The sequence below is a fragment of the Lepidochelys olivacea genome (genome assembly GCF_965140295.1).
Source record: "Lepidochelys olivacea isolate rLepOli2 genome assembly, chromosome: 1".
Lineage (NCBI taxonomy): Eukaryota > Metazoa > Chordata > Testudines > Cheloniidae > Lepidochelys > Lepidochelys olivacea.
In genome coordinates, this window is record NC_140411.1 from 272,024,781 (window position 1) to 272,313,138 (window position 288,358).

Sequence of the window (288,358 nt, forward strand, 5' to 3'; positions counted from 1 at the left end):
CTACTTTTGTTTTTTTATAAATGCCCAAAAGTGCTGTGTGCTTTACAGGAACAGTGGTTCAAGGTAAACCTGGTAAGTTGGGGTACACTGCATCTTTGGGTGCAGAGGATCTGGAAATTCTGTGAGTACCTAGTGTTGGGACTGAAGATCACAGTGGAATAATTTATTGTTAACCTGCAAGGTGAGGTTAGGGCTGACACAGCCCAGTGGAGAGTTCTTGAGTGGCTGAAGGCTGGTGTTGCCAGGGAGCTCACAGCCAGCGACCATAAGAAAGACTCCCTCTCACTCATGGCAGGGGCTACCATCAGTGACAGGATGTTCAGGAAGTTTTCCTCCTTCAGAGCCTGTTGCTGTGGTTTTCTATGGGAGGGAATGATTTAAGCCAAAGAATGAAACCCATTACATTGTTTTTCCAGCATGTTCTTCCCAAGCCATACAACTGGTAGGAGCTTCTTGGACTCTGCACACTTTTAATGTGTGTTTTTAAACACTCTACAGCAGTGGTGGGCAATGTGCAGCCAGCCCATCAGGGTAATCCGCTGGCAGGCCGCGAGACAGTTTGTTTACATTGACCATCCACAGACACGGGCGCCTGCAGCTCCCAGTGGCTGTGGTTCACCATTCCCGGCCAATGGGAGCTGCGAGAAGTGGTGGCCAGGATGATCCCTGCTGTGTGTAGCTCGCGGGCTGCAGGTTGCCCACCACTGCTCTACAGTGCCTCTGGGTGGCCTGTGCTACTTGTCTTTAGTATATAACAGTCAAAGCTTTAAAGGTTAACAAATTGTCAGTGTCCCTCTGCAGGTGAGCTAGAGAGGGGAAAGCCTGCATTCCAATCATCTACCTTGTTGTAACATGTGGATGATATTATTTAGCTACATTTACAATTTGGAAAGTGCTTTTAAAGATGAAAATCTGATCCAGCCAAGCACTGCAGCACATGCTTAACAGTAAGTAAATTAAGACAATGGGACTAATCATGTGCTTAAAGTTAAGCATGTGCTGAAGTGCTTTGCTGGATTAGGGTCAAACAGCACTGGAAAGAATTGTATACTGTAACAGACAAGCCCAAGAAAAATTCTGAGAGATATGAGATGCTTTCCTGGAAGTATCTGAATGATCCTATTAAATGCATGGGTCCCCGCTAGCCTCTGCCTCATCTGTATCCATGTCCTTTCTTCCCCATCTCTATTCCCCCACCTCCCCGTCTTTTGCATCTATTCTTTATCTTATCGTAATAAGTTTTCTTTAACTAGTTAGAGTTTTATAAACAAATTTGTCTGTTGGTAAATTGTGTAATGCAAATAATTGATTTATTTTTTAACCATTCATATTACATTATAATTAAACATTTCAAGAATAGCTAAAGTTGAGTAGAAAATGGTTAATATATCATGAGAAATTTATGTATTATGAGAATTATATTTATAGTTTATTTTTTCTGTATATATAAAATACAAAATTAATAAAAAAGGACAAAGTGTAAAATATGACATTTTCTATGGATCATGTTCCTTGAATATCATTGAGACAAATTTTCACAGATTTTTCAAATATTTTAAGTGAGTCTTTAGTTCAGGGATTGGCAACCTTTGGCATGCAGCCTGTCAGGGAAATCCGCTGGCAGGCCAGGACGGTTTGTTTACCTGGAGCGTCCGCAGGTTCGGCCGATCGCAGCTCCCACCGGCCGCGGCTCGCCTTTCCAGGCCAATGGGAGTTGCGGGAAGTGGCGTGGGCTGAGGGATGTGCTTGTCACCACTTCCCACAGCCCCCATTGGCCTGGAACAGTGAACCGCAGACAGTGGGAGCTGCGATTGGCCGAACCTGCGGACACTGCAGGTAAACAAACCGTCCCGGCCCACCAGCGGATTTCCCTGATGGGCTGCGTGCCAAAGGTTGCTGATCCCTGCTCTAATCCTATGTCATGTATAGCCTCTTAGTTAAACATTAATGAGGATTCAGAGTAACAGCCGTGTTAGTCTGTATTCGCAAAAAGAAAAGGAGTACTTGTGGCATCTTAGAGACTAACCAATTTATTTGAGCATAAGCTTTCGTGAGCTACAGCTCCGATGAAGTGAGCTGTAGCTCATGAAAGTTTATGCTCAAATAAATTGGTTAGTCTCTAAGGTGCCACAAGTACTCCTTTTCTTTGTATTAATGAGGATGAGGGTTATTCTCTCTCTTCTCCTCCCACCCTCCCAAGATATCTGCTGTGGGGTTCTTCAACCTTCCTCTGAGGCATCTGCTGCTGGCCACTGTCAGAGAGAAGATGGATTTAATGGACACAAGTCTGGTCCAGTATGGCAATTCCTATGTTCCTTTGTAAATTGTAGTGGTTCCACATGAATAAATTCTATTTGCTAATTCCCTTTGGAGATAATTGTTAATGAATGGAGGTCTGAAAATCCAGGTGACTTTTCATTATACATGAACACTTTCCTGTGGTGGATAACATTTCATGCTATATTGTCTCTGAAACTAACACTGTTGTTACCCATCTACTTCTCCCTCTGCGATCCACAGAGAGCTCAAAGATTCCACTGCTCTGTGCTCTGCAATAAAGGAAAAGACAACATGGGTGGGCAGGCTCTTACAATGGAAAAAATCACCCTCTCATCAAACCAAGGGGCAGATTAGCAAGGATCCTAGCTCAGTTAAAGGCTGCAGTGGCTTTGCCAAGCGTAAGAAACAGAATGGTGATAGTCTCAGAGGACCTTGTGGTTCTCTTCACTTGCACTAGAGAAGAAGGAGGCCTCCCTTTCTTTTCCATGTATTTTCCATTCTGTGTTGTCCCTGAATTTGACGGATTGGTAGGAAAAGTAGGGAACCTCCTGACTGGAAGTTGTGAGCTGTGGAGTTAGTTTAAGTCTTGTATGTTTAATATAGTATTTAAGAATCAGCTTGCTAAGCTTATGAAGTCATTAAGAAAAAGAAGGCAAGGAATGCTCCCTCCCACTTCTAGAAGCAGAATGGTTGGAAAACTTATAATTAGTAATCCTGTACTGATCTCAGAACACAGATATTGGTTTGCTCTTGTTGGAATTTAGCCTGTGCCTTAAAGAGTTTCAAAAATATGAGCTCACCTATAGGCTCATAATATATTTATTTGTTTATTTTTCTCTGTCACACACACCCCTGAATTGACTAAAAATATACTTATCTATTATTCAGTAATCTCTTCATCTTTCACCCTGCTACTGGGTTGCTTTGTAAAACTTTAACAATAAGCACATTTGATTGTAATGAAGATAAACAGCCAGTTCATAAATGTAGATTCCTGCTGGAGTACAGATTGTGGAACCCATATACATTTGATCTGTATGGTTGCTTCAAACTCTTTTTAAAGAATGTAACTCTATGAAAATGAGGCACTGGTTGGATTTCACAGGCATTTTGTGTACATAATATAGAACAAATTATTCTCCTAGCCTTACTATAAAACAAAACAAACAAACAAAAGTCATATTGCTAAACAGTGGACTAGAAACTAAGTACCGTGGAGTAGCAAATAAATCACTCACTAATACTGAGCAGTGAACTGAGTAGAGCCGATCTGAACATTTTTCCCAGAAATGTGTGTTCATCATCATAGGTTGTTCAGTCAAAGTCAAAACGATTTCAACAGAGTTTTGGACAGGAAGGTTTCTGAGAGAGACCTGAATCGAAAACTTGACCTTTTTGATTGGAAAAAAAGATGTTTTGACACAATTCCAATTTGTGAAAACATTCTAAAAGCTTTGTTTTCATTCCAATGTTGAACAAAATCAAATTTCAAAACCTCAAAAGTTGTCGCAAAATGAAATTGTGCTCCAGCCAGCTCCACGTCTGAGTATTTTGAACACTGACATTATATAATACTTTTCTTGTAGAAGTAGTGTCCAGGAGCACCATTTGTGTAAATAATGAAATATATGACAGTGTCCACACTCGGAAGGAATATCCTTAGCTACATGAGGGAATTGCCTAGCCCTCCCCGCAACAACAAAACAAAACAAACAAACAAAAAACCCACACCACATCAGTGCTATAGCAGAAATGAAGGGAACCCTAATGTAGACAAGACTCTGGAAGCATCTGGTGCGTTATCCACCGTGACAATCAGATTTAACTAACTCTGGTGGTTTCCAGCATTGTTACCACAAAATCTTGTTCACACTAGGTGTCCCACCAATTCTGCTATGTAAATATGGCCAAAGTGCAGACCATCTGCACTCCCTGTGAGTCACTGAATCCCCAGGATTGGAAGTTTAAAATAAATAAATAAATAAAATAAAAAACCCCAAATGTTCTCGTTCATGCTCTTAGGCTTTGTCTATACTGGGAAAATTCATTGGATTAGAAAATGTGTTACTTAACAGTAATAAGCATGATTTTGCTTTCAATGTGGAAAAGGACAGTTGTGTTTAATAATGTGCTAGCTGGTTATATGCCACTGTTCTTGACTGCCCTAATGACAAAACAGGTTTGACCATTGTTAGTTAAAATGTATGAGTTACAATGTTTTCTAACACTGCATTTTCCCAGTACAGTGAAGGCCTTAGTTTTTCTAGTTTTATCTCCAGTTCCAGGTTCCTAATTTTATTGTTGTGGCTGTTTCTCCAGCAGGGAATTTGGAAATGAGATTCAGCATTTACGAAGACCTTAGCTGTAACAGATTTTAATAATGAAATCAATGAAACTAATATCTCTATGAATCCCGAATAGTTGAACATGGCTACACAAAATGCTGTATGTATTCGTTTACTGCTAAATCCCCACCCCTACCCCTCCTCCCCCGGATTTCACCACTTAGGCCTGGTCTACACTACGGGGTTAGGTCGAATTTAGCCACGTTAGGTCAATTTAAAAATGACTGCATCCACACAACCAACCCCGTTCTGTCGACCTAAAGGGCTCTTAAAATCGACTTCTGTACTCCTCCCCGACGAGGGGAGTAGCACTAAAATCGACCTGGCTGGGTTGAATTTGGGGTAGTGCAGATGCAAATTGATGGTATTGGCCTCCAGGAGCTATCCCAGAGTGCTCCATTGTGACTGCTCTGGACAGCACTTTGAACTCCAATGCACTAGCCAGGTACACAGGAAAAGCCCCGGGAACTTTTGAATTTCATTTCCTGTTTGGTCACCGTGGCGAACTCAGCAGCACTCAGCAGCACAGGTGACCATGCAGTCCCCCCAGAATTGTAGAGCATAGAATGTTTCTACACTCCCCCTATTATCTCCGTCCCTGAGGTTATTGCAGATTAGAAGGCGAAAAAAATGCACTCGTGATGACATGTTTTCCGAGCTCATGCAGTCCTCCTGCATTGATAGGGCACAGCTTAATGCATGGAGGCATTCAGTGGCAGAGGCCAGGAAAGAATTAAGTGAGCACGAAGAGCAGAGGCAGGACGCGATGCTGAGGCTAATAGGGGAGCAAACGGACATTATGAAGTGTCTGTTGGGGGAGCAAATGGACATGATGACACCTCTGTTGGAGCTGCAGGAAAGCCAACAGGAGCACAGACCCTCGCTGCATCCACTGTATAACCACCTACCCTCCTCCCCATGTTCCATAGCCTCCTCACTCACACGCCCAAAGATGTGGGGCCGGGGAGGGAGGCGCCAGGCACCAAGCCACTCCACTCCAGAGGATGGCCAAAGCCATCACAAGGCTGTCATTCAAACAGTTTGATTTTTAATGTGGCTACAATAAGCAATGAGGCCTTGTCCTTCCTTCCTCCCCCACTCCACCTGGGCTACCTTGTCCATTATCTCAATTTTTTTAATTAATAAAGAAAGAATGCATGGTTTCAAAAGAATAGGTACTTTATTTCGAAGGGGGAAGAGTGGCTGGCTTACAGGGAATTAAAATCAACAAAGGGGGTGGGTTTGCATCAGGAAGAAACACAGACAACTGTCACACCAAAGCCTGGCCAGTCATGAAACTGATTTTCAAAGCCTCTCTGATGTGCAGCGTGCCTTGTTGTGCTCTTCTAATTGCCCTGGTGTCTGGCTGCTCAAAATCGGACACCAGGTGATTTGCCTCAACCTCCCACCCCACCATAAACGTCTCCCCCTTACTCTTACAGATATTATGGAGTACACAGCAAGCAGCAATAACAATGGGAACGTTGGTTGTGCTGAGGTCTGACCTAGTCAGCAAACAGCGCCAGCAAGCTTTTAAATGTCCAAAGGCACGTTCTACCACCATTCTGCACTTGTTCAACCTATAGTTGAACTGCTCCTTACTACTGTCCAGGCTTCATGAGCCATGGGAGCAAGGGATAGGCTGGGGTAGGTGTGACCGCGTGGTACTGCCAGCTGGGAGAACAGCCTGAGGCAGAAGCCTCTAGCTCGCATGATATTCCAGGCAGGACTGAATTTCCATGAGACGAAACTTAAAAAAGAGAATGACCCGGAGTCTCTGGCTCCCATTTGGTTCTCTAAGAGGAGAATAGCCATGTCTGTCCAGAGGTCTGCCAGGAGCACCCAGGAGATGTATGATGGCTATCAGTCCTATTGCACCATCTGCCGTGAAGGCAAGGAGCTGCTGCTGTGTAGCAATGCCGTACCGTGTCTGCCAGCAGCACCCATGAGACATAGGGTGATGGTGAGCTGAGCGGGCTCCATGCTTGCCGTGGTATGTCATCTGCACAGGTAACCCAGGAAAAAAGGCGTGAAACGATTGCCTGCTGTTGCTTTCATGGAGGGAGGGAGGGGGGGCCTGATGACGTACCCAAAACTAACTGCGACAATGTTTTTGCCCCATCAGGCATTGGGAGCTTAACCCAGAATTCCAGTGGGCAGCAGAGACTGCATGAACTGTCGGATAGCTTCCCACAGTGCACCGCTCTGTAAGTCGATGCTAGCCGTGGTAGTGAGGACGCACTCCACTGACTTAATGCGCTTAATGTGGACATACGCAATCGACTGTATAAAATTGGTCTCTAAAAATCGACTTCTATAAGATCGACCTAATTTCGTAGTGTAGACATACCCTGTTGCCCAAAGATGTTCAGTGCAGGTCAAGAAAATACCACTCAGAAGGCCCTATGGATGGCATATGCCACACATTTCATTGAAGCTTTGTGAGGTGCGGTAGATGTTACAGGAAAACTTTGAGGATCCTGACTGTCCAAGCAGTGGTAAAACAGGTTAAAGCTCTGTAGCCAGTATGAGATTATGATGCTATATCCAAAAGCATATGCTTATTGCTAATTGGGATCAGATGTTTCCTTGGCTGCGATAGCAATAGGTGCAATTTCCCTTTAATTGTGTGAAGAGATCTCTCAACCAAGGCCCAAGAAACAAAGGAAAAACTAGGAGGGGGTGTAAGGGGGTGGATTGTGGGGGAACTCTGTGAAGCAAGAGTTCAGTGCCACATGAGTGAGTTCCTGAGAGGTGTTGGAGGGCAGGATCATCTACAGAGAGTCCCTGTGCCTCCGCGTTGACCCTGAAAGTGCCTCTGACTCCGCGGCAGTGTTGTTTGAACTATTCACATTATTTGAAGTTCGTAGGAATTTGCCTAAGTACGAGCTTCAACATTTGTTTAGGATCCAGCTACCCCAGTGCCCGTCTCCCTCCCTACACCATGGTGACAGTTGAAAAGAGCTAATGAAGTCAATGAGTTTTAGAGAAATCAAGAGGTTCACACTTATAAACCTCTCTTGAGTTACATGTCCGTACATTACCCAAATAGGATAATATGCTTAAAAAAAGAATTGTCATTTGCTGGGTCTTGTTTGCCAAGTATCAGCCTGGAGCAAAATTTTACAGCTGAGTTACAAATGCCTAATAACAGTGTTTATTACAGAAATGCTGCCAGCCACTTAATGACAGCGACACACTAGTCACTTAGTCATTGTAAGACATTGTTGTTAAAATTATTACTACTTTTGCAAATGTAGATACATTTGGTGACTGTGTCTCAGTGCTTCTAAGAGTAAAGGACTAAATGCTGGTTCATGGTTAGCCAGCTGGCAGTTATTGTGGATAAGCTTCCCCGTATGGTTCTGCCAACAATAATGCCTAATTCTTACATATGTAGCGTAGTTGTAACTGTGTTGGTCCCAGGATATTAGAGACACAAGGTGGGTGAGGTAATATGTTTTATGGGACCCAAAAGCTTGTCTCTCTCATCAACAGAAGTTGGTCCAATAAAAGATATTATCTTGCCCACCTTGTCTCTCTAATATTGACAGAGCACTTTTCATCTTCAAAGAGCTTTATAGCCATTGGGTGAAATCCTACCCTTAAGAACAATGGCTACTGGTGGCTGTGCATCTAGACCTAGAGTTATCCTGCTCGCTCAGGGAAGGGCTGGGTCAAGTCTATTTGTGGGGGGACATTGTTAAATGCCACTTCCGAAAGGAACATTATGTGCAGTGGGTGCTGTCATATGGCACAACACAGCACACATTCTAGCTGAAGGTGGGTTTGGTTATTCTGTCTGTTCAGCACATTACACCCCTGTGGAGCTAGACTGCACTCATTGATGAGCATAATAGCCAAGGGCTGCCTTCCTGGGTGAGAAACATGCCACTGTTGAGTGGGTTCACTACTACTCTCTAAACCCTCTCCTCTGCCTAACACATCTGCTGCTAGATTTGACCCTTTAATGCTATTACACCAGTCATTCCTGACCTGCTATCCCAGCCCTGGAGCTCTTCAGAGTAAAGATTGCCAAATATGCTAAATCATTGTAGTACTTTTGCAGTGTGGATAAATGTCCACCAAGTACTAGACTGAAGCCATTCAATTCTTTATCATTGCACAGCACTCTTACAGTAGGGGCAGCCCAATAACAGGTAATTTTTGCTTTTGTGGAACTGAGTGGTAACATTTTAATAGCTATCCCCTTGGGAGATACTTAGAACATTCTAGTCTCGCAGGTTCAGTATGGATAGCAGGCACCTGGAATTTAGAAAAGGATGAAAATATATTTGCTGGAACAATCTCTGGTGACATGATGACTCAAGACTCTCCAGGGTAATGTGTTTGGTGCCATTGGCCTGATTTGAGCAGCAGAATATTTTCAGCTAATTTTCAGTCCTATAAAAGATCCAAAACCCACTGAAATTTCATGCTTACTAGTATGTAGCCACTTTTACTTGCCTTAATGAATGCAGAAGAATAATATTGCAAATTGTGTATTCATACTGTACTGATAAAAGGGATGTGTTCCCAGTTTCCAGAAAGCTGCTGAGACACATCACTGTGTTGAATATAGTCCTCACGCAACCTCTCTTTAATGTTGTAGCAGGGAAAAAAGACAAAGCAATGTATATCAAAGGGTGAAACATGTTATATGTTTTCCAGTAAGGAACGGCTATGTTCCATCCCATTAAAACAATAATGCCACATCCTATAGTACCTAGAAATCAGAGGATTTAAAGTGACTTTTGCTTTTAATGCTGAATTACTTGTTTCTTAATTATTGCAAACTTAAGATCTTCTCCTGCTCTGCTGGAAGGCAATGATAAATCACTCATTCACAGACCTTCCTGTAAGCAGAGGAGTGCTCTTAGTATAGGTGAGACTATTTCATCCCAGTGTATTAGTTTTTGCAGAAAGGTAAATCCCTAGTGCACCCTCTATGGCCAGTGTTCATAGAAGAAAATGCGGTAGGTTCAACCATTTGATTAATTTCCTGCATACCTGCAAGTCAATTGTACACCCAATTTTTTTGCATCCACATTGCTTTGGTAGAGTGCTAATTTGTTAATCAGATCATCAAATGGTACTACGTAAAGCACCTTGCAGAAGTTATTAAATAAAAACATTCAATTTTTATTAAACTTTTGATCTCAAAGAATGACATAGAATTTGTTTGACAAGACCTATTTTTCATGAAACTCCTTGGGCCCATCTGTAAAATTAGAATAATAAAAATTCCTTTCTCCTACTGTCTTTTCTACTTATACTGTAAATTCTTCAGGGCAGGGACTTTTACTACATATTTGTGTTGTGCTTAGCACAATGGGACCCAGATCTAAACTGGATCTTGCGATGAAGCATACTCCTCACACTGGCCCCAACAGGGCTGAATTAGGCCAAGTGGGCCCAAGCAGCCAAGTAGGCTTCAAATACATCAGATTTAAGCTGGAGGAAGCTAATTAGAAGAAGGCTCACCTAAAGAAATAGGTAGGACTTCTACAAAGCCAGTATATGATCATGCAGTTAAAGACTGTATCATAATTATATGCACAAGGGGGATGAGTAAGGTTGCATGGGCAATATTAATTTTCGCATTTCCTAACATATGAGTTCTTGACTTTGCAACTTTAATTTTTTTTATGTAGTGTGTGTGTGAGAGATTTATACACACACACGCACACACAGTAACTTCATTATTTTTGGATGAATAAATTCTGGTGAGAAGTTCTAATCATGAAGAGCTTGATTCCGCAATTTGCTGATAGCTCTGCATAGTGCTGAGTGCCCCGAACACTCATTGAAGTTGGTAAGCATTGAGGTTGCTCAGCACCTCACAGGACTGACTTCTAGGACATTTCCATTCTTCACCTGCTGCTTTCATTTTTGACCTTGCTTTGGCTTAGGGCAGAAAGCTCTTGTCATGCAGGAAGAAAAAAAGAAGACTTGTGCCCTCTATAGGCTTTTCTGCTTATTGTGCTAGTTAATTGATTAGATGTGGTAATACCTTTAATGGGGGACATGGATCAGTGTTCACATCCCACTCCCCATCAGTGGACCAAATTCGGTGATGAATCCTGGTCACGTGCCACCTGAGGCACATTATGCATACACTAAGAAGAAGATACCTTTAGTTAAATCAACATGCAGGCTTGGGAGGCTATGAAAATCTCTCTTCTAAGTAATGCCCCTACTGTAAATGTTTTGTAAATGTAAAGATTTTATTTTTGTAGCTATTATTTCTCCAAAAGTCATACATGGAACACTTATGGGTTTTTTTAGTGTTATGGATTATTTTAATTTAAATCTATGTATTTTCCTCTTTTGTGTATATGTGTCTGAATTTAGCACTCATAAAAGGGGCCAGAATGACTGTAGCCTTCTATCTACAGTACAAGTACAGTGTAAGCAGTTTGCCAATGTACCTTAACGTTAATGTAGAGGTCAATGGGGGGGATCAGTCTATATGTCAGTAATGCCTACAGTAACATTTCAGGGAAGTAATAGGCGATATTAACTTGAACTTAAATTGCTCCTCAAGGCAGATTTTGCAGTAACAATCATAGATGTCTTTTCAGGGTGTCATTAGACACTGATAATTAATCCATATTAGTGATAACTGTTTTAATATAGGCGACACAGGTAGGGACACTTGTATCTAATGAAAGAAAAGGAGTACTTGTGGCACCTTAGAGACTAACAAAGGTGCCACAAGTCCTCCTTTTCTTTTTGCGGATACAGATTAACACAGCTGCTACTCTGAAACTTGTATCTAATGGTACCTGACACTTTCTGCTATAAGATCCTGGTTTTAGTTGCTTGTGATTATATCAAACTTGTAATTGTTGAGGCTGAAATTTTCCATTTTGGGTGTCTGCCTCTGTCTGAATTTTCTGGGAAAGATTCAGTTAAAATAGTTCAGTCATTTCCAAGAACAAAGTTAGGGAAAAAATGTTGTTTCAGCCATTTAAAAAAAATTCTTACAGCTATTTTGTTGATGACTTATATTTAGGGCCCTACCAAATTCACGGTCCATTTTGGTCAATTTTATGGTCATAGGATTTTAAAAATAATAAATTTCATGATTTAAGTTATTTAAATTTGAAATTTTCCAGTGTTGTAATTGCAGGGGGTCCTGACCCAAAAGGGACTTACGAGGGGAATCACAAGGTTATTGTAGCGGGGGTTGAGGTACTGCTACCCTTACTTCTGTGCTGCTGCTGGCAGCGGTGCGGCCTTTGCAGCTGGGAAGCTGGAGAGCAGCGGTTGTGGGCTGGGAGCCCAGCTCTGAAGGCAGAGCCACCACCAACAGCAACGCAGAAGTAAGGATGGCCTGGTACGGTATCGCCACCCTTACCTCTGTGCTGCTGCCTGAAGAGCTGGGCCCTCAGTCAGCAGCCGCCACTCGCCAGCCGCCCAGTTCTGAAGGCAGCAGCGCAGAAGTAGGATGCCACGGATAGCTCAGTGGTTTGAGCATTGGCCTGCTAAACCCAGGGTTGTGAGTTCAATCCTTGAGGGGGCCATTTAGGGATCTGGGGCAAAAATTGGGGATTGGTCCTGCTTTAGGGTGGAGGGATAGCTCAGCGGTTTGAGCATTGGCCTGCTAAACCCAGGGTTGTGAGTTCAATCCTTGAGGGGGCCATTTAGGGATCTGGGGCAAAAACTGGGGATTGGCCCTGCTTTGAGCAGGGGGTTGGACTAGATGACCTCCTGAGGTCCCTTCCAACCCTGATATTCTATGACTCTATTAGTGGCATGCTATGGCATTGCCCCCCTTACTTCTGCACTGCTGCTGGTGGGGAGCTGTCTTCAGAGCTGGGTGCCCGGCCAACAGCCGTCGCTCTCCGGCCACCCAGCTCGGAAGGCAGCACAGAAGTAAGGGTGGCAATACTGCGATGCCCCTAAAATAACCCTTGTGACCCCACCGCAACTCCCTTTTGGGTCAGGACTCCGAGTTTGAGAAATGCTGGTCTCCTCTGTGAAATTTGCATAGTATAGGGTAAAAGCACAAGACCAGATTTCATGGGGGGAGACCAAATTTCATGGTCCTTGACACATTTTTCCTGGCAGTGAATTTGGTAGGGCCCTAATTACATTGCACTGTCCATACTGTGTTCTCTGCTTTCTTTACAAGGTATGAAAGAGTTTGTTCTGTTCACCACATTACAGTGCTCTATTGTAGTAAACATTGTGTTAATTATGCATTGAAGATATAAATAAATTGCTTAAACTTAACCACACCCCTGCCAATGATGACAAACATGAGTGCCAAAGGATAGTGCATCAGATAAGTAACTGTAATGATTCATGTAGCGTTGAAGCTATGGTGACAGTGGGGTAAGAAGAAACAATAATAATAATAATATCTTGCATATGTATTCGTTATGTTCAATTTTTATTTTTACTAAGCTGTCCATTAAGTCAGTATTACATGGCATAATAAAAATGTATATTTATAGTTTCTGATGCACAATACATGTTATGAATGAGATTAATTAAATACTAGAATTTGGAAAACACATCGTTTTCAGGATTTTGGACACCTGTTACATTGGCCAAGAGTGACCACATGAAACACCACACAGTGAATTGTGTACAATGCCATTCATACAATTTTCTCACAGTGATAGAAATGTTTCAATAAAGGTGATGGGGATTAAAGCTGATCAGGTTTTTTTTGGTCAAAATATTTTTTCAGCATAAAATGGCTTTTTGACCAAAATTAGCATTTTTGCAGAACATTTTTATTTTGGTCAATGTGCTCTGTTTTTTGACTCTCATTCCCCATCCAAAAACTAAAACCTGAACTATTTTTGGCAAAATATTCAGTTTTCAGATTGTAAAAACCAACCTCTCCTGTTTTGTTCCGACAGAACAAATGCTTCCAATGACAATTTAAAAAAAAACAAATTTTAAAAAATTTCTGTGGAAAAATAATTGGCACTTTCAAGAAGCTCAAGTTGAGACAACATTTATATACATATATTTATAATAACAGGCACCTTGAATAAGCATCATTTAACATAATTAATAACATTTCAAATAAAATACTAGCAATACTAAAGCAATAACTTTGACAGGAACTCAGCCAGGCAAACACCTATAGAGACTCCTTTCCACCCCTTCATCATTTATGGGAAGCAAACCCTCAACCCTTTCCAATAGACAAAAAGAAATAGGTAGGGAATCAGGTAATAATCACCAAGTCAACAGGTTGTAGGAAGATTTTGGATTAAGTCACGTTTCAAGAAGAGGTAAGGAACTGGTGAGACAAAGGAAGAGGAAGGAATCATTTTTCTATAGAAGGTTGGCACTGTGGCAGGAAAGGATCAATCTATGACAAGAGAGGAGGCCAGAATTAGCATAGCAGAAGGACTGAGTGGGAGTATATGGACAGATGAGATCACAGCATGGAGTAGATGGTGTGGCCAGAGAAAGGGAGATGCAGTTTTTCAGTGGCCATAGTAGTCGCTAGGGAGCTAGTGAATGTACTTAGGATAGGGTGAGGTGGTTCTGTTTTGTGTGTAAGGGTACTGTAGCTAGACTTACATAGTTTAGTTCTTTATAATGAAGCCAGAAATCTGCTGCATGTCTCAATACCAGCAATTGTTGCCAGTTTCAGGAACACAATGTGTCTAGGAGATTATGATATGAGGCCATAGTTAGAACTGCAAAATGTTTTGCACATAAAGCCAAACCTTCAGAGAAACAGAGAAAAGATGCCTGGTGAGGCTCTAAAGATCACACTCCATGTTGGAATGCAGGATTCTGTGACTGCAGAGCAGAACAGCTCCAACTAACAGCTGGCTCTGGTTTCTGTGGGGTTAGATTTATGTGAAATATAACATAAAATTATTTGATTATTAAATGTAAAGGTTTCCTTGCCTTATAGTGAAGAAAACCACAGGTTTTCAACCAGCAACAAAAGTAGCCAACTGTTCCTCTCCTATTTTTCTCTATGACAACTGGCAAGATTTGTAAGGCATTGACTAATTTTTCTGGTTCCTAAATATGACCAAAAAGTCTTCTCTCCCCAGTTATTAGCTAGCTAATGAGTTGCCTCTTTTTAGTGCATACCATGCATGACTGCATTGTTAAAACCATTCTTAATCACCCAACGAGATCACTTCTATTGATCACTTCCACCTTTTAGTGATGTGCATTAAATGTCAGCCTCAGCAGTTATGAGTCAGTCTCAGGTCTTGTACTATGGCAGAATGGGTACATTCTTGACCTTAGTTAGTTACAGGAACCCTTTGGCTGTTGCTTTCTGTGTCTTCCTAGCAGACCTATAATAAAGATTTTTTTTATTTCCTGGCTTTGTGTTTAACTGGAAATCACCATTTTGCATTTGAACTGAGACCAATTCCTGCACATCGCCTCAAAGGGGAGAAAACTATGATGACTGGATGAGTAACTTTCAACAGAGAATAGAGTAAAACAATTCCTACTGGCTCAGCAGGAGGGAGACTTCCCTTCTAGAATGCTGAGAGTCATAAGGGCCTTCCTTGATTTCTGCACTAGGGTTGGGCATGCTATCCACACCACAAAGTCAGCTACTGGGTTTGCTCTAATTTACTAGAATTCTTGTGTGTGTCAACAACACAGTGGATGAAGGAGAAATAGATGATAAAGTAACTTAAAGTTTTAAAAAGCCTTTGACAAAGGCCCTAAAAAGAGGTAGCAGAGTCATTAGGTGATAAGTAAAGTCTCTCATTGCTTACAAACAGCCTAAGGGACAGAAAGCAAAGAGAAAGGATACATGATCAGTTTTCAACTTGGCAAACGTAGGTTGCCACATTTCATGCTCATGCTGAAATAAGGTTCCAGGATTGTCACTGTGTGTGCTACTCTGAAGTCTAGAATGTCTCTTGAGTTTATGTGAAGCAATGGAAACAGTGACAAGACGGTTGAGAGATCTTTTTGATCAGAATATCACCAGGTTCAATTACTGGGATTCACTGTTACCATGCTATTTTTAAGTTCTCAGCCATTTTGACTTTATGAATTACAGCTGTGCAACAGCATGGGCTTTCATCTACACTAAGCATGTGTCTATGCCATGCCAAGAGTCTTAGGGTATGTCTCCACTACCCGCCGGATCGGCGGGCAGCGATTGATCCAGCGGGGATCGATCATGTCTAGTCTAGACATGATCAATCGACCCTCGAGCACTCTCCCGTCGACTCCAGTACTCCACTACCCTCGAGCAGCTATCGACTCACCGTGGTGAAGACAACATGGTAAGTCGATCTAAGTACATCAACTTCAACTATGTTATTCATGTAGCTGAAGTTGCTTAACTTAGATCGATCCCCTCCCCCAGTGTCGACCAGGGCTTAGACCATTGTGATATCAGAGGTAACTCAACCAATCACCATTCTTACTCCACAGCTAATTTGCATGCAACAATTTCATTGATTTTATGAGGCAGACTGCACAGGTGGATTACTTGGCCTGACTGCCACACCCAAGCAACAGCAGGGGCTTTCAATTACTAGTATAATTATTAACTACATACATATGTTTAATGTTTACGGTTGCAAGTTCAAGCACTAAAAGGTAGGAAGTACCAGAAGTAAAGTTGCCTGTGCAGCATTAATTCAGTCCTTTTGTGCATATGAATTATGATCTAGTTTGTTTACTTTATTACATATTATTTGTTTTGACTGGCTCAGGTTTGTACAGTTGTACATACTGTACAAACGCATAGAAGATAGGATCCCTTGGTGTAAGAATAGACACATTAGCAAAGCGTCAAAGGTACATTTCTTGTTTGTTATGTTTTCTAGTATTTCCCCCCCCCCAAATATCCCCTTCTGCCATACCATCACTCTTTCTAGGTGCCTCTACCAAAGTGCTCCCCCATTGCTGACACTGTGTGCCCTTTTGCCATCCTGCAAACCCCACAGAAATAGATTTAGGGTCAGTGGGGGTGGAGGGTGGAAAGAAAAGCTGCCAGTCAAATGTTGCTTGTGTTGCAGTAACTGAAGGGGCTTGTTTATATTAAACAATTTGCTGTGTTTTGAACAAAGCCATGAACAAACTAATTAAATGACAAAATGCTGACCTCACTTAGTGGTCAGTGTAGATCAAGTCAAATTGTGTTCAGGGTTTAATCACATGATGCTTAACGTGACGTTCTGATCTACACTGTCAGAAAAGTTGAGGTCAGTATCACATCATCTGGTTCAGTTGTTCAGTTTCATTCAAACACTGTAAAGTTTTGTCATGTAGATAAAGCCCGAAGTATTAAACCCTGGCTCCATTGACCATGGCAAAACTCCCATTGACTTCAGTGGAGCTAGGATTTCATTCAAACTGTCTAAAGGCCTCTTCTGCCTCTTTGCAGTCCTTACTGGCAGCTGGAGCTGTATTCCCCCAATGGGAAGGTTCAGAGAGTGGGGAATCTCCCACCTTGCCCCTGGGGTTCCCCCTGAGCTGGGACCAAGCATCAGCATGCTGCTGCTTTTTTTTCTTTAAATTTAGAGGCAGTAAATATTTTTGGTTGCCTCTAGAAAGCACCCCCTAAAAAATTAATGGTATACTGTACTGTGAAGCCATTATTTGCCTTGTGTAAGACAAATTTCTTAAGTTTACAGGGGTGAGCAGACATAGGTACCAGCACATAAATGAACTGACTAAATATAGCAGATGAACAGGAAGCATTGCTTAGGAAGGCACCATTAAGCATCATATCTGATCCATACTTCGAAATTTTACAGGTTTTAGATTCTCTTTCAAGTGCAGTTACAGACAGAAAAGTGACTGTAAAAATGACACGGAGGCGTTCTATATTTTCACTATGATTTCTAGAACAAATTTGCTTCATATATAGGTCAAAAGATTATTTTTGTATCTTGCTAACTCTTCATCTGGAGTAGGGAGAGTTGATCTTTCTGCCTCTTAATGTTGTCATTAGTGGAACTTGCCAACAACCAAATTTTTTTTTGGTTTGGCCATCGAACTGAAAAAAAAATTCATTTTGGGTCAACGGGAGACAATAATTTTCAAATTTTTCAGCAAACCAAAGAAAAGTTTCAGGCCAAATGAAACATTTTCTTTGTTTTTGAGGGTTTTTTACTTTCTAAAAAAAAGTAAGCAAATGGAAGTAAAATTCTAAATTTGTGAAATGTTTCAGCAACTAACAGAAGTTACTAGATCACAGGCCCTGATTCTCATGGGGGACTTCAATCACCCTGATATCTGCTGGGAGAGCAATACAGCAGTGCACAGACAATCCAGGAAGTTTCTGGAAAGTGTAGGGGACAATTTACTGGTGCAAGTGCTGGAGGAACGAAATAGGGGCAGAGCTCTTTTTGACCTGCTGCTCACAAACCAGGAAGAATTAGTAGGGAAGCAAAAGTGGATGGGAACCTGGGAGGCAGTGACCATGAGATGGTCGAGTTCAGGATCCTGACACAAGGAAGAAAGGAGAGCAGCAGAATGCAGACCCTGGACTTCAGAAAAGCAGACTTTGACTCCCTCAGGGAACTGATGGGCAGGATCCCCTGGGAGAATAACATGAGCCAGGAGAGCTGGCTGTATTTTAAAGAATCCTTATTGAGGTTACAGGAACAAACCATCCCGATGTGTAGAAAGAATAGTAAATATAGCAGGTGACCAGCTTGGCTTAACAGTGAAATCCTTGTGGATCTTAAACACAAAAAAGCAGCTTATAGGAAGTGGAAGATTGGACAAATGACCAGGGAGGAGTATAAAAATATTGCTCAGTCATGCAGGAGTGAAATCAGGAAGGCCAAATCACACTTGGAGTTGCAGCTAGCAAGGGATGTTAAGAGTAACAAGAAGGGTTTCTTCAGGTATGTTAGCAATAAGAAGAAAGTCAAGGAAAGTGTGGGTCCCTTACTGAATGGGGGAGACAGCCTAGTGACAGAGGATGTGGAAAAATCTAATGTACTCAATGCTTTTTTTGCCTCTGTCTTCACGAACAAGGTCAGCTCCCAGACTGCTGCACTGGGCAACACAGCATGGGGAGGTGGTGACCAGCCCTCTGTGGAGAAAGAGAAGTGGTTCGGGACTATTTAGAAAAGCTGGACGAGCACAAGTCCATGGGGCCGGATGCACTGCATCCGAGGGTGCTAAAGGAGTTGGCGGATGTGATTGCAGAGCCATTGGCCATTATCTTTGAAAACTCATGGAGACTGGGGGAGGTCCCGGAAGACTGGAAAAAGGCTAATGTAGTGCCCATCCTTTTAAAAGGGAAGGAAGAGGATCCGGGGAACTACAAGCCAGTCAGCCTCACCTCAATTCCTGGAAAAATCATGGAGCAGGTCCTCAAGGAATCAATTTTGAAGCACTTAGAGGAGAGGAAACAGCATGGATTCAGCAAGGGCAAATCATGCTTGACTAACCTAATTGCCTTCTCTGATGAGATAGCTGGCTCTGTGGATGAGGGGAAAGCAGTGAACATGTTATTCCTTGACTTTAGCAAAGCTTTTTGAGCTTACAGTCTCCCACAATATTCTTGCCAGCATGTTAAAGTAGTATGGGCTGGATGAACGGACTATAAGGTGGATAAAAAGCTGGCTAGATCGTCGGGCTCAACAGGTAGTGATCAACTGCTCCATGTCTAGTTGGCAGCCGGTATCAAGCACAGTGCCCCAAGGGTCGATCCTGGGGCCAGTTTTGTTCAATATCTTCATTAATGATCTGGAGGATGGCATGGATTGCACCCTCAGCAAGTTTGCAGATGACACTAAACTGGGAGGAGAGGTAGATACGCTGGAGGGTAGGGATAGGATACAGAGGGCCCTAGACAAATTTGAGGATTTGGCCAAAAGAAATCTGATGAGGTTCAACAAGGACAAGTGCAGAGTCCTGCACTTAGGACGAAAGAATCCCATGCACTGCTACAGACTAGGGACGTAGCGGATAGGCAGCAGTTCTGCAGAAAAGGACCTGGGGGTTACAGTGGACGAGAAGCTGGATATGAGTCAACAGTGTGCCCTTGTTGCCTAGAAGGCTAATGACATTTTGGGCTGTATAAGTAGGAGCATTGCCAGCAGATCAAGGGACGTGATCATTCCCCTCTATTCGGCACTGGTGAGGCCTCATCTGGAGTTTTGGGCCCCACACTACAAGAAGGATGTGGAAAAATTGGAAAGAGTCCAGCAGAGAGTAACAAAAATGATTAGGGGCCTGGAGCACATGACTTATGGGGAGAGGCTGAGGGAACTGGGATTATTTAGTCTGCAGAAGAGAAGGATGATGGGGGAATTTGATAGCTGCTTTCAACTGCCTGAAAGGGGGTTCCAAAGAGGATGAATCTAAAAAAAGTTGCATCTGAAAAATTTTGCCCAGCTCTAATCATTAGTAGTAAAGAATTTGCAGTCCCATATAGGACTCAGAAAATTCCTGTAGAACAAGGGAAAGTTGTGGCATTTCTGTTAAACAGGACAGTTTTCTTCAAAGCCCTTTCTTCTTGTTTGGTGCTCCTTGGTGCTGGAAAAGGACAGCATCTGGGGCATGGCTCCTTTCTGTGGAATCACCTCTACACTAAAGCATGGGGATTTTCCTGTGTAAGATACTGCTGGACCCTATGGGCACGAGATCATATGGGACTCTGCTTGTTCTGTGAATTCTCCATGATGGCATTTTGGGAGTGGTATATGTAGGGAACAAATGAGAGCACAGATAATCATGGTGGAGGGCAGTCCCTGGGAAGTAATACAGAGATTCTGGACTTCTGCTGAAATAGGCGCCCAGGCATCCAGAGGTGTTTCAGTTTCTATTTCCTCTGGGGTCTTGAGACATCTCATAAACTGACATGCAAATCCCAACCACCCCGGATGTGCAATGATCAATAGGAAACCCCCAAAGTTGAAATTTAGCAGCACTTGCTGGCCCGTGCATGGGTTTCTTCTGGCTGGGGAGTGATCTGGCCCTCAGCAGACAATGAGATTAAAGATCCATGAGTCCAACCAGTGTGTAGCTGTCTCTTCTATAGCTATATTGGCACTGCAGAGAAAGTAGGAGTAGCAAAAACTACTTTTTGTAAGTAAAGCAAACCCATGTTCAAGGATGCACCAGGAGGCAGATATGTTGAGTAACAGGGTAGTATTTTACAGTGGCTTTTCTGAGAGTAGCCATGCTCCAAAATAGGTTTTAACTGGGTTTCTGGTAGACAACCTCATTCAGAGGTTAGTTGTGCCTTTAAGATAAAGCCCATAATAAGTGGTAGTGTGGGAACCAAAGCAACACAAGGGGAGCATCAGGAAGCATCCTTTATAGGGTGTAGCTTATCTTTGTTTGTGTGCCAATTGCAGGCTGTGGCCCCAATCCTCGTCCTTGCCTAATCCCCTTTCACCTCCTTCTGGTTCTGTGTGCTCTTAGGGGAGTATGGTGGAATCAGGCCTTAGGCTTCTGCCCGTATTTGACAGACTATTTTAACTTTTGCCTTTTTATTTGGGTTTGCTAGAAACTTGTGAACCATATTCTCAGTTGTAAATCAGCATAGTTCCAATAACTTCATAGAGCAGGGGTGGGCAAACATTTTGGCCTGAGGGCCACATTGGGTGGGGGAAAACTTGCAGGGCCATGAATGTAGGGCTGGGGCAGGGGGTTGGGGTGTGGGAGGGAGTGCAGTGTGCAGGAAGGGGCTCAGGGCAAGGGGTTGGGGCAGAGGAGGGGTGTACAATGCGGGGGGGGGCTCAGGGCAGTGGTGCAGGGAGGGAGTGTGGAGTGTGGGAGGGGGCTCAGGACAGGGGGTTGGGGTGCAGGAGGGGTGCGGGATGTGGTGGGGGCTCAGGGCAGAGGGTTGGGGTGCAGGCAGGGGGCTCAGGGCAGGGAGTTGGGTCTGGGGTACAGGATGGGTTCAGGGTGTGGGCTCCGGTCTGGCGCCACTTACCTGGAGTGGCTCCGGAATGGCAGCGGCACGCAGCAGGGGTCAGGGCAGGCTGCCTGCCTGCCTGCCTGCCGCAGCCCTGCGCCGCTCTGGGAAGTGGTTGGCACCACGTCCCTGGGGCCCCTGGGGGAGGGGCGCAGAGGGCTCTATGCACCTGTGGATACCTCCTCCGAAGCTTCCATTGGCTGCGGTTCCCCGTTCCTGGCCAATGGGAGCTTCGGGGGAGGTACACACAGGCAAGGGCAGTGTACGGAGCCGTCTGATTTCCCTCCCCCAGGGGCCGCAGGGCTGCGGTGCTGGCCTTTTCTGGGTGTGCCGCGGGCAGGGCTGGCTCTAGGTTTTTTGCCACCCCAAGCTCCAAGAGTGCAACTGCCCAAGCAAAAAAAAAAATAAATAAATCAAAAGGATGGCCGGAACGGCGCCCCTGGAATTGTGCCACCTCAAGCATGTGCTTGCTTTGCTGGTGCCTAGAGCCGGTCCTGGGCGCAGGGCCCGTGGCGCCACGGGGGTGGCAATCCCACGGGCTGGATCCAAAGCCCTGAGGGGCTCGATCCAGCCCACGGGCCATAGTTTGCCCACCCCTGTCATAGAGCTATGCTATTTACACCAGCTGAGGTTATATCCAGTATACATTAACCTAAATAGGAAATATAAGGCCTGATTCTGATGTATATTACTTTTAAACCAGTGTGGAACTCATTTGACTTTGGTTCACTTACTCCTGATTTATACCAGCGTAACTGAAATCAGAATCTGGCCCATGGTTTTTAACGTCATGATTACTGGAAGATGAAAAGAAAATAATTAAACATTATTAATGAAATAATTAAACAAACCTCTTGGGAGGTTTGAACTTCAGAAATACAGGTGGCCTTGTCTGGAATACAGTAGACTGTACCAATCACTAATGATATTAAATTCAGTCTATTTCATACCTTTTCAAAGCAAGTCCATTATCCACTGTCTATTTTTGATTCCTCCAGAACTTCATTCATACTGAGAAGCCTTAGATTTTTTTACTCTCCATTTGATTTTACAATGGTCATTGAAAGTTTCTAATCAGATATAGAGCCTGTTGAAAAATGAGAAATACTTCCTACAAAGAATGTCTTTTGGTAGAAATTTAAAACATATGAAACTTTCTGGACAGCTTTAATTTCCAGCATAGCTGACATTGTTTTCTTTATTTATTTAGTATAGATGTACTGTACTGTAATTTCAATAAATGCAGTGTCCAGACTCTGTCAATTTGTCCCAGAGCAATAGGGGAGGTGGTTTTCAACATTTCCACAAGCATTCACTTTTCTTAGTGAATCTTGTGCATCTGCTCAACATGATATTACCAGCAGTGGCAGTAGCCCTATATGATATGTTCCCAAGACGACAGAAAACTGCACATGCTGGCCCAGTGCAGAGAAAGAAGCTACCAGGAATCTGGTATTTAATTGCTGTTTGTTCTGAGGTGTTTTTAAAAAAATCATTCAACATCTGGGGAGTTTTAAGGATGAAATTTTGGCCCCATTGAAGTCAATAGAAGTTTTGTCACCGACGTCAATGGGGCCAGGATTGGAAGTGTGAAAGAAAAAATCAATAATCCAGTCAACATTTGTAACGTTTTATTGCACATGATTGGGCAAGGCTTTTTGAGTTCAGCCTGACTTTTGATTTATCAGATATCCTTAAAGGTTCAATCCTGAAATCTCTTCTCAAGCAAAACGGCCTCTGATTTTAGTTACAGATGGGGGAAAGAACAAATTTAAATATAGATCCAAACTTCCTCAGAGTTTAAGAGGTTTGGACCCTGTGTTCTGATTTGAACCCATCTCTAATTTCAGTGGGCATTCTCACTGAAAAAGGACTACAGAAATGGGCCCTAAAACATACCTTTTCTTTGTGATTGTACTGAGTCATCTATGGAGACAATCCAAGAATGTCTGTATTTTTAAATAAATTGCAGGGCAGCTAATTACTACTGTTTATAGGTGTAGGGAAACTAGTAAATAAGTAAATTAAAACAAATGATTCATACCCCACTGCCTGTTTTTCTTAGCGTTTTCATGTTAAATTACTATGTTTTGGAGGTGGACAACTTGGCTAAAAATAAGCATACCAATGGGAAGCTTACAATACAAGCTCTTAAACCAGACTGACTTTTTTTTTTTAAATAAATAAATTTTGGTTTGGACCAATTCGTCTGTTTTAAAAATAACAAAAAGGAAAAGAGCAAAACAGAAGTTTTCTGGTAACAGGTGATTCTCTTTCACACTTCACTAACCCCTAACAAACTAATCGCCTGCTTTTGCATTCCTTCTCATCACCCAAATCTCCCAGGGAAGTCAGCAGAAGATTTGGGTGCCCCAAAAATGCAGTATCAGGTCCATTATTTTTAATAATACCACAATGACATTTTGCAGTCTGTTAGTATTTCTCAATATATATTTTTTAATTATAATGAAAACAGCTATTAACGTTTGTTTGAAAGATCCCTTGTCTTGTCTATTTGGATTATGACCTTTTGGGGCAGGGACCATCTCTGACTATGAGTTTGCACAGCACCTAGCAGAAGCGGTATGTGATCTTGAATTGTGCCTTTGGGCACTACAGTAATACAAATGATAAAGAATATTTGAACACTTATACTAAATACTTTCTGTATGTGTGAGAATCAATTGCTTCTTCTTCGAGTGATCGTCCCGATTGTATTCCACTGAGGGTTTATGCATGTGGCACACACGCCCTGGCTCATGGTTTCTTCCAAGGAGATAAGGCATGGGGCAAACTGACTGCATCTCCAGTACCGACCTGAACTAGGCAGTGGTGAGAAGGAACTATTAGTGTCCTCTTGTGTGTGATGCACATGAAAAAATATGCAATTGTACATAGTTTTTTGGTTTTTGTTTTACCATTTTTATAGTAGTTTTTGTAGTTTGATAGTTTAGGAAAAGGATTGGGTTTCCTTTTGGGGAGTTTTGTTCTTCGCAAACACCCCCCTCACCATACCCATGTGTGGGTACTGGACTATGCCAAAACCCCCTGGCTTTAAAATCTGCGCCTCCTGCCCACGTTCCTTCTCGATCAATGACCAACACAGTGCTGCCTCGATTGCTTGGGAGAAGCCCACATTTCATTCAAGTGCATTATCTACCAGTTTTTCCCCCAGCCATAGACAAGAACATCAGGCTCTCCGCCTCTGGAAGCATTTCATGGAAGTTGCTGTGAAACCTCATTCAGACCCTGGTCGGGCAACCCCCTGTACATCAGCTTGAGGCTGCCGGGGTGTGTCTCCAACTTTGGAGTCCAAGGCCAGCACCAGTGGTGACACCACTAAAAGGGCTTAGTGGGGAGATAAGGAAGCATGCACCTAAGCATGGCAGTAAATCTTCCTCTAGGCCTAAGAAGGGAAGAGACTCCGTCTTTGAGTTCCAGTCATGGGGATGAAGCATGCCCTAAAGTGCACAAACATGAAAAGAAGCTGCACAAATCGATGGATCCGCTGGTACTGAGTGCTGACCTGAACACACAGTCACCATTGGCGTACCTCAGAGCTAGAGAGCCATCCGCTCTGGGAAAGACCATTGCTCCCTGTGACCGGGTGTATCAGTCCCACACTGGTACAAAAGGGGTTAACCCTTCTCTCTTAGCCGAGGAGACCCCACCCCACCCCATCCCCAGCTCCTCTGGGAATGCTCCAGCTGGAAGCAGGATATAAAAGCCAGCAGAGCAGCTCAGTCTGGGAGGACCACTGGTGGGAAGGAGGTGTGTTGCTAGCTTCTGAGGGAGGACCTCCTGCACTCCAGGCCATGGAGGCCAGACAGTTGGAGATGGACCCCGACACACCAGCTTGGGACATCGCGGAGAGGGGACAGACCGGAGAATCCCTGAGGTGGAGAACCCCAGAGACCCGGGTAGGAAGTAACCCAGGGAAGCTTTGCTGGGGAAACATTTACAGAGCCGGACCAAGGCGTGGCGTGTTTCGGCTGGAGCCCTGGCGAGCTGGTGGTGGGCAATTCCGCCATCGATAGGGCCCTGGGTTGGGACCCGGTGGAGAGTGCAGGCCCGGATCCCCCTAACATGACCACAGCACACCACAGGGTGGTGGCCTTGCTCACCAGCATTATGGACTCTGGCCACCAGGCTGCACTGCCCTGAGAGCAAAGGCTGTAGTAATGACTCTGGCCATTGGGCCGCACTGCCGTGAGAGCAAGGGCCATGTCACTGACTCCGGCCATTGGGCTGCACTGCCCTGACAGTAAGGGGTGTATTATGGACTCTGGCCATTGGGCCGCACTGCCCTGAGAGCAAGGGCTGTATTCCTGACTCTTGCCATTAGGCCACACTGCCCTAAGGGCAAGAGCCGTATTATTGACTCTGGACACTAGGCTGCACTGCCCTGATAGCAAGGGCTGTGTTCCTGACTTTGGCCACTAGGCCAGACTGCCCTGATAACAGGGGCCATATTATTGACTCCAGTCGTCAGGCCGTGCTGCCCTGATCACAAGGGTCGTCAGACTAAGGTCAAAGGACCACACAGCCCCAGCGCCAGGGGCAGCCCTATAGACACAACTGCGGGGCCGTAACGCACCCAACCCACCAAACGGTGACGGGTGCATTAGCGCCGCGACACTCCTGTACCAGTTCCAGGAACTGAAAAAGTTCTCTTGACTCTGAGGAGATCGGGAAAAGCACCAGAGCCTCAGGAAGTGTTTTCCCTAGGAGAGCCAAGGTTCCCAGACCTTCTGGGGCCCTCTACTTCAAGGGAACAGCACTAGACATACCATATCTGAGGCATTCCTCACCCCCACTCTGGCCGTGTACATGTGTCTGATGGCTCTGAGGGTACCACCGATGGAACCAGTCTCCGCATTTTCATCTTCGGAGGACACAGATAAGTGATGAGATCCTTTCTTGCCACTACGAATATCAGTGGAGCCTTCTACATTGTGGCAGTATCCTCTACTCCAGCTGCTGCAGAGCCACTGTTCTCCTGCACCACTGGGCTCTCCTCAGCACGCTCCATATCTGTCATACTGGGCCTATTGGGGATCCTGGCCCCAGTGTGCTCCCTCAGAACCTGTCCCTTCCACCAGGGAGGCTTTGCCTATTTCACAGTCTCTGGCGTCTTCGACTAGATGCTCAGAACCAGCATGGAAGATAAGTCACTCAGTCTGGCTCTGACGATACTGCTGGAATAGGAGAGATTCCTGTTATCCTCACCTGATGCAGCAGTGACTTCAACATTCCCCTCCCCCCACTCCTCCTGACGACTACCACCAATTCCAGGATCTCCTGTGCAGACTGACTGGAGAGCTTCACATCCCCCTCGAGGAGATCCAAGACACTCAGCATAAGTTGCTGGATAATCATTGGTGTCAAGACTCCTACCAATCAATGATGCCATCCTTGAGCCAGCTCGCACAGTTGGGCATACGTCAGCCACATGTATGCCTACTCCAAAGAAAAAAAATATTATGTACCAGCCAAGTGGTCTGAGTTTCTGTTCTCACCCCTGCCTTCCCAAATTTACCTGTGGTCCAGGCAGCGATGGAACGGGCTAGGCAACAGCATCCATGCTCCATCCACTCTGACAGGGAGGGCAAGTGACTGGACCTTTTAGGCTGCAAAATCTTCTCTTCATCCAGCCTTCAATTCAGGACTTCGAATGATCAGGCATTACTTGCCTGTATTCTCAGCATTTATAACCCATTATAATGAATTACCAGTGCAACACATGTACCCAGCGACTACTAACAAAGCCAACATTTATTATGTCTGCTCACGCACAACCCATTAAGAAATACATGTATTAATATTCATAGAGAGAGGGGACAGTGTTTTGAATCACAGACATTTGAACTTTCATACATTTAGAAAGAGCTTCTTATTATATTTGTTCAGATATGCATTGAAAACATCCAAGGACTCTCCTCTCTTCTGAAAATTACTCAGAAAGGTGACTTTTCAAAGAAATTCACTGAACTCCAGTACCATTAAATCCTCACACACATTGAAAATGTACCCTGTTTTGTTAATTATTACTCAGAGTGCCAAAAGCCTAAGTGATTTAAATGACTCAATTGTATATACATACGACACTGAGATGCCTAGATATTGTATATATATATTAATATTAAAGGGTCCCCTGCTTGTCTTTCTGGAATTATAACATTCTTTTGGAAGCTGTTTGGCTGATCCCTGCAATTTCAAAATTGTCTTTGAAATTACCCAAACAGTGAGTGGAAGGAGATGACCAAGGAAGAGCCCTTTATAAGACCTGAAACACAGACTGATTATATGGAGGCTAAAAGTGAACAGGTAAGAAAATATAGCTATTTTTAACTGCCTACAGTTTGTTCTGCAATGGAATGTTACAAATACTTTCTCTATTTGCCCTTTTTCAGTGCCACTTTTGCTAGCGTACATATGAAGACTGTTTAGCACAAGGCAATTCTTTGGAGTAAGAGAGGGTAAGAGTGGCGATGTGATAGGTGGAATCAGTGGCAGTTCTTCATAGTGGAATTTGAATGTGTTTTCTTGCTGTAGGGTTTAAACCTTAGGCAGATTAACCTATTGGCTGAATGCCTTGGCAAGGGATGGGATAAATGACTCAATAGATCTTTTCCATCTCTAACTCCTATGATATAAATATCTGGACTTATTTTTCACATGAACTGGTGAAAGTTTGGGAGGTTTTTTGGTCATGTTCTCTCACATGCTAGCCCTACTAAACTTCTGTCAGTTTTATGCACATCTCTTAAACCACTGCAGCAGAGACACATCTAGTAAAAGTTTGAACGTTCCCTAAAAGTTTGTTCCAGGCTACAAACATTTGTGGTTTCCCCTAGACTGAATCTAAAAAGAGACTAAAGTGAAAAAATAATGAAATTCTTGGAGTTCAGACTTGCTTAAAAGCAAGATAAATGTAGTCATAGTAAAAGTTACTAATTATCCTATGTTAAATTTTAAAATATAGTGCTGCAAGTATGTTACATTAAATAACAAATGTAGATTTTTGTATTTTGGCAAAAATTTATTTTCATATTAATGGTGAGAAGTTTTCCATTTGTTCGTAATTGGGCATTATTTTTGTTCCACTGTGGATTTAGTACAGATGAGGAATGACATGTACTTTGCAAGTCCTATGAGCTCTGTCATACAGTGTTTTTTTTTTTTTTGACTTTGTATTAAATGGCCAGTTAGTTCACTAGTATGTTAATATATGTGTGGACGCAAATCATTGTAATGTGCACAAACTAAAGTTAAACCTGTGGACACCCTGTGTAGACCTGCCCCTTGTCTTCACAAGGCTACAAAAGTTGTGACAAACAAAATTAGACTAGAATTTTCTGAAGGCAGATATCTTGTCCACCTTTTTTGTGATTTTCACTTTTATGTTTCTCATTTAAAGCTATTTTAACTGAGGTTGTGTGTGTCTTAATGGTATCATACCGTAGCCATTAATGCTTATTTCCTCTGATTTTCAGTCATGTCTATTATTTCAGTTTCTTGTATTGAACTGATTTCTGCCATTGGCACCTTCAGATTTGGGGATCATGAAAACAGGAATAGTGATGTCTGCAAGAATGGCAAGTTTCTGTTTCATTTTCTTGATTAAATGACTGTATATGCTCTCGAGTTGTTCTCTACATAGTTTATCAGCCAATACATATTAACTGTGTGTTTAGAGATAAAGATGATCTATAGCTGAAATGCCTCTAGTCATGGCAGTTTTTTCCTTCCTAAATTTGTGACAATCTAGTTCTTCATAATTTATACCCGACTGAAGAAATGATTTAAGATCATGAGATGGGATCTTCAAAAGTGCTTAAGTGATTTAGGAGCACAAGTCCCATTGACTTTCATTAGGGCTTCCACTCCTAAACTACTTAGGGGCTTTTGAACAGAATCATAGAATATCAGCGTTGGAAGGGACCTCAGGAGGTCATCTAGTCCAACCCCCTGCTCAAAGCAGGACCAATCTCCAATTTTTGCCCCAGATCCCTAAATGGCCCCCTCAAGGATTGAACTCACAACCCTGGATTTACCAGGCCAATGTTCAAACCACTGAGCTATGACTCCCCCTGTCTCATGAATATTTTCAATATATTTTAGTGCTGCATTAAGTTGTATTGCATGACTACTGATTACAATCTTTAATTTCCAAAGCTTGTTTCTTTTTCTAGTCGCTACTTGACCTTGTTTATGAAAATTTGGCAATCATGTGTTCTTTTGCCAAGTTGTCTAATAAGTAGTTTAGGAGAGGTAGTCCCTTTTACTATTGTCATTCTATTTTTTAGAATCCAGTTTCTAGAAGATGTTTCTTAACAACTGTAGATGATTCATAAATATTTCTTTGTTGTCCCTTTGGCTGGTATTTCATAAGCACATACAATAGTTGATGTAATCATTTTCTAAACATTTGCAAGAGTTAATGTCTTGACTGTACTGATCTTAGCATGAAGAATGTTAATACTGAGATATAATCCTTGTTAGGGTCAATAACTTCCATTTGCTAAATTGTATGGTTTATTGTATTTTATTTAGATGTGGAATGGGGAAGAAACTTTGACTTTATCAAAAGTGCACCTGTTTTATGGAAATCCATTATTGCAGTTCTTTGTTAGTGTGAGGAAAAAAATCTCTTTTGCATTCTTTTGATCTTTGTTGCATGCTGCATATGATATGTTTTAAATCTTCTATTCTTTATCTTTTCTATTAGGCAATCCATTTAAACTAGAGGTTTATCTATTTAACTTAGATTCCTGGGGTGTACATTAAGTGTACACAGTCAAGAAAAAGAAACTAGAGGTCATTGAAAACAGCTTGATGAAAATATCTGCTAAATATACAGTGACAGTCAAAATAGCAAGCAAAATGTGAGGGTTTATAAAGAAAGGGTTAGAAAACAAAACCCAAAATATGTTGGCTTTATATAAATAAATAATATACCCTCATCTGGAATAGTGTGTTCAGTGCTGGTGCCAACTCAAAAATACAAAGAAATATACCAAAAAAACCAGACAATGAAATTGATTAGAAGCAGGAAGAGACTTCACTGAAGAGACTGAAAGGAATAGCACTTTAACTTAGAGATGAACAACAGGGGACTTTTTAAGAGACATGTAAAATAATGTATGGTATAGTGAAGGCCAGTTGTGTATATCTGATTACCCTTTCTCATAATACAAGACAAAAGGGGCATTCAAAGAAACTGACAGATAAGTTTATATCCGATAAGCTAAATGCTTTTTTAAATGCAACATATACTTAACCTGTTGAACTTGTTGCCATAAAATATTGAGACCAAGAGCTTAGTATGAACAAAAGAAAGTATTAGAAATTTTAATGGATAATGAGAACTTCCATGGTTATATATGGTAGGATAAAAACAAAAGATGACAAACTCCATTGCATCCAGGCATGCACCAAATACTAAGGTCCAGATCCACAAAGGTATTTAGGCTCCCAACTTCCACTGATTTTTGTAGAGCACTTAACGCAATGGGTTCCTGTTCCATGACTGGGAATTACAGGCACTACTGCAATACAGACCATGATGAGGAGAATAATGAATAACTAATTAGGAAATCTATCTCCTCCACAGGCAGATTATTCCGTAATTGTCAATTATGGGGCTTCTTTTCACCTTCCTTTGAAGCATTTGGTATTGGCTGTAGTTGGAGATATGTAACCAGGCACAGACTCACTGGCAGCACCTCCTGCTGTTTGTCTCAGGGAATTAGCATTCCAGCCTCTAGAGCACCCTCTTCAGGCTGATGTCTCCCCTTGCTGCTGGCTCCCATGTCCCTCCCAGCACCCCAGTGCCCCTTTCACTGGGTACTGCCCCCTGGTAGTACCCCACAGTTCTAGGTCTCCCCCTCCCAGGGGAACCCACCCACCCATTATCCTTACCTTGCCACAATCATAGGCTCCTACCAGTCACTAGCTAGCCCCCACGCCCTGGGGCAGACTGCAGTATGAGCCACTCATCACAGGCAAGGTTGGTTTTGGACCTGCTGCCTCTGTGTAACCTTGGGCTGTCCCCTGCAACCCCAGTACCTACTAGGCCACAGCCTGGGGCTTTCCTGGCTGGAGCTCCCTAGCTCCTCAGGTGCTTCCCCAGCCTTGCTCCAATCTCAGTATTCTGCTTAAGGCCCTACAGCCAGATCCCTCCCTCTCAGAAGCTAAAGAGAGTATCTCTTCTGTTCCTGGCATCCCTGGCTTTTATAAGGCCCAATGGGTCTGTTTGGGGCGTGGCCCCCAGCTGCGGCTGCTCTGCCAATCAGCCCAGCTCTTCCCCTGCCCCAGCCCTCTCCCAGGGCTATCTTAAACCCATCTGGGCCTGAGCGAGCATCCACCCTGCTACAAGACAGAATACTTGACTACTGATTTGATCTGGTATGGCAAAACCTGTATTTCAATCAGTTGTTCCTGCTGAACTATTTGGCAATGAGAGCTGGGTTTTAAATTGTATATGATGTCAACTAAATAATCACAGATCACCTAACTAATTAGCTTTGGTTAGTAAATATTTTTACGCTCAACCTAATTATTAGCTAAATACAGTTTTATTGTGTCTGTAGCTTACTTGTATCCTTTTTATGTTGTGTTCTAGATAGGGGGGAAAAAAGCTTTAGAACAGATAGGGGTATTGGTTGATGCTGAGTAACTTATCCTGTGTTACACTGCCATTTCAGGGGACCCCTTGCCAGCAGCACCCTATGTGCGTTTTGCCTCGGATTTCTTTCTACATGTTGTTCTTTTTGGCCTTATAGGCCATTGTTTGAAAGAAAGGGAAAAATTGTTACAAATTGTAGCCTGTGTTATAGAGGTCAGACTAGGTTATCATAATTTGTCCCTTTTGGCCTCCAAATCTATGAAAAAATGTAAATAAGAGGCAAAGGTGCCAACTTTTCATTGTGCCGGGGCGTGCTCAACCCCAGACTCTGCCCCAGGCCCTGCTCCCCCCCACCCCTTCCCTTAAGACTATATCCCAGCCCTGACCCACTTCTTCCTACCCTGCCCCTTCCCCTGAGCATGCCGCATCCTTGCTCCTCCCCACTCCCAGCCTCCTGCAGGCCATGAAACAGCTGACTGCAGCAGGCAGGAGGCATGGGGAGGAGGAGCTGATCTGCAGGGCCCACTGGCAGGCAGGCAGGCAGGCAGGAGGTGCTGGGTGTGGGGCGGAGAGGGAAGTGCTGGAGGGTGCTCAGCACCCACAATTTTTTCCCCATGGGTGTTCATAGCCCCAGAGTCAGCACCTATGATAAGAGGCATTGTGTATGTTAAGGACTATGGATCAAGGTGTAACTGAGAGGGAAAAAAAAACTTGTTCTGAGTGTTTGCAAAAATACCGTCAGGTTTTAAAATGTAGAATTTTCAGTTGACCGCTCAATTAAGTGTGCAATTGCTCATGCAAATTTCCATTTCCAGTAGTACTAGTTCTTATTTAAATTACTCATACAAAATATTTTTATTTGAGCATGCAACTGCTCAAGCATCGGTACCATATTTAGTGCTTAAAATACAGCCTTGCTATCTTTCACACCAACATAATTTCTTATTTAACAAAACCAGTAGGGAATTACTTAAATTTATTTTTTCTCTTACACAGCATGTCTCATCCACAAGATGGGAAAATTTCCTACAGGAGGTACCACAGAGTCATATGTAGTACTTGCTTGTAGAAGTTTGCGGGGAAAGTCCCACCCTTTTCCAGTCCTCTTCTGATTCAGCAAAAGTGCTGATGCAATTAGAACCCACAACTAGATTTTTTTTGGAATCTTGAAACTTATCACAGGCTAAAGAGCTGCCTGTTGGCTATTGTTGAAGATAAATGGACAGATCAGCCAATCAGACACAGGTGAGAATGACCATTCTGGGGGCAAAAGGTGTTTTGTGCCTCCTGGTTAGATGCACAGACCTGTTCTTTTGATTTAAAAAAAAAAAAGTTACTTTATTTCCTCTTTCAAGGATTAGAAGTAAACAATATTAGGAAACAAGAGGGAAGAAAGTACTGTACTACAAGTAAAAGAGAATTGTCAGTATACTTTAGGGACAGATCTTGCATTCTTTGTGCATCCAAAACTTCGTTTGAAACTAATTTGCCTAAGTAAGGACCACAAGATTTGCCCTAAGAAAATTAAAAACAGGACTGAATTGAGAGGGTTTAATAAAGATCTCCTCTGTGAAAAAGAAAGGGAGGCTGAGAAGGATTCTTTGTAGGCAGGGCCTTTTATGTGCTCAGTTTCTATAGTGTTTATAGGTAGGTGAAGCAAGCGCTCTCCAATTACTAGTGACAGTTTGGTGGCATGCGAACCCAGCCATGTGACTCTGTATACTGTGAATCTGCCAAGGCAATATATGCAGAAAACCCAAGCTGGTGAGAACATTTAAAAATTAAGTTTGAGAATTTGTTTATAAGGTTGAGCTTGAAAGACTGCATCAAAGGGAAGACCACAACACACAATGGGAAAGTGTCTGAATAATAAATAGATTTAAATTTGATTTTTTTTTTCTTTCTGTGGCCAGCACTGGGTTTGGGTGAGAGAGTACATTTTTTTTAAATTTCCTGAATTCTTAATTTGAGATCAATGCTATCATTAAAAAACCCTAAACTATCCTGAGAAGTAGAAGCCTGATCCAGCAAGATGCTAGAGTCCTCCTCTGTAAATGCAACATCCTCAGCTCTTTCTAACATAAATGGGAGCTAAGAGTGTTTAGGGCAGTGCGGGCGGCCGTGCCTGCGGACAGTCAATGTAAAACTGTATTGTGGCCTGCCAGCGGATTACCCTGATGGGCTGCAGGTTGCCCACCACTTGTTTAGGGTGATCATATTTCCCAAAAACGAAAATGGGACACAGCCAGCCGCTCACCTGAGGCCCCCCACAATGCTGTTGCTGGTCGCTGGAACCCTGTGGGCCCCTCCCCCCTGGAGCAAAGCTGTTGCCCCTGGCTGGAACAATGTGGGGGCCCCTGCATGCTGAACACTTCCTCTCCCTCCCAGCCCTGCCTCCCCTGCTGCAGGGGGCTGGCATCTCTGCTTGCCCCCCGCATGTTCTTCCACACCACACCCTTTTTTGACAAAAGTGAGCATTTGTCCTATTTTTGCTTACCAACTAATCAAATCAACAAGAGCAAACTGGACAAATTCCTCCTTTTGAAAAAGAAGTCGGGATGGCTGGACAGGGCTTAAAAAAGGGACTGTCCTGGCCAAAATGGGATGTCTGGTCACCCTAGTGTTCAGGATTGGGCCCAAGGAGATGTGAACATGACAGGAGCTAGACTCCGATATTCTAGACTTCCCTCCCTCCCATCTGTGACATCATGGAATGCCACAGCATTTTCTCTGGTTGCAAAGCTCCTGACTGGGAGAACAGCACTATTGTATTCAGAGCAAGAGACAGAGCATTAATGATGTAACTAAAGCAATATCAAAAATTTTATAATAAAGACAGCAATTCAACTTTCCTTGTAGCTTTTACTGCCTCCAGTAAAGGCCTATTAGCCAACTGCAACAAAGATTTTATTTGAGAGAGATTAGTTACAAACTAGAGAATGTGCCATCACATTAACACTTACTTTTCTTGAACAACAGACTCTGGACTATGGTGTAACTTCTCAAATTCTCTCTGAAGTGTTTAGCAGTATGCATGGAAGCAGTTAAACTAGAATTAGATTTCCTTGCTTTCCCATTTGTTGCGTCAGAGATAAAAGACAGCAACCATCAGGTAAGTGAAGAGCAAATTTATTTGCAAATCCAAAAAAAATCTGGACTATTCACAGACGTAGAAAAAGAAATCACAACCAAGCTCTCAAAAGTAATGATCAAACAATGTTAAAGAAGCAGTTTAAAAATAATGAAAAACCCAGGAGGTAAAACCTTCTATTATATCTATTATAAATAAATACTAATTACTTAACTAAATTATCATACTATGAAATAGTCTTACAACTTTATCTTAAAGATCTTCTGTACTTTCCACAGTATGCATCCGATGAAGTGAGCTGTAGCTCACAAAAGCTTATGCTCAGATAAATTGGTTAGTCGCTAAGGTGTCACAAGTACTCCTCTTCTTTTTGCGAATACAGACTAACATGGCTGTTACTCTGAAACCTAACTTTATCTTTCTTTAGGAGCTGGTGGTCTATCAATCCTGTAACCTAACAGATTCAAGGCTGGTAGTCTTTGCTTCCAAATTCTCTCTGGGTTAGTACAACTGCATTTTCTACGTTTAAGACAATCCTGGTTCTTTGTGGGTCAGTGGTAGTTTGCCATTGAATCCATTAGGACCAGGATTTGGCCCAGAAAAAAACATCCCCAGTTACTGAACACTTAAACATGAATTTAAATCTCAGTGTATGGGATTTAAGTGCATATTTAACTTTTTTTGAATTTAGTTTAAGTGAGAAAATTCATTCCTCCGTCATCAGTTGCAGGATAGTTGATTGTGTCGCTAGATACTGCAACAGTTCAACATGTTCTCACAGTAGGTTTTTGGTAACTATTTCAGTGTGTCCACAGCATTTATAGCCATGGTTATACTAGGTATGGTCCTGGGATCCAGTGTTTTAAAGAGGAAGTTTATTAATAGCCCCAACTGGCTTAATGAGAACAGGCTGGGGGCAGGTGCCACCTTCCTGTCCTGCTTCACTCCCCCTTTGTCCTTAGTACTACACAGACACGGTGGGTGAGATAATAGCTTTTATTGGCCCCATTTCTGCTGCTGGGAGAGCCAGGCTTTGGAGCTGACAGAGTTCTTCTGGCCTGGCTCTCAACAGAAGTGGGTGGGTCCAATAAAAGCGATCACCTCGCCCACCTTGTCTCTCTGGTATCCTGGGCCCCACAGGGCGGCACCAGCCCTGCAACCACCTGCAGTGCAGCGTCCAGCCTGGTCCCACTCAGCTAATTGTTGCTGAATGTCCCGGGGGGCGACAGCCAGATCCCCAGTAGGGGCCCAAGGAAGCGCTGAGGGGAATGGCGGGGAGGGAGGCATCCCCGTTGGGCCCGGGCAGGCAACCCCAAGCGCGCTGGGTGGAGGCAGCCGCCCACTCCCGCAGCGCCGCTTGCCCCGACCGCGGCCCGCGGGGAAGCCAGAGCGCTCCCGGCCCGGCCCTGCGGGACAGGCCGCTCCCTGGCGGAGGAGAGTCCCCGCCCAGCGGCTGCCTGTCAGTGGCGGAGGCTGGCGCCGCCGTCCCGCCCCTCGGCTGCTGCGGCGGCGGCGGCTCCTCCTCCCGGCGGGCAGCCCCCGCTGTCACCGAGCGCGCGGGCCGGGCGGCGCGGAGAGCGGGTGCCCCCTCCCCGGCGCCGCGTCCGCAGGCAGCCGGCGGGACCGGGCCGCCGTAGCCATGTTGAGGAGGATTTTGCAGCGGGTAAGAGGGTGACAGCGGCCGGCCCGGGCAGCCGCGTGGGGAGGCGGCTCCGCTTCCTGCTGCCAGCGGCGGCGGGTCAAGGCAGGGGGCAGGCGGCGCGTGTGGCAGCATGGCACCCCCGCGCTCCGGCCTGCCTCCCCAGGCCCGGCTGCCTGCGGGCCCCCGCCCTGCCCCTTCGTGGGGGAGGCAGCACATTGCCTGCTAGCCGGGGCCCTCCCGCTGTGGGGCAGCCCGCTGGGGGTGCGGCCCGGCCGGGAGGGGGGATTCCTGTCTCCCCAGTGTTCAGTGCCAGGCAGTGACCCCCGGATCACCCCCCTCCCCGCACACACAGGTAGTCTGGGCTGGGCAGGGCCCCCTCGTGTGCCCCGGAATGTTTCTGCCCCGCCTGGTGCAGGCCGAGGCCAGGGAATCCGGCGGAGAGAGGGAGCGGAGGGATGCAGGCCCAGGACCCAGCTCCTCTCCACCTGACTCCTGCTGCAGTAGGTGGTGTCCGCCTGGTGCTGGGCTGGAGGCCCGTTCTCGTGTCAGGAGAGGGTTAATGGCAGGGCCCTCTAGCTGGGGGGTGTCGCTGCTGGGGTTGGGAGTCATTACTCACGCTCCTAAGTCTTGTGTTGTTAAACATACATTTCTTAGGTCTCCCTCTGAAGCTCCCCGAGCCATTGTACACTCTCACACTCACAGAAGATGAAAATAAATTCAAGTCACACACATTCTGTAACTCAGACCCACAGTAATCCTGGGTAGTATATTTCCATCCTACTTCCCTCTGGGCTCTGATTAATAAATAAACTCTAAAGTCAGTTGAAATACAAATGCAAGCCAGGACACCAAAAACTACCAGCCAGCTGTTGCCTATTTTAGGAATTGGTTCCTGTGTAACTTTAGCTAGGTTTAAAAATCAACTTGTGCTATTTGATTCTGGACCCCATCTTTCCTTCTGCTCTCCTCATCTGCCTTTAAAAAAAACCTCAGTTGTTTACCTTGCTACTATGTTGGTGTGTTACCTGTCATTCTAATAGGTTGTTTGTGGTTTAGATGGATGTTGACCATGCAATGTTAATGTGCAACAAAACATAGTTGTCAGAAACATTTGGTTTCCACTGGAGTTGGATAACTGGTTCAAAGTGCAAAGGGAATGCCTTCATCTTTGGTGTTCAGCGTTGGGATGTACAGAATAGAGTTGAGTCACCCAGCTAGTTGAAAGGGTGTGCTCTAATTCCCGCATAGCTTTCATGCAATATCAGTGTCATGTAGAACTTAGTCATGTATAAGTGGTGAAAATAGCCAACTTTGGTATTTGACACCAGCTTTGAAAATTGCCTGTTTTCACAAGCATATTTGTGAAAGGCTTTGAAGGCTTTTGAAGTTTTTGTTCTAATAATACTCTGTGTAAGGAACATGTATTGAAACAATGATAATAAATCCTTGTTAGGTGTGGGAAGGAAGGATATCTGTGTACATACAGTATTGGTGTACTTTGAAGTATGGGGGGACTGATTTTTCTTGTGCCTCAGACTGTATTTCTGCCATAGTTTCTAATCAATCAAAGTTTTCCCCTCTGCTTATTTAAAAGTTACTGTTTACAAGGAGTAGTTTCCTGCCTGAAATATGACTTACCTTATTAATTCTTTGGGAACAGCAAAAAACAGGGAAACTTTACTTTTGGTGCTGATCATCTTAGTTTTATTAACATTAGTTGTTCCTGGGAAATGAGCTGCTGTTTAGAAAAACTTACACAGTTGTCGAATATGTGGCTGAAAATATAAATTTAATTAACATGATATTTTATAAAATCTAAGGCCAATATAAATGTTCCCACATTTTTAAAATTTCAGTGAAGACAGTTGTTTTTAAACAAACATTCCCTTGTCCTTTTTGAAACTCAAACTAGAACTAACTGTGAACAAAAATGAAACTGATTTCATTCATTTTTATTTTTCAAGTAGAAGGAAATACAAAATATAAACAAAAGGCATAATGACTATGTGAACTTTAAAAACCTTTCTTTTTCTTTGTTATTAGTAACATAAAGAAATGTTTGCTTATAACATATGATTAAGTTCAGTGTCCCTTTAACAGAAAATTATGTTAAAATTATACAAACAGTTGTATGTTTGCATGGGTTACATTAGAAGCAGCTCCTGGTATATGATTAGGGCCCTACCAAATTCATGGTAATGAAAAATGCATCACAGACTGTGAAATCTGGTGCCCAGCTGGGCATAGGCACGGACTTCTGCTCGCGCCGGTGGGTGCTCGACCCCCGCCCCTGGGCCCACCCTGACTCCACCCCTGCCCCCATTCCAACCCCTTCCCTGCCCCTATTCTGACTCCTTCCCCAAATCCCTGCCTCCTCCCCGCCTCCTCCCCTGGGCGCACCACCTTCCCGCTCCTCCCTGTTCCCTCCCAGAGCTTGCTATGCCTCCAAACAGCTGTTTGGAGGCAACAAGCGCTGGGAGGTGGGCAGAGGAGTGGGGACGTGGCGCACTCAGAGAAGGAGGTGAAGTGAGGTGGGGCGGGGAGGGGAGCTTGGCTGCCGGTGGATGCAGAGCACCCACTAACTTTTCCCCGTGGGTGCTCCAGCCCCAGAGCACCCACAGAGACAGTGCCTATGCCGCTGGGGCTCCTACCCTGTGCAGCACTTCGGCTGCTAGTCCCAGCAGAGGATGGGGAGAGAGAAGACTTCCTCTTTCCCTACATGAGCCACTCCCGGCGTGGGTCAGACCCACCTCTGGGAACCTGTCTGAGATGCAGGAAGCTGCACGACTTGAGCTATTGCCACCCAGCATGGGAGAGGCTGTAGCTTGAGCTGCGGAGAGGCTGTGGCTTGAACTGTCTCTCTCTTTCTCACACACCCGTGTGGAGAGGCTGCAGCTCCAGCTATCAGCCCTCCATCCTGCTGGGAAAAACTGGAGATAGGGTAAAAACCAGCCCCCCATTTCTGCGCTGCTGCTCGCAGTGGTGCTGACTTTAGAGCTGGGTGGCTGGCTAGCTCTGAAGGCAGCACCCCTGCCAGCAGCAGGGCAGGAGTAAGGGTGGCAATCCCACAATCTCCCTACAATTATATAAATTGTGGACCCTCCTCCCCCGACTCTTTTTTTTTAGTTAGGACCCCCATGGTTAGAACACTGGAAATGTCAGATGTAAACAGCTGAAAATATGAAATTGACTAATTGAAAAAAACCCTGGCCATGAAATTGACCAAAGTGGACCATGAATTTGGTAGGGCCCTATACTGAGTTGACAAAATATGAGGAAGACTCCTGACTTGCACTGAAGTTAATAACTATCCATAATTTTGTGCTTAGATTGTATGAATACATACTAGGAGTATAAGCTTTAAAAAGTGAGATTATATTCTGAAATGGCTAATTTAAAGCATGTATTGTTTTCTTCTATGCTTTTAAGCATGTGATATTTGTACACATTTGATTAATAATGAAGAAAATTATATAGCTTTTGCAGTCACTGAAACAGGTATATTTGTAATATTTTTTTTCTTTGTGGCCATTACTCGAATTCGGTTAATGTTCTTCTTCCTAAGCCAACAGGTAGTCACGGCTAACAGTATATCATGAATCCTGAAAGTGTGTAAAATAGGGAAATCCCCACCTTTGTAACCTCTCACTTTGCATAGCAATTATAAGACAGCAGCAACTGAAGCTTGAAAAGCACTGTTTTCATTTCATTAAGAAATGTGATCTTTTTCTTTGAAAAATATCGTTTCAATGGTTTTTTCATAATAGAAATAAACCAAATACTTGTTACTATTGATCATAGCTCATTTTAGTTTTTGAAGCTGGCGTAACCAATCAGGGGTGCATGTCTTTTTTTCATTCCCCTCTTCTTTTTTTAATCAAGATGATGTGTTGAATATAATGGCTTCATTATCTGTTGTGTATTGCATCCTGTGTCTTGTCTGTTTTTTGTATATTGTCCGTTATAGGCTCCGTTCCTGCAATCATATTTGGATGGATGAACCTTTGCATTCATATGGAGCCCCATTGACTTCGTTGGGTCTCCATGTGGATGCAAGGGTCTGCCTGCGTGGATCTTATTGCAAGATGGGGGGTGAAGACTTTGTCCTTTGAGGCAGGAGCTGTTTCATTTTACCTGTCTGTAAAGCAGCTGGCATTCTTCAAAATAAGTAAATAATAATATTATACAGTACACTGTGTTTCACGTATGTGAATTAGTTTAAGTAATAGTATTGTGTAATCAATTTCAGTGGATAAAAAATGGTGTACTGGGGGCTTTGAATGATCTTACATAATGTTAATTTGAAATGTGAAATTACCTTTTAATAATTGGAAAATAGTCCTTTTCTCACTAAAATTCTGAAGGAAAAATGAGTTTGTGAGTAGGCTGCTGCTTCTACTTCTTTTTTTTTTTTTTTTAAATAGCCTACACACCTAGTAAAAGAAAGGGACAAAGCTAATATCCTGAAAATTGCTCAGGAGCAGAGACTTAAACAAGCAGTGCTGTCTTTTTATATTTTGATTCTTGCATTTAATATTTGTTAGGGAATTCAGAATGATTGAACAATAGTAGCCTTGTGCTGTATTTAAATCTCTGCTTGGAAAATTGTGTAACTTCATGTTCATAATGTTTTTTTTTTTCATTTATTTTTAAAGAAGTTGAGTTAAATCTAATTTGAAAAATGTTTTAAAGGGCACCGCTGATAAGTTAGAGTACAGCTGTACACAGAGAAGTGACTGTAAAAGTGACATCGGGGTGATCCATATTTATATTCTCAGTGATTTCATGACAGGTTTCAGAGTAACAGCCGTGTTAGTCTGTATTCGCAAAAAGAAAAGGAGTACTTGTGGCACCTTAGAGACTAACCAGTTTATTTGAGCATGAGCTTTTGTGAGCTACAGCTTCACCGATGAAGTGAGCTGTAGCTCACGAAAGCTCATGCTCAAATAAATTGGTTAGTCTCTAAGGTGCCACAAGTACTCCTTTTCTTTTTAGTGATTTCATGAGATGTGCTAGGTTTCCAAATTTAAAATAAATAAGTATGTGTGTGTGTGTGTGTGTATGTATAAATAAAGCATCACTTGATTTTTCAAAAAGGAAACTGTTCTCTTCCCCTTGCTTTCTTTGGTGGTGGTGGTGGTGATGTTTCTGCATTCAGTTAACTTTCAGTTTTGATGATTCATGAAGAATACTGTGTAATTCACCTTATTTTTCAGCAGCTGTATTGGCTCTTCAGTGCTAACAGTAGTAAGCTTGTACTTGTAGTTAAAATAAACAAATATGACTCAGGCACACAGGAAGCAGATATGTTCAATAAGAAGGTGCTAGTTTTACATAATCATTTTTCCAACGCTAACCATACTTCAGTGCTTCAGAATTTTAATCTTGTAAAAGTGTTTGTAGTAGTTAGCTTTTCTCTCCCTCCCACCCACATCACAGAAATTTATCCAGGAGTGAATAATTAAAAGACAAACAAACAAGAAAACCAAAAGGGCATGAGCCTTCTTCCACTCTCTTCTGGGTTATATGGTATGGACCATAGTTATAAAGCTGTGTGTATACACTGTGATGTTCATAGTGCATGGTACAGCAGTATTTATGCTTGAAGCCTAAACTAAATATGTGTATTCATAAATATTTAGTAATGGAAAGAAGAATCTTTTTAATTGATTCTCCAGTTTACTGATAAAGTCCATGTACAGTGTAACTTTGAAAGTTGTAGCGTCTTCACAATAGCCTACTAAATTTGTATTTAAATTTTTCATGGTAGTAAGTAGTTTGTCTCTGCTATATTGCTAATGGACATGCATGTTTCTCCAGATTTTGAAGGTTAATGCTTACTTTTTAAAAAACACACACAAACCCCTTTTCTAGCATGCTTTTTCCTGTGTTGTAGGCTGGAATTGTCTGTTTTAAGTAAGCATTTTACTTTCAAAAGGTTAAAAAGATTTTACCATTATTGTTTAATAACTTTGGCTAGTATTTGCACAACACCAGGAATAAGACATGTCCTGCAGTGCATTTCAGTGTGACTATAGCACACCTAAAGTATTTCATAAAGCAGGGACTTTACTCAAGCAAGCGGTAGTAACATCTTACATTATATAGCACCTTTCATCCTGAACATTGCAATAACCATGCATTTGCAGGGCCAAATGCTTTAAAGCAATTTGTGTTTTACAAGCTATCAATATTTAATATACATAACTCATGCTGAAATGCAGTCATGTCTGCGGTGAAGCATGGCAGCTGTTTAACCGTGTACAGTACCATTATGTAAGAATTTACAACGGAAAGAGAATAACATTTTCTTTGTCATTAGTTGCTTCAGCAGATCCCTGCTCTTGGCATTAGCTCATCCTCTGTAGTGGAGGCACACATCTCTGGCATGGACACGCATGTTCCAGAAGTGTAGGTCTAAAAGTGTCCACCCTCCCATATCCCTTTCTTTTCTTCTATGTAGGTGGGCTGCAGAATAGTCTTCTTGCATCACTGCCAAGGTTAGCAAGTTTGCTCATTTTTCTGTACTTCCATCTTTCTATTCTAAGGCTTCATTGCTAAAGTACATGAAGGAGCGTTCTTTGAGTTTTAGGTCCTGAGGGATGGAACCAAAGTAAAGGGGTCATTCAAGGGGTTTAGAAAAGGTACATCCCTTAGTGCAGACGCTCTCTTCATATCAGAAAGGTCTGTTACCACTTGGGATAAATTTGTGTACTGGAGACATTTGAACAGATGGGAACCTAATTGGCTCTGAGGTTTCGAGACTTTAAAGTTCCTCTGTTGTTAGGGTCTGTAGGAAAGTCTCTCCATCATCCTCAGAGTTGAGCAGCTTGTGGTTCTAAGAATTTCCTTCTTATAAAAAATGGGTTAAACAGCTGATCTGACAGTCTGAAGTTGCTGTTTCTATATGGGAGAAAAATTTAGTATCTGAGTCTCTGTCAGTGTGAACATGCATATATCTTCTTTGGGGTTCCTCAGTGCCAGGGGGTGGGGGGATATACAAGAATAATATTTGGGCATAACCTTTATGTACTGTGTGGCAAGGTTGTTCTGCCTCAAATTCATAGAGTTTCAAGGTGAGGAAAAGTAGAGTAATAACAAGACATGTATTCTCATTCCTCCTTCCTCCCACTTGTCTAAGATAGATAAGTCTTTCATCTGGGTATGTGCACATTAGAGACGAAATTTTGCAATAGGAGTAGGTGAAACCAGCAGCATTTTAGTCCTGTAAGCTCTATGGGGTGGGGACCATGTTTTCCTTTAGTTTATGTACAACATCTAGTATTTTGTGTGTATTACAGGAAACAAATTCTTAATTAGAATTGAAGAGATTTCTTCTCTCTTCCCAGTGGAATCTTTTGATTTTTTTTTTCTCCCCTCTGGATAACACAAAGGTGCTGGGAGCGGTATGACTGTCCTTTTTCAAAGTCCTGATTTCATTAGTTGAAAAACAGATGAAACCTAGAGCACATTAATGGAGCCAAGGATTATTGCCCACTACTTGGAGGCTAGCCATTTAAAAATGCACACATATATAACTAGTTCAAAGCCCCTTTCCTTTTCACATTAGTCTCACATGGAATCAGATCCTATTAGACCCTACAGATCTTATGAGTGTCAATCTCAGAGGGCTCAATAGCCTAAGGAGTGCCAATACCAATCTTGCTCAACACCCATGATGACATTGGGCTTGATTATCCTCTCGCTTATGCAAGGGAAACTCCATTGACTTTAGCAGAGCTACTTCTTGTTTACACCAGTATGAGTGGACAGTCAGACCCATTGTGACAATCTGGTCCAAGTAGCAATTTTGCTGATCAAGTACAGAGAACCTTTTCCATTAGTCCCCCTCATCCATGCTGTTAAGGACTCCATTTTGTTGTCATTTACAGTTTGAAGGGCTATTACTATGGGCCATTGGGTTCTTGGTTATAAAAAATGGTTCCACCTCTACTTCTGATAAAAACCTAAATCCCCTTCTGCCCACATCCATCTCATGTGAAATTGAGGGGAGAAGTCCTCCCTTTTTCTAACTAGGAACAATAAAGTGGGTTCTAGGATCTTTTAGTTTTAGATTGCAGGTTTTTACTCTCATTGCTTTCTCATTCCCATGAAGAAAAGGAGGTCTGTTTCCAATGCCGATCTCGACAAATGTTTGAATAAAACAAAATTCCATATAGTAACGTAATTCCTTCTCTTAGCAAGATTGCTTTGGAGTTGGACACTCAAGATGCATCCTTCACCATCTCAAGAAGGCTAACACACATGAGATATCTAAGGTTCAAGTTAGGCAACAATAATTTCCCGTACAAGTTGCTCCTGTTTGGACACACTGTTCCTTCACCCAGTTCTTTATTAGTGGCATTTACTCACCTCTGTCATCTAGAACTTCAGGAATATTCATACTTAAACTGTTGGTGTATTAGAGCTTATTACCACAACATGAGATTTGGGCGTGGTTCAGAAATCCCTGTCCGAAGGTTTTCTGGCACACTGGAGTCAGTGCTTGTATGCCTTTACCCTCTGTTCCCTTTACTGCAGCACAGCTGATCCTAGGAGCCCAAATTTGGGCAAGTCTGTTCTTGTTCTCAGATCTCTTTGCTCTGGGGAGAGAATCACTAAGGCCTGGTCTACACTGGGGGTGGGGGGGATCGATCTAAGATACGTCGACTTCAGCTACGCTATTCTTGTAGCTGAAGTTGCGTATCTTAGATCGACTTAGAATCACTCATTTTGTGTCCTTGTGACGCGGGATCGACGGCTACCGCTCCCCCGTCGACTCCGCTTCCGCCTCTTGCCCTGGTGGAGTTCCGGAGTTGACAGCAGAGTGACCGGGTATCGATTTATCGCGTCTACACTAGATGCGATAAATCTATCCCCGATAGATCGATCGCTACCTGCCGATCCGGCAGGTAGTGTAGACATGGCCTTAGTCTCTCAACCTGGCAGTTAGGATCTTTGGACCTTAGTTGAGGAAGAGTTATATTTAGACGAAATCTAGTAAAATTTATTAGCAAGTTTCCAGATCTTCACATAGTAGACATATGCTTTAAACATAAGAGTGTTGCAGTAGTTTGACCTGAAGGTTGGCTATTGACTGACTGTAGATGTAGTTGTAGCTCACAGGGTGTGGATGTGAGTTAGAAGCTGTTTGTCATCAAGAAAGGAAAGGATAATTAGTGTCTTAAACGTATACAAATGTTCTTACATCGCATGATATATCATTTAATCTTGTGCTAATATTCCTGTGCATGGGGTATCTCCCCAGGAATATCAGGAGACTTTCCTGCTCTTTGCTGCTGGATATTTCATACCTTTCTAGAAAACAGTGATGTCAGCAATTTAGCCCTCCTTGAGTACCTTGCCTGTTACTTTCACAATGTAATATACCTAACTCCCCTCTCCTGAACTATTATCACATTGCTCCCCGCTTTGAATCCCTCCACTGAATCGCTATGTGTTAGCAGAACTTTATACAAAAGATGTATCAGTTCCTATAAAGAACACTGTCTGTTGTTACGAACAATTTTACATATTCTTCTGTAACTTGTGGGTGCTATTGTGTTATGAACTTCAGATAGCTTCTTCAGTGCAGCTTATCTGCCGCATGAAGCTTTTGTCACTGCCTTCAGGACCTTGCATGATACCTTTGCCCCTCCCTACTTATCTGACCTCCTCATTTTTTGTGTTGCTCCCTGTCCCCTTCATTTCACCGGTGTTGCCAGCCTTGATACCTTGCTTTCCTATAACAGTCTCTGTACTTTCTTCCATCCTACTCCCCACCCATGGAATACCCTTTCTTTGTTTATACTGATCTCATTTTTAAATCCCATCCTAAGACCTACTTCTGTTGTGACATCTATAGGAAATTAACTGGTTGGTAAGAAAGCAATGGATGGTAGCTGATACAATGTAAAAAAACAAAAACAAAAAAAGTTATGAGAAATACCAATACAAGTGCCAGGCATCACCTTGATGTATATATTGTGTTTATATATCATATTCCTTTCTTCCACCTTTGATCCATTTTTTGCCTTTTAGATTAAAAACTTTAGAGGTAGGGGCTATGTCCTCCTCTTCTGTGGTTAGAAATCTACCATATTATGGATGCTGCTGCACTCTAAATAATTTTATAGCTAGAATGAGACTATATTGTTCTCTCATGTTGTTTTTTGTCTTCTTCCATGTTTCCAGCAAATAGGCTAAGTAGTGAACAGGACACGAAATGGATAAACTTGTAGCCGTAGCCATTTCAGCAACAACTAAAGGGGGAGGATGCAACAAGAAGAGGTTCTCTCTTCTCCTATCTCTTGTCATGGTCACCATTGCCCACCTCTGTTAGGTGGAGTGCATTCTGCTAATCTCCCCCTCCCACAACCACTCACCTCATCCTATTTGATCTTCAAAGACTTCTTTAAGGTGTACTGTATGTTAGCAACAGTACAGTAATTAGAGGATAGATTTGATCAGGTGTATTTGTAATTAAATATAATTTTAAATCTAAATCTGTAACCCTGGTGGGGGAAAAAGGAAATAGAATACTATTTATAAACACAAGTAGAATCTATACTTCAATTTCAAACTAAGGGAGAAAATTACATTTAGAGGCATCTTTATAAAGGACTATTTATTGATTTGTTTAAAAATTAAGATTTTGAAATTTTTTTCCAAGACAAATAATGTTAGGATTTTTCCGTTTCTGAAGTCTGTAGACAGAACTTATTCATATAGCTCTCTCCCTTTTTACTTTAAAATTCTGTATGCATAAAGTGTGAATACCTTATATAAGATCAAAAATATTTCCAGATTGCCTACAAAATTACAACATCAGTACTTCATTTGGGTTCTAACCCTGTCAATGCAATTCTTAAAGTAAACTTTGATTTGGCTCTAGATTGGGAGTAATTGATGGCCAATGGTTCAGAGACCAAAAGTAAAAATTTACTATCAGAGTAAACAAATCCTTGTTTTTTCAGAACAATCTGGACCCACACAGAATTTAAGAGGGAGAAAAATTTTAAGCTATGGAATTTTTTTTTTTTAATTGGCTGTTTCAATAACTTTCCTTGTTGGGGAACGGGTTTCAGAGTGGTAGCCGTCTTAATCTGTATCAGCAAAAACAACGAGGAGTCCTTGTGGCACCTTGGAGACTAACCAATTTATTTGGAAATAAGCTTTTGTGGGCTAGCAAAAGTTTATGCCCAAATAAATTGGTTAGTCTCCAAGGTGCTACAAGGACTCCTTATTGTTTTTGCTGATACAGACTAACACGGCTACCGCTCTGAAACCTGTCACCATGCACGGCGCTGAATTTAGCTGTATGAAGTGGAAATCCATCAGCCATGCATCTGAAGTGGGTTCTAGCCCACGAAAGCTTATGCCCAAATAAATTGGTTAGTCTCTAAGGTGCCACAAGGACTCCTCGTTGTTCTTGTTGAGGAAGTTTGGTTGAGGATGCTAACTTTCTTTTATGATTCTGATGAAGCAGTGGAACTTTTGAGGTAGATAAGAGAAGGAAAAATGAATCTCTTGTTGAAAGGTAGGATGAATTGGATGAGGATTAGTAACCTGAATATATTTCACGAGACTTTGAATGAAGTAGTGTTTACTTAATTTGTTTACTGGTTTGAAACACTAATTTGGAAAGAAGCCTGTACTGGAAGCAAATTAAAATATACAACTTAATGTTATAGATTCCTTGTTCAATAAGCTAGTCTAATTTAATTGGAAGTTTGATATAGAAGCAGTTTTAACTTTAGTTTTCTACTTCTCCTCTATATTGAAATTTTGTGATTTGTAAAGTAATATATTTTTATTTACTTACTACCATATCAATGGGCCTGCTTTTGTCAGCTTTTCTACTGAATAATCTGACAAGTATAAAAATATTGTTGTTTTAGTTATTCAAATTCCACAGTCTGAAGAATAGTGTGTTAGTATTTATTTTGTTTAAGAGGCTAAATTTTAATTTCTAGGATTTTTCTGTTGAATAACTATTTAACTGTATTTAGCTGTAATTTGAATGATAAGTGAAGTTTGGCTTAGTTCTTTATGTATTAAATTCTTATATATTGTTATGTATTGATCTATCTAATAAATACTCCTTACTCAAGTGGTGATGTGAGGGCTTGGCAGTAAGTTTGGATTGTACGCTATTGCATTGACTATTTATGCAGTGTTCTTGTCAGTTTGTTCAATTTACTGTGGATGTAAAATCTTAAAATTATAAACAGATTTATAAAAGAGATTCCTTTTTGCAACATAGACTTCAGACTCAATTTAATAAAATTTATACTTCTTCCATTTCAGACTCCAGGCAGAGTTGGGTCTCAGAGCTCGGATTCGGATTCCTCTGCAACCCCAGGAAATGCAGTGGATGTGAACAATGAAAGTACTTCAGAGGTACTGTAGGATAACCATATATGGGACTAGGTTCTTACACTTGGCACTGATTCACCTCTCTTTGAGAGAGACTTTTAATTAGGCAAAATCTGTATAAATGGACAAATGCATACAAATGTGTTGTACCAGGAAATTAAAAAATGTTTCATAGCATGCATGTATTAGTGAGTTGAATTTGTGAAGTTTGCTAGCTTAAAATGAGCAGACATTCTTAGTAGGCTTCATAGTGAAATGTTAGCCCATATGCAGTAAGTGTGAACAAGAAATATATGAATATATTGCTAACATGGAAGAATTTCATCTCAGAACTTTGAGTAAAGTGACATGATCCTGTGAATTTGGGTGAGGCATCAGTGATTCTACATTTGATATAAAAAAGAACCTGCATATTGGTGTACTATTCTTCAGATACATCAAGAATTGCTAAAGAATTGTTTGGTGTCTGTGGTTATGCAGTCAAGTTGCTCCGAGAACTGATGATGAACTCAGGCATAGGGCTCATGCATCACTTGCTTTTTCAAGCTATTCTCTAATTGTCTTAAGAAATGCTTAAATAAGTTGACTAATGCAGTGACTAGTGGCAGACTGGATTGTTCCTGTAATATAGTATGTTTGAAATTCTCTGTGGGCATGTAGTTAAGTGCAGTGGTGAATTTAATCACTACAATAAAGTATGTTTCCTTTGTGTTGAAGAGTCTAAGTTAATGATAGGTGAATCTCAGAAAGTTCAGATATTTACAGTATCTAACCTCAAAATCTGTTGTGGTTTCCTACCCAACTGGCCAAAAATGTTCCCTTCCTATGATCCTTCTGTCCATGTACATTGTGATCTGCTGCCCATGCCCATCATAGCCAGACCCATTGTAGGACATCTACTTCTCATTATAATCCCATCTGATCATCTAGTATTATGTGGAATTGAGTCGCAATGGATCATTCATTCTGTTCCAGGCAGGCAGGTTTATCTTTCTAAATCTCCCAATCCAGATCATTGTAAGATCGGAATGGAGACAATAACCTGGGCCCAACAGAAGATCTGGGGATCTACATAGGCTATGTCTACACAGAATTAAATTGACGCAAGTTTTGCCGACGATCATAAACTGCTATAATTACAGCACTTGTGCATGTTCACACAACGCTACTTGTGTTGGCGGAGTGTGTCCACAGTTGGTGCTCTAGCACAGAGAGAGAGAGAGAGCAGAGCACTGTGGGTAGCTAACCCATGTCATGCAAGGGACATGACACTGAGGAGCACTCCCTTAATGGAGGTTCTCATAGCTGTGTATAAGTCCAGATGTCATTCGGGAACGTATCCAAAGGAGTGGTCTGAAAGGGGTACTGCGAGATGCAACGAATGAGTGTGGGAAGGGCATGGTATGCAGTTCTGTATAGGCTGCAGGGGAAGGTGAGCACACGTGTTCTGACTGCAGCACAGTCAGGGACTTCGGCATCTCTGGTCCTCCATCAGTTTTATCATTTGCTCCTGACCCACTAAAATACATTCCTAGCCATGCTTCCTCTCCAGGCTGTCTATTTTCAATTTTTCATCAATTGTCTTTCTTCATGCCCTGTGCTCATCATCTGCTGTGTCTGACGATAGGAGCGCCTCCCTAAACGTGTCCTCCTTGCTCCTCCTGCGTTGCCTCCTTATCTGATGGAGGCACTCCGTTGGTGTATAAGGGGTTCCCCTGAAGGGCACATCTACAGAAGCACAAGAAGCAATAAAGAGAGGCAGCAATAAACAGAAGCACTCACAGCATTGAATCATTATAGTTAAATTCACCTCTTTCTCACTCATTCTCCACTGGCAAGCATACAGCTCATCGAGTACCCTAAACATGGTGAGTTCGGCCCAGGGTGGAGGGAAGGTCCAAGATGGGACAAAGGGTCTACGTGGCTTTTTAAGAGGATCACTGCAAGTGACTAGGGACACTATTATAAATTCTGCCACCATTTTCCACAGGTAGGGGTAATTGAAGCCAATATCTCACTCCTGAGGGTAAACAAGGATGCAAGGGTGCATCTCCGGCATTCATGCGGCTTCAGACCAGGTCCCTATGCTGCTTGTTTGTGTGTCAGTTTGGTCCCTGCACAAATGATTGCCGATTGACATGACAGCATTTCCTACAGCGGGGGAAGAAACAAAGCATTTTTGCCAAGGAACCTTAGGCAGAGGATTGGCAGGTACCTCCAGGAAAATTTCCTAGAGATCTCTCAGGAGGATTCCTGTGAAATCTCAGTGTGAATTAACAAACTTTTCTGCAGGGCCCGCACTGCTTAGCTGTAGGGGTAATGGGAAGCAGATGCAAGCACTGCTAGTCTTGTATATTTCTATCCCTTAACCTACTTCTAGCACACTAAACGAAAGAAAGGTCAGCGCTATCTCATGTAACTGAGTAGTATCAAATTAAAATGAGTGATTACCAGAGCTCCTCTCTTGTGCATCATGCACACCAGAGCTGGAGTGCTGGGACTGGCTTGAACAGTCTGTACTCGAGAAGAGGTCCTGGCTTGCCACGCCGACCGGACGACCTTGTCACCTGTCCCACCTCATCCTCCAACTCCACTTCCTCATTCACCATTTTGTCTTCGGGGTTCAGGCCACTGTCTCCAATTCCCCGCGAAGTATCGATGGGGCTTTTGTTGGTGGAGGTGGGGTTGCTGCCGAGGATGGCGTCCAGCTCCTTGTAGAAGTGGCAGATTTTTGGTGCAGCTCCAGAGCAATGGTTTGCCTCCCTTGCCTGCTGGTACGCCTGCCTCAGTTCCTTGATCTTCACACGGCACTGATGCATGTCCTGTTCGTGGCCCTTCTTCAACATGCCAGGAGAAATCTGATAGTAGGTATCGAAGTTCCTACGGCTGGAGTGGAGTTGGGACTGCACAGCCCCCTTTCCCCACCAACCCAGCAGGTCCAACAACTCTGGTGTTCTCCAAATGGAAGCATGTTTGCTGCAGCGAGCCACCATGATCAGATGGGAAGATGCAATGTTAACTGTCCATACCAAGCAAACGGGAAGTGGAATTTCAAAAAATCTCAGTCCTTTAAAGGAGAGGGGTGGATACCTGTGTACCTGGCTGCAGGGCAGCGGAGTTTGAACTGCTGACCACGGTGGTCAGCTGGGCATTGTGGAACACCTTCTGAAGGTCATTTATAGCAACATAATTAAACTCCGTGTCTACGGTGACACTGCATTGCTCTAACTTTGTCGCAAAAAGCTCTACGCCTGTCGTTGAGGTTTTTTTATTTTGTCGCAGTAACAGGAAAGTTAAATCGGGGGGATGAGTGTTGTTGTGTGTACACCTCCATTGTTGATGAAAGCTGACTTTTGTCGGCAAAACTCTGTCGTGTAGACAAGGCCTTAGATCCCATGAGTCTTCAGTAGATATCAGGATTGAGTTGAAGGGGGCTGGAAGAGGAGGAAGGCTTAATTTAATAGAATGGATCCAAGTCTTGGAGTTTCTTTTTTGGGTTAGGACTAGGGCTGAGGTCATGAAGCTGTTTTCAAATCAATATGTCTGACTATCTTATGCCTAAGGTAAATCTGATATGAATATGTAGAATTTTTTAAATCGTGTAAGAAGGAAACACCCTTGTAAATCCTCTCTGTTCTTTTCTTCATGTGCTAGGTACACTGTGCAGTGAAAACCCAAAACAGAAAATCAGATTAGTGTATCAAGTATGTAATTAACTTATGCAGAAATACATATCCATCTTTGTAACCTCCCCATGTGTTAAATGATAATGCCAGATGTATTCTAGCCCAGCACACTCTTTCTGCTGTGCAGCATTACCTGTGAATTTACATGGTCCTGGTTTAAAACTAAGACATTTTGATTCTGTGTGTATCTATCCGAATGCCCATGTATACATTGGTGACTTTAACTTGCCATTTGGTGTTGAGTATGTGGCGTAAACAGCGTAGATGGAGACTATTTAACCTTTTCTCCTGATGAGCATCAGTTATCCATGTTCTACCAAGTGTGACAGCCTGGCTCAAGCAAAGATGACTGCACTGGTTGGGCCATCTGAGTAGGTTTGAAGATGGACGCATACCCAAGGACATGCTATACGGGGAGCTATCAGAGGGAACAAGAATAACAGGACATCTCAAGCTTCGCTATAAATACGCATGCAAGCGAGATATGAAGGAATTTGGAATTGATCCTGACCATTGGGAAACCTTGGCAAGTGATCGTAACAAGTGGTGCCAACATCTCCCATCAAGACATCAAAGTCCATGACAGGAGCTGGCTTTTACAGCTTGAAGAGAAAAGAACCCGTAGGAAGCAAGCAGTTCCCAACTAAGAAACATATATTTGAAACAACTGCCAAAGGTCATGCAAATCTCAAATTGGACTATTCAGTCACATGAGATATTGCAAACCATCTACATCATAGGCTGCAAATCCCACCATCGCTTGCAGACAAAACGATGCCAACTATGTGTACATGCATTTCCCATTTTACGCAAACAAGTGGCATGGACAGTTTTGAAAACTGACCTCCAGAAGTTAGCTTGTGTATATAGCTTTCTATTTTTTTAACAGATTCTGTAAAAAAGCTTATTTTAACTGGAAAACAAAATAAACAAAAAAGTAGGTTTAACTAATGCAATTTGAATCTTGGATCTCTACTCTTATTTTCCTCTTTCATCAGTGAGAGAGACACATTATTAAGGCATTGCACTCTTTTTGATAGACTTGTTTGCACGTACTTCAGACAACGGGCCGGAGGAAAGGTACTTCTGATGTTGCAAGGTTTTCTTATAGCTGTGTGGATTTAACTTCGTAAGTTACATTGTTGAACATGGTAGTGCAGTGAACAGGTGATCCTTTAAACTGAGGTAAATGATCATTCTGGGTGACAAATGTGTTGTAAATGTTGCTAATTGGTTAAAGCTGTTCTGAATTAAAAAGAAAGGTTACTAGGGTTTTTTTTTTTGTTCTTAACAATTTGTGTAAAGCACACTCTTACCTTGGTTACAGTTTCTTCAGAATTTAAATTTTTACTTCCATGTGCATATTATTGCCTCACTGTTCTGAATCCATAATAGTGCCTTTTGCTAACAGTACTGAGATAAATTTAAAAAGCCCTTAAAAAACTGATTGCCATTTAAGAAATAACTTAGGAGAAAAATAGTTGGATATACTTTATATAGTTCCACATCAACAGATTTCTTTTTAAAGGGACACTTTCTTCCATTTTTTCCCCCTGAAACTGTTTTTACCTTCTATTTTTCACAAGGAGCATTTAACATTACTGTAACTGAAGGAAATGAGAAGGGAAAAAAAAAGTATAGTACAATTGTTTGTCAGAAAAACTTTGACTGAACCCCTCTTCCCCCCTCGAAAATGTGTGAATTGTCATCACTCTTCTGCAAATGTTGACTTGAGTCCTCTTGTTCATGTACTATGGTATTCCGGTTCTTTCACACCCTCTCCCAGTTTATTTTTATAAAAGGTCTGAAAGCAATGTTACAAAATTTGATGTCAGACCTTGGTACAGAACTTTCACCTGGGCTATGTCTACACTAGAGAGCTTACAGTGGTGCAGCTATACCGATGCAGCAGCGCCACTTTAATATCTCTCGTGTTGTTGCTGTTGACATAATTAAACCACCCCCAACAAGTGGTGGTAGTTATGTTGGCAGGAGAAGCTCTCCTGCTGACATAGTGCTGTCCACACTGGCGCTTAGTTGGTGTTACTTGCGTTGCTCAGGGTATGCTTTTTTCCCCACGCCCTGGGCGACTTAAGTTGTACTGACATAAGTGGTAGTGTAGACATAGCCCTAATATTTTATAATGTCTATGTCATGATACATTATGCATAATGTGCCCCTTTGTAGTGTGGAGCAGTATCAAAGGCCTAATAAAACTGATGAAAACAATTAACAGAATGAATGTACTGCCTACTGTCACAGCTCAGTGTCTCAGATATATTTTGTTTTTCATTCACTTAACAACATTCTGTTTGTCGTCTTCTGTGTTTTGGACTCATGATCAGCAAAATTTCATCTTAAGAAACTTACTGAAAAGTAGTAAGCACCAGCTTTGTTTCTTTTATATAAGCAGTAGCATGCTTTTTAAGAATTTGAGTACATATTTGACAATTAATGTGCTCTTTCTGTTTATATTCTTAATTTTTCAAAAAATATACATACCTAAAAGTTACTGTTTCACAGGGCTTCATCTGTCCACTATGTATGAAAATGTGTGTGAGTGCCACTGGTCTGTCTGAACATTACCAGAATGAACACACTGGGACAGAGACAAGAAGACAGGAGCATCATGACCTGCCCGCTGTTACTGTGGGTCTTGTTTATTTTGTTTGAGTGCCTTGATAATGGGTTGCTTAAAATAAATGTCTTTCCTTTCTGGTTGCTTGGGTACCAGCCTCTTTCACTTTGTTTCTTGTGATTCCCTGCTGTAAGGAAATATGGGTTGATCTTTATATGCATGTTTACAAGAAGGTATCTCTTGAGTTGCCTTCTTTTGTTATCTTTCTGGTTTGCAGCTGTCTTTCATGTGGAATTTCTGTAATATCAGAAATTCCATTCACTTTTTTAAAAACAATTTTTGCATGATTGTTCTCTGAATTAATATACGTTACTTTTGCATTAGTTAATGTACTTTACTTCTGCATTAGTCACAATAATGAACCTAAGTATAAGATTTGGGAAATCATTTATACAGTTAAATGTTTTAGAATTTTTGTTTAGCTATCTACTTTACTCTAAGACTTTTAATGGGAGTCTGGTTTTGAGGTACAGTTATAATTTAGTTAGCAGGAGATATTTCAATAATATTCAGGGTAGGGAGAATAGGAACTTTTAAAAACCATTCAAAATTTTCCCTTTAAACAATTTTACTAAGGAGTTTCAAGTACACTGACAAAATCACAATAAAAAATTTCCTATAAAACAGTTCTGAGATTTAGAACACAATCATTTTATTTTATATCTCTCTTTAAAAATGTAAAAGCTTTTTGTTTAAGTAGCTCTTGTGTTTAGAAGTATATTTAATAATTCTTCCATCCTTCAGTGTGGTGGTAATTTTATGTTGGTCAATCTTCTGGTAAATCAAGTCATATTTTTCCTCAAAACTCATGGACATCAAATACTGAAATGATCAGTTGCAATTAGTCATGTGCCTAAATTATCAGAAAGGTACAACCCCCCCCTTCTATTTCCTCCCTCCTCCCCCCCCCGGGGGGCGGGGAGAGAAGCACCCAAGCCACCCAGGTTCTGCCCTTTCTGGAAAATTGTTTTTGTTTTTTTTTTAAACATTCACCATCACTTCCATTCAGGGAAAACGGAACTGCTGTGAAGGAATGGGACTAGGTGGTTTTTGGCCATCTGACGGCTATGTGGTTTGATACACAGGTGGACCTATTTACATCATGGAGCAACAAGAAAATTATAGCATTTGGCTCCAGATATTGGCACTAGTGGACATTGAGGGTGAACTACTACTTTTTCCTGGGATTAGACTAGCTAATGTGTTTTCTCCAATTCCATTATGTTCTAGGAAATCATGGTGGCCAAGTGAGCCTTGTTTCATACAGCAGGACCTCTGCAAACTAGGGAACCACCTTAACTGTTCCTGTCACAATTTCAGGATGCTCTTGCCAGGACTGCCTGGGGAAGATGGAACAGATGTGTGTATTCACAAGCAAATAACATCCAGGCTTTGTCAGGTTATCTGATGGTCGTCCTCCCCACCCCAACTTTCAGAGAGTCTAAGCTAGATTGTCTTTTGGGGATGGGCTACTTGCCGCTTATTAAATGAGGCTGGAGGCCAGAGGAGGATCCTTTTGCCTCCCTTCTCCCAGCATCACTTTTGCATGTGTGTGAAGAGATCGATTGTTTCAGTGTTGTGAACTATATGAAGTTGAATGTTTTTGCATTTTTATTTCTCCATTGGGAAGTTGGTACTAGGGTTGAAATGTTGTAATTTAAGTTATCATTTATTGGTACTTTGCAACATTGAGTGCTTGTAGGACAGTCCTTGCAGAGGAAACTTTACAGCCAGATGACAATTAAATTAGGGGAAGTGATCTTTGTCCCCTGTTCTGATGTCTGGGGAGTGTGATGTCTCAGGGCAGTGAAACTCACCAGTTGGGACTCCAGATATTGTCCTGAGATTTCTCTAGATCTCGTTACAAGGGTCAAGTGTATGCTGGTTTATTGTTAAAGTGAGCTGGCCAAATTTTTGTAAGTCATATGGCCAAATTGGTCCATGGACCAGCAGGAGAAGAACAAGGATACTCCTAATTATCAATTGGAATTAGGTGTTGCCTTTGATTTGGAGATGGGCTGCCCTTACTGCGAGAACTATTCTTTATTTCCATATCAATGAGGATTAAGTTAAATAAAGCGAGGCCTTTGTGTACCGTGCTGTTCAGTCAAAATGCAGATGCCTTCACTAAGGCATGCTTGGTAAATTACCACGTACCTGTGGCATGTCTGAGGCAACCAGACCTTGAGTGATTGAATTTAGTAGCCTGGAACTTCAGTAGGCTGAACCTTAAACAATGTAGCTACATGCAGAAATTAGTAGGTTTCCTGCTTAACTTGTGGTTGGTTATATTCTGAAAAGTAACTGCTTAAAAATGATTTCATAGAATTCAGTGTATGGTTTTTTTTGTCAATTACTCCATAGTGAGTCGCTGACCAGTAAAAGAATGACTTTCTTCTAATTAGCAAGCCCTGCACACTCCACCTAGTATTTGAATTTCAAACTCAGCTGTTTCTGGCTCATGCCTTATCACCAGTTATACAAACTCTACAAGAAGAACTTTGTTAACAATTATGTGTAAGTGCTTGCCAGAACAGACTCTATCTACTTTTTGTGAAGCTGCATTAACTTTGCAGTGCTACCAGGAGTAAAAAGTAATAGGAATTACCTTTGATAGGAAATTAAATGGACGAGATGCTCAATAAAAGTACGGTGCAGATATGTTGAGTAAGTGTCATTTTTATGTAACTTCTCTGATTACAAATGAGTAAAGTCAGGAACACCTCCATCTCTTTAGAATACAAATGGATATGAAGGATGCAATTATTAAAAAAAATAAAATAAAATAAATTAGAAGCAGGAAGCCTGCCAGTCAGTCAGCAGATCCACTGGATGATCATGGTGTTAAAGCAGTACCCGAGGAAGATCAGGCCGTTGCAGAGAAGTTAAATGAATACTTTGCAGCGGTCCTCACTGCTAGAGGATTTGAGGAGATTTCCACACCTGACAAATCTTTTTAGCTGACAGATCTGAGGAAATGTCCCAAATTGAGGTGTCCATAGAGGAGATTTTGGACCAAATTGAAATTAAACAGTAATAAGTCACAAAGAGCAGATGGTATTCACCCAAGAGTTTTGAAGGAACTCAAATACGAGATTACAGAACTACTAACTGTGGTATGTAGTCCTATCATTTAAATCAGCCTCTGTACCAGATGTCTGGCAGAGAGTTAATGGAAGGCTGACTTCTTAACCTCTGCAGCCTTTTTTTTTTTTATCTTGGCAATTACAGGCTAGTAAGCCTAACTTCAGTACCAGGCATATTGGTTGAAACTGTAGACAAGAATAGAATTATCAGATACATAGATGTATACAATATGGTTGGGAAGAGCCAACATGGCTTTTGTAAAGAGAGATTATGCTTCACCAATCTATTAGAGTTCTTTGAAGTTGTAAACCATCATGGGGACAAGGGTGATCCAGTTGGATAGTGTACTTGGATTTTCAGAAAGTGTTTGACAAGTTCCTTTACCAAAGACTCTTATCCCATGACTTCTTACTTTGCCTAAGAGGGAAGGGCCTCTCATGGATCAGTAAGTGTTAAAAAATACAAACAAAGCGTACGAATAAATGGTCAGTTTTCACAGTGGAGAGAGGTAAATAGCAGGGTCCCTAAGGATCTGTACTGGGAACAGTGCTCAACATATGCATAAATGATCTGGAAATGGAGATAAACAGTGAGGTGGTAACGTTTATAGATGGTACAAAATTACTCAAGATAGTTGAGTCCAAAGCTGACTGCGAAGCTACATAGAGATCTCACAAAACTGGGTTACTGGGTAACAAATGGCAGATGAAATTCATTGTTGATATCTGCAAAGTAATGCACATTTGAAAACATCGCAAACTGTACATATAAAACGATAGGTTCTGAATTAGCTGTTACCATTTAAGACAGAGACCTTGGAGTCCTCATGGATAGCTCTCTGAAAACATCTGCTCAAGGTCCAGCGGCAGTCAAAGAAGCTAACAATGTTAGGAACCACTAGGAAAGGGAGAGATAAGACAGAAAATATCATCGTTCATTATAGAAATCCATGGTACACCCACATCTTGAATACTGCATGCAGATGTGGTTGCCCCAGCTCCAGAAAGACATATTGGAATTGGAAAAGGTTAACAGAGGAGGGTAACAAAAGTGATTAGGGGTCTGGAACAGCTTCCATGTGAGGAGAGAGTAAAAAGGCTGGGACTGTTCAGCTTGGAAGAAGGACGATTAAGGGGGGATATGACAGAGGTCTATAAAACCATGAATGGTGTGGAGACTGTGAATAGGGAAGTGTTGTTTTATCCCTTCACATAACACATGAAGTAGGGGTCACCCAATGCAATTAATAGGCAGCAGATTTTAAAAAAAACAAAAGGAAGTACTTCTTCACACAACTCGGTCAACCTGTGGAACTCCTTGCCTAGGGACATTGTGAAGACCAAAAGTAAAACTGGATTAAAAAAATAATTGGATAAGTTTATGGAGGATAGGTCCCTCACTGACTATTAGCCAAGATGGTCAGGGATGCAAGCCCATGATCTGGGAGTCCTTATGCCTCTGAGTGCCAGATACTGGAATTGGATGACCGGGGATGGATCACTTGATGATTGCTGTGTTGTGTTCAATCCCTTTGAAGCATCTGGCATTGGCCACTGTTGGAAGGCAGAATACTGGGATAGATGGACCATTGGTCTGACCCAGTGTGGCCGTTCTTATGTTCTAATAAAAATTTGTGATTTGTTGCAAAAATTGCTGTTTGTATTAGAGAGTAATGTTTACTGTTTACAATCTGAAATTTGGTAATTTAGCATAGCTCTTAAATTCTGTGTAGCTGTGGTAACCAATACCAAATTGTACAGCATATTAAAAAAATAAACCAGTTATATTTATTAGTGTAATATCAGGGGATAGAGAATAGAAATTGCTTTTGTTTTAAAATATGGTGTTTATGAAAATGGGGGACTAATTGGAATGATTTTTGAACTAAGATGTTGGAGCAGCACCCGTCTCCAGTGCTCCATATACCATACCAGTGCACCTGAATTCCATCCTGTGAAAACCCTACTATTATATCCCTGAAATTCTTTTTGAGAAGTGACTTAGGCTATGTCTACAGTACACAGCTTTTAGCCACACGCCTGTGTTGCTACGGCTGTGCCGCTAAAAGTCGTGCATTATAGCCACTATTTGTTGGTTCTCCTGCCGACAAAAAACTTCCACCCCCAATGAGTGGGGTTAGCTTTGTCAGCAGGAGAGCGCTGCTGCTGACAAAGCGCTGTTCACACCGGCGCTCGTTGGCAAAACTTTTCTTTCTTTGGGGGGTGTTTTTTTAAGAGCTCTGAAAGACAAAAGTTTTGTCATTCAATTGCTAGTGTAGACAAAGTCTGAGTGGGGAAGTTTGCCCCTGAAAAGATAAGGCCACATTGAAAACTTCACTGTAGGTCTGGCCTGGAATGAGTGGCAAGTGGCTATGAAATTCCAGTATAAAGATAAGGAGATGATCCTCTATAAAGACTGAAAGCATTATCTACATCATTCCCCCTGCCCTCCAAAGCCAGATGTTAACAGAAAAAGTAGCAGAGAAGCAGAAGCTATTCAGTCCTGTGCATGGTCTTTCTGTGCTATGTAAACTGTGTCTAAATCAACATTAAAATAGTTCTTTGGAATGGTTAGAGATTAGGAGGCTTCTAGAATAGTATTCTGCCAGTAACACTCATTGGGTTTTATGCGATATTTATTTCAGTCTGTACACTGGAACTGTTTGTGGGTCTGTATATGTGTGTGGGATGGTGAAGTTTTTGTAACCATTGCAAGTTATATTGGTACAATTAAAAATATGTGTAGTGTAATTGATCACAAGGAGTGTTTCTGCCCAGTGCTGCTTTTAGTGTACTGGCTTACTTCCCAAAGAACACTCCATCGCTGCAATGGTGCATGAGAATATTAATGCTACTCTAAACGAATTTGATGTTGTAGTTCAAATGGCTTCTGTATTAGTTGCGAGAGGGTGACAGGACACCTGGAAATTCAACTAGGTAACCAAGGCTGAATCTTACTCTTTGAAATATGTGGCTATAAATGTAGGTAGGATGTTCTGATATAGATCTTGTTGTAAAGACTTCTCTTCCAAAGATAAGGTAGCCTGAACTGTTTCCCTGGAGACCGCAGTGTTTGGTGAAGTTTAGGCATTAATAGCACGCCCCTCTACTCAGTTTCTTTAGGATTCCTTTCCCTCTGCCTAAAGAGCAAGTCTCAGACTCTATAGAAATGTCAATTACAGGAGTTTTTAGGAGTTGCCATGCCACACCATTGCATACCTAACGGCAAATGAAATCTTTGTCCGCTGTGTAATCATGGGATCAAAAATGTTAAATCTATTTCAGATTGCTTTGGTTATCTTTTGGGAGTTAAAATAGTGCATATATTTTAAAATATATTTAGTCAGTGCTCAGTGGTAAATGTGTTTCATAAGGAATATTATAGATATTGCACAAGATACCACTTGGTTACTTCCCCTCCCCCCCCCAATATACAAAAGCCAATTGAATGAAAATCAGACATGAGTATGTCTGCACAGCAGTTTGAGCCCAGGCTCAAGCCAAGCCCCTCTTGCGTCCACACTGCAAATGTGCTAACCAAGGGCTTGAATGCAGGGTCCCAGGACCCTACAGGTTGGAGGGTCCAAGCCTGTGTTAAGCTGGCACCTAGGGTCTGAGCCCTATTGATTTCCTGTGTACCTGTGGCCCCAGCTTGACTCAGGTCCTGTAAGTCCTCTGACTGTATCCCACAGTTCCTGGCGGCAGAGGAGCAGTGCTGCAGGCAGACAGCGCAGCGCACCGGAAGCACCATTATTGTCTGGCTGAGCATGCTCCCCCTTCCTCCTCCCACGACAGTGGCGGCGGTGGCTCTGGCTCCTCCTCGCTGCTGCATGGAGCTTATCCGGAGCAGGGAGAAAAGCTGACAGACAGGAGGTGGCTCCTGGCTGCCAGGATGTTGGGGTCATCTCTCCCCTGGCAGGGCTGCTCCCCCTCCCTGCAGGGCAGCCACTTGGTCCCTGCTCTGCTTGCTATGCCCTTGCCTCCAGGCCCCCAGTCCTCCCCTGGGGCTGCTTGTGCAGGGGAGCTAGGGCAGTGTGCACTGTGATGGCAGTGAGTGGGAGCCAGCCCCAAAACTGCCACGCAGCCTCCTGGAAATCCCTTCTCTCTGCCTCCTGGTGGGCAGTAGGGATGGGAATAAGGGATCCCCAGGGGTTGCATTTCACTGCTCCGCAGCCGGCAGCAGCCAGGTGAACGTGCCTTTCTTCTGAAACCTACATTTTATGTGAAACTTCAAAACAGACAGTAATAAATAAAACACAAAACACACTCATTGAGCATCTCTTTTTAAAAATTAAGAATTGAAAAGTTTCATGTTGGTAGTTTGACAGCCCTGGATGCTGATGCCCTATTTACCCTCATAACTGGTGCACACAGGCATTTTCCTGCTCATGTAACTCAGCCTAGAGCTGGAGAGCTCCATTTTCAGATTTAGATGGTAGTTCAATATAATGCCTTCTCAAACTGCAGTCATTCTATTGAGACAGCCATCAAAAAAACTAATTGTGCAGTTTATGTACTCGTGCACCTTAGGGTCACAAGTCCCATCAATAACACCACCACAGTTAGGAAACAGGGTGGGCAGTAGAGATTTCACACGGTGCATCATGTTCCTAGAGCTAGAGCGTCGACATTGGGGGAGGTGCTAGGATCTCTGGGATATGGTTACTTTGACTCGGATCTGTGCACTGCAGTGTGGGTGCCAGAACCCTAGGTTTGAACAGGGGCCAGAAAATGTTCAACCTAGAGTTAAAATGCAATGTAGATGCTCAAGCCCAGGGTCTCCTGATACGGGTCAGCTGACTTGAGTCCCACTAACTCTAGGCTTATATTGCTGTGTAGGCATAGCCTCTGTTACATAAACATCATATTCTAGATATAAGTGTCTCAGACCCTTACCTTTCTTGCCCCCACTTTCAGTTTTAAATTGGCAAAAAATATTTCTTGATATATTTTTTTGAAAATAGCTCCCAAGCTGACATTTTGTTCAGTAACTTGATAAGAGGTTGAGATTTTACAGTTGAACTAAAACCCCTTTATAAAAAGAGTTTGTTAGAAAAGCTCTCTGAAAAGGAAGCCAGATTTTTCAGATGGCATAAATTGGCATAGTTCCCATTAAGTCTTCAGCCTCTGCAAGTTACTGATCAAAATGTCAGCTTGGGAGCTGCTGCTGCTGCTTCTTTTTTAAATAGTATTTGCTGATTTTAAGCCTTATGGGGCAGGATGTTAATCAAATGTTAATTCTGGTTTCAATGGCGCTATCCCAATTTGAAATCTTGCTCTAGGTTTGTATATCTGAGAAGTAACTTTTGGTCATGAATATGATTGTTTTAACTTTTGTATCATGCACTATAAGACATGTATATAATCCAATTAATTAAACTGCGTTTATATTGTGGCCAGCACTTAAATACCTCTCATCTAACTAGGTGATATATATTTCTGTGCGGGAAGGCATTGAGTAGTTCTCCAGGACACTTAGTTGATCCACTTGCTGTGATAATTGACTGACTTACAACCTATCTCAGTTGGATTCATAATTGATTTCTGTATACATGCAGCAGCAAGTGCAAGTCATTTTTATCTTTTTGTGACCTATTTTGAAGGTACTGTTCTAAAGGAGGCCAACAATTGTTATGGATGCCCACATATGCAAGTGGAGGATTTAACTGCACAATGGGAGGTGCACAGCTAAATCCTCCTTATGCCTTGCATCTAAATTTTACCCCACCCCCAAAATATGATGCTGTTACAGTACATTTGCTTGCTGTCTATGCTGAGTGAAAAAAGAATAAAACCTTTGCTTCTGATAGCGAGATCAAGCCTGTTGTCAGTGTCACAGTGAGAGCTTCCCAGAACTTCTCATTCTTCCACTCTGCAGTGAAAAGTACATTCTATAATCTACTAATTATAATGCATTAGATGAATAAAAGTATTGTTAGTATGGTAGGTAGAGAATATATCAACTTTAGATGCACCTTTCATGGCAGCTTGAAGATTAGATAGATACAAGTTGTATCTATAAGTACTTGCTCACTTAGGATTTTTTTAAGTGAATTGCTGAATGTACTAGGGCCATGGAGATGAATGCTGGGAATTTGGAATAGTTTAGAAAGAAAGTAACAGGGAGGATAAAAGTCGATGACTTAAAAAGAAAATCAGATTTTAAATTTAGATTAAACAGGGTTTACTTTCCAAAAAATCTATTTAAAATATAAAATTTTAAATGGACACGTATGCTAAGGCTTAAACTTAGCTATTAAAATATTAAAACTAGTATTAAGCAGTACATGCTTGCTACCGAGTTTTAAAGAAAGTTAAACCACTGAACTGGTGGAAGTCACTAGCTATTCGACATTGGTGAGGCCTCATCTGGAGTACTGTGTCCAGTTTTGGGCCCCACACTACAAGAAGAATGTGGATAAATTGGAGAGAGTCCAGCGAAGGGCAACAAAAATGATTAGGGGTCTAGAACACATGACTTATGAGGAGAGGCTGAGGGAGCTGGGATTGTTTAGTCTGCAGAAGAGAAGAATGAGGGGGGATTTGATAGCTGCTTTCAACTACCTGAAAGGGGGTTCCAAAGAGGATGGCTCTAGACTGTTCTCAATGGTAGCAGATGACAGAACGAGGAGTAATGGTCTCAAGTTGCAGTGGGGGAGGTTTAGATTGGATATTAGGAAAAACTTTTTCACTAAGAGGGTGGTGAAACACTGGAATGCGTTACCTAGGGAGGTGGTAGAATCTCCTTCCTTAGAGGTTTTTAAGGTCAGGCTTGACAAAGCCCTGGCTGGGATGATTTAACTGGGAATTGGTCCTGCTTTGAGCAGGGGGTTGGACTAGATGACCTTCTGGGGTCCCTTCCAACCCTGATATTCTATGATTCTAAGCACCTGGAAGTAGAGTTTGTTGAAGCACTAAACCAGCTTTTGACAGTAGTAACCTTTTCTGCAGGTGCAGAGAGAATATTTTCTTCATTTCAGTTCAATGACTAGTTCATTCAAAGTGAAGAAACAAATGGGGAAAAAGCAAGAAATCTTGTTTTCCCTTTTCCAGTCTGTGACTAAAATTTGAGAGCGGATGGGTTCTGTTACATCTGAAATCTTGAAGCACATGGTGACCAGAACCAATCAGTTCACTAGCTAAGGTTAATACTTTCTTTCTTTAGTAAGACAGTTTGTTTTAAATGCAAAACGTGCTTTGATAAATTTTTCTTATGTATTCACATGTAAGGTAGTTTTATGTAATGATGATTAAAAAATTAAAATGTTGGTTTTATACATTTTAATTGGATTTCCATCCAAATACAGCTTGATACAAATTGCAAGTAAAAAATTCATCATATAGTAAATAAGAAATGTACCATTCACTATTTTTAACATATGTAAAATTTAAGAATCTGAATAAGTGTAAGGTAAGCAGTATAATTGCTTAAATAAAAGTATATCCTTCTAGTTAGCCGAAAGAGAGGTGGGGAAAAACAACAACATCAACAAAAAAAAGCACCAACAACCCTGCACCAAGTGTAATGTAAAGGCTATATTTAGTTGCATATCAACATGTTTTAAAGGTTACCATCAGATGAGAACCAACTTTTCTTTGGGAAAATAATTACAAACAAAAACAAGTTTTCCTGGCAAATAAGCATGCTAGTTGGGTGTAAATGTTTGCTTTTAGGAGAATAATCACAAAAGGGGAAGCTGTTCATCTGAAGCCTCATTTAGCACAACTACTGAATCCACAATCTGGTGTGCTGGTTTTGGGAACTTAATATGATCGTAAAAGTAAGGTGTTTTGTTTATTTGGAGTTTAATAAATTATTAAAGGTTCCCACCCAATCTTTTTATAAATACCCTAATTCACTAAGTAAATAAATAGATTAGTCAATTCCCTCAGATGAAATCAGATTTAAGTGTTTTTTATTTTACAAGTCAGGAAATAACCATATAACAGCTGTGTTGTTACCGGGTAAATGCCATCTTAAATAATATGTACATACTGTATACACTACTTAGGTGATTATATTTGAAGTTACCAGATAAAGCTGAGAATATTTAGTACACAATATGCTGTTTAGCTCATAAACTAAGTATAAAAGGCAAAGCTAATTATGTAATCTTGTCATTCTATGGTATGTAATTACTGATTTTGCTGCAGAAGAGTACAAATTCTATACAAAATGGCAAAGCTTTCAGGGGCATTATAATTTCCGTATAGTGAAGTTTGTTATCTTAATGTTACAGAAATATGAAGTGAGCTCATGACAGTGCAAGGCACTGAAGGGTAACATGATTTTTAAATATAGCATGTGTGAATAGAGAACAAAAAAGGCAGAAGGCTTTGATCTCACTTAGAGCAATGCAAATAGGCCTTTGTCTGACATTGTAAAAGGACTTTAAAGTGGGTATAAATTACACTTACTTCCACTTTAGGGCCTCTTCATGCTGCTAGAGTAGTGTAAAGGTACTTTAGTGTAAATGAGAATCAGGCACAGAGTGAAAGAGGGTGTGTCTAAACTGTTATCTTTTACAGTGAATTAATTGTCAGTTAAATTGAGGTATTTTGGGTGCCTGAAATGCCCTGCTGCTGTAGTTCTCAGCCTGGGACACTCTCACAGCCAGCTTACAAACGTGCAGGCCACACCTTGAGTGTCTGTGTGCTAGACAGCTCTGGTTCTGCAGCTCTGACCCCAGCAGCCTGTCTGCAGCCCCACTCTGGCTTCCTCCAGCCCTGGTTACAATCAGCACGGTGACCCCAACACACTCCCAGTCCTGAATCTCCCTAAAACAGTGTGCCCTGAAATGTCCAGTCCTCACCTGAACTATTCAGAGAAATAGGTTTGTTGCTCCTTCATAGAGACAAAAGTGCATTACAGCTTATTAACTGAACTGAGGTAGATACCCCCTTCCCTTCAAGCACACCACTGAGCTGGTTTATAGTAAAAATAAAACAAATTTATTAACAATATGACATAGGTTAAGTGATGCCAAGTAAAAGAAATAAAAGTCGAGATGATTAAAAGCAAATAAAAGTAAAAGCATGCACTTAAAGGGCTATAACATGATCTACCAAGGTGTACAGGTTTTGTTCAAGATGGTTTCTCTCACCAGTCTTCCTTCTTTCCAGCCATGGCTGATTTTCCCTCAGTCAGGATCTTCCATAGAAGTACAAGATGCTGCCTTCCCTTGTCTTCCTGTGGAAAGATCTTTGCCTAAGTAGGTTTCTCACTTATATTCAGGCCCGGAGACTTCAACCCTTCTTGGTTGAAGGACCGATCTTTCTCAGCTTACACGAGTTCTGACCCCATGTGTTCATCTAGTGATGGATGCCAAAATGGTGTCTATTCTTGTTTATATCTTCCTAAATTCAATGACCTGGTTCTAGGAGGCAGGATGACCTCATGCTGTTCTTCCCTTGTTCCCACCCTACTGATTTTTATGTAAATAGGGCTTCCATTGTTTTTCATCACATCTTGCTCAGTTTCTTTGATACAAGTAGATAGCTGTGATGTTTCCCTCTGGGAGAGACCTTTTTCCTCTTTGGTCACAGACTGTAAAGTATAATATAAATAAGTATCCATAATTCCTTATGTAGTGTTAATACATACAGTTCACAGTGCTGTTGATCACCAGTGTGTTATAAGCTTTCATAAAATATCTCACTTGATAAACTGCATATACTGCAATATTGTATACCCTCAATTGATTAAATTACTTATCACCTGAGGTTCAGACCCCTGGTCTTTATAGCCCAGGTAAAGTTTCTCTTCCCTGCTGGAAGCTGTTTCCTCTCTGCATGGCTTTGTTTACCTGGTATATAAATAAGACCTTCATTGTGTCATTGTGACGACGGGGCTGCTCAGAGAAGCAAATACACATTCCTTTGTCTTGGGCAGACCTATTTACCAACTCCCCCAACATGCCTGGCTTAAATACTTTTTAGTCATCAGTACAGCATTTATCCATAACTCTTAATACATGGCATGCACATGCATCATGCAAGAATATTAATGATTAGTGAGTTATTTGTTTTCCAATGTCACATTACATGACATCTTTGAGATACAGATAACTCTAGTGAGTTGGGGTACACGGAGTTGGTCAGGCCAGCTGAAACTCATTAACTGATACCAGTGAACTCCTTGCCCTCTGGCACTCAGATGCTTTTATGGTCAGACCTCTTTCCTAAAAAGCTGCAGGAAGGTTAGTTGCTGATTGATCCATAGGCAGCAGGTCAGAGCCTTCCTTCCTGGACAGGGCATCTGCCACCATAGTTTCTTTCCCCTTTAAATAGGGGTTTTGGCATATTTGTCTGTTTAATCTCCAGAACATAATATCAGAGAGTATCCATAATTTCTTCTTTGAATGATGGTCCCTACTGTATGCCACTGTGGATTATGCATGCACACCATGCATTACGAAGCTGGAGAGTTTGAAAGTAGTGTCCATTGGTCCATGCATCTGTCCTGGTTCACCATGTGCCTCTGACCGAGGTGATAAAAGGCAGGGTGGACTGACTGCCTCCAGTTCCTTCTCAATGCTGCATGGTCTGGGTTGGAACCATTAGTGTCCTCAGCTTTGGCTTCACGCTACAAAACAATTGCCATCTCAACTGCTTCATTCGCAATTTAGATTTTGCATGGTCATGTTGGCAGCAATAATTTCATCTCTAGAAAAGGGCATGTGGTTCATAGCTCTTGATATGAAGGACACTTAGTTTCACATAGCTAGTATCAGAGGCATAGCCGTATTAGTCAGTATCCACAAAAACAATGAGGTGGCACATAGATATTTTCCCCACATACAGACACTTTCTTGGATTTAAGCTAGGCTGTGACCATGTTCAATATAAAGTACTGCCCTTCGATGCAGCAGCCCCACCAGAGTCTTTACCAATGTATTTTCAGTCATAGCGGCTCATGTCAGACTTCATGGCCACCCTGTCTTTTCATTCCTGGTTTAATTAGCTCCTTGCTGCCAAATCTCATCAGGAAGCCTATGTATCAACCTCTATGGTGCTCCACCTTCTTTCTTCCCTGGGAATCAGTATAAACACACACAAATCTGGTCCCCTCCCCGACTCTAGACTTTATCAGGGCAGTCTTGAACTCTGTCACCCCAAGGGCATACCTGCCCACAGACAGGTTCCACACTACCAGCAGCGATTTCCTAGGTCTTATCACAAGGAGCCCTCAGGTACTGGTTAAAACATATCTTTCCCTACTCGGCCACATGGCTTTGTGCACTTACATCACCCTGTTCACAAGACTCCACCTTTAGTGCCTGCAAACTTGGCTACAGTCATGTTACTCCCTGAGCTGCCATTCCATGAACCTTGTGGTGACAGTCCCAACCAAGCTACTGTCCCCGCTCCTATGGTGGACACATCCCCATTACGTATATGTGGGGGTCCCTTTTCTCCTCTCTTCTCCAAAGAGAACCATAATTATGGACACATCCCTGCTAGTTTGGGGAGCCTATATGAACAGCCACACAGCTCGAGGGGCTAGTGTACCTTGAAAATCCAGGATGCACATCAATATCCTGGAATTATAAACTGTACGGTGGGTGTGAGAATACTTTCTCCCCTTCATCCACTCTCACTGTGTCCTTATAATGTCGACAACTCTATGACTGTCTTCTACCTCAGCAAACGAGGGGGAGTGAGATCGGCCTCCCTGTGTGCAGAAGCAATCCACCACTGGAATTGGTGCATAAGCAATCACATCACACTATGACCCGCTTACCTTCCAAGAAAGCTGAATGTGCTCTCTGACTTCCTCAGCAGACACTTTACACTGAACCATGAGTGGGAACTTCACAACATTTTCACTCTGTGGCAGTGGTGGGCAACCTGGGGGCTGCGCATGGGCTGCCAGACCGTTTGTTTACATTTGCATGGCCACCTGCAGCTCCCAGTGGCTGCGGTTCGCCATTCCTGGCCAGTGGGTCTGGTGGCCTGCCAGCGGATTACCCTGACGGGCTGCAGGTTGCCCACCACTGCTCTGTGGGGAACCCCCAACCACAGTCACTTCTCAAACAAACAGCAGATATACCACAAATTGCTCCAGAAGGGCCCTAGGTCATCACTCCCCAGGTGATGCTTTGCTACTTTCCTGGTCAGACCAGTTCAATTATGCCTTCCCTCCACCGCTGCTCCTGCCGTGAGTCCTACACAAGATCCAACAGGACAGAGCCAGGGTCATCTTGATCGCCCCCTTCTGGCCTAGATAGTTCTGGTTCCCCAACCTCTTGTGTGTCTCATGTTGCCCACTGATTATCCTCCCAACATACCCCAAGCTCCTGACCCAGTGCAATGGCAAGATCAGACACCACAATCCATGACTGCTCCACCTCATATTTAGATGGTATCATCTCTAGAACATTCATACTCCACAGCTGTATGAAAGATCCTCTCTAATGGCAGAAAGGACTCCACAAAGAAATGCTACCTAGCTAAATGCACTCCTGAGGGAATTCTGCGCCAAAAAATAAAAAATTCTACAAAATTCTGCAAATTTTATTTGTCAGTAAATAAATGTGGCTCCAGCATGGCAGTGGGGAGCACAGACAACAGGCTGCACTGACCTGGGAGATCACCTGGAAGCCCCCAGCTCCCCTTGTACAGGGACTTGGCAGTGAGGCTGCACCTGACCCTGACACAGTGCAAGGGCCGGGCCTGCCCCAGAAACACCCTCTCTGCGCCAGGTGTCCCAGGTGTGGGTGGGCAGGCTCAGCCCCTCAGGATCCAAGTATGGAGGGGCTTAGTGTGTGGGGTATCCAGGTGTGGGGCGAGAGGTTTCTGTGTGGGGAAATCTGGGTAGGGGCGGCTCAGTGGGAGATCTGGATGTACAGAGTTCATTGGGGGGTTCTGGGTGCAGGGGCAATGGGACTCTGCAGGGGATCCAGGTGAAGGTGGTTGGGGCTCAGCGGGGGGGGGCGGGTGGTCTGGGTGTCAGGAGATGGGGCTTGGCGGGGGGTTCAATGTGGGAGTCTGGGTGCTGGGGGAGTGGGGCTTGATGAGGAGGGTCCAGGTGCAGCTGTCTGCGGAGCAGTGGGGCTGTGGGTGGGTCTTGTCGAGGGGTAGGGGGGCAGGGGTTGTCAGGATGAGGGTTCGATGGATCTGCTTAACGTGGGAGTCCCAGCTGAGGGGATGCCACATTCCAAGCTCCTGCGATTCCCCTATCCCCTTTTCTTCTCCATCCTCCTCCCCTCACTCCCACATTCCCCTGTCCCTGCCCTATTCCACCCCCTTCCTTCCCCACTGGCTCTTCCCCCACCCCCACACCATGCCTTCCCTCATTTCCCCACCCACCCTTACCCAGCCCCACTGAGGGCACTCACTGTTGCACCAAAAAAAGGAAGGCTGGGCAGCTCTGCGCTCGCAGAAATTTGTGGGGGGGGCAAGTAACCCCATGTAGCCACCCCCCATGCCTCACCCCTGTTTGGAGGGGGGCAATCCCCCCCCAAAAAAACTGCACCCATGGTCATCCCCGCATGGCTTCCCTTTGCTCCCCTGCCGTTTTCTGCAGGGAAGCATAGGAATTCTGTGGGGGGAGGAGACTTTTTCTTCGGGTGCACAGTCACGCAGAATCCCCCCAGGAGTATAAATGGAAACCCTTCTCATCTTGGGTGCAACAAAGTGGCATCCTATCAGAGACTTACAGATATTTTGGTTATCTTAACTGTATCCTATCTTTAAAGACATAGGGTCTGTCCACCAGCTCCTTACAAATGCACTTATCTGCAATCAGTACATACCATCCCGACTACTTGATTTTCCACACTCTCTAACCAATAGATTATAGAAAGGCTCAATAAGGACTTTCCTGCCTACTTAGAAGGTTCCACCCCAATGGAACGTGAATCTCTTTCTCTCAGTGCTAAGAAGCCCCCCCCCCCCTTTGAGCCTTTAGCTACTTATTGCATGTCCCTACTGTCCATGAAAGGAGTGGTGTAACGGGGTCGGCACCTGCCTCTTGTGAGTGGTCCCTTTGGCCGATTCAGTGTCTGCAGTCTCTGAGTTTGGAACGGGGTAGCACCCACCTCTTGTGAGCGCCCCTCTTCTGGTCGGATGTGAGCTGCTGCTTCTTAGTTCTTGATGATGGGGTAGTACCCACCTCTCGCGAGCGCCCCTGCTGATGGTTTCAGCGTAGGAGGGCAGTGAAGAGCTGAGACTGAGAGGGAGGGGATGGTTGCAGCAAACAGTCAATCAGCACAGGGCAGAGAAAGTCGAGTCAAACTTGTGGAAAGTTCTCTGAATGTCCCAAGGTCCCTGTGTTGGCTGCTTCTGCTTCTACTGACTGGGGTTTCTGACTGGCTCTTCTCTGCAGTTTTCTCCCAAGCCCACATAAGAGGGAGGTGGGGAAGCTACACCTGGGTCCTAGTGCCTCCAAGAGTTGTGTGTGTATGGGGGGGGGTGTCTCTTCTGCACAGTTCTGTGTTCAGAGGGTTATTGGGGGGAGGGATGGGCTCCGCTGGGCCCCATTTTACCCTCTTCCCCCAGTGCAGCATCCCCAGCTTTGGCTGCTTCTGCCCCTGCTGGATGGAGTTTCTGGCTGGCTCTTCTCTGCAATTTTTTATTCAGTCTGATTACTATGAGTGTGGTTCTCAAAAGGTCTCCATCCTAGGAAAATCTTTGAAAGGAACAGAACCCTTGTTTAATAAAAATTTTGTGAAAGTGCCTTTTTAACGCAGCCTTTCTTCAAGCATTTAAAATAGTGACTGAGTCCTTTGTGATGCTACATTTCTTATAATTTATTACAATTCTGTGTACTAGTTCTAGGAATGAAATTTAGCAATAGGTACAGTTTTACTGGAAAACAGCACTACATAATGAAATAGGGTGTTTATTTTATGCTTTTCTAGTCTTCTCTACTTTCCATAATGTCAGAGAATTAGATAAGTGGTATTTTTTAAGGTAACTACTCTCCTACATTTTATTTTTCCTGTTAAACGGTACCAATGAATCTCTTGGTTAGGATGAAAAGGATTGGAAAAGGCAAAAACTACTGTTGAATTTTCTTTCCTTTATAATAGGGCTTTATTTGTCCACTGTGTATGAAATCTCATGGATCTGCTGAAGAACTTTTCAAGCACTATGAAGTAGTTCACGGGTCTGGCATCGATTCAAGTCATGGAGGAGAAGAGCATCCTTCACCGAAAAGGTAGAACAATATTAATTTGTGCATTTAGTCTTCTGTCTAATTACATTTAAGCAAGTACTAATCTGAACAGTTAATTATGTAGTGAAGTATTTAAATCATAAGGCCTCATTTCTAAAACCAATTAAAATATTAGTTTAATACTATGCTAGCTGATACTGGACTGGTGATAGATGAAAATTGGGTTTACATATTGATATTGTTAATTCCATTGGTTGCCTTTGATCCTGTTGATCAGGAGGTGATGTTGACTCTTATGTCTGTAGCGGGAGTTGATAGGGGTAGCTCATGGCTTGATTCCCTTCTTATTTGAGCATTCCCAGAAATTGATTTTGGGCTCTTGTTCCTTGTCTCTGAGGATTTGTTCATGCAAGGTTCCACCTTGTTTCCCCTTCGGTTCAATGGATATATGGGGCTGTTGTACATTTCAGCCTGTATTACTTCCATTTTATGCATTCCATGACTCTCGTCTTGGTTGTGCATAGCAATAAGATGGTGAGCCGCTTTTGAGTGTGGTCACATACTGTGTGAGAACATGTGATGCTAATATAATAAAGGTGTAGATTGTATAACTCTGCTGGGTTCAACTAATATCTTGACTAGCTGTTGTCTTAACCGTGGAGCAAACCCTCTGTGATTGATAAAAATAGTAAGCCAAAAATGATAAATAATTTAATTAAAACATGGATAACCTATTGAACTCATAAAGGTGAAAGATAGGTTTTTTGTAAAGAAAAGAACATAAAATTTAACATGCAATGGCTATTAAGTTAGAGTCCACTGTGGGAAAATAAAAATATCCGAAACAAAATCCAAAACCTATTTGTGACTGACTGTAGGAAGAAGGAGCTCCCATTTCTTTCCAATTGCAATTGGGATAGACCGAGAGCCATCTTGGGCATTGACAGAAGCAGGGCAGCAGGGCACAAAATGGCAGGGCAGGACATCCATCAAAATCCCATTGCTCACAGCCAGTGACATTGGAGATCTTCTTTTCACACACTGATCTGGAAGCTTTTCCTGACTGACGGTTCTCCAGTTGGTATGGGATCTTGATGACTTCACTCAGCTCAACATGCTCATTCTATTAAATTCGCTAGCTGTAGTGGAGCTGTCAAAGAGTCTTTCTCTGTAGCTCAGCAAAGGAAAGAGTACACGTTAACATTTGAGGCTTTTAATGTTTTGAATGTTTTTTTAACATATTTCTCTTATTACATGTAAAACAGATTATTTCTGCTCAAATTGGGGAAACAACCATTCAAATAAACTAATAAAAATGATTTTTCTAGGATATATTTTAGAAAGTAACAAGTAGCATGACTTAATAATGACATTAAAAATGAAGTAGGTAGGGCTAATATTAAATACCCTCCCCAGTCATTCATCAGTTAAGACTTGTGAACATAGGGGTGAAGGCTGGGGATTAGGCCTTTGGGAAGAAGTGTACTTTAAGATGTGGGTCTACTCTTAAAAGTGAGTCTGTACAATTGGCATTGTAGGTTTCCATGTTTATTTTCATCTGCTTATCAAATGTGCTCAGTTTGCAAGTAAAAAGATGGGGATTCTTTTGTTCGCTTTTTTTTTCTGTCTACGTGCCAGCCCTGCAAATTCAGCATAGTCTCTGAGAGTCAAGCTGAGTCCTTTCCATCTCGTGTATCATCACCAGTAATTAATAAAGGTTCTATAGGTCAAATTGTGCCTTCAGTAACACCTTGTCTTCAGTGAGGTTGCACAGGTGTAACTGACTGGAATGCAGTAAACAATTCTGTCAATGATACACAAGATAGATTGAATCCACAGCTCACTCAGTCTTAGTTTTGTTGTTTTGCGGGAAAAGAAGGCAAAGAACAATACAAATTTACTTTGTTCACTAACGTGAGTAGATGTGACCATCAATACGCATTGGGAACAGATTTGCTGAGTAAGATAATGTTTTTATAGTCATTGTCACACATCACATAAAAGAGGAACTTAAAGTATATCTGGATCAAGGATGATATATCAGATTTAGGGGGGCTGCAGACAGAAGTGGGAGAAGGACTGGGAGTCATGTAGCTCAAGGGGAGCAAAAAGAAATAAGAGTTCTTGTATACAAGGGCTTGTATACACAGGAAAGATTTACCAGTTCTTAAGATGATATAGTTATACCAGTATAATTCCTTGTGTGGACACCCTTTTAGTGCAGAATAAGAGTGGCCTTTTCAGTTTAACATAAACCTCTTTCCAGAGTGACATAAGCATAAATGAGGAAAAAGACTCTCTCTTACTGAAATGAGTGTCCACATAGAGAGTTATACTGGTACAGTATAAATATATTGGTTTAACTTCATGCCTCAAGTTATACCAAATAAAGATTTCCATTTAGACAAGGCTTAGAAAGGTGAAATATAGCTAACTATTTTGGAATTGGACCAGGAAAAGCACATTATTGTGAAAAGTGCCATTTTTTTTTAGTAAAAGCCAAGGTGTGAATTTAAACTGACATAGTTATATCAGTATAACCCCTCTGCATGAACACTTCTGTTCAAGTATAAGAGAGCTTTTTCAGTTTAGCTTAAACCTCTTCCCAAATGACACAAACTAAACTAAAAAAAGCCATTTTTATACAGAATAAGTGTGTCCACACGGGTGGTTATGGTGGTATAACTATATCTGTATGAATATGTCAGTATAACTGGTCAAACGTTCCTGTGTAGAGAAGACCTAAATCCCATTATTGCTTTAAATAGATAACTTACAATATAGACATAACTAGTGAGACACTAATAATATTTATCAGAGATTTTCTTTTTTATTTAGTGACCCTGAATTGTTGTGTAGTGTTTTTTGTATCATCCTTTCGTTGTGACTGGGGCCTCAGATTTTTACTGCATACCAATAATAAGAGTAAGAAATAATGTAGTGTTGGCAGTAATATGGCTGCTTCATTCCACATTAAGGGTGGCTGCGTTTCAGTGATGTGATGTGATCCTTATGTGTATAGTTTTCTAATTCATCAAAATGAATTGAGATTTTAGAAAGGTGCTATGCAAACTGATTAATAACCATTTCCTCCTCATATTTCGTTTTCCTGGGCGACCTAGAACATCAGGCTTCTTAGTGAAATTTGAGAGTTACAAGCCCCAGGGTTTTGAATGTCAGCGCACTCAGGCCCTCAAATTGGTATAACTATTGGGCACATTGAATTGCTTCTTGTGTTAAATATTATATAATTGCATATTTTAGAACAAATAGGGTAGCATACTCCTAGCATTGTCCCTTGACATTATATGGGAAATGAGGGGGAACTAACCTGCACTTTTAATAACATGGACTATAACACAGCTAAACATTTTAATACACTATCTTGCAATTCTAAAGTTCTATTATTTAGTTGATACAATCCAGTAAAACAGAATATAGGACTAAATCAAGTTAATTTGCATATTTAACCCTTCAACTGTTTTGGGGTCTGTCTGACCCCAGTGCACACAAAAATTTAAATAAAAATTGGTATGACAAACCTGTACTTCTTCATACGTTAAGTATGCTCAAATTAGGATGGGGTCAATCTTCCCACATTGGTTTTATTATCTTATCTATTGTGATTTTTGTGTAGCAAAAAAAAGTCACCAAAAAGGTAACGGGGTCAGTTAGAACCATATAATATTAGGGTTGGAAGAGACCTCAGGAGGTCATCTAATCCAATCCCCTGCTCAAAGCAGGACCAACAGCAACTAAATCATCCCAGCCAAGGCTTTGTCAAGGCAGGCCTTAAAAACCTCTAAGGATGGAGATTCCACCACCTCCCTAGGTAACCCATTCCAGTGCTTCACCACCTTCCTAGTGAAATAGTGTTTCCTAATATCCAACCTAGATCTCTCCCACTGCAACTTGAGACCATTGCTTCTTATTCTGTCATCTGCCACCACCGAGAACAGCCTAGCTCCAACCTCTTTCGAACCCCCCTTCAGGTAATCAAATCCCCCCACACTCTTCTCTTCTGCAGACTAAATAAGCCCAGTTCCCTCAGCCTCTCCTCATAAGAGCCCAGCCCCCTAATCATTTTCGTTGCCCTCTGCTGGACTCTCTCCAATTTGTCCACAATCTTTCTGTTGTGTGGGGACCAAAACTGGATGCAATACTCCCAGGTGTGGCCTCACCAGTGCCGAATAGAGGGGAATAGTCACTTCCCTCGATCTGCTGGCAATGCTCCTACTAATATAGCCCAATATGCCATTGGCCTTCTTGGTGACAAGGGCACACTGCTGACTCATATCCAGCTTCTCATCCACTGTAATCCCCAGGTCCTTTTCTGCAGAATTGCTGCCTAGCCTTTCGGTCCCTAGTCTGTAGCAGTGGATGGGATTCTTCCTTCGTAAGTGCAGAACTCTGCACTTGTCCTTGTTGAACCTCATCAGATTTCTTTTGGCTCAATCCTCCAATTTGTCTAGGTCACTCTGAACCCTATCCCTACCCTCCATCATATCTACTTCTCCCTGCAGCTTAGTGTCATCTGCGAACTTGCTGAGGGTACAATTAATTCCATCATCCAGATCATTAATAAAGATGTTGAACAAAGCCGGCCCCAGGACCAACCTCTGGGGCACTCTGTTTGATACTGGCTGCCAACTAGACATCGAGCCGTTGATCACTACCCGTTGAGCCTGACAATCTAGCCAGCTTTCTATCCACCATATAGTCCATTAACCCAATCCATATTTTTTTAACTTGCTTGCAAGAATACTGTGGGAGACGGTATCAGAAGCTTTGCTAAAGTCAAGATATATCACGTCCACCACTTTCCCCATAGCCACAAAGCCAGTTGTCTCATCATAGAAGGTAATCAGGTTGGTCAGGCATGACTTGTACTTGGTGAATCCATGTTGACTGTTCCTGATCACCTTCCTCTCCTTCAAGTGCTTCAAAATGGATTCTTTGAGGACCTGATCCATGATTTTGCCGGGGACTGAAGTGAGGCTGACTGGTCTGTAGTTCCCCGGGTTCTCTTTTTTTTCCCTTTTTTAAACTATATATGGGCACTATATTTCCCTTTTTCCAATCATCCAGGACTTCCTAGTTAGACCGCCTCAATGTTAGTCAGTGGGAAAAATGAAAGTACTACATTTCCAAGGTCTTTGGGGGTCTCCTGCACCCCAAATACATGAACAAAAATTAAATAAAACATGATAGGCAAGGCACTGACTCTTTTTTCCTTTAGGTATTCTCAAAGTATGATAAGGAGAGCTTGTTAGCATTGGTTTTATCTTCATACTCTATTGTGGTTTTAGTGTAGCAAAAGCGGTCATTCAAAAGTTATTGGGGTCAGTTAGACCTGAATTTAATTATGCAACTATTCCAGCACAGATGGTTTTTATGTTGAGGCAGCAGTTATGATATGATTATATCAGTCTTTCAGCATTGTTTGTATCTTCACTGTTTCAGTGTTTTTTGTCATCCCCCTCCTCCCCAAAAAAAGTACCAAAAGGTTCTTGGGGATCTGTGAAACTTCAGATAACATTTGCCTCATGTATCATCACAGTTGTCCAGCAAATTGAGTTTCTTCGAAGATAATGCCATCAAATTGGTTTTCTGGGACACCTACAGTTGCTAGGAAGAGTTTCTGGGGAAGTAACAATTGTCAGATACATTTTCTGACAAATCCATGCTTGACAGATGCTGTGGCTGGGGCAAAGACGCACTATTGGATTGCACATGCACACTGCATGTCTGAAGGCATATGTTGTTTAGATTTTGTTGAATCACAAGTGGCATAATACATCTTCAAATAAGAGACGAATGTTTCTCAGGGACCTGGGTACAGAAATTTTTAGTGCACTGGTACATGAAAGGAACATTCAAGCCTTTCCTAAGGCTTCTAGGGAAGTAGTGTCCAGTGTCCTGGATACTGATCCAGAGATTAATGGGGAAAATGTTGCATCTGTTCCAGGCAATGAGATAGAAAAACACACAAAAAATGTGTGAAGTTTAAAAACTTACTATTTTTAGAACATATGTCACCTGTTAGCTCCATTTGTTCAAAGAAGTAGGCCATTTATTGCAACTTTGCTGTGTTTGTGCCTTTTATATTGTTGCTGTTGCTATCTATTTTTGTTGTCTAAACATGGAGTCAGTTAGCTCCCAATACCTGTGGAGTGTGTTCCTTTTTTAAAAACGTGTTTCATCATGGGGTCAGTTAGACCGCAACACAAGTACTGTGTAATGTGCTTCTTCTTCGAATAATGTCCCTAGGGCTGCTCCACTGCAGGTGTGCTTGCATCTCTGTGCTGTTGATCGGTTGGGAGATGAATCAATTAGTTCATGTGAAACAGGGAGGTTACCTTAGGAGTGCATTTTGGATGTGGCCTGAGTGTAACCTTGTCCTGAAAGAATACCTGTAGGGGGGAGGTGCACTGGAGCCGCTATTTCTCCTGGCTGAAGTAATTGCTGTCAGGAAGGCCATTTTCACTGAGAGGTATGTAAGTGAATAGGTGGCCCTGTGTTCAAAAGGAGGCCTAGTCAGTCATCTCAACACCAGGTTTAAGTCCCATGTGGGAGTAGGAAGTTAAGGGGGCTTAGCACACTGACTAGCCTCATGGTGCAGCACAAGGAAAGACAGTGCATGTGTGGGCCTAATGGACGCTGCTACTGAAGTTCTCTGATCAGCAGCCCAGAGATGCAAGCACACCTATAGTGGAACACCCATAGAAACACACATCTCGAAGAGTCGTCATTACTGCACAAGGTGAGTAACTTCTTCTTCTGAATCTAGAAAGTTTTAACTTATTCATAATTTTATAGTTCACTGGTTACAAGTAAAGTCAGTTTGAAATGCATCCCATGTGTTATCTCTCCAATTTTCACATATTAGGGGTCTCCAAGACCCCAATATGGAAATAGTTGGATTATTTTTGGTCCAATACCAGGGTTAAAAGAAAATTCCATAAACCGTAATGCAATTACTCATTCTGAGAATAGACCAAATACATTAGACTAAAAATTATTAAGATATTTAAGGTGACTAAGCACTTTTAAAATCTGGTGATTAGTCTGAAAATGAGATAATGTATGGGAGTTCAGTTTGTATTAAATTAAAAAAAATAAAAAATGTGAGACTGTATTAAGACACTGATCAAATGTGAGGTGTCCTGTATCCAGCTTATGTAATAATAAAGCTGAATAGGAGCTATTACATGTACTGGAAGTTTAATCAACAAAATTTAACAATGACTTAATTCATTTCTCAACTCCTGGATCTTTATTCAGCAATGAAATATCACTACTCCGACAAGAAATTCAAGACTTGCAAGCTTCACTTAAGGTTGGAAATTAATTTTATTTTAATATAGTTCATGGTTTCAAATTGTGAACTGTGCTAGCAGCTTAAATTGTGAGTTTGTAATACACTTTCTCTTCCCGGCCCCCCCTTGTTTAGGAGGAGAGATGGTACTCAGAAGAGCTGAAGAAAGAATTAGAAAAAGTGCAGCAGCAGCAAGTAATTGCTTTAAAATTCTTGAAGCAGGTTTACAACAAGCAGTTTATTATCATCTTTGACATCGAAGATTAATACCTTGTTGTAAGGCACGTGGCCCAATTCAGTTAGTTCCATAAATTGATTCCTGAAGTGTTTTAAAAAATCGGTTGTCTATACAGTGAAATAACTGTGAATGAGGTTAAAGGGATGTTAAAGGTGCTATGATTGTTCATGACTACATGCCCTTTAATTTCCAGTCAGATTTTTCCTCACAGTATGCTCATTCAGACCATGCCCAGGTTATCTGTCTCTTCATTGTTATTGCATCTATTTGAGAAGTTGTAGTTTTATTGCTTCCAAAGTATTTCTGAAAATGGCAATATAATCTTAAAAACCTCCAAAATCTTCTCCAAAAACATCCACCAAACAAAGTTAATTGTAGCCTCTTTTACCTTATTAAACTTCCCTCCTGAAACAATGGAACTCTAATTTATTTTCATATATAGAAGAGTTACTTCAGAACTGATTTATACAAACCTCAGAAATAGGAATTAGGGGTGAATTTCGCTCTATATGTGAAGGATTAAAAGTATAGAATTGCTTGAACCTTTTGGGAAAATCTCTCTTTCCTTTCTTGCTGCTGCTCCTTTTGCATGTAATAGTGCGTATAACAACATATATTGCTGTAGAGGCAGATTTCAGTATAACAGAAGGCTTGTTAGCATTGGAGTCTTGCTGTTCTGCATCAGTATGATAGCTAAGTGATATAAGATGATGGAAAGTCGTCTTGGCCTTTTCTGTCCTAAATTGCTTTGCAGCATTGAAGCACATAAGTCTATATTTTTGTAAACTTTCTAGAGGCTTCAAGTATGGAATTCTTTCAAATGCTCAGGAAATGTCTGCTATTGAAACTTTTGTTGTTACCTTTACTGTCTAGTGACACACTTTTTCTTCATTTTTTCTTTTCTTAAGGAATCTAAACCTGATGGAGTGACAACTTCTGCATCTACAGGTGAGAAATATTTTAATAGAGAAGTTTCTACATTGTATTGAAATACTACAGTACTGTATGTTAGAAAAATTAAGTTAAGTGAAACTTCAGACTGGATGAAAAATACTTTTTCCTATATTGAAAGGCTAAAATGGTACAATTATGTAATGTCTTCTCTTGCCTACATTTTTTTCAATAAGTTTATAGGGACACGTAAGGTTGCCTTATTCATTTTTAGAGTAAAGAAACATTAGAAAGAGGTTGATTGGTTCCATCATTTCTAGGATAAAGGAGGTGAAATTATTGTGATAATAAAAGTACTTCTGATCATGGTTTTGATTTTTGAACATGTTCTTAATCATTTTAAATATCCAAACAGCCATTGTGTTGAGGAAGACAGAGTGTTGACATTTGAATTAAACCAATTGTCCATGCTCATTCTGTTGATTTCAGTGCCAGTCTTCCCTGCTTGCTGCCAAAGAAAACACTTTTTTTTTAAAATCTGCATGTTTATAATTTTTTTGTTCCATGTTATATTTGCATGAGACACTCATGTAATGATAACTTTCTTATGTACACACACAATCTCTGGCTGATCCTTATTAACTAACTTCTGACTGCACCTCAGGGCTCAGAAATTAGCAGTGTACAAAAAGTGACCAAAATGGATAAACTAATTTCCAATGGTTAGCTAGATTATGAGCTCATTCCTTAAAATGCTGTGCTCACCGTCCTGTTCCAGCAAAGCACTTGAGCACATGTTTAACTTTAAGCATATGAACAATCCTATTGAAGGTTAAGTGAGCTTTGGTGAGTTACTCATTTGTAATGCTCTTTTATCAACACGAGTTTCTGTATAACCTCTGATTTTAGTTTTTTCAATAAATACTGCTGTTTTTGAGCTAGAAACATTAGAACGGCAACTCGAAGAGACCCAAGTAGAAAATTTTAATATTAAGCAGATGAAAGACCTGTTTGAGCAAAAAGCCGCACAGCTGGCTACTGAAATTGTAGGTAAGTACATAAAATTATTATGCAATCCGTTCTTCTTTTAATTAAAACCTGAATGAATGATCTTTTGCATAACTTCCTTCTTAACTAGATATTAAGGCAAAGTATGATGAGGAAATGAGTCTTCGTGAAAGTGCAGAGCAGAAAGTGACAAACCTGATGCAAGAACTACAGAAAGAGAGAACCATAATAGAGGATTTAAAGACTGAACTGGTAATTCATACCACATTTTTTATTATTTATTTATTTTTTGATTATGCCTTTCCCAAATGAGAAGGAGAGGGTTTTCAGTCATTTGCCCATTCTAAACATAATATTAAAATAGACTATCATTGTTTACTTGGACAGTGATTTATTTGTGAGAGGAAGAGGGGCTCAGAAAACCCCCTCTTCTAAACTATCTATTCCATTGCTCTAAACTTCCAATAACTTCCCAGCCAAGGAATGTATGTTCTGCCTGCTCTGGTTATTCAGTGATTTGCATTATTGTTAGGTATGCATGACACGATGCTTGTTTGTGCTCTGTTCAGAGGCCTGTGTGTGGCTTCCTTCATTTCAGGACTTTCATAAACAAAATATTAATCCTCATACGTGTTTTACTTAGGCCTAATTTTGCAACCCTTACTGACTATGATTAGAATATACTCATGTGAATAGATCCATTGTTGTTGACTTTAATGGGTGTCTCTATATTAGCCTTTTTCCCCTCATGTTTTTCACTGTTGCTGCCACCGGGCAACTGCATTCATAAGAGCAGCTCTGCTCAGACCTCGGTGATGTGCTGGTTAAAAGGCTGGCAGCTGTCATCACTTTGTCTACACTGGTGTTACCGTTGTTGCTCGTGGCTGCCCAGGGCACATGTATTCCAATAGTGTGGCTCCACAAAGGCAAAATACTAAAGAAAAGTTATTCCTAGTAACCCTTTTTCACAATCATGGTCTCAGAAGAAGCTACCCAGCAGCCTTTCTTCTATATAAAGAAAAGCAGAGTAGCCAGGAGGTGTCTTCTAGCCTCCTGTCATCTTCATTCACTCACTCAGCTGTGAAACTTGGACTCTGGATTTTTCTTTTCCTCTTCTGTATTGCTGTTGATTAGTGGCCTTTCTTCATTCCTCTGTCCACCCCTTCCTGCCACGGCAATCCTTCAGCTGCCCAACCTCACTCTCCCGGCCATTGTGCTTCTGTCCCTCCTTCTCCCCTTCCTCTCTGACTCCCGTCTCATCTTTATTCTCTTTCCTGTTCCCTGTCCAACACCAACAGTCCCTTCCTCCCACCCACTTCAGCTCCAAGTGCTACTTTCCACTCCAAAAGCTCACCTAAAACATTTTTGGGGTAACACATGTAAAACAAATATGTAAACAACCCATGCAGTGGTGGTGTTGCTGTGTTGGTCCCAGAATATTAGCAAGACAAGGTGGGTGAGGTAATATCTTTTATTGGACCAACATCTGTTGGTGAGAGAGACAGGGTTTGAGCTACATAGAGCTCTTCTTCTTGTGTGGGAAATGTATTCAAAGTGTCAGAGCTAAATACAAGGTGGAACAGATTGTTTACATAAATAGCTAACACATATCTCAAGGGATCATTCAAAGTAAAGTGACCTGTTAACAGCTCTCCAGTCATGGGGAGGGAGAAGCTGGAGGTGGATTTTGTGGTTTATAGGTTGTTGTAATAAGATGTAAATCCAGTGTCTCTATTCGAACTATCATTTTAGTGTCGAGCAAAACTATGAATTTAAGTTCCCACACATGTCTTTTGAAGGTGTTGTCCAGGTTTAATCATAGAATCATAGAATATCAGGGTTGGAAGGGACCTCAGCAGGTCATCTAGTCCAACCCCCTGCTCAAAGCAGGACCAATCCCCAATTAAATCATCCCAGCCAGGGCTTTGTCAAGCCTGACCTTAAAAACTTCTAAGGAAGGAGATTCCACCACCTCCTTAGGTAACACATTCCAGTGTTTCACCTCCCTCCTAGTGAAAAAGTTTTTCCTAATAGCCAACCTAAACCTTCCCCACTGCAACTTGAGACCATTACTCCTCATTCTGTCATCTGCTACCACTGAGAACAGTCTAGATCCATCCTCTTTGGAACCCCCTTTCAGGTAGCTGAAAGCAGCTATCAAATCCCCCCTCATTCTTCTCTTCTGCAGACTAAACAATCCCAGTTCCCTCAGCCTCTCCTCATAAGTCATGTGTTCCAGTCCCCTAATAATTTTTGTTGCCCTCCGCTGGACGTTTTCCAATTTTTCCACATCTTTCTTGTAGTGTGGGGCCCAAAACTGGAAACAGTACTCCAGATGAGGCCTCACCAATGTCGAATAGAGGGGAACGATCACATCCCTTGATCTGCTGGCAATGCCCCTACACATACATCCCAAAATGCCATTGGCCACCTTGGCAACAAGGGCAAACTGTTGACTCATATCCAGCTTCTTGTCCACTGTAACCCCTAGGTCCTTTTCTGCAGAACTGCTGCCTAGCCATTCGGTCCCTAGTCTGTAGTGGTGCATGGGATTCTTCCGTCGTAAATGCAGGACTCTGCACTTGTCCTTGTTGAACCTCATCAGATTTCTTTTGTCCCAATCCTCTAATTTGTCTAGGTCCCTCTGTATCCTATCCCTACCCTCCAGCGTATCTACCTCTCCTCCCAGTTTAGTGTCATCTGCAAATTTGCTGAGGGTGCAATCCACACCATCCTCCAGATCATTTGTGAAGATATTGAACAAAACCGGCCCCAGGACCAACCCTTGGGGCACTCCACTTGATAGCGGCTGCCAGCTAGACTTGGAGCCATTGATCACTACCCATTGAGGCCGAAAATCTAGCCAGCTTTCTATCCACCTTATAGTCCATTCATACAGCCGATATTTCTTTAACTTGCTGGCAAGAATACTGTGGGAGACCGTGTCAAAAGCTTTGCTAAAGTCAAGGAACAACATGTCCACTGCTTTCCCCTCATCCACAGAGCCAGTTATCTCGTCACAGAAGGCAATTAGATTAGTCAGGCATGCCTTGCCCTTGGTGAATCCATGCTGACTGTTCCTGATCGCTTTCCTCTCCTCTAAGTGCTTCAGAATTGATTTCTTGAGGACCTGCTCCATGATTTTTCCAGGGACTGAGGTAAGGTTGACTGGCCTGTAGTTCCCAGGATCCTCCTTCTTCCCTTTTTAAAATATGGTCACTATATTAGCCTTTTTCCAGTCTTCCGGGACTTCCCCCGATAGCCATGAATTTTCAAAGATAATGGCCAATGGCTCTGCAATCACATCCGCCAACTCCTTTAGCACTCTTGGATGCAGCGTATCCGGCCCCATGGACTTTTGCTCCTCCAGCTTTTCTAAATAGTCCCGAACCACTTCTTTCTCCACAGGGGGTGGTCACCTCCTCCCCATGCTGTGCTACCCAGTGCAGTAGTCTGGGAGCTGACCTTGTTTGTGAAGACAGAGGCAAAAAAAGCATTGAGTACATTAGCTTTTTCCACATCCTCTGTCACTAGGTTGCCTCCCCCATTCAGTAAGGGGCCCACACTTTCCTTGACTTTCTTCTTGTTGCTAACATACTAACATACCTGAAGAAACCCTTCTTGTTACTCTTAACGTCTCTTGCCAACTGCAATTCCCGGTGTGATTTGGCCTTCCTGATTTCACTCCTGCATGCCCGAGCAATATTTTTATACTCTTCCCTTGTCATTTGTCCAATCTTCCACTTCTTGTTAGCTTCTTTTCTGTGTTTAAAAGATCAGCAAGGATTTCACTCTTAAGCCAAGCCATATTTACTATTCTTTCTACACATCAGGATGGTTTGTCCCTGTAACCTCAATAAGGATTCTTTAAAATACAGCCAGCTCTCCTGGACTCCTTTCCCCCTCACGTTATTCTCCCAGGGGATCCTGCCCATCAGTTCTCTGAGGGAGTCAAAGTCTGCTTTTCTGAAGTCCAGGGTCCGTATTCTGCTGCTCTCCTTTCTTCCCTGTGTCAGGATCCGGAACTCGACCCTCTCATGGTCACTGCCTCCCAGGTTCCCATCCACTTTTGCTTCCCCTACTAATTCTTCCTGGTTTGTGAGCAGCAGGTCAAGAAGAGCTCTGCCCCTAGTTGGTTCCTTCAGCACTTGCTCCAGGAAATTGTCCCCTACACTTTCCAAAAACTTCCTGGATTGTCTGTGCACCACTGTATTGCTTTCCCAGCAGATATCCGGGTGATTGAAGTCTCCCATGAGAACCAGGGCCTGCGATCTAGTAACTTCTGTGAGTTACCGGAAGCAAGCCTCTGAAAGAAAGAAAAGGAAAGAAAGTTTCCTTTGAGGAAGAGGACAGATAGGTCAGATATAGAGCGATCGCTTTTGTGAAAAATGTTCACCCATGGGTGATACCATGTTTTTGTCTTTTATCGTTTTTCTGTGAGAGTTCATTCGAGAATATAGTGATTGTCTCATTTCACCCACATAGTTGTTATTGGGGCATTTACTGCACTGGATGAAGTACACCATATGTTGTGATAGGCATGTGTAGAACTCATGGACCTTGAAATGTGTGTTGTGGGGCTTGTTGATTATAGCAGAAATGGAGATATGTCTACAGTTTTGCATCTGTTCTGACAATGTCTGGTGCTACTTTGAGTTGGTGGGCCCTGATCTGTAGGGAGCTTGTGTCTGATGATGAGCTTGGAGAGGAGTTGCGGGGTTGTTTGAAGACCAGAAGAGGAGGTTCAAGGAAGGTTTATTTCAGGATGTTGTCCCCATTGAGTATGAGTTGTAGTTGTTTGATGATATACCCTGTATGGGTTTTAGTGTGGTGTGGTAGGTGGAAAGTAGAGTTGTGTGGTCAGAGGGGGTTTTATTTCTATACTGAAGCAGGTTCTCTCAGGGTGTTTGGATGGCCCATTCCATGATGCTATCTACTTCTCTGGTGGAGTGTCCTTGCTTGGTGAAGGTGGTTTTAAATGTATATATCCTGGACTTTCTCTTCAGAGCACATTCTATGCTATCTGAGTGCCTAGCTATAGAAAACAGATTTCTTGGTGTGTCTGGATCTGTGAAAATAGGTGTGGTGATCTGTGGATTTATTGTATATAGTTGTCTGTAGGCTTCCATTGTTGAAACCGGTTGTGATACCCTGGAAGTTGATGCTAATGTGGGAGTGTTCTAGAGCAGAGGTTCTCAGTGTTTTTCTTTCTGAGGCCCCCCCAACATGCTATAAAAACTCCATGGCCCATCTGTGCTACAACAACAACTGTTGTTCTGCCCTGGGTCTCAGCAAGTCTAATGCCGGCCCTGCTTGGTGGACCCCCTGAAACCTGCTTCGGGCCCCCGGACCTCTGGTTGAGAATCACTGTTCTAGAGAGAGTTTAGTGGATGGGTGGTGGTTGTTGACGTTGTGGAGGAGTTTAGGTCATTTGTGTAGAGGATAAAAATGTCATCCATGTATCTCAGGTATATCATTGGTTTTATGGTGCATTTGTTCAGAAATTCTTCTTCAAGGTGGCCTCTGAAGATGTTGGTATATTGGGGAACCATCTTAGTAGCGATGGTTGTTCCCATGGTTTGGCAAAGGGACTGTTTTTTTTTGCTGAATGTAAAATAGTTATGGGTGAGGATGAAATGGATGAGTTTGGCAATGTGCTTTGGGGTGGATTTCTGAATTCATAACTTTGCTAGACTCCAAAAAATCATGGACTGAATAGAGATACTGAATTTATGGCTTATTACAGCAATCTATAACCCACTAACCCTTCCTTCCCGCAACTTCCCTCTCCTTCCCCACTTTACCTTGACTGATCTCTGGAAATATGTGTTAACTACTAGGTTAAACAATCTGTTCCACCTTCCATTTAGCTGTGATATTGTGAGTACATTTCCCAAACCTGACAGAGTGCTCTGTGTAAGCTCAAAAGCTTGTCTCTCTCATCAACAGAAGTTGGGCCAATAAAAGATATTACCTCACCCACCTTGTCTCTGTGATGTATGGCTGGGATTACCACCCTGGCTGCTTTGCCTGTAAGGTTTATCTTTTCCTTCCACTCCTCATCTGTTCTGTTGTTCTTTTGTATTGTAAGCTCTTCAGGGCAGGGACTCTGTCTTTATGAATGTGAACAGAGTGCCTAATGCCTCACGCCTGATTAGGTGCTTTGGGTGCTACAGCAATATATATAATAAAAACACTGATAAATAATATCATTCTCTGTTTAGATAAAAATGAAAGTGTATCTTAAAATAAAGAGTCTGGAAATAACTTAAAATAGTTTCAGCAGGAAATCTTAAGAAATGAATTTGAAAGCTTTTGCAGAGAGTGAATATGAAGCGATACTGAAAACATATGTGTCAGTATTAGAAATCCTTATAGGTAGTAATTATTGTTATGCTGCCTTTCAGCTGCAAAGACCTGGTGTGGAGGATGTTTCTGTTCTAAAGAAGGAGCTGGTCCAAGTTCAGACATTGATGGACAAGATGACTTTGGAGCGTGAGAGAGAATCAGAGAAGCTGAAAGATGAGTGCAAGCGTTTGCAGGCAGAGCACGCAAACTTGGAGGTAATGAAGCCAAACAAAAAGGCTTAGAACATGTTTTAGCTTTCCCATGATTTTCATATGATAATGATGAATGTTAATCCATCACACTGAATAGAACTTTGCTTTCTTCCCTAACTAGTCTGGTAGGGAGTGTTTCATTAGATTAGAGTAGGTTGATACAATCTGTGCATTGGTATCCAGACAATAAAATCTTTTTAAAAAAACTCTCTTTTTAGCATGAAAAGTTAGTTTTGTACAGCCATGTAGAGGAGAAGCAACCTCCCCTGCTGGCATATGTAGTGGTCTCTCCAGTGAGGCACGGAAACAGAGCAATAAATTTCTGCCTCAAAAAGAGAAAAAATATTTTGAGCTTTCCTAAATTTTGTACTGTAATACAGAGACAGAAACTAATTGTTACCTAAGGTTAGGGTTGCTACTTAACATTAAAATTGAAACATATGTTTACAAAACAGGGTTACAGTTTTAAATAACCTCCATAGCATATAAAATATATGAAAATGAACCATTAATGCAAGGTAGATAACTATTTAAATGTTCTCACAGTTCCTGTAGTCCCTTAAATAAATGTACATGTGTTTGTAGAATATGCATTGTGATTTTTTTTAATCAGTGTAAATTCTGTGCCATTTTTCTACCCAGCATTAACCTATTAATCAGAAGCCTTTTGACACTTACCCTTTATCACATCTATATTTTGCATATAAATTACAAACCTTAAAATCACTCACATACTCCCTCTGCCCTCCCTCTACCCCACAGTATCCTTCAGTTCACCTGCTCATTATTGGCTGTAGAAACCAACATTTTGCCTATTATCCTCCATATACAAACCAGAAACTAAGCTCTTGCCAGTCCCAACTACCTGTTTTGGCCAAGAGAATCCAATATATCATGTCTCATCCTTCATGGTCAGACCAGAGACACAACTATTTTTCTTCGTCCACTATTCCATTCTGAGGTTGAAAACAAAATCTGTTACTTCCACCTTAATTATATGTCCTGGAAATATATAGTCCTGTATCTCCCCATGCCCTTTTTTCCTGTTTATCCTTTCAAAGTGAGACTTCACGTTACATATGAGGTAAGATTGTAGGTGGGTTTTTCAGAAGTTTTTCAGAAGTGCTCAGTGTTGGCCTAACCAGCATCTGTTGAACTCAATGGGAGCAGAATTAGACCAGTGTTGAGAGGTCTGAAAATACTTAACAATATTTCCCCAATCATGCTCTACTCAATAGGTCACAGATCTCAGTATACCCTTTTGATTAAATGAAGTTACTACATTACCTAATCACCTAGGAAGAAGAGAAAGGGGGTCAAAGAAACTTGGAGAATGTTTGGTGTTTTGACCTGTAATCAGTGATTTCAAATATTCTCAAAACTGTTGTTCCAATAAGCATTTCCTGTTAAATGTTAGGTGGGTAGATAATGGAAGTCTGAATTAAGGTTGTTTTTGGAATGTGCAATGTGATTTTATTTTTACACATGCATGTTTGTTTCAGAGAATATCTGAACTGTGAGGATACTTGAATACGTATCTACCTTACTTTAACTATTCATTCCAGACTTTTAAATGCTTAGGCTTTCTTAAACTGGAACAGTCCTTGGTGTGAATATGTTTGCACTTCAGCGAGAGGTAGCAATCTTAACACCTATAATCTTGTTGTAATTTTTGGCTTGGATCAAAAAATTTTGGTGAGGAGATGCTTGTGCTAAAAGTAACACATTTATCTGTCTGTTAATTTCCTTCTTTTGAGTATAGGGCCAATATGGAACTCAGGAGCTCTGCAAGGTCCCCACTCCACCATGACTATGTATTTCCCTATCCTGTACAGCTCAGAGAAGCTTATACATTTTGCAAGTTACCCCAGTTCATGCTGTTCTAGAGACCTTTGCAATGGTGCAGAATAACTGACCCCTTTAAGCCCTCCCCCACCTCCACCCTCCTGGTTCATCTGCCCTGTGGAATTTCGGAGCTCTACAGATTCCAGCTCCTCCTTCCTTCCTCTCCCCTGCAGAGCTTTAGAGATGTGTGGAGTAACCAGTTCTCTCTGCCTTGTACTGTTTTTAAACTCCTCAGGGTTCCTGTCATCTTCTCTTCTTTCCTTGCCCTGCAGAGACTGTACAAGGCATTCATGGGGCCACATGAATTGTATAAAGAGTACAGTATTATACCAAACAATAAGTCCAGTATTTTCTTATTCAAGTTTTAAAATATTTAGACTAAGGAGAAGCCATTCACAGGCTTGATCAAACATGTATGTGAAGAAAGGAATGTTGCAGTTGGGGCCCTGAGTATACAGTAACTCCTCGCTTAACGTTGTAGTTATGTTCCTGAAAAATGCTACTTTAAGCGAAGTGATGTTAAGTGAATCTAATTCCCCCATAAGAATTAATGCAAAATGGGGGGGGTTAGGTTCCATGGAAATTTTTTTCGCCAGACAAAAAACTATATTTTGTATATATGTATATACACTGTATAAGTTTTAAACAAACAGTTTAATACAGTACACAGCAATGATGATTGTGAAGCTTGGTTGAGGTGGTGGAGTCAGAGGGTGGAAGAGGGTGGGATATTTCCCAGGGAATGGCTTACTGCTAAATGATGAACTAGGACTCTATGGAGATGGGGGGCAGGAGGACATGCCTGCTTGGCGGCTGCTGCACAGGGAACTTAGGGGGGCATCCGGTCCATCCTGGTTCCAAGCTCCCACCAGCTAGCTCCAACGGGCTACTCTTTCTGCAAGCAGTGGACAAAGCAAGCGGCTGCCAAACAACATTATAAGGGAGCACTGCACAACTTTAAATGAGCATGTTCTCTAATTGATCAGCAACGTAACAATGAAACAGCGTTAACCAGGACAACTTTAAGTGGGGAGTTACTTTAATTGGTTATATGGCCATGTAAATTTCTGCCTCATTTTTGAGTATAGCACAATTGTACTTCAGAATTTAAGCTTTCATTTCAAAATGTTGGCTATCTAGTCTGTATGTTTCAAAGACCATCTGAAAGTGTAAACTGAACATAAAGTGATGTCTGCCAGATTTTGCAAAACTAGCTCTAACAGAAATATGAACTGTTGCTGTTCATCTTAATGGATGGAGTTACATATCAAAATGGCTAACTATTTCACTGAATATCATTTAGCAGAAACAATCTAGTGTTTATTATCTCTCTTGTTGGATGTAGTAGCAGATATAGGGGAGAAGGGTTGCATTGGTGTCACTATGACAGGTTTCAGAGTAGCAGCCGTGTTAGTCTGTATCTGTAAAAAGAAAAGGAGTACTTGTGACACCTTAGAGAATAACAAATTTATTAGAGGGTAAGCTTTCGTGAGCTACAGCTCACTGTATACATCCGATGAAGTCAGCTGTTGCTCATGAAAGCTTATCCTCTAATAAATTTGTTAGTCTCGAAGGTGCCACAAGTACTCCTTTTCTTTTTATTGGTGTCACTAGTTATTCTCATGCCTATGTATGGGAAATCTTGGTGGGGCTGGGGGAGGGAATTATTGACTAAATTTCCAGTTGTGTGTTTGCAGTGAAATTAGCTATCTATGAAAAATTGGATCGTTACTATTTAAAGTGAACCAAAGACAATTGGTACAATTTAAGTGTTAAAGTACGTAGTGGTAATTCATTCTTCTATAAAATGTTATCTCCTCTGTGTCATAATCTTTAACATATCAGTGACTGTAAGGTGAGACAGGTAAACTACATTAAAATAAAACTTTGCTGTCTATGAGAAGTGATATTAGATCGAACAGATTTTAAAATCAGTAGCCTGAATTCCACTTAGCTTTTTAAAACTAATAAAATGTGTTTGTAAAAGTGCTAGATTGAGAACACTGGAAACTGAAGCTTCTACCCATGGAATGTGTATAGTAATGGTGGTGAAAGCTTCCCCATGCCCGTAATTCAGCCCTGTTCTTGAGGGATCACTTCTGGGGCTGAGAGAGTAATTCAGTCTCTGACTATTCAGTCTGTGGAGCATGAGGGAGTTATCTGTATTATTTTCTGACAATCACATTTGCCTCAGTTTACCTGCTGGATATTATGCTGCCTGATTTCATGGAATTAAATCAAAGGAGGCTGTTAGGAGGGAACTAATGAGAAATGAAACAATTACAGAGATAAGATACCTCCAGAGAGAATACAAAGGGTCCTTAAGGGAACAGTGAAAGGCCCCTTAATTGGGAAATGCCCATCTGCCTGGCTTCAAGCAGGCTAGCAGGTTAATTTCTCCCAGGCTCAAGCCTAGTTTCAAAAGGATATTAAACCATGGAAGACCCTAGCCTAGAAAGGCGGGGGAGTGAATAAGCAGCAGTGGTTGAAGAGGAGTCTCCGTATGTATGTCTCCACTGTGTTTGAAAATCCATCATAGCGAGTCTCAAACCCTGGGTCTACAGACATGGACTCGCACTATAGCATTAAAAACAGCAGTGCAGATGTTGCGGCTTGGGTTGGAGCTAGGACTCTAAGGCCTGGGTGAGGAGGTGGGCCACAGCCTCCCCTTTTTACCAGCCATGTTAACATGGGCTTCAAAGCCCCAACCCAAATGTCTACACAGCTGTTTTTAGTGCCATAGCGTGAGCCAGAGTCTATCGACCCAAGCTTTGAGACTTGCTGCCATGGGTTTTAAAACACAGTGGAGACGTACCCTCTGAGAGTGAGATATTGACAGAATGTAGAAGGGCTTTCTGTCTCTCCCAAATCAGCAGTAGGGGTGGCTGGGCTGAGTGGAACTTACATAAAACTTGCACAGAAAGAATAAATTTTAGGTAAGACCCAGGTGTATAGGCCTTTTATTGTTTTATCTCTTTCTCTACTTGCTGTGCACCCTTGAGTGAATAAAAAATTCCTTGTTTTGAAGAAGCTATTTGAGTCACTTTAATCAGCCCATGTCACTGACCCTGGAGGGAAAGGGTTTACAGTAGCTAAACACACTTGGGCCTGTTGTGTTAACGTGGTTGGTGAACAGGGGGCTGCAGCCCAAGACCTATTCTGAGAGAGGTAGAATGCGTGGTTCCACCAAAAAAGGGGTGAAGGTAGTAAAACCTATCTCCAGACGGATGCATTCATGAGGGATCAAAAGGGGTCTGAAGCACAGCTGATCCTGTAACTATAACACAGTCCTTGATCTTTTTGCTTAGAATGCTGAGAGTGCAGGTTGAGAATCTAACTAAAATAGCATTAAGAACTCAAACCATATCTTCTCATGTTCGTAGTATCGGTTTCCAGAGAATGTAATTTTAAAAAAAGAGAACTGTATAGCCTGAATTGAGAGAATAAGAAAAAAAACTTACTGTTTTTAATGGATTTTTTCCTTTAAATACTTAGAAACTAAGTAGTTTTGAGGTGAAAAAATTTACTGTTTCCATATTTGTGACATTTCTGCTCTAATTGTTGGCTTTGTGTTTGTCATCTTGTGCTTGGGTTTTTTGACCTTCATTGCTAAGGATTAAAAGTAAGGAGCAACATATGGAACTAAATTATCATTTTGGCATTAACTAATTAAAAACTCTTGAAAGAATTCTAATTTTTCATATTTAAAAATCACTGATCCAGCTGTATGCTGAGCTCTTCTTTTGCGTTTCACCGTCTCGCCTTCTTATTCATTGGCTATTGTATGTTGTGCTTGTTATGGAGTTATACTTGAAAAGATGGCAGGTTGCTGTCTTCGTTAGATTAGATTTGATTTTGGGATCCTCATAATTATCCCATGTTTAGTTTTTCACTATAGTGAATCCCACATAATAAATCTTCTGTTCAGCACGAAAACACATAAGACCTTCTCCAAAAGCCTTTGAAATCAATGGAAAGACATGGTTAACTTCACACACTGTGCTTAGCTTCATTCACTGCGGATAGTCTCACTGCAGTCAAGTTTAGCATGTGTGTGAATCTTTGCAGGGACTCATTTCACTTATTTATATATGGGATAATTGCCTACCTGGCATAAGAGACAAGGCATAAGACACCTGCTAGATTGTTGATATTATTTCCAGTGCACATTAACATGAGTAGAGGGTATTAACACAAATAAATGAGTATTTCTGTATAAAGTTCCTTTGTTATGATAAAGTCAAGATTGTCTCTTTAAATAAAGGCATAGAAAGATAATGTTTGACTATAGATTTTGAAGAATTGTACCTAAAACTTTGATCACTACTTGTTTCCATATTTCATCCATCATTTTATTTTATTTTATTTTTTCCGCTTTCTAATGGAGACGCTTACATTTGAGGTAATTTTTTGGTGAAAGCTTTTTATCATTGCATTGTAATTCTGTAGTCTCAAGATAACATGAAGACCTTGTTAAACAGATGTGTTCCTGTTTGCTTATTGGTTTATTAATCAAATAAACACATCAGCCAGCATATGTTTTAAAGGATTATTCAACCTCACTTTGTTCCTGTTTAATAAAAAAAAAAAAAAGCAGAAAGCATATAGGGAGTGGAAGAAGGGAGGGATCAGTAAGGAAAGCTACCTTATTGAGGTCAGAATATGTAGGGATAAAGTGAGACAGGCTAAAAGTCAAGTAGAGTTGGACCTTGCAAAGGGAATTAAAACCAATAGTAAAAGGTTCTATAGTCATATAAATAGGAAGAAAACAAAGAAAGAAGAAGTGGGACCGCTAAAAACTGAGGATGGAGTGGAGGTCAAGGATAATCTAGGCATGGCCCAATATCTAAACAAATACTTTGCCTCAGTCTTTAATAAGACTAAAGAGGATCTTAGGGATAATGGTAGCATGATAAATGGGAATGAGGATATGGAGGTAGACATCACCATATCTGAGGTAGAAGCGAAACTCAAACAGCTTAATGGGACTAAATCGGGGGGCCCAGATAATCTTCATCCAAGAATATTAAAAGAATTGGCACAAGAAATTGCAAGCCCATTAGCAAGAATTTTTAATGAATCTGTAAACTCAGGGGTTGTACCGTATGATTGGAGAATTGCTAACATAGTTCCTATTTTTAAGAAAGGGAAAAAAAGTGATCCAAGTAATTATAGGCCTGTTAGTTTGACATCTGTAGCATGCAAGGTCTTGGAAAAAATTTTGAAGGAGAAGGTAGTTAAGGACATTGAAGTCAATGGTAAATGGGACAAAATACAACATGGTTTTACAAAAGGTAGATCGTGCCAAACCAACCCGATCTCCTTCTTTGAGAGAGTAACAGATTTTTTAGATAAAGGAAACGCAGTGGATCTAATTTACTTAGATTTTAGTAAGGCGTTTGATACTGTGCCACATGGGGAATTATTAGTTAAATTGGATAAGATGGGCATCAATAGGAAAATTGAAAGGTGGATAGGGAATTGGTTAAAGGGGAGACTACAACGGGTCCTACTGAAAGGTGAACTGTCAAGTTGGAGGGAGGTTACCAGTGGAGTTCCTCAAGGATCGGTTTTGGGACCAATCTTATTTAATCTTTTTATTACTGACCTGGGCACAAAAAGTGGGAGTGTGCTAATAAAGTTTGCAGATGATACAAAGCTGGGAGGTATTGCTAATTTAGAGAAGGACAGGGATACCCTACAGGAGGATCTGGATGACCTTGTAAACTGGAGTAATAGGAATAGGATGAAATTTAATAGTGAGAAGTGTAAGGTCATGCATTTAGGGATTAATAACAAGAATTTTAGTTATAAGCTAGGGACGCATCAACTAGAAGTAACGGAGGAGGAAAAGGACCTTGGAGTATTGGTTGATCATAGGATGACTATGAGCTGCCAATGTGATATGGCTGTGAAAAAAGCTAATGTCGTCTTGGGATGCATCAGGAAAGGTATTTCCAGTAGGGATAAGGAGGTTTTAGTACCGTTATATAAGGCACTGGTGAGACCTCACCTGGAATACTGTGTGCAGTTCTGGTCTCCCATGTTTAAGAAGGATGAATTCAAACTGGAACAGGTACAGAGAAGGGCTACTAGGATGATCCGAGGAATGGAAAACTTGTCTTATGAAAGGAGACTCAGGGAGCTTGGCTTGTTTAGCCTAACTAAAAGAAGGTTGAGGGGAGATATGATTGCTCTCTATAAATATATCAGAGGGATAAATACCAGAGAGGGAGAGGAATTATTTAAACTCAGTACCAATGTGGACACAAGAACAAATGGATATAAACTGGCCACTAGGAAATTTAGATTAGAAATTAGACGAAGGTTTCTAACCATCAGAGGAGTGAAGTTTTGGAATAGCCTTCCGAGGGAAGTAGTGGGGGCAAAAGATCTATCTTGCTTTAAGATTAAACTCGATAAGTTTATGGAGGAGATGGTATGATGGGATAACATGGTTTTGGTAATTAAATATTCATGGTAAATAGGCCCAATGGCCTGTGATGGGTTTTTAGATGGGGTAAGATCCAAGTTACCCGGGAAAGAATTTTCTGTAGTATCTGGCTGATGAATCTTGCCCATATGCTCAGGGTTTAGCTGATCGCCATATTTGGGGTCGGGAAGGAATTTTCCTCCAGGGCAGATTGGAAGGCCCTGGAGGTTTTTCGCCTTCCTCTGTAGCATGGGGCACGGGTCACTTGCTGGAGGATTCTCTGCTCCTTGAGGTCTTCAAACTACAATTTGAGGACTTCAATAGCACAGATATAGGTGTGAGGTCTTTTTTAGGAGTGGTGGGTGAAATTCTGTGGCCTGCATTGTGCAGGAGGTCAGACTAGATGATCATAATGGTCCCTTCTGACCTAAATATCTATGAATCTATGAATAACTAAACATGAGTTGTTTTTTTTTTTTGTTTTTTTTTTTTGAACAATGGCTGCCAGAACTATATCTTGAAATATATTTACAGTAACTCTTCTTTGTAGGTTCTTGTTCTGTTTTTGGTTTAAACAGCTGCAATAGTGTTTGACAAATGTGTGCATTTTTGCATTTGCATTATCACTTCTACAAAATGTCTGTGTACTTTTCTGGATACTCTCACAAAACAGTGCATTTGCACAGTAGAGATCCCATGTTTTTTAGCAACAACTCTGCAACTACAGCAGTATAAAATGTGCCATTATGAAAAGTTAGCGTTAATAGCAACATATATTTTTACAATGAATATGTTTATACATTCTCTTTGCTCTTCCCCAAAATGTATCCTATTTTATGAACAAGACAAAGTAATTTGTCTTTATTTATGGGCTGCTGCTTCTTTCTGGTAACTTTTGTTACATGCACAAAATAGTGTAAACTTTCATGAGATGTGCTATTCTTTTTCTGAAAAAAAGGAAATGATCAAATTAACATCTGTACTTGTGACCATAAATCTGTGGCTAGAATAACTTAGGGGAAGGAAAAGCATTTATAACAAATAATGCCATTTGTGTACTATGTGTTTCAAAGGTAAAACACAACGTGCATTTTATTTTTCCTCATTCATCTTTAAAATGCAGAAAGCTGATGTTTCTCAGTATCTTTGTTGCAGAAAGATTAAAACAAAGAGTAAAAGCATATGAATTGGACTTGTTAGCCATTGGATGGTTTGCTTCAGATGCATCTTAATTAGGAAGTTCAGTAGTAACTCACATTTTATTAAAAGCAGTTTCCTTTGTCCTCCACTTTAAGGAGCAGATCATGCCGCCTAAATCCATGCATGGAGGGGATCCTCCACACACTTATTTCCTTCCTTCCACATCACCTTGTTCCCCACCACTCTTTTTCCCCCCTCACCATTTCCTGTGTGCGATGCTGAGATTCTCTGCAGTCTGGGGTCTTTGCCAGGGGAGGAGATGGGGACTAAGTGATGCACATTGTGCATCTGTCTCACAGAAATTAGCCCTTAAAGATGAAAGCCTAGGGCAGCCATTGTTATCTGTCTAAGGTACTTATGCCCTCATCACTGTAGTATCTGAACATCTCACAATCATTAATGTAGTTATCCTTACATCACTCCTGTGAGGTAGGGAACTGTTATCCCCACTTTACAGATGGGGAAATGAGATGCAGGGTAGATTAATTTCAGAGTAGCAGCCGTGTTAGTCTGTATCTGCAAAAAGAAAAGGAGTACTTATGGCACCTTAGAGACTAATAAATTTATCTGAGCATAAGCTTTCATGAGCTACAGCTCACTTCATCGGATGCATGCAGTGGAAAATACAGTGGGGAGATTTTATATACACAGAGAACATGAAACAATGGGTGTTACCATACACACTCAAACGAGAGAGATCAGGTAAGATGAGCTATTACCAGCATGAGAGGGAAAAAAAACCACCTTAAGTCACTTGTCCAACCTCACACAGGAAGTCAGTGGCAGAACTGGGAAATGAACCTGGCGTTTTAAGTCCCTTCTAGTGCCCTATCCACTTGACCATCCTTCCTGGCTGGGTAGAGATCTTGGCAACGTCACTGAAAATGGAGCCAAGGGATCCCAGTTCCCCTGGCAATCGGAGCTATGGGAGACACAAGGCCTCCACGCAGATCCTTTGGGATCTGCCAGGTTTGGGGGTGGACTCCTTGGCCTTTTCCACTGGAGAGGCCAAACAACCGTCTTCCTGATGGGATGACATGAAAGGATCTCAGCAAGGGGATTCCTCTTCCTCCCCCGGTATTTCCATGGGCCAAAATTTGCACATGTAGTTCATGCTAATTAAAGACACATTCTTTTTTGCAAGCTGGTTTATATTTTACCCCCACCCCCACCGCAGACCTCCTGTCTATATTTGGGCTATCAATGTAAATTATTATTAATAATAACTTTTTAATTTTTTTTTTATTAAGGCCACCATAAATCAACTAAGGGCTGAGCTTGCAAAAGGCCCTCAGGAGGTTGCTGTGTATGTGCAGGAACAACAAAAACTTCAAAGTTCAGTTAATGAATTAGAACAGAAAAACCAGGTAAGAGTTTTATTATTACTCACATTTGTAAAACCTGTATTTATATGAAAATGTACAATCTGGCTCTTGTGTCACAAACTGCATTTCAGAGTGTTAACCAAAGAGTTTAACAAAATACATCATTGTGGCATCAAAAGTTAAGCCTTCCCTGATTGTTCACTATCCCGATTAGCCTGAAGGGGGTAATAAATTTACAGTAGTACATTTGAAGGATTTTATCTTACATTATAACTTTTAAAGATAGTCAGGTCCTGTCAAGGTTCCTTCCCCGCTCTGAACTCTAGGGTACAGATGTGGGGACCTGCATGAAAACCTTATAGCTTACTTTTACCAGCTTAGGTTAAAACTTCCCCAAGGTACAAACTATTTTACCCTTTGCCCTTGGACTTCCACTGCCACCACCAAATGTTTATCTGGGTTTATTTTTATTAGGAAAGCGTTGTTTGGAAACATCTTCCCCCCAAAAATCCTCCCAACCCTTGCACCCCACTTCCTGGGGAAGGTTTGGTAAAAATCCTCACCAATTTGCATAGGTGACCACAGACCCAAACCCTTGGATCTTTAGAACAATGAAAAAACATTCAGTTTCTGAAAAGAAGGATTTTAATAGAAGTAAAAAAGAATTACCTCTGTAAAATCAGGATGGTAAATACCTTACAGGATAATTAGATTCAAAACATAGAGAATCCCTCTAGGCAAAACCTTAAGTTACAAAAAGACACACAGACAGGAATATCCATTCTATTCAGCACAATTCTTTTCTCAGCCATTTAAAGAAATCATAATCTAACGCATATCTAGCTAGATTGCTTACTAAGTTCTAAGACTCCATTCCTGTTCTGTCCCCAGCAAAAGCATCACACAGACAGACACAGACCCTTTGTTTTTCTCCCTCCTCCTAGCTTTTGAAAGTATCTTGTCTCCTCATTGGTCATTTTGGTCAGGTGCCAGCGAGGTTATCGTAGCTTCTTAACCCTTTACAGGTGAGAGGATTTTTTTCCTCTGGCAAGGAGGGATTTTAAAGGGGTTTACCCTTCCCTTTATATTTATGACAGGTCCATTACAGTTATCATATAATTGTAGTTTTCTAATATCTGCCATTTACACTACGTATAGTATTGCCAAAACAAGCATTAAAAATCATTAGTAAGTTCCCAAAATATTATGAGATTGGCTTAAAAATAATTGCATTTAAAAAGAAATTATATACTTTTGGGAGTTCTTTTTATGTGCCCTCTGGTTCTGAGCCTTCAGGTCACACACAAGTAACATTTGGAGGCTTTTCACAACTGTGAAGGGTAGAAACTTATTTATTTATTTTTTATAATAAAATCTGAGATTCTCAGCTTGAAGAGCTGGGGCTTTCAGAGAAACAGCAAATATTGCAGAATTTTATGATAAAATCCAGAGTTGGCATTATTGCATATGTAATATATAAATGAATACATATGAATACAATAGAAACTCAGAGTTACGAACACCTGAGTTACAAAGTGACCAACCACATACCTTATTTGGAAGCAGAAGTATGCAATCAGGCAGCAGCAGAGACAGAAAAGAAAAGAAAAAGCAAATACATTACAGTACTGTGTTAAACGTAAACTACTAAAAAAACAAAGGGAAAGCTTAAAGAAAGATTTGACAAGATAAGGAAACTGTTTCTTTGCTTGTTTCATTTAAATAGAGATGGTTAAAAGCAGCATTTTTCTTCTGCATAGTAAAGTTTCAAAGCTGTATTATGTCAATGTTCAGTTGTAAACTTTTGAAAGAACAACCATAACGTTTTGTTGAGAGTTATGAACATTTCAGAGTTATGAACAACTTCCATTCCCAAGGTGTTTGTAACTTTGAGGTTCTACTGTATTCCCTAAAGAAGTGGGGAAAAATAGTAAAAGGAGACAGACAAGAAAGAGGAGACAGGAAAACAAATCAGAGACCTTTTTTTTTTTTTTTTTTTTTTACAGTTTTATGGTTGTTTCCCCATTATAACATATGTTTGTGTACATATAAAACATTTGAATGTATTTGTATTATATATGATTATAATTTTCTGTGTGTGCATTTGTGTTTGTGTGTGTATTTATTTATTTATGTAGTGGCAACATTAGTCACTTAGGGTAGGCCTGTGAAAAAATTCTCCCCATTTGTTGGAATTATTAATATTTGAAATTTATTAATGTGGGAAACCACCAAATTCTAATTTAACCCCAAAGTCCTTTATTAAATCCAAAGGCCAAATGGTGTGTGAACAATTGCTCTTAACAAGCTTAAAAAGCCTCAATAATAAGCAGTTTACTACATCCAAACAGTAACAAAACATTTATAAGGATTTGATCAAGATATTTACAAACGGGCTAAACTCAAGGGTGCTTAGAACCATATTGGTTGGCTCCAGTGTGGTCAGGCAAGTAGTGGCAATGAATTATTTGAATTTACTTTTTGTATACTCTTCAACAAATAAGTGCTGTCATTGCCAGTTACTGACTTCAGCTAAAACCAATTTGAGACAATTCCCCCTTATTTCCAGTCCTTATTCAGATGAGATTTACAACTTCCTTTCCTCCCCTCCTTCTTGCTGTCGGACAGCTTGTTCTGGATTCACACAGACTTTAATGCTGGTGTGTGGGGTGGGAAGGGCCATGCTGGCTCATTTTAAGACAGATTCTTTTTGTCCTATTTAAAACCATTTGCACTTACCCCTGTTGGAAATACTTATATATAGTGTAAATGGCAGATATTAGAAAACTACAATTATATTATAACTGTAATGGACCTGACTATCTTTAAAAGTTATAACTGTAAGATAAAATCCTTCAACAGAGGCCTTCTTTTTAGAAGCTTTCCCTTATCTCATTTGTTATTCTTTGAACAGACATCTTCCTTATTTTATTCCTTGTGTCCTTATCCTTATTATTTTCAAGGCTTTCCTTCTACTTGCTAGTCAGGGCCTTCCTTTACAACACACATATCTTTTTGTATCCAAACTCAAGCTAACAGTAATTCTTTAATTTCATGTTTATTCTACACCACCTCAAAGCTAACCAATTGCTGTCTACGAGTATTTATTTATTTTTGGTCAAATTATGACCTAGCTAATGCAGTGGTGTAGGAGTGTCCACATACAGATAGTAGTACAAGGGGAAGCAGACTCTGCAGAACCACTGTGTCCTGCCCTTATATAGCTAAGTGGGAAGGGCAGAAGAAGGCAAGGATAGGTTAGAGCTGTGCCAGCATGTTGGGGAGCATACACTGCTTGCTCTGGGTAAAGGTCCAGCATGATTTACTCTCTTCTTGGAGCAGCAGGGAGACTCCTGGGGCAGGAGTAACAATGTGCTATCCATTCCTTTGAACTCATGGCAAAGTCACAATTGAGCTGTTTATTGTCACATCACCGTGCACTAACAATTTAGTGGAGGGGTGCACTGTTGAAAAGTTAAAGTTAACTGACATATTTAACATCAAAATGTGTACTGGGGGCTATCCAGGTCCCCCCCACCTTCCTGCTGCAGAAGTGGTCCTATATCTATGTTTATATCTCAATGTAAGTGTATGTGCAAGTGTGTATTTCTAGGTATGAGTATATATGTAGAGAACACCATAGATATGGTATTCGTAGCCATGTGCTCAATTAACATGACCGCCTCAGTTGCACTCCGCTCATTAATGCATCTCAGCTGGGCTTATTTCTGATTTTCCTCATCAATAAATAGATTTAAACAGTCATGTTAACCTGCCAGATAAATCATTTTTTCTTTCCTTGACTTGTGGAATTTCCCCTCTAAAATCACAATCAGTATTCCTGGAATGTAATATGTTTAGAGCTCAATGTGTTATGACTTCACAGAGTTGTAAATGGGAGCATTGTAACACAGAAAAAAGGACTATCCCAGCTTCCCAGTGGGAGTCAGCATTTGATTCTAATTATGGAAGGTCTCAAGTTATCCAGTTTCAAAGCCCCATTGATTTTAGATAAAACTTTTAGGTTAGTTTTAGGGTTCTTTGTGGCTTACTCCGAGGCTGCCTTGTACAGTTGGACTCATCGGAAGTGAATCGCTAGTTTTTCAGTTGTCTCTTTAAAAAAAGTCCCAGTAAAAGTCCTTTTTAAAAAACATTTTTCTGTTAACCTCTGTGGCATATGCAAAAACATGGTGGGTTAGTAGGATATAAAATTTTCCTCAGGACATGTTTAGACCTGTATAAATTGCTCATGGCTTCACTGCTAATGAGTAATGCTCAAATAAATTGGTTAGTCTCTAAGGTGCCACAAGTACTCCTTTTCTTTTTGCTAATGAGTAATGTGCCATCTCAAACTCTTGCTAATAAACCCTTTATACTACACCACAACATTGTGTGTGCTCTGCATATTTAATACAGTATTTCATCCAAGTTCTTATACTTTGCACATCACCATGATATCAGAGTGCCTATTTTATAAATATATATTTTATATATATATATATATAAAATATAATCACAACTCCTGTTTAGTTAGTGTAGTTAATGAAGCATTTCAGTGTGTTATTAAACATCTCTGTTATTTTGAAAGCTACATACCTTTTTCTCATCAGCTGTAGCCTGTGTGAGTGAAGTAATTTATTCCTCCTCTGTGGAGGTGAAGCATTTTTTCCAGTGCTCTGTATTTATTTCACTATTGTAATGCTGTTCATAAATGTCTTGTGAATAAATCCCAGACATGTTTACTTTATGTGGCAAATCATTCAACATATGAAAGGCAGGATTTTCTTTTTTCTCTAACTTCATTTTTTAAAATGTTACATATTTTCCCCCCTCACACTTGCTTTTGTAATTCTACATTGCCAAAAAATTTGGATAAATTCTCCCTGCAAAGCATAATGCTCCACTGAATGTTTTATTGTATTATCTACTATTCTGCCAAAACAAAACTGGGACAAATCAACATGGAAAATGTTCAGGTCAAGTTAGTCATAGCGATGTTAACTCTTCACTTGGAAACTTAGCAGATGCCTGTGCAATATTCCTACCCTTACGTTAACGTGAAGCGCACAAAAAGAAGTGCAGGCTTCTAACCGCAAAGTCTCCCACATCATAACGCTGAATACTACCTATTGACCTGTGCTGTCCAGATGCTTTTCTTTGTTTGCATACTCCCACAATGTCTGTCTCTGTGTATGTATGTGGAGATAAGCAAGACCAAATATGGAATTCAGTTGTGATGGAACACTTCCTTAAAAGGATGAATCATATAGTACTTGGTGTATTGCTGGCAGAGTAGTTATTATACAGCACATTGCCCAAATAGTGTCTTGGGAAAGGAAGCGTATTCATATTTAGGAAAATAGAACATACAGTGTCAGTGGGGGGCAGGGACTGAGACCAAACGCTGTAGTTTAGTGTAGTTTAATGTAGAAATAACATTTGTCAAGGAATATAGTAAGATGCAGTTTAAAATATCTTTATACTTCGCTTGTGATAGTATGATGTAAATCTGAGGCAGAACTATAATAGATAGTGAGAGTTAGCATCTTATTCCACTTCCCCAAACCAGCAGAGTTTAATTATATACGAAGAATGCATTGAAACTGATCTGAAATACTCCCCACAATACATATAATTCCCTATATTTAATGGAATGGCAGCAGATTGATGAATAAGATGACTAATCTGTAGCCAAAATAGGAAGATAAATGAGAAATCAAGGGAAGAGTTCTCAGCTGTGTCGAGTTCATGCTCGGTGCACTCGAGGAGACGGCGTGGGAAGGGTGGCTTCAAGCCACCTTTTGACTCTCCCAGTCCTGGGGCTGTTAGAGCTTAAACGTCTCCCAAAGTGACTTATAGCAGTCTAAGAGTGCTCTAATTTGCAGCAACTGAAGTAGCCTCCTAAAACCACTCTGTCAGCCAAGGACTGGCTAGAGTACTGTGCTCCTTGGCCGTGCACCTGACTTGCCCTCACTCCAGTAAACCCTATACTGGGTGCAGGTGGATGCTTGAAATCATCAGTTGCCTCTATAGGGCAGCTTTCCTGATACCTTGTACTGTCGTATGTTGAAGGTCTGGCCACAGAACTAGTAAAGTTATGAAAAGCTTCTTAAATAATGGGAAAACTTTGCTTTTAATCTCCTTGTAAACATGTACATTTGGAAAAGATAGAAAACAGATATGCATGCAGAGTGGAATATATTGGGTTTTAGTTTGTATGTCCATGAAGATTCCAGCATAGCCCAGGACAGTCTCTTTGTGTATGCATCCAGATGTTAAGATCATGTAAAGTCTGATTTAGAAGAATGTTATTCTTACAGTGATATCTTCCAGCAACTGTGTCACAATGACAGGTTTCAGAGTAACAGCCATGTTAGTCTGTATTCACAAAAAGAAAAGGAGTACTTGTGGCACCTTAGAGACTAACCAATTTATCTGAGCATAAGCTTTCTGAGCTACAGCTCTCAAAAGCTTATGCGCAAATAAATTGGTTAGTCTCTAAGGTGCCACAAGTACTCCTTTTCTTTTTGTGTCACAATGAGCAGTGATGAATACATAAATGCAGGCCTTTACCTTTGGAGAAGAATCTGCTTCCTCTAATTTTTAAAGTAAACCAATGAACTTTGAGAATAGTAGGAACTCGTGAGGAAGGACACACACATCTGGAATTAGGCCAAGTGGCTGCAACTCTATTAATCCCATAACAGGATAATTTATTGGGGGAAGGCAACAGGCACTGTATTTGTCACATGGCTTCTCCCCCTCTTTTCAAAGCTCAAATCCAAAGCATCACAGTTCCAGGGATCAAATTGCTTGTATGAAACCAAGGCCCTTTAGAGCCTGCATTACTCCCAAGGCCTATAACGGCCTATTGCCCAGAACAGCCTAATGCTCGAAAAACCAGTAAGCCTCTTAGGATGGCTCAGGCTTCACTGCAAATTTAGTCCCTTATCCTAAGAAAGGTGTGTTGATGGGAAGAGGGCTTCATCTGAAACCTCCTGCCAGAGCCTTTCACTGCTGCCTCCCCACTGCCAGAGCTCTTCCTTGCTGCCTTCCGTTTGTGAGATCCTTTCCTACTGCCTCAGATTTTCCCTGATGTGGGGAACAACTTCTGCCATTTCGAGGCACTGGTAAGCTACTGTGCTAAAAATAGCAGTGTAGACACAAGAGGCATTGCTTGGGCCCATAGAGAGCTGTGTAGAGTATATTCCCTAAGGTTCTGGCTGTCTTTATTCACCTTAGTATTGCCTCGCTAACTACACTGCTATTTATACCCATGCTATGGGGCATACAGTGTATGTATTCTACATGCTGCTTTAAGTTTAGACATAAGCTCAGGTGCCAGTGATAATACTTCAAATAAACATTAATTGTTAGCTGTTTTACTGTTCATCAATGCATGCAAGGAGTGAGAGGAAGTATCAAATTGTGTACATCTACTTAATCTCCTCTGAGTGACTGCTCATTTTGGCTAGGTGTTAGAATGTGTGGAGGGTTGAAGGGGAGCATATTTTGTTTCATTTTCCTGAAGGGGAACTGCGATTTCAGAAGTTTGGGAAATACTGCAGTAATTCAATTATAAATGCCACTTTATTAGACATAATATCTAATATCCTGAGACCAACGCAACAACGACACTGCACACGTTATGATGTGCCTTTCCCAGTGTTAATTCAAAATTAAACTATGCCAGGGATCTCTCTTTCAAATTCTGTCATTCACCTTTAAGGTGCATGAAAATGTTCAGTGTCTCATTACATCTTTGAAGCACTTTTACATGGATGACTATTAAAGTACCTTCTAAGGGTTACAAAGCTATTGTGATAATCCGCGTATGAAACTGCTGTAATGCTGTTATAAATATGCATATTAGAAATCAGGTTGTGAAAAAGGTGTTGTGCTGGTGCTCCTGTGCTGAACCTGTTTTCCTGCTGTTAAGAAGGCTAGCTGGACCTTTTGTTTTTCTAAAGGTTAAAACATACTAATTTGCACCGTAAACTTGGGGTGAAATTCTGGAGCCATTGTAGTCAATTGGAGTTTTGCCACTGATTTCATTGGGGCCAGGATTTTACCTGTATAACCTTCAAAACAGATATTCTGTATGTACTGTTTATTATTATATATTGTATATATAATACATATTATAATACAATCATGTAACTAAAAATAGTTATTTTGTTTTTCTAGAAATGTTGTGGAAAATGTTATTGCCAGGCTACAGTTCACGTTCAAACTTCAGCCTGGAGCAAATTTTCTTGGCCAAGTTGTAAGCCTTAGAAAGTATATTTTATAATGGAAACTCTGAGAGAACTATAATTATATTCATTCTAATGTGAGCTGCTACTGCCGAGCCATTTGCCGGATTGCAACATAATTTAAAAACTGATGTACTGAAGAATAACTCTCCCCTCCCTCCGAACTTGTTAAAAAGCAAGTAAACTAGTATACAAAGACTTTTTGCCCTTTTAAATTTGATGAAATTTAACAGCTGTTAAACTCTGTATCCCCAAAATTTGTCTTGAATAGTGTTTTAATTTTCTGTTAAACTAACCAAAGCAAAATCAATTTGGCATTGGTGCTTAAATGCTATGGAGAAGTGTGCTTTAAAAATGCCCAACATAGCTAGAATTAGAGTTCTTTCTGTGTCTTCTCTTGAACCTATATATTCCAGGAATTTCAGAACATAAACCACCATCTGACGCTTTCAACACTACACTTGTGAGTGGTGGGATTTTTCAAGCTGCCAGCCAGCTGAATTCTTAGAAATGTTTTGTTTAAAGAGGAGCTGAAAAACAGAATATCCATTTAAACTGCGGGGAGAACATTGGTAGCTGAAAGATGCACACAGAGATGCTACACTGGGACAGGAAGTTAAGAATTCAGTTATACCTATATGTGGATTTTAGGGAAACAATGAATTCCCTGAGTTGGAATTGCGCTATGACACCCAGGAAGACAGCTGATAAATTTCAAAAAGTGCCACTGGCTATTTAAGGACAATGGTTAAGATCTTGGCTTTAGTTCTCTTTTTAAAAGATGGCACCTCCAGCAGGAAAATGACCTCTGTTGCCAAGGCACTGATCAATCCTGATTCAGAGGGAAGAGTGCCATGGATTTGAATTACTGTCATTACTTAAATCACTGTATTCAGCAATTGAATAATTCCATCCAATTCCTGCCTAAACTTGGTTCTGCTTGGCTCATAAGACTTGACGATCCAAAATGCTAATTAAAACCAATGAAAAAAGATACCTCATATCCTCTGTAAATATTTTTCAAATTTTGTCTTAATCTGTGGATTCCAAAGTAAGGCATTGCTGCCTGCAAAATGAATTTTGCTACAGTGTGGTGCGAAAAATATGAGACTCAAGACCTCTTCTTCACTAAAAGGCCAGTCTAAATTTGTGGTATTCTCAAATTAAAAACAAATAACCCTCCTGAGCTGTCTTGTGTACAGAGTTTTATTTTCCAACAGAAAAGTCTGACTCTAGGGAATTAGCTGGTGTGTGTTGGTAGAGCACTAACATGTTAAAACAGGCTAAATTCTGAATAATGTTATGAGTTTGGTGGTCTCATGCTAGTATCATTTTTTAATGTCGCACACTGTACTCATTTTGGTAGTCTCTGTTCAAGAGAAGCTCATAATTTGAATATCTGGGGATGTTGCACTTCTCTTGAGATGTGATAGGGCAAAGTGAGGAAAGTTATTGAAAAAGTGAGGGCATGATGCCTTATACCAGTGGTTTTCAACCTGTGGTCCATGGACCCCTGGGGGTCCGCAGACCATGTCTAAGATTTCCAAAGGGATCCATACCTCCATTTGAATATTTTTAGGGGTCCGCAAATGAAAAAAGGTTGACAACTACTGCCTTACACAGAATTACAGGTGAGGCAGTGACCCACAAATTTAAACGTACATAGAAGTAAGTACATGAAAGGTACCTATGACATACAAATAATTTTTTGCTGTCACAGAGCAGTTTGCCAAACACATGCATGAGCTTGCAGTAACAAAGAAGCTCAGTTGTTTTAGTCAAACAAATCAGTCTTCAAGATGTAGAAATAGTGGCAACTGAGTCAGCTACCAGAAGAAGAGGAAAAGGGCTTATGTAAGGTGTAAAGGAAAAGTGTTAGTTTCAGTCCAGAAACCAATTTTACTGAGCACAGTTTAAAATATATATAGAGCAAGGGAGCCTGAAAATGGGAATTATAATTGTAATGGTATGCTATATGGATTCTGGCATTGACTGCTATTATATGAAATAGAAATTAAAATGTAGAATTATTGACAGACCTACTCAGTTTTGGAGATTATTATTGTGAGAGACCTGTTCATTGCTCTGGATAAACTCTTGTGAGGAATAACAGTTGATCAGATGTAAGCAGAATTGTGATTTAATTTCCATTTAATTGCTGTTATAGAGTCTGACAGAAAAGCTGCTGAAGAAAGAACTTGATTACACCCAGTTAGAAGAAAGGCACTCTGAAGAATCAGTGAGTAAAAAAAACATGCAGGCAAGCCTTCACCAAAAGGACTTGGACCTGGAGCACCTTCGAGCAAGGCTATCTGCCACTGAAGCCTCGTTGCAGAGGGTACAGACAGAACTGGGTGAGAAGGGGGAAGCAAGCCACAAACTTAAGGAAGAATTGTCAGAAATAGAGACAAAGTATCAGCATCTCAAGGCAGAGTTTAAACAGCTACAACAGCAGAGAGAGGAAAAAGAACAACATAGCCTTCAACTTCAGAGTGAGCTCAATCAGGTGCGGTTCCTTCAAAAACGTTTTCATTCATATTCTTCTCGGTAGTACACTTTTCTCTATATATTTGTATACCTGTAATATAGAGCTTCTGTGTGTGTCTATAATATCTACATTTAAAATCTCTGGGAACTACAGTGCTGTGCGTTTGTGTGTATGTACACATTTGTTTATTGGAGGGGAAAAATGCAAACATGCTGCTAAATGTATATTTCCTGGCTGTTATAAATGAAAAATAGATCTCAGGTGTCATGTTTTGGCACATTAGAGATGTAAGCAAAGAACACAAAGAAAGACGAGGTAAAGGTAAAAGAGGGAGTACAGAAACTTACTCTGATCAGTACTGTCATATCTGAAACTAGTTATAGGGCCAGACACTCAGTTGGAGCAAGTTGGCGTAGGGTTGTGCTCACTTACACCTGGTGAGGGTCTGGTCCATAATTCATATTATTTTAGTTTTGTATCTCTAAGAATACTATGCTGTCTGTTTAAAATAATTAAATTTCTGCTCCGTGTGAAAGGAACCTTTAATTCCTGTAACCTTGTAAATAGTTCTTTATAAGTGGCTTTCCATTTTTTAAGAATAATACTCATAGTAATTTAAATTAGACTTAGATGTTATTTCTTGTTTTCAGAGGGCTTGTTTGCATTGTGTCTTAATCCACATCAGCTGGAGTGTAAATTCTAATGCATGCTGCTGGGTCAGGAACTAACTGGCCCATGTGGACCCTGCTGGCGCACACGAAAAGTTCCCTAGTGCATGTTAGTATAGTCCAGTTTCAAATAGCACTACATTAACATCCACTAAAGAACTTTTAGTGTGCACCTGCAGGGTCAACCCAGGTCAGTTAGTGTGCAACATGCTGGTGCAGGTTAGAATTTACACCCCAGCCGATGCAGACTAAGGCACTGACTGGACAAGCCCTGAGAGTCAGAGAAATCAATAATTTTCAAATTCATCATGCCCTTACCCATGAATAGGGATCTTGAGGCATATCTGTGATATTCCTCTCCTGTTGGGAGTTCTTAGTTAACTGACCAATGCACTATGTTTGGTCGTGTGTGTTGTCTGTTCCCCCCTCCGCCCCCCATTTTTGTTGTTGTTCTGATCACATTCTTTTCCTGACTCTAGGTGTGGAGTATTGGCAAATGAAAATGCTACTTTGATTGTTGAGTTTTCTTGCCAGGTATGAAAGTGATCAAGCCTTCCTCATGTGTCTAAAAGTTTGCAAGGCTGTAAATAACAAGGATCAAGTAATATTGTTTCTGCTGGCTCAGAGTAGAGTAAGTTTTAATGGGATGAAGTAGTACAAAAGAAAGTTTTGGTTGAATATGTGGAAAGTTTCCTAGTTGTAAAGCGTGTTAGACTGTAGGATAGTATAGAAGAAGTAGTGGAAACCCCATCATTTGATTCCTTTAAAAATGTACTAAGCAGTGAGTGTGATATAGAGAAGAACTCTCCGTGACCCGAGGAACAACATAAAGTCCCAGTTTTTTTCAGTTTCTAATGTCTGGTTCTGTGTTTTGAGCCTTTATATTGGAATGCATATAGTGAACAGTCCCATAGTCCTTTTACATGCTAAATCCTACGGAGTATAATGAGAGTTACTTTCATAGAGCTGTGGGATTGACCCACTATTATTCAATGTTAGATAAAAGTTGACTTTGAGGTGTAGTTTTGTTTGATCTTTACTTTGTTGGGTGCCTCTGTGTGTGTAGTATGTGAGATCAGAGAGATGTTTGTGTTTCAAGAATCATGCTCAATCCTTGAATAGGGAATCTGTGGCTCATTCCAGCTTGGTTTACTTTACTTTTAGGCCTGTGCTTTTACAGCGTTTCCTTTTTCATAAAGTAATTTAAATAAGTATGTTGGCTTGATGCCCACCCACAAGCCTGTAATAAATTACATCTTAACCTGTGCATGCATACTTTCTACTGGAATCTCCTGTGGTTTGGCAAGAATCCAAGTTTAATAAAAAAAAAAAAATGCTGATGCTTGGAGATGTGATGAAGTTTGAAGTTTCATCCATATGCTCAGGAATCCTGATGGGTGACATTGCAGCCATCTTTCCAGACCCCAAAGAATGCAAGTTCCAAAAGCACAAGCAACTGGCAGAGTTCAGGTGGAAACTGGTTTCAGATGAAGAGGGTGTGCTCCAACTCAGTAGGGCTTGTGAAAGGATTTTTGGTTTGCCTAATAAATTTCTAGGAAAGGAGGTGTAGATGACACAAATCCCGCAGTGATACCATCAAAAGGGAATTCAGTCCAGCCAAGAAAACCTGCCTGAAGGGGGATCACTGGAGTTCCCAAGATTGTCTGTTTAGATCAGTAGGCCGCAAACTGCAGTGCATACTCCTGTAGGGGGGCATGGAAGAAGGTTTGGGGGTGGATGTGTGCTGGAGAGGAAGCACCACCCAGCCCTGCTCTGCCCCCAGTTCCCTTCCTGGCTCCGGCCCTAACCTTGGCCACAACCCCAGCCACAGCTCTGGCACCAGCCCCAACTGCGGCCCTGCTCCTGGCCGCGGCCCCTGGCTCCTGACCCCTGGCTCTGGCCCCACTCCTGGCTATGGCCCCGCTCCTGACTGCAGTTCTGCTCCTGGCCCCAAGCATGGTTCCTGGCCATGGCCCTGCTCCCAGCCCCCCTCTGGCTCCTGACCATGGCTTCGGGGGAGCAGGGGTGGGTGCGTACCAGTTAAGTGGGGGAGGGCATCAGCAAAAAGGTTTGGAACCACTGATTTGAACATGGTACAGGGAGGACTTCAGGGTGGATTGAGAGATTCTGAGTCTATTCATGATACAGTAACTGGTTACTCATAAAAAGAGAGACTTGTCTGAGTTTTTCCAGTTTCTTCTATAGTAGCTTTGTACAGTTCCCATATATTTCATATTGTTGTTCACTTAGCAGTCTTAGCTCATAGTTTTGAATATTGAAAATAGGTTGAAAGCTATCTTTTTATTTCCCTCTTACCTGTGATTGGAGATTATCATTGCAAGGGTGTAGCCTACTAGGGTATGTCTACACTGCAATTAACCATCTGGAGCTGGCTTGTGCCAGCTGACTCGGGCTCGCAGGGCTCAGGCTAACAGGCTGTTTAATTGTGGTGTAGATGTTCGGGCTCAGGCAGCAGGCTGAGCTCTGGGACCCTACCACTTCGCGGGGTCCTAGAGCTGGAGCTCCAGCCCGAGCCCGAACACCTGCACTGCAATTAAACAGATACCAGTTAAGATTCAAAGTCACAGAATACTTTTTTTCAAGTGTGAGATTTTACCTCAGATGAAGCTTAGGTTGTTGGTGTGTTGAAAGCTTTAATATCCTATCTGGTCTGAAAGTCGGCAGTGTTTCTTTTAATTTAAAATGAAATTTAAAAAATGAGAAGTAGTATTTTAAATATTGAATTTTTGAAAGGTATCTTTAGGTGTATGCAATGTAATCATTTTTATACATGGAATATAGCACACACAGTTCATTAGGATTAATCATTTCTTTGGGGCGGAAGGAAAGTTTGTGGGTGATCTGTTTATGGCAGTGGTGGGCAACTGTGGTAATTTGATTGCGGGCAGCGAGACATTCTGCTGATGTTGACTGTCCGCAGGCACGGCCCCCTGCAGCTCCTAGTGGCCACAGTTCGCCATTCACTGCCGCTTCCCACAGCTCCCATTGGCTGGGAATGGCGAACTGCGGCCACTGGGAGCTGTGGGGGGCTGTGCCTGCAGATGGTCAAAGTCACCAAAATGTCTCATGGTCCGCAATCAGATTATCCCATTGGGCCCCAGGTTGCCCACCACTGGTTTAGGGCTTTAGTTCCATTGTTCCTAACATGTTGTTATGTGATATTGTTCATGATGACATAATGAATTGGCATTTGCTGTATGGCTAAACATGGTTTATATGGTAACCCACCTCACTCATTAGTGGAGGAAGCCCATGTGCCCTCTTATCAAAATTGTCTCAAACAGTTGTCGGCCCAGATCCTGGAGAATTCCATGTGCTTCTGCAAGGTACTGGACACCCCCAACTGACATTCTAGCCAGCAGTTGGAGATCTCAGAACATTAGAAGGTTGTCCTTTAGTTTTCAGCAGGAAATGCTCATCACTCGCAGACTTGCTGTCTTAAGTAATGTTAACACTTCCGATACAGTAGTTTTAAAAAGTATGGTTTCTCTATTTTGTTTCCATTTTGCTTGATAATGACTGGAAAAGGACTCTGACAGTGCAGTTGGTGGTTTCACTTGTTTATGGAGAACCCAAAAAAATGTGCATTACAGAGAATATAAAAACATAACTTGGTCCTGGCCCTGATCTTGTAATGTCTTGGGTGGACCCGTGTGCTTGCATGCAGCTCATTGCAGGATCAGGACTTAATTTTTTATGTGATGTGATGAGAGAGAGTAACAAACAATTGAGAGATGGGGGGAGAAAAAAAAAGGGTTTCAATAAAGAGATGATCCAGTTTCTCAGTTTTTGATATGTGCACATCTCTGTGGATTGGTTAAGTGTGTGTCTGTACAATATACTTTTATGAGGTGACATGGCAGAAGTGGATTTCACTGAGTTATTTGAAAGAGGAGAGGCTGATGGTTTGGTTAGGCAAAGAGGGATTAGAGCAATGTTCCATACACGGATGTTTGCGTGTGGAAGGCTCTGAGACAGTAATTGAGGGGTGCGGAGTGGTGGGATGCAGCGGGAGAGGAGAGAAGAAAAATATACCCTCTCTTTTCCTAAGAAGTGGTAGCTGCTAATAAATATTGTGTTTATCATGAAACTTTGAACATGTTCGCCTGCTTATTTGTCTTACCGTTTTAACTCCAGAGATATTTTTTCTTTATAAGTAAAATCAGTAACAACTATATTCTACTCGCTATGGTAGTGTCTTGGGTTATACAGCCCTGTTAGCTTAAAGTTCATCACGTGTCCACACGACGCCACACCATTCTCCACAGAAGTCAATGATTTAAGAGCTCTTGGCCATGTACTCTGCCTCTTGCTTCTATAGATTAATTTTTTGTGGCGTTAAAGCAGAAAATAGGTATTGTGCTTAGCAGTATCTTACAGGAAAAAATAAAATGCATTTTGATTACATTTTGTATTAAAGGGACCTTTATAAAGGTTTCTAGTGTTTTTTAAATAAATGATTAATCAACTTATATAGCTTGTTAGAATCCAATAGATCAGTAAGTTGCATATAACCATGGTTTGTAACCATCTATAGTCCCTTCTTTTAACATAGAATCATAGGACTGGAAGGGACCTTGAGAGGTCATCTAGACTAGTCCCCTGGACTCGTGGAAGGACAAAGTATTATCTAGACCAGTGCTACTCAAAGTGGTGGTCCGCAGACTGGTGCCAGTCTGCGAGCCATCAGCTGCCAGTCTGCGCGCACATTGGAAAAAAAAATTGTCAGTCCCCCACATCAGATAGCTTGAGAAACACTGTTCTAGACCATTCCAGACAGGTGTTTGTCTAACGTGCTCTTAAAAATCCCCAATGCTGGAGATTCTACAACCTTCTTAGGCAATATATTCCAGTGCTTAACCACGCTGACCGTTAGGAATTTTTTTCCAATGTCCGAACTAAAGCTCCCGTTGCTTCTTGTCCTATCCTCAGAGGTTAAGAAAAACAATTCTTCTCCCTCCTCCTTGTAACAACCTTTTACGTATTTGAAAACTGTTATCATGTCCCCTCTCAGTCTTCTCTTTTCCGGACTAAACAAACCCAATTTTTTCAATCTTCCCTCATAGGTCATGTTTTCTAGAACTTTAATCATTTTTGTCACCCTTTTCTGGACTGTCTCCAGTTTGTCCACATCCTTCCTGAAATGTAGCGCCCAGAACTGGACACAATACTCCGATTGAGGCCTAATCAGCATAGAATAGAGTGGAAGAATTACTTCTCGTGTGTTGCTTACAAAACTCCTGATAATACATCCCAGAATGATGTTTGCACTTTTTGCAACAGCTTTACACTGTTGACTCATATTTAGCTTGTGGTCCACTGTGACCCCAAGATCCTTTTCCGCAGTACTCCTTCCTAGGTAGTCCTTTCCCATTTTTTATGTGTGCAACTGATTGTTCCTTCCCCAATCTTATTTAATCTTTTTATTGCTGACCTTGGCACTGTCATAAATGTAAAGGGAAGGGTAAACCCCTTTAAAATCCCTCCTGGCCAGAGGAAAACTCCTCTCACCGGTAAAGGGTTAAGAAGCTAAAGGTAACCTCGCTGGCACCTGACCAAAATGACCAATGAGGAGACAAGATACTTTCAAAAGCTGGGAGGAGGGAGAGAAACAAAGGGTCTGTGTGTCTGTCTATATGCTGGTTTTGCCAGGGATAGACCAGGAATGGAGTCTTAGACCTTTTAGTAAGTAATCTAGCTAGGTATGTGTTAAATTATGATTTCTTTAAATGGCTGAGAAAAGAATTGTGCTGAATAGAATAACTATTTCTGTCTGTGTATCTTTTTTGTAACTTAAGGTTTTGCCTAGAGGGGTTCTCTATGTTTTGAATCTAATTACCCTATAAGGTATCCTGATTTTACAGAGGGGATTTCTTTATTTCTATTTACCCCTATTTCTATTAAAAGTCTTCTTGTAGGAAAACTGAATGCTTTTTCATTGTTCTCAGATCCAAGGGTTTGGGTCTGTGGTCACCTATGCAAATTGGTGAGGCTTTTTATCCAACATTTCCCAGGAAAGTGGGGGTGCAAGTGTTGAGAGGATTGTTCATTGTTCTTAAGATCCAAGGGTCTGGGTCTGTAGTCACCTAGGCAAATTGGTGAGGCTTTTTACCAAACCTTGTCCAGGAAGTGGGGTGCAAGGTTTTGGGAAGTATTTGGGGGGAAAGACGTTTCCAAACAGCTCTTCCCCAGTAACCAGTATTTGTTTGGTGGTGGTAGCGGCCAATCCAAGGACAAAGGGTGGAAAATTTTGTACCTTGGGGAAGTTTTGACCTAAGCTGGTAAAGAGAAGCTTAGGAGGTTTTCATGCAGTTCCCCACATCTGTACCCTAGCGTTCAGAGTGGGGGAGGAACCTTGACAGGCATAAAAAGCGGGAATGTGCTACTAAAGTTTGCGGATGACATGAAGGTGGGAGGTATTGCCAATACAGAGAAGGACTGGGATATCATACAGGAAGATCTGGATGACCTTGTAAACTGGAGTAATAGTAATAGGATGAAATTTAATAGTGAAAAGTGCAAGGTCATGCATTTAGGGATTAATAACAAGAATTTATGTTGTAAAGTGGGGACTCATCAGTTGGAAGTAACAGAGGAGGAGAAGGACCTCGGAGTATTGGTTGATCACAGGATGACTATGAGCTGCCAATGTGATATGGCCATGAAAAAAGCTAATGTCGTCTTGGGATGCATCAGGCGAGGTATTTCCGGTAGAGATAAGGAGGTTTTAGTACCGTTATACAAGGCACTGGTGAGACCTCATCTGGAATACTGTGTGCAGTTCTGGTCTCCCATGTTTAAGAAAGATGAATTCAAACTGGAACAGGTACAGAGAAGGGCTGCTAGGATGATTCGAGGAATGTCTTATGAAAAGGAGACTCAAGGAGCTTGGCTTGTTTAGCCTAACCAAAAGAAGGCTGAGGGGAGATATGTTTGTTCTCTATAAATATATCAGAGGGATAAATACCACGGAGGGAGAGGAATTATTTAAGCTCAGTACCAATGTGGACACAAGAACAAGTGGATATAAACTGGCCATCAGGAAGTTTAGACTTGAAATTAGACAAAGGTTTCCAGCCATCAGAGGAGTGAAGTTCTTGAACAGCCTTCCAAGGGAAGCAGTGAGGGCAAAAGATATATCTGGCTTCAAGACTAAGCTTGATAAGTTTATGGAAGAGATGATATGATGGGATAGCCTAATTTTGGCAATTAATTGATCTTCAACTATTAGTGGTAAATATGCCCAGTGGCCTATGATGGGATGTTAAATGAGGTGGGATCTGAGTTACTACAGAGAATTCTTTCCTGGGTGTCTGGCTGGTGAGTCTTGCCCACATGCTCAGGGTTTAGCTGATTGCCATATTTGGGGTCGGGAAGGAATTTTCCTCCAGGGCAGATTGGCAGAGGCCCTGGGGGTTTTTCGCCTTCCTCTGCAGCGTGAGGCACAGGTCACTTGCTGGAGGATTCTCTGTACCTCAAAGTCTTTAAACCACGATTTGAGGACTTCAGTAGCTCAGACATAGGTTAGAGGTTTATTACAGGAATGGGTGGGTGAGATTCTGTGGCCTTCGTTGTGCAGGAGGTCAGACTAGACGATCATAATGGTCCCTTCTGACCTTAACATCTATGAATCTATTAATCTAAATGGAGTACTTTGCATTTGTCTGTATTGGATATCATCCTATTTACTTCAGACCATTTCTCCAGTTTGTCCAGATCATTTTGAATGTTAATCCTATCCTCCAAAGCACTTGCAATCCCTCCCAGCTTGATATAATGTGCAAGCTTTATAAATGTACTCTCTATGCCAATTTCTAAATCATTGATGAAGATATTGAATGGAACCGACCCAGAACTGATCCCTGCGGGACCCCACTCGTTATGCCCTTCCAGCATGACTGTGAACCATTGATAACTACTCTTTGGTAATGCTTTTCCAACCAGTTTTGTACCCACCTTATAGTAGCTCCATCTAGGTTGCATTTCCCTAGTTTTTTTATGAGAATGTCATGCGAGACAGTATCAAAAGGTTTACTGAAGTCAAGATATACCACATCTACCGCTTCCCCCCATCCAGAAAGCGTGTTACCCTGTCAAAGAAAGCTATCAGGTTGGTTTGACATGGGTTTTTTTTTTTTTACTGTCACTTATCACCTTATTATCTCTAGATGTTTCCAAATTGATTGCTTAATTATTTTCTCCATTATCTTTCCAGGTACAGAAGTTAAGCTGACTGGTCTGTAATTCCCTGGGTTGTCCTTATTTCCCTTTTTATAGTTTTTTTTTTAATAGATTACATATTTATAACCATCTACAACACGTGCTACTACTCATGTCTCCAACAGGCTTATAAAACCTATTAATTATTTATTGAGCCTTTATACATTGTTTATAGACATATGTGTTACAGAAAGTGTGACCTTTATTTCTGTAACATGTAAAATGTTGTTATACTTCTGATGATCTTTTTTTTTTTTTCTGGAGCTTTCTTCCTACCTTTGGTGTTTTCTCCCAGCTTCAGTGTACAAATGACATCCAGTGGTTAAGCTGTTGTTGCAAACTTTCCCAAGTTTACTCAACTCTTGTTCATATTTTTTAGAAGGAAATTACATTAACAATTTACCACAACTTCTTGCCTCCAATCACTCACACAGATTACTAGTGTTACTATGTCACAATTACTAATAGTCCATCACCCACAGGTGGAATGATTTTTAATTTACAGTGGTGAATAGTGTGGACTTATAAAAGAGAAATAACTTAGCTTCAGATATTTTTATCTGTAAGTGCTCTAATTAGGTAGAAGTAGTTTTTCTACACTAAGGTCTCACCCATTCAATGTTTTGCATTGAAATACTTCTGTCTTACTCTGTACTTACCTGTTGCTCCTTCTGAATCCACAAAATGGAAGCTCACATGAATATGTTGGTTGGGATTCAGTAGTGTGTAGGAGTGGGCAGGAGGTAACCAAAAGCCTAAAATAACAGCTAGAGGTTTCAGAGGGAAGAAAAATCTGTTTGAATGGATGCCTGTTTACAGCAAATAACTGTAAAAGAAACCCCTCAGCTCCTTTAGCTGATGATAGAGTCCTTACTTTGTACTCTCTGGGGAAGTTTCCCATGCATCAGCCGATCCAAGAGAGTGGGTTACAGGTCCTATGGGAGGAGTTGGGGAGTAAGCTACAAAAGGGCATGTGACCACAGAATACTCCTAAAGATCTAGGACATCTTATAGGGAGAGTCCATACATCAGCCTCCCTGTAGTGGAGGAATGCCAGGCACTTGTGATGAGCCGAAAACACAAGTCCCACTGGCCCAGATAATGCAGAACACTGTGGTACTGGAACCAGCGTAGCCAGTAAAAACTTAGAGCATGGGCCATTGGAGAGCATGGGCATGCTGATTTACTTTGAGCTCTATGTAAGGTGTTGATTCAGCCATCGCTATTTTACATGATAAATATTTTATGCATTTGGTGGGGGATGGAATTTAATCCTGGCTTTGCTCCGTGTAAGGCCACATAGCTCATATAAAGGGCCTTTTATAAAGGGGTGAGGATGCTTCTCCATAGACTCACTTCCCACCTTTTGAAAGTACCACCCCCTTTGAGCCTATGCTCCTGCACGTGCACTTGGCTGGTATGATTTAGCGCAGGTTTATAAGAATAATTCCCAAGATGTTCTGGTTGTACCATTCTTGCGTGATTAAAAGCATGATGAAAATTACTATATTATGTGGATAATGAGTCTGAAGTACAGTGTAGTGGCTGGAAAACTGAGACCAGTATTTTCTTCCAGTTGCACAGTAAACTTCTGGAGACAGAACGCCAGCTAGGGGAAGCACATGGTCGACTTAAAGAACAGAGACAACTCTCTAGTGAAAAACTGATGGACAAGGAACAGCAGGTGGCTGATCTGCAGTTAAAACTTTCTCGTGCCGAAGAACAGGTAGGAGTGATACACATGATCAGATTTCACCTTTGTTGTAGTGGTGTTTTGTGTATTCTACTTGCAACATCCTTCTCATGTTGGTGTTTACATAGTTTGTGTCCATATAGTCTATATGATGGTTACTTTTTTGTTTTTAGAAGGCTAAAGAATTATTTCCTTGCCTATAGCCTAAATGTGCGAGGTGCTTTACAGATAAATAAAGGATATGGCCCTGGCACTTGAGTACTTTCAGGCTAAGGGTCTGAGCATGCAAAAAGATCTACATGCACAGAAACTTATGCCGTGCTGTCATAAATATAAAGGGAAGAGTAAACACCTTTAAATCCCTCCTAGCCAGAGGAAAAATCCTTTCACCATGTCAAGGTTCCTTCCCCACTCTGAACTCTAGGGTACAGATGTGGGGACTTGCATTAAAGCCCCCCTAAGCTTATTCTTACCAGCTTAGGTTAAACGCTGCCACCACCAAAGTGTTACACAAAGAACAGGGGACGTGCCACTTGGAAACATCTCCCTCCCAAAATATCCCCCCAAGCACTACATCCCCTTTCCTGGGGAAGGCTTGATAAAAATCCTCTCCAATTTGCATATGTGAACACAGACCCAAATCCTTGGACCTTAAGAACAATGAAAAAGCAATCAGGTTCTTAAAAGAGAATTTTAATTAAAGAAAAAGTAAAAGAATCACCTCTGTAAAATCAGGATGGTAAATACCTTACAGGGTAATCAGATTCAAAACATAGAGAATCCCTCTAGGCAAAACCTTAAGTTACAGAAAGACACAAAAACAGGAATATACATCCCATTCAGCACAACTTATTTTATCAGCCATTTAAACAAAACAGAATCTAACGCATATCTAACTAGATTGCTTATTAACTCTCTACAGGAGTTCTGACCTGCATTCCTGTTCTGGTCCCGGCAAAAGCATCACACAGACAGAGAGAACCTTTTGTTTCTCCCCCCTCCAGCTTTGAAAGTATCTTGTCTCCTCATTGGTCAGACACATGCATAGCAGAGTTTTGTGTGTGCATATCTTTTTATGAGATCAGGGTCCAACTGAAGAAGTAATAGTGATTATAGTGAATAATGTGTTGGGGGGAATTGGTGTCAGAAAACTAATTTTACTACTCTATTAATAGGTCAAGTTTTTTGCAATAGGGTACTTAGGGTATGTTTACTTAGGGTATGTTTACACTACCCGCCGGATTGGCGGGTAGTGATCGATCCCCGATCGCTCTGCCATCGACTCCTGTACTCCATCGCAGCGAGAGGTGGAAGTGGAGTCGACGGGGGAGTGGCGGCAGTCGACCCTGCGCCGTGAGGACGTGAGGTAAGTCGACCTAAGAGACATTGACTTAAGCTATGCTATTCTCATAGCTGAAGTTGCATATCTTAGGTTGATCCCCTCCCCTAGTGTAGACCAGGTCTTCGTAACAAATATTTGTTGTTGACCTGTTTATATTAGCTATATGCAGATGTGCCAAACCTCTAAGAGTGGTACGTTTTCAAAGTTTTACACTGCGGTTTAGCAGACACCTCTAAACTGCAGTGTAAAACTTTGAAAATTTACCGCTCTTAGGCCTGGTCTACACTGGGGGGGGGAATCGATCCAAGATACTCAACTTCAACTACGAGAATAGCGTAGCTGAAGTCGACGTATCTTAGATCGATTTAGAATCACTTTGCGTCCTCGCGGCGCGGGATCGACGGCCGCCACTCCTCTGTCGACTCCGCTTCTGCCCTCACTGTAGTGGAGTTCTGGAGTCGATGGCAGAGCGATCGGGGATCAATTTATCACGTGTCGATTAGATGCAATAAATCGATCCCCAATAGAGCGATCACTACCCGCCGATCCGGTGGGTAGTGTAGACATGGCCTTTGACTTTAATGAGTCATACAGCTAACACTGTGCAGTGCTTTGCATGTTGGCTCCAGAAAGTCTGTTAAGGTAAATAGACCATAAGGGCAAGTGTATACTTAAAATGCTGCATCGGCACAACTGCACTGATGCAGCTGCTCTGCTGCAGCGCTCTAATGAAGACGCTCTATCCTGATGGGAAAGAGCTGTCCCGTCGGCATAGTTAATCCACCTCCCTTAGAGGCAGTAGCTATGCTGATGGGAGAAGGTCTCCCACCAACATAGTGCTGTCTAAACCGGGGATTAGGTCTGTGTAACTAAATCTCTCAGGGGTGTGGATTTTTCACACCTCTGAGCGACGTAGTTATACCAGTGCAAGTCTGTAGCGTGGACCAGACCTAAGTTGCTACTAAAACTGCTAATGATAATTAGCACTTAGTATACTTTATGAATATAAATTTCTTTAACTCTACTTATCCATGAGAAAAAAGACTAAATCTCCTTTAACAGCTTGGTGTTAAGATGTAAAATAATGCCTGTCTGACACATGAGGTAATTTTTGTTATTTAGAATTTACCTACTGTCAGTGTTGATAAGTACTTCAGTGCTGTGTTTGTACTTTGCTGTAGAACTGGTATGACAAATTACTACTTTTGCATCTGTTTGAAATGTTAAACTGTTTAGTGTACAGTCTTTCAGTATTAGAGTAAATGATAAATGTTATTGAACTACTGAATTGTGCTTGTCAGTTTTCAGTCAACAGTCCGTGACTGTTTTTTTAAGCTAAAGGAAAAAGCAGGAAATTGCACTGAATTACAGCATCAGTTAGATAAAGCAAAACAGCAGCATCAGGAGCAACAGACTCTTCAGCAAAGCACTACAGCAAAACTCCGAGAAGCCCAGGTAAAAAAACCAACGCACATTCTTTTCAAACTGGTGTATTGCAGCAGTAATATTGCCGGTGCATTGCAACATGTAAACAAGCGGCACAATTTCCTAATGTATACCATTTTCTTCTTTTAATTAAATAACATTGAAGGAATTTATAATTTCAAAATAGAATATGTAGTAAGTATTTGTGAAATTTGATATCTAACATTTCATGCATCAGGAATAACTTTTAAGGTCCCTATACTTAAAGAAACTATTTAATGCATTTTTAGAATGATTTGGAACAAGTACTGCGTCAGATTGGAGATAAGGACCAAAAAATTCAAAACCTTGAGGCCTTGCTACAAAAGAGTAGAGAGAACATCACCCTGTTAGAAAAAGAAAGAGAGGACTTGTATGCGAAAATTCAAGCGGGGGAAGGAGAAACTGCAGTTCTTAACCAGCTGCAAGAGAAGAATCATACTTTGCAAGAGCAGGTAAGAAATGCAAAAATCTCCAATACCCTTAAGAAAGTTTGTGTAAGAAGAGTCTCCTTTGTTTCTATCTCCCAGTCTGCAGCTTCAGCCTCCACTGTACTTTGCCCTTTTTTGGATACTGTATTGCTTTAGCATCTCTTTTTATAAAATTCACAAGATTTCTGTGATTTTCCCCCCTCCATCCCCCCTTCTTGTTCTGATAGCAATACATTTTGGTGCTTCACATCCAGCTGTACAAGTTGTGCACTTGGATATGAAGGATGGTGTGTATACATACAATCAAAATGATTTATTATTAGTTTTTCTTACCTTTGTGGAAATCTAATTGATAACATATTTGAACAAGAAAACACATAACATACACTGAATATGATTTAATGAACAGTTCTTTGAGGTGGAAATTACAATCACAGTGTAGCATCTGAAAGGTACATTATTAGATATTTTAAAGGTATTTTAAAGTAATTTTAGCTGCATAATCTTTTAAAATATATGTGTGTATGTATATACACACATATATTTTTTAAAAAGCTATGCTGGAATTACTACTACTTGTGCATACAATTTTTACTTCATAATTTTGCAAAAGGTAATGTGATTGTATGTTGGTGACTCTTTTTGTACTAGAGGAATTTTTTTAGTATACTGTTTAAAATACCAATATGGTAATATTGTTGCACACTTACTAACAAAGGTTATTAGAACACCGTGTTCTCCTTTCCCAGCATATGTGCAACACATTAGTAGTAATTAGAGCTGAATGTGAGTTCTCTGGCATATAGTCCTTAGTGTATGCTACTGGTACAAATAAGATAGAAATGTACCAGCTGTTACCTGTTTGTAATGGAAGGAACACCTGTGTCTTTTATGAGCTACTTGAAAAATATTTTGGTAGCAAACACATGTCAATTTTTTGTGAGTAATTAATGGATGTTTTTTGCCATACTTGCTGTAATGTTATAATAAAACATACACAATATATAGAATACTAATATGAATTAAATGGAGTTCGGTTCATGTTTACTGCAGACATAGAGCTTTGAAATGGGCAAAGATTAAATTGATAGGGATATATTGTTTTCTGGATGGATCACATGTAACTCACATTAGTGTTAATGGTCATGTGGATATACCCTTATCCTGAAGAGTTTATAATCCAAGGTACTGATCATATGAACATTTATACACATGTCAGCAGGACTACTCATGTTGTGTAAAGAAAAGCATGAGTGTAAGTGTTTGCAGGGTCAGGTCTTAAGAAGACAGGTGAAACATGAAGGGTGGAGGGAGAGGGATACAATCAAATATATATAATTTTCTATTAATGGATTTACTTCTAAATTCTTGGCAGATACATTCTATATTCAAGGAGCAAGTGCTGTATGTTGCATTTTTCATACTGTTTCTCCCAGCTCATAACCTTATGTGTCAAGCTAAAACCTCATTCAAATTGATGCTTAAACATGCAAAATAAAGCCCAATAGCATCTGCCCAGAATCTAGCACCATGTGGGTGGAGGGTTTTACTGGGTATTGTGACCAGGAATGTGTGGGAGGAAGTAAGGGTGGGAGCACACAGAAATGGAGAGCAGACAAGAACAGAGAGAAGGAGAGGCAAGAAAGCCAAGCAGGAGCCTGTGACCATGGAAAAAGCTAGAGAGCTTTCAGATTGTTGTTGGCTAAAGAGGTTTGTGGGCTGTAAGCTTAGAAACTGCTCTTTTGTTCTTGGTTCCCTCTGCATTCAGAGGCCCATCACTTTGAACATTCCTTCCAATAAACAGGACCACAGCAAATAAAATACCATCAAATTCTACTTCCAGCTGGAACCTTCCAAGGGCCCCAAACTATGACTGTCCACTTAGGTGGAAAAGGGGCAATAATACATAACCAAAGGGTTGAGTCCAGGCCTTCAGTGCAAAGCTCAACTCAGCCTAACTATTGAACCACAATTGGTGCCTCCATGATGTGTTTATATTATTTTTCTTATAAATAAAGTAAGACTCAACCATCCTCATCTATCTCTCAACCTAGCTAACACTAACTGGGCACACACAGAAGGGTGCACACTCACAGTGTTATATGAGAGTGATCATGCTTGCTGCCTTTGAATATCTTGTCAAAATAGTTATGCTTTTAAAAGTTGGGGTGACTCATGTATTGCACACAAAAAATAAATGCACTGTTGTTGTCCAGAAAGAGAAACTTTGTAGAATTAATAAGTGGTGAAGTTGATCAGTATTGGGGCTTCGTAATCGAAACAACATCTTTTGAATTTTAGGATGTTTTTAATTTTGCCCTTGGACTTTTAATTGGCAGCTTATTTATATTGTAGGTAACTCAGCTAACAGAAAAGCTGAAGAATCAGTCGGAAAGCCATAAACAAGCCCAAGAGAATTTGCATGAGCAGGTGCAAGAGCAGAAGGCACATCTGAGAGCTGCTCAAGACCGTGTGCTCTCCCTAGAAACAAGCATTGGTGAACTAAATAGTCAGCTAAATGAAAGCAAAGAGAAAGTATCCCAGCTTGATTTACAGGTAATTTGCCTTTGTACTGTATGCTAATGAAAAAAATCCATCTGCTTTTCATTGTGGAAAAAGGTGGCCTTTGTTGAATATACAAGGCTAGTAGGCTAAGTTTCTACTAAAGTTTGCTTGTTTTGTGAGCAAAAAATGGCCAAATAAAGTGCAATAAGCAAGATGCAATCCAGCAAGACATCAGCCGTTCTAAGATATAAGGGTTGCAGCCAAAAAACAACACACCGAAAAGAACACAACCACCACCAAAGAGTCGAGGTAGGAGAAGTTATGTCTCCTTAAAAGCCTCAGACTTGCTGTGTGCATCAAAGCTAAGAAGCCTGTCTGAAAACTGTTTTAATGGTTCTATACTCCACATGCCAGGGTGAGAATCTGTCAAAGCAGGGTCATGAAGAACCTGACACTACCCAGAATTTTAGTAGATTACTGATTTTTGAAGTGGTTTTATATTTTACTGGGTTTTGGGTTTTTTGTCTAATGCAGTCAAGCAAAAGTTCCAATGGGGACTTAATCACAATTGAGAGAGACTGAGGGCTTGTCTACGCTTAAAATGCTGCAGCAGCGCTGCCATGGTACTTCAGTAAAGACACTACCTATGCTGTCCCATTGGCACAGGTACTCCACCTCCCTTAGAGGTGGTATTCTCCCGTCAGCCTAGTGCTGTCCACACCAGGGTTTGGTTGGTTTAAATGCATCACTCAGGGGTGTGGATTTTTCACACCCCTGAATGTGACATAGTTAGACTGACCTAATTTCCTAGCATAGCTCAGGCCTGAATGCTTTGAAGCCTACTACAAGGAGGCTCATATTCAGGTCCCAGAAGGAATAAGGTACATTTGACCAGAGGTTTGGCAGATAGTCTAAGACTTGTCTTGATAAAGTGTCCATTTCTGAAATGTGGGAAGTGGCTACTACTGGTATTTGGGATATGGTTCATAATGATCATTATTACTGCTCAGCCCTTCTATTAGTTCCAGGTGTATGTAGATCACTGATTTCCATAGGGGTGGGAATCCATGAAAACCGTTTAGGCTTTGATGTTGCTCCCATTAAATCAAATGGGAGTTTTGCCATTGCTTTGAGTAAGAGCAGGATGGAACCTTTAATCAGGGGAAAAAAATAGCTAACTTACAAGTAGCTGGAGATCTCTGAAAATTGCCGTACAGATCCACGCTGACACACCCTTCATGTCTGCCATTCAGATTCTATTTATGACTGGAGAATTGCTAACATAGTTCCTATTTTTAAGAAAGGAAAAAAAAGTGATCCGGGTAACTAGAGGCCTGTTAGTTTGACATCTGTAGTATGCAAGGTCTTGGAAAAATTTTTGAAGGAGAAAGTAATTAAGGACATTGAGGTCAATGGTAATTGGGACATAATACAACATGGTTTTACAAAAGGTAGATCGTATCAAACCAACCTGATCTCCTTCTTTGAGAAGGTAACAGATTTTTTAGACAAAGGAAACAGAGTGGATCTAATTTACCGTGATTTCAGTAAGACATTTGATACGGTTCCACATGGGGAATTATTAGCTAAATTGGAAAAGATGGGGATCAATATGAAAATTGAAAGGTGGATAAGGAACTGGTTAAAGGGGAGACTACAACGGGTCACACTGAATGGTGAACTCTCAGGCTGCAAGGAGGTTACTAGTGGAGTTCCTCAGGGATCGGTTTTGGGACCAATCTTATTTAATCTTTTTATTACTGACCTTGGCACAAAAAGCAGGAATGTGCTAATAAAGTTTGCGGATGACATGAAGCTGGGAGGTATTGCCAATACAGAGAAGGACCAGGATATCATACAGGAAGATCTGGATGACCTTGTAAACTGGAGTAATAGTAATAGGATGAAATTTAATAGTGAAAAGTGCCAGGTCATGCATTTAGGGATTAAGAACAAGAATTTATGTTATTAAGTGGGGACTCATCAGTTGGAAGTAACAGAGGAGGAGAAGGACCTCGGAGTATTGGTTGATCACAGGATGACTATGAGCTGCCAATGTGATATGGCCATGAAAAAAGCTAAGGCAGTCTTGGGATGCATCAGGCGAGGTATTTCCAGTAGAGATAAGGAGGTTTTAGTACCGTTATACAAGGCACTGGTGAGACCTCATCTGGAATACTGTGTGCAGTTCTGGTCTCCCATGTTTAAGAAAGATGAATTCAAACTGGAACAGGTACAGAGAAGGGCTGCTAGGATGATTCGAGGAATGTCTTATGAAAAGGAGACTCAAGGAGCTTGGCTTGTTTAGCCTAACCAAAAGAAGGCTGAGGGGAGATATGATTGTTCTCTATAAATATATCGGAGGGATAAATACCACGGAGGGAGAGGAATTATTTAAGCTCAGTACCAGTGTGGACACAAGAACAAATGGATATAAACTGGCCATCAGGAAGTTTAGACTTGAAATTAGACAAAGGTTTCCAACCATCAGAGGAGTGAAGTTCTGGAACAGCCTTCCAAGGGAAGCAGTGAGGGCAAAAGATATATCTGGCTTCAAGACTAAGCTTGATAAGTTTATGGAAGGGATGATATGATGGGATAGCCTAATTTTGGCAATTAATTGATCTTCAACTGTTAGTGGTAAATATGCCCAGTGGCCTATGATGGGATGTTAGATGGGGTGGGATCTGAGTTACTACAGAGAATTCTTTCCTGGATGTCTGGCTGGTGAGTCTTGTCCACATGCTCAGGGTTTAGCTGATTGCCATATTTGGGGTCGGGAAGGAATTTTCCTCCAGGGCAGATTGGCAGAGGCCCTGGGGGTTTTTCACCTTCCTCTGCAGCGTGAGGCATGGGTCACTTGCTGGAGGATTCTCTGCACCTCAAAGTCCTTAAACCACGATTTGAGGACTTCAATAGCTCAGACATAGGTTAGAGGTTTATTACAGGAGTGGGTGGGTGAGATTCTGTGGCCTTCGTTGTGCAGGAGACACACATTGTTTACAAACATTGAAACACTCTTCTTCTCAGATAAAAGCAAAGACTGAATTACTGCTTTCAGCAGAAGCATCAAAAGCCGCTCAAAGAGCAGATCTTCAGAATCATTTGGACACAGCCCAGAATGCGCTGCAAGATAAACAACAGGTAGGAGAAATTAATGCTACTAGATCATCTAAGATAACCTGTGTACAAAACGAAAAGGACAATTTGGTTTGGGAAAAAAATCCAAGTCCTTGTGGATTTGCATTTGCATTGGAGACATTTAGTCAGAGTATTTGAATATGTGATATATTTTGTCCTGTTTGTTATAAGCAGGGCCCTGTGTATTGTAATGTATGGAATTGACTGTGGAATCCACCCCTGCTGCAGAAATGTACTCTAGAATCTAAACTTCCATATTGTAACAGAACAGAATTGTTTCTAACCTGTGTGATTATGAAGAGAGACTTTACAAAGTATACTGAGTGTAAAACAAAGCAGTGTTGTTTTTCTGGAGTCTGCAGATTCAAGATAAAAAAGCAAACTTCAGTTAAATGAAGAAATATATTTTTATTCCAAAATAACTGTGTGCACACACATACTTGCAGTAAAATAAAAAAGGGATGAATTAAAACCAATTTAGTTATTTTGGTGCAAGTCTGTGTGCACTCCATCCCTAAATCAGCACGTCTCATTGGGGTGCTAATATTGAAAACAATAGATAACAAATTAACTGTCAACATGATTAATTGTTTTGCTGCTGATTATTTCAGCAGAAACATCCACAACTCCAAACCACTTCAAAAACTAACACTGCCTCCCATGCCTTCTTGGGTGGGGAATTGAATATCAATATAAATAGCACAAGTCCTTCTGTAGTGATTGCATTTTTCATTCTCATATTTAATTAATTAAAAATCTCCCATATTTTATGTTAAATGAAGCTGCTAACAAATTTGTCAGTCTCTTGCATCAGAGTCTCGCACAAGTTAGGTCCAGCTCACCATAAAACGCATGGGTCTTTTGACTATCAGCATTATGTGTTCCATTTCTTATAGAGAATAATATTGTTCCATGTTGAACCAATAGTTTTCAAACTATGATTCGTAAACCATTGGAGTCTGTGGAGAGTTGACTGGTCACATGGTATTGGCTGTCCTTGTTCCTGCTAAATTTAATTGACTGCTACAAATAGGTTAATGTTATGTTCCCATGCACGCAATTGGTGTAGTTGCCACAAGAATATTATGTGATTATGAATGGGAGAGGAGTTGTTCTTTAAGACAATCTCTTTATGAAGGTGTGATTCACAGCATGAAAAAGTTCTGCCTTAAAAGCAATTTGAAAAGAATAAGCTATTGAATATGCTGTTTTTCTCCAGTATAATGTGTATGTTTTTTAAAAATTCCATCTGAACATTTTAGACAAGTAATATTTATGCATGTGTTTAGAGAACTCTTTAATAATTTAAAAAATACTCATCCCTTAATAAAAGTAACCATTTTCAATTATATTTTACTTCATAGGAGATAAATAAGGTCAACACTCAGTTAGATCAGGTTACGGCTAAGCTGCACGACAAGCAAGAATATTGTACACAGCTGGAAGCCAGTCTTAAAGAGTATAAAGAAAAACATCTTTATTTAGAACAGAAAACGGAGGAGCTAGAGGGACAGCTTAAGGTTTGTATTCAGAAATGAAGAACTTGAGTTTATAAAACTAGCTTTCACCATGTAAAGCACCAAAATTGTTTCATAATGCATGGTAACAGCAGTGCGGAAATTGCAGGAGGAGGATGGCCAGCCACCTAAAAAGTGATGTTGATGGTATTCTCTTTTCCCAGTGTTTCCTTTTTCAGCTGATGAATGAGAAAGTGGGGTTATGCCATAACTGCCTCCACTGCCCCAGCCTCCTTCCCCGCCAATTGCAACCTGAATATAATTCATGGAGAATATTAAGAGATGAGACATAGGCCACTTCCTAAATTCAGAACTCTCATATTTGTGGTTGTATAAACTTCAGGTAACTTTATTTAAGTGCATAAGTGTTTGCAGGATCAGACCCTAATGTACACACATCTTCAGTGTCTTACATTTGAGGCAGGAGGCAAAAAGACAGAATACAGTAACATGAGAAGTGTATACAATTGCACAGAGGTGGAGTATGTTCCATTTATAAATTACTGGGTTATTTTTAGATTACCGTATTTTAAGCATTTTGCAGATATTTGAATCCATTACAATATAGAAGTATATTTAATTTTAAATGTACGTGAAGACTAGGGGTGAGATCTTTATGGCTGGAGGCATTTATGAACAACTGAGTGATTTTTCACTCTGGTGGTTGTGTTATGGTAACTGTAGCTTTTTCTTTTCTTTTACAGAAACTTGAAACTGACATTCTTGAGGTTAAAGCAAGCAAAGAACAGGCCCTTCAGGAGCTACAACAGCAACGACAGCAGTGTACAGAGCTAGGCCTCAGAACAACAGAACTGACCAAACAGCTTGAAGCAAAAAGAGAAGTGTATGCTAACGCTGTTTAATGCATTACTTTTCAGACCCAGAGACCAAGATTCACATTTGAATTGTTCTATAAGAACAAACAAATGCATGTTTATACTCTTAGACTAGAATTGAAATTATTATTCACCTTCATGATCAGTTATTCACCATAATGATCACCAGAACTCACCTAAAACACTAGAGTAACCCTACACCTCAGTGGGGGCTTCTGCATCTTTCCCCACACAGGGGAGATAAACGTTGCCTTGTTTGACTTGCACTTCAGCCATCAGCCTTCATCCCATAGGTAAGTCACCAAGTACCGTGACTTAACCTGAGTGGGTTGAGATGCATTCAGTGTACTTCCTCCATCTCTTCTGTACACTCTGTCTAGGTCCCACTTGTATCCGCAGCAGAAAGCTGGTCATCAGCAAACAACCTTGCATTATCATACCATCCTCTGAAAAATTAGGGGGTCCTTCGCAGCATGGGGCTCAGATCTAATATGTATATAAATGAGATATTCATCATCACCACCTATATCTGATATATGGGTAAGAGCAGGTTCTATTATCATAGAACAGATGAGAATATTGGAATTCCTATGCTTGACTAAGCAGATTTAAGTTTTGTGCGATAAATGGTCAAGGGAGATTCAACCTATAGGTGGAAAGTTAGTGGGGATACAGGATAGCATTAAAGCTGGTGTGGAAATCTTAATTGCAAATGCAATTTCTCCAGCACTTAGCACAAACAAAAACTACCACAAAACATATCTGGTAATGTTGTTGTGTTGAAGGTCAGTCTCTTAACTTTTAACTCTGTCTGGGAATAATGTGTGTGAGACTGTCTTTCATAGAACCAAAGGGTATGTTGCCAGTTGATGGATCTGAATATATTAACCTGTTCAGACATCTGCTGAGTAAAAAAACCTTAATTTTGGTTTTTATTCATCTTGATTTACAATTTGCATGTTAGCTCTCTAGGGGTAGTTCATAGGCGTAATGTTTAAAGAACCACCACCAGCCTGAAAATGGGACTTCAGAGTATGTCATTCATTTAAGTGTAGAAACGAAACATCAATACATCATCTGAAAAAACATGTTTTAAATTAGAAGAACGATTAATGTTTTTGATTATAGAGAGTAGATTTAATTACACAAAACAACTTAGGGATAATTTTTTAAAGTTTTGTATTTCACTGCTCTCCTTTGTATTTGCACAGTGTATCTAGTACTAAATTGGATTTGGAGAAGAAATCTGATGCCCTGGAACAAGCAAAACAGCAAATATCAAAGCAAGGGGAAGAAAAAGCAAGCCTTAAACGGGACCTTGAGAAATTAAATCAAGAGACAAATAAACAACGTAAGGAACTAGATGGCAAGATTCAAGCAGCAACATTAGAGCTGCAGAAAATGAAGTTGGAGAAAGACACTTTATTGAAAGACCTTACAGTTACCAAAGACAAATTATCAAAAACCATTGAATCCTTGAAGGATATAAAGGATGAATTGGAAAAGGAGAAACAGAAAGGAAAAGCCACTGTGGCAGAAATGGTTAGTTATGGATTTAATCAGGCATCCAGTATTGGGTATTTTTCAATTTTCTCATTCATGATTGTCAGCTCTGCTTTGCATTCTAGTACGAAAACTGCTCACATTTATTGCAAAGATGATGGCACCAACTGTGGAAATTATGATTGCCTTAAGAAAAACAAAACTGAGATATAATTGTAAGTCCTAAATTAAGTTGTGGCTGGATGTTTTTACTGGTAAACATTGGTTCATACCAGAAACCAGACCCCTTTAGTTGCTTTTTAATATGGCAAAGAAAACCACAGACGGGGATGAGCATTGAAACAATTATATGTGAAATGTGGAAAACACTGGACAGCCCTATAAAAACACAGATTGTGAAATTTTGCCAAAATGCAACCCACATTTGAGAACAATGAAGTCAGTTTTTCTTAATGTATTATAGTTTTGGTTTTCTAATCTGTTCCATGCAGAACACATTGGTGCACTTGTTATGGGTATGATGGAAGATTGCTAGTTCTGGTAAGTATAATGGTGTCTGGAGAGACAAGGTGGGTGAGGTCATATCTTTTATTGGACCAATTTCTGTTGCAGACAAGCCTTTGAGCTTACACAAGTCTGCAGAGCTGAAGAAGAGCTCTGTAAGCTCTCCCCAACAGAAGCTGGTCCAATAAAAGATATTACCTCATCCACTTTGTGTCTCTAATATCTTGGGAACAACATGGCTACAACGCTGCATAGAATAATTGTGTCTGTCATTTTGGGAAATACCACATCTGAACATGTTGCAAGACCTGTCAGAAAGCTAACTGATTCCAGTGACCTAAGAAGCGGCAGTATGGCGGCAAAATGCTTGGCCAGGAGTTCATTATTGTTATAAAAGTGACCCTTACTATTACTGTGTTTAAAACGATAATCCCCATTTTTCTTTTTTTTTTTTAAACTTTGGCTGCTTATAGCAACATCACCTAGTACAGTAGCAATACAGATTTTGTGAATTTTCTATGTTTAAAATTTATCGTAGGGGTATTTTTCCCAATTTCTTTTCCTGTTTTGCATCAGACCATCTCTCAGCTCCCATGTGTGATTGTTATTTTTATTTCCACTAAAAATAATCAGTATTTACAATTACAAATCACATTTCTCCCCACCTTCTGTCCCTTGTATAAAAAGTCCTTTTGGTTCTTCTTTAACGAATACCTGTGATTGCAAAATGTTTTACAAAGTCAGGTCTACTCTTAAAATGCTGCAGTGGTGCCGCTGTAGTGCTTCATTGAAGATGCTAGTATGCTGACTCGGGAGCTTCTCCCGCCGACATCGTTAAGCCACTTCTGTGAGAAGCGGCAGCGTGTCAAGGGGAGAAGCCTTTCTGTCGACATAGCGCTGTCGGTATTGGGGGTTAGGTTAGAGAACTGTGTCGCTCAGGGCTGTGGATTTTTCACACCCCTGAGCAATGTAGTTATACTGAGGTATGTTTATAATGTAGACCTGGCCTTAGCTACTTCTGCTTAACTATTTACATTTACTCTAGTAACTGGAAGGATTTACTCTTCAGTTTATACTATTAAAAATAAGGTCCATATTCTACTTCCGGGAAAGTCCATGGGAGTTTTGCCATTGATTTCAGGGACTGGGATTTGGACCTGAAGTGCACGCGTGTGTGTGTGTGTGAGAGAGAGAGATTTTAGATTACATTACTAACAAAGGTTCCAATTCTGCCATCCTTACTTACTCTGTGTAATACCTTACTCCAGAATTAATAAAGATGGTGTTTGAGCCTATACTGTTCCCTGACAAGGGGAAGAACCTCAGTATTTATTGGTACTTTAAAATGGCCATCCTTGTGGTTCCACTTCTGAGCTGCCAATCTAGGCCTCAATTGAGAAAAGCATCCCTATTCAGGAAAGCACTTCAGCACATTCTTAAGAGCCAGGAACTTAAATGCTATTTAAGCACATGCTTAATTTTCAGAATAAATAGCATTTAAGTCCATGGGTCTTAAGAATGTGCTGAAGTGCTTTCCTGAATCTGGGCCTTCGTGACCTGGGAAGAATGACTAGGACTGGATTTTCAACGGTTATAGTTTATAGCCCATTGTGAGGATATTTCTGTGTCGGAAACAGATTCTGATTTAAGAGAATGCAAGTGTCCTTTCTTGGTAGTTTGTAGTTTTTGTAATAACAGCTTAAATGCATTTGGTAAAGTTGACAAAACATGCTCACTAGGTAATCTGTTTTTTAGGAAAAATCTTGCCAAGAAACTAAACATCAGCTTCAAGTACAGACAGAGTCTGTAGCTAAAGAACGGAATGAGTTGAAAAACTCACTGGAAAAACAGGAAGGGGTAAGATAACTAATTCCCAATTACAAAAAATAACAATATATCAATCACAGCTTTTCCAATCACATATGCAGAGATCAGATTAGAGGGGAAAAAAGGTAGTGGTATTCTCCCAAGCCCTATGCAGTTGACACCAAAACAAGATGACAGTCACAGAAGATTGTGTGTATTCTAATATGATCATCCGTGGTTTTGGTGTGCTTTTCGTACAATAGATATAGTGATAACAGATGATCATTGTCCCTCTGCTTTCTTACATGTTTTGAAATAGTTAACTATGTTAACTTGTCATTAGTTTTCTGAGTTAACATCTCTTTTAAATGAGTGGTGACAGTTCACACCTCTCAGATCTGTTGTTTCAAGCTTAGTTAGACATCTCCATATCGTTGTATGTATCATTTTATCAGTATGCTATTTGCTGTTTGGGAGAAAATTTTCAGAAACTCTTGAGAGATTTTGTTGTTTTTGAAAATCTCCCTATAGGAGGTTATCTTTGTAACTATATGGATTATTCTTACGTTTAAAAAAATGAAAACTTACATTCTAGAGCACAGGATAGCCATGTCAACGATAAAGGATCTGCTGCCAAGTGACTTTGGAGTGGGCCAGTTTGGCCCCTGCATGAAAAAAGAGGCCAATTAGATGTCCAATTAGATGTTAGCTGTAAATAATGTATTTGATGTACAGCAACAAAAACTAATGGTGATTAAGGTAAAGATAATATGCAGGTTTTTTATATTTTTAAATATAGATTTCTAAGCAGCTGACAATAGAGCTTGATTCAGCACGAGGACAAATACTGGAGATTCAGGGTGTCCTAAAAGAGAAGGAAAAGAATGAGCAGCATCTCCAGGGAAAGCTGAAAGAACTGAAGGAATCATTTGATCAGAAGAAAAGGCAAACTGAAACACAGCAAGCTGAATTAAAGGGTGCCCTTTTAGAAAAGGTGGTCCTGGTTTCTCTTCATTCCTCTTACTTACAAAGGAAATTAGTATTAACTCCTCTGATGCATGCTTCTGTTTTATGTCATTATGTGGGTGATAAAATAGCTATTTACTGTAGCTGAAATGTGTTACTGGGAATGGTAAGGTCAGGATGCAGAACTGAACCCATCAGATATTGTTCAAGGTCAAAACTATAAAAATGTTGAGTGTAAGGCTCAAATAGTGAATTATGGATTATGCAAGTAGTACACCTGTCATCAAATTGATAAAAATAGCTAGATCTGCTGTGTTCATTCTACTGCAGCTGTATGCAATGTGGCAAGAGTTGCCATCTTGTCGCATAGCAGTATGCAGTTTCGTGAGAATAATTTAGACAAGAGTCCTCAGCATTTTGGAGCATAAGTGGTGGTTTTAAAAACTCATTTTGTACTGTAAAAAGAGAATAGTCGTAATGACGATATGAAATGTGAACTATGATGAAAAAGTTCAAACTCCGTATAGTTTTAGGGATGTTAGTGTCATGTGCTGTATTATTAAATGATGTCTGCACTCAGTTTCTCATTTATCATATAAAGTATTGCAGTGGCCTTCTGTTGTTCTGCCCATGGAAACTGCAAAGTTTGGAAACACTGTTTAGATGTTTGAAAACTGGGCTCCCTGTGTTTAATTAGTCTCTTGATGTTAGTCATTTATTTTCTTTATTATATAGCAAGTAAATCACAGTATATTAATGTAAGAAATAATATGATTTAATAATATGGCCTTGTTCAAATTTCGTAGCTGGGATAAGTAATAGCTATAAGTATTGCAGAGTGAATTAAGAGAAAAGATTTATGAAATAATTATGCTTGTTTAATTAACATTTCTTAAAAATTAGTTTAACAAAACTGAGATTGCAAATAATCCATATTTTACATTTTATCTTACATGCCTGCTTTGTACTGTAAAATATAAATCCAGGATTTGTATGTGTGTTTCAGGCAGAACTAGAGAATAAATTACAGCAGCAGGTAACATTATCAGCACAGGAGCTTAAAGCAGAGAAAGGAAAACTAGCAGAGCTACAGAAGATTCATGAAAAAGATCAGGAAAATATGAAAGAACTTCAGCTGGATCTTTATGGTAAAGAATCTGAGCTGTTGGCAACAAGGCAAGATCTTAAGGTACAGTGTCTTTTTAAAGTCATAAGTGACCTAATAATGTTTGTCTTCAGGATGAATACAAAGAAGCAAAGTGAAAGCCATATGAAGAAAAAACTCTTTTGCTATGTATAGAATTGTATTGTGTCCTTTTCCTCCGGACATAGTACATGTTGGAATTGATTTAAATGCCAAGTATTTTTGCCTGATTTACCTAGAACGCCCTTCCAGTTCAAAAGTGTTTTGTAGCAGTGCTGTTGTCTGAGCTCTGGGAACAAGGTGAAGGATTTAGGAGTACTGGATTCTTTCTTTTCACATTTCTCTCTGTATAAAGCTTGTCCCCAGTCTTCCCACTGCATAGTTCCCAATCTGTGGAAACAGAAATACAACTAATGGCATCCATTTCTGCCAGCATGCAAGGGAGTAACCCCAAGAGTATTTCCCTCCTCCACAACTTAATGCCTTTTTGGCTCCTTTGTATGGACTTAACAGGCTTTGACAGTGCTCATCAGCTTGCATTCCTGCAACAAACCTGTTCAGTCTGTATTGTTCTACAAGTGACCCAGTTGTTCTGGCCAATGTATATACTATTTCTATTCAAGATATATTTTTGAAGGGCTTTCTTCTTAGTGGGACCTATTTTATATATAAAGTGATGCAGCCATACCATCTTGATTCAGATGTCAAATCTAAGCACACCCTGACATTGTTAGTGCTTGGATGGGAGACCTCCAAGAAAGCCCAAGTACTGCTAGGACTGTTTTTGGCAAGTTAGGAGATAGTGCTTTTTTTCTCAGTCAGTACTCAGAGTAGTTGTGGAATCATAGAGTTAAAACCAGCAGTTACCACCATTTCATCTCTTGTGACAGCCTGTATATCACAGGCCACCAACACCATCCAGCACCTGCACACTAAACCAAACACACAAAATTAGACTTAAGTATTACAGCCCATGGGAGATTAGACCATTATGTGCCACAGTGACTGACTGAAGCAGTGCCCCAGCAAGTGTTAGGAAATATCGTGGTGCTAGAGGAATTATCTTTAGGATGAGTTACAAAACAGTTGACACTGATCATGTGTAGTCATTAAAGGTTCGATGGCCCTTTTTGGACCTTTCTTTCCAAACTGCAGTGCTCATAGACTCTAAGATCAGGAGGGACCATCATGATCATCTAGTCTGACCTCCTGCACATTGCAGGCCACAGAACCTCACCCATCCGCTCCTTTAATAAACCTATAACCTCTGGTTGAGTTAGTGAAGAATCATGATTAAAAGACTACAAGTTACAGAGAATCTGCCATTTACCCTAATTTAAACCTACAAGAGACCCTTACCCCATGATGCAAGAGAAGGCGAATTCTCCCCCTCTGCCCCCCCCACCCCCAGGTTCTCTGCCAACCTCACTTAGAGGAAAATTCCTTCCCAATCCCAAATATGGAGATTAGTTAGACCCTGATCATGTGGGCAAGACTCACTAGCCAGACACTTGGGAAATAATTCTCTGTGGTAACTCAGAGCCCTCCCCATCTAGTGTCCCATAACTGGCTATTGGAGATATATGCTGTTAGCATTTGCAGCTAGCATCCCCCGCATAAACTTTTCAAGCTCTGTCTGGAAGCCAGTTAGGTTTTTGCCCCTACTTCTCCCCTTGGAAGGCTGTTTCAGAACTTCATTCTTCTGGTGGTTAGAAACCTTTGTCTAATTTCAAGTCTAGACTTGTTGATAACCAGTTTATATCCATTTGTTTTTGTGTCCACATTGGCTCTTAATTTAAATAACTCCTTTCCCTCCCTGATATTTATCCCTCTAATGTATTTATAGAGAGCAATCATATCTCCCCTTTTTTCGGTTAGGCTAAATGAGCAAGCTCTTTGAGTCTCCTCTCATAAGGTAGATTTTCCATTCCTCTGGTCATCCTAGGAGCCCTTCTCTGCACCTGTTCTAGTTTGAATTAATCTTTCTTAAACATGGGAGACCAGAATTGTGTACAGTATTCCAGATGAAATCTCACCAGTGCCTTGTGTAATGGTACTAACACTTCCTTTTCTGTATTGGAAATACCTTGCCTGATGCATCCTAGGACTGCATTAGTCTTTTTCTCAGACGCTTCACGTTGGCGGCTCATAGTCATCCTGTGATCAACCAGTTCACCAGGTCTTTCTCCTCCTCTGTCACTTCCAACTGATATGTCCCCAGCTTAAAGCAGAAATTCTTGTTGTTAGTCCCTAAGTGAATGACCTTGCACTTTGCACTATTAAATTTTATCCCATGTCTCTTATTCCAGTTTCCAGAGTTCTCCAGATCTTCTTGTATGATATTTCAGTCCTTATCCAAATTTGGCAACTTCTTCGAGTAGTGTCCCGATGGGTGCACCACTGTAGGGCGTTCCAGGACACAACCTGGGGGAAAATGAGGGTCAGAGGAGGTTGTCAATAAGAAGAAAACAAGGTTACCAGTCTTAGCAAATGTATAATTTCATAAATTTTAAGATTGTGGTTCCTTTGTGCTAAAATGCTGTGTAAAAAATGGAGTCAGTGTGTGGGTTTTTGTTTTATAATAATAATATCAGTGAACAAGACAGTTTAATAAAATACTAATAGGCCACTGTAAAATATAGCTAAATTGAAAAGATGTAAAAAACAAAACAAGAAAAATCCTATTCAGGAAATTCCAAATAATGATCAAAAGATCAATTTATTCTGAGACCACAGAAAGAATACAATTGAATATGAACACATCCTTCTAAACTCTTTTCACCTTGGTACTTATGTACTAAATATACAAAACTATAGACCAAAGAATTGAAGAGTCTTTATTTTTCCTTTTCCTCTCATAGGATATTTTGTCATGTCATGGTGACACATCCCATGTTGCATTATAAGTAAAGTCCTCCTAGTTTCTTCAGATACTGTTTCCTATAACTGGAGTTTTGGAGCCTTGTTGCAATTGATGTCACGGCCACCATAAATATCTAGAAATACATGACAGAGAGTACAACTTAATGGAAAAATAGGCCAAAAAATGTATTGCAAGTGGAAGTAGATTGATAAATATTTAGGGTTGCAAATTACATTGCTGAAGAAGGTGGAATTTTCTTTAAAAAGAAAAACTAAGACTGTTTTATAAACTAACTAAATTTTTTGATAGCTGCAGAATATAATGGGGTTGGCCCACAGTTATGGAAATGCAATGCAATGCAGTTGAGCCTACCTGATCTCCCATCATCATGACAGCTGGGCTAAACCTAAGTGGTGCTGGGACCCGAGTGGTTGCAATGCCTGAAGCAGGGAGACAAGCTCAGTCAGCTCCATGGGACAGGAGCCACAGGAGTTATCACGTGACTCTTCAAAACCCAATTTTAGATCCCAACCCAGGGGGTTGAGAAACCCTGTCCTACGTAGAGCACTCACTCATGCCTTATGTGGTGAAAATAATGAATTGGTGCAAAGCAAAATGGAAGCTGTTCTCATACTTAACTTTATTAGACTTAGTGGTCATCATTATTTTTCCCAGTTGTTTTTTAAATTTGCTGAACCTTTGTGATTTTTTATATTTGTTCTAAATCTCCTATTGTTTCTCCCCTGAAGCACATCTTTTTGTTCCTGATCCTGCAAATGGTTACACTTCTAAATAGTCTCATTGACATCATGGGACTACTCTTGTGCATAGCTGTATGCAGGTTTGGCATTTGCCTTTTAAATCTCTTTGTAAACATCTTGAATGATTTACTGAGTTTGTGACATCATAAAAAAAGGGGAAAAGCTGCGACCTGTTTTTCAGATTTTAGGGTAAATGCAGAAGCTAGTTGTTTTCATGTGTTTCATATGACAATGTATAGTTACAACCTCAGTACAGAAACTCTGTTTCTAACCATTTTTTGTTTCATTTTTATCATTTCATAAAGGTGCAATGCAAAGAAAAAGTGCCTGTTGTTGTTACCTGACTTGCCTGTATTGACTTTGTATCATCAGCTTTGAAATAGGGCACCCAACTGTAGTTCTTCCTTCGTTAGAACAAGTTCACTTTTGGGGCTGAAAGCATAGCTAGATTATGAGAGTAGAGAAGGAACAAGGCTGATACTGCAGGACTGTTAATATTAATTAAAAATAGTTCTAAGAACTATTTTCCGTGTCTCCGTTATTTTTGCTAAAAAAAAAAAAGGGGGGGGGGGGAATGTTCCTACCTTCCTGAACCCTGGACACGCTGTATAGCTTTTATTTCAGTATAAAATAGTATTTTATGGTATAGTATAGCATTTTGATATTCAGATGTTAAAGTAGTAGAATTGCTAAAATCAGGAAATTCTTGTAGCAGAATTTCATCTTCTCAAATGCAAAATCTACCGCTCGTAGGCTACATAAAACTAGGGGTCTTGCTTAATATTAATAATAAATACACCTGAGCCAGAACTGCAGTGTTTGGATTGCATCTGGATCCAAAGTTTGTGTGGCTGGTCAGGTCCAGGATTTTGGTTTGGCCCCATCGCTATAATGAAGTATCTCATTCATAGTGTGTTGAAACATCTGGAGTGATTTTGTACAACACAAATCTTTGAAACATATAAACTAGATGATCTTGAATGTTTTCTTGTCGCTTCAGGTCTTTTAACAGAAGGAGGATAGTTATTGCAAAGCAGTGATGAGTCCACATGGTGTCAAAACCAGTTTTGTTAAAGAGAAGTTTAAATAAACTTGATTAGGTCAGAGTGTGAGATACCCTCACTGTTAGCCTTCACTTTAGCTAAATAAAAATATCTTTGGGATGGTTTAACACAACTTGGCACACCGGGAGGCAAGGTTTCAGACAGATATAAAGATAGATGGCCTCAAGCCATGTGGATGATATGAACTGAGGTGGCATGTATAGTGTCTGGGTAGGATTGGAAGATATGAGTTGAGCTGTACTGATAGCACCATCTACTGGCGTGAGAGTGGAATATCATTGTTAAACTACTGAGCTATCTCCTGACCTTCCTAGCTAAAGGAATCAGTCTGCTGTGGAAGATGCACTACAATGAAAAGCAGATCATGGGAGTTCAAGCGAAATCTTGTAGTTTGAGATATTTAGGTGACAGTGTTCCATGAAGGCCAGCCTTGGAACAACTGCTCTGGTGAGCCCAATTCCTCCTCTCCCTATCAATACAGGAAAAGAAATGAAGGGCTGGTTAACATCAAAGCCTTTATTTTAATAAGGAACATATGTTATGTCACTTTAGCCAAGGTGAAAAGGTTTGGTGTAATCTGAAGGGGTGGATGGTGGGACAGAGGCGCACACAATAATGTTTTAAAAGTCGAATATAGATTGAAAAGAAAATATAATGTGTGTGTGTGTGTATATAAAATATACACACCTCTATACGTTACAATTTAATACATACAGTAACTCCTCACTTAACGTTGTAGTTATGTTCCTGAAAAACGCGACTTTAAGTGAAACGATGTTAAGCGAATCCAGTTTCCCCATAAGAATTAATGTAAATAGGAGGGGTTAGTGTGTGAAGCTTGGTGGAGGTGGTAGAGTCAGAGGGTGGGATATTTCCCAGGGAATGCCTTACTGCTAAATGATGAACTAGCAATTGGCTGAGCCCTCAAGGGTTAACTTGTTGCTAATGGAGCCTCACATGCTACAAGGCAGCATGAATGGAGGGAGGGGAGACAGCATGGCAGACAGAGACACACATCCTGTGTGTGAGAGAGAGAGAGATGCACATTTCCCCTTGAAGTACACTGACACCACTCTTAAGTACACTACCTTGTTAAGTTATCAGCAAGCTGAGATGCAGCAGCTGCTTCCAGGAAGCTCCCTCCGTCCTGAGCCCTGTTATATATCCGCCCGTTCTATGGAGATGGGGTAAGTGGGGTGCAGGTGCAGGGGAGAAGGGGACACCCTGAGATTAGCCCCTCTCCCTCCGCCCTCCAGCAAGCAGGAGGCTCCTGGGAGCAGCTCCAAGGCAGAGGGCAGGAGCAGCACATGGCAGTGGGGGGAGGGTCAGCTGATCTGCCGGCAATTGATAGCCTGCTGGGCGGCTGCTGCACAGGGAACTTAGGGGAGTGGGGAGTTTATATGGGGGCTGTGGGTCCACCCTGGTTCCAAGCCCCCACCAGCTAGCTGCAACGGGCTGCTCTTCCCGCAAGCAGTGGAGAAAGCAGGCGGCTGCCAAATGACGTTATAAGGGAGCATTGCACAACTTTAAATGAGCATGTTCCCTAATTGATCAGCAACGTAACAACAGAACAACTTTAACCAGGACAGCTTTAAGTGAGGAGTTACTGTACTTGTTCAGTCTAAAAAATTGCCTTGTTTCTCCCCCCACAAAAATGGCACCAAACCAATTCACTTTGGTTAAAATTAAAGTTATTGAAAGGATATGTTCCTTTTTAAAAATAAGGGTGTTGATCTCTTGCAATTCTTTAACTGTATTGATGGTGTGTGGGGAGAATGGATGGATGGATTTGAGCTGACAAGTTCAAATAAATTATATTCTCTTTTAATTTATGTAAATTGGGGGGGGACTTTGTATTGTTTACAAAAATTGCCCTTTTTCCCTAAAAGTTACATTTTCTGTAAGTGAATGTGTAGTGCTCATGAAAATGAGGAACTGCTAGCTCTGGGCTGGATCAAATTAAACAAATACTGTATGAGATCTGCCAAATGCACATCAGTCTTAGCCTGGATGCTTTTCTAATCTAGTCCTGGTCTCCTCCAAAGACAATGCCATCAATAGAATGTATTTGGGGAATAGGGTGACTAGACAGCAAGTGTGAAAAATTGGGACGGGGGTGGGAGGTAATAGATACTGTGACAGGGTCGGCCCAGATGGCTACAGGAGAGTGATAGAAGGCAGATATATTAGCCCCAGATTAAGTAGGTCCCTTTTCCCTGGGTAAGGTAATAGGGGTGGTTCCAGAACAATCAGGAACTTGCTGGAACCAATTAAGACAGGAAGGCTAATTAGGACACCTGGAGCCAATTAAGAAGCTGCTAGAATCCATTAAGACAGGCAGGCTAATCAGGGCACCCGGTTTAAAAAGGAACTCACTTCAGTCAGTGAGGGGCACCCAGGGAGCTGAGAGTGAGAACGCGTGCTGCTGGAGGACTGAGGAGTGCAAACGCTATCTGGTATCAGGAAGAAGGTCCTGTGGTGAGGATAAAGAAGGTGTTGGGAGGAGGCCATGGGGAAGTAGCCCAGAGAGTTGTAGCTGTCACATAGGTGTTACATGAAACACTGTAGGCAGCTGTGATCCACAGGGCCCTGGGCTGGAACCCAGAGTAGAGGGTGGGCCCGGGTTCCCTCCATTCCCCCAACTCCCTATTGGATACAGGAGGAGTGACCTGGACTGTGGGTCCCACCAGAGGGGAAGGTCCCTGGCCTTTTCCCCGACCCACTAGGTGGATCAGCAGAGACTGTGGGGATTGTTCACCTTCCTTTTCCCCATGCTGGCCAGTGATGAGGTTAGCTGAGTGAGCAGCAGGTTTGAGCCAATAGCAAAAGTGGCCAAACCGAGGGCTGCTGTGAATCTCTGAGGTGAGCATATCCACCAATAAGCGCAGAACCCACCAAGGGAGAGGAGGAACTTTGTCACAGCACCTATAGAAGAAAATGCCCCAAATATCAGGACTGTCCCTATAAAATAGGGGCATCTGGTCACCCTGTTGAGGAATTACCTTGCTTCATAGCATAGTCTTCCTGGTTGGTGTCTTTTTTCATTTGACCTTTCCTCTCTGTGTATTTGCTAGTAATCCTTCCCCCCATACCTCCCACTCCTTCAAATTCAAACTACACATAATAAAAAGGGCACAAAGGCTAGTGTACCTAAGCCACTGTGACCTAGTGCATACTATGTCCTCAAAATATTTTCTAATGCCTCCTCTGCTTGTCCCATCCCCTGTTTAAAAACATTCTAATAAATATCCCATTGATCTCATTACTTACCCAATTTGTACTTTGTTTGATTCCTTATTCAAAAATTTAAAATTAAACTAGCATTAACCTGTTAATAGGGCCCTTCATTTTCAGTTTTTATTTTATTTAATTTTTCCTGGGAATTTATCAGTGTGTTTATTACTATAACAACAAAAATAGGTGAATATTGGTGGGAAAAACTATTAATAATTTTTCTGGGTAAATATCAGGGGTTATTTTGGTGGACGGAAGGACGGGGGGAAAGTATTCAGTAGATTAATGGTTTGATGAACGGATTCAATGTGGTTTGCTGCAGAACTAAAACAGAACTCAAAACACAATGTCACTTCTGAGTTTAAGAAAACAACATATCATTTCAACAAACAGTTTACTGTTGTAGACTTAGAACTATTAGCCTTTAAATATTTACATTTAATAATTGGGCCACACCATTTGCAGCGCAGATACTCAACTTCATCCCTGTTCTCCTGTTTTTGTTTTTTTAAAACTTTAGAATACTTCCTTGTGTTCTGAAATGTATTCTGATACAGATTTTCATTTTCCTTCCATTTTAGTGTGTTTCTTTAAACCATTATCTGCTAAAAGCTTGAAATGTGGCATGGTGGGTGTGAGATTCATCAGTACATTCAGATGTGCACGCACTTCAGAGCTTGCATGTGTGCCTGTTTATTGTGTGTATCTTCTAGACTAATACATAGCCTTACTTCAACAGGCAGCTTTGCATATACACACAGAATAATATATTCTCGTAATATATATATATTTTTTGTAATAGAAAAAGTTATTTTTTATATATTTGAATGATACAAAGATAGGGTGAACATCAGGAAAAAAACTAAATACTTTTTTGTAAAACCCGGGATTTTTTAGTTAAAAATAGGTTTGAATGGAAAACAAAGGGGCTTACCTGAGAAGTATTCATACTTGTGTAGCAGTATTATAGCTATAAGCTAGATAGGGTCTAAGATGTCAGTGTGGATATTAATACTTAAGCTGGTCTGATATTCCATCCAGTAACTGAGGGTACTGCTACTCATACAGAAAGACAGTCACACAAACTGTGTGTTATACATTGGAGTGATTATCTGCTCATTTAAAGAATATTTACTACTGTTGAAGAGGATACTAATTAGGAGAGGACACTGTAATGTGCATGTTAAAACTGGCCTGTTTAAAATAATGGGTGAAATTGTAATGGGCAAAACTCCCATTGATTTCAGTTGGGCAGTTTTTCACCCAGTATTAATATGTCATAGTATGAGTTGTCATTGTTGTTGAGTTCTGGCAGTCTCCCACATCATAAAGGCCTTTGCAAGAACCAATGGACAAAATTCCCATTGACATCAGTGGGGCCAGGATTTCACTGCATGTTTTGAAGAGGGTTTTATGTCCACTTAAAATACCTTGGGAGATAATTACATAGCTCTACTGTTGGGCTCTGTTCTGTTTTATTTGTTACCAGATACTGAAACAGGTTTTAATGACTTGCATGCTTTTCCTTTTTACCTGTCTTTGAATATGGTTTGGGATATGCTTATTATTTTAAGTTTAGTAAAGATAATGAGCCTTTTTAAAACGTACTATCCTTCTGTGCTTAAATCCCAACGTAGTCCTCTTACTGAAGCTTTGTGATTCCAAGAGGTAACAATAAATCTGACCTTAAGCCTTGTTCAGTTATTTATATATATATATATATATTTTTACTGAAAAACAGGTCATTTTTCTGATATTCTTTAGTTCTAGTGTCTTGAGTCGCCACTTGTTCCTTCCATTGATGTAGCCAACCCTGCTTTCAGACACTTCTGTTGAAATACTCCTGTTACAAAAGTAGTATCACCAACGTCAAGGGCTCAGAATTTATGAACTGTGCTTACACATCATGAAATCTAAAAAAATTGAGGCTTTTTATTTGCGATCTGGTTTCTGGGCTGCTAGGGTTCCCTTGCTTCCCACTTTTCAAGCTTTTCTTCACCACCATGAGAGCTAGATTTTTTTAAAACTGAGATACTCATGCAATCTCAGGATTCCAGCAAGCTGGGGCTTTAAGAAGAACATCAAATATTGTGAGACTTCTGAAAACATCACAAGAGTTTGGAACACTGTAACAATAGCCACTTTGAGCAAGATGAGATGAGGAATTTCACAAACAGATACTGTATGAGGCGGATAAAATCTTTAGTTTTATTTTTAACACTTAATTTAAGACACTACAAGAAAGTTATTTGGCAGAAATTAAGTGGTTATCAGCTGTGTTGATCAAAAAACATTTTCAGGTGCTAGCATCAATGAGTAGTGAGCCTTAAGTAAGCTTTGTCTGCACCAGACATTTTTCCTTTAAATTTACCATTAACGGTAGCAACGATTGAAATTTTAATTGTGCATACACACAGACCAAGAAGCTCTAAAAATTGGTGAAAGGAAATGTAGCAGTCAGCCTGTGCTGTACTGTATAGTGTGTAAATATTTTTGAATAATGTCATTCAATAAATTTGCAATAATTACTCGTATTATATGGAGTTTGGAAGTTAAAGTGCAGTCTACTATGTGTTCTAATTTACACTCAGCAGGTGCCACTTAAGTAAGATGTGGTTAATAGAGATGTCTTCTTAACTGGGACTTGAACCAATTTTATATAATTTGTGTGAAAATTATCTCTTCACATAATTTGTCTCTTCCTGTGCTCTTGCTGAGCTCAAACACTTTCCTCAAAGTACCTTTTGGAAATGAATTGCAACCTCTTTTGTCCATGATCAAGTGTTGAAATTATTACTTCTGCTCCTGATTTGCCCTCCCCTGAGATAGAGTTCAGTTTGCTTCTCTGGTCATTACTCAACAGCTGTTAATTACAATTTAATAGTCACCTCATTCAGTTCCAGTTACCTTATTATTATTTATGTGTTTTACTGTTGCTGTCACAATGTTACAGGCATTGTCCCAACAAGAGAATACAGGAAAATAGTGTGTGTTCTACTAACTGTGTTCTACTGAAATTCTAAAATTTTAAAATGAAGTACTATGCACCAGAAGCTGCACTTTCCATGTAGATGCATAATAAGTGTTTAAATTATTGTGACTAATGTGGAGCTCTGATCTTGCAATGGCTTTGACAGATGATTTTTAGAACTGTTTTTTTTAATTAGTCCACAGAGGAGAAACTTGCTCTGGCTCAGGAGGAATTAGTTTCAAGCAGAAATCAAATTGGTAACCTTAATCAGTTGATCCAAGAACTTAAGACAATAAAGTCTACTCTGGAGCAGGATGTGTCAAAGAAAGAACAGCAGCTGAAAGAACAGAACAAGATGTTACAGGAAATCCAGAAAGACAAGGTAACTTACTTTTCCCATTACCTTTCTCCTCTTTCCTATTTTCTAATGGAAACATATTTAGAAACATGCCAGGACGTCTCAAAGTATTGTGGTAATGCAATTTGTACCTGCACTTACAGCAGTTTATTGGACCACTGATACATAAAAGATTTTAAACAAATAGTTGAAATGACAGAATAAATTAAAACAATTTCAGCATAAGTTTATTATCCCCGAGGGGCCATATACTGAACAAAATGAATGTGAAAAGAAAAAACAGATTATTGATTTTAAAGATTAAATTAAATGGTTTAATCTAGGGTTTTCTCTAAGATCAGACAAAATAATTGTGGATGGATAGCTGATACAATCATTCTTCCATCAGCAATCTTTGTAATCAAGAGGTTTTTGATAACTGTAAGTCTGGATAAGGTCCCATTTTTCCTTTGATTTATTTTCAAGGTTTTGAAAGAAAAAGACTTGGCTAATGAAAAATCTAAAACAACAGAGCTCCAGGAAATAAAGAGTAAACTGGAAAAAGACCGTACTAAATATAGTGAAGAGCTTAGGACCTGCAAGCAAGAATTTGAGAAGGTATGTTGAGACACAAATTGGAACTACACAAATAAGAATATGCACGAAAGTAACGCATTCAATCAGAGAATCTCAAATTGCTTTGCAACGATGGGTATCACTATCTCCATTTTACACATGAAGGAACTCAAGCTCAGAGGGATTAAGGCCCATACCTACAAAAGTACTTAGGAGCAAAACCTCGGGTCAGCTCCTACCTAACTCTGGAAGTGCCTAAATTTTTGCTGTAAAAGTCCCTCAGGTGCCTAAGTTTCTGCCACTGGGTATGCACATAACACCTCAGCCTAGACTTCCAGGCACCTATTCTCATGGCTAAGCCCCAGCGGAATCCTCAAACCAGGTGAAGATAGATGTCCCCGCCTATCTTGTGGGGCCCAATCCAGTTGATGTTCTCAGAGCACTGGGCTATGGGTTATTTTGATGTGGCTCAGTGTCTCTTGTTGAAGCTGTTCTACTGAGTATAAATAATTAAATATGCTTTGGGCCAGAGAGTGAGAATGACTCTGTAGCCTCGTGGGTAGGTTGCAATGCAGGAGGCCCAAGTTCAATTTCCCTCTCCATATCAGGCAGAGGGGGGAATTGAACTGGTGTCTACCACACTCTGACTGCGTACACTAACCACAGGGCTAAAGATGATAAGGGAGGCCTTCCCATCCTCTCTGCTCCTTGGCTGTTTTGTGAGGAGCTAGACGTGTGTTGCCATCACTTCTGTATGAAACAGCTTATGCATCTGACTCCAGGAGAGGGTCCCTGGCTGTGGGCTGCAAGCAGAGATAGGTGACTTTTTCCAGCCCAGTCAGGTGCCTCACTCGCTGAGCGGGGCAGGGCTAGGACCCACCTTTCTCCTCAGCGTCTCCCATTGACTACTTTAGGCAGTTCCCTGCTAGGGTGCTTGCTTCTGTGGATCCCATTCTTAGGTGCCCATCTCTCCCCATGTATTCTATGGAGAGCCTAGGCACCTTAACTAGGGTTTGTAGATTCCACTGAGGTGGCAAGATGCCTAAAAGTTAGGAGTTGCGACCCCTATGTCCCTTTGTGGATTAGTCCTAAGTCATTTTTTCATGATCACACAGCAAGACTGTCAGTTGGTTGTGATCCAAGTCTCCTGACTTCAAATTCTGTACTCTAACCTCTAGACCATGCTGTCTCCTTTTATATAGATGACTCTAAGCAATTAAATATCTAGGCTGTCTCCCAATGTTTTAATAAAAGGTGGACAAGGGGAAAAGTTCTCACGCTGTGCACCCAAATTCTGAGAAGTGAGGAAAGTAAACAGCCTCTTCCAGCCCCACAACAAAACAAAAAACAAACCAAAAACCCAAAGCAAAACCAACATCTTAGTTTTATGAAGGTACATGTTCTCACTGATATGGAAAGCCATGTAAAGTGTGAAGTTGTTGGGGAGGGGGGGGATTTTAAGCTGTTTTTGAATGGTTGTATCCAACCTGAACTCTGATTTTTAAAGCGACACTCCTAATTAAAAAAATGTGTACGTTCATTAAAAATGTACCTACCTCTCACTCTTAAGTGCATGTAATTTACTGCAACATTAAAATACCAAACCAATATTAGTTAAACCAGTTTTGTTGAAACTAGTTTAAAAATCACTCTTGAGGCAAAATTAAATCTTTTTAAGGATACCTCACTTTCAAAAAAAAAAAAAAAAGAGAGAGAGAGAAAATTAAAAATTGGAGGATGGAGTGTTGAATTTTTTTTTTTAGTCTTTGTTTGTATTATAAGTGCTCGTAACATTTTACATCTCTAAATCCCTTTCTGTCTCTTCTGAAATCTGACCCTTTTAAAAGACAGCCTGGCTACATTTTCTACATTTTATTACATATTATATTTATTAATAGTAATTTATTTGCTTCTGCTGGCCTCTCCAATGTTGTAGGTGGTTTTGTGAGTATAAATGAAGTCACAGTCCATCTCACAAAGAGCTTACAATCTAATAATAAATTTATTTTAAAATAGCCTGAATATTTATGTTCTGTGGAAATACAAAAAAATATATAATGGCTTTCAGATGTTCTTTTGTCATCCACTGTCTAAAAATGATGGTTACTTCCAGAGAATTCAATGCCCAATGCATTTTGATTTTAGGAATACTAACTATAATTGTGACACACTTCCTGAAACCTCTGTGCTAAAGAGAGAAGGAATTTATAGAGCTGCAGAGAATTTTAAAACATACACAACCTGGGATGTCAGCTTAATATTCACCTCTTGTTCTCCATGGTTGCAGTCAGACTGAAACCAAAAATATCTCCACTTATGAAATCAAGTATGGCCATATCATCCACCCATGGGTTTGAAAGGAGAAAAAAGACTATCCGTGGGATGTTTTGTCTTGACTTTCAGTGGAATGTGTCCTATGAAAAATTAGCACCCCTTATTCATCAGAATAATACATTCATATTGGGCTGTGGATTTAAGGAAGAATCATTCCTGTCAAATTAAGTTATTCCATCTATTTTTGAAGTTATTCCATCTATTTCCAGTACAATATGTAGGTAAATATTTACAAACTTAAGACCTGTGGAAACACTCCTATGCAATAATTGTTTCCAATGGAATAAATAAATAAATAAATCAAAATTCTCTTCTTGCCACCAAGGGATTTGTAACTCTCACCTTGTGACACTTACCTAGTGCAGAAAACCTGACAGTGCAATTTATTAGAATCCGACTTAAAAGTGAAACTGACAAACCTACTACTTGACAGAAAGGCAGAAAGTAAACAAACATAATTTCCACTATTTTAGTGGAGAAGTAAATTAGAATTTTTTTTTCTGTTTGTAGTACTCTAAGATGAAATTTGTAACCTAGGTAACGAACTTACTTTTTTTTTTTAATATAGTGTCACGGTCAGTTGATACTGTATTTTGTGCGGTAAAAGCATTTGCTCTCCTATCCCAGGAAATAGTTATCGTCAGTCTCAAGTTAGGTCACAGATAAGTTTTACCATTTTATTTTTAGACCCTATGTGATAGTTTAAACTTATATTTTAACAGGAGGTGACAAATCTAAAGGATGCGAAGCAGCTATTGATTCAACAGAAACTAGAGCTGCAGGGCAAAGTAGATAACATGAATTTAGCTCTTGAACAGGAGAAGAAGAATCAGCAAATTATCAAAGATCAGTTGAAAAAAAAAGAGGAAGAACTGAAGAAGGAATGTGTTGCAATTGAAACTAAACTGGTGAGCATGTATAGAGCTTGTGTGTATTTAGCACATGTCTCTGATTCCCTTCAAAGAGGGTGGGAGGCAGACTTAATTTTAATCTCATGGCATTTACATTTTTAATCAATGATTTGTAAATATTTCCAAAAACCTTCAGTTTTGATAAATAGAAATAAATCCATAGTGGGACCATAAGCAGGCATTTGTTTAGTATAATAGCTGTTTATGAATTAAAATTGTAAATACACAGTTTTTAATTTCTCTGCCTCAGTTGAACAATACCAGAAGGGTAGAATCTAGTTTTCTTTCACTTATAAGGAACATTGTTGCATTAGAAAAAGTGACCCTTTGGAAAGACATGCCTGAATAACTGCCTGCTAGCTGTAAAATATCAAAAATGGTTTTGCAGATGTACCAGAGATAAACGTTACCATCATTTTAATTTTGATGTTAGAGTTAATAACACACCAACCTAGTTACAAACTCAGAGCTATTTGATAGCTCATTGTTCAATGTTTCCTTTTTTCTCAGCGCACAGAGATAAAAGAGAAAGAAGAAGAAAACAGAAAACATGAGGAGGTGGAAGCCAAGCTCACCATGCAGATCACAGCTCTGAATGAAAACCTCGCTACAATGAAGAAAGAGTGGCAGAGCAGTCAAAGAAGGGTCAGTGAGCTAGAGAAACAGACGGATGATTTGCGTGGGGAGATTGCTGTATTAGAGGCAACAGTACAAAATAATCAGGATGAGAGGAGAGCATTGCTGGAGAGGTAAGTCGGTGATGTGGGAGTGTGCTTTCGGTTGCTTATTAGGAAAGTGATAAATTAAAATTTGAAAAATAGTGTTTCAGTTTTCCTAGTGTTCTACGTACATTTTTGTATGTATTGTACTGCTCCCAGTGCTCCAGGTAGGGGTTTCCAGAGAGTGAAGGCCTCCCCTCCTTACCCCCAGCAAATCTTAGTAGGCTGTTGAACCAGTCAACCAGCTAACCAAACAAGAGCCTTCACACCCTGTGGGCTTTGTGATGGAGTGCCCACCTCCTGCAAACTTTGACAGGCTCATCATGAGTTGCCTCCTCATAAGACTCAAGATGCTCACCAAGGCCCCAAACCATGTTGACCTTAAGAGGCTTGTGTCCATCCCCTGCAAGTCCTTAATTAAGCTCTTTTGGAGCCTCTCCAAATCCATCCTGCACATGTGCAAGCAATAGGAGGGGTGGTCAGTAGCCTCCATGAGTCTTAGAAGGCTTTGCAGAGGGGACTTCCATAGTCTGAGTTGGTTTCTTGGGGATCTCTTCACTGAGGATCCTCTGTCTCAGAGTCAGAATAGGCTCATCAACTTCCCAGTGATCTAGAACAGACTTGTCATCCCCCTACAATACAAAAGAGGCTTTTGGGCTTTCAAATGTGGCCACCGGTGATCCTTCTAAGACTCAGCATATGCCCCCTCTGAGCCTCTTAAAGCTCGTAAAGAGGACAGACGTGCTTCCTCAGACTCACTAGATGTTCCCCTCTCCTACAGGCCTCTTAGTTTCCCATTCTAGGCTTCTGACCTCTTAAGATCCCTCCTTCTACCTCTACTACAGATCTCCTAAACTCTGCAGAAGCGGAGCTCTTTTTCTCCTGATTGCAGGAGGCCTGCAGGATAAGGGGAGGGGGACTGAATGAGAGCAATGTGGTTGCAGGATTGGAGGACATCCTGAGGTCTGCATGAGGGAAGAACCCACTTGTGAGATAAAGAAAACCCTTTATGAGGGTCTCTGTGGGGAAACTCTTTTTCTGACCATCAAGCTTCCTTAACAAACAAATTATATTTTGAGCTCTAGGTCTGCAAGGAAAAGGGCTAGAGACTTTTTTTAAATAGCTGCTTAAATCTCCAGCAGCAGTCCCTGTGCTGTGCTAAATTCATCATAGCCAGTTTTCTGCAACAATATTACAAACACAGAAATGAAAACATTTTGAAAATAGGCTTTAACCAATTAAATTTTGTACCTGGGCATTAAATTGTGGCTAGGAAGGGACCACAGTAAACCAGGTTCTTCTTTGAATGTCCTCTACATATTGCCACTCTTGGGATATGCGCCGACTGGTGCCATTGAATGGTACAAACTTATATTAGCAATGCCTATTCTGAGCATTCATGTGCCCCCTCCATGCACCTCCCATCAGTGTTTGAGCATATTCTGAGAATGGGGCTATAAAAGGGGGCACGGAAGCAGTTACTGCTTCAGTTCCTTCCAAGCACTACCACAGATGAATGTGAGCCTTCTTCAGCAGACAAAATTGAAGAAGACTACCCAGTCAGCAACAAAAACCTTAGACCTGCTTCCAAAAAAGGAACATGGTAACAGAAATGGCCTTAGACAATATGCGTTCCATGCCTGAGGTCTCTTTGGAACCAGGACCTTCCGTTCTGAAGAAGCAGCAAGACCAAGCACCTTTCTGGGTCTTACATTGTCTTCTATTCAGGGAACTCGTCAAATCCTTCAGATTGCAAACATGCGGATGTGAGACAGACCAGAGACCAAGATCGCTTTGTTGGGTCAGGACCTAATAAATCAATAGATCGCTCTCTTGTATTGGCACTGATACGTTCAGTGATGGTTTCCACGTAGGTACCTGTGGATCTGCATTTATCAGATCAGTGTCACGCTTCTTCAGCAGAAGAGAGAGATTTGGATAAGGATCCAACACAATGCTTTCCCTCTCACAAAAGACAGAGTGGATTCCTCACCATATGGATCTTCTGCTATGCTACTACTTCCTCCCCAAATACCTATAGATTCACCTAGAAAGACTATCTCACCCTTGTCAGTACTATGGATCCCTACCTCTATCATATCTTGTTCCTTGTCAGATCTGGGTTTGGATCCACATTTAGAAAAGGAGATGGATACATCAATTTACCTGCAGCCTTGACCTCAAGGCTGTTTTTGTGACAAAGATTATTGAACGTTGATGTTTCCTCATTACTATGAGATGGTACAGAACTGGACAAATCGGCATGAGTAGTAAGTATCTTCCTGGATGCATTGGCCATACTAGCCAATTCCAGGGCTTCTGTTTCAACCTCATTCAGTTGTGATGACCTCGATTCCACATTGAGGCAAGGAAACTTCAGCACATACTAATGTGTTGGATCCAAGGCATTCAGATCCTACACCAGTGGAACAGAGACCAAGAGATAGGTCCCCTACAAAAATTCAGGATATTCTCTGTGATGAGGAAGAAGTTGATGTGTTTTCACAAGATGGTATTGTGCATCAAGACTTAGAACCCACAGGCAAATCCTCCCCTGAGGAAAACATTGGAGTAGCCTCAGTTCCCTCACCATCTGAGGATGCTATAGAACTCCAGGATTCAGTAAGCAGAATGGAGTCTAAGTTAAAATTACTGTCTGTTTACTGCAGGAAACTCCTCCTCTTGTTTTTGATACTGGGGAATACATCTGCTGAGAAAGTATCTCTGCCTCTTTGGGAAGGTCTGTGCCAGCCAGCAAAATCAGCATGGAATACTCTACCTTCATATCAACTGATTGCTAAGAAAGCTGATTGGTTGTAGGAGATCCCATATGAAGAGTTTTCTTTTTTCCATGTTCATTTCCCCTTTAACTCTCTTGTGGTAGCTGCAACAATGCAACATTCAAGAATGGGACATTTACATTCTACTCCACTGGCAGAAAAAGGAAATAATTAGATTGCTTGGAAGAAAGGTATTTTTTTTCAGCTTCTCTAAATATGAGAATAGCTAGCTACCTAGCTGTCCTGGCCAGATAATAGTTTCATCTCTGGGACAAGATCTCTCTCTTTTTTTTTTTTTTACAAAGAATCTTCCTGAGGAACACTGCAGACTGTCTAATGCTCTTATTAAAGAGGGTCTAAATGTTGCTATACATGCACTGGGAGTGTCTTTTGACGCTTTGGATATATTGTCAAGATCAGGACGATATCAGCTGCAGCAGTAACTATCCACAGACATGCATGGCTACACACCTCTTCTCTGCCCTAAGAAATGAGACTGAAGATTGAAGATCTTCCTTTTGAGAGGGATGATTTGTTTGGCTCAAAAATGGATGAGTTGTTAGAGAAAATGAAAGAGACTAGACAGGTGCTAGGTCTCTGGGTCTCTTACAGCTTTTTAAGGGAAGAATTCCTACACCTGCCTTCAGATATCAAAGACAATATTATGCTCATTATTCTTCATATTCCAACAATGGTAGACAATACTACCAGTCGCAACAACAACAACAGCAGTCATCATCTTAACACCAGTATAGAAGGCATCCATTTAAGTTTAAGCTGAGACAAAAGAATTCATCCTCCACTACTTCTGACAGATAGCCCTTCAGTTTGACATGGGGTTAGAGAGCAGCAAACCAACTCTGGATTCGATCCCCCTATTCTTTGGAGACTGTTTATGCCACTGTTTACAGTGAGTGGCAGAAGTTCACTATGAATAAGTGGGTTCTGGACACCATAAAGGGTGGATATACCACCCAGTTCAAGACTCTTCCTCCAAATCAGCCTCTCCCTCCCTATTCAGGACCCCTCTTACAAGTTGGTGTTACAATCAGAAATCAACTCTTTACTCTGGGAGAGACTGATAAAGGGGTTCTGGTGAATTTCAGGAGTCGTGTTTCTACTCCCACTATTTCCTAATCCTAGCAACACCCGGTGGGTTGGCTGTGGAGCCCCCTGGAGTGGCACCTTCATGTCACTAGATTTATACCCCAGCCGACCCAGCGCCCCCTCAGTTCCTTCTTATCGCCCGTGACGGTTGTTGGAACTGTGGAGCTCGGCTTTGCTGCTCTCCACTCTCTCTAGTGATACTGTCTTCGTAGTTTGTTAATTGTTATAGTAGTTTTAGTATAGTTATAGTTAGTTATAGTAGTGGGTTAGAAGGGGTCTCCTCCCCTCCTCCCCGCCTGCTGCTTGGGCTCATGCCCAAGGCTCCGGGCTTTAAACTTTGTTCATCTTGTGCTAAGCCCATGCCAATGGGCGACCCCCCACGACTCCTGCCTGAAGTGTCTGGGGGAATCCCACCAGGCGGACAAGTGCACAATTTGCAAGGGATTTCGGCCCCTGACCAAGAAGGAGCAGGACTTTAGATTAAGACAGCTCCTGGTGGAGGCGGCTCTTAGCCTGGATCCCCCAGCGGCGCGCCGGGCGCCTCAGTGCGCAGTGCCCCGGTGGCAGCAGTAGGTATTGCACTGTGGTTGGACTCTGGCAGAGTCCCGCGGCACCAAAGTTCCTCAGCACTGCAACTGGTGCAGTTGGTCCAGCACTGTTCTCATTCGCCTGGCCACAAGTGGCACCGCAGACCAGAGATAGCTGCTCCACCTCAGCAGTTGCCAGTGCCCCTGGGACCACCCTCGTAGTCGCATCCGGTAGCAGAGCGACGAAGGTTCAAGTGCTGAAGTCGGCACCGCTGACTCCGGCACCGAGGGAAGAGCCGTTGAGTTTCCCCGACTCATAGCGTGGTCGAGTCCTGACTTCCATCAATGCCAGATACCTTTGCGGTGGCAAGGGACAGTGATGACAGTCGACATCACTGCAAACGGCGGCACCGGCTCCTATTCATGTGGTACCATCCCAGGGCAAACCATCCCTGATCCGGCCGTCAGCTCCTTAGTTGGAACCACGGCACTGGTCATGTTCCTATCCCCCTCCTTGGCCGAGGCAGGACTTTTACAGGAGACGTGTGGGAGGTGGCAGGAAGAAGTCCACCAACCACCAGCCAGGGCAGAACCAAGGCCCAGCTAGACCTCTGGTGGGCCCCAAACAAAACTTTTGAAGGTTCGGCCGAGGACAGCATACTGGACATCAGTCAGGATCCTTCCCCACCATTCAAGAATTGTTTATCCTGTTTCCGCTGTGCATGGTCCCTCATAACTACAAACTGTTGGGTTCTTCGCATGGTGGAAAAGGGATATTCTCTCCAATTTCTTTCTCCCCACCCTTCCTCCCCATCCCTCTTCAGGGATCCTTCTCATGAGCAACTCCTTACGTAGGAAGTGCAGATGCTCCTAACAGTGGGAGCGATTGAGGAGGTTCCAAGGGAGTTAAGGGGCAGGGGTTTTTACTCCCGTTACTTCCTAATCCCCAGAGCAAAGGGCAGGCTTTGGCCTATCCTGGACCTACGCAGACTCAACAAATTCATGGTAAAGTTGAAGTTCCGCATGGTGCCCTGGAGGACCATCATACCTTCCCTGGAGACTGGTACGCCGCCCTCGACATGAAGAACGCATATTTCCACGTAGTGATTCATCTGGCGCCCAGAAGTTTCCTTCACTTTGTGGTCAACTGCAAACACTATCAGTTCATGGTCCTTCCATTTGGTCTTTCTACGGCCCCCCAGGTATTTACCAAATGTATGGCTGTCGTGGCAGCCTCCCTCCATCGGTAGCAAATCCAAGTATTCCCCTATCTCAGTGATTGGCTTATCCAAGGTTGCACCAGGGAATAGGTACAGTCCCATGTCCAAGCGACCATGGCTATGTTCGTCGACTAGGCCTCCTCCTCAACATGGAAAAGTCAACTCTGGATCCAACCCAGAGAATAGAGTTAATTGGGGCAGTCTTAGATTCCAGACTCGCCCTAATTCTTCTACTGGACGCCCACTTCCAGTCTTTGGCGAGTCTCATCCGGAGCCTCCAAAGTTTTCCTACCTCAATGGCAAGGATGTGCTTAAGCCTTCTGGGGCACATGGCCTCCTGCACGAATGTGAGCAGGCATGCCAGACTGCAGCTCCACCCACTTCAGGCCTGGCTGACAACAGTCTATCGCCCAAGTCAAGAGAGCCTAAACATGGTGGTCACCGTCCTGGAAACAGCCTTAGCCTCTCTCCGCTGGTGGTTAGACCTCAGGGCAGTATGCGAAGGAGTCCCATTCCATACTCCTCAACTCTCATTGTCTCTAGTCACAGACACATCATCCCTAGGATGGGGTGCCCATCTCGGGGACTTCCGGATGCAGGGTCTGTGGACCACAGCCGAACTCTCTCTACACATCAATGTACAGGAGCTGATGGTGGTGCGCCTGGTGTGTCAAGTATTCCGGGAGCATCTACATGGTTGTTGCATGGCGGTCCTCACAGACAACACCACGGCCATGTTCTACATCAACAAGCAAGGGGGATCTCACTCGTCCCACCTTTTTCGGGAAGCCATTCACCTGTGGGAGTTTTGTATAGCCCACTCCATCCATCTGGTGGCGTTCTTTTTCCCAGGGGTCCAGAACACAGTGGCGGACCACCTCAGCAGGTCCTTCCAGTCCCACGAGTGGTCGATCCGTCCTGATGTCATCCACTCCATCTTCCTGAGGTGGGGGTTTCCCCAGGTCTACCTGATTGCCTCGCGCAGCAATAGGAAATGCCAGATATTTTGCTTTCTCCAGAGATGCTCCCCGGGTTCTCTCACAGACGCCTTCCTACTCCCGTGGAAGGGCCAGTTGTTCTATGCCTTCCCTCCATTCCTGCTGGTTCACAAAATCCTACTCAAGGTGCGCAGGGACAGAACACATCTGATCCTGTTCGCCCTGGCATGGCCTAGGCAGCACTGGTACATCACGCTATTGGAGATATCGGTAGACGCCCTGATTCCACTCCAGCTTTGGCCGGACCTGATCTCACAAGACCACGTCCGCCTCTGTCACCCCGACCTGCAATCCCTCCACCTCACGGCGTGGACGCTGCATGGCTAACTCACTCGGAGCTTCTCTGCTCCAATTCAGTGCAGCAGGTCCTACTAGGTAGCAGGAAGCCCTCCACTCGAGCCACGTACCTGGCCAAATGGAAGCGTTTCTCCTGCTGGTGTGCTCAACGCGGCATGCCCCCCCTGCAAGCATCCGTGCCTCTCATCTTGGACTGTCTCCTATCCCTAAAACTGCAAGGTCTGGCAATATCATCTGTTGGAGTGCACCTGGCAGCCATCTCGGCCTTCCACCCAGGAGAAAATGGACGCTCTGTCTTTTCCAACCCTATGGTCGGTAGGTTTTTTAAGGGGCTGGACCGTCTCTCTCCGCAAGTGCGGCAACCGGTCCCCGCGTCGGACCTTAACCAGGTCCTCTTCAGACTTACAGGGGCCCCGTTTGAGCCAATGGCCACCTGCTCACTTCTGTTCCTCTCTTGGAAGACAGCCCTTCCTCGTGGCTATCACTTCGGCGAGGCGCGTATCCAAGATCAGAGCCCTCACTTTGGAAGCACCGTACATGGTCTTCCATAAGGACAAGGTGTAGCTATGCCCTCACCCGGCTTTCCTTCCCAAGGTGGTATCAACTTTTCACGTCAACCAGGACATTTTCCTCCTGGTCTGCTATCCGAAGCCACATGCTACTTGGCGAGAGCAATGGCTGCACTCTCTTGATGTTCGCAGGGCCCTTGCCTTCTATATTGAGCATACGAAGCTGTTCAGGAAAACTACCCAGCTCTTTGTCACCGTGGCCGACCAGATGAAAGGCCTCCTGGTCTCTTCACAGCACATCTCTGCTTGGATTACGTCCTGTATCCGTGCTTGCTACAACCTGGCCAGCATCCTGGCCAAGTCCCTCACTGCCCATTTCACAAGGGCTCAAGCCTCGTCGGCAGCTTTCCTGGTGCAAGTTCCAATACAGGAGATCTGTAGAGCTGCCACTTGGTCTTCAGTGCATACTTTTGCCTCTCACTATGCAATAGTCCAGCAATCCAGAGACAATGCGGCATTTGGTTCAGCGGTGCTGCACTCTGCGATATCTCACTCCGACCCCACCGCCTAGGTAAGGCTTGGGAGTCACCTAATTGGAATCAATATGAGCAAGCACTCGAAGAAGAAAAGACGGTCACTCACCTTTGTAACTGTTGTTCTTCGAGATGTGTTGCTCATATCCATTCCAAACCCTCCTCGATCCTCTCTGTCGGAGTAGCTGGCAAGAAGGAACTGAGGGGGCTCTGGGTTGGCTGGGGTATATATCTAGCACCATGAAGGCGCCATGCCAGGGGGCTCCACAGCCGACCAACCAGGTGTTGCTAGGGTGAAAATTCTCCGACGAACTTGCATGCGGCATGCACATCTAATTGGAATGGATATGAGGAACACATCTCGAAGAACAACAGTTATAAAGGTGAGTCTTTTTTGGTCTGTGGGTTACTCCAAATATAGATCTGTTTACCACAAAGTTCAATACCAAATGCTGTTTGTTTTGTCTGAGGGCAGGAGCAGACTCACATTCTCTAACTCAGGGATCGGCAACCTTTGGCATGCAGCCCATCAGGGAAATCTGCTGGCGGGCCGGGACGGTTTGTTTACCTGCAGCGTCCTCAGGTTCGGCCGATCACAGCTCCCACTGGCCATTCCAGGCCAATGGGGCCTGCAGGAAGTGGCGGCCAGCACATCCCTCGGCCTGCGTCGCTTCCTGCATTGGCCTGGAATGGTGAACCGCGACCAGCGGAAGCTGCGATCATCCGAACCTGCGGATGCTGCAGGTAAACAAACAGTCCTGGCCTGCCAGCGAATTTCCCTGATGGGCTGCATGCCAAAGGTTGCTGATCCCTGATCTGAAATCCTTATATACTGCTGACTGTCCCAAGAGTGGGAGTGTGCAGAGGACAGTCAAAGAAGAAATGAAGGTTAGTTGCCCATAAGCAAGGTTCTTTAAGATGGACTTTATATATTCATACTCCCTGCCCCCGTTCCCCTCTCCTGCAAAGTCCTAACTATTCGGGCTCTGCATTAGCAGTGGAAGAAACTGAGCCAGTGACTGCTGCCACGCCCCCCTTTATAGCCCTGCCTTCTGAGGGGAGAACATGGAGGGGATGTGTGAACATTCAGATAGACACTGCTAGTCGAAGACTACTGTTCAAAAGCACCAGTTGGCGTTCATCCCAAGAATGTGAATATGTACGGTCCATCTTGAAGAACCTTGGTTACAGGCAAGTAACTTTCATTTTTTTCTCTCACCTCCTTTCTGTTTGATTTGCTACAAAATGGCCTGCCAGAACTACTGCTGCTGCTTAATGAGACTGTCTGGTTCTGCACTTGTGCAGAGCAGCATGCTCCAACTGGTGGATGTGCACTCAGTCTTGACCCCCTCTGAAACCTGGGCCCCGCTGTGCCTCATTTGGTACTCCCTCTGAGAGTGAGGCTCAGATGTGATCTTAGGTTAATTGTTAAAATACTACATCAATTTCCCAGCAAAGAAATACAATGGTTAATTACGGTCATATATTTATTTGTTATGGATACATGGCCAAACCTTTCAATGGTGACATTTTGCCCAATAGGATAGGAATTGCTTTGTATACGTTTAATTTACTACTTGCTGTCCATCTTCAGGTGTATTAAAAGTGAGGGAGAAATTGAAAAGCTGCAAGCCAAACTCCTGGAACTGAAAAAAAAGCTGGACAATACAACTGCAGCGATGCAAGAGCTAGGCCGAGAAAACCAGTCGCTACAGGTATAAATCACATTGCGGTGACTAAGCATGTCAATACCAATGTGTAGTGATGAAAACTATTTTGACTTGTCACTCCAGACTTGTTAAAATGAGGCCCAGTGCACCTCAGGAAGCAGTTGATATCAATGGGAGCTTTCATGTAAGTTCAGAATTCAGCCCATAGATTGGACTTCAGAAAGTTCTTTTTTATTTAAATAACTGTGAGCTTGCATTATAACTGCTGAATCGCCATGGTTAATCCTCAGTGTTTTATCCTGATGCGTACAGCATGGGTGATGTAGTAGAGGACATTAGTAAGAAATGGACTTGCATTTAAAAAAGTCTGTATTTGTTTTATTCATCTAGATCAAACACACACAAGCCCTAAACAGGAAATGGGCAGAAGACAATGAGGTACAGAACTGTATGGCCTGTGGGAAAGGCTTCTCAGTGACCATCAGAAGGGTATGTGTGCCTTTGTGGGGATTCTCTAGAACTTTTTTCTTTCTGAACTGTTTTGGAGTTGAAGCAAAGTTAAAGAGCATCTTTAAAAGGTACTACTAAACCTCAATACAGTTCAGAAACATAGATGGTTTGTATTGTTTCAGATGTTATAAATAAACTGCTCAAGGCTTTGTCTACACACGGGTGTTTTGTGATGCTTTAACGATATCTGTGTAGAACGAGATATAGTTGAAGTGGTACAACTCCCTTGTGTGGACACAGGTTTTAGCAATATAAAGATACTTACATCAGTGTGGCTTATTTCTGTAAATTTAAATTCAGGCCTGATGTAAATGAGTGTAATTCTGTTGAAATCAATAATGATTCTCGCTTACATCAGGCATGACTTTAGTCTTATATTTTGACTTTGAAGTACTTGTTAAGCACTGACTAGATCTAGAAATACAAGAGTCACACACAGCTCTGTCAGTGTAATCCTGTCCTGCTTCCCCCTTTGCAGTCCTTTGGTGTTTCCTGAGTCACAGTTCAGGGAAATTGCACCTGTGTTGCTGCTCACTGGTTCAGCAAGGGCATCCACGCTTGGTGTTCAGCTCCCCAGGTGCTGCTTTTCTTGGGTGGAGACAAGAGTCTCTCTCCCTTCTGACTGGGGCATTCTCAGGCTGGACAGTTCCCTGCCTTCACTGTGTCAATCCCAGAACAGATAGATACCCTAGGACACCACACATCTGTCTTTTCAGACACAGATAACAGTGTAATTGCTACACATATAAGTTGCCACACAGTTCTTTAATCAAATCCACTTTATTCTTAAGGTAAAAACATTACAGAGAAAACATACTAAAAACAATAAAAGAACCTACATGCATGCTAATAAGTTTGCCAGAATTCATGCCAGCTCTCACATGGGCTCTGGCAAGTGCAGTCATTTAATATCCCATTTTAAGGGCATTGGTTACAAGTTCATCAGAGCTTCAGCACAGAACAAGCACATAGTCTTAAGAGGTCTCAGCAGGCAAAGTCTTTCCAAGGTTCGGGGCCCTCTGTGGACCAGGGGTTCTGTCCGTTGGAAGAAGGCCCTGAGCCAGATTAAAACCCAGGCTTTTGTCCAAAAGTATTTTCTGTTGATCCCTGGAGAATCCAGTTTGAACTAGTATACGCATTTCATCTAGAAGGGTGGCTTCAAAGACTGATAATGGAGAAAGTTCATTAACATCCCCCACTCCCTACTGCAGAAGGTGCATACCATGCCACAACAACAGATACACAATTGTATTTTTAATACAGCGTCCCCACGGGTGTTAAACTAATTTAACATTTAATAAATTAAACGTTTAACTTAAGCGTCACTGAGTTATCTTAATTCTATAAGATTTGTTCAATATATTACAGGATATAGTCTATTACAACTGCTAATTGTATTGAATTATAGGGTGGTTTCAGCCATTTGAAGGGATTTGATTAAGCCCATGAAACATGCATATCATGGACCTAAAAAAGATTGAGGGTAAAACTTTCAAGTAACTCTTAAATCCCATTAAAAGTAATTTAGGAGGCTACGAGTCCTTAAAAGTCAATGAGACTTAGGCTCCTAAGCTACTTAAACACTTCTGAAAATGTTACCCTTATGCTCTTTAGAGATGGAGTTGTATATAAATCCAAAGTGCCACTTAACCCCCAGTGTTAATAATTTAAATGCACATCTGAAATTAAAAAATGTAATTGATCTGATACTTTATGTAATAATTTCTTTTCATGTACTGTGCCCACTATACAGTATTTGACAATTCAGTATTTGTTGTTTTCATCTTTCACAGCATCACTGTAGACACTGTGGAAATATCTTTTGTGCTGAGTGCTCCGCAAAGAATGCCTTAACTCCTTCTTCTAAGAAGCCTGTCCGTGTCTGTGATACTTGTTTTAACGACTTACAAGGATAACTGATTATCTCAAATGGCACTTAACGTTACGCTAGAATTAGAATTTCTGTTGATGCACTTCGTACAGCACTCAGACTACTATTCAGTTTGAACAATGATTGTAACACTTGCAAAATTTAGTATATTTTAAAATGTTTTATTGATACTAAGTAAAACTATTGTATTTTTTGTGAGACAGGCTCAGATCATCCTCAGCTTATTGCCATTTACCCAGGAAAGAGCTTTTATGTCTAAGTTAGGAACACCCAGTTATTTGTAAATAAAGTTTAAACAGAGAAGTAACAATGTATTTTTTTAATCTTTAATTTTTGTGTTCAAAAGAAACGTGTATGTGATATTGCAGTTTTTGTTTCTTTCAAAACAGTAAGTTGCAAAAATTTGCAAGGATTTTGTGTATCAAATATTGCTGTTTCAGTGGCATAATTACATTTTAATTGTTGCATTTGATTGCATAACTACCATACTTTTAAATCCCCTAGTAATTTCTTCAGGAGTTTTTCTCCTCTCTTGCTCTTGAATTTTTCTCTCTAAGGCTCCAATCCTGCAATAGTGGCAAACACCTGTACCCACATGGAACCCCGCTGACCTGCATGTGGCTCTGTGTGAACACAGCAGTCTGGCCACATAGAGCTTATTGCAATATCAGTGCCTAAATCATTGCCCAACTACAGCATTTGGATATTGGAGTACCTTTACATGTACTGTAAGGTACTAGCATTTGTACAGACAAGCTTGATTTAGTTGGGGATTGGTCCTGCTTTGAGCAAGGGGCTGGACTAGATGACCTCCTGAGGTTCCTTCCAACCCAGATATTCTATGATTCTATGAAGCTAGAAACAGGACTGCAAGTTTGGCTTCTGTTCTAGGAATGTTGCATAAAGCTCTCCCATATTGATTGATAGATTTGTTGAATAGAATATAACTTTCCAGATTTTCTTATCTGTGGACATATACAAAAAATTATCCTCAGTTCTATTCTTTTTCTTTCCCTACTAACCATAGAAGCCCTTAAAGGTCCTTGGTTGGTCTTTGAGGAATACCCAGCTGTCCTATGCTAGGTTTCCTACTAATGACCTATATTCGGAGACTCCAGCATTTTATCTGATCTATTCTTCTTGTCCCCCACATTAACTGGAAGAGGTTGGGATTATTCTATCCCTAACTGACTTGGTCTTTCCACTGCTTCTCCTGAACCTGTGGTGTTTGTATTTTTCTTAATCCTGGGTCTTTCTTGGTACAATAGTTTCATGATTTGGTCTGCTCAGAATGGTGGTTGAAACTGCTGCTGTTTTAGTTATATACAAAACAGTCAGACTTAATTAAGAAGTGAGGATACGATTTTAGACTCCGTTACTGTCATATTTTTTCTCCCTACTTGTGCTGGAGCAATTTAAAAAGCAATGCATATATGTACCTTTCTTTGTTGTGTAGGCAGAAAAAGTAAAATGTATGTACCTGTAATTTTTCCTTCTCTGAAGTGGGCTCCTGCTGCTCTATGATCCATTGCAACTGGGTTATTCCTCATCATGTTCCAGACCCATTGCCTCTCTAGCTCCCCTGCTAACTGCCCAAGGTAAAAAGACTAAAAGTTCTAATGAATAAATATTATGAAAGATTAGCCATCTTCATTCATGCCATCTTATCGAAGACATGAATTAACAACCTCAGAAATGGTAGACAGGTTTCAGAGTGGTAGCCATGTTAGTCTGTATCAGCAAAAAAAACGAGGAGTACTTGTGGCACCTTAGAGACTAACAAATTTATTTGGGCACAAGCTTTCGTGGGCTAAAACCCATTTCATCGGATGCATGCAGTGGAAAATACAGCAGGAAGATATATATACAATATGGTACGCATGAAGGGAAGTGGAAGGAGAAAAATTAATTGCACCTCTGCCTGTGGATTCCAGCGGTCATTGGTAAGAAAAACAATTGGCTGGTGTAGTGCAAAGGCAGGTGAGGTAAAACACACTGACCTAAAGGAGGCTAGACAGGAAAGAGAAGGTCTACTGGCACTGGTAAGTTAGCAGAGAGAGGCCATGCTACATAAACCACATGTGAAGGAGCTGAAAGGTGGAATATAGTCAGTGCTCAGAACCCTCAGGCTGCCCTGCTCTAGTGGTGACTGGTAATAAGTATGGTGAATCTGAGCCATTGGAGTGGGGATTTTTTTTAACTGTAGTTTTTTAACTGTAGGAGTCAGAACTGCCCTCAGAGAGAGGGGGCTGACAGAACCATTGATGGGGAAGGGCTTCAGGATGCCAAGCACAAGAAGAACTGGCTAAGATCTTTTCTGGAACAACTGGGCCAAAGCAGTCTGAAAGGAGTGAGAGGTCCTGCCCCATGGGATTTTCCTAACCCTCTGACTAACTGGCTGGAGATGCTCCTTGACACCATATTTCAACCCAGTCAGAACAGAAAAATGGCCAAGGACCTCTGACTTGTTGCTCTCAAATACCAGGTCCTGCTGATGAATTTCTGCCCCACATAAATTAAGGCTTGCCTGCCACATTTCTGCTGTTGGAGTCAGCCCTTGCTGCTATGTTGCACCTTGGCCTGGAGTTCTGAGTAGTCTAGGACCACTGGCTTGGAGATCCTGCTGAGACAGCTTCTGTTGCTGCATTTCTGCACCAAACAGCTAAAGCTGTATGCCACATTTTTGTACAGGTGGGAGGCAATACAGTAGTGTGTAGCTGGTCTGAGCAGGAGCTCCTTTGATCTTAGCTGCTACGTTGCTATGTTTTCTCCTCCAGTGCTGGTTTCCTGCAGACTCCTGTTTTCCAAAGATCCTTCATCTACTAGGGGCACCAAGGAGAAAGAGAAAAATAAAAAATTATAATGGAAAAAAACTCCAACCTGGAGATAGAAAGACCTGGAGGAAGCACCTGTTAGAGTTAGAGACTCAGTCACTTTTCTGAGAGAGAGATGTGTGGGGTTCTTTTTGTTTTATTTTGTTTTTTAAAGATAATCCTCCTGCCCAAACCCAGTTCTTGGAAGATGCAGACTGATCCAGTTGTAATGGATCCTGGAGTACCAGGTGCTCATTAGGGGGAATAATTTTGTCACTCTTTGAATGACTTAGACTATTGAGATCATCTCACTGGAAAATCTTTTCTTAGTGAAGCAGGAAAAGATTTTTGGGGAAAAAAATGTGAAGTAGCTTTTTGCAGATTATTGCCAAAAACAGTTGATTGCCATTTGCCAACCTGTTGCTTGACATAAAAGAAGTGACCCCTAACGCAGAATATTCTCCGGAGCACAGTAGGGGCCCCAAGAAACTCAAGTACTTTCTAGTTTGTTAATGTAACTTAAATGCAATATGGGAATACATGCTTCTTACAACATTTGAAATTTATGAAAAATACCTGGAGATAGAAAGGAAAATGCTGGAGCTTAAGATCAGAAGGAAAATAAAAATTGTCTAGAATGACGAGTGAAAGCTCTGTTATGACACTAGGATTGGAAGAGGTTGGGAACTGATGAATTAATTCATTGCAACCTCCAAAAACCTCTGGAGGAGTAGGAAATAGCATTGTCACTTGCACTATGCACTTTTTTCTTTCTAGCATAACTGAATATAATATACAGTAAATGGAATGGCAATTTTGAATGCATACATGTAGTAATCAATCCACAGTGGGAGATATTTTTAGCTGGATTTCTCCTTGAATTATATAACTCCCCTTCGTTGTTAAGGGGAGTTGCACTCATAATTGCTCTGCACCCTAGGGAAGCATAACCCAAGGACACACATAACAAAGGAATGGACATGGTCTTTAAAAAGCACGGCTGTGTTTATAAAGCTGTATCTTAAGATTTCAAATGAGATATGAATTTTACATATTTAAAAAAAAAACATGCCAATCAGTTTTCATTCTCCAAGTAGGAACTCTTGTACTCACCTTAGGTTATAGGGTAAGTCTGAAACTAACACATACATACAGTTACAGCAGAAGTCACTAAATGGTTTGCTTTTCAGAAATAGTAATAACAGAAAAGTAAAATTCTTGTAGAGAAAAGTACCTTTATTTGTCAATCCCCCCTCCCCTCCGGGGAAGGGGTCTAAATAAAGCAATTTGCATTTTTAGAGAGAGAAAACATAACACACCACTTTACATTAAGATTTTAAGAAAACAAAGAGATTTGCTAGTAGGTAACATTAACCATTTCTGCCTTTGTCCACAGCATACCATATAATACTATGCACTCATCATACAGCAGGTTCATGAGTATCTTTTCACTGGATTACATAGAGTACATTTGAAGATATTAAATGGGAAAAAACTCTGATGTTAAGCCTCTCAGAAGAGTGTTGTTTTAGAAGCAAAAAATTTAGTGAAGTTTCCTCCCCCCCAAAAAAAATTTAAAAATAAAATCCCAGTCTTTTTTAAATGCCTTTTGGGGTGGGGGGTTAGAGGGGTGAAGAGAGTGGCTTGTGGAGAGTATGTTCATTGTTTATATGTCAACAGGCCAGTGCTGGCCGGTCCAGAGCTCCTGCTGTTGGCTCTATTGCAAAGTACTTTGTTGTATCACCTTGTTAAATCCCAACTCCTGGCACCAAAGGGATATTACAAGACTGTCTCACTGAGTTAGTGAATACCGGAACTTTTTATAGAAATGTGTCCAAAATGCTGCTTGTATAGGATTTGTCACTTTTGTAAGAAAATAAAATAAAATTAAAAAAAAATCCAGCCCACCACTCGATGCCATATATGATTTTATTTAAACTACCTCTCAGTGTGTAATTCAACCAAGTAGTCCAGTTTAATAGGGGTTCCTCACTGTAGTGTTATGTAACAGTTATAGAGACTGCCAAATTTGCAAGTTGTCTGTCACCAAAAAAAAATTTAGTCTTTTAGTCTTTTTGCATATGCTTAAACAGTATCCACTAATTTCTAATTATTGTAGTCGGTCATTCTTTTTTACCTCTGTAGTTTTAATCCTACAACTCTAGCTGTTGGAGGGGAAATAAATCACTACCACAAACTTTCACAGTTATGGTCTGTTGGGTTACAACAGTTGTATAGGGAGCTTTGTCATAGCATCATCCACTAATTAATCCACTCTTAATTTAGCCTTTTTTTCCACAATACTCTAGATATGAACTTCATGAATAGATTTCTTTAATGGACGCGTGCTACAAATTATATTGCCTTGTTTGTCTCTTTTCTGAATTTTAATGATCAGTTTATTATCATTGCAGATGTGAATATTGGGCATAAAATTGACTAATTTTCTGTGTAATTGTATAAAATAGAATTGAAAAAAAGCTTTATGTTTTTAACCCACTATTTAGAGATAATGTGTTACGTTTGCCTTATGATGCAGTTTTACCTACGGAACACTGCACTTCTTTTAAACTGGATCATACACTCATAATGGGCATACTACAAAACTTATGTATGTGTAGATAGACTTTGCATGAACATTTTTTCATCAATTTGATTTTTAAGTCTTACTTTCAGTGTTGTGTTTACTAATTGTGATCATGTAGTTGTGCCTTACGTTGTGAAAGAGTTTAGTCCAGTATGCACTGCAATTCCTAAACTCTGCAATTGGGTGGTGACTAAAGTTGTGGACAAGAAAATGATACCATGCATCAACTAATTCTGTGTAAAGTATGATGGACAGATGCTTGTTGAAATGTTACTTTTGTTTTCTAATCTGTTAAAGGAATGATAATAAAATTAGATCTTTCTAATAGACCATTTTTGTAATTTTCACACTTATCTTGTAACTAGAGAGCACACTTGGCTTTGCAGTTTCTTGCTCCTGGAGGAATTGCCAAGAAACTTTTCACTATTGCAAGGAGGTGATAAGGGCCATTATTTACTCAATTTCAACATTCACCAATTTCATTTAGAGTGATTTGCTTTTCCCCTCTATCTCAAAATCTGTCTCCACACTCAGTTACTTGAGGTGGCTGTTGTGTTATTTTGGACATTGGCTGAGTAGTGTGTAGCAGTCAGTCCCTTCTGTCATTGACAGTGTTACCTTTATATTATGTCCAGTGTAGTCTGTATTGCTCTGGCATGAGTGAGGGAGGCTCAAAGTCTGCTTCCTAGTCTAACAAGCATCTTTTACTTTGCACCTGAACACCCTTTTGTAGGTCTGTCTTCACTGCATTGTTATCACACTCAAGTCTAAGCACCAAGGTTATCCCAGTTCAGGTGTAAGCAGCCACATTGCAAAGCCATACCTAAATTATTGTCTCCTCATTGGTGCTGCACAAACCCATGTGAGGTGCTAGGACTTCTGGGATCATATCCCATGGTTCTTAGTGCTGCATTAAGCTGAGCAGCTCTGATTGTTTCCTAGTGAATTGTGGGAGAACTTGTTTGTCCTTCTGGGCACGGGGTTGGGGAGGGGGGAGACACTGGAGGACTATCAGCACTCAAGTGATGGAGTCTGAGTCCTCATTGGAAAGCGGGTGAGTTACCAGCACAGGTGTAAGCAGCACTTGGACTTCAGCATGTAACTCAGGACAGGCCTGCTAGCCCGGGTGTAGAGCCAGCACCACACCGTGTAAGAGGGTTTTGTGTGTGGACAGCAGCTAGGGTAGGGGTAATACCCCACTAAGAGTCTGAGTTAACACCATAGTGAAGACAGCACTAAAACTGATGGTTTCTACTGAAAATTTTATATCCTGGGGTTGAATATTCAAATTCTTCTACACACTCATAATCAGCATTGTATATATAGTCTACGTAGTCATCAGTAGAGCCCCGTGAATTTCTTCTTATGTGATATATAATTTTTCATTTTATATTATTTTTTAGAAACTTCTTGTTTTGTTTTATCCATTCTTCCCCCATGGCCCTGGGGGCAGGGCTTGCAGATCAAGGCCACCCTGCCCTCATCCCCCAGTGGTGTCTCCTGTCCTGTGAGGCTGGGGCCTAGATTCCTGCTCCAGGTGTTGCAGTCGGGTGTTTGTGGTTGCAGTGTCACTCACATTTGGCCCAGCTGCCTCTCCATCATCATGTCAGAGGGGTGATAGGGCCAAATTTGAGTGAGTGGCATTTTATTTCGTTTTATTTCATATTTGTGAAACAGAAAATAACATGGGGCTCTAATTTTCAGTATGATCCTGTAATCCTTCCTCATGCTTACACTGAGTCCCGTAATCTGGTGCTGAGTAAATCTCAAATATACTTTTACATTCTGCAGCTGTTTGAATGTAAACCCTGTAGGTACTTTGCCTCCTTATAATTTATCTTAAGAAACTGATCCTGTGTAGCATGTAGATATGTTGGTTATATCCTGAATGCTTGGTTTGACCACTGAAATATTGAGTCACACTGAACTATCTTAATCCAAAGTGAAATCTGAAGTGAAATTGAGCTGTCTAAGAAAGGTAAGAAGTAGCCATCCAAATACCAAAGTCTAATCACTGATTGAGGTACAATATTGAAGACAGAGAGCTCTGACAACTCTAGAACAATACATTATCTTTGGGAAAACCACCCATGTGAGGTCTGTTGACCAATTTAGCCAAAGTGAGATGCCTTGACATTTATTCTTTCTTCAGGTAAAAAGACCTCTTGTGCTCCACTTTGGACAAGATGCACCATGTACAGCCTCCAACCAGTCAGGTCATAGGGCCATTGTTATCAGAAACTAACAAGGATTGTTAAAATAAATAATTTTGTTATCACCATGTAGACTGGCTTCAACCTAGATCTGTCAATTTCGTATATACACAATTAAATTTCAGAGGATTCAGCTGGCAAACAGAAAAAGGAACTTTTCTGAGTTTCATGTCTGTTGGCATAATTGGAGACCGCAGTTTCTATCTCTGACATCCATGTTTTCTGTAAGAGGAAAAATAATGCTTGATAAACCCTGAGGTCCTAAAAAAGTTTTAATAACTAAGATACCTGAACTTTTAGAGTCTTGAATCTATAAAAATACATTGTACAGTATTTGATGGGGCACCTTCTCATAGCTCACCTCTAGAAGAGAAGGTTGATTTATGTCCATAAATTGTTCCATAAACCTGGGATCCAGATTCTCCAGTCTGGCTCAGGGCATATTATGCTGCATAAGTGGTGCAAAGTGGCCTTAAAACAACCAAAATCTCTGTGGACAGGGAAACTCTCTGCCGCCTCCTGCACCACCTATCTCCTCACCCCCATCATTGGAGAAGGAACTCATGATCCTTCAAAACTCATGATCCTTCATTAGACTGAGGTCTGGTACAGACCTTATGCCAGAGTAGACCCCCTGCTATCCTCATTTATTCCAAGGCCATTCACTCAAGTAGTCACACAGTGGAGAATCAGGACCAGAATTTTGTTTAGTAACACAAATAACTTTTCTATGATCCAAAAATAGGTACTTTCCACTGTTGATTAGCCTATATGTGCAAAGAGTGGAGCATAGGTAACAATATCAAGCAGATAAAGGGCAGAACAAAATTGAAGCACAATCCAAGTTCAGTTCAATTACCATGCAGTCTCTAGCTTTCCCATAGAAAACATGATTGAGAAGCCAGAGTGTAATATTCCCAGCTGGGCTTCTAACTGCGCTGTAGTGCAGAGATGACCCTGGTCATATTTGTAGATGGTGTCTTCTTACCCATGGGCAACAGACAGTGTTCCTTGTTAATACTGTTACTCTATGACTATCCTAGCACTTGTGTTGGTAAAACTTACGTCACTCAGGGGTGTGAAAAAACACCCTGGACTGACCTAAGTTACACTGACTAAAGTGCTGGTGTGGACAACACTATGTCGATGGGAGAGCAGTGCTCTGAAGATCCATAACGGAGAGCATCTGTCCCTGCTGGTGCAGATGGTGAGAGTCTCAGGGACCTAATGGACTCCTCACTGCTCCAGGACACCAAATGAAAAGTAATACTCAGAAATGTCTCTTCCCACCTGAAGGGCCAGGAGGCTAATAGCTGAGCTCCTGTGTCCTATTGGCTACAGACCTAGCCATGACTGTCTGCATTCATCATCTCCAGAGTCAGACAGAGTAGCACGGTATTCAGGGAAGACAACTGGCAAAAAAAACCAAAACAACCCAGCCATACCTCTCAATCTTCAATCCAACCAGTGTTTGACATAAGCAATCAAAATGTGTGGCAAGAAGCCAAACTGTGTTTTATTGCATACTACACCATGATTGATAGGTTCTATAGTTAAAAGCATTTTAATCTGTTTTTAAGGAGGTTTTCTCACTGGATGAATTAAATAAACCTGTTTTAAAAATAGGAAAACAACTGCAGTCATGTGCAACTCTAAGGAACCCACATATAAGTCATGAACAATGTTTGAATACTGGATCTTTTCTATTTCTAGCACAGACCTCTAACTTTTGATCTAAGGGAGTAATGGTTATCTTGTCCATGGAGCAGCCAGAGGGGGGAGGAGGAGGGTGAGAGACGCACTTTGAAGTGGGTGATTGTGACAGGGGACACTCACCTCTCATGAGCACCTCCTGTCAGGTGCGAACCTGCACATTCACTCTCTGCTCCCAGCGCCCCCTGACAGCTGTTAACCTTATCAGGTGGGTCTTCAGTGGCCCAGCCCTCCGGTCAGGTCACACACAATCAAATGAACAAATAAACCCTTTCCAAGGGAAAAAAAAAAAAAGTCCAACAGGGCCTATCCCTGTGCCCTGGTTGGTATTTGCAGCCCTGTCTCTAGGCTCAGTTCTCAGCCCTTCTGGGCTAGCTTTAGGCCCCTCCCTGCCGAGGTATGGAGCAGTGCCCACAGGGCTGTCTCCCTGGAGACATCAATTCTTCTCGACCCAGCTCTCCAGCCAGGTTACTCCTTCAAGGTCAATCCCCTTCCTGGGGTAACAGAGTTCAACAAAGGGTTAGTACTCTACAGGGTCATCAGCCATGTCCTAAAACCCTTTAAATTCCAGCTTTGTGCTTGGGCTTCTACATGAAACGTGTCCCCTTCTCGGGGCTTTGGCCACTCCGCCAATAGGGGGGGACCCTGGCCCACCCACTACTCCAGGTCCCAACCCAGGGACCCAACAAATAGCAATCACATGTTGCTTCCTTTAACTCCATTGTTGCTGCTGTTCCTTGAGCCATTTCCCACGTAACCCCTTCCTCTTCACCCTTACCTCAGGCCTGAAGTGCTCAACTCCCTTCCTTCCTCACAGCATGCCAGTGCCACCAGAACCTGTCTTCTGGTTCTCACTTGAGCACTAACAAGGGGGCACCTTCCTTACTCCTCTGGTCCTGCCAGAAATTGACCTGCTCAGCCCTGCAGCTCTTTTTAACTGTGCCTGCTTCACTCTGATTGGCCGCTTCCCTGCAGTCTCTCTAGGCAGACCTGGAGGACCCACCTTCACTGCTTCTTTTCCTCAGACAGGGTGTGGCAGGATCACAAAGTCTCCAGCAGAGGGCCTGGTACACCCTGTCACAGTGATACAGCTGTGTGCTACGCAATAGTGAAATGTTGGGTTCAGGATTCTTGGGCTTAATTCCTGGCTCTAGGAGGAAGGGTGTGATCTCGTGGTATGGGTCAAAAAAGCCAACCAAATAGACTGGGCAGAGCCTTTCTGATGGGCAGAACAGCTGTGCGAATGAGACTTCGTCTGCCATATGAGAGACTTGGATTCTACTCCTAGCTCTGCCAAAGTTACTTTGTGCAACTTTTCCATGAACTTATCTCTTGCATTCTCATATGTCTGTTGAATGTCGTCTGACTGCACTGTGCAGGAGCACAGGGAGCCTGATTTAGCAGTAACGTGGAACATCCTGCAAAATCCAGTAAATCTAAGAGCTGTCCTCAGCTGCTTCAGGATGCAGTAGCCTTTTCTGAATAGGACAGGTCAATGAGAACATATCACTCTGGTGCTCCATGCAGTGTACTGGCTCTCTTTGAAGTGCCCCAGATACTTCAAGATCCTGATCTACAAAGTTGTTAGAGGATCGCAGACAGTGTTTTTATTCTGAGACCCACAATACCAGCTGTAAACATTAGGGCCCTGTGGCTTAGCTAGTTGAAAATTGTGCTGATCGTGAAGTGCATAAATGGGGCCAGCTCATTTCACAGAGGACCCCAAAATACTCTCCAATGCAATCTACCTTTTAAAAAGAATGTGGAACTGAAAGACAATGTGTTGTTGCATTATTATTAACCTATAATAAAGATGCTGTTTAATATCAGGATTTTAGTGCTCAAACATATGTTGCAGGACTCGGAGAAGATGGAACTAAACTGGAACACTGCCAATGTTGGAAGGCTAAGTATTGTAGCAAGACTGTAACTACTTTAAGAACCTATTTCAGATGTGAGCCAGTGACTTAGAAGTAGAAAGGGTATATTTATTGCCTTGCCCTGGGGCACTCTGTCTACCATGTTCTGTATTTTTAAGCATTAGTGTTATTTGAAAGTCTCATTTTATTCTTCCGGGTGCTAATGAATGAAATACAACATATAGAACCAATCTTTTATGTTCCATGAAGCACCTAGTCCACATTTAGATGCTGCAAATAAATAATAAAATGTAATAGTCTATTACTCAGAATTCAGGCTGGTGTGCAGATGAAGGGGAACTTACATACTTTTGGAATCAAACTCTTGGAGACAGATCCGTTTTCATACCATACCCACTGGTATGTAATTGCAATCGTTTTATAAATGTATATAATAATATATATGCAAAAATAATAATATACATTTTCAAACTGTGGTGTGGGGCAATTAGACTGACAAATGTCAGTTTTATGGTCTCATTATTACATAAAAATTGTTTTAGTTTTTGGGAATGGCTCAGTTTCTTGATTCCAGTTATGCAAGAATTGAACTTTAAAAAGTCAGAATTTGAAAAGCTAGTATGTGACCTGCTGGAGGTCCTCACTTAAAATCAGTACATGGGTACTGTAATTACAAACTCTATAACATGTGCAATGATTTGTTTTAGGGAAGAGAGTAAATCAGGTTATATTTCTGTCAGACATAGTTGCTTAAAGTAAAATTCTCTTTAGAAGAGATCTTTCCCTTGATAAATGTAATTTTAAAAAGGTCTTATAAAATACAGGACTTACTTTGACAGTCTCTGTTTGTGCTTGTAGAAGGAAGACTCCGATGCACTGTTGATATCTATTTTCATGTTGTATTACAAAAGCATTTCGCAGCCCAAGGACTATAAAACAAAACAAAACAAATGAAAGAACACACACAAAGTAAGCCATTTTATGAAAATCCCATCAGATTGATTCATTATATATCAATCGTATCTTTGTTTCTCCTTGGAAAATCAGCTTTTCTGATTGCGTATTAGAGAAACACATGCTGGCAGTTTGAATTTTATGTTATGAAAAAAAATAGCCTCAAATAATTTCAAAAAGTTAGTTCTGCAATTAGCTGATTTTGAGTCTTGTTCGGGGGAAAATGGTCTATGAGACGTTGTCAAGGTTCCTCCCCCACTCTGAACTCTAGGGTACAGATGTGGGGACCTGCATGAAAAACCTCCTAAGCTTCTCTTTACCAGCTTAGGTCAAAACTTCCCCAAGGTACAAAATATTCCACCCTTTGTCCTTGGATTGGCCGCTACCACCACCAAACAAATACTGGTTACTGGGGAAGAGCTGGACACGTCTTTCCCCCCAAAATACTTCCCAAAATGTTGCACCCCACTTTTTGGACAAGGTTTGGTAAAAAGCCTCACCAATTTGCCTCGGTGACTACAGACCCAGACCCTTGGATCTTAAGAACAATGAACAATCCTCCCAACACTTGCACCCCCCCTTTCCAGGGAAATGTTGGATAAAAAGCCTCACCAATTTGCATAGGTGACCACACACCCAAACCCTTGGATCTGAGAACAATGAAAAAGCATTCAATTTTCTTACAAGAAGACTTTTAATAGAAATAGAAGTAAATAGAAATAAAGAAATCCCCCCTGTAAAATCAGGATGGTAGATACCTTACAGGGTAATTAGATTCAAAACATAGAGAACCCCTCTAGGCAAAACCTTAAGTTACAAAAAAGATAGACAGAAATAGTTATTCTATTCAGCACAATTCTTTTCTCAGCCATTTAAAGAAATCATAATCTAACACATACCTAGCTAGATTACTTACTAAAAGGTCTAAGACTCCATTCCTGGTCTATCCCCGGCAAAACCAGCATATAGACAGACACACAGACCCTTTGTTTCTCTCCCTCCTCCCAGCTTTTGAAAGTATCTTGTCTCCTCATTGGTCATTTTGGTCAGGTGCCAGTGAGGTTACCTTTAGCTTCTTAACCCTTTACAGGTGAGAGGATTTTTTTTCTCTGGCCAGGAGGGATTTTAAAGGGGTTTACCCTTCCCTTTATATTTATGACAGACGTACTATGTGTTGTATTGAAAATACTGGGGGAGATTGTTTGCTGTGCCAAGAGACAAAGCAAAGAACTTCCAGCCAAGGGAAAAGGGGAAGGGTCTATGGTGGCTTTAAACCACCTGTGCACCATTGTGATACTGGCTGGAGAGGTTCCAGGTGGCTGGAGAGGTTCCAGGTGTAACTTAGACAGCCTGTGTGAGTTATGGCTGTGAGAGTTATGGCTGCCCTATAGACTCCTTACTTAGAGTCTCCTGTGCCTGGTGGTACATAAAGCAACACATTTTCCCCACTGCTGTCTGTCCAGAGCAAGATGTTTGACTCCATCAGATGTTGCCATAATGGAGACAACTTCCTTTTTGATCATCCTGTGATAGGTCATTCTTTGTCCTGCCTGGCTTCTCTTCCCTCCAGGTGGAAGCCAACCTAAGATGCATCTTGTCCTTCTGCCATGGGGTAGCCTGATGACCTTGCTGAACCACTGTAACCATCTCTGTCTGATTATTCAGTCCCCAGTGTGCTGACAAAGTTTCTTCTTAAAAAGCACTGCTGAAATTCATTCAGCTTCCTCTCGTACACTTCCACCATCTGCCACGTTTCCAAGCTGTAAAATTTTATTGGAGGATAATAGCATTGTACAATCTCATTTTAAGTGTGTAGATGTATCTTCTTACTCTTCCAGATATTTGACAAATGGGAAAATAATCCACTGGCTTTGCTGATTCTTCCTTCACTTCTTTAGCAAGCTGACCATTAGTAGATATTATACTTCCAAGAAGGCTGAAGTAATTAATTCTTTCTTACTCTTTCCCATCAATCACATACCAACCAGTGTTGACAGCATTCTCTCCTATCTCCATGATCTTGATCTTCTGTGTACGGATAAGTCCCATTTTGGCAGCTTCTGGTTTTTTGCTCATAAAGAGTCTTTTCATTCCAACCAAGTTGGTATCCAACACGACCGTATCATCTGCAAAATCTAGGTCTTTTACCCAAATAACACCAGTGATCTGGGCAGTAGCCATTGCTCTTCTCATCACAAAGTCTGTGACAATGTAGAAGAGAAGTAGGAGAGTATGCAACCTTGCCTTGCACCACCAGTAACAATCTGTGACTCCATTCTCTGTCCTGACACAGCAGGCACACTCATCATGCAAAGCTTTTATCCAATTAAACATGTGAAAGCAGGGTCTGAATGACAGCTAGCTGGGAGGGGGAGAGACTTTAGTTGTGTTTATGTAAATACGGTTTGCTCCTGCTCTGTTTACATATTCACCATTTACAGCTGTCAAAGGATCAACTTTGGCTGGTGTTGGGTACAAATGGCCTTAGTACTGCATGCAGGGGTAGTGAAATATGATTACCAATGTTGTAATTATTGTAGGAATACAGGAAAGCAGGACTGTGTTTAACCTGTCCCAAATGAGGGGGAGGGGGCCTCCTCAGTTGGAAGAACCTCATTAAGCAGGGGCTCGAATGTCAGAGCCCTGTGAAAGTAAGAGGGGTGGGGATAGGAGTCCCGGTGTCAGGGTCAGGAGGTTGCATAACCCCACCTCCCTCCTCCCCCCTGGTCCTCTCTAGACTGGCGTAACCTGTTCTTCCCCACTGTTCAAAGAATAAAGCTAAATAGGCTTCATTAGGAGCCTCTCTTGTTATTTTAATTGCTCCATCAGAGCTGAAACCAGTTGTGGTGGAACTGTGTTTCCGCCCTGCCTGCTGAGAGCTAAAATCACGAAGAGCTGAAATCACTTGAGATGGGGCAGTGTTTCTGCCCAGCCTACAAAAGAGCTGAAAATCACTGAGAGACTGATGTGCAGAGGTCACAGCAGAGAGACAGAAGGTGACTGACACTCAGCTGGTGAATGAGTGACCAGCATGGTGGTTGCGAAGAAGTGTGATGAGCAGCCAGCAGGCTGGCGGTGGTGGAGAGGTGTGATGAATGGAGAGCAGGGTGGCAGTGGAGAGGTGTGACAAGTGGCCAGCAGGGCGGCGGCAGAAGAGAGGCACAATGAGCAGCCAGCTGGGTGGCTGGTGGAAGGGCACGGTGAGCAGGTGGCCGGTGAGCGGCTAGCACAGCGAGTAAGATGCCTCTTTACCCCGCCACCCAGCCACCTGGTGGGAGGTGAACTCTGCAGATGCACCTCTGAACTCTGGGTCTGCACTGTGAGTGGGGTGTAGAGAAAGGGTGCATGTGAAAGGGACTTTTGGGTTGATAGACTTGAGAACCTGAGGGGAAAAGGGCACTGCCCAACCTACTTTGGGGTGGGTCTTTTGCTCATGGTTTATGTTTATGAACCCTGTTTGTGGTGTTTTCCCAAATTAACTCCAAGTTAATTCCCTCCTCTTATTAAAAGTTTATTTTCTACACTCGGACTTTGTGCTTGCGAGTGGAGAAGTATTACCTCTCAGAGGCACCGAGGGGTGGTGTGTAATTTCCCCAGGTTACTGGGTGGGGGCTCGAGCCGGTTCCTTGTTGTATCGATGGAACAGAACCCCTAGATATTGAACCTGGCCCTGGTAGCTGCTGGCTCCACCTGGTAGAAGGGTTACACATGTTTGTTGGAATTCCACAGAGTCTCAGGATCTTCTAGAGAGCTTCTTTATTAAACACTTTTATAAATTCAATTAAATTGAAAACCATCTTCTGCTGGTATTGTAAGCCTTTCTCAATAAGTTTTGGGAAGGTGGAAACCTGGTCTGAACACCACCCCATGGGTTGAAATCCACGATGTTCTTCCTGAGTACTTTGGCAATGGCAGTTTTCCTTCTATTCAAACTGATAATGCCAAATGCTTTTCCAGGTATAGATAGGAGTGTCCCCCATCTCTAATGAACACAAATAAGTTGGTGCCCCTCTTTAGGGATCATGCAGATAACACCTCTTCTCCAATCTTAGGCTGCAGCACTGCCTGGAGTCTCCACAGCACTGCATGTTGTGACCTGGCCCCCAACACGCTCCTGACTTTAAGGCTTACGATAGAGTCCTTTGAAAGGTAGTCTTGTGGTTGTCTTCTGTAGTGCCTGCTCTGGGCAAATCTTCCTCTAACAAGTTAATGCGGCTTTGAGAGATTCTTTATGCTACCCTGGCTCTTTGACCTGACATAAAGGGGCCAAAGAGGAGTGAGGAGCTCACCCATAGTCTTAACAGTATGCTTTCATACATTTCCTTAAGATTTTCCGTCAAAACAGAGTGGAATCAATTATAATTGAAGTAAGAAAGTAACTAGACCTTTTAAAAACGAAAAGCAAAATGGAATGGTTTTAATGTTTTTGGTGTTCCAGGCAGTGTCGCTATGTGGTAACTAAGGGTTTGTCTACACAGCATTTTGAAGTAAGCCTCCTAGCCCGAGTCAGCAGACTTGGATTAGCGGGACTCAGTCTAAAACTAGCTATGTAGATGGTGTTTGGAAGTTGCAGCTCGGGCTGGAGCTCAGGCTCTGAAGCCCACCCCTCCCAAAGGTTCAGAGCCCGAGCTTCCACTTCAAAGTGCTGACTACACAGCTATTTTTAGCATACTCATGTTAGTCTATCAACTGGCCTAGGAGGCTTTCTCCAAAATGCGGTGTAGACATATCCTTAAGTGCTCTCAGGTGCCATAACTCTTTGTCAGATGCTGTATTCTTTTTCACACTTGAAATTCACACGGGTGTTGAGATCATAGAGATCATTGAAATGTAGGATTGGCTGGGACCTTGGTAGGTCATCTAGTCCAGTCCCCTGTACGGAGGCAGGACTAAGTATCATCTAGACCATCCTCAACAGCTGTTTGTCTAACTTGTTCTTAAAAACGTCCAATGTCAGAGATTCCACAACCTCCCAAGGTAATTTGTTCCAGTGCTTAACTACCTTTAGAGTTAGGAAGTTTTTCCTAATGTCAAATCTAAATCTCCCTGACTTCAATTTAAGACCTGTTCTGTCCTCCCTGGTTAAGGAGAACAATTTATCACCCTGCTCTTTACAACAACCTTTTATGTACTTGAAGACTACTATCATGTCCCCTCTCAGTTTTCTTTTATCCAGATTAAACAAACCCAATTTTTTTCAATCTTCCGTCATAGGTCATGTTTTCTAGACCTTTAATCATTTTTGTTGCTCTTCTTTGTACTTTCTCCAATTTGTCCACATCTTTCCTGAAATGTGGCGCCCAGAAAGGGACACAATACTCCAGTTGAGGCCTAATCAGCGTGGAGTAGTGTGTCTTGCTTACAACATTTCTGCAAATACATTCCAGAATAGTGTTCACTTTTTTTTTTTTTGCAACGGTATTACATTGTTGACTCTTATTTTGTGTGTGATCCCCTATAATCCCCAGATCCTTTTCTGCAGTACCTCTTCCTAGGCAGTCATTTCACATTTTGTATGTGTGCAACTGATTATTCCTTCCTAAGTGGAGTTCTTTTCATTTGTCCTTATTGAATTTCATTCTATTTAATTCAGACCATTCCTCCACTTTGTCAAGACCATTTTGAATTCTAATCCAGTCCTCCAAATTGCTTGCAACACCTCCAAACTCGGTATCATCTTCAAACTTTATAAGTATATTCTCTATGCCATTATCTAAATAATTTATGAAGATATTGAAGGGAACTGGGCCCAGGACAGATCCCCATGGGATCCCACTGAATATATCCTTCCAGCTTAACTGTGAACCACTGATAACTACTCTCTGAGTATGGTTCTCCAATCAGTGGAAAGTTTACTTGTTAAATTAGTGCTATGAAATAATGTTGCTGTAGCATGTCCATCCCCTGTAAAGTCAATTTATTTTTAGGAACAAGATCTCCTGAGGGGACAACACAAGGCAAGAGTATTTTGAGAAAGAGAGAGCGTGCAACACTTTTCCTAGCTGCTCCTTCAGATGGTGCCTATTGTTCATGGTCATTGATTTATTGCTGTTATATAGTAAATTCCCTACAGACATTACTTCAGACAGATGCAGCACTGCCTCTAACTCTGATGGTTGATTTCAATTCCAAGATGGGACTGCAAGTAGCCCTAATTCAATAGAACTCTTGGGCATGGGTTTATCTTTAAGCGTGTGTCTAATCCCATCTCTGTTCAGCAAAGCATGTGCTGAATCATCATGGATTTCAATGCAGAGCACAGCTGTGCTTGGTTTTGTTCCTGTTTTCAGTGGTGTGTACACCAGACATTTCTCTACCCAAATGGCCCGCACTGCACAATTCCCTCTGACTTCAATGGAGCCAGGATTTCATCCCAAGTACTTAGGTCTGAGAAGTTGTTATGGGGACTTTCCCTCATGCCTTGCATTTTGGGCTGCACTTTCCCTATTACACCCTCTCTCCCTCCTGGGATATGTGCTGGGGTAGCATTGCAACACTGAGCCTTGGAGTGGGCCCAATTATGATTTCATTAATTTTTTTTATTCCCTGCTTCCATTAATGCAAGTGAGATCAGAACCTGGCCCATTTATTTTATATTTAGTCCTGCTGGGAGGACAGATCAAAATTCAATTCTGAGAATGTGGGATGGGATCTCCTCCCTGCAAATGATGCCCCTGGCCTGAGGTTAGCTTTTAAAAGCTGTCATAAATATAAAGGGAAGGGTAACCACCTTTCTGTATACAGTGCTATAAAATCCCTCCTGGCCAGAGGCAAAATCCTTTCACTTGTAAAGGGTTAAGAAGCTAAGGTAACCCCGCTGGCACCTGACCCAAAATGGCCAATGAGGGGACAAGATTCTTTCAAATCTGGAGGTGGGGGGGACAAAGGGTTTGCTTCGTCTGTGTGATGCTTTTGCTGGGAACAGATCAGGAATGCAGCCTTACAATTCCTGTAAAGTTAGTAAGTAATCTAGCTAGAAAATGCATTAGATTTTCTTTTGTTTAATGGCTTGTAAAATAAGCTGTGCTGGAGGGAATGTATATTCCTGTTTTTGAGTCTTTTTGTAACTTAAGGTTTTGCCTAGAGGGATTCTCTATGTTTTGAATCTGATTACCCTGTAAGGTATTTACCATCCTGATTCTACAGAGGTGATTCTATTACCTTTACTTTAATTAAAATTCTTCTTTTAAGAACCTGATTGATTTTTCATTGTTCTTAAGATGCAAGGGTTTGGGTCTGTGTTCACCTGTACCAATTGGTGAGGATTATTATCAAGCCTTCCCCAGGAAAGGGGGTGTAGGGCTTGGGGGGATATTTTGGGAGAAGATGTGTCAAGGGTCTCTTTCCCTGTTCTTTGTTTAAAACGCTTGGTGGTGGCAGCATATTGTTCAAGGACAAGGGAAAGTTTGTACCTTGGGGAAGTTTTTAACCTAAGCTGGTAAGAATAAGCTTAGGGGGTCTTTCATGCAGGTCCCCACATCTGTACCCTAGAGTTCAGAGTGGGGAAGGAACCTTGACAAAAGCATATATCCCAGAGGATAATGCAGAGTTCAGGCTGCCAAGACATGCCAGTCATCTCTAAATTTGCTATATTTGAGGTACCTTTTTGATAACCATTTAGTTTACAGCATTTGCTTTGGAGCAGTGTGCTTTCATGTAGTATTTGCTCTTATAAAATGCCTCTCATCAAAGTGCCAAACAGACCTCAAAACACTCCTAGGAGATACTAGCAGGTAAGTGTTATATAATCCCCATTCTGCATCTGGGGAAAGTGAGCCGCAGAGTGGTTAAATTACTGGCCCGAATCGGTAAGTATAGCAAATCCATAGCAGCGCTGGGGATATAACTCAGAACTCTTGACCCTTACTTTTGAGATCTACAGAGAATACAGCTATTCAGTTTTAAAGATGAAATTTTCAGAACTACTGTAAGAGACTCTCAACATCAATGACAGAATCTACACTTCACAGCAGTAAAGACTAGTAATCTTTACTGGAGCAGCATATCTGTGTCTGTAAGGAAGGATCCTTCCAGCGTACAGGTATAGGATTCTCAATAGAGAGAGATCATGAGGAATTGCAACGTTTAAATTCAGAGCAGAGATGTTAAAAGGCATGTTGCTCCTTATGTACCTTCAAAGACAGATTTCCACTATTAATCTTATATCTCTAGTACATGGCCCTGGTGTTTGAGTATAGTTTTGCCTTTAGGACAGGCTTCCTAGCATTATGAGGGTAAGACTTCTTGTCATTGGACTGACATGTGGCAGGCTTGAGGCTAGACTTAGAGTGTGTAATTATACAGCTCTTGTCTGCTGATAATTCTGCTCTGAAGGGTACTTCCTTACTATTGCAATGGAATATTTCTGCAGTCAGCTGGATTTCTTTCCAGGATAGGACCTGCCTTCAGTAATATGACAGATGTGCTCTATGAATTAGACTAAAAGTCAAGCTTCCACCTGTGATTAATTTGACCACTGCAAGTCAGCATAGCCCAATAAAAATACAGCTCTGAGAGAAGTTCTCAAAATATTAAACACTCAAAAGTTACCAGCAGTGAACTCTATCCTGCAGGCTGCATATAAATTTCCATCAGTTCCATTCTCTGTTTTCACAAGCTCATGACTTTCTAGGACATTTATCTTTTGGGCTAACAATTTCCATTCTCTATTCATTGTTTAAAGAAAGAAACCCTGCCAATGGATTAAAAAAAATTTGAGGGTCAGATCACAGATAGCTGCCGTGTGAACTGTAAGCTCTTTGGGGCACAGAGAGCTTTTCCTGTGTTTGCACAGCAGCTAACACAATGGGGCCTTGGAGTAGGACTGTGATCCTTGGCACTATGGCAATACAAATAAAAGCTGCTCCGGACACAATCTGAAACAAGCAGTGTGTGCACTGGTAGGCTTGAGGGTGGGAGAAAATGTGAAAATAAAGAAGCACTGGACTGAAAATTGCTTCTGGACTAGGCTCAGGGTTTTAGCAGAATTCGTCAAATCCCCATTAAATATTCTTCATGCAGCACGAGAGGCACAGCATCTGCTCCTCTCAGATCACTGCGGAGACAGCTTTAACGATTGTAAAATATCTCACTAAAACGGGCAGCCAAATTGTCCCCATGAGCTCCCTTAACATTGCAGAAGAGTAAACTGAGGGGAAATTTTGAACCCTGCTACTTTTGGGTGTGGCGGCAAAATTCTGTATATTAAGATTTCTTTTTAAACCTCCCCCCACCCCCCGACTCCCTTTTCTGTTGCAGAGGGACAACTCTCACAATGTAGTCCGCTGTGCTGCTGCTGTTCGTTCAGCCTTGCAGCAGCTCTTCTCTAGCAGCTGGGAACTCCCCTTCCACATCCATTTCACTGGGGTGTAGATGTCAAAATCTAAGTGGGGAACCACTTCATAACCTTCTAAGGCACAAAATATTTTCTGAAATCATTAGGAAATGCCTCTTCTAATGCTAGTGCTGAGCACAGGCCATTCCTTAATGCCAGAAACAATCAGCTGAAGTTATAAATGTTTTGCACTCTAACACCAGCACTAGCCAGTTACTTAATTCTAAAAATCCCACTGCCAGACCATGAGGGAATCTGGGGGGGTGGGTCCTGTCACATCATATCCCAGATCATAGGCAGTGAAATCACCCACTGCTTAAAGTTCCCAAATGGATCCTCACAGGCTTCAGTCCCCCCAGCTGGCTTTTAGAAAACATTTGATGGGGTAGTATAATGCCGACAGACCCCAGTCATTGGCGGGTGGGATCGAACCCGGGACCTCTGGAGCCATCTGGCCCTTAGCTAAGGCTGTAGAGCAGACTCATTAATCTCTAAGTGGTCTTGGTGCCACTAGAAGGGACAGAGCACCATACCCAGGAGGTATGTGGGTTACAGTAGCTCATATCTTCTCCTATCTAGTTGTCCTTGCACTAGTCCCAGAGTTCCTACTCCTGAGTTTGGTGCAATGCCAGTCCATACATTAGTACTGGAAAAAGCCCATGAAAAAATTGCTCACAAATCCCATAAACTATGAGGTCTGAATAAGGACTTTAAAGTCACTTTTGGTAGCCCTGCCCTGGGAATTGCAATTGACTCTTAATGTGACAAGACTTGGGTGCACGATAGTACACGAGACAGGTGTTTTGCAGAACACTATGGAAGGGTGTAGGGGTTTTTATGTATATATTTAATTAGAGGCTGTGAATATAAAGCCCCATGAGCTATCATGGATAGTCAAGGATTGGGGTAGTGCAAGTCCTCCTGACCCCCAAAGAAGATTTGCTTTTTTCATAGAATCATAGAATATCAGGGTTGGAAGGGACCTCTGGAGGTCATCTAGTCCAACCCCCTGCTCAAAGCAGGACCGATCCCCAATTAAATCATCCCAGCCAGGGCTTTGTCAAGCCTGATCTTAAAAACTTCTAAGGAAGGAGATTCCACCACCTCCCTAGGTAATGCATTCCAGTGTTTCACCACCCTCCTAGTGAAAAAGTTTTTCCTGCTACCATTGAGAACAGTCTAGAGCCAGCCTCTTTGGAACCCCCTTTCAGGTAGTTGAAAGCAGCTATCAAATCCCCCCTCATTCTTCTCTTCTGTAGACTAAACATCCCCAGTTCCCTCAGCCTCTCCTCATAACTCATGTGTTCCAGTCCCCTAATAATTTTTGTTGCCCTCTGCTGGACTCTTTCCAATTTTTCCACATCCTTCTAGTAGTGTGGGGCCCAAAACTGGACACAGTACTCCAGATGAGGCCTCACCAGTGTCGAATAGAGGGGAATGATCATGTCCCTCGATCTGCTGGCAGTGCCCCTACTTATATAGCCTAAAATGCCATTGGCCTTCTTGGCAACAAGGGCACACTGTTGACTCATATCCAGCTTCTCGTCCACTATAACCTCTAGGTCCTTTTCTGCGGAACTGCTGCCGAGCCATTCAGTCCCTAGTCTGTAGCGGTGCATTGGATTCTTCCGTCCTAAGTGCAGGACTCTGCATTTGTCCTTGTTGAACTTCATCAGATTTCTTTTGGCCCAATCCTCCAATTTGTCTAGGTCCCTCTGTATCCTATCCCTATCCTCCAGCGTATCTACCACTCCTCCCAGTTTAGTGTCATCTGCAAACTTGCTGAGGGTGCAATCCACACCATCCTCCAGATCATTAATGAAGATATTGAACAAAACCGGCCTCAGGACCGACCCTTGGGGCACTCCACTTGATACTGGCTGCCAACTAGACATGGAGCCATTGATCACTACCCGTTGAGGCCAACAATCTAGCCAGCTTTTTATCCACCTCATAGTCCATTCATCCAGCTCATACTTCTTTAACTTTTCCCCCAACTCAGGATCCTCCCAGGCCATGTTTAACTGTTGACCTGGAAGTCAGCCACTTGTGGGGAGAAACTTAATGATATTGACATTAATAACTGAATTTCGGATCAAAATCAGAATATTAACTACAAAGTCCTGCCAATAAATTACAAGAATGAAATTCAGTATTGTTGTAGTTGTGTTAGTCCCAGGTTATTAGGAAGAAAAGGTGGATAAGGAAATATCTTTTACTGGACCAATTTCTGCTGGTGAGAGAGACAAGTTTTGAGCTTACACAGAGCACTCCTTCAGGTCTGGGAAATCTGTCCCACGTTGCATTAAGCTGTGATGCTTGGAATTCCTTTCCCAGACCTGCAAAAAAGCTCTGTGTAAGCTCAAAAGCTTGTCTCTCTAATCAACAAAAGTTGATCCAATAAAAGATATTACCTCACCCATCTTGTGTCTCTAAGAATTAAATCCTTCATTTAAACTCTGCCCCCAGGATGAAATTATGCTGTAACACCAACGTTGGAGACTGAGTGATTCAGTTCTAATCCTTGGTGCCTTTTACAAGAAATTAGACTGCCTACCTATGTTCACGGGGAGGAGCTATTTACTGCTTCTGCCTCTTCTCCTGTTTGATGCTGTTACTTTGCACTAATCTGAACTCATAATGAATTTAGCATAGAATCATAGGACTGGATGGGACTTCTAGAGGTCATCTATTCCAGTCCCCTGCTCTCAAGGCAGAACTAAGTATTATCTAGACCATCCCTGACAGTTTTTTGTCCAACCCGCTCTTAAAAATCCCCAGTGATGGAGATTCCACAACCTCCCTAGGCAATTTATTCCAGTGCTAAACCACCCTGACAATTAGGAAGTTTTTCCTAATGCCCAACCTAAACCTCCCTTGCTGCAATTTAAGCCCATTGTTTTTTGTCCTATCCTCAGAGGTTAAGAAGAAAAATTTTTCTCCCTGCTCCTTGTAACAACCTTTTACATACTTGAAAACTGTTATCATATCCCCTCTCAGTCTTCTCTTCTCCAGACTAAACAAACCCATTTTTTTCAATCTTTCCTCATAGGTCATGTTTTCTAGACCTTTAAACATTTTTATTGCTCTTCTCTGGACTTTCTACAATTTGTCCACATCTTTCCAGAAATGTGGCACCCAGAACGGGACACAATACTCCAGTTGAGGCCTAATCAGTGCAAAGTAGAGCAGAAGAATTACTTCTTGTGTCTTGCTTACAACACTCCTGCTAAGACATCCCAGAATTGTGTTTGTTTTTTTTTGCCACAGCATTACACTGTTGACTCATATTTAGCTTGTGATCCATTATGACCCCCAGATCCCTTTCCGCAGTACTCCTTCCTAACGAGTCATTTTCCATTTTGTATGTGTGCAACTGATTGTTCCTTCCCAAATGGAGTACTTTGCATTTGTCCTTACTGAATTTCATCCAATTTACTTCAGACCATTTCTCCAGTTTGTCCAGATCATTTTGAATTTTAATCCTATCCTATAAAGCACTTACAACCCCTCCCAGCTTGGTATTTTCCGCAAACTTTTTAAGTGTACTCTCTATGCCATTATCTAAATCATTGATGAAGATATTGAACAGAACCGGACCCAGAACTGATCCCTGCAGGACCCCACTCATTGTGCCCTTCCAGCATGACTGTGAACCACCAATAACTACTCTCTGAGAACAATTTTCCAACCAGTTATGTACCCACCTTATAGTAGCTCCATCTAGGTTGTATTTCCCTAGTTTGTTTATGAGAAGGTCATGTGAGACAGTATCAAAAGCTTTACTAAAGTCAAGATATACCACATCTACTGCTTCTCCTCTATTCACAAGGCTTGTTACCTTGTCAAAGAAAGCTATCAGGTTGGTTTGACATGATTTGTTCTTGACAAATCCATGCCCACTTTTACTTATCACCTCATTATCTTCTAGGTGTTTGCAAATTGATTTCTTAATTATTTGCTCCATTATCTTTCCAGGTACAGAAGTTAAGCTGACTGGTCTGTAATTCCCTGGGTTGTCCTTATTTCCCTTTGTATAGATGGGCACTATATTTGCCATTTTCCAGTCTTCTGGAATGTCTCCCGTCTTCCATGACTTTTCAAAGATAATTGCTAATGGCTCAGATATCTCCTCAGTCAGCTCCTTGAGTATTTTAGGATGCATTTCATCAGGGCCCTGGTGATCTGAAGACATATATCTTGTCTAAGTAATTTTTGACTTGTTCTTTCCCTATTTTAGATTCTGATCCTACCTCATTTTCACTGGCATTCACTATGTTAGATGTCCAATCACCACTAACCTTCTTGGTGAAAACCGAAACAAAGAAATCATTAAGCACCTCTGACATTTCCACATTTTCTGTTATTGTCTTTCCCCCCTCATTGAGTAATGGGCCTACTCTGTCCTTGGTCTTCCTCTTGCTTCTAATGTATTTGTAGAAGGTTTTCTTGTTACCTTTTATGTTCCTAGCTAGTTTGATCTTGTTTTGTGCCTTGGCTTTTCTAATTTTGTCCCTACATACTTGTAGTATTTGTTTATATTCATCCTTTGTAATTTGACTGAGTTTCCACTTTTTGTAGGACTCTTTTTTGAGTTTTAGATCATTGAAGATCTCATGGTTTAGCCAGGGTGGTCTCTTGCCATACTTCCTACCTTTCCTACGCAGTGGGATAGTTTGCTTTTGTACCCCTAATAATGTCTCTTTGAAAAACTGACAACTGTCTTCAATTGTTTTTCCCCTTAGACTTGCTTCCCATGGGATTTTACCTACCTACTCCCCGAGTTTGCTAAAGTCTCCCTTCTTGAAATCCATTGTCTGTATTGTGCTGTTCTCCCTCCTACCATTCCTTAGAATCATGAACTCTACCATTTCATGATCACTTTCACCCAAGTTGCCTTCCACTTTCAAATTCTCAACCAGTTCCTCCCTATTTGTCAAAATCAAATCTAAAACAGCTTCCCCCCCAGTAGCTTTCTCCACCTTCTGAAATAAAAAATTGTCTTCAATACATTCTAAGAACTTGTTGGATAATCTGTGCCGTGCTGTGTTATTTTCCCAACAGATGTCTGGGTAATCCCCCATCACCATGTGAAGGAAGCTTTATGCTTAAGGTCTTCTGCTTAGATCAGAGGCCACTACATCTGTCATGTGATAGCATTATCCCCATTATTATTATATATTATTGTTAAGTACCAGTGATGTGTCCAGCATTTATACCAGACACAAAAATGAAGTCAGTCCCTTCCCTGGGGGATTTTCACTCTAAAAGACAGACTCAGAGGAGACAAGATGCACTAAGAGACCAGAGAGGGAGTTAAGTTATAGTTTAATGAATTATTCTGAATTACTGTTTTCTGCAGTGTGACATGGTGATAGAGAGGTGTTCTGGGATGATTAGGGTTTGTGGACATTGTGGTCTTTAGGAAGGATCTGAATGGGAAGGAAGTGGATACCTGATGTCCTGGGATATAGAGGTGTCCAATGCACAGTGGGCAGCATGGAAGATGGCACAGAGACAGGAATGGCAGAAGTAAACAAGTGGGGCATTGTCTATCTTCATTGATGGATTGAAGGGAGGACGTGGGCAGGAGGGAGACAGACATACGACTCAACACTTTGATGATGTGGTTCCAGATCTGCTGCAGCTTTTCCATGTGATCTGATAGAGCACTAGTTGTACAGCTAAAGTACAGTACACTGGCAAACATTTCATTTCATTGCAATAGTCCCGCTCATTGGATTTCACATATTACATGCCCAGGAGGTTTCTTGAGCAACAAGAATCTGTCTATGCCCCAAACTAGCACACCCGAGATCAGCGAGGCAGATGTTGCCCTTACCTTCACCTACTGGCTGCAGTGCAAGTCACAGGCCATTTGTTTACTGGATTCAGGCTGTGTTGGTAGGGAGATGCATTTAGACACACACGGAGAGACAGACAGTGTCTGCAGCAGGTTTAAGAAGCCACTGTTTTTAAATTCTGATACTAGTGCTTTTATCTCCTCGTTAGTTGTGTTTTTTCTCTTTGCTGCCTGTCTTGGCAGTGGTGTGGAATGCCGATGAGTCAGGATGGATGAACTTCCAGGCTAGCATAAATTCTGTGGGTTTCAGGTTTATTTTTAATATCTGTGGATTTGGGGGGCTAGAGTGCTCAGTGGACAAGCAGTAGGATTTTGACAGTTAACTTGACTTGTATGTGGGACCGAAACATTTTTAACAGATGGCCCTGTGTTATTTCTGTAACTCAGCATTGGGCTCTAGGAGGCTCTAAACTGAAGAGAGCATTAAAGGTGGTAAATTCCCCTCCCAAAACTCTAGGGTCACTTTATAGGGCTCCATAGCCCTGGGACAATGCTGGCCACTGTCTATAGCATTCTCCTTCTCTCCAAAGCCACAGTGAAAAGCAACACAAATTTCAATAGATAGGCTCCAGTGACTTGCATGGTTTCTGCTGTCATCCTTGGAACTCCCCCTACTCCCATGATTCAGGAGGCAAGTGACTCTCTCATGGGAGCTCTCTAGTGGCAGGCCTCCCTTCAGAGCCATTCTATGCTGGGGCAGGAGAGAGGTGAGCGGGCAGGTGCAAGTGGTGCAAAGGCCAGGGGCTCTATGTATACACTGTACATAGAAAGCTGCCTTACAAAATATACAAAACACATGAAACGTACCTGTCACATGGAGTGGATCAATATTTTTGAGTGTCAGTCTGTCTAGTGGAATGGGCTGGTCCAGGACTGTACAAGAACCGCCATCTTTTACCAAAGACTGCAGCTCAGGAGAAAAGGAAGGGCATACAGGTATTAAACTGACGTCTGAGCCCCCATATTTCTGAAAATGGGAAGGGAAAGCACTTGATTATATAGTCACCAAACTCCTCTGTATGTTTACAAACTCTAGCCACTAAACATCTCTCTCAACTTGTTTTCACCGCAGAATGTGCTTAGAGGCCTCACATATATACCAAGCCACAAAATAATTTTTTTTCTGTTATCATCTGAGCAACCTCCAAAGTATGCAGCTAACCTGTATATTAAAAATCATAGTCAAGCCCAAGTGTACAAAACAAACCATACTAGTTTTTTTCAAATGCCTTGTTTAACACAGGATACTGTTCTCTTCACACTTGTGGGTTTATCGCTGCTAGAAAATATGCCAAGTGTAGACCCTGTGCAGGCCATATGGGTGGCTCGGTACTGACACCTATAATGAGGAATTTGCAAAGGGCCACACACGTGATGCAGCGCCTCTGAAACATGATTCACGCATACACAGGGCAAAGCCTCCTACGGGCCTGCATGTGTGGTTCAGAGCAGTGGTTCTCATCCTTTCCAGACTACTGTACCCCTTTCGGGGGTCTGATTTGTCTTGTGTACCCCAAATTTCACCTCACTTAAAAACTACATGCTTACAAAATCAGACATAAAAATGTCACAGCACACTATTACTGAACAATTGCTTTCTCATTTTGTCTGGGTGAAATTTTAGTTTGTACTGACTTCGCTAGTGCTTTTTATGTAGACTGTATTAAAACTAAGAAAATATCTAGATGAGTTGATGTACCCCCTGGAAGACTGCTGCGTACCCCCAGGGGTACATGTACCCCTGGTTGAGAACCATATGACTGGGAATGTGACTGTGTCATGGTGTTGCTGGCATAGACTCTAACCTGTGCTCTTTCAAAACCTAAAAAACGTGACAACTGCTGTTTGTTTAAAACCATTTCTAATTCAGACAGTGTCTCCTGCAATCATCTATTGCATTACAGCATGTCACCTTTGCTAAACCATTACACAATCTTCATAAATTTAACTGACTTTGTACTCAAAGACATTGGAGCCTCAAATGCCAAGTGCTTGTTTGGTGGTGAATAATTAAAAATACCTAGCTTTTATATAGTGCATTTCATCAGCAGATCTCAAAGTGGCTTACAAAGGAGGTATCATTCCTCCCATTTTATGCCTGGTGAGGGCAGTGGCAGAGATAGAACCCAGAGTTTCTGAGTATGTTGCTGTTCTTTCCACGAGGCTCACATTTTCACTGTTTCTCTCTGTTTTTCCTCATTAGCTCCCAAAGGTTCTGATTTCTGACACCCTTTACACAAAAGACTGCAAGTTTATAGAATTGATATGTATCATTAAAGTGCCCAGCACACTTCAGAAGATGCAATTGGCTTTAGAGATCCAGTATGTTGGGTACGGGAACTGGGGGAACGGTAAAGGAATTAAAGAAATGACCAATAATACACACTTTGGACACCATATCAGCCCTATAACATCGCATCTTTATACACATCTCCTGTCATTTAAACTGCCCTGAAGAACTACTGTGGTGTGTTTTACTCTTCGCTATTTATATTAAAAATATCTATTACTGTCCTTCATATACATTATTCCACTTGCGTTTTTCTCTTAAAAATAATTCTTCCAAAATACTTGCATAAAAATTTTCCAGGATGCAAAAAGCACATACAGTAAGTGTGACTGTTTCTGCCCATTGTTACCTTTTTGTTACGTTTAGTTTTGGTAATTAATAGGAAATCACTGAATAGAAAGAGGTAGACATCAAGGATCCTTGTACTTTCTGAGGAGAAAAACAAAACAGTAGCATGATTGTTCTGAGGACCAGTAATTTCTGTTCTAAAGCAGATCTGTGTAATGTGATACATTTTAAGCAGGCCTCCAAATCTGGCACTCCACCACTCATTGTCTCTTTTGTACTCTCACACACTCCAGACTTGAAAGGTATTCTGCTTTGTCATTTTGGTCATTCATAATTGTGGTAATAAAAGACCAGCAGTTTCTCATTGCCAAAATAACTCAGATCATATATCTTTGAAAGCAGCTACAAAGAGCAGCATGCTGTCGACCAAACAACTCACTTATGGGTCACCGGGGAATATTAACCCTATGGCAATTGCAGATACATAACGAGGGTAAATTCCAGTGTTCATCTGGATCCCTTAAAAATAGTTGTACAAAGTCTCACCCCGTTGTGCCTACATGATGCAACTCAGATTTTCATGTTGATGGCATTATAAAGGTCCTTCAATAACTACACAACACAGAGTGGACTCAACTTCCTTCACTAGCTTGGCGATAAGAGAAGAAATAGTGAAATAAAAGTCTTTTAAGGGCAAGTTATTTTTTATAAGTACATTCTGAAGTCTTCAAGGTGGAGGCGCCGGAACTGATTGGGGCTTCTCGGTGTTCTGGTAGTATAAACAATGAATAATCATGCATCAGAAGCAAAAGTGATGGTTTCAAAGGGAAATAGGGAAACCCAGGGATCCTGGAATGTTGCAAACCATTTAGAGCTCTGGGAGTCTGTTGGATCGAACGTCCAGAGTGTGGAGCTTGCACCTCAGTCTATCTTTAGGGCTCCCTCTACAGGTTTCCACCCTGCTGCTGTTTCTTTTTATTCCTTGCATGGTCCTGTCTCACTACTCTAGTCTCTTCCAGAATCACTTCCTTTCTCTTCTGCAGGCCTTATCCTTTCCTGCCCTTTCCTCTTGTCTGTCCCTCTCCTCTCTTACCTGCAATATTCTTATTGTATAATGCTTAGCTGTATTGACTCCAGACCACACGCTTTCATGCTATCACTGGCCACTCATCAGCCTTTTATATCTGGTGTCTTCACCCTGCGTGTTACTTTTGATGCCCTAGATAGGAGCACTCAGGGCCAGCATTAAATGAAATGTTAACTTCAGAAGGTTTGGTGCCGTTAGGAAATTCCATGCTCAGAATGTTTGTCTTGAAATGAACAGTGTCTCAAAATGCATTTCTATTCTCAGGGTTAGAGGTCAGACGGGGACAGCCAGAACTTTCACTTACAGGCAATCTGGAGACTGGAAAAATAGTTCATTGAGTGCTTGTTCTGAAATGTTTTGGTTTGAAAATGACTTGGTTTATTGCAGGAGGCAACAGCAATAGCTTCTAGAGGCTAACGATGTCATGGACTAGCCACTTGTAGGAAGCAGGGTTGGATTAAAGAGTTTTGGGAGCCCCCTACCTGGAGTGGGAGGCCTGCAGGGGGAATAATTGGAGGGTGCCCATCCCGCACGTACACTGCAAAGGCTCTTGACACAGCGTACAGGTGGGGCCCTTCCCCCCCACAATGCAACACCCTGCTGCTTCCTGGCCCTCGGGTTTGTGCGTGTGTGTTTTGTTTGGGTGGTCAGCTGGTTGCTCCTGAGATGGGGGCCCTGTGCAATTGAACCGAGTGCACATTGGTTAATCAGGGGCCTGGCTGGAAGGCTGTGGGAGCTACACTGAGAATCCCCCTTTATCTCACCAGAAATTCAGGACACTACAAACAGTACACTACAAGGTAACATAAGACTCCCCATCTTATTTGTTTAAAACATACTTTCCTTGGGCTTCTTAAGGTCCAAGTATCATATTAAAGCCCTTGTATAATTTTTGTCATAGCTCCTTCATGCTTAGCAGTGGTATATATTTGATCACATAGTATTACCTGGATTATACTCAGAGGTGAAAGTAAGCCGGTACTGTTTAGCATACCATACTGGACCGGCTTCCCCAGGCGGCGATTTAAAGGGCCTGGGGCTCTCAGCAGTGGCTGCAGTCCCAGGCCCTTTAAATTGCCACCAGAGCCCCGCTGCCAAAGCCCCCGGGTTGCGGAGGTGGCTGGGAGCCCCAGAGTTCCGTCGGCGATTTAAAGGGCCCAGGGCTCCCAGCCATCGCTACCACAGCAGAGCCCTGGGCCCTTTAACTCTCTGCCAGAGCCCCGAGCCCTGGGGTAGTGGCGGCAGCCGGGAGCCCCCAGGGCTCCACTGGGATTTAAAGACCCAGGGGCTCCACTATGGTAGTGGTGGCTGGGAGACCCAGGCCCCTTAAATCACCGCTGGAGCCCCGGGCCGCCGCCACTATCCTGGGGGCTCCAGCAGCGGGACTCAGGCAGCAATTTAAAGGGCCCAGGGCACCAGCTGCCGCTATCGCAGTGGCATCTGGGGCCCTTTAAATTGCCGACGGCTCCGGCAGAGGGGCTCCAGCGGTGATTTAAAGGGTCCGGGGTGGTAGTGGCAGCCAGAGCCCTGGGCCCTTTAAATCGCCACCCAAGCCCCGCTGCCAGAACCCAGGGTAGCAGCAGCAGCCAGAAGCCCCCGGGGCTCCTTCAGCAATTTAAATCACCACCAGAGCTCTCGGCTGCCGCTGCTACCCTGGAACTCCAGCACGGGGGCTCAGGCGGCAATTTAAAGGGCCCAGGGCTCTGCTGCGGTAGCGGCGGCCGGAGCCCCGGGCCCTTTAAATAACCCCTGAGCCCTGGGGCTCCCAGCCACCTCCACAGCTGGTAGCTCCGGTGGTGATTTAAATAACCCCTGAGCCCCAGGGTCCCTTTAAATAACCCCTGAACCCTGGGGCTCCCAGTCGCCTCTACTGCAGCCGGAGCCCCTGGCCCTTTAAATCTTGATTTAAAGGGCCTGGGGCTCTAAAGGCCCTGCCTCTTCCGGTTGAGGCCCCACCCCCTGCTCTGGACTCCAGCATACCAGTAAGTCCTTTAAGTTACTTTCACCCCTGATTATACTGATGTAAATTATTTATTGTAAACTCTATCCAGTAGTCTGCCTAATCTAGGCACATTAGCTAATCTGTAATGTTTTTTTTTCAATTTATGCTAGGTACTTTTGCCCATCATTGTCTTACAATTTCTACAGTGGCTGTAGCTAATATATTTTCTTTGATTTTGTGCTGGTGGGGAGAAGGTATTGTCAGCTTGAGCAAGTGATCCTTTGTCTCCATTTGCTGCTGGGAATTGAAGTTTTCATTTTGAAGGTGGTGAGGTTTGTGGCCAGTCTGACTTTCAGCCATGAGTCTCAGAGCTGTGGGCCAGCTACTAAGAACTGCATCTTCCGCATACCGTCCCTCATATCCTTATGTGGTGCATTATGCTGAGATGGTGTGGCAGGCTCCAGTCAGGATTCCTGGGCCCTTGTTTGTTTGCTTCTGATTCTCAATACTGCTTTAACATAAGGGTTTGATTACACTATTTTAAAATGGTAGGAGGAGATATTTTAGTGGAATGTCTAGTGAAGTAAACCTGTTTCTTAGGATGGAAGCTATGAGCAACATTTTACTCATTTTCCTTTTGGTTTCAAAAAGTAATAAGAAACAACCCAGTTTTGAGAGAATTATCTCAGAGTAAAAATGCGGGGCACCTAGGGTGTTGACACTGGGCTTGGAGATGCACAGCACACCTCAGTATCAGACTGTATGTGTTTTTAAATCTGTGTCTTTAGGAGATGCTTCTTTCCCATTTTCAGCATCTCATCCTGCTTAGAATTATGTTTTTTCATTTTCATCTTGAAAATGAAAAGATCAAGAAATATTGCCAAACCACGAGCTCTCTCCAATTGCTTATGTTAGCTAAAATAAATTGAGCTTGCAAACTTATTTCTGCAAGATTTAGGGATGTGCCACCCTATCTGTCTTCAACGTTAATTTCTTCCTCCAAGAAATGTAGATCCTTGATAAGTACCAGTACTTAATCTCATCAGCAGTGGACAGCTCAGGTGATGGGGGTTGCTGGCTGAAATTTTGGGGATGAAAGGAAGAGCTGGATTAAAAAACACTTGTGCTCTGCCCCCTTCTGCCAAACCCTTCCAAACAATAGCAATGAATTTTTGTAAGTTAAAAAAGAATTGTATTAATTTATGCACCAACCATTGTGTCTGTTCTACCACCTTACATTTTCATCTCCCTGTTGCTGGCCTGTGTCTGTGGGGGACGGAGAAATCTTGGTCTGGTCCTCTCATCACCAGTTTATGATGATAGTTGTGAGGGTAGGAGCAAGGTGAATCACAACTTCTATGCCTTATTCTCTTTGCCTCAGTGCCCGGCTGCACTAATCAGAGAATTTTAAACGGAAGACTTCTTTCTAATGCCTAAACCACTGCTGAGACCTTTATCCCACCCCATTGTGCTGCTCTCAGTGCTGCTTCTGTCCTCCTTGCACTTGGATAAGGACGGGGATGCTTCCACTGCCCAGTCTCTACCTCACACTCAGGTAGGGATGAGCATGCTCAACCCCTACTGCCTCATGCTCAGATAAGGATGTTGCCTTATTCATCCAATGAGACAAACCTGGACGTCTTTACAACATGATGCTTGTGCTGCAGAGATATGACGTTGTGTTATGATGCCACAGCAGCACAAGGTGATGCTGTTGGAATTGTCGTGAAGGACATGTTCCGACGCTGTAATATACTGCAGCTGGGCAAGATCATGTCACTGGTGGGATAGTCTCAAGAGTCCCCTGTTTCAATACACTTTTCCTCACTAGCGGCGGACACAATCCAGCGTAGTAACACCTTCCTCTTTGAAGACATCCACCAAGGCTAATCTCTTAGAAAAGCTGTTCATAACTTGGGAGGGATGAAAAAAACGTTTTTTTGATTCTTTCCTTAATCTTGCATATGGCATCTAGATACTAGTACAGTGATGGATGCATTAGAACTGCTTAAATACCTAGATCAATCACACACGACAAGGACACCTTTTTACAGAGCAGTCTCAACTTCCTCTGTGTTCCCTGAGCCACAATACTGAATATCATGATAAAAAACCTGCTCTGAAATTTGGACATTGGCCAGTCAAGCTGATTCCTTCCGCATTTAGCAGGTTGGCCATCCAGATATGACAATAATCAATCACTGCATAACACGTTGTATATTTGTTTTTCTTTGATCCATATTTCTAATTAATCAGTGGGGCACGAATCTGTGCTGTAATGCTGGCACATGAATAAAATGGCATTTACCTGCAAGAGTTAACCTCCCTTCATGAAGAAGCTGTCTGTTTGAGGAAGACAAGATGTTTTCACTCACGTTTTCTCTTAAAATATGTTTCAGACACTTGGAAGAAAAAATAGAAAAGAGAATCATACAAATTTGACCTGGAACTGGAAATTGACCAGTTGTTAAGGAGTCTGAGAAATACTCTTCATATTTGTAGGATATTCAGGTTTACATCAAACTAACCATGGCCATGGTTTTTTCAGCAATACTCTGGATTAAACAAGTTTAATTCTTTGAAAATTAAAACTGGGATCATCTTCTTTAGAGTGAGTTTAATGAATTTAACAGCATTGAACATCAAGGTGAGCCCCACTTAGCAACTGTACCATGACGTTACTTAAACTCAGGCTTCAAAGGCAAGAGGAGATCAATGGGTCACCTCGGCAGAAAGCAGAACCATTTTCATGGAAAATTCATATTTTTACATTACAAATGCTAACGTGAATTTCTTAGGTTCATCCTGGGAAGTGAGGAAGGTGAACAATTTTGCATGTTTCTACCTTAAAACCAGCTAATAAAGGAGTAATAAGAAGTAGTATTTGTATCAACCTCATATGATTCTTGGGTTGGGATACTTCTTCAGCTCCCTGGAGTAAGCAACGTGGATCTCCCATAGATTGTTGGACCAGTTGACATCCCAACCTCAGAGCCAAGTGTGGTAGAAACCCTTTCCACCTCCAAAAAGACAGACCCTGAACTTCAGAAGGGGAAAGGAGGACTCTGGTTACCGCCAGAGATGCGGCAGCAGGGAAGAGTCCTTCTCTCCAGCCCTGAACTACTTGTGTGAGTAAAGCTAAGCATGAAGAGGGCAAGTTTTTCAAGGCTAAGAACATCTGTGCACATGTGTCTGCCCAGCGCCTAGCACAATGGAGCCAACTCTTGATTGGGGCATCTACATACTATCAGAATATAACTAATAATAATGTACACCTACATGAGTTAGAATACAGAGATAATTATCATCTTTAGACCACAACACAAAGGTCGGGCAAATGTAAGAACTATATGAAAATTTTCTTCAAAGAAGAAGTCCTCAGGCTAACATTTTAAAAGTAGTGAATACACGGCTTACCTCTGGGAGAAAGAACCTTTTGTCACGATCCCAAAGTGGAGGCCAAATTATAACCTCGTGCAGCTGCCTACATTTCTGAAAATTGTCCAGCCATTTTACTTTACCTTCAAGGTCTCCTGAAAAATACAAAATATCAATTTTTCCCATGGTTGACAACAAGCTTGGGAGATGTTGAATGCCTTTAACAGTGCTAGACTGCAGTGGAAGAGGAGGGACTCTGGCCTAAACCCTCAAAGGTGTTTAGATGGCTAACTCCCAGTGATTTCAGTGGGAGTTTCTGGCACTCTGTACCTCAAAGCAACACCCTGGAACCCCCATATTCATCACTGTCATATAATTATGATATGTTTTGTACAAAGTATGCCTTGTGAGGCATCATTTTAAAAGTCTTGAGCTGTTGAACATTAATATCCTATTGGATCGTATGTGCTGTCATTGTATGGGAAGTTACAAAGTTTTGTTATGTGTGTGTTACTGTGAGGTTGGGAACACCCATAACCAGCCTTTCAGGTACGACAGTGGAGTAGCCAGTCATGCTGATGGCCAATTAAAGAGAATTCATTATCCCAGGAACTGTATACAATGAAGACTTTTCAGATAGAGGGCATATACAATGGAGGCTGTTTGACCAATGGGGACAAAGCATAGATCTTTTCAGCAAACTGGAAGAAACTATAAAAGAGGGGAAGTGACTTCATCACTTGGCCTCATTGCTGCCACAGCTCAACACCTGGAAACACATCTGGAGGACAAAGACTTTGAATTGGGGAGCATGGTCCTAGGCTGGAGGAGAGTTCCAGCCTGTGTATTGAAGATCTGTGATCTGTTTGTACCATCTGTCAGGGTGAGACACTGCTTTATTCAAATCCTGTTTAGTTTGCAGAACTTACACTGTAAATTTATTTTATTTCTTAGGTAACCAGGCTTCTGACCAGAGCAAGACAATATATGCTGGGGGTGCAAGGCTGGGGAGCTGTGGCGGGCGGGGGAGGGAATTGGCTGGACCCTGTCTATAATTGGTTCATGAGTGACTCCAGTAGCATGAGAAAGTTCTTTAGTGGTTTATTTAAGGGTAAATTAGCTTTTATCATTTAGAGACTGATTCAAAAGCCATTGGAATCAATGCGAATCCTTAAGAACAAACTTTAAAAGGAAGGATGCTTTTGTGATTTAGGACTGGACTGGGACTCAGGAGATCTATTCACAGTGTGTAAAATGAAGCACGTGCATTAGTCTGCAGAATCAGGGCCTTAAAGAGCAAAACTTCAATATGACTCCTAATTTTGCATGCACAGCCATTTTGCACACAGCAAGGGAGGGAATGCTGGAGGTAAAGTTACCCCTCACACCATCCTAGCAAGACAGGTAAGTTGTAATGTCACAGATGAGGACATGAAGGCAGACAGGCTAAGTGGACCAAAGCCATTTCCTGATATGTAATCCTGGGCAGAGGTTACTGGTCCAGGCATACGCCAATAGGTGTATTCACTTTCTATCTATTAAAACTCTCATTGACTTCAGTGGGAGCTGGACTGGAGCACTGGAAAAATAAGTTTGTCTTATAATGAGCTTCAGAGCTACCAGATATTTACAACTGCAAATTGTGGGTTCCAGGAAATAACTGAATTAATAGGTTATTTATGTAAAATAGACTCCAGTATAAAAACCCATCCATTTTTTTATAAGCTGGAGAAAGTTTTCCTTAGATGAGATGGCTTCCAAGATACCTTACAGGTTAAGACTGTCATTCCGAGAAAGGTTGTTGGCTTAATATGCCCCTTGTGTGTGGAATTTTATTCTTTTAAGGATTAAACGCTCCGAATCCTTCCCAGACATGACTCCATCTCAAAGACCTCTTTGTTTGAGATACTCCTTGATTTGTTCCCATTTGTGAACTGCTCAAGTGATTCTTTGTGAATACAAGTGACTGACTGATTTAAGTGCTGCATTACCATACTGAGGGAAGATTTTGACAATATGAGAATGGTACCAGACAATTTTGAGAAAAAGAGAAGGCCTCAAAGGGAGTTTTTCATGCCACCAATCGCATCTTCACACAGTAAAAAACAACAACCTCCTTTACATTTGAACCTCAAGTGCGTAAACCCTCAGAGAAAATACTAAATGGAGAACTTGACTTTTAATCTCAGCTACTTACGTAAGGACTTTTCCACCTTTTCCTTAATAGAGTGGATGGTGGCTTTCTGTGCTGCATCAGTGCTTCTCTTCCAGATATTGTTAAGGAGGAGGGGATATCGGGTCAGTCTGTGTAAAGGAGCCACCAACAGTTCTGGTAGATGTAGCCGTTTGCACTGTTCATTTTGTTCACACCACTGCTGAATATAAAGGAAGCCTGTTTTAGGATCCACAACCTCTGGCTGCTTTCTGACAAAGCCGTTAATAAGAAATTAGCTGCATCATCAGTTGACTGAAATGAAATGGGGATCCACTTGTGATGAAGCCAATTCAGATCCCAGTGAAGTCAATGGAAAGGCACCCTTTCACTACAAGAGGAGCTGAATCAGTCCCACAGGTTAATTTTTGGTATAGATAACTTAACATTTCAGGCATTATACTAATTCCTAATAATACATTTCTTCACTATACCATTTGATCTCATCAAGAAAAATCTCAATCGGGGGTTCCTCCAGAGCCATTTCCTCTCCAACATTTGACTGCTTATAAAAGAGTGAGTTTTGCCCTTAGATGTGTCTCTGTTGCCCCTGGGGGACTCCTGGTGGTACTGGAGCTATTCAGACCCCAAATGCCCCTAGTGGGGGCAGGACACTTGGCTACCACCCTGGAGCTGCCCATAAGAGTGAGCTCATTTATCAGGTTTAAATAGAGTAAAATCTGAAAGCTGAGTAAGTTTGAAATGGTGATGTCCGTTATTTATTATTTATGTAGTGCTATTGGTCTGTGTGATGCTAAAGATAAATAAAAGTGGTAGGGCCCTATCCCATGCAGTCTATGGGCTAAATTTGGTTAGTGTAAATCTGGATTAACACCACTGATTTCAGATATATGCAGTGTAACTAAGAGCAGAATTTGACCACTCGTGCTCACTTTAGAAGTCCATAAACAATAACTCTTCAAGCTTGGCAAGAGTTTAGGTCAAGTCAATGGAGATACTGCTACATGACAGGGAAAAGCCAAGCCACTAAATGTAGTATTGTTGTGCTAGCCTCCCAGTCTCTCTCTTCTTCCCAGCTGGTTTCAGATACAGTAAAACAAAATGTATCTCAAAGGGTAAAAATGACATTTACATCAATGAGCTGCTGTTTTAGTTCCATCCTGTGCACTCAAGAAGATCCTCTTCCCTCCCAGATGGGTCACAGAGATATAAATATGCAAAGGGGGGGAGGAAGCATTCAAGTGTTCTCCCTCGGATTCAATGAAAACTCTACCAACTCTTTTCTCACAGATTCACAAAAACACGCAAAAGCACTACCATGCTCTTTCATTATATTCATGTGTCTGGTGCTGTTAGCTTGGTTTAGACACATGCTTTTAACTTCCCTCTGCAAAGAGAATTCAGGCTCAGAATGAAGTAATAAAGCACTTATCTTATTCTGAATGTTGTGCTTGTAAAGTCTGATAAGACCATGTGAATATAAACACGGCTTCAAATAAAGACAGAGCTTAAGTGACAAAACCACCACGCCAGCCTCTCCAGTTCACACAAAAGCCTCTTGAATCTCCTATTCCTAAGGTGTGGCAACTCTTGTGAGTTTCATGCTATTTGGTGTTCTCATTAAAGCAGCAGCTCCTGGAGTCAAGTGATTGTTACAAGGTCTGATCTTTGAGCAGATCACATAAGACAGAAAATCATAGAATATCAGGGTTGGAAGGGACCTCAGGAAGTCATCTAGTGCAACCTCCTACTCAAAGCAGGACCAATCTCCAATTTTTGCCTCAGATCCCTAAATGGCCCCCTCAAGGATTGAACTCACAACCCTGGGTTTAGCAGGCCAATGCTCAAACCACTGAACTATCTCTCCCCCCAAACCTCTTAAAAATAGGCACTTATTTTAGCTTCTGCGCTCAGTGTTAGGCAATCCCAAGAGGGGATTGTTGCATTAGGTACTTAGTTATGTCAACTGCTCCACTCTCCTCCCAGTGTTTGCAGATATCACAGGACATTATACATTGGCCAACCCTGCTGCTCCTACCCTGCAATAGGCGGTAACATATGACAGCTTTGGATTAACAGCCCAGCTGTTTGACCTGCTCCAGTTGGAAACTAATTCTAACATCTAATAATTCTGTATTTTACAGGTTGCACTAATTGAAAGTATGAATGGAGTGGATGAAAACCTGGTGCCATTGAAGGAGCTCATGTCAGTGGAAATTTTGCCTCTGACTTCAGTGGAGCCAGGATTCTACCCAGTATATTTAAACCTGTGATATTGTTTGCATTTCAAGAAAAAAGGCATAGACTATTATCTAAAATATAATATAGCTTTTCCAATTTGTTTTTAAAGACAGGATAGGATGGTTGAAGACTCAACAAGGAGAGCAAAACCAACACTTTACTTTCAGATAGATTCCAAAATCTTCTCTCTGCCTCAGGTTCTCCAAGTAAAAGATGGCTGAGGTGTAATGAAGGCAGTAAATCTGGTGTGTCTGGCAGAGGTTACCTTGAAAATACTGCAAGACAAAAGATTTAGAAGTTTAACAAGATTGAAAAAGAGGAATGTCCTAGTGAGGGGCAAAACAATGGGCAAAGCAATCTACTTTTCTTAGTTTTTGTAAGGTACATTTTGCCGGAGATTTGATTGCAACAGGGAAAATCGGGCTACAATAGAGAGTAAACTTGCCAAAGAAAACTACTTTCTTAAAGAATCCTGCCACAACTCTAGCAATTCTACGGGCATCTGCAGTGTTGAGACTTTACTGCCGGAAAAATAAAGTAGATGATAAAAAGTGCTAGGCTACGGAACAGCTTTGCATAGCCTTATATTTAGGAATGTACTAAGATATCCACCTGTGTTAGAGGCACTTACAAATTTGGGGTGAAATCTTGTCCCCCGTGAAGTCAATGGCAAACTCTCATTGACTTCAGTGGGGCCAGGATTTCACCCATTGAGTGAAAGAAGAGTGAATGTATCTCTGAAGCTCCCATTGGACAGCTTGATTCCTCCTATTATATGATCTAGGTCTTTTACTAAAAGTGGAATGTGACCAAGAAAGCAGCTTCAAAAACTTTCTGCACTACATTTAGAGTCCTACTACAGAGCCTTTCTGACCATGTTACCTTTGTGAGTACAGAGATGAAATCCAGGGAGGATTCAGATGCAGTGATATGGTCCTTTACAATTTTGAAAAAATCAGTCACAAAACGGAGACTCACCTAGTCAAGGAAAGAAAAAAAATTAGTTTGTCTGCTCTTCTGAGCTTTATTTTTACCATTAAATATTTTTAAAGTCCAGATCCTGCAACTGACTCCACACCCAATAAAGCCCTATACTTGCACCAAGCTCCATTGACTGACTTTAAGTCAGCGGGCACAATCCCTTTCCGAATCATGGTCTAAGTGCTTAAGTTAACCAGAAGTTAAAACAATCCTGTTAAAAACACCCACTTAGGCCTTGTCAAGCTCTGTTTAACAAAAATGATGACACAATATTACATTTTTCCAATTACATTTATTTTAGAACAGTAGCTACATAATTCATATGAATATTCAACACAAATTAACATTGGGAATTACAGAAATAAATGCTGTATAGTGATCTGATGTGACAGAACACTGTAGATGCAATGTGATTAAAGAGGTATTCAAACTCATTTGGAAAGCGATTGTAATTTATATTCCACCTTATTTCAATTTCCTGAAGATAATGAAAAACATTTCTTTTAAACTGCCAAGGGACCAGAATGTGAAAATTGCCTTTGCAAGCAAGGCATTCTCCCAAATGAAGTTTTAAAAAAATATTTTCACTTAGATTCTAGTGGTCCTATCTGAATCTCCACATCTTGTGCCACCATAGAAAAATTTACTGTGAAATCTACATTTACCATGCAGTGGTATCAGGAATCTACAGTATTCCTGTAGAGACAGAATCGAAAATAATTGCTGTATCTCCAGTACCGTAGTGAACTACATTAAAATGCTGGGATTTTAATTTTGAGCACTCTATTTTGTTTAGCAAATGTGTGGGCCTACATAGCTTTCGGGGAGTTGCTCGTGGTACAGTATTAACTCTAGCATGTTGGCAAGGTGTATTTTATATATTTCACAACATAAAGCTCTTTTATGGCAAGGGTGTCAGTATCATTTTCCCCACATTTGACCATAATGGATGTTACTATATTATATACACATGCATAATGGGAAAAGTATTAAAAACAACACTCAATCCTGATTGTATCCTAATCGACCCGCCGGTGTGTTCATCCTGTAAATAGCACATAATTCAACCCCTCCCCTGTCTCTCACCACGATAGGGCCAGGCAAAGACTTGATGCATGTTTATTCTGATGTTTAGTTTATCTGTTGTTTCTGTAGGGATACCAGGGGGAACTGAGGGAGTACTCACTTATTGCAGTAACAATTATTATTTTCATTATTATGTCGTATTATAGTGTGACGGGGCATGCATGCCCCTCACTGGGACTGCAGGGATTAATGCCTCTCTTTGGGCCGAGGAGGCCATGCCCCCTCAACCCTTCTGGGCATGCTCCAGTTGGAAACCATGTATAAAAGGGAACAGCTCATCTTATTCAGGACGAACCATTGGAGAGGGAGGAGGTGTGCTGCAGGCCCTGCTGAAGGACCGCTGGCACTTCATGATGCGGACACCAGCGAGCCAGCCAGCAGCAACCGATGACCTCCAGGCTCCAGATCCCACAGGGGGAGGAGAGACCATGGGAACCCTGGGACAACAAGCCTTGGAGAAGCAGATTGGAAGCAACCCAGCGAATCTTTGTGGGGAGGTGGTTGTAGAACCAGAGACTAGCTCGGCATGTTTTGGCTGGATCCCTGAGCTGGTGGCGGGCAATCCTGCCACTGACAGACCCTGGGTTGCAGGCTCCTACTGAAGGACCACTGGCACTTCATGATGTGGAGGCCAGCCAGATGGTGGCAACCGACGACCCTCAGGCTTCGATGCCACAGAGGGAGGAGAGACTGTGGGAACTCTGAGACTACAAGCCGTAGAGAAGCGGGTAGGAAGCAACCTAGGGAATCTTTGCGGAGAGGTGGTTGTAGAACCAGAGACTAGCTCAGTGTGTTTTGGCTGGATCCCTGAGCTGGTGGCAGGCCACCCTGCAATCGACAGGGTACTGGGTTGGGACCCGGTGGAGAGGGAGGGCCCGGGTTCCCCTACCCCTGGCTGCCTCCCATCCTGGAGTGGCAGCCCGTCTCACCAGTTCCAAAAGGGGATGGAGTATGCATGACCCATGACATAGAGTAACAACATCAAAGGGCTCAGACTGATATAGAAGCCCAGTGGGCTGGGCACTGCATGAGCAGAGTAAAAATCAGGGCCTTGTCTTGAAGTGATTACACTCTAAATAGACAGGAAAGATATTGGCTGGTGGAGGAAACAGAGACACAGAGAGATGAACTGATTGGGCCAATGTCACCCAGCAAGCCAATGGCACAGATGGGAGTAGAATCAACATCTCCTGACTGTCAGTATCTACTAGCTCATACTGCCTCTCACCAACAGAGCTCTAATAATAATACTTAGCCCTTTGTATGTTCAAGCCACTGTGCAGACACTGATTAATCTTTGCAATCCTTATTATAGAAGGCAAATTCTTTCTGTGCTGGTAGAAGAAGAGCAACAAAAATGAGATGTCAGTGACTGTGGGAAGTGTAACTTTGAGGAAGAAAACTGCAACAGACAGTTTTCTTAGTAGAGTAGCATTTGATCTTAGTGATCATCTTCTGTAGTGCTCATTCACTAATGGAGTCAGAAACTGTTCCCAAACGCCACCCCTCATTCAGTCAGGGTGATGTATTTGCTCTTACACCAATAATTTTGTATTCAGTGAAAAGAATCAGTTTGGAAATAATTTCTTTTGTCTTATGTGATGCTGTCAAAGGCAGGACAGAGTTTTGCTTTGCCATTAAAGCCACGTAACAACTATTTCAGCTTGAAGGAATGCCTGGTATTATCAATTGCAATCTTGACTAACTTGTCTTGGCATTAAAATGCCTTGCAGAGAATGCTGTCCTTGCAAAATGGAGATCTTAGGCCAGGTTCTCTGCTTTTCTGAGTTTACACTATTAAAAAAGCAAATATTTTTAATATTTTAGTATTTTTAATACTTGGTCACTTAGGAGATGTCTACACTGCAGCTCAGCACATGCCTCCCAGCCTGGGTAGAGAATCACGCTAACTTTGCTCGAGCTAGCACCCTAAAAATAGCAGAGTAATAGTGTAATATTTGCTTTTCTGAGTTTACACTCAGGGTGGGTGGTGCTAGGGATCCCTGAGTCTTTTCCTGGCCCCAGCACAAGTCAGAGCAGCATAGGGACTACTTTAACTTTCACATGTTGGAAAAGAGTCCCCAAGGGGACTGGCCACAAGCTGAGGATAGACAGAGCACAGAGCACTCTGGGCGTGTCTTCTCTCCACCTTGCCCCAGAAGCTGCAGGGTGAGTAGCACATGAGTCAAGCACGTCACCTGGGGAATCCCTAGCTGGGGAGATGTGGGTGGTTTCTGTACCCTTTGTCCTTATGGAGTAGCACAAAGGGACCATAGTGTAGCAGACACTTCATGTCTATGCAATTGTTTGATACGGGAAATTCATTGTTGTATGGATCTGGCTGTTGTGATTGTTCTGCCCTAATGTTTGTATAGTGAGGACTGCCAAAACCCATGATTTAACAAGACTCTATTTTAAAGAGCTAATGCCAAACTCATCTTATGACAGGAAACAGGACACGATCAGACTACAGCCATAACCAAAACTCAAATGGCTCTATGCCTGTTCATGAAATCATTTGGCCTGATCAGATGCCTCATCCAAATTGTTTTACCAAAGAGAGAGGGGGACAGTGTCCTTAGGGTCAAGTTCAAGATACAGACACTGAAATCTGGTTCTGGCAATTCTTTGTGTTCCTCTTTTTTAATTATGCTGTCAGCTTTTGATCTAAATGAAATTTCTTCTTTTTTTCCTCACCTGGTTTAACTCCTCCAAGTTTGCAAAAAGTCCCCACAAATCCACATCCACAAGGAACTCATTGTTTTGCAGGTATTTTAGCGTATTCACAAATATCTTTAAAAAAGACAATAAATCCATATTATTTATTATCTGTATTAATTCAACATTAACAAACCAATTAATTTGCAGCAGGCAGATAGATTTACCATATATTCCTTCGTAAGCCATAATTTGATGGGCAGACTACAAAATGGCTGGGCTCCCACCAGTTAGGAGCAAGTCTTTTATGGCCTGCACAAAGCCTAAAAATAATGGGTTTTGGGCAGGACCTATGCAGTGACTGAAGTGAGAGAATCCATACACAGCCAGCCCACAGATCGCAACGTAGCCCCATCATGGCTGTTATTTTATTCTGTGGTCGGGAATGGGGGCTGAGGCCTCTTTAGACCTGTACTGCAGGGAGTTATACCCACAGATCCATACAATTGCAGACCTGGTGGTCATGAACCCTGTCCTCTGATCTAGACCCACCCCAACCCTTTCCGTCTACCTCCATGTTGCTCTGTATGCTCTGGCATGGGGGGGTGGAAGAGTCCCACTAAGCAGCTAAATGGGTGTAGGGCCAAGGCTTTGAGAGGCTGGGTGGCTTGTTCAGTCTCTCTTCTTTCTGGGTGAATTTCAGTGGTGCTGAATGAACACTGTGAAGGCACGTGTTGAATACTGAATACATTACACATCAGCTGCTGGAGCTTGACTCTTTGGGACCAAGAATGAGCTGAGAAATATAATGTATTTAATAGAAATGGCTTTACATGAAAACATGAATAAAATGCTTACTGATGTTGCCCAAGGTGCTAGGGGAGGGGTGAAGAGAGTGAATGCTTATGCTTATCCCTGCATTGGTCTAGCTGCCATGAACTACTGATCTGAGAGCCTGAGAAAAATGTCATTTGAGGAGGAAACACTCCATAGTCTCAAATCTCAGCTGAGCTTGATTAGAACAAGTGGAATATTTAATAGTGAGGAATATTTAGAGCAGCAAGAAATACATGGAACTGTGAGAGTTGCCAAACTCTTTCATAAGCACATTTGTTTTCACTGCTGGAGAATATTTAAAAACGGGGATGGGAGGGATGGGATGAAGGAGGAGAGGCTGTATCATTTGTGAGCCACATAGGGCCTACTACTGTATCTACCTGCCTTTCTCTCTAGGTTCTTACTCCTCACTCATCACCAAGGGGTCTGAGTACCTTGTAATACCCCCCTGTCTAGCAGGAGAACCACTTGCAGTTAGCTGCGCTCCTCAGCGATCCTCTACCACTTCCACTCTTTAAAACAAATGTTTCTAGATGGCAGGATACTTTCATCCTGGCTTTTCCTAACTGTCCAATAACTGCCCCCCCCTTCTGCCCACCCTAATGGAGCTGTCTGTGCTCTTCCTCATCCACCTGATTTTGGAGCATTAGTGTCGATGACTAAACCACCTTTTCAGCATGAAACGTGCTTTTTAAAAGGCAGTTCCTCCCTGGACTCTATCCTCCTTCCTTTTGAGAAACCAGTGGTAGAGGTGGTGAAAGTGTGTGTGTGAGTGTGTGTATAGAAACTCTCGATAGATCTTCCTTTATCACCTATAAAGGGATACTACATGGGCAAACTGTCAGGAGTGCAGCCTTACCACAGCTTGTTCAACTTTGAAGATGCTCCTATTTTTCCTCAGGATAAGGTTAGGCTTGATTTTATTTTTTCTGCTGGGTGGGAGGGGAGCTTGAAATACTGCCCTGCCAAATTTTTGCATTTTCAGGGCTCTAGTCTGGATAACACAACTACACCCCATTAGTTCTCTTCAAGCTAAGCTATTAAAAGCCAGAAGTACAAAATGAAATGGGCTGGCAATAATGGAAAGTATAGCATTATGAGTCTGAAAGTGCAAGTTGAGAGAGAGTGAAAGACAGACTAAAATGGACTCTGATGCTACTGGGAGTACAGAAGGCACTGAACCAAGAGAGACCGATGCAAAGCACTGAGAAGAGGCACACAGAGGAAAAGATTTCATCAGGATGAAATGAAAACTAGAGAATTGTGGAAACAGGTTTAGAAAACAAGACATGAGGAGTATACAGCACAAAAGTACAAGTAATTTCCATTTAGATATAAAGAAGTAAAGGTTATAGATGACTTTCTTCTTGCCCCACTGACGGCAGGACAAGTCCCATGTTTAATCTACTGGAGAAATAAATCCAAAATTACCGTCTTGAGAACCAGTAAGCGATCCAGAAAGTAACTGCATTCACTTGTAAAAAGTTCCCATACAGCTTCTTCTTTCCTCACTTCTAATGGATTATCAGTGTCTTTCTGCTGAGCCTGTTGAGTCGTTATCATTTCATGCCAAGTTTTATTCTATTAATTGGGGTGGGGGGAGGAAAAAAACCTTATAGATTTCATGCATAATAGCTGACTGATACATAAAGTGCTGCAATCTTTATGCAATGTATTAAAATATAGTATAAATAATAGAATTAGAGAAATGTAAGGCTGGACAGGCTCTTCGAGAAGTCATCAAGTGCAGCCCCCTGTGCTGTGGTAGGACCAAGTAAACCTGACCTGGATAACAACAGTTCTCATCCTTTGGCTGGATGTTTAATAGGTAAAAAATAAAAATCCTGACATTTTACTCTTGAGTATTATAAAGCATATATATAATAATAGTAATGCAGAATAATTCTTTGTATTTATGGAGCACCTTCCATCCAAGGATCTCAGGATGGTTTGCAAACATTAATGAATTTAACCTCACATCATCCCTCTGAAGCAGAGGTGTATTATTATACCTGTTTTTCAGATGGTGAAATCAAGGAACAGAGACCTTACAGTGTATCTACATTGCAGCTGGGAGGGAGCCTCCCAGTGTGGAGGGAGACACTCAAGTTAGCTTTGCTTGAGCCGGCACACTGACAATTGCAGTGTGGTCATTGCAGCATGGGGAGGAGTTCGGGCTAGCCACCTGAACTCTGACCCTCTGGGTCAGGCAGCTTGAACTCAGGCAGCTAGCCTGAGCCACTGCCAAGGCATAACATCCACACTGCTATTTTTAGGGTGCTAGCTCGAGCAAAGTTAGCGTGATTCTCTACCCAGGCTGGGAGGCATGTGCTGAGCTGCAGTGTAGACATCTCCTAAGTGACCAAGGTCACATGAAGCCTGTCAGAGCTCTGCATAAATTCCAAATTGCCTGACTCCTAGACTTCTGTCTTAACCACAAGACTAACTGCCTTCTGTTGCAACAATTGTACCCTAAATTTATATACAGATTCTGCATGTAGATTGCCTATGTCGATTACTAACATGGAAAAGATTAATTTTAAAAGGGACACAAAGAAGAGAAAAAAGTTTTGAGTCCATTGGAGAGGACTATCAGTGTAATTTACTGAGTATTTCCGTACCTTAAAACTGTGAAACTCATATCCACTGCAGTCTGTGATCTTAATGGTTGAAAGACAGTTTTTCAGATCAGACATTTGCTTTTGTTTGTCTTTACTCTGTTAAAAGATAAATTCTACACGTTATAATTTAAAGAGGTAAATAGTATGCTTATTAGCTTCAGTAATTTTGTTTTAATCTGCAAGGACTTCACCCTAATGTTTGGTTTCTTTGCCAACCCATGTACACATATCCAGTGAAAGGAGTGTAGATGCAGCACTGTCATTTGCTTCTACATATTGGATAGGCACCAAGGTCAAGGTGGCCCTTTGGCACAATAAGACTGAGTTGTACAGTGCGGTAGTCTTTGACTGTTGCTAACCTAGAACGTCACAAGCGATAATGGGCTATTCTCAAAACCCATCTAAGAATAAACTCAGCTTGCTTTGCTCATGCAAAAATCAGTGATATGTGACCAGGAAATCTTTGAGGGTAAACATTTTTTCAAAACATTTTAATATTGAACTCTTCACCTGGTTTAAACTACACATTTAAAGTGACACTGTCTGGTCAAATTTGCCATAGCATTTAGGGTGGGGTTTTTTGTGTGTGTAAAAATAAGATTTTTATGAACACTAAAAGAGATTTTTCCATGACATGAATAATAATAATAAAAGAATCAATGGATTTTAAAAAAAACCAAACATTGCTTGCAGCATTTGCACACCAAACCTCACTGCATTATGCTTACTGCCACCAATATTTTAGAATTTCAAAGTGAATATTGACTTGACTGTGTTTCATATTTGCTTTCAGAGACCATATGGGTGCTTGTACTTTATTAATATGAATACTCTCAAAAATGAATTTTAAGATGAATGCTGGAATATTTGCCAAAAATGCATTTCAAAAGGTGCATTTCACTATAATATTTGAAATTCACAGTTTGATCTGTGATGGTCAGTTCCACAGGACGTTCTATCTGTGAGCAGAAACAATATTACTTGCATTTTCTAATTAAGGCACTGATCCTGCAAACACGTGCGCATGTGCTTAACTTTTACGTCCATGAATAATTCTAGTGAACTCACTTTTGAGTGAACATCAAAATTATTAACAAATGTTTCTTGTCATTTGAATAGCTTATTTGCAGTTTGTTGCAAATTTTAAATATTTGAACCTCAAAATTCTCAGTCTCAGGTTCCAATCCAACAAATACTTATGTACGTGCTTAACTTTCAACATGCAAATAGTCCCATTTAGAAAGAGCCAAATGTTAGCGGTGAGGTCCTGTCAGACTAAAACCATAATAATGTAGCCAATTATTTATGCCTTTAAAGAATTAACATATGAATAATTTATTTACCTTTAAACAAAGTAAAGACAAACAAAAGCAAATATCTGATCAAGAAAATTGGCTTTCAACCATTAAGATCACAGAATGCAGCAGATATCAGTGTCACAGTTTTTACTAAGGTATTGAATTCAAGCAGACTACTCAAGTACATTAAGCTATATATGCATTAGTGTTTTGCAGGATCAGCACCTATAATCGTAAGGATTTTGAAGTTAAAATGCCTAATATTTGCAACAAACTCTCATAAGCTATTTGACTGGAGATGGAAATATTTGTCAAGAAATTTGTGAATAACTTTGACAAATACAATTGAGAATTTTGTTAACAGAAAAAGAGAGACATTATTCAGTGCAGATTGCTCACTCATCCTTAATTGTGTTAATACCTGAGAACAGGAAGGTGAAATTGACTAACTAAAAGTGAAATTTACTCATCTATTTTCATTATCCATGCTTCCAGGAAACCAATAAATAAATAAAAAACATAAGCAGATAAAAGTCAAATAAATTTAAAGTATTTAATTTTTTTTTAATAGTTCAGTTGTGGTTGGCAACCTAGAAAGGAAATTAAGGTGGGTTTTCTTTTACTGTGATTATTGACCTGTCTGTTCAAATAAAGTTTCAATATGCATCTACAGTGGTGTAATAGAAATCAGCTTTCCCTTAGAGTTCAACTTTACCCGAGACAGAGAAGTACATTTACAGTGTATGTGTGATTTAATAACAATAAATATGACAGATTTCTGTTGTGCTTTTACTGCTCTGAGGGACCAAACAAGTTTGAAGCCCCATTAGCTACCATAGCAGCATAGGAATCTGAGTTTGGTTTGAACCTCCTACAGTGGAGTCACTAATGAGAATAATTATATGGACTATTTATTACCATTTGAAACCAAAGAACAGTGAATGTTATGGTAACTACTGTATTGCTACTAAAGAAACAAAATGGGACAATGAACTGCTAGAAACAAGGATATAGAAATTGAATCCCCTATGGAAAAACATTTTCATAGTTTAGTCATTTATTTATGTGAATATATATATATACACATACTGAAACAGTACAGAAAATATGGGATCCTCATAGTTTTCCTGGTTTAATAACGCAAGCCATATATTCAGAAATATTTATGTTAAACAGTTTGGTAGCATCTGGTATTGGAGCTGCAGGAAGAATTTTTATTCCCCATTGGTATTTGGGTGGTGGATTGAGGCGGGGGGGGGGAAGGAGACTGCTTCGGAAGTTTTTCAAATGAGGTATCATTGATTTATTTATTGAAAAAGCCACTCTGAAAATTGTCCGCACTTGTTTCATTGCTTTGTCCTAATTTCTTAAATCTCACTAATGCCAATGGGATTTAAGCACATGCTTAATTACCCTGCTGAACTGAGGTCTAAATTGACAAGTAAACAGGAATGTTTATGCTCATGAAGGGAGACCAAAAATGAGAACCAAGTGAAGCCATGGCTCAAAAGTTAATCACCTAACCCAGATCTTGTCCTGCCTCTGTGGCAAGAGAGAACAATTTTTCTCCATCTTTTTTATTACAATTATTTTACTTACGCATGGAGAAAAATTGGGTTAGGTTCCAGGGAATTTTTTTTTGACAGACAAAAGACTATATTTTATATATATATATATATATATACACACAGTATAAGTTTTAAACAAACAGTTTAATACTGTACACAGCAATGATAAGTGTGAAGCTTGGTTGAGGTGGTGGAGTCAGAGGGTGGAAGAGGGTGGGATATTTCCCAGGGAATGGCTTACTGCTAAATGATGAACTAGCATTCGGCTGAGCCCCCAAGGATTAACACCTTGCTGTTAACGCAGCCTCACTCTATAAGGCAGCAGGAATGGAGGGGGGAGGGGGGAAGACAGCATGGCAGAGAGAGAGACAGAGACACAGACTAACACGGCTGTTACTCTGACACCCTGTGTGTGAGAGAGAGACTTTGAGACAGCAGCTGCTGCCAGCAAGCTCCCTCCATTCTGAGCCCTGCTGTGTCCCCCCCTGCTCTGTGGAGATGGGTGAGGGCAGGAACGGGGGAGGGGGAAACCCTGGCAACAACACCCCTTTTCCCCCTCCCCTCCCTGCATATAGGGTGACCAGACAGCAAATGTGAAAAATCAGGACAGGGGGTGGGGTGTTATAGAGCCTATATATGAAAAAGATCCCAAAATCAGGACTGACCCTATAAAATAGGATCTGGTCACCCTACCTGAACAGCAAGCAGGAGGCTCCCGGAGCAGCTCCAAGGCAGAGCGCAGGAGCAGCACAGGGCAGTGGGGGAGGGACAGCTGAACTGCCAGCAATTGACAGCCTGCTGGGCAGCAGCCGCACAGCGAACTTAGGGGAGCTGATGTGGGGGCTGTCGGCCCACCCTGGCTCCAAGCCTCCACCAGCCTAGCTGCAATGGGCTGCTCTTCCTGCAAGCAGTGGACAAAGCAGGCGGCTGCCAAACGACACTATAAGGGAGCATTAGGCAACTTTAAACAAGCATGTTTAGTAGGGGAAGCAAAAGTGGATGGGAATCTGGGAGGCAGTGACCATGAGTTGGTTGAGTTCAGGATCCTGACACAGGGAAGAAAGGTAAGCAGCAGGATACGGACCCTGGACTTCAGGAAAGCAGACTTCGACTCCCTCAGGGAACGGATGGGTAGGATCCCCTGGGGGACTAACATGAAGGGGAAAGGAGTCCAGGAGAGCTGGCTGTATTTCAAGGAATCCCTTTTGAGGTTACAGGGACAAACCATCCCGATGTGTCGAAAGAATAGTAAATATGGCAGGCGACCAGCTTGGCTTAACGGTGAAATCCTAGCGGATCTTAAGCATAAAAAAGAAGCTTACAAGAAGTGGAAGGTTGGACATATGACCAGGGAAGAGTATAAAAATATTGCTCGGGCATGTAGGAATGAAATTAGGAGGGCCAAATCGCACCTGGAGCTGCAGCTAGCGAGAGATGTTAAGAGTAACAAGAAGGGTTTCTTCAGGTATGTTAGCAACAAGAAGAAAGCCAAGGAAAGTGTGGGCCCCTTAATGAATGAGGGAGGCAACCTAGTGACAGAGGATGTGGAAAAAGCTAATGTACTCAATGCTTTTTTTGCCTCTGTCTTCATGAACAAGGTCAGCTCCCAGACTGCTGCGCTGGGCATCACAACATGGGGAATAGATGGCCAGCCCTCTGTGGAGAAAGAGGTGGATAGGGACTATTTAGAAAAGCTGGACGTGCACAAGTCCATGGGGCCGGACGAGTTGCATCCGAGAGTGCTAAAGGAACTGGCGGCTGTGACTGCAGAGCCATTGGCCATTATCTTTGAAAACTCATGGCGAATGGGGGAAGTCCCGGATGACTGGAAAAAGGCTAATGTAGTGCCAATCTTTAAAAAAGGAAAGAAGGAGGATCCTGGGAACTACAGGCCAGTCGGCCTCATTTCAGTCCCCAGAAAAATCATGGAGCAGGTCCTCAAAGAATCAATCCTGAAGCACTTACGTGAGAGGAAAGTGATCAGGAACAGTCAGCATGGATTCACCAAGGGAAGGTCATGCCTGACTAATCTAATCGCCTTCTATGATGAGATTACTGGTTCTGTGGATGAAGGGAAAGCACTGGATGTATTGTATCTTGACTTTAGCAAAGTTTTTGACACGGTCTCCCACAGTATTCTTGTCAGCAAGTTAAAGAAGTATGGGCTGGATGAATGCACTATAAGGTGGGTAGAAAGTTGGCTAGATTGTCGGGCTCAACGGGTAGTGATCAATGGCTCCATGTCTAGTTGGCAGCCGGTGTCAAGTGGAGTGCCCCAGGGGTCGGTCCTGGGGCCGGTTTTGTTCAATATCTTCATAAATGATCTGGAGGATGGTGTGGATTGCACTCTCAGCAAATTTGCGGATGATACTAAACTGGGAGGAGTGGTAGATACGCTGGAGGGGAGGGATAGGATACAGAGGGACCTAGACAAATTGGAGGATTGGGCCAAAAGAAATCTGATGAGGTTCAATAAGGATAAGTGCAGGGTCCTGCACTTAGGACGGAAGAACCCAATGCACAGCTACAGACTAGGGACCGAATGGCTAGGCAGCAGTTCTGCGGAAAAGGACCTAGGGGTGACAGTGGACGAGAAGCTGGATATGAGTCAGCAGTGTGCCCTTGTTGCCAAGAAGGCCAATGGCATTTTGGGATGTATAAGTAGGGGCATAGCGAGCAGATCGAGGGACGTGATTGTCCCCCTCTATTCGACATTGGTGAAGCCTCATCTGGAGTACTGTGTCCAGTTTTGGGCCCCACACTACAAGAAGGATGTGGATAAATTGGAAAGAGTCCAGCGAAGGGCAACAAAAATGATTAGGGGTCTGGAACACATGACTTATGAAGAGAGGCTGAGGGAACTGGGATTGTTTAGTCTGCGGAAGAGAAGAATGAGGGGGGATTTGATAGCTGCTTTCAACTACCTGAGAGGTGGTTCCAGAGAGGATGGTTCTAGACTATTCTCAGTGGTGGAAGAGGACAGGACAAGGAGTAATGGTCTCAAGTTGCAGTGGGGGAGGTTTAGGTTGGATATTAGGAAAAACTTTTTCACTAGGAGGGTGGTGAAACACTGGAATGCGTTGCCTAGGGAGGTGGTGGAATCTCCTTCCTTAGAAGTTTTTAAGGTCAGGCTTGACAAAGCCCTGGCTGAGATGATTTAATTGGGGATGGGTCCTGCTTTTGAGCAGGCGATTGGACTAGATGACCTACTGAGGTCCCTTCCAACCCTGATATTCTATGATTCTATGATTCTATGTTCTCTAATTCAGAGGTTCTCAAACTGTGGTCTGTGGACCACCAGTGGTCCGCGAGCTCCATTCAGGTGGTCCGTGAATAGTTCCCTCTATGGTGCACTCCTGGGTGACCACACATGAGAGAATGAAGGGCCACCCACCTAATTAGTGGAGCTGCGCGGGCGTGGCTCCTCTGATTAGGTGCCTGGACCCTGGAGAAGATGCACATGTAAGGGGAGGTGGTGGCCGTGGGGAGAATAGCGGGTAGGTAGAAGGGGGCAGTGGTGTGAGGAGAGGTGGTGGGGGGAATTTGGGAGGTGCAGGGCTACGGCGGCCAGAGAAAGAGGCTCCAGGGCTGTGGCTGCTGGGGATCTGTGCTAGCAGTTTGCATTGTAAGAGTGGGAACTTAGAGACTAAAACCATGTAGGGTTAGGCTGGCTTTGTTCTTAGGAGGACTCTTCAACTACTGGTAAATAGTATTATTTCAACACATCAAATTTGTTTCATTGCAGCATGTATCCTTCAGTTAACACCACTGATGAAGTGATTTTTGACTCCAGTACAGTAGGATACTTTAACAGGTACTTATTTGAGTCATCCCATTTTAACTTCTTGGCCTCAATGACATGTGGCCATAGGAAAGCAACAACTTTACAAGATTAAAAAGGAATTGGACAGTTGTATGAATATCTAGAATTATTGTAATTAAAGCCAACAAAAATTTTGGAAGTGTTATTAAGCCTTGTGCTTCAGGGCTTATACCAATTTATATCTATTAGAGATCCGGATGAGACCTATGTAGGGGGCAGATCATCCCACAGATTACCTGCCTGAATTGGGGCATTTATTTTTGATTTCACCAGCCCTCTGTCTTTCTTCAGAGATTGTAAAATGAAGAACCAAGTTAGCCTTTCACATTAATCTGTGGGAAACTCTATTACAGGAAAAATTATGTTCTGAAATACTCACAGCTCCTTTTCTGGCGAATGGCCACCTTGGTTTTTTGGACTCTAATGGGTGAAATTAAAACAAATACGTTGTTGGGTAAGAAAACAAAAGGAAGATCATTAATATTATTTTGTGGCTTTTCTTTTTTTTTTTTTTTGAAGGAGACAAATAAAATTCTTAAGGAGAAGAAATAATTTATACTTAATTAAAATTTAACATCTGTATACAGGCAGTTTGTGGGGTTGAGCTAAACCCATTGATGGCTTTTAGAATAGGTCCCATGTGCAATAGTGATGTGTACCAAAAACTGGATTGACAGAGTTGCTGAGTGCTCACAATTCTCATTGTCAATGTGAGTTGCAGGTGCTCAGCACTACTAAAAACCCAGCTACATGATTGCAAGTTAATTTCTTACCATGACATGGTCAATTAGACTTCACGTTAATTCTTTAAAATGACATCATTCAACTTTCAAGAACACTAGCCATATCTGTTTATTACAGCATCTAAGGGCTTGTCCGCATAGATAAGTTTACCAGCCTAATTATATCAGTATAGTTATACCTGTATAACTTCCCATGTGGACTGTCTCTCTTATTCTAGAATAATTATATTGGGATAGTTATACCAGTAAATTTCTCCATGTAATCAAATCCTAATAACTTAGACCCTGATTCATGAATGCATGTGCTTAAGTATCATTGTATTAAAATTGAAGTTCAAAACCACATTTTTAAATCATGCTTTAGACAACTGTCAATTTAATAGTTCCAAAATAATATCCCATAAGACTGTGCATCATTTGATATCCCCTAATAGCTCTCTACACCTAGTCTAATTCCTGACCTTTTTAATGGCTGAAGAACCTACAGCATCAAGACAATTATAGATTAAGGACTTGTCTACACTGTTGCTTAAGTCGATGCGACTTATGTCGCTCAGGAGTGTGAAAAAACCACCCCCACAGTGATGCAAGTTACATGGACCTAAGCCTTGTCCACACCAGTGCGAAGTCAGTAGGAGATGCTCTCCCACTGACATAGCTTCCACCTCTTGTTGAGGTGGAGTAATTATGCCGATGGGAGAGCGTTTTCCTATCAGCATAGTGCATCTTCAGCAGATGCGCTACAGGGTGCAGCTGCGCCAATGTAACACAGTAGTGTAGACGAGCCCTAAGGAAAAAAATCTATATTTGCCTGGGCTTGAGAAAAGCAGCAAAATGTCAAGCAATAGGAATATTAAGCCGCTGATATCTGTAGTTTGACTCACCTTATTTATCTCATAGAATTTCTTTTGGAGTAAGTGGCTTATAAACTAATGATGATGCTAAACACCAGTACCACTGTAGGCAGAATTCACTGAGGGAATTTTCATATTCGCACCTGACATTCATATTCTGAATCCTGAGGCGTGTTGGTTTATGCCCCAAGTATAATTTAACTTTTTAAAAAAATATAAGTTTATGCATGATTTAAAAGAATCAAAACCCACCGTGTACTTGACCTCCATTTAGCAGCAATGGTGAGCGTTGCAGGTAGTCAGCATCATCGTCTGACACTAGGAGGTCTCCAGGGAACACCTCAAGTCCAGGCAAGCTTACCACCACAGAGCTACGTCTGCGTTCTGCTGATCTACATGAACTACAAGAGAAAAAACTTCAGAGCCTCTCCTAATATTATTACATAGATGATTTATTTAAGTGCTCATTGCTAATAATAAGCAACAGCAAGCAAAAAAACCCAAAATCACACTTGGGCTCTGTATAATACATTAAAAAAATCAGTAATTTAATGAGCAGAAAACTGGTCCCCATGCAGAAAACGCCCTGCTTTCTCTTGCTGGCACTATCATTGTCACTCCTAAAACAACAGGCATGCCAGACACATCCTAAGAAGTCTTGAAAGACAAAGCATTAAAAGGTAGAGAGCTGTAATAATTTCCCCCACTACTTGTGATGTTATATAAAAAGAATGATAACCAGGTGTACACTAATGTATCACCACTGTTGCACAATTGCACTAAATGTGATACAAAGTATATCATGTAAGGCAGTACTACTCAAAGTGGTGGTCCGCGGACTGGTGCTGGTCCGCGAGCCATCGGCTGCCGGTCTGCGTGCATATTGGAAAAAAAATTGCCGGTCCCACACATCAGATAGCTTGAGAAGCACTGATGTAAGGTATAAATGCAAAAATTGTAATCTGCTAAATTTAATAATCCTGTTTATATGCATGTATCATCTTTGTATCTGAAGTTAAGAACATTTGCTATGTATTTGTATCTCAAACATGTGTTGTGTTCCTGGGTGATATCCCTAGATAGCTATTCATCAACACTAGACAGCCTGCTTGATGGCCCATGAAGAACAATCAACTATTCCAGGGACCCTTCCGAAAACATCTGATGACTCAGCAAGGCATGTAAGGACATGTGATCTAAGACTCCATATTTTACCAGTAACTTTCCATGCTCATGTGACCCTGGACCCCATGTTGGCCAGTAACTTTCCATGCACATGGGCTGAACTATAAACTGCAAGCTGTGATGACTGCTATATCTTCATTTCTGCTCCACATCTCTGGATATGATTTCTAACAAAGGAGAGCTTTGAACAATGGACTGAGGACCCTCAATCTAATGGGTGAATGAGAGAGATTTATTACAAGCTAGTAGATATGACATTATATAACATCACTGCTATTATTCTCGCCTGCAAACTCTGAAATCAATTGTAATGTATATGATTCCTTTAACCAATTAATAACTCTTCTTTTCTTTTTTTATTAATAAACTTTTAGTTTTCAGTTACTAAAGGAACTGGCTACAGCATGATATTTGGTAAGATCTAAAGTAAACATATTGACTTAGGGGAGTGGCTGATCCTTTGGAATTAGAAGAACTTTAAATATGATGACTCTGGTTTTCAGTAACCTCTCATCATAAAGACCTGATGTCTGAGTGGTGGGAGGGGCTGGATTGCCTAAGGACACTGTGTTCTTAGTTTCTTGTTAAGCAGTGTGGTGATACAGGAACTCACTTTTACTGGGTTGATGAACTCTAATGTTAGCATAACCAACAGTTTGGGGTGTATCTATCCTATTTTTTATCAGTTTGCCCTGAATGTGGCATTCTCAGTTGCGACCCACACCAGGCATGGCCCACACTGTTCCTTTTTTCAATGGATTTAAAAAAAAAATGGACTCCTGCAGCATTTTTTCTTTATAATGTATCAGGTCTTACACAATCCCATTGAATTACTGTATGCCATATTAATAGGTAACAGGTAAAAAGACTCCTATATATTAGCCAAAAGGAGCATTTAATAAAAGAATAAGGAACCTTCTCTAGTAAGAGACCCATTGAGTTTACAACCAAGGCCAGGGATTGAATATTTAAGAGCGGAGGAACAAAAGGTTAAAGTTCTTGCAGAAGCATTTAAATGCATTCAGTGATTCACTTTGAAGCCCCTACAAGAGAGTGTTTGAATAAAGAATAGAATAGCAGCACCCTGGGATGTTAATTAAGTCCACACATGGTTGTAGGTGCCTTTGACCTGCATGGGTAAAGAGGGCTGATTTAATCTTTGATGTAATTCAGCTGATTTTAAAAAAAGCTAGAAAATCAGAAAAGAATTTCATGGGATTTTTAAAAAGTTTGAGTATTCCTTTGTATATTTCACTTCCTTTTGACCATTTTGTGACGTTTTCATGTTTATAAATCTCTAGAGAGTGTTCAGTCAAAGTTGTTAATTACTCAAACATTTTCTAACACTGTAATTTGCAATATAATATGCCTTAACATGCTTACTGATGTAAGGCAAGCAGCTCTTTCCAACTGTTGTTACTAACAGAAAGCTATTCCATTTTTGGTTAGATCTGATGCATGGGGAGTGGGAATTGTTAATTTAAATGTAAGTATATGTATTTGACTGAATTTTATTTTCAAATGTATTGTTAATGTTTTGGTTTACAGTGAGGCTCTGAGATTTATTTCTCATGTCATTCAAAACTGATACATAGATTGTAAACTCTTTGAACTGGGACTTTTTGTCATGTGGCTATGATCATAGTGCCTAGTGCAGTGCCCTGACTGCGTTCTCTAGATGCTACTGCATTGCAAATGTCAAATGATGATAATAGTCATGGTCCTAGAGCCCAGTTTTAAAACTGCTTCTGAAACTACTTCTAATTCCAGTCATGGTAACCTTGAAGACTCTTATTTTCCAGTACAAGCCAGCTGCTGCAGCGTAATGGGCAATAAACAACTTCATGTAGTATAATGGCTAAACTGTAAAGTTCGGCAGATTTCCATCAGCTTGGATTCATGATACCAATTTAGAAAATTCTGTTACTGATCTTCAAAAATAGCTAATGACAATCGTTTTGACACTGAATGCTAGCTTATTGAAAACAGGGATGACAAACAACCGGTAGCTCTTTGCCATTCTTGGTAATCAAATTAAACAGTAGCATAATCTAAAATCAAGATAAAGTTCTTCCTTTTCAAAGACACGTGCACCTAACTGAGCTCATCATTTAGGTGTGCGAAACTCCTACATGTATAGGCAAGCTGAGGATACACGTGTGCATGTCTACAGGACATGGAGGCAGGCAACCCCAACTTGGATGTATGCATCAGTGACTTGCATGCCTAAATCATGCATGTACACGTAGATGTGTCAATCTGTGATCACCTGAGCCAAAGTTTATATTGGGTTCTTTTGTTGGTTTTGCTGGAGAAAGAAAGCTGGAATCCTGTGCAATTGAATTACTGGAGTTCATAGAATCATAGAATAGAATAGAATAGTTGGAGTTCTCTACATAGAAATACAGCATTTCACCATTATTTTTTGCCTACAGAATGTTTGTAGGTGTGCGTTTTCTTCAGGATTTTTTTTCTTGGGAGGAGGGGAAGAATTTCATGCTTAAGTGCTTGAATGAAAGGATTGTGTTTACCATAGGGATGAACTGAAGTGCAACAAGGTTTGCAAATATTTGTGCAATAATTCTTCCTTTAAATCTGGTTTGCCAGTGAAACAACACAGAGTCAACAGTTTGTATTACAAAGTTATAGAAAACGATTAAAAACCTTTAAGTAAATCAGGATATGGAAAAATCAAACACACACTATGTACAATCTCTCCTAGCAATGGAATGAAATGTCACATGGTATGTTTTTAAGGCGTGCACATTGATGTGTTCATAATTGTCTCTTCATTGCACCTATAATACATCTCAGATGTGACAGGGAATACTTGACCTATATCATGCACCATATTTGATTTTAAAAATGCTTTCAAAGTTGTTACTAAAATAAATCTAATTTATGTAAGAATAAAAACAATAGATCACCAAGATCAGCATTGTAGGATGTGTGCAGCAGTAAATTAGACCATGGCATACTCCAACAATATTATAAGCAAGTTCATCTGGAGGGCACGAGGGAATGAACAGGATTTCAAAAATGGATAGGCCTGTGTCCCATATCCCACTGAAAATAACAGACTGTCCTGGTTACGCTTGAGGATGAGAGGAGCATCTCTGGGGGGGAAAGCTTGATCATTTTGGTAGTAAATTCCGCAGCATGTCAATAGAATGGGGTAGGGTGAAGATGAAGTCATAGTAAACTGAGAGAAAAGGCACGTCCATTAGGATTGCAGGTGCAGGGATGCATCTCTGCCCTATAGGCTCTTCTGACTGATCTGTGAAATAGTGCTATTCAGCCAGCCCTCACAGCAGTCTTCTAACTGAAGAATTCTCTGACATTCCAATAGCGTTTCCTCTGGCTGTGATACCAAGGGATTTGCGCTAGGGTTGAATTAACCGGTTTGGATAAAATCAGAGTTGAATAAATGCTTTGCTGAGAACTTGAACCAAATCCGATTACTGAACTTCAAAATGTTGTTTAAAACAAAGAAAACAGTAACATTTTTTTTCTTACAGCCCTGCATATCTTCATTTTGGCCAATACAAGAAGTAGAGATAATGATGTACCATCAAAATCATAAAATATTCTCACAGTGTTTTCTATCCATGAGTGTACAACTCATTCTGTAAGGTTTCCACTCTGATTTCTTGATTAAACAGGCCAGATGACACCGGATGTAATTTAGATATACTTGGAGAGCCAGATTCTCAGCTGGCATACATTAATGCAGCTCCAATGAAATCAACAAAATTAACCCAGCTGAAGCTCTGAGTACTAAACTTTTGTCTAATTCAATCATCAGAAATTTTCAGATCTACCCACTAGTAGATAGATTTTAGCAGAACTATATCTCCTGCTCATACAAACATTCATGCTATTCCTGGGCCTGTTTCTATGCAGTGTTGCTCTGACACAGACAGATCAGAGTGGCTATTCCCATAGTCTCCTGTTTGCTAAAAGCTCCAAAGACTGAAATGTGGGTTGGGATTTACAGCAATTCAGAAAATTTGGGGAATTGGCCCACCCATGAGCCGTATGCTTTTAAACACATGCACACATACACTGGAGCATGTTTTAGGAATTTCCTTCCCATGTGAGGCATTGAGCAAATTAACCCCCACTTTTGACACTCACTCACATTAGAGTCCTGCCAATACCTTAGGGGGTAAGTCCTATTAAAATGTAGCCATGAACTCGTCACTTTTTTGTTGTTTGTGAGGCTATTCTTGCTGTTTAGTTTAGTTTCTGGCCATCTAGAAGCATCATCAACCTAGCATTAACAGTTTTACTGGTCCTGCACCTTCCATGTATCCCACCTAAAATTTTCAAGGTACTTTCATTAAAATGATTATAACACCAGGAAACAAGGAACTGATATGTAGGGAGGTGCTGGTGATTCTTATCTTGTTTTATGTTCTTGTTGCTATTTTTGTTTGTTGTGTACGTAAAATTCAGGTGCGCAAATGTTTACAGAAAGGAGACACAAAAGGAGTACAAGTGTGAAGCAAATTCAGTTTGAAATTAAAGTTAATATTCCTGGAAAATTCTTTATAGTATTCACCCAACTCTTCTAAGAGCTTAGTGAGATCAGGTACAGCAAACTGCACTTTACAACTCCATATCATGTCAGCACGTTGCTGTGCTAACTCTTCAAAGGAGAGAATTCAAATATTCTGTTTGGTCTGGAGAGTTAACAATCCCTTCACCCAGCAGTTATCCTCAATCTGATTCTCTTGTGAGAACAATATAGAGCTGTTGTGCTAGCTAGTCTCCAAAGGTATTTTAGAAAAAAGTCACTCAAGATTTTGGGATGTTTTACGTTCTCCAACAGATGAAATCGGACACTAGTTAATCCAAATGGCTAGATCTGCTTAGCAATTCAAAACTATTGTGTAGCTGTCCCAGACAGTCCAACTGAAACATTGTGCAAACATATCAGGGCATGCCAGAGAGAGGGCCTCTCAAATAAATCTCATTAACAAGCTGCAGTATAAACTAACCAGTGATCCTGTAATTTAAATGCGAGTTTTCCATGCATGTGCATACAGTGAGCGTTCCACTAATTGGACTAAATTTAAAAGAATAAGGGATTTCAGCTTAGAATAAGCTAAAAAAAATACTTGCGTACCTTGAGATAAGTAGTTCCTTTTTCTGAAAGAAAGTGAGAAATTGTTGTTACTCGTTATGAAAGACAGTAATCCAGTTCTTTTTAAGGAGCATCAGTTTCCAATGGAAATATGATTCCAGACTCAAATATGAGTCTAATTAATTATTTCCTGAAAGGTGTTCATAGAGGCAATGGGGCCAGAACTCATCTGATAGCAATAATATCTTTCTATATTTGAGGGGAAAAAATAAAATAAAACTATTTAGATTTAAATAAAAAATAGGCTTTGGCTCTTGGTTCAGTAGAGTGTTTAAACACATGCTTAAGTCCACCTTTATTCAGCAAAGCATGTGCTTAAGTGCTTTGTGGAATGGGGATGGACTGAATCACATAGAATCATAGAACTGGAAGGGACCTCAAGAGGTCATCTAGTCCAGTCCTCTGCACTCAAGCCAGGACTAAGTATTATCTAGACCATCCCTTACAGGTGTTTGTCCAACCTGCTCTTAAAAATCCCCAATGATGGAGATTCCACAACCTTCCTAGGCAATTTATTCCATGCTTAAAGTTAATCATTTACTTAAGTGTTTTGCTAATTCAGCGCCTTACTCACCAATTGTGAAGGAGAAACCTTCCTTCCTGACTAACATAGACATTGGTCTATTTAAGCAATGGCACTCAGGTCAGGCTGTGGTTAAATCAGACAGGCCCTGGTTTAGTTTGCCCATGATCTACTTTGAGATATAATTCAAGCGTACAGAGCTGAAAAAGGGGAAGGAATATTCCATTCTAGCTCATGTTACCTGAACACATTTCTGCTGAATAGTGTTAAGCTGGGAAACTTGTTCTCTACCAGGCAGGGTAGCAGTGTTGACCTTCCAAAATTTTTGAAACACTGGCTCAGAACTACCATTGCTGAGCTGATCTTTTTGATATGGTAGCTTTGATTTGAAGTCAAAAGTCTCCAAAGTAGCTGCTGGAGTTTCAGAGTTTTCTTTGAAAGATAGCAATTTTTCATGAATGCAGGAGGGTAATGAAAATGAGGACGAGGCACAGTACATAGTACACCGAGGTGGACTTTTACAAATATGCCGCAGTGAACCAGTGTGCTCCCTCTGGCTTCCCAACCTAGTGCCATCAAAGCCCTCCTGAAGTCCTGAAGCTTGTGAGACGGAGGTCACGCTATTTCTTAGCCTCCTTAGCACTGGGGAGGTGGAAATTCTGCCTGGAGCATGCCTGTCAAACTGGAAAGGTGCACTGTAGCTTTCCTCATGCTCCTTCAATGGAACCTTTAGGAGGATTAGAGGCTCACTGCAACTTCTTCTCTGGATGCAGCCAACTGGTGACCTTTTACAGTCCATACCAATTGAGATAGCCCTTGTTTCGCAGGGCTGGAAGATGTCACTTTCTGAGTCACTGTTTCCTGACAAATCAACATTCTCTTCATGTGGGTCGGTCTGCTTGTTTAGATGACATTCTGCTTTGGGGTAAGTTTTTTCATCCAGTTCCAGAGAATAATCACAAACTGGTGGTTGCATCCTTTAGCTACAGCATGCAGACCTCTAGCTGTTATCAGTTAGAAAGAGCACAATCAGAAAAGAAATCTCCATTCTCAAACTGAATGTTCCTTATTTAACCTCATGTACTTCATATCCCTTTTTAATTAATTATTATCCCTTGCTGAAAACCAGGTGCTGTTTAAGAATAGGACTGAAAAACAAATTCCTGACCACTATTCTCTGATGTCACAAAGCTCTTTTAAATCATTATTTGTATTTACTATATGGTGACATGTTCAGTTCTTGTGTAACTGCACTTATTAAAGTCAATAGAATTTAATATAACTCTAAGTCAATGCAGTTGGCCCAGGGATAAATTTGACCTATGGATTTAAATGGTCAAAAGTAACTAGTGATTTTTGGGTGCTCAACTTGAAATGCCTTAAGGGGACCGGCTTTTCAGACGGATAGTTAGCACTTTTTGATAATCAAATGCCTCACGTTATGCACTAAAAATCACTAGTCACTTTTGAAAATTAAAAAATTCATGATTGTTAACAGAAAAGGGCTTCTTTCTTATTTAAGGGGCTCAGAAACTGTCTCTGTCGCTCACTGTGCATTATAACAGATACATAACTGCATGGTAAAATGGATGTTCTATAAACATATAACTGTCCTCCTAAAGAGCCAGGTGTAGAAAATATGTCAGGTTGAAAAATCTAGCTTTGTTCAGTATCTCTGTTTCCTTGTTTGAACTTTTGATTCTCCTCTTTCCACAAACATTCTTTCAGTGTTTTATGCATTTACATTTAATATGCCAGCATGTACAACTAACGAAACAGAGATAGATACATTGATAAAGATGCATACGTATAAATATATCCCAGTATGTGCAAATGCTAAACATCTCGCCATAAAAAGGAATAATAATTGCTGAGTACTGTTGAACTTTGAGTATTTTGGGAATTGATTGGTACAAAGTTAGTCCATGCAGGGGCCCCTATGGTTTAAGATAACTGGGGAAATCTAAAATGTTCAATGGTCCTTAAATGCATCCTTCCGCCTCTAGTGTGAGGCTTTGTGTGTATTCTTCCTTATTAGTATGGTGGGCTGTGACATAATACATGTGATAATAGTACCATTCTCCAGAATCAGACTCAGCATTTTAGGGTAGGACTGCCTTTCCATGGGCTATTGCATTTGATGCTTTCCTGGAAAGTGCCATGTGAATCTAAGGTACTTAGTTCAGTGCTCAGATATAACAACGGTGGGCACTGTAGATATACCTGTAAAAAAGATATGGACTCTCACCTCCCACGAGCCTATATTGCCCCTATAGCAATTTTTCTCCATGTGAATATTCAGATTTTCTTGTAAGGCAGTTTCACGTGTCGTGTAGATGGCTTTGGGATGGATATCTGAAAAGGCCCCTGTTCTAAAAGGTTTCAGGAGCAAATAAGAGTTTCACAAGCTCAGTGGCCCCAGTTGAGCAAAGTATAAAGGCACATGCTTAACTTTAAGCTTGAGTAGTATCATTACTTTCAATGAGACTAATTATGTTTTTAAGATTAAGGATATAGCTAAGTACTTTGCTTGATTGGGGCCAGAGTCTCTTAATTTTTCTTAGGTCTTTTTCTGCCAAGAAGTGAGACTACAGCACTGTACTATATTAGGAATATCAATGAAGCCAGCAATTCCCATGACCCTTTTTTCTTTTTAAGCAGGATAAATGGACTATATCAAATAACTATTATTTACTGAGAGGTTAAGCAAATCAAATCTAACAATCATTTAAGACAAGGTTAACCTGTATTATTTTCTTTTCAGCAGGAAAGCAGGATGCTCTAATATAAATACATATAATTGGTATTATGTCATCAAATAATACAGCAAAAAGTTAATAATCAAGTTATAGTGGCAATTTCTTGGCAATTTATCTGGTAATTAAGTGTAGTAATCTGTTTTATGTTTATTGTGTATGAAGGTGTAGTTCCCAGATACTACGATAATAGTCCCTTTAGAAATGGATTGACAGATAGTACAGGTAAGAAAATAATTAATGATAAACAATTTATTCAACAAATGTGGCCTCTCATTTTGCTAACAGAATATCTGCAAACCGTTCATGATTTCCCCAGATCTATTTGTTAGTTGTTTATTTAAACATATGCTGGCTTTTTAACCTGCTTGATTGATTGAATGTGGCTTGTGAAATTTGATCTGGTGTTGCTTAGTTTTAAATAGATAATCATGTGGTATTGCTTCTGTTCTCTCACTGGATACATCTACCAATACTCTTGACCCAAATTCAAAATCTATTTTTTGCAACTTCTGATGTATGCAACTTTTACATTTGCTTTCCACAAACATTTGGGCCAATCCAATCCAATCACTCAAACGTTTGCAGGAATGAAGTACAAAATTTTCCTGAACATGATGGAAATGAATTAATCACAACTGTGATGAATATCCATAGAATTTTTTTTGCCTTTTTTACCCATCTTTGAGAGGTAAAGAGTAATCAAAGTATGTGCTCATTAAAACTGAGATACACTTGGAATCCACACTCTCCATAAATCATGCACAAAATCAATGTTATTTCCCTGTTTTTCATCTAGGCTGTAATAGCACAAGGTTGTAGTGAGATCTCCTATTACTATGGGATGAACAGAAGTATATTTTGTGATGCATTACATTTGGGTTTTTTTATAAGTGACCATTTGGTTGTCTGTCTGCAGAATTCTATAATTCACAATGGGGCTTCCAGAGATTAGTGTGAATTAAGAAAGTTTTACTGTGTAGACTTTATTTTTGTTAAACATAGATGCTTTTGAAGCACAATTTGAATTAAAACTTACTCTCCGGAAAGCTCTTACGTTAAACTGAACATATAATGAAAAGGCGTACTTGTGGCACCTTAGAGACTAACCAATTTATTTGAGCATAAGCTTTCGTGAGCTACAGCTCACTTCATCGGATGCATACTGTGGAAAGTATAGAAGATCTTTTTATACACACAAAGCATGAAAAAATGGGTGTTTACCACTACAAAAGGTTTTCTCTCCCCCCACCGGGGGGGGGGGGGTGGCGGGGGGAGAAAACCTGGATTTGTGCTGGAAATGGCCCAACTTGATTATCATACACATTGTAAGGAGAGTGATCACTTTAGATAAGCTACTACCAGCAGGAGAGTGGGGTTGGGGGAGAGAAAACCTTTTAGTTTCCACAGCATGCATCCGATGAAGTGAGCTGTAGCTCACGAAAGTTCATGCTCAAATAAATTGGTTAGTCTCTAAGGTGCCACAAGTACACCTTTTCTTTTTGTAGTGGTAAACACCCATTTTTTCATGCATTGTGTGTAGAAAAAGATCTTCTATACTTTCCACAGTATGCATCCAATGAAGTGAGCTGTAGCTCACGAAAGCTTATGCTCAAATAAATTGGTTAGTCTCTAAGGTGCCACAAGTACTCCTTTTCTTTTTGCGAATACAGACTAACACGGCTGTTACTCTGAAACCTGAACATATAATAAAATTCCAGTAATTTTTTTAAACTAGGAGCTCAAGAAACTCTTCTCAGCAACACAATCTTGATGAAGCAAAACGTGATATAAGGAAAGGACAGACAAACAGACACACGGACATACTCTAGCTCGTTAAACTTACTGCTTTATACAGCGGAAGAACTGCTTTCATTCTCAAATGGTCAACTTTCAATCTGTTCACATCCTCTGCCAATATAACAAAAACAAAATAAAAATGTCAAACATTTCACTTGATTCACTGTATATTGGACTCAGACGAAGCGACACCTTTTCCTCTTCCTAAGCTTTCTTGCTGAAGTGCTGAAATGGGGAACTAGTTTTTCTCCTTGTAGATTCAACGTTTCTAAGGGATTTGTTTATCAGAAAGGTCAGCTGGAGTGGCTTCAGGATCAATGCCAGTTTTCAAAGGGTAACGTGTTCCATTTTAACACAAGATTAATAGTATTCACTCTCGAGAATAATTGTCTCTCCTCTTTGCTTTTCATTTTCCCCTGCAGATTGCTTTGCATAGATTTGTACTGATAAGGTTTGGCAAAGGAAATCTCACTCAGGTAATGAATAGGTATCAAGAGCAGATGAAATTCTAAGGAACAATCCTGTTTATATGCAAGTGTCTTAAGCAATTAGAGCTGTCTGAATTAATCACTATGAAAAATTTAATCAATGAATTCAGCACTTTTATTCTGTTCATAAATTATCAACAGTTAGGTTGGGATTCTAACAAGTATGTTCACAATTGTTTGAATTATATGTGTGGAAAAATTGTTTATGGATTATTCAGGAACTGTTCTGTGAGTATTTGCAATTCTTTATTCACTGCTATACAATTGATCAGCTAAGCTACCTGGTATCATTTCCAATCTGTGATTGGATGCTTAAAACTGAAGTCCTGTTTATTTGTTCACAAATTATCCATATATCATCATAATTGTTCAAATCTATTGTGTAAGCAATACAGTTTTTCAAATGGCTGAGCAAACACTGCCAGTGCAAATATTCTCAGTGATATTTACTTGTACTAGAATTTGTGACACTTTTCACTTTCTTTAAACATGTTTGCAAACAGAAAAATCACCCAACCCAAAGGTACATGAGTAAGTGTCTGATCAAGTACTGACTGAAGTCAGTGGGAAAGACTCCCACTGAATTCAGTGGGGATTGGATTAAGGTCTCAAGTGGGTAAATGGAGAAAGCAAATTGGAAAGTTTTATTCACAAGAATACACATACATACTTGTTTTCTGTTTTCATCTGGCTCAGCTAGTAATAAAAGGGAATGGGAAAAACTTTCCCCTCCCCCATCGATCTTGAAACATCCTTTACGCTATAGGCAGAGTTGGTTTAAATACAAAATTTTAAATCAGCAAACAAGGCCATGTTATTTTTCCACCCTCAGCTTGTCCTTTAAATTGATATCAGATGAGATGGAACAGATCTTCTTCTTCTTCATGAAATGCACACAAGTATCTGTTCTGATGTGGATGCCACCCTGCCTCATCGCTGGTTTAAGGGTGCTACAGCTCGGAGGAATGACAAAGCCTGGCCAAAATCTTTGATATTCCCAAACTACAAAACTAATACCACCTTGGCCAATTGTACACTGAAAAGGTCAAGATTTTGAATTTACTAATGGCTGATTTTGACCCTTTCAGCTGCATACTGGACTTATTCTTTGTTTTATGCCATTCCCAAGAAGCTGTCAGGCAAGAGTTAAAATTTAGCTAACAGCTAAGACAGAAACCGTGGAACAAGCAGGAATGCTTCAATAAGCATTTCAGTAGCAAGGACACTGACAACTGTAAACAATTGATAAGCTTACATGGTCAATGCCCGCCCAGTAACACAGCTCTTAAAACAGAACAAACCCTCCCTTCACAGCCCACCGGATATCTGTAAGTACTCATCCCTACCCCCCAGCTTCCTTCCCCCACAAGGTAGTCACAGATGTTTGATGCAATTAGGATGACCTCTATATGTATGTACTGTTCTTATTTTTATCTTTTTTCAGGGTTCTCTCTTGACTTGTAACAATGTCTGTCTCCTTATGTACAGATAAATGCAAATGAATTGATAAGAGAATGTATATAACTGGCCACAGTGGCACCATATTTTTGAAGCTGCTTGTCAGTCTTCCTGGTACCGTGAATAAACCCCCCTTCAGTATTGTCTGTGCCTGCCTGACTCTTGGGGAAAAGAATCTTTTTGCCTAACAAAGCATTAAACCATCTCACTGGATTACTTTACTTAATGGGTAAAATGACCATGTTAAACAAAGATTAGTTTCTCCTGGCAGAAATACTAGTTGCCAGGATTTCTACTTAACCCATGGGCGTGAGAATACTTTGTATAGTTGGAAGCCAAGAGATGTTGTCTGTGTCAGCTATGGTATAATTATATGCAGTGCACACAAACATTCATTGAGAAGTTAATTACTGTATCTAATATGTTGCAAAGCAAAGTATTCTAGTTTAATAGGTATGACCTTGTACAGTTGATGAAGTCTGAGTACAGAAGAACCGCAGAGTTACAAACACCTTGGGAATGGAGGTTGTTCGTAACTCTGAAATGTTCGTAACTCTGAACAAAACATTATGGTTGTTCTCTCAAAAGTTTACATCTGAACATTGACTTAATACAGCTTTGAAACTTTACTATGGAGAAGAAAAATGCTGCTCTCCCTTTATTTTTTTTAGTAGTTTATGTTCAACGCAGCATTGTACTGTATTAGCTTTTAAAAAAAATTTTTTTTTGTCTCTGCTACTGCCTGATTGTTTAATTCTGCTTTCAAATGAGGTTTATGGTTGACTGGTCAGTTTGTAACTCTGGCGTTTGTAACTATGAGGTTCTACTGTACCTCTAAGTCCCACTTTTCTTCTACTATTAGTGCATTTGCTGTTTGCCATTGAGTTAGGTAGTTCTTACTATACTGAAGTAACACAGATGTCATGGTAGCCTTTAAATGTCAAATAAACGTACTTCGTAACAGCCAGACGATTGATTTTTTTTTTTGTAATTACTTCTTGTCTCTGAAGGCAGCCATTTCAGCCTTTTCCAGTGTGTGACAGGGAACCTCTTGTCTGTGGTATTTGTGTTGGAAAGACCCTAATAGAAAGAAATATAGCATAAAAAAAGGAAATATGAATTAACATATGATTTCCCCTTGCAATTAAGAGCGAATGCTGCCCTTTGAGCCCAGCCCAAGTTACCAGGCTGCGTGCTGGGAAAAGCAGAGGAAGTTTGGGGTGTGTGTTGATCCAATATTGCACTACAGGCTGTGGAACAGAAGCAGAACAGTAAAGCCCATGGCTGTTCTGCATTGCATGAATGGTGGAGATGAGTGGCTGGATGACAAATCCACTGCCCTGTCCCCATGTTGCTCCCTTTCTCAGCTCTGCTCTGCTGTGTGAAGGAGGCCCTCAGATCCTGTCTCGCTTATAGCAACGCAATGGTTCTGCTGCAGTTAGTCTATGCACCTGTGCAGAGGGGGTGGAGGGAGAGAATCGTCTTTAATTATGAAAAAATGTTCTACTAAGAAGCTTAAAAGGACTTAAAGAGGCCAGAGAGTACCTTAAATTCAAACACAGGCTTATTTAAACACCAGTGACAGAGCAATAAATAAATTTCCATTGATTTCACCATTTGCTCCTAATGATTCAAGCTTCAAAAGATGGAATTTGCCCTAAGTTCAGAGATCTAGTGGCTTGTTATCCAACATACAGTTACTTCAAATGCCAAATGATGAAAAGAATCTAATTAAGTGTGACTTCAAAGCAGCTGGTGCAAACAATAAGCAAAAATGGAAAAAGAAAAAAATAGCAGTTGGATGTCTATAAAGATGGAGTGAAAGTAAAACGTGCTCTTTTTTAATGTAACAGGAAAGAAAACTATAGCTGAGGTACTGAATAGATATAATATCATGAAAATGTAGAGAGACATAAACCCATTTTTTCCATATCCCAGAATATGAAAGACGGAAACTTCCTGTTTACACTGTAAATAACTATTGAAATATAGTTTGTTTACCATGGAGAACAACAAATACCGAACTCTCTAAGGCTATGTCTACACTGCACACTACTGGCGGTGGCATGTAGGCTATGTAGCTATGCATTGCATTGAAAAGCATGCGTCTACACTGTGGCATGTAGCTACACGTGTCCATGAAAGGATCCTGTGCAGGGAGGCAGTGGGGAAAGGATCCTGCAGGGGAAGCTGTCAAAGGCAGAGACTTTCTCTACTGCCTCCCCTCTGCCAGATCCTTTCCCCAGTGCTGGAGCCTTTCCCTGTGGTGGGCAAAGACTCCAGTAGCGGGGAGGCAGTGGGCCATTACACTGCTAAAAGTAGCAGCATAGATGGGAAAGGCACCGCTTGGGCATGTAGAGACCCATGCAGGGCACATACCTACAGGGTTCAGACATGTCTTTGTTTTAGTTGCCTAAGCAGTGCCACACCGTTTATACTATTTATACCTGTGCTGAGGTGGGGGTGGCAGCGTGTAATGCATATAATCTACGTACTGCCCTAAAGAGTGTGCAGTGTAGACATACCCTAAATGTAGTTATATATACACAGGCATATACACCTGCAACCTCACTCCATGAGAAACTCCCTCATTAAAACGTATTTGTTCCATGGGGGGCCACTCAACTACCACGCACTAAACACACTGTACATAATAAATACACACACAAAAATTATCTGAAAAGAATATTATTAAGGTTGCAAAGTCAAGCACTCATAAAGTTAGGAAATGCCAGAATTAAGGTTACCTGTGCAACCTTAATTTGTGCTTGCCCATTATGATATGGTCTTTAATTACACAATCACATACTATTTTTTGAATAGTAACATTAGGGAATTTAGAGCCACAGAAACTTCAGGGAATTTGGCTGGACAGGTCCTAGCAGGTTTCTACTGAGTGTGTGCAAACTGCAATTTTTCAATTTAGCCAGATTTGGATTGCTTTTTCACGGGCACAGTCAAAGGCACACCCCCGTAAAATGTCAAGTCCCTGCTCCAAAACAGGAGCTTCTCAAATAAAAAGTTGTCAGAATTTTTTCTAACATGGGCAAAATAATGTATTTTTCATTAGCCTCATTCTCTAAAATGGCTGAACTGTTTTGGCTGAAGTTTCCCAAAACCTTCAGCCTGAGGCAGATAGCCACTATAGAAAATTTCAGCAAAAATGGTTGAAGTTAGGCAAAGTTACAAGCAGCTGAAAACAGGGTTGTATAATGGGAAGTGTCGGAAAACATTAATAATAGGAAGTGTTACCAGCCCCACCTATAATAAATATAATTAATAATATTTAGTACTTTTTATCTGTAGCTATCCATACATTTTATAAAAGTGGGTAAATATTGTTTTCTATTTTACATAAATATATAGCGCTAGAATCTATCTCTGACTCATAATATATGCATTACATTATAAACACTGTAGACAACAAATGAAAATATGACCCACAGAATAAAAAAGCCATCTCCCCAGTAATAAATCAAGATGAATATAGTATCATGTAACTACTCAAAGTCATTGTTCATACAAAAGATTGCTGAAAATATAACTAAAACCAAATGCCAGCTCTGTTTTTCAACAGCAACTCCCCAAACAACCAGCTAACTGCATATCCATATGAAAACCCACACAGAAAATATAGTGTAACTCCTACTGTATGAAAGGGATGGGGGTAGTTAAAAAGGATAATCTTTCTAGATCTTACCAACAGCTGCTATCTTCCAGCATGTTAGTGTATCACCATAAACAAGGGATAATAACCTCAGGCAGGTTCCTATTATTGATATTTAAAAAGCTAACAGTGGCATGCAAATACAAAGCTTACTTCAGGAGCAAACGATATGAAAAATAAAGGGAGGGAGGCACTCCCTTACTTGTACTCTTTCTTGGGAATGTGTATGTAATATTTTGAAACGTGTAGGTTTTTGTGATTGTCTGAGGGGAATGTAACTACACAAAAAGATCATACTAACCCCGGTAAGCACTTTGTGTAATCTCCTCCATACAGGGTTAAAGAACGCAATTGGTGTTACAAAAAGAATAACTTACTGTTCCTTTAAAACAGAATGTTCCCAAAGCATTTTACAGAATAGAGAGAGAGCTTGCCACCAGAACTAGCTAGGTCTCAGGTGGAATGCTAGAGTTAATTAACACATGCCAACACTATGCTACAGGAAGTGCAGAGGAATATCATCTTTCAGTTGAAACTTCAGGGGAATTTGAGGAGGAAGAAAGAAGTTACCCTGCTGGGACCTAGCCAAAACAAATTCAATTAGTGGACCATTAAAAATCTGCCGCTGTCATTCCACAGAATCAGTATGCTCCAAAAAGTCCATGAGAAATTAAAAAAAGATTGTAAATAGTTCTGTAGTGTTCGGGGCTAAACGTAGGTCATGCAGTTGGGCATTGACACCAGTGTAATTTCCAGTGCACTGTGCTGGACAGCAAAGACATTTATTTTTAAGCAACCAACCCTGCAAACCCTTGGCATGAGGAACTCTCCTTGATAGCAGCAAGACCAACGGATAGAGGGCGTACAGCATTGCTCTAGCATAGAGCCATCTTGTGGGCCCTCCAGGTGTCTCGTAGGAAATATGCTAGAGAAAGACTAAGTAAGTTGTTCTCAACCTATTTGGGCTCAGGACCCATTTATAAATGTTTATGGCCTGTTGCGACTCAATAAATAGTCTGTGGGTGGAGCCTCTGGGGCAGAGCTGTAACTAGGCATTTTAGCACCTGGGATGAGCAAGCATATTTGCACCAACGACCAGGAGTGATGCGTGTGGGGAGGGGGGAGCATGCAGGATCACATGCCCCCCCAGATTTTTTGGTTGTGTCCCCCCAACCCAGACAGGCTGGTTGGCTCACTGAGGTGACTCAGGGAACAGAGGTAGTGCGCCTTCTCCAAGCACCTCCATGTGGGACTGGCCTGAGCTCGCTGGCATCGCCAGCCCGAGTCACCCCATAATCTTTGCACCCTTGGCAGCTGCCCTGCTCTGGTTACGGCCTTGCCCTGGGGTAGTTTCGGTCAGATCCTGTCTCCCAGGGAGGTGTGTGTGTGTGGGGGAGGGGGGGGTTGGGTTCTGCCCGGCACTCACCCCACAGTGGCGGTTCCTGCAGCTCCTGTGCTGTGGGGCTGGCTGGGCTTGGCTCTCTGCTCCGGGCGTTGCAATCTCTGGTGCTATTAATAAGGTTCAAAAATAATGTCATAAGGAAAGTAATGGATTAGCTGAGTGCTGGCTGGTGTTATATGCAAAGACAACAAGCGTCCCAATCTTGTTGGTTTTCATTGACTATGATTCTAAGCAGAGAATGAATGGTGCGGTTTACTTTCCCCACACCCCATTTCTCACAGGATGGGCAACACTGGTCCTCACCTTGCTTATCTGGAGATGTCAGCAAACCTTGTCTAACAACCATGATTCAAGATCCTTCTCCTGATCACTGCAGATGTAGTTGGGTGGGCTGAACTGCAACACTACATGTTTCATCAGTGCCTCTGGAGCTGACTCAGTCTTTTTATTCTTCAGTGGTTATGCCACCATGTACTTTGAGAAGGTGTTATGCACTACCAACAAAAACCGATTTTCACTGGGTGTTTCTGGTAGAGGGCCTTACAAGTCAATCTGTATGTGCTCCCAGGGTTTACTAGATTGGGACATTTCCCTCAAAGGAGTTCTGCCTCTTCTTGCTGCCACTTTCCTTTCTTGACAGGTGCCAGAAAAGTACACAGTCCTTAACATCTGCAGCCAGGTTCAGCCAAAAAAATCAGTTGGCTACATGGCTCAGTGTCTTTTCATACCCCAGGTAGCCTGCTAATGACACTGCAGTACCACTCTCTGTCAGTTTGCTGGCAAGACAAGCCTGTTACCTTCATACATCACCAAGTCGGTAACCAGAGCCCAGATCAATGGATAATCGTTCCTGAATGGCATTGAACCTCCCCAGGCAGGTTCTCCTTCTGTAGCTCTGTTGGCACACCAGACATAACTCAGGGTCCTTAGACTGTTCTTCCCAGATGTGCTCACAAGACCAGCCTGAGTCTATTCTCACTGCCTTCCCCCACTGAGTGTATATGCAACCACATTTTGCTTTCCAGGTTTATGGTGAACTGTGAATGTATATTCAGAGAGTTTGTGTATCAATTTCCACAGGCCTCCTTCTGGGCGGTGCTTCATGAGAAGCCACTGCAGCGCACTCTGGTGTGTGTACACTGTGAATTCCGTACCTGCTAAGCAGGGACAATGGGCCTTGAGGGCCTCCGCAATAGCTAAATGCTCCATTTCTGTAGCTGAGCAATAAATTTCTCTCTCTTTTAATCTGCAACCTTCAAAAGCCACTACGCAAACTGACTTAATCAATTTGTTCAAATGTAAATCCAACAGCAAGTTTTGAGGCATCCTGGGTTACCATGAGTGGACAGGATGGAACTGGGAATTTAAACACAGCATGGTTTAGCAGTCCTTCCTTCAGTAACTCAGATACTGTTTGGTATCCCTCCATCCAGACAAAATTGCCCTTAGTTAGGTGGTATAATGGTGCTGCCCACTCTGAGTATTAAAAAAAAAATCTCCTCTACTGTTCTCAGAGGCCTTCAAGCTTCTGTACCTCCTCCAGGTTTGTATAATGTTCAGTTTCTGGGGCTCCAATCCATTTTCACTATACATCCTAGGAAGGTAATCTGACTCCTGGCAAACTGACATTTGTGCAAGTTTAAACCCTAACTCCTTAAAAAGCTTTAGAATCCTGTCCATGTCTACCAGTTATTTCTCCAATGTTTTATGGAAACAAATGAAGTAATCTAAGAGTGTGAGGATGTCTTCAGTTCTCACAGTTTGGGTCAGATCATTTACTCCATACTGGAACTGTTTCCCTGGAATATTTACTACACCTCTGGTGCATTCATGAGACTGAAAGACATTCTGCAGAATTGAAACAGTCCCATAGGGTGTCACAAAGGCAGAGTTCTCTCAATCTTCAGGTGCCACTTTAATCTGATGGTCTCTAGACTCAAACCAAAACTGCTAAAATATGTTGCTCCTGACATTGTGTCCAGTGTTTATTTTATATCATAAACATCTATTTCACAGCTTGGTAAATCTGTGGGCAGAAGAATAAGGCCCTAAAAAGAAGGGCCTCATGTTCACATCATTATGGATATTATATATGGGCCATTGTGATGACAGTTGCTTACTGGTCAGTCATGGGATGGCCCACTGGTTAAACATGTAGGGTGAAATCTTGGCCCTGTTGAAGTCAATGGGATTTTTTACATGGACTTCAATGGAGCTAGGATTTCATGACCAACCTGATGGCTTTCGTGCTGGCCAGCTCACATTGGATATCATAATGAAACATGCAGCAATGGGAATTAAAAGACCTCTGAACAAGATAACACTGCTTCAGTTTGATATCAATTCATCCAAAAGGATGGATTTACTGGATAAGTAAATCCTGCCAACACAGGATATGCTGTAAAGAATGACAGGTGCTTATATACACTCATCAGTGACTTCCTGCATGATAACCTTAGTAATGAAACTGACAGGAGTGCCAATTAACTATCTACATGTACTTTGCCCTTTCTATATATGCCTGTAAAACCCTGACTCATTGTCAAGAGGAGACCAAAGGAAGCAAAGTTGTACAATGCTGTCAATAAATGTCTGCTCTCATGAAGTTTATTTGAGTAGCAGAATCTGAGTGTCACAAGATATAACTCTTAGAATAATTAGTTAAATGCAGCAAGCTACCTCTGTTCTAAAAACAGATGCCACATCATGCTGATAAAGGGGAAACATGTTTTGTTGCAGTTCTTTAACTGGTAGCCAGATGTGGTTATTAGTGCTTTTCTCGTAGTTAAAGCTAACTCAGCCTAATCTATGCATTGCTTTCCAATTCCCAGATTTTGCTATGGAGATATAAACTCATCTGGCCCCATAGCATTTACCAGTGAAGTTTTGAGATGCAAACTTGAGTGCAAAGTTTATAATACTTGCATCTGAAATATTAGAAGTATTCTCAAAGTGTAAGTTTTTGAATTTTGGTGGCAGAAAACTGAATTTTGAAACGAAGTATGACATTAATGCAATGTTGTGGCTGATATATACATAAATCTGGAACTCTAAAGTCATGGCTCCAACTGCAAATGCCACACAGCCCACTTATGCACATATAAGGGTTTACGCTCAACTGGCATAGTTAACTGAAGTCACTGAAATCAATGGAGCTACTCTGATTTACACTGGCTGAGGAACTGGCTATAGTATTTTGTATTACCCAACCATATATAGTGACCTATGTGCAGTGTAGTCAAGTAACCATTAAGTCGGGAATCATCACTTTGACCTTCTTGACACCTGTGCATTGTCATTCTCAATGGCATCATTGGATTAGCATAGTATTTTGCATTGAAGGAAGCAAAGATAAATGCTCCAGAAGGAACCGTAGCAAGGTTGGCAGGGAAATACTCTCCATTATGCAAGATTTGCTAGGATTACACATTGTTAGATTAACCTGTTTTCTTTAGTGCTAGATTAAGAAGAAAATATTGAGGGGGGGTGATGGGGATGGTATTTTTTTAGGTGAAAAGACAGGTGATGATACAGTTGACACAGTAATTATCTTTCTGCCATGTGACAATTTTCTTAGCACACTTTTTAGCTTGAGTCAAAGAGTATCTTGGAAATTATTACAATAAAGATGACCTCTGAGTTCCTCTTTGGTGCTGACAGTGACTATCAGACACTATTTTATTGATTGTAATGTTATTAGGATACTTGCTTAATGCACTTAAGAACATACCAGAAAGGCAAGTGAAAGAAGACAGCTGTGAGTTTAATTCCATTGTTTTACCTCTCAAATATAAAACATAGCACCACATATGATGCAGGGACCCCTTACTGCCATCTGGAAGAGGCCACATGGAATGCCCAGGATGTTACAGGAATCCCGTGGGTTGGATATATGCATAATAATTCATTAAAGAGTAACGTAAGGTTTTACCAAGAGCCAGTAACCCAGTTATCATCATAGTCACTGTGACATGTATGGATGGATCATATTTAAGGAGCTGTGTTCTATTCTGAAAATTATGTTCTTAAGGCAGGTAAGCAGGAGGTGACATGTCTTAGACAGGTTCCTTTTAGGCAGGGGGTTACAGATGCTTATCTCGCTGTCTGATCATTGTGCATTGTGCGCCACCCAGCGTATGCCTATTTGCATAGAGAGCCAGATGCTGGTTAACAGACAACAAAATCTATATGTAAGAAGTATAAAGGAAAAAACAACCAGACAGGGAGTGTCCTGTTTATGAATAAGGACAATGGATTGTTCTTATATATCTACGGGTGCAGACAGACACCCTGGATCTTCCACTGAAGGGCAAGTTGACAGAATGACTTGTCACATGAATGGAAGATTACAGCTAAGTCTGGCTGTAAAACACTGGGAGGACTTTGGCTGTAAAACTCTGGGTGAGCATTTGTTCTATAAAGCATGCAAGTAGCTAGTTAAGTAATTCTAGGTTCTAGAATGCATCTTATGGTTTTATTTTATGTGTAATCATTTGTTTCCAATACTTCTACCTGCTATCACTTTAATAATCTCTGTTCTTTATTATATAACTTGTACTTGTTTTCCTATAAACATATCTAAGTGCTGTGTGATAAGATGAGTAATGATCCAAGATAGAACTGGTATGCTGGGATGTACTGCTTCTTCCGAAGCAACAAATCTGTGTATGCTACTAGTGTCCAGTGGAACAGGGGGTGACTACTCCAGGGGGCACTCAGAGGGCTGGAGTTTGCCTATCGCTAACCTATAGAGAGAGAGAGCAGGGCCTTCGTAGGCCTAGAGGGGCATGCTTGTGTTACCTGTGGCATGTAGAGTTGCGGAGCTGACCCCCGGCAGGCACAGCTGAGGCTCCTTCATGCTAAGGGCAGGTGGTAGTGAGGTGCCTCACAACCCTGGGTCCCCCTGGGAAGCATCACAGTGTGTACAAAGGCCTTGTTCGTATAGAAGTTGAACCATCTATTGTGTGAACAGTTCTAACAAAATCTCCAGTTCTCCGTTATGGGCAGATGCAGAATAATATTACTGTTGTAAATGACGTAGCTGAGAGCATCACAATGAGACCCACCATTTTCTGTAGATCTGAATATAGCATTTTGGCATTCTTGATATTCCTTGATGTTGTTTTCAATATTTAATAATTTGTTGGTGATGATAGTTACCTTAAAAAACCCTATCAACATATTCATTCTAAATCTCTCCTTTTTAGATCTCATGATATTTCTGTGTGGCACCACTATAGTTACAGCTAGAAACTACCGTGGATATTTCCACGTGGGACATAAGTTCTGCAGTTTCCAAGGATTTGCTGTCAGCTACTTTGGTAAGCAACAGCCAAGTGACATGTATCCTCCTCAGTTCTAATACATGAAATTTTGTGTGTTGTGTTAGGTTAGAAAAAGTCAACCATTTACGTTGGGTTGTGGTTAAAGAGTCCAAAAGAAGGATTAACCTAGCAATAGTTTTACAGAGATAATTTTCTGTTAACTTAAAAAAAAAAAGAATTCACAGCTCAAAAATATAATTTTCTAAACAGTGAGACCATTAAATGAATGAAATGCTAAGTAGGGCTAAGTAGGATTGTTATAACACTGCTTAATGTTTGCTTTCCATCTCGAATTGTGACTCCTACTCTGAATCTATTAACCATTCACAAAGGACAGATTCTGCCAGCTTTTTTCATGCTGAGAAACAAATTACTTGGTGAGGAACTCCACTGATACCTGTAGTGATGTGGGCTGATATAGTCCCATCTTGGATATCTGACACCCTCTCTTATTGTCTGTGAAAGAAGGTATTGTCAATACTGGTTAGTATTAATTTTTTAAATAAGTAAATAAAACTAAATACAAATCTAATGTATTCATGCCTCAAAATATCCATTTTTAATACAGTGGGTAAATTTAGCGGGAGGGATAATACCTCTTTAAAACAGTAGTAAAAATAGCAAAATAATGTTCACTTTACTACAAATTTATCCTTTCCACTAAAGGGAAGAAAAGACCAACCAACCAACCAAAACCCCTAAACCAACAATAACCCACAAAGAACCAGAAAGTCAAGCGCAAAGTGCCATATTTGACCAGGAGACCTGAATGTCTGATCTTTGTTAAAGAAGATTATATTTTAGCCACTAGTTTAACTTCACATCAAGCAAAATCAAGAAGATACTATTGTTCTGACTAAGTGTTAATCTGGACCATGGGTCACCCAATGAAATTAATAGGCAGCGGGCATAAGGTGCTGACTTCCCCTCTTTCCCATGGGTGCTTGACCACTCTTCCCCCAGCCCCACCCCCACTCCACCCCTTCCATGAGGCCCTGCCCCTGCCCTGCCTCTTCCCACCCTTTCCCCCCCCCTATTCCAACCCCTTTCCCAAAGTCCCTGCCCCAACTCCGCCCCCTCCCTGGCAATATTCCAACTCCTCCAAATCCCAGCCCTGGCCCCAACTCTTCCCTGCCTCCTCCCCTGAGTGCACCACTTTCCGCTCCTCCCCGCCACCCCGAGCGTGCTAATGCTGCAAAACAGCTGTTTGGCAGTGGCCGGGCGGGAAATACTGGGAGGTAGGTGAAGGAGCGGGGATGCGGCGTGCTCAGGGGAGGAGGAGGAGGTGGGGCAGGGGGTGAGGGGAGCTTGGCTTCCAGTGGGTGTAGAGCACCCACTGATTTTTTCGCATGGGTGCTCCAGCCCCAGAGCACCCATGGAGTTGGCACCTATGGCTGTGGGTTTAAAACAACAATAACAAAAATTAAGAACTTCTTCACACAAAGCAGTCAACCTGTTGGACTTGTTGCCAGGGGATGTTTTCAAGGCCAAAACTATAATGGGGTTCAAAAAAGAATTAGATAAACTCATGGAGGATAGGTCCATCAACGGCTATCAACCAAGATGTACAACCCCATACTCTGGATGTCCCTAAGCCTCTGACCATCAGAAACTCAGACTGGACCACTGAATAATTGCTGTTTTGTTCATTCCCTCTGAAGCTTCTGGCATTGGCCACTGTCAGAAGACAGGATACTGGGCTAAATAGACTATTGGTCTGACCCAGTGGTGAGCTGGAGCCGGTTCGCACCGGTTCGCTAGAACCGGTTGTTAAATTTAGAAGTTCCTGTTGTGCGAGGGACAACCGATTCTAAAAGGCCTTCTAAATTTAACCGGTCAAAAGTGGCGCCTTAGGCGCCGACTCCACGGGTGCTCCAGCCCTGGAGCACCCAAGGGGAAAATTTGGTGGGTGCAGAGCACCCACCGGCAGCTCCCCGCCCCACCCCCGGCCCCAGCTCACCTCCGCTCCGCCTCCTCCCCTGAACGCGCCGCCCCGCTCTGCTTCTCCGCCCCCCCGCCCTGGGTTCCTGCGAAGCTATTTGTGCGGGAAGCTGGGGCAGACTGAGAAGCAAGTGGCGGCTTCTCGCTCAGGCCCAGGGAGGCGGAGGTGAGCTGGGGCAGGGGGGCGGGAGGAGGGCCGCCTGCACTGCAGCAGGTAACCCGGGGGGGAAGGGCATGCAGGGGAACCGCTCCCCACCCCAGCTCACTTCCACCACCCTTGGCCTGAGCGGGAAGCCGCAGCCTGCCTCTCTGCCCTCCCCAGCTTCCCGCCGAAGAGCTGATTCGCGGGAAGCTGGGGGGGGAGGGGGGGAGGCGCGGAGAAGCAGAGCGTGGCGGTGGGTTCAGGGGAGGAGGCAAAGCGGAGGTGAGCTGGGGCCGGGGGTGGGGCGGGGAGCTGCCGGTGGGTGCTCTGCACCCACCAAATTTTCCCCATGGGTGCTCTAGCCCCGGAGCACCCGGGGAGTCGGCGCCTAAGGCGCCACTTTTGATGTGATCAGTGGGGGAGCGGCTGCTCCCCCTGCTCCCCCCCAGCTACGCTCCCCTGACCCTAGGAACCAGAGGGACCTGCTGGATGCTTCCTGGGAGCTGCCCCAGGTAAGCATCGCCGGGACTCCCCACCTCGCCCCCCAGCAGGTGCCTCTGGCTCTTAGGGGTGGGGTGGGCACCCGCTACGGTGGCCCACGAGACCCTTCTGCCTGGTTCTGGGGGAAGTTAGGGGATGGGAGAGGGGGGTAGCTGGGGCAGGCATCCTGGTGGGGGGAGTCAAGGAACGCAGGGGGGTTGGATGGGTCAGGGGTCCCGGGGGGCGGGGGTGGGCAACGGCCCCCTCGTGGAGTGAGGAGGGAACCCGTTGTTAAGATTTTGGCAGCTCATCACTGGTCTGACCCAATATGGCCGTTCTTATGTTCTTAAAATGTCGTAATCTCATATTTTGATTAATAATTTCTTATGGGCTTTTTTTTTCACACTTATGAGATTTTCTGTTTGGAAAAAATTGCTACATTCTCGTGATTGATAGAGATTAGTACACACCAGGAATGAAATCCTGGCCTCATGGAAGTTAATGGGAGTTTTGCCATTGACTTCAGTGAGGCAAGGATTTTACCCCAGATACTTTAAATCTTTCAGTAATGCCTTGCTATGAAACTTGGAGGCTGGTGTATGAATCAGCCTTTAAACATTCTGATCTGATGGTTGCTCATATTATTTCTTGTAATTTGTCAAGTGTGGTTTCTCTTTGGTCCCTTTCTTAGCTTATGAAAGACACAATGTGGTATGCTAACTTACTGGAGCTCTAAAGCTGAGTCTAAAGAGAGGTTACCAGCTACTTGTTTTCATCTGTCTCATCTGGGCAGTGTCACCACTCTTTGGCTGGAGCTCTTGTATTCCTGAAGGAGTCCAAATCTCCCCATTAGCAGGGAATAAAGATCCTGAAGCAACTGTAGATACCAGATTGTCTACTTCGAAGCCTGCTTCATTGTTCCTATACTAATCACTGGATTTTCTTATGACAATGCCTTCAGTTCATTGCATAAGGTAGGTTTCAATTTATGCTTTTGCTGACTGTTTATAGTACCTTGCTCTTTCTGTACAGGAATTCTTAACATACAGCATAAACTAACCTTGATTTTGACTCATTGAAATGACTGATTATTTTTAGGTCTGATTAAATATTTTCAAAATTTAGATTAATTTTTTGTGCCTTTTTTTTTTTTGAAATTTGATGAAAGTTTTTCAGGAAAAAATGTGTGTGTGTTACGTTTTTGTTTTGTTTTTTTTTGCAAAATATATTCCGCATTGTTGACAAGCTCTATTTATTTTGTAGTATAACTCTTTCCATATATCATTTTATTTCTAGCTTATCTGAATCTCTTTGACGGGGAAAATAGGCTGCAAAACTCACGAGAACAGGGCCATTTTATAATATTGCAGCTTGTGAAAAGTTCTCATAGAAGCCCCTGGTTCCTCAACAATCTCACAAGTATTGGTATGGAAGTGGGTGACCCTGAACTTAAATCACCCAATCTGCATCTGTTGTATAGATTCATTAATAGAAAAAAACCCTTGAAAATGACCTTTGTGCTTTTTTAGTGATGTGCAAACTGGACCTGAAATGGCCACACACAAAAATCAGATTTTTTTTTTTTACTTTAGAAATTGAGATCTTGTGTATCAAGGAATACTTTATGGCAGCTAAGAAGTGAAATTACAGCATCATAAGATCCCAGAGACAAAAAGCTGAGCAAACCCAGAGGGGAAGGGAATCTTAGGGCATATCTACACTAGGAAATTAGGTCGAATTTATTTAAGTCAACATTTAGCCTCTGATTTTACAAAGTCGATGCTGCATGTCCCAACTATGCACATTCTGTCAGTGGAGTGCATTCTCACTACCATGGCTAGCATCGACTCAGGGAGCTATCCCACAGTTCCTGCTGCCAATTGGAATTCTGGGTTAGGGGGAATTCTGATGGGACAAAAACATTTTTGCGCGTTCTTTTGGGTACATATCGTCAGCCTCCCATGATGCACTTGCCTCCTCCCTCCACCCCTCCCTCCCTCTGTCCCTGAAAGCAATGGCGAACAATCATTTTCACGCCTAAGACTGGGTTACTCGTGCAGACACCATGGCATGGCAAGCATGGACCCTGCTCCGCTGTACACTGTTGTTGTGAACATTGCAAACACCTTGTGCATCATCCTGCAGTATTTTCAGAGCCTAGCTAGGAGCCGCCTCACAGAAGAATGTGATTCCATGCAAATAGCCATGCTGAAAGCCATGGAATGGAGCAATTTGCACATGCTGGTGGCGGCAGCCAGGCTTGTTGACACGATGGAATGCCACGTCTGGGCCCGGGAAACAAGCACAGACTGATGGGACTGCATAGTTATGCAGGTATGGGATGAGAAGCAGTGGCTGCAGAACCTTCAAATGCGTAAGACCACTTTCATGGAACTTTGCAAATTGCTTTCCGCAGCCCTGAAGTGCATAAATACCAAAATGAGACCTGCTCTGACAGTTGAGAAGCAAGTGGCGATAGCCTTGTGGAAGCTTGCTACGCCTGACTGCTACCGGTCAGTCAGGAATCAGTTTGGTGCGGGTAAATCTGCCATAGGGGCTGCTGCGATCCAAGTAGCCAAGGCAATCAATTCACTTCTGCTAACAAGGGCAGTGATTCTGGGAAATGTGCAGGACATAGTGGATGGCTTTGCTGCAATGGGGTTCCCTAACTGTGGTGGGGTGATAGATGGAACACACATCCCTACCTTGGCACCAGACCACCTTGCCAAAGAGCACATAAACCACAAGGGGTACCTTTCAATGCTGTTGCAAGCACCGGTGGATCACAAGGGCCGTTTTACTGACATCAACATGGGATGGTCGGGAAAGGTACATGATGTGCACATCTTTAGGAACTCTGGTCTGTTCAGAAATATGCAAGAAGAAACTTTCTTCCCAGTCTGGAAAATTATCATTAGTGATGTTGAAATGCCAATAGTTATCCTTGGAGACCCAGCCTACCCCTTGCTCCTGTGGCTCATGAAGCCATACACAGGTAGCCTGGACAGCAGTAAGGAGCAGTTCAACCATAGGCTGAACAAGTGCAGAATGGTGGTAGAATGTGCCTTTGGACATTTAAAGGGGCACTGGAGCAGTTTACTCACTAGGTTAGACCTCCATGAAAGCAATATTTCCATTGTTGTTGCTGCTTGCTGTGTGCTCCACAATATCTGTGAGAGTAAGGGGGAAGCATTTCTGGCGGGGTGGAGGGTTGAGGCAGATTTCCTGGCAGCCCATATTGAGCAGCCAGACACCAGGGCAATAAGAAGAGCACATTGAGGTGCATTGTGTCTCTGAGTGGCTTTGAAAACCAGTTTCGTGAATGATCCCACACTGATGTGACAGTTCTGTGTGTTGTTCCTTACCAGGCTGCCCCGTTGTTTGCATGTACTGCCCTGTAAACTAACCCCCCACCAACCACAGCATGCACAGTGAATAAAGAGCCTCTTGTCCTCAATTCATGAATTTTTATTATGCTAACAAACACTGAACAGAGACAGCAATGAATATCAAAGATAACCTGGGTGTAAGGGCCTGATAACAGCGGGGAAGGGGCAAGGACAAATAGCTTATGTAACCTTTCTGCCAGGTGGAGCCAGCAGCAACAAGGGCCAGGTTCAGTGTCTAGGGGTTCCTTTTCAACAATACAACACAAAACTGGCTCAAGCCCCCACCCAGTGACCTGGGACAATTACACACCACCCCCTGGCCACCTCTAAGGGGCAACACTTCCCCTCTCGCAAGAACAGAGTCTGAGTGTAGCAAAAACTTTTAATAAAAGGAGGGAAATAACTGAGATTAATTTGGGAAAACATCGCAACTAGGGTTCATAAACACGAGCAAAAGACCCACCCCCAAGTAAGTTGGGCAGTGTCCTTTTCCCCTCAGGGTCTTAAGTCCAGCAACCCAAAAGTCCCTTTAACGTGCTCATCCCTTCTCTGTACCCCACTCACAGTTGCTGTCCTTGGCCAGAGCAGCCCCAGAATTCAGAGGTTCATCTGCAGAGTTCACCTACAACTGTGTGTGGAAGGCAGGTGGGCGTAAGGAGGCACCTTACACACTGAACTGCTCAGGCACTCACTTGTTGCCTCAACGGCCACTTGCCACACCTCTGCGGGGCTCTGCTGGGGCCCTCTCCACCAGACACCCAGTTAGCCACTTGCCACGCCTCCCCAACAGCAACCCTGCTGGTCATGCCTCTCTGCTACCTGCCTGCTCACCAAGATGTCTTCAGGCCTCCCTGCCCCACTTAATGCAGCTCTCAGTGATTTCAGCTGTTAGGGGGTGGAGCCTAACTGCCACCATTCTAGGGTGTCTGGGAGAGGAAGATATGGAACTTGGTGAGCAGGGCAGCTGATTCATCACCGATCACACGTTGGCAGGGCGGAGAAGGGGAGAAGCTCTGTGATCCCTTGAACTCAACTTCAGGGGATGGTTCATGGAGCAGAAGGCTCTTATTCCCACAGCTTCGATTGCTAGACAGTGCAATAAAGTGTAAACAGTGTCAGGAGAGAGCTCTCCCTGCATGCTTTCCTGCCCTCTTGGTTGCTGCACATCCTCTCCAACTGTGTAAGCCTCCATGCATTCAGCTGGGCCCTGTCAGTCTTAAAGGAACGCATCAAATCACAGAACATTGCGCAACCTTGTCAGCTTTTTTCCCTTCTAATCTGGGACAGCCTTTGTGCTGGTGTGGAGGAAGTACCCACAGACAAGGTTGCAGCTGCAAGGAAAAACATACATTGTTTAAAACAGAAGGTTAACTCTTGGAATGAATGAAACACTTCACAGCAGTAAATACATTTCCTGAGGTACATGGCCGCATTTTGTCTTTTAAAAGAAGCGCCTACCAGTAAGGTACAACACATGGCGGAGCGCTGGGCAGCAGATTTCGGTTTGCAGGCAGCCATGGTAAACACACAAGAAAGGGTAGGCAGTGTCAGGGCACACCTGGGAAAATTTTTTGGTAGGGAACCTCTTGGCACATAAACAGGCTTTTCCGGGGAGCACCCTTTGCATAGCTGGACTGGCCGCCATTGTATCCCAATTATTCATCTCAGATTAAACATTAACCACAATTGCATTTAACCCCTGTAGTGTTATTACAAGTGTGCACTCACCAGAGGTGCCTTCCCCACCATCACAGTCCCGCACCAGTGGGTCGTGGAAGGGGATTGGCTCCAGAGTTAGGAAAAGGTCCTGGCTGTTGGGGAGAATGGATCCTCTGCTTTCCTGCTGTGCATTCTACTCCTCCTCCTCTTCCTCATCAACAGTGTCCTCCTCATTGTTGCCTGTGGCCGCCTGGGGCCCCTGGGAGGTATCCACGGAGAGTGTTGGGGTACTGGTGGGGTCCCCGCCTAGAATGGCATGCAGTGGCATGTTTGTGGTTCAGAACCAGAGCAACTGTTCGCCTCCCTTGTCTTCTGGTACGCTTGCCTGAGCTCCTTTATTTTTGCACGGCACTGATGTGTATCCCTGGTGTAGCCTCTGTCCCCCATGCCCTGTGTGATTTTGGCATAGATGTCAGGATTTCTTCTGCTGGTTCAGAGCTCTGCCTGTACAGACTCTTCTCCCCACACACCAATCAGATCCAAGGTCTCCGGTATGCACCACGCTGGAGCGCGTTTGCGGCCCTGGGCAGGCGTGGTCAGCTGTACTGGTCAGCTCTCCATGCTGACCAAACAGAAAATGAAATTCAAAAGTTCCTGGGACTTTTCCTATGTACCTGGCTGAAGTGCAGTGGAGTTGAAAGTGCTGTCCAGAGCGGACACATTGGAGCACTCTGGGACACCTCCCGGAAGCCAAACCCATCGAATTACACAGCGTTGTGTCTACGCTGCCCCTAATTTGACCCTGGAAGGTCAACTCTAGCACTACTCCTCTCACCGAGGTGGAGTACAGGCATCAATTTTACAAGCCCTCTAGGTTGGCAGAAAGGGCTCGGTAGTGTAGACATGCACATTATAAATTCTACCTAACATGGCATATGTCAATCTAACGCCGTAATGTAGACCAGGCCTTAGACACTTTGATTTTGTTTGGAGTTAAATAGGCACTAAAAACAATCAATTTGGAAAAACATTGCCATTTGTTAAAGATTCAACCCCCCCCGCACCTTCAGTTAAGGTGTAAGGCCTCATAATACACATACTCTAATGCTCCTCTTCAGCAAAATTAGGGAACATCAGAGTTGATATTAAAAAAAGCTATTAAAATAAAAAAGGTCCTCCTTAGACATCACAAAGAAGCAAAAAAGGGCAATTTAAAAAAAACAACAAATTTTCACGTTTCCACTAAAGAAAAAAAATATTTAAAATAGCCATCAACGCATTGTCAAAATAGTAACAGGAAGCTTCAGTACTGGAATAAAAAGAATTTAAATATGTGGTGGGTTTTTTTTTTTTTTTTTTTTGTGGCAAACAAATAGGAACATCAACATTGTAACAAAGTATTTTCACTCAGAGAAATTCGTACATGCAAGTGTGGGGTCAATACTACAGTTAAGAACTTATTTTAAGCTGAACATAAACACAACTTCAGAACTGAATGAAGCAGAAAAGAGACGGAGTTGTAACTAAAATAAAAATATTCTACCAACATTGAAAGGTTGGCTGAGACTCACAAGCTTTGTTTATGGCACTTCTGATGACTAACTTTTATAGTCGGCAGACGATGCCATCTGCAGTACGCCAGCAGCATTTCTGTTGCCATAAAAGAAAAGCAAATGTACTGAAGCTGCCAAGATCACATAACACTCACACTACACATAAAATAATGCATTTTCAAAATTCATTGCTTATTTGTGAAAGTATTCCCTACAATTTCCAGCTACAATAAAACACTGCTTAAAATATAGGAAAGCTGTTTAAAATGGAAAAAATGGCATTGTGCCTGAAACTTGAGGGAATAAGAATTCTTGGGTGAAATTCTGGTCCCACTGGTCCCACTGAAGTGAATGGTCGGGAAGGAATTTTCCTCCAGGGCAGATTGGAAGGCCCTGGAGGTTTTTCGCCTTCCTCTGTAGCATGGGGCACGGGTCACTTGCTGGAGGATTCTCTGCTCCTTGAGGTCTTCAAACTACAATTTGAGGACTTCAATAGCACAGATATAGGTGTGAGGTCTTTTTTAGGAGTGGTGGGTGAAATTCTGTGGCCTGCGTTGTGCAGGAGGTCAGACTAGATGATCATAATGGTCCCTTCTGGCCTAAATATCTATGAATCTATGAATGGAAAAAAACTCCTATTGATTTCAAGGGAGCCAGCATTCTAGTTCTGGTATTTAAATTTTGTTTACACAGGGCTAGATGTAGAGCACTTCTAAGATCAGAACCAGGGTGTTCAAGGAAGGTCTTGTGGCTAAGGATTTGCGTTGCGATCTGCATTCAGTTCTTAGTGCTGCTGTGCATTTCCTGTGTAATGCTGCCCTTGTTACTTAATCTGTTTCTGCTTCAGTTCCTCATTTGTGAAGTGGGGATACGAATGCTTCCTTTTTTCCATGCTTTATTTTTCTTGTCTATTCAGAGTGTAAACTCTTCAGGTAAGGCACAGGCTGCAGTAACATTTAAGTGTCTAATGCAATGGGGCCCTGATATTAGATGGGGCACTAGTTGCTACTGTAATACACAAATAATATTGCTCTTAGTAGTCAGGCATATTAGAAATAATAAATTAATAAGGTCACCAGCCTCAGCATGAAAGAGCTGAGCAGCACTCCTTCTGGAATTATTTTGTCCTCCCCACTAATGACAAATTAATCATATTTCGTTTGTTAGGACTGTCCTCCTCACTAACTAATTCACAGCGATTCCTGCCCTTCTGATATTGCTCCCTACTTAATACCCTGCAGTGAAACTAGAAGAACTTTTAAGGTTATTTATAGTACATATGTAGGTCAAGATTTTGAAATGTAACTAGTGTTTTTAGATGTCTCAGTTTTGGGGCTTTGGGACACCTTATAGGGGCCTAATTTTCAGAGGATGGGAGCTCCTGAAAATTAGGTCCATTTTAGGAATCTTACACTGGGCATCCAGAAGTTGAGAGAGTTTCGAGCTGTGGTGATGGTACTCGCTATGGTGATGGCTTTTCTGATCTGCTGGTTGCCATACGCTCGCTTTGCTGCTGTTGTCATTGATCCAGCACATACCATTTCACCTCCAGCTGCAAAGTCCCAATGCATTTTGAGAAGACCAGTCTTGTTTGCAGCCCAATCATATGCCTTTGCTTCAACAAGCAGGTACCACACTAAACATCAGTCACTTAAACGTTACGCATACGGAGGCTTGAACTGAAGGGTGGCCCTGCTGTCTGGTGCTAATGATCCAATTATTTGGTAACTCATCTTTTTATAAAGAGGTTAAGTGGTTTATTACAGTGGGGCAGTAGTACCACTTCAGTTATTAAATAATCTCTGTATCTCATACACACTCCTGCTTTCTCTCTCTCTCTCTCACACACACGTCACTCCCGCCAAGGAGCCCTATTCCTTTGCTGAAAGATACAGGAGTCAATGGGAGCGCTTGAACCCGATGTGTTAATCAGTCCTCACTTAGGCTATGGCTACCTTAGGAGCTGTGGGTGTGATTCCCTCGCTCATGGACATACTTGCCCCAGCTCTCCCTGAGTAAGCATGAGCATACGTAGCAGCAGAGCCATGGTAGCATGGAGGCGCGGCTGAGCTGTGCTGAGTACATATCCACCGATTTCAGGCCTATTTGTGCTCACGCCTGCCTTCGCTGCCACAACTGCAGCTGCACTGCTTATGCTCACGCTAGTTCAACGAGAGCTAGCGTGAGTATGTGTACATGAGCAGGGCAAACCACACGCCCTGGGTCACACTGTAGACATAGACGAAGAGTGACACACATGCTGTGCAGAGGGCCGCACAAGGCCAGGCACAAATAAGTCCCACTTAAGGCTCCAGTTCTGTAACTGACAGCGTGTAGGTGAGTGCTTGTGCCTTTGTAGCGTTCCATTGTTGACTCAGTGTCCACTTGTAAGTTACTACTCAATGTGAGTAAAGGTGGCAGGATTTGACCCAAAACATTTTACAGTTTTAGCTCGATATGTGATTTTGCATCCCACTTATTTCTGTCTTCTGGTTGATAGAAGTAGTTCCTTTAGCAGTTTATTTTAAATATTACCATTGTTTAGTTTGGCTCAATCAAATCAGACAATTCTTTTTTATCACCATTTGTCACGCTACAACTTAAAAACAATCCAGAATGAATGATCTAGTAGAGACTTAAATCAAGAGATATTATAGATATTCATCCCTGTTCTGCCTGAAGCTCTGAATTATTTTAAAATGCTGTCTTAGGATACTGAGAATCAAAGAATTTATCACCATTTCCATTACCCTTAAAAAGAATAACAATAAATACCATAGCTTCAAAAATGTCCACGTAGAGGCTATTCATATATCAGCTGCTTGAGAGGAAAGATATACTGCATAAGAAGGGTGATGACAGCTGTCAGAGAATGCATACAGCAGCCCTCAAGGGAGAGACAGAGAAAAAATCCTGACCCTCAGATGGCGGAGGCAGAGAGAAACATAAATACTTCCTGCCAAAGATAGTAATCTAAATCATTCTTGTAAAAAAACCCTGCTTTATAATAAATACAGTTGTGGAAATGCATCTAAGTGCCATTGCCCCAAGAAATTTTTGAAAAATTAAGGTGAAATCCAGGCTTCAAAGTCCGTGGGGATTTTGCCAGTGATTTCAGAGGGGCCAGAATTTCATTGTAAAAATTAAAACTTTCCCTTTTCCCCCCATCTCACTCTTTGCCCGTTAAGATTCTCTAGCTTCTTTATTCTGATCATTTTGCTTTTTAAGTGGCTAGAGCAGTGACTGTTACAACACAAATCGGGTACATTAACCAAAGAGCAAAATGATCAAAATGGGTCCTAATCTGAGTCATGCAGTTGTCACATGTAGATGGACATTTTGTGAGTGCAAAGCAGGTAGTTAGAAACCCAGCTTCCTGTTTGGTGTACACTTTTGAAGAGTGTTTGCATATGAAAATTTAGTGTCCAGTCTGAAGATATTTGAAAACCTGGCCTGAAGTATGTCTACCTATCGATTGTAATATGGCTATCATTTTGAATAATCCATTGGTATTGAATGGTACATATATTAGCAGTGCAAACAGTGATTGGCCCCTTCCTGCAAGATGAAGAACACCTATTTCAAGATTCTGATCAATTTCCACTAACTTTAATGAGAGGGGCTTAGAACCAGTATCTTGAAATGCTGGGCCTTAAGGAATTCATATTATGGAGGAACTGGTCGTGGCTCCATAGTTAAGGTTAAATTGAATCTTGCATGTAAAACAGTGATTTAACTTCTTTGATTATATATATATAAAGGATGTAGTGTTTCTTTACCAAACTTATACACCTTAATCTTTGAGTTGAAAATTAATTTTCTGAGAATTTACAAGTCATTCTGTTTGAGTTAACACTGATTTTACACTGGGTCCTTTAAGAAGTATAGAATCCTAGATAAGGTCATTTTTGTCCTGGGCACAGTTAATAACAGCATAATAAAAACTCTTCAAACTTTCCATATATTTAAAATATATAGACATCTAGGGCATAGGCTACATTTAAAAAAATAGTAAGTAAAATTCTTGTATCTCATTGAATCATAGAATCATAGAATATCAGGGTTGGAAGGGACCCCAGAAGGTCATCTAGTCCAACCCCCTGCTCGAAGCAGGACCAATTCCCAGTTAAATCATCCCAGCCAGGGCTTTGTCAAGCCTGACCTTAAAAACATCTAAGGAAGGAGATTCTACCACCTCCCTAGGTAACGCATTCCAGTGTTTCACCACCCTCATAGTGAAAAAGTTTTTCCTAATATCCAATCTAAACCTCCCCCACTGCAACTTGAGACCATTACTCCTCGTTCTGTCTAAACAATCCCAGCTCCCTCAGCCTCTCCTCATAAGTCATGTGTTCCAGACCCGTAATCATTTTTGTTGCCCGTCGCTGGACTCTCTCCAATTTATCCACATCCTTCTTGTAGTGTGGGGCCCAAAACTGGACACAGTACTCCAGATGAGGCCTCACCAATGTCGAATAGAGGGGAACGATCACGTCCCTCGATCTGCTCGCTATGCCCCTACTTATACATCCCAAAATGCCATTGGCCTTCTTGGCAACAAGGGCACACTGCTGACTCATATCCAGCTTCTCATCCACTGTCACCCCTAGTTCCTTTTCCACAGAACTGCTGCCTAGCCATTCGGCCCCTAGTCTGTAGCGGTGCATTGGATTCTTCCGTCCTAAGTGCAGGACCCTGCACTTATCCTTATTGAACCTCATCAGATTTCTTTTGGCCCAATCCTCCAATTTGTCTAGGTCCTTCTGTATCCTATCCCTCCCCTCCAGCGTATCTACCACTCCTCCCAGTTTAGTATCATCTGCAAATTTGCTGAGAGTGCAATCTACACCATCCTCCAGATCATTTATGAAGATATTGAACAAAACCGGCCCCAGGACCGACCCCTGGGGCACTCCACTTGACACCGACTGCCAACTAGACATGGAGCCATTGATCACTACCCGTTGAGCCCGACAATCTAGCCAACTTTCTACCCACCTTATAGTGCATTCATCCAGCCCAAACTTCCTTAACTTGCTGACAAGAATACTGTGGGAGACCGTGTCAAAAGCTTTGCTAAAGTCAAGAAAGAATACATCCACTGCTTTCCCTTCATCCACAGAACCAGTAATCTCATCATAAAAGGTGATTAGATTAGTCAGGCATGACCTTCCCTTGGTGAATCCATGCTGGCTGTTCCTGATCTCTTTCCTCTCACGTAAGTGCTTCAGGATTGATTCTTTGAGGACCTGCTCCATGATTTTTCCAGGGACTGAGGTGAGGCTGACTGGCCTGTAGTTCCCAGGATCCTCCTTCTTCCCTTTTTTAAAGATTGGCACTACATTAGCCTTTTTCCAGTCATCCGGGACTTCCCCCGTTCGCCACGAGTTTTCAAAGATAATGGCCAATGGCTCTGCAGTCACAGCCGCCAGTTCCTTTAGCACTCTCGGATGCAACTCGTCCGGCCCCATGGACTTGTGCACGTCCAGCTTTTCTAAATAGTCCCTAACCACCTCTATCTCCACAGAGGGCTGGCCATCTCTTCCCCATTTTGTGATGCCCAGCGCAGCAGTCTGGGAGCTGACCTTGTTAGTATCTCTTTGTATCAGACCAACAAATAGAACCAAGTCAATAACAACTCATGTCACTTTTAAGTGGGGCCATTGTGACATCAGAAGTAACTCAACCAGTCATAAAATTTTCTTAGCTAACTTATGTGCTAAATTTTCATTGGTTGAAATGAGTCAGGAATGTAGGTTGGCAGTATGCAAGCTGGAAGCGTTCACTGGTAGATTAGTTGACCCTCAGAAGTCACAGATTGGCCCCAACTATTACTGTTAAGAGTAGTGTGACTTCATGTAAACAAAACAAAGACCAGATTCACCCATATACTCTGGCAGTTTTGTACTGCTCCAGTGACACAAAGTAGCTGTAATCCTCATGTAACTGGCCAGTAGGTTCCAGATGCTTGTGTTGCTCCAGAATGTCAGTGCCTACAGGTGAATTTGTCCTTAAAAATTAAAATACCCACAAATAATTTAAGGCTGATAGTCCCTGTCTTCAATTTGTTATAAATATCACATGCTGGCATTCTCTTTGATATTCCTCATTTAATGTTCATGTATGAAACTTGTAATCATTTTAAAAATTCCTACATTAAACTGAAATTAAAGTTGAGAGTACATATCAGTAACTTAAGGGTTAAAAATATCATAGAGATGCTATGTATCTGTAGTAACTGTTCCCAAAATAAGCACTATAAACCCAAGAATTCAAAATTAAGGTTAAATTTAAGAGAAATCCAAACATGCTGCAGTATGTAAATACACAGTTAAAGCACCAGAGCAACCCTACCTCTGACCTGTAGTAACACCATGAGAGGGATGGCATGAGAAATTAATCTCTTTAAAAATCAGATTTCTTCAACTCTGGCATTTTTTTGTTTGTTGTCCCAATCATAACTGTATAGTTATTGCATGGCATTGTGGTATGGTAGAGTTAAGTTCTTACTGAAGTAATCTTTTTGCAGTTAAGTCTCTTGTAAAGGGCCACCATTAACTTGAAATCTTTGTGACTTTTTCAGAAGTGCCTAAATATCTTAGAAGCCTGGTTCCATTTTCAAAAGTGACTTAGGTGCTCAGAAGACCAAGCCCATTGATTTTCAAGGAGCTGTAGGCCCATAAGAGCCACAATTTTAAAGGTATTTGGGAGCCTAAAGATGTAGATTGTAAATCTCATTAGGCACCTATCTGTATCTTTAGGCACCTAAATACCTTTAAAAATCTGTTCCCAAGAGCCTAAGTCACTTTTGAAAATGGGACTCAGGAGCCTAAGATACTGAGGCCCTGTTAAAAGTGTTACCCCCAGTCAATTTTTAAAAACATGAATTAAATGTCATTTCAGGCACTACTCCTGACTCCAAGTCCTCTTGTCAATTGTTGTGCCTTTTCATTTCCTGTTTTGACATACATTTTTCTCTTCCTTTTTACTATGCGAAAGGCCCCACACAAGCAGTAGGAGAAAGAAATTAACAATGGCCACAGCCCTGCAGTTAGATACATGAATCCAGGGTTCTATGCCTGGACAGAGGCCTGTTGAAAACACAGAGACTCCATCCAGGCCAGGGGTATATGCTAACACACATTCTCTCAGGGTTGCATATTTTTATAGTGCAGGTTGTTCCCACACACCTCTTCCAGTCAGATGTGGTGTTGTAGGTGAGCCCTGCCTCCATTCATTTCCCTGCACCTGGAATTTAAGCAAGCCCAAGCATGCCTTCACATATTAAAGAGCACTCTCTCCTCAGAGAGGTGTGTGTCTCATTTATTTAACAGAAAACAACACCACGAAACATAAGTGAGACTTTCAGTCAGATTAACCTGGAAAACCCTCTACCTCTGGGTTAATCTGTTGTATGTCTTGCCCCTTTGGCTATGGAACACTCTCAAGCTGAATTCCTTGGCTGGAGCTTAGGCCTCTGCTTGGTGCTTGATGCAAGTCTTCCCCCGAGAGTGCATTGCTCTTCACCGAGTGTACTCTTCACTGAGTATGTTCTCCTGGGCTGCTCCTGTCCCTTTGCTGGGAGTCTTTCTTTCTGGGATGGCTCCGGTCTTTGTGAGCCCCTTTCTCCCTGGGAGTGTCTTCCATAACTGAACTCAGGCAACCTTTTTATTAGGTCATGGGTGGCAGGTAAAGCTTCCCCTTGGGAAGGCTAGCCCCCTTCCACGCCTCTTCTGGCCAAGGCCACGCCTCTTCTGACCAAGGTCACACCACTGCTCACTGCTTTCAGTCCCCCACCCCATTGCTTAGCTGCATAAAACCCTTCTTCAGTCCTGGTATAACAGCCCTTAGTGACCCGATGAAGGCCCTAAAAACAGCTATTAACAGAGAGTCCAAGGGACAGAGCATGGGAATGGAAGCTAAAATCATACAGTAGGTTTCTTATGCTCATCATGCAACTTTTCTGCCTGAGTTAATACATCTAAAAATGGGGATGAGGAAGATGAGAATTATTATCTATTTGGGTCTTGTGAATTCATAAGCTAATGTTTGCTCAGTGCTTCAGAAAATCCTATATGAATACTGGATAGTTTCATAACAAGAGTTAGTTGTACACTTTTTTAGACAGGAGAATGCCAAATATTTAAAAACCAATTAGTGTATCCGAATTGTTAGGCATTTTTGACTATCTATTGTTCTGTCTCAAAGTTAATAGCTTCCAAAATTCAGCAACAAAAGAGTCTTGCATTGAAATCATCTATATAACAAAACCAAACAATGCAAGTGCAAATTGAGGAACAAGCTACAATGTCCAGATGTAGTTTATCGGAGTGTTGAAATATACTGATCTTGACAGATGTGTGTGCATTGCTTCAAAATAGAAATCCTCAGCTTTTTGTCTGCATTTTCCACATTAAGCTACATCAGCTAATCAGCCAGGATGTAACACATGGTCTGGTTTCAATTTTGTGAATAGTGGTGATGATGGGGTGTTCGCTCCATGTTAGCATAGAAAGGGTTAATGAGGCTGAGATGGGACCAATTAACGAATAGGCCACACCTGAGTGGAATTAGGTGGCCTAAGTAACCATTGAGTGATGATGGAGCCCAGATGAGAAAGAACAGGAGGGGCTAGTATAAAGCCAGGAGGATGACAGAAGAAAAGGGCTATGGTGAGAAAGTCTGCGAGGGAAAGGAGGAAACCCAGGGGCAGAGTAGAAACTCTAGGGATCCAGACCCTGAAGGTAGGGTTTACCCAAAGGGTGGTGGAGCGAAAGCCTGAGAGAGGCAGAGCAGGAAAAAGTTCAGGGAATCATCAGCAAGGTTTAAGATGGTGCAGACCTTGGCCACTGAGTAGAGGATCCCTGAGCTGGAAGTTAGAGCAAAGGGCAGGCCTAGTTTCCCCTACCAGTCACTGGAGAAATGGTGCAGTCAGTGCAGTGGATTTGGAGACTGCCTGGGGTGGTTTGTCCTATCGGACGTTGATACCTCCGGAAGGGTAAAACACATAGTGACCTGGCCAGAGAGCCAAGCCATGAAGAAGAAGTAACTAAGTCATGAAGAGGGAGCACTGTGTGTCCAGGAGAACAAGAGGGGATATGGTGTGAACAACTAGTGGAAGGGGGCTTCTGACCAGAGTGGAGCTAATCCCCAGCCGCAGCCACCAGGAGGCAGCCAGGAGGACAATAATTGAATGGACAAATTGACTGTAAACAGCAAGCTGAATGGCTAGTGTTGTCATGGTGTTCCTTGTTATACATGTGCTGAAATGGTAATTATGGCTGTGGTAGTCAGGAATAGGTCTTACAGGAAAGATTGAGAAACTTGTCATGGACAAGCTAATAGTGCAGCTGCCGAGCTGCATGGAGGCAGCGACCCTGAGTGGCCACCCTCAGCCGGTGTGAGAAGTGACTCCATCCCGCTGCCTCCGCTCCCTGCCTGGGCCTGTCTGCTCGGGAAAGCGGCCAAACCAGCCAGAAACCTGCCAAAGGAAGGTGCAGCAGGAGAAGGACAGAACCCTCCCCCACCCCAGTGTAGGTAACTCTGGCGGGGAAAGTGTGGCGGCCCTGGGCTGGACGCAGGGTGGGGGTTGTGGGGGAAGGCGTTGGGCGCAGGGACGCTCTGCTCAGCTGGTGGTAGGGGCAGTGCCCATGCCCCTCCCACTCCTGAGGTGTCCACGAGGCTGTGGGAGCTCTGGGGAGACACTGGTGCTGTGAATCTCCCTGGGCCAGGACTGGGCCCAACTCAGAGGCACATGCTTCCTGCTCCTCTTGCCCCAGTCCTCCAGGAACCAGTGGGATTGGCTGCCCTGGCTAGGGAGGTGGGGTGGAAGGTACCTTCCAGAGGCCACGTGTGGGGCAGTGATGTGTCCTCCTTTACATTGTGCTCCCCCACTATCAGCAATGAGTCATCTCTGGCTGCAGGGTCCTGCAGAGGAATTGTCGACTCTCCAGACTGTTGGGATCTTGAACCTGGACTACGCTGCAGCCGACCAGCTGACTGCAGACTCTGATGAGGACCCCAAGCTGCTGCAGTCAAGGAGATGCCAGAGATGCAGAGATGGGTTTTATGATAGGAAGTGACCCAGGGAATGTGTTAGGAGCCAATGCTCAAACCCTAAATAGGGAGTTTACTGGCTTTCAGGGCCCTGCACTTGACACTAGGCGTGGCTACCAGGGACTCCTGATATAGACTGAGTGTTTGCTTTGCTGTGCCCAGGGGCTACAAACTGATTGTATGCTCTCCCCACCCCAAGAGCTAAATACTGGTTGTTTACTCTGCCCTGCCCAGAGGGTCAGAGCCCCAACTGCTTTTGGTTGTCTCAGCCAGGAAGTGCAGGGGTGATGGACTGCTTGTTTGCTGTGCCCCACCAGTGGTCCTAAGCCCCTTGATCATGATTGTTTCACACAACAGGGAATCCCAAGAACTGTCAACCCCACCCCCACTGGGCAAACGGGAGCGACCCCCTCGACATGCTGAGCCCCCATGACACTCTGGTTCCCGAGCCTTGAGTGCAGCCCATCTTACTAATATTGTCTATCACCACTTTCACAGTTCAGTTCAGGCTTTGTAGCCTGCTAACATAATGGCAATAGATGACACCACCTGCAACTGGCCAACACCCGATGCTGAATGGTAGTTAAGTAACTTTGCAAACCTCAGGAAGTACCAATGCCTTCTGACAGATGAGCACCTGAGGAGGGTAGTGAGACCTTCGATGAAGGAAATGCCATTGAAAAGTGAAAGAGTTACATCATGATTTAGCCAACAGCAGCCACAAACCAGAGGGAAGGCAACAAGAAACTACCCTGTACTTTCTTCCAGAAAAACTATTATGGCAGAACAAAGGCAAATCAATCCATGTGTGGTGCTGGCTGGTGAGAACCCCCAGGTGAGAAGGCACAACAAATTCTATTGGGGAGGAGGCGCCAGCCATTAAGAGTACAGACTATGGTTATGATGGTGCTGTACCAAATTCTTCAGGAAGTATAGTGCCTGATGCTTGCACCAAGGAAAAGAATGATTCAAACCTTCAGAAATGAATCACCAGAATAGAAACATGGAATGTGAGGAGTACGTATGAAGAGAAGCCTACCATTGTGACCAAAGAATTGAAAAGATGTAAAATATAAATATGTGGAATATCAGAGCTGTATTGAAAGAGTAGGGGTCATTTCAAGATGATGGATGGGTACATAGCATATTATTCAGGATCTGAGAAAGGGAGAGAAAACGGGGTCACGTTTATCTTATCCAAGGAGACATCAAAAATGTGTGGTAGGATATAATCCAAACAATGACAGAATCGTTACAATTTGCCTTCAAGCGAAGCCAGTCAATACATTAATCATACATTTTGTGCCTCTATTACAGCAGCTGATGACCACACGGTTGAAGAGTTTTATGAACAACTTGGAGACACTCACTAAAACACCAAGTAAAGCTTGTTTTGGGGGACTTGAATGCAAAAGTTGGAGCTGTAAGTTCTCATAAAGAAGTCATGGGAAACAATGGTCTGGGCTCACAAAACGAGAGAGGAATGTGCTTAGTTGAATTCTGCTGCTCTAATCATCTGGTCATTACAAACACCATCTTCACCCACCATCCTGGTCATTTATGCAGGTGGAGGTCACCTTATGGCATGACAAAGAACCAAATTGACTGTGTAATGATACAGCAAAGCTGTAGATCGAGTGTCCAATGGACAAAAACTTTCCCAAATGCAGACTGTGGGTCAGACTATCAACTGTTACCCTCAAACATAAAGTTAAAACTTAAAAAGATACAATATTCAACAGGTCCACTGTGTTTGGACTTGTCCAGAATCAACAAAAATTACATAACTGCTGTCCAGGTTAGGTTTGAGGCTTGGCTTAGGTGAGAGAAGAAAACAAGTCAAATGAACTTTGGAGTAAAATGAAAACTACTATGCTCCAAACTGCCAAAGCACACATTTTGAAGTCAATCTTGAATTGCACCATGGTTAACTGAGAAGGTGTTTGAGCTGGTGGAAAAATTTCTCAGAGTGAAAGAGAATGGCTTGGAGATGGAATAACATAGGAAAGACTATAATGGACTGAGCAGACAGATTCAAAGCCAGAGCAGACTGAGAAGAGTGACTATATAATGGCAAAATGTATGCAACTTGAGAATTATAAAAAGAAGGTATGTTTACAGTGGCCAGACTTCTTAACAAAAGGTTTTCTCAATGATGAAACACAATAAAATATCATGATGGCAGAATCTTCACTGACGATGATCATATTAAATGCAGCTGGAGAGAATACTGTGCCAATCTGAATGTCTCAGCACAGCCACTCACAATACAAGACAGCAGAAAAGAGAGTATGGCGCTGGAGCCATCAATTCTGTGAGAGGAAGCTGTGCCTGCTGTTATGAACATGAAACCTGGGGAAGCACTGGGGTAGATAATATGCCTCCAAGCTGTTTAAAGTGATTAATGCATGCAGTACTGATTGTGTGTGAAAAATTTATAATGATGTATGAACGACTAGAAATTGGCTGGAGGATTGGACAATGGGAATTTTTCTGCCCTTTCTAAAGGAAGGAGACACAACGGACTATAGTAACTATCATACTATCTCTCTAATATCGCACATGAGCAAAGTTCTGCTCTACATAACCCAGAATCACATGAAATGAAGGCTGGAAGCAGAGCTACCATGACAACAAGTTGCTTTCAGAGAGGGCTGAGGCACACATGCAAATCATTAATATCTGTCACATCATTGAAAAATGTAGACAGTGCAATCACCCATTGATCATGTGCTTCATTAACTACTCAAAAACATTTGATACCATCCAACATAATCATCTTTGGAGGAACAGCAATAGGTGACTGTGAGGGGTTTTACACTCGGCAGTGTGTGGGACAAGGGTGTATTTTGTCTCTTTAACATATACACAGAATTTATTATGAGATAAACCTTGGAAGGTTTTGACAAAGTGGAAGGAGCTTGGATTTGCATTAGTGGACGCCTCTTAACCAACCTCAGATATACTGGTAACATGACACTCTTCACTACAACCACCAAGGCAATGCAATGCGTGTTGGAGTCTGTAAAGTTACTGAGGAATATGGACTACTCCTGAGTGTGACAAAAACAAAAGGCATGTACATTGACATGACTGACTAAAACAGGAGGCAAGTGGACATCGTGATTAATGGGCAAGCTGTAGCAATAGAAGATTAATTTAATTACCAACCAAGGAGGCTGTTCCAAAGAAATCTGAAGAAGACTAGGGATGACTCACTCAGTTATGGCATCACTTAAGAAAGTGTGGAAATAATGTGGCATCTCAAAATGTACAAAGGCGCAATTGGTGAAAAACCTATGTTTTTTCATAACGATTTACTGATGTGAATCATGGGAAGTTTTGCTGCTGAGAAGAAGAAAATTGAAGCTTTTGAAATGTGGTGCTAGTGAAGACTCTTGCATATCTCCTGGACAGAAAAAAAAGATGAATGCCTATGTTAGGAATATTATTGACAAAAAGCAGACCCTGATGTCAGAAATCAACAGATGCAAGCTTATGTACTCCGGTTGCATCAGGCACTGAGATGGAAATAGCCTTGGGAAAGTTATTATGGAAGGAATGGTGGAGGGGACAACCAGAAAGGAGATGGATGAATGATGTGTGGCAGATCACTGGAAGATCAGCTTCTGAGTGTTCGAAATTAGCAATGGTTTGTAAAGGCTTCCAAAAATTCTGCTATGATGTCATTGATATTCAGACATGAATACATTGATGTACTTTTTTATCACCACTGTTGAGAGATACAGTACAACAGGGGGTCCTAAACTCGAATGGGTCACAGGCACCACCGTAGAGCTATTAGTGATATAATACATTAGCCATTTTTGAACCAGAGCCAACTATTCATAGTCCCTCTACTTGTGCATATAATAAAGAAAACACTTCCAATCATTAATCAGCATAAGAGGTCAGGAAGAGAAAATTCTTGTACCAACCTTTGAATGCTCCAAGTCTGGCAACAGGATGGAAACATTTAAGATGGACCTTTTTTTTTTTTTTTTTTTTAACAAATTGTAATTAGGCTGTGATGGTCACGCAGAGTGTAGAAATGATGCAATAGTTACACCATTAAGGACAACAGTAAGAAAGAACTGACCCTTTTATTGACTTGAAAAAGCAGAGCTCTCATCTAATTCCCTGTAAAGTGATGCAGAAAAGAATAGCATTAGAAGAAAAGAGTGGTAGGCATGGTGAATTTTGAGGTCCTTTTCTGAAGCTCTGCTTAAAGGACATCTATAGCCGATGTATCCATTGTTCTCTTCTCCTAGTGCTCTTCTCTGATGCCACTGCATGCATTTATTTATTTAGATAACTTATAGAGCACCCATTTCTGATGCATCTGGGCACATAAAAGATAAATACAAGCAGCATTCTATAAATCAGAACAACCACAGGTGGCAGAGGCCAAAACAGCGTTAACAGTATTGTCACAGGACTTGTGGATTGATAGAATCAAAGACATATAGGATTGGAAGGACACCTAGTCTAGTCCCCTGCACTCAAGGCAGGGCTACGTAATAATTAGACCATTCCTGACAGGTGTTTGTCTAACTTGTTCTTAAAAACCTCCAGTGACAGAGATTCTACAACCTCTCTAGGCATTTTGATCCAGTGCTTAACCACCCTCACAATTAGAAAGTTTTTCCTAATGTCCAACCTAAACTTCCTTTGCTGCAATTGAAGCCCATTGCTTCTTGTCCAGTCTTCAGAGGTTAAGGAGAACAATTTTTCACCCTCCTCCTTGTAACAATCTTTATTATGTACTTGAAAACTTTTATCACGTCCCCCCTCAATCTTCTCGTCTCCAGACTAAACAAACCCAGTTTTTTCAGGAGCCCTATGACTTCTGGCTTCCAAAACCCTGGCACAGAGATGACCATTCTGCTGTCTATTCCCCCATTTATGTTTTCTGCACAAAGATGATCGCTGTTGGAAAGTTTCAGAAAAAATGGTTCAGCCACTAAGAGAAGAGTGGGGGTGGAAAATACACGTTTCCCCTTCTAAAACGTTGTTTGCATTATTTTTTAACAACAACAAAAAAGGCTAAAGTTTGAAAGTTGCAATTTAGTATGTAAATAATCCTCAGTGATGAGCAAAGTACAGCCTTTTTGGAGTGTGTAGCGGGGTGGTCACCTGCTCCTGGCCCAAAGGGGTTAAAAGCCAGCCCTTGGAGAGGGCCGGGGCTGGGAGCCTTAGGCTGGGCTGATTGGGAGGCAGCCTCAGTTGTGGCCATGCCCCAAACAGACTCAGCTGACCCTATAAAGGGGCTGCTGGGCTGAAGCTCAAGAGACTCTCTCTAGCTTCTGAGAGGGAGGGACCTGGCTGCTGTGACCTAAGCAGAATACCTAGATTGGAGCAGAGCTGGGGAAGGGCCTGAGGAGCTGGTATTAGGCCCAACAGGTACTGGGGTTGCAGGGGACAGCCCAAGGTTAGACAGAGGCAGCAGGTCCACACCCAACCTTGCCTGTGATGAGTGGCTTATACTGCAGTCCACCCCAGGGCGTGTGGGCTAGCTGGTGACTGGCAGTAGCTTACGACTGAGGCGGGGTAGGGATAGGGGGTGGGGATTCCCCAGGGAGGGGAGACCCTGCAAGTGAGGGGTTACTGCCAGGGGGCAGCACTCCGGCGTACAAGGGGCACTGGGTCCAGGAGGGACACGGGGGCCTGGCGTAAGCAGGACACTGGCCTGCAGAGGGTGCTCCAAGGCTGGAAGTAGAGCTAATTTCCAGGACACCAGCAGGAGGCACTGAAGGGTGAGTCCCACACACTTACAGGGTGGAAATTGGTTTTTATATTACCAAGTTATGAGCATTTGGAAATCACATCATTAGCAGGCATAGTCGATTTTTTTCGTCAAGCTTCTTGAGCGCTCCTCTAACAATGCATGTGTACTTGCAGAATGTGTACTAAATTCACTGGTCCCTGGAATGACTCCAAATTAGGCTGGACCAGTTTTTTAAAATGTTTAAGAAAATTCAGGAGCTGGTGAAAGCTCCTACTCTGCCCTCATTTGTAACCTACTCTAAAAGCGGCTGGGGTCCAAGGGCCTGGGATAAGGTTGTTGGTGTTGGAGTGGTGTTTAGCCAATCAATTCTAGGTTATGGAACTTGCATGCTGTCTCTGTAATTATTCTCTAAACAGCAGAACTTCAAAGCAGTGGAGTCTGAAGTGCTCTCTTTTGAAATTTTACCCTCAACAAACAGCTAAACCATGGGAATTAAATGCAAAAACTGACAAAAGGGAAAAGTCAGGCAATGCCCCAGTTCAGCTTCTCTCTTCTGTTTTGTTTGTTTCATCATATAGACTAATTTACATGATCACACACAACTCCTCTGTAGGGAGCCAGGGTGGCTTCCCTCCGAACCAGAGGGTAAAGAGCCACCCTCTCAGCCTGAGTGGGCGGGGCCAGAGCGAGTTTACGCCAATCCCCGGAAGGGGAGGGGTGGGACAGGAAGTACAAAGGGCGGGGCCCTCTGCCCAGTGAGGAGAGCACCAGGGAGGGAGGCAGACACAGGCTGCTGGCTGCTCCCTCCCGACCCAGCTGGTGGGTGTATTTGGTCAGCGGGCTTGGATGGCCCCCGCTGACCGAGCGGTGGGACCTTCGCCTCCCGCCACTGTCAGGGCCCTGGGCTGGAACGTAGTGGAGTTGGGTGGGCCTGTGTTCCCCTACTCCGGCCAACCCGCCTTGGGTAGCAGAACTGTGTGCGACAAACCCGTACCGGCGCTCCCCTGCCTGAGGGGCGCGCTGCAGGCTCGGGCCAGCACACCTTTCCCGCTAATTCCCCAGCGCCTGAAAGGTGTGACTGAGGCCTGCCAGTGGGACCATAGCTCTCCATCGCCCCCTAGGGGCTCGGAGGACCGATTGAAACCTGTCACATCCTCAAAGAGACTATACCAGAGTTAGCACACACACATATACACAGAGGCAGGTATTTGATATTTATCACACACACATTGGTAGGTTGTTTAAAAGTATTTGTGGTGGAAGTGGAGAGAACAAATTTGCCATGCAAGGTCCTATCAAAGAAAAGGCAAAATCTTCTGTCAGCTTGCTGCAAAGAGATCTATAACAGGCACAAAGAGGCTGAGAATATAACCAAGATTTACTCTGTGAAGAAGCTGTAACAACTAAAAGTTAATCTGCTATAGGAAACCAGGATAAAGAACACTGAGTTACAGGAAATATAACACCAGGTAAGATCAATGGTGTGTTGTCTCAGACAAAGACCAGTACTAGATACTTCAGAGGAAGGTGATCTCAAACTGAGGATGCAAGTATGATTTGTAGAGATACAATTGTGATTTTGGGATGTGTGTCCCCAATAATGAAGCAGATTTAATATTCCTAATCACCATATTTCTATCAGTTTATTGGTAGTACATTTCTCTTTGGCAGACTGCAACCATGCCATCTAGACCCACCTTTTCGTGTGAACTGTTAAGACTTCCCAAAAGTGTGTGGCACAAGGGTGGTATGCAGATACTTGGAGGGCAGCAGAACAAAAATGAGCCCAGAAGGAGGGGAGAAGGATGCCAAGAGCAGAGACTCCTCTGAGAGGGACAAACAGTGATTTTGCCCAGGCATGGGGAGGAAGTTATCCTACATTCATAGGGAAAGCAGACACCGGGTAAGAGTGGAAGAGGAACAGCAGGAGAGGAAAAGGTAGGTGGTTAACACTCCAAGCCAGAGGGAACAAATCTGTTCACTCCTTTCCAGTACATGTTCTTACAGGGAAGTGGCCTGATACAGTCTGCCTCCTGAAAAGTTACCCTACGGTTGCAACTGGATACAATATTTTGCTTTGCAACTTGTCCTAAACTGTTGCCTTGTGTTGTATGGGACAAAAACCAGCTGCTGCCTTTCCTCTTAGCAATGGCTACTTTCCACTGGTATGAGAAATGATTCCTGAATATACAGCCTGTAAATTCCTTTTGGATACTGAAAGGTGCTATATAAATGGCCGATAGCATTATTACTATAGTAGTCTTTTTAATCCTTAATATTCTGGTTAGTTCCCAGATAAAAGAAGCCTGGGAATCAGCTGTTTTAAGGGATTTGTAGTTGGGTTCACTGAGGTTCCTAAACCCTGGGAATAGGAAGGGTTTCCCACAGCATGGAAATGGAGTAAGTCAGGACTCTATACAAAGAATCCCACTGCCATAAATCCTCCCTGCTCCCAAGTAACCCACCTACTCATGGCTGGTTCTCAGTCTGAAGCTGGTTTGGACATGAGTGTGTGTCTGTGGATCAGGGAAGGGAACCAGGGGGGAGGCAAGGTTGGCAGCAATAGGTAGGGAGCGGGATGGCACACAACACATCTCATAGACAGAAATAATGGTCCAGTGGCTAGGGTCCTAGTCTGGAACTTGGGAGACCCACATTTAGTTCCTGTTCTGCCATGGCCTTCCTATGTGATGTTGGGCAAGTCACTTAGTCTCTGGGTGCCTTAGTTTCTCATCTGTAAAATGAGGATAATAGTATTTCCTGACAGCATAGGGGGATGTGAGGATGAACACATTAAAGATTGTGAGGTGCTCAGATACTATGGTGATGGGGTGATAGGCAATGCAGGGAGGAACCAACAGTGATGAGGGAATTAAGTTGAAATACTTTAAAGAGGGTATTGTGAGAGAGGCTGGAAAAGGATTGGGACTGATATATTGCAAATGGCATCTGGGAGGAGGCTAAAGCAACTGTTAGAAGAGGGAGAATGGGGGAGCAGATGTAGTAATCATCAGTATTTTAAGGATAAATATCTGCCATAAATCTATCCCTCTAGCCGCTTAGTGTCCCCCCACCCTCTTCTCTGAATTCCCTCATTTCTCAGTATCTCTTTGGTAGTGAGGCACTGAGACATGCAGTTACAGTCTTACCAGTGCTCCATAAAGAAAGAGTAATGCCACTCTCCACCATGACATGATGCCTCTGTGTATATAGCCCCAATGTGAATGTTTTTAACAGTGTTCCATCTATGGCACCCCACTAGACATCTCATTCCAACTTGATCTACTGTTTTTTATTGCCCTCTGTATATAGCACTATAGCCCGTTTTCCATTCATGTGAGGTACTCGGAGCCAGATTAATGTGAAAGTACTTGGTGACTGTGACTCTATGTGACCATAGGTGTGCCTGAAATAATTGTGTATGTTGATCTGCAACTAAAACATGATTTATATATTCCATGTCTGACTATGGAATTTGTGATTCCAAGAGTTGTCTGGTTTTTGATAACCTCCCCCACAGAGATGAAACAGTTGAATCCGTCATTAAATGTTGTTATAATACCCAGAGCCATCTACTAAGAGGTCCCATAAGAACTCTTGGGAGGTGAACAGACTGGGTTAGGTGTGTGGGTGGGTGTGAAATGCACTTAACACAGAAACACACACATACACAGAGCTCAGCAGGATGGATTAAGGATTGAAAGAGACAGAGAAGGAGGGACATACTCTCTGTGCGGTAACTGAAGGAAGATGATATGGCTAGTAGACTTATAGAAAAGCTCAGTCCTATCCAAGAGAAATTGGCAGTCAAGTTTGTTTGGTGGGATTTTTTTTTGTAAATCACCTTTTTACTTTATGCTTTTACTCTACTAAATAAATACTCTTTTTTAAGAAAGAGCTATTGAAGTATCTCAGAAATCCACACTGGTCATCTGTCTTCAAATAGAGATTCAAACAAGTACCCAAAGCTAGAGGGGCCTACCTTGGTTCAATCTAGAATAATACAAATTGAGGAATCCACCCTAGGGCATAGTAAGTGGCAAGAGCTGGAATCAGGCACTCATTAACAGTGACCAGGGCGAAAGAGGGATGTAGAAAAATGTGGTGGGAAAGATGGAAGCTAGGACACATACTTACCAGAGGAAAGGACACTGATAAATCTGCTGTTTTTCTCTCTCCTGATCCATAAGGTCAGAGGTGAAGAGGGGAAAATTTTCAAGGCAGTTTGGGAGGCATTTGGTGAGGAGTGGGGTCACAGAGGCTGGATGTCTGGGTTACTCTGGGATGAGCCTCTGGGTTATAGGAGTTGAGAGTGCTCTTTGAGACCCACCAAGTCCAAAAAACTTAGGCTGTAGCACTCCAGGACCCAAGGGGACAATAATTACACAACTGTTCTACACCACAATAGGCCACGTGATTGTGTAGCTGAGCACTGATTGGCTGGCATGGCTGCTAAGGTGACAACTATTGTTCCAAGCACTAAGGTCTTCAGGTATTTACAGCCAATGGCAGAGATCAGAGGTTCTGGCCAGTGCTCATATTGAATTTCATAGGCCCATCCTTGCTGTAAGGATTCATGGACCAAAATCTGAAGTGGTTGGGGTTTGGTTCTAGTACCCCTAACCAAATCGGGAGCTCCATACCTCCCAAACCCTCCACCATTCAGGTTTGGCAGCTCCACCTCGCTGTAAATTTACATGGAGAGGTGAACAGGTCAAATTTGATCTGCTTTGCAACAACCTAGTGCATGGGGTTGCAACACCACTCAGATTTGGCCTGGCTGCCCCCCCATAGACAGAGGGGTGGCCAAGCTAAAACTGAGTGCTGCGGTGTGGCTGTGCACTAGGGTGACAATGCCACCCAGTTTGGGGGCCCTCTCAAGTAGGGGGTCTGGGGCAAACTGCCTCTTCCCCACTGGGTGACCCTGAATGAGGGAAATGTTCACCTTCAGCGGAGACAAGAGGACTTGGGGGTCAAAGTGGGAGAATCCCACAGAACTGAGGACTGATGGGAGACAAACCTGAGTGGCTGGAACCTGTCTTGCAATGACTCAAGAAGCTCCAGCCAGATAGAGAGTCTGAGCCTTCTGATTGGTTGCTTGCCCCGCTTGACGGCTTCATGCTGCAGAGCAACCAATCAGAGCAGCAGCAGGCAGAGCGATCTCTCCCCCTTTCCTCCCAGCACCTAAAGCCATTCTCCCTGGAGCGAAGGGGGAGGACAGAGCTAAAAAACTCAGGTGCTCAAGATGGCTCCACTCCCTCCTCTGCAATGAGCAATGGGATAGCTCCTGTCTGCTCCTCTCACCTTCCTCCCTGCAACACACAGCCTAGGAAGGGGTAGGGGGTGTAAAGTCTCTGGAGCGCCCCCAGCCTGGAAGGGGGAGAGAGGACCCCACTGCAGCCCCTAGGAGGAGAGTCCCAGGGGAAGCAGAGGTGAGGCTGGGTGGGGCGGCGGGCACTGAATTGCTGGAGTGTGTGAGGCCCTGTACTAATAGGGGCACTGAACTGGTGAGAGGTCTGAACTGATGGGAGGGAATGGAGAGCTGATGTGGGGACTGGGAGAACTGATTTGGAGGTTGGGGACAGAATTAATTGCTGGGCAAGGGGTGGGCAAATGTGGGTGTGAGCGGTCCTGCTCTGGAGGCAAAATCACCATACCCAATACATTTGCGGGAGAGGGCAATGCAGGCTGTCACATACAAACCACGGAGATAGACAGGAGGATTCAAAAATCAAAAGACAGACCCAACAAAATATAATACAGACATTTTATTAAAAAGGCTAATGATTTTGGAGGGGAGGTCTAACTCGTGATTTTTAATCTTGTGAGGACAACTAAGTCCTCACTTAGATATCCTGTTCAACAATGTACCTCATGTTTCTGGGCAGATGCATTGGATGGCTACTCCTCTGTATAGGGCCTCGGGCTGAAGCCTAGGGCAGAAGAAGGGACTGGACTCCCCTACAGTTCAGCAGTGCCAGCTACAGGTGGGGCAGAAGCTCCTGAGGCAGGGGCAAGAGCACTAAGTCTGGAGGGACAGAAAGAATGACTATTTATGAAACACTGATGCCCAGGGGAAAAGCTCTTTATGTGTGAGAGAGCCAAAAGAACTGTTTCTATCTTGTTTTTTCTTAATAAACCAGACCCTAAGAGAAGATGTTATTTGACATGTGTCAAATATGTGAGAATTCATTGGAGAGGCAGAGGGGACAATGAGGCTTGGATGACAACATGCTAGGATAGGGTAGACTGACCCTATGGCAATCATGAATTAACTATTAAAGAAATCAGAAGCAGACAGTCTGCAACAATAGAAGTAGTAATATACAACTCTCTTCTCTCTTTCTCTGCCTGCAGCATCTCCAATATCTTCATGTGTGTTCTGTGGACAGATCAGACTAATAGTCACAGCAGCTGGGAAGCTTGTTTAAACAGCTGCCACTCTTGTAGCCTGTCTGCTGCCTTGCTCCCCTCTATCGTGTGTCCCAGACTCTAGGCTCCCATTTTGTTTGATTTAGGACTACATACTAATTTAGTTCCTCTGTTTGAAAGAGCACTAACATTGTCTTCCTGCACAAGTTCTTCATTAGTCAAATGTAAAAAGACAGACTAGCTTTACTGCCAAATAATTTTATTTGCTAATTTTCATTTATGAGTTAAATACTGACAGCTGAACAACTATTATTCACAATATTGTGTTTCTAACATTTTCTTCAGCACTGACTATGCTGATCAGAAAAGAGAACAATTTCTGTTACAACTTAGAGCAAACAATCATGGATCTAACAAACAAGTCCTTAGAAACTCAGGCAAAAGAAACAGCAACAAAAATATAGCTTATAAAAGAGCAAGAACGTAACTTGTTAAAAACAAAATTTGCAACCTCTCATCATTTCTGCTTCCTCCACCACTAAATATTGTTACTGTACCTGCTCCCCTTTCCTGTGAAATGGGTTGTGTCTGAATTAAGCACAGGAAAAGCTCCTATTTCTTCCATTTCCCTCATGGAAGGGTTCTTCTTTTTCTGGAAGGCTGAGGCTAAGAGGACACAGGTGGCTTTGCTCTACAGATGTTAGTAATTCAACAGATGTAGAGATTATGCTAAATACAATTGTGTCAAGTTCAACGTTTGTCTGTTGTAGGGTTTTAGTGCATCCCCATCTTGCAGCAGAATCACACACTTTTCCAGGGACAGCAGCTTTTTTTCTGACAAGAGTGCCCAGTGTGTTTTTTATAACATGATTGTATTTCTTCTATATGGCCGTTAAAATCTCCAAGAGGGAATGGAAAGAAATTGGGCAGAAATCATGTCTCAGAAATATTGGATAGAGCTGATCATGAGGGAGACTTGAACTTTAAGTATATAGTTTAGTAAGAAAATAAAATTGGTTTAGTTTGAAGTATAAATGAATGTTTTGTGACTAGAAAGCTGAACCTCTTGCTACTAGATCACTAGTTTGAAGTTGTACATAACATCAGGGAATATCGAATTCCAAAGGGCTGAATGGATACTTGAGGATCTGAAAGCATTGTGCTTAGGAGTCACTTCCATGAAGGCATGGTTTCTATGTTGTGGTAACATGAGTATTAGTTATAACTCAAACTCCATTTTCACACTGCATGAAAACATACACAAATTCTACGTAATATAATCACTAGCTAACATTTCCATTACAGTGCTTTTAAATGAAGTGTACTGAGGGAACATGAGTGTAAACACCTCAGATAGGCTTTCTCCATCTTATCTGGACTTGGACTGTAGGGCGGTAGTTGAATCCAGTAGACCCCAGAAGGGCTTTCAGTCTCATCCGGTCACCACTGGCTAGGGTAAGATTCTTGAGATTCACACTAAAATCTCTTCTTCATAACTCCTGACCTGCATTACAACAGAAGCAGAGGAGTAGGTTTTGCATGTCCATTAATACATGAAATAAGAACAACAGGATCTGTGTTGTGCAAGCACTCCCCTGGTATCAGATCCCCTCGGACCAGTGTCTGGGCACATTTTGAGTTCACAAGGCCAGATGCAGTCTTCCTTTCATTTTGGACAGGGTAGCAGAAATACCATAGGTACTTGTCTTGTACATCTAGTCTGTCCATGTCCCAAGAAATCACATTCCATTAATGGACAGAATTTGTTTGTCATGTGCCGAGACTGACCATACCAGAAAACTCACTGGCACTAGTAGTTTCATGAGGTGAAAGTGAAATGGCAATCAGAAGTGTGGACACAAGAGAAGGTACCTCCACTGATCAGGAGAAGGAGACTGAGGCTATCACAGAAATAGAAGAGGGCCCAGGAGACCTACCACTGGATATTCTGTCCAATGACTTCCATGTAGTGGCTGAGCAATGGACAGATGCATCTTTTAGACAGGCATATTGGGCAAGTCATTCAGGAAAGGCAGACTTCTGGCCATCTCCCCTTCTAGTTAGAGAATGACCTGTGAGTAGTCCAGGAAGTCCATTACCAGCTGCTAGTGATTCTGCAGCTGGCACTTGTTCTACCCTCTCCAGGCCACCTGAGGGGCCAACAACAAAACCCTTTACAGTTAGTCTGTTTTTTCAGGCCAGGAATTTACATGCAGGCAACTTGGTATGTGTTTGTTTGTTTGTTTGTTTTTAGGGGGTTTCATTTTGCATCTTGCCCAAAGTGCCAATGAGTGGCACACAGGTGCAGTTACAGGGGCCCCTTAGTCCTGCCACCCTTAGGGTGAGGGTAAATAAAGAGTGCTAAAAGCCACAGGTTTATTTTGATCCTGGTTGACTATCCTACCTGTTATCTAGATGCTATCCCCCTTTGCTCTGTGACCACCCCAGTAGTTGCCAAGGAGTTAGTGCTTCCAGGAAGAATTGTCCTCGGAGATCCTTACTGAGTGACTAACTTTGTTAAGTTAAGAAAGAGGTATGGTAGCTACTGAAGGTAAAACCAATCTATGCATCGGGCTGTCATCCACAAACGGAAAGACTGGTGGAGAGGTTTAACTGCACCCTGAAATCAGAGCTTCAGAAGTTTGTGGAAATGGATGCAAAAGAGTGGGCTAGATTATTATTTCCTTTTCATGGTCTGTGAGGTATCCCAAGTCCTGTATTCCCAAGGTTCTCCGCTTTGAAGCATTTGTATGGGCAATGACCACAAGGAGTACTAGATCTTGTAAGAGAAGAATGGAAGATTTGATTTCTTACAGAACCCATGTAGTCCAGTATGTCCTCCAGAGCAGAAACTGTGGGGCAGATGGCCCAGCAGGGTTTCACTGGAGTCTCACAGGCTCACATGGAACTATATAACAAATGGGCCCAGGAACATGTGTTTCAGCAAGGAGATAGTAACCTCCTTCTCCTTCTGAGACTTCTAGCCAGCTGGCAGGGATTGTATGGGGTAGTGAGGAGAGTAGGTCGGATAGATTATGTGATCTAATGCCAGGACAAGAGAAAGGGAAAGCATATCTACTCCATTAACCTGTTGAAATCCTGGCAAGAATAGGAGGCCTTACCGGTAGAGTCAGAAGAAAGGCCATTAGATTTGAAGCCTCAGATTCTAGGGCCCTCAGGTTCTAGGACCAGCAGACTTTCCATTAGTGGAGGGTTTAACATCACAGCAAAAGCAGTAAGTCCACAAGCTAATGGACACTGTTTGAGATGTCTTCATCCACACCAGGAAAAATTCCTATACTTTCTTACCACATCAGCGCAAACCCAGATGTGAAACTGGTGAGAAAGTCCTACCCCAGATACCAGACATGATCAAACTGGGAATTATAAAAGAATCTCAGAGTGATTGGTGCAGCCCCATTGTTCTGGTACTGAAACCTGGAGAAATGGTATGGTTCAGCATGGATTTTCAAAAGGTAAACATGATTTCTTGCCTAGCTGTATATCCCAGATCTCACTTAGAAGAACTGTTAGATTAGTTAGGAAAGATCCATTATTTAACTACACTAAATCTGATGAAAGGATACTGACATATTCCCCTTACACCAGAATCTCCAGAGGAGAAACCAGTGGAGGGGGAGGTCCTGGGTTAATCTATGAGCACAGTGACGAAGGAGGAGCAGAAACTCCCAGACAAGGGTAAGAACTATATTCCTAGAAGAGATACCAACAGGAAAATGGGTAATGCTCCCCCAGTCACCATTCCAGGGGATCACTTTCTGTTTCTATCTTAGATTCAACCACAGGCTATGTAGCCTGATCAGTGTTCATGTGGTATAATTTGACTTGCTCACTCGAATATGAAGCAATACCCTACTTAAGGTCTTGCAAGTTAAGCATTAAGTGCCCTAACAAAATCATCTATACTTCATTATACCTAATGAAGACCCTAGTTAACGTGTTTCCGTAGCTGTCTAAAGTGCAGCTTTTCTTTAGTTAAAAATAACAATAGATAACACTTTATTATAATGGCTAAGCAGTTAAAAGGAGGAGGGAAAAGGTTCATTACAGCTACAGAAGTCCAAGCCTGAGCTGTGGTTCCTTTTTTAAAAAAACTGCTAGAGTAGAAAAGCATATTCACCAAGCCTCGAAAGCCTTGGGGACAGACTTTGCAGTGACTCAAGATAGCTAACTCTTGATCTGCTTCCTTGCTTTCTGCAAGTACACTAAATAAATCTATTTTTAAGACTTTGGGTTAGTAAGGGCATTAAATGTCTGAAAAGAGTCTTTATCACACTCACAAAATTATGTGCCTAGCTCATCAATTTATCATGCTACATGAAGCCAAAGAGCTTCTGCTCTTTTGCATAGGACTTAACAGCACCATAGACCAAAAGCGTTGCCTTTCTGTGAAAGGAGGCTAGGCTTTGTTTTTAGGTCCATTACTATCTATTCTGTAATGTTCAGACCACCCGTTCAGCAGTGGTGGAAGCAGTACAACTAACTTTTACCACACAATATGTCTGTGCCAATGCTCCCAAGGTACCTTTTGATTTACTGTAGACTGCTGGAGCCGTCACTTTATCCACAATCCCAAAGGACTTCACAGCAGAGGCTGCTTCAAAGGACTGAACAGCTGCTGTGGGTAGGCCAGTTCTTATCTGGGCAAACTGAACACAATTAGTTATAAAATGCTAGCATCAGTCTCTTATTTTCTGCGGCTGACAATACAAATGGAGGATGTTGGGTTTATTTTCAATTATGTAACAGGCAGTGATCCCAGCTGTGAGTGGGTGACTTTGCACATGTTGCTCAATAGTGGGTCCAAGACTAAACAGTTAAGAATTCTGTGCCCATTGCCAAAGTATGAAGGGGTGAGGAATATTGTGTCAGCAGAGGGACATGTGGAGAAACAAGACGTGTGGTGCCAGATTTTTCTGTTGCTTGCTGATTCTCTGCCTCAATCCTAGCAGAGTTTAGAACAGCAAAAGAGGCTTCTTTGACTTGTGCCTGTAGACGATGGTCCACTAAAGACCATGTGCCAGCTGGGATAGCCACAGTGCATTGTGCTGTGAGCTTCCCTCCTCCACTATTAGGCCTCTCCCCATCGCTTACAGAACCCCGTGCCAAGGGCTGTGGGTGGGGAGGTTTGGGAGCTGGCTCTATGTCTACTGATGGAATCCTCAGCAAGAGAGTTTCTCCTCCCATTGCACCACTTGTGCTGTACAAACAGAGTAGAGTGGAACAGAGACTGCCCCAAGGAAAGCACATAAAAAGAGACCAGTGTTCGGAAACAAAAATCATTAAATGTGTGAGCTGTGTTTTTTCTTTCCCACATTACATGCTTGGTTCTCCTGTCAGTTCTACGTGACATTGTTTTCTGCAGACATGTTAGAGATCACCTGTAAAACACATATGAACACTTACTTAGTAGCTGTATAAGGACTGTTCTGCACTAACAAGGTAAGTCGATCTAAGTTACACTAGTTAAGTTATGTAAGTTACGTAACTTAAGTTGATATAGCTTAGATCAAGTTACAGCCGTGTCTACATTGCAGTATGTCAGCGGGAGATGCTTTCCTGTCAACATACCTTTTGCCTTTCGGGGAGGTGGAGTACCGAAGTCGACAGGAGAGCGCTCTGCCATCAACTTATCACGTCTTCACCAGATCCACTAAATCGACTCTGTTGCATTGATCGCAGCAGCACCGATTTAGCCGGTAGTGAAGACAAGCCCTATGTGTTAAACCTATTTTTCTCTAACTTGCCATTATTAGGCAACCCAACCTTAACTGTAGACAAGCTGACACTCTTCTACAATATTTTTAGTGAGATGGAGGTGTTGGGTGAATCTTCCATAGTAATTTCATAGAAAGAGTGTTGTACATGTCTGCTGTCATGAATTTTACAAAACTTCCCTCACAGGCTCCTATGTGAGTTAAAGCTACAATTTTCAATTCGCTCCCTTCCCAACTCTGTGATACTATCAGATTCTCCAAGCTTCTCCATGAGTGCCTTGCAGCTGCTGTAGTCCGGACTGGAATTAAATGGCCTGCAGAAGCACAGTTATCTACTGCAAGTTCTTCAACATTTGATAACACTTCACAAAGCTTGGTCTTGGTCTTTTAACAGTTTGTTCAGTGAAGAAAAATAATGATGAGGAAACAGGGATTCAGTAATTTTGAATAGTTACTATCTTTTCCTGACTTTTCCAGGCTGGCAGTCAGGACTGACACTAGGTTGTTCTGCTGTAAATGCTCACTGTCTAGTACATAAATGAGAGAACTTGCCTGAACATCACTATAGATATAATTACTTTAGTGAAGCCTGATAGAGGGCACAGGTGGTAGTGAAAGCCTGGCATCTTTAGCACTCACTTGATTAAAGCTGTTCTGTGAGCCCAACTCTAGAAAGTCAATGAAATCAAATGTTTGCTGCAGAAGAGCTTGCAATCTATTGGATTTTTGTGTGAGATTATGTCACGGTGTAGTAGCTGGCTCACAAGGACGGTTAGGCTCTTTACTGCTAGGGGGTAGGAGAAATTTTCTTTAAGTGATTAATATCGATGTAGGTAGAACTTAAGCATCAGTCCCCAGCATATGGATTCCTTCCAAGTGTACGAGAAAGCTACAGGACAGTAGTACATTTTCATTAGTTGAAATCTTCCTAGCTTCACCAGCCAACACTGCTCTTCCTGAGGCAAATGACAAAAAATTCATAATGTGCATGAATTTTCTTCAGGCAGAAATCTGCCTTTTTTGGCGGCTACGATAGCTTTTTGTATCAAAATGACAATTAACCAGCTGCAAAAAAATTGCCTCTTGTTTCTGTAGAAAATTTTAAAATTAGAATGAAATATGTTTTGCTTTTTTATGAATCTATAAACCCATGTTTTTCACCCATTCGATCCTCATCTTGGTGTGTGTACAAACATACTCTGGTGTGTTTTTTTCTGTCTTATTTCCTACACAGCTCTCTTCTGTCCCTCTGGACAAATAGGAGAAAGTCCAAAGAAGAGCAACAAAAATGATTAAAGGTCTAGAAAACATGACCTATGAAGGAAGATTGAAAAAATTGGGGTTGTTTGTTCTGGAAAAGAGAAGACTGAGAGGGAACATAACAGTTTTCAAATACATAAAAGGTTGTTACAAGGAGGAGGGAGAAAAAAGTTTTTTCTTAACCTCTGAGGATAGGACAAAAAACAATGGGCTTAAATTGCAGCAAGGGAGGTTTAGGCTGGACATTAGGAAAAACTTTCTAACTGTCAGAGTGGTTAAGCACTGGAATAAATTGTCTAGGGAGGTTGTGGAATCTCCATCATTGAAGATTTTTAAGAACAGGTTAGACAAACACCTGTCAGGGATGGTCTAGATAATATTTAGTCCTGCCTTGAGTGCAGGGGACTGGACTAGATGACCTCTTGAGGTCCCTTCTAGTCCTTTGATTCTATGATTCTAAGGTTGGAAGAGCTCACCTGAACTATATACTGATGTTCATAATAGTTAGTAACCACAAGGTGGCAGTATGACATTACACAGTGGTTTAAAACAATAACATCTTGAGCTGCTTTATGCTTTCCTTTCTGTTTGCTCAGTCTTCAGATAGGCAAACCTTTTAGGATAACAAGAACATAGTGAAGAAGGAGCATAAAAAGCAAAACAGCTTGCATTAAGAGCAGTCAAAGAACAATGCATGGATATCTGCTGTACGTTACATAGGGTTGCCAACTTTCTGATTGCAGAAAACTGAACACCCTTGCCCCGCCCCTTCTAAAAGCCCCCACCCCCTGCTTACTCTATTCCCCCCTCCCTCCGTCGCTCGCTCTCCCTCACCCTCGCTCACTTGCTCATTTTCATTGAGCTGGGGCAGGTGGTTAGGGTGTGGGAGGGCTCTGGGGTGGGGCCAGGGATGAGGGGTTTGGGATACGGGAGGGGGCTTCAGGCTGGGGCAGGGGGTTGGAGTGCGGGGTGTGTGTGTGTGAGGGCTGTGGTTTGGGCCCAGGGATGAGGGGGTTGGGGTGGAGGAGGGGGTTCCAGGCTGGGGCAGAGGGTTGGAGTGTGGGAGGAGGTTCAGGGTGTGAGCCCTCAAGCGGCTCCCGGAAATGGCCGGCATGTCCAGGGGGCTCTGCCTGCTCCCCGAGGGGCTGCTCCGCAGCTCCCATTGGCTGGGAACCACAGCCAATGGGATCTGCGGAGCTGGTGCTTGGGGTGGGAGCAGCACGTGGAACCTCCCTGGCCGCCCTAGCACCTAGGAGTCTCAAGGACATGCCAGTCGCCAGCTGCGCAGAGCCCCCGCTATGCCGCCGACTGGACTTTTAATGGCCAGTGGTGCTGGCCAGAGCCGCCAGGGTCCCTTTTCGACTGAGACTTTTCAGCTGGGGTTACCGGTGAAAAAGCAATTGAGTTGAAGCTGGTCTATATTGAGCATGCAATTCGAGAATGATTGCAGATGTGTGGTTTAGCAAAAGATTGCTTTAAAACTTGATCAAATGCTCATATTAAATGCCACACAATATAATACCTTGAGATAGTTTAATATTAGGATTATGGATCATAAGGCACTTTTGGCAATGGTGGTACGATTTCACCAGTGTCTGTGAATGGTCATGGAAATGTCATGGGTTAATCCTTAAATATACGTCTAGTGAACACATCTCAGAATAATAAGCAGACAGACTATTGATATTACCATAACACGAGGCTTTGGACTCATAAATTAGGAGCCACACTTTTATATAAATGAATGAAAAGTTAAGTACTAAATTATTGTACCCTTACAAATATACAGTTCACTCAGCCATGGAAACTCTGAGGTTCAGCTTTGTGAAACAGCTAGCTTCGTCTAAGTAGGCAAATCTGGAGGAGTACTTGCACCTCATTCCATATCTGGGCTATCAGAGTCATAAAATGACTGAAGGCTATTCTTGTAAACTCTTCCCTGAAACTTTTCAATATCCATTGATGCCTCTCTTCTGTCCGGAAGAGTTTTTGCGTGTGGTAAAGTTCCCTTGAAGTTTTTACATTATCTTTATTATAATCACATCCCAATGGTAGCTTAATTAGTTAAAGCTTGCATGCTTGAAATAAGGTCAAGTTTGTGTCACCCTCACATTATATTTGGAGTGACTGAATCATTGGTAAACATTATAGCTAATTCCTTGGCTGCCGTAACA

At 41.9% G+C, this 288,358-nt stretch overlaps 3 protein-coding genes across 4 annotated transcripts; 2 read left to right on the top strand and 1 right to left on the bottom strand.

The window, feature by feature from the left end:
- Positions 1-36,706: 36,706 nt before the first annotated feature.
- On the top strand, positions 36,707-172,618 carry EEA1 (early endosome antigen 1). 2 transcript variants are annotated; one of them, XM_084617767.1, is made up of 30 exons: positions 36,709-36,867; positions 49,156-49,248; positions 55,434-55,559; positions 73,670-73,797; positions 81,040-81,094; positions 81,209-81,268; positions 82,220-82,259; positions 83,145-83,252; positions 83,341-83,462; positions 89,618-89,773; positions 100,499-100,615; positions 110,996-111,334; positions 121,802-121,951; positions 124,596-124,715; positions 124,976-125,179; positions 127,511-127,711; positions 130,691-130,804; positions 132,166-132,321; positions 133,023-133,162; positions 134,366-134,696; positions 136,917-137,018; positions 137,767-137,961; positions 138,940-139,122; positions 150,167-150,352; positions 150,794-150,925; positions 153,940-154,125; positions 154,639-154,877; positions 164,413-164,533; positions 164,879-164,977; positions 166,792-172,618. In XM_084617767.1, exons 1-30 carry the CDS (start codon positions 36,844-36,846, stop codon positions 166,912-166,914), a joined length of 4,350 nt encoding a protein of 1,449 aa, XP_084473893.1. In that variant the 5' UTR covers positions 36,709-36,843; the 3' UTR covers positions 166,915-172,618. The 2 variants fall into 2 exon arrangements, with proteins under 2 accessions (XP_084473894.1, XP_084473893.1); XM_084617768.1 differs by lacking the exon at positions 55,434-55,559 and having other exon boundaries at positions 36,707-36,867.
- Positions 172,619-174,616: 1,998 nt separating this feature from the next.
- Positions 174,617-231,896, bottom strand: PLEKHG7 (pleckstrin homology and RhoGEF domain containing G7; the record flags this gene model as incomplete). The annotated part of the gene is made up of 16 exons (XM_084633654.1): positions 174,617-174,724; positions 178,927-179,024; positions 195,054-195,213; positions 196,886-196,965; positions 202,162-202,255; positions 203,271-203,386; positions 205,429-205,603; positions 207,807-207,920; positions 208,528-208,623; positions 212,410-212,505; positions 214,639-214,788; positions 215,829-215,924; positions 222,897-222,937; positions 224,379-224,515; positions 230,431-230,453; positions 231,213-231,896. Coding segments are annotated over 16 exons (2,268 nt in total), but the record flags the coding sequence as incomplete, so codon positions are not given.
- A 5,448-nt stretch (positions 231,897-237,344) lies between these two features.
- LOC311523605 (pinopsin-like) lies at positions 237,345-258,713 on the top strand (the record flags this gene model as incomplete). Its single annotated transcript, XM_084633778.1, has 4 exons — positions 237,345-237,426; positions 247,750-247,863; positions 251,223-251,350; positions 258,456-258,713. The coding sequence occupies exons 1-4, from the start codon at positions 237,396-237,398 to the stop codon at positions 258,711-258,713; spliced, it is 531 nt and encodes a 176-aa protein (XP_084489904.1). The 5' UTR covers positions 237,345-237,395.
- Between the last annotated feature and the right edge of the window lie 29,645 nt (positions 258,714-288,358).

Excerpts from the sequence above, each read along its gene's own strand:
- EEA1 (XM_084617767.1), top strand. The coding sequence starts at position 36,844 with ATGTTGAGGAGGATTTTGCAGCGG. Across the intron at positions 83,463-89,617 it reads AGGATTTAAAGACTGAACTG|CTGCAAAGACCTGGTGTGGA; the intron begins GTAATTCATACC and ends GCTGCCTTTCAG. Across the intron at positions 137,962-138,939 it reads AGGGTGCCCTTTTAGAAAAG|GCAGAACTAGAGAATAAATT; the intron begins GTGGTCCTGGTT and ends TGTGTGTTTCAG.